Source organism: Xyrauchen texanus, chromosome 48 (genome assembly GCF_025860055.1).
Source record: "Xyrauchen texanus isolate HMW12.3.18 chromosome 48, RBS_HiC_50CHRs, whole genome shotgun sequence".
Classification (NCBI taxonomy): domain Eukaryota; kingdom Metazoa; phylum Chordata; class Actinopteri; order Cypriniformes; family Catostomidae; genus Xyrauchen; species Xyrauchen texanus.
In genome coordinates this window covers 19,545,665-19,834,022 of record NC_068323.1, presented here as the reverse complement: position 1 = coordinate 19,834,022, position 288,358 = coordinate 19,545,665, and the positions used below count along the sequence as shown (strand labels likewise).

Sequence of the window (288,358 nt, the reverse complement as noted above, 5' to 3'; positions counted from 1 at the left end):
AACTGCCAGTCTGCTGTGAACAAAGCTGACTTCATTCCAGCCTTTTCCACACTGTCCAACTTCAGCATCCTGGCACTAATGGAGACATGGATACGTCCAGAGGATACAGCAATACCTGCTGCTCTCTCCAACAACTTCTCCTTCTCTCACACCCCTCGACATACCGGTAGGGGTGGGGGAACAGGTTTGCTCCTTCACAACAACTGGACTTTTTCACCACAGGCTTCACTGTGTAACAATACATCTTTCGAATTCCATGCCTTTACTACAATGCAACCCACAAAAATACATGTTGTTTTCATCTATCACCCTCCAGGTCAGCTGACAAACTTTCTTGAGGAGTTGGATATCCTGCTGTCCTCCTTGCCAGAGGATGGTAGTCCACTTGTGGTTCTTGGCGATTTCAACATACACCAAGACAAACCCCAGGCTACTGAACTGAATACTCTTCAGGCCTCATTTGACTTGGAAAGACTACACACCACAGCAACTCACAGATCGGGCAACCAGCTGGACCTAATTTTTACATGTAACTGTACCACCTCAAATATTATTGTTACACCTTTACATGTCTCTGATCACTATTTTGTTAAATTAAATATGACCTTTCAACCTCCGTTCCCTTTCACCCTCTCGCCTTTCCACTGATGTCTCTACCTCTCTTCCCACAATAAATGTATTTTCCACGCTTGATGTAAACACTGCCACAGACACACTTAGCTCTACTTTAACAGCCTGTCTAGACAACATCTGTCCTCTCTCCTCTAGACCAGCACGTACTACACCACCCAGCCCCTGGCTGTCTGACGTCCATCATGAACATCAGACAGGCCACAGGGCAGCTAAGAGTAGATGGCGGAAATCTAAAGATCCCGAAGATCTAGGTAAGTATCAGCTTCTGCTTGTAACTTTCTCAGATAACGTTAAAGCTGCAAAAACCTCCTATTACCAGACAAAGATCTACAGCACCACAGACACTCGTAGCTTGTTTAGAACATTCAACATACTTCTCTGCCCTCACCCTCCACCAACTGACACATCACTGACAGCAGATATCTTCGCCACATTTTTTACAAATAAGGTTACAACCATCAGCAATACATTCACAGCCCCACACCCTATCAAACACCTGTCTCATGTATGCAACCCTTCTTTCTCTATGTTCTCTCCTCTGAGGTCTCTAAACTCCTCCATTTCAACCACCCCACCACTTGTTCCCTTGACCCCATTCCTTCTAACCTTCTCCAGGCCATCTCTCCATCCATCTTACCTGGACTCACACACATAATTAACACGTCTCTACTTACAGGCACTTTTCCTACTACATTAAGCAGGCTATTAACCTATTAAATCTCTGCCTATCTCTTGTAGCATCTGGACCAATCAGACACACAATTATTCCATATTTAATGAATAAGCCAACAGATGTCTCAAGACTGTAATAAGCAAAGGTCCAATTAGGCCCAAGCCGACTCCGTTATGTCTGCTCCCCCACTGACCATTATCAAGCCTGGACCAGCAAAAGTTTGAACCCCATTGACATTTCAAGTGGGGGAAGTTAGCTGCAATGCTAGAGAAAATAATGCAGAAAGATTGATTCACTTCTTTCCCCGATAAGTAATGGACTCAAAGCCCATAACAACAGAATTTTCTTCATTAAACTATAGACAAACTGCTTATAATTTCACATGTATATCCCCAGGGCATTGTGTATATGATCATTACTGTCTTGTAAAGTGTTGTTTGTACTGTATACTGTTTTATGCATGACTTGTGACAGGACTACCAGCTAATGTCAAATTATTTAGTATCATGTTTCCTACCAAATTAATCCTTGTTTGACATCCTGCACAATGGTCTATATATATATATATATATATATATATATATATATATATATATATATATAATTCTGACAGTATGCATTGTTTGCTTGCTATATTAATCAGAGCATAAAGGGGCTTAAACTAACCCCAATCATGCAAATGTGTCAGCTTCCAAACAAAGGAACATTTCCCGCTTGGAAATTGCACCTTTCACATTGGTCAAGCCAGACTCGAGAGGAGGGACCTCCAGCAGAAGTTAAAAGACATGTCCCGCCTCATACTCTCTCTCTTTCCCCTTGCTCTTTCCCCTAACCCTCTGCTGCTGTTCATGTGGGACCGGGACTGGGACCTTGCTGTTTGTAACAAAGGCGCTTTTAAATTAAGAACTTGATGGTCCTCACAGATGGTCAAATAATCTTTTCCATAACTGCATTTCCCCTATTCTGTTCCGGTTTCATTTTATTTTCACTTTTCCCTTTCCCATGTATGAGTGTTTTGTGTGTATGTTTATGTTAAATTAGTTATGTGTTCGTATTTTAGTTAAATAAACTTTTGTGTACATTCTTGCGAGTTGATTCTGGTCTGCTTGTAAATCAACGTCAATTTAACTATTCGATCTCAGCTACATGCTAAGAAAGAGTTATTTTTGTGTGGCCACGAAAAATATCCTTTCTGAGAATTGATGACGATCAATACTGAGTGTTCACTGGATGAACAGATAAATTGATTGTAATATTAATTCAGCTACATCAAGTTAATCCTATTAACCGATCCAAATGTTTATAATTAATTATAACGAGTTATGATTAATTATTCATATTTCCCATTTATAGATATTTTGACTGTGGTATATTTTGACAAATAATCTCATCCTGTTTCTAAAAGATTTCTCTTCAAAGCTATACCTATATGTGTAAAATTATTGTCAATAAGCCATAAGAATAATATTACTCTAATAACAGAATTAATCATAATTCTCTTATTAAAGCTAATTCCCTACAGTAGAAATTGTGAGCTGATACAACAGGACGTTTGTATTTAATGGTGGACAATTTTATTCAGACAAATAATCGAATTATTTGTTGTTTATCTATATTATAATGGTTGTCAAACGCGACTGATTCCATTATAAATTTCCTTACACAGTAATGTAGAAATAGGACCATTTCATTTAATTCCTAGCTCACACATACTGTTTCCCTTACAAATAATGGTAATGTACCCGACACTTTAACCCGTTCAGTGTACATTTATCATACCAATTTCGCTGCATATATTGGTTTGAGAATTTGGGCAATTTAACTGATTACTGTATATTTGTGCATTGTGGAATGCGCTGACGATCATATGCATCGATGAAACTGTTTTCATTAGCGATGACCCAGATCACAAATCACTGATGTTGGTTGCTATGGCGACAAATGTTCATGGGAAGTCCTAAAGAGACTCTTCCGGGGCAACTAACCACACATGCACAACCTACAGACACCATATTGTCAAAACAGCACAGCTAAGCTAATAGCATAACACAACACTGCTAATCTAACCAGTTAGCGAACTTTCATTGAAACCCCTAAATACGCTACACTCTCTACAGAACAAGCTGCTGGATTACAATCAGTCAGGCTTCAAAAGTGGACACTCCACCGAGACTGCCCTACTGTCTGTGACTGAGTCACTGAGCTGAATCCAGATCATCCGTTCTGGTTCTGCTGGACCTTTCTGCAGCCTTTGACACAGTCAACCATCAGATACTACTCTCCACCCTCTCTACTCAGGGTATCACAGGAACTGTGCTTGACTGGTTTAACTCCTATCTCTCAAGTGGGTCCTTCAAGGTAGCCTGGAGAGGTGAGGTATCCAAGCCACATCAATTACTTACTGGGGTACCTCAGGGATCAGTGCTTGGACCACTTCTCTTCTCTACATACACAACATCACTGGGACCCATCATTCAGTCACATGGTTTATCTACCACTGCTACACTGATGACACGCAAATCTACTTGTCTTTCCAGCCCAACGACACCACAGTGACTGCTTGAATGGTAGATGAAGGAACATCACCTGCAACTCAACCCAGCCAAGACCGAACTCCTTGTCTTTCCAGCCAACCCTGCTGTTGAACACAACTGTCAGAAATCTAGGGGTAACCATCAATAACAAGATACATTTCACAGACCACATCTCAAAGACTGCAAGATCATGTAGATTTACACTCTACAATATCAGGAAATCAAGACCATTCCTCTCTGAACATGTCACACAACTGCTTGTTCAGTCACTTGTCATAATTAGACTGGGACTACTGTAACTCTCTTATTGCAGGCCTCCGTGCATGTGCAATTAGATCTCTGCAAATTATCCAGAATGCAACAGCACGTCTGGTCTTTAATGAACCCAAGAGAGCACATGTTACACCACTCTTTGTCTCTCTCCAAGGAACGTCCCCTTGTCATACCAACACAAAGAGGCAACAGAACACTTTCCCAGACTTTCAGTTTCATCATACTACGTTGGTGGAATGACCTCCCCAACTCCATTAGTGAAGCTGACTCACTCTCTGTCTTCAAAAAACAACTTAAAACACATCTTATCCATGAGCACTTAACCAGTCATTAAAAAAATTCTTGTTGCACTTTAATATGTTTTGAATACTATTCTGATGCTTGTGAAACTTTGTAGTATGGCAATTTTCGTACCACTGTCTCCTTAAGATGATCCGCTTATGTTTTCCTCTTTTGTAAGTCGCTTTGGATAAAAGCATCTGCCAAATGAAATGAATAAATTAATAATTAAGAAATATAGCAAAGTTAAGCAAATTTTTTAATCAATCTAATTTAAATCTTTTTTTTATCTTACTTTTGCCAGGAATCATTGTTCTGTCTTGTTTTCTTGAGAAAACTTGATAAACATTTGGTAAGGCTATATAACAAGAAAAAATTTAGAATAATTGAAAATAAGATCTTACATTTTAATATGCTCCTCACACAAAGCTATCATATGGCTTACTTTTATGATGCTTTTTGTTCTTTTTGAAACTCGACAGCCTCAGTCCCCGTTTACTTTCAGTGTATGGAAAAGAGCAACATTCTGCATCATATATACGTATACAATCATACAGGTTTGAAATGACATGAGGGTGAGAAACTAAAACAGAATTGTATCTATTTCATCATTAATGTATCTGTAAAATGATATGACTATGTCAACTGGCTTAACAAAAAAATTTTTTTTTTAATTATTTACTGTCCTTCATTGTGTTTTATTTCCCAAAGTAGAATTTTAACACAATTTTATCTTCAAGATCCTAATGCTGCTCTATTCCATATAAAAACAGTTCATATTGACCACTGCTATCAAGGTCCAAAGAGGGGGGAAAAATCACAATTATAATACCATAAAAGTAGTCCATACAACACAAAGCTGTTGTATGACCCCAGAAAGCCTGGAATAAAGTACACTTGTCATATGGACGTAACTGTTATGAAGTCTTTATACTGAACTTTTAATAGTGCTTTATAGTATTTGTAGTTTTTTAAGCTTGACAGCTCTTGCTCACTATAAACTGTTATTCCATGGAATAGAGCTTCTTAAAATATCTATTTTTATGTTAACAGATTGTGGGTTTTGAACAACATAAGGTTGTGTAAATGACTGAGTAAAAGTACATTTTCCATTTTTAGGTGAACTACTCCTTTAACTGGTGGCTTATTTTTTGAGCACAGAACAGACAAATGCTTAAAGGGGTCATGACATGAGAAACCAAATTTGCCTTGATCTTTTGGTATATAAGAGGTCTTTGTATCATTAAAACGTCCTGCAAGTTTAATATTTTAAGACGTCCTCCCCATTCTAAACGAATCATTTATTTAATCAAGCTCAAAATACAGCTCGTTCTGGATTCATGGTTAGAAGTGACGTGACGGTTAGAAGTGACGTACCAGCGTTTGCATATGACCGCCTCCAGCACAAGATAACTACGATTTAAGCGCAAGACAACTACGCTCATTTCAGTATCGCCGTGCGCCTCACAAGTGTTCAGTCGATGGACAGCGAGCTCTGACAGAGACTACTTGTGCACAGGAAAATTACGATGCCACACAGATGTGCTGTTCCTGGCTGTGGTCAAACAAAACCTCTGAATAAGCTGCCGAAAGATCCAGACGTCAGGGAAAAATGGATGCAGTTTATTTTTTGCGGACGTCCCAGTCACGGCAGTGTTAACTTAAGCGTTTGTTCTGTACATTTTAAGGATGACTGTTTTGAGAACAAATCTCAATATGATGCTGGCTTTGCCAGAAAACTGTTGCTCAAAGATAAGTCCGTGCCGACTATTCTGGGAACAACGACGACGCAAACTGTAAGTAATCTATTTTAAACTTTAAACTACTTTTTAAAGCGCAATTTCATTCATTATGAATAATCACAGTGTTTTTACTTAGTTTACTTGCATATTGTTCTGGCTGGGGGCGTCAATAATTGATACATAGGCACTGACGTTAGCCAATCATAACAGTGGGCGTTAACACTGAAGTCTTAAATGGAAAACGCCCCCAAAACAGACTGTTTGAATCAGAGGATGAGAAACAGGGTGGGAAAAGGTCATAAATCACTAGATTTTAAAAGTTTTTCTTAAAAAAATATATATTAATACTATAATTGCACCTAAGGGAACATAATAATACAATAAAAAAAACCATGTCATGACCCCTTTAAAATAAGTCTCTTTTAAAATATTTAATACATAAAGAAATTATTGAAAAAATCTTAGATTTTTGAACATTGATTTAAAATTATTTCCTAATAATATTTGCATTAAAAACATATGACACTGTCCTTCCCACGACCTCAAAACATAATGGAAGCCACAAGTCAGAGGTTTTACCATGTTCTAGTTCGAATCTGTGGGTGAAAATGCTCTACTTTGTGGTTTATTGATCATTTTCTTTGACAATGTCAAGGGGATTTTCTACAATATACACATATATTCGCTCTTTGTCTTAAGCCTGATACACTGAAAACAAATCTGTTTATGTTTTCACATTCACGATTATGAATGACATACGAATCACATACAGAACATTTGGTGAATTTCGCCAAAAGGTGAATAGTTTGCACTCTTGGAAATTACTGTCAGTCGGTACAACATTTAAATCCTAAAATAGTGGACAAATATTCAAGTTTAGTTAGATACTAACATATTACATGACACTAATACTCAGCCTGAAATGCTTGCTGATGCGTGGCGCTGGAATAATCTACGAGGTTCCTGCTCAGCTTCTTAAACTTGAGTCCTGTCTTCATCAATTTGATTGGCATCTCAAATGACATCGACGAGTGGTGTTAGACTACTGAGCATGATAAAAAATTTAACTTTTTTAAAACTATGTTATTCCTGCAACAACTTAATAACAAATAGACAGTGGTGCATATTGGACTGCAGCAGAACATCAACAAAGATATCAATTATTGGGGGCAATCTGGCCATATCTGATTATTGGTGGGGAAATTACAAAGACAATTCGGAGTCCCCACGAATGCAAGGATGGAGTGGAGAGAAATAAAATAGAGGAAAATAAGGATGGAGTGATGAACTATATAAGATGGAGCGATCAATAACATAGAAGATTAAGAACCTAAAATTTGACACAGATGGGAACTGCTTAAAGAAGTAAATATATAATATTAAATGATGACAATTCTTTCTGTTTGACTTTTCTGTTTTGACAATTGTAATAGGCAATTATTCTGCCCTACAAATGCAAAATTGGGATCTGACTGAAACAGGTCTCTTATGATCTGTCTGGTGACTGTCTCATCTGTCTCATATTCTGAAATTCAGAGAAACCATTGAGTGAAAATTCAGTAACTACAAAATCCACCAAAATAATTAGAGGCATTTTTCTTAGATACAATGTTAGTTAATGAGAATGGCCTTTGTAGGGTAGTAGGGTATTGATATTTTTACCAGTGAATAGTGTGAAGAAATTTAGGGAAATATACAGGAATTTGGATGGATGGATAGATAGAAAGTAATGTCATGTAAGCACCAAAGGTTATTTTCATGACAAAAACAGAGTAGTTTAAAGTGCAATGAAAAACAATAAACATCAAACTAACACAGCACTGAAAAAGATGCTAGACACAAGGCGACAGACAATATCTCTCAGCGAAATAGCCCTTTGTCTCCTGATCTGGAATTTCTCAAGCTTCTGTGTCGATCTTTCTGGCTACCGAGGGAATTCACAGTGGTCATCATCACAGCTGTGTACATCCCCCCAAAAGCCGACACAGACCGGGCACCCAAGGAATTGTATGGGAGTATAAGTGAGCAGGAAACCACGCAGCCTGAGGCCGCGTTCATTGTTTCCGGGGACTTTAACAAAGCCAATTTTAAAACAATCGCACCAAAATACCACCAACACATCAACTTCAACACACGAGGGGACCGGGATTTGGACCATTGCTATTCTCCTTTCCGGGATGGCTACAAATCCCTCCCCCGCCCACCATTTGGCAAATCAGACCACTCTTCCGTTCTGCTTCTGCCCGCTTACAGGCAGAAACTGAAACAGGAAGCACCCACCCTCAGAACGATCCAGTGCTGGTCAGACCAATCAGACTCTGCGCTACAAGACTGTTTTGATCACACAGACTGGGAGATGTTCCAGTCCGCCTCTGATGATGACATCGAGGTTTACGCTGATAGCGTAACGTGTTTCATCAGGAAGTGCGTAGAGGACGTTGTTCCGACCAAAACAATACAGATCTACCCAAACCAGAAACCATGGCTTAATGCGTGGACCTCCGCTTTTAATTCCGGGAACGAGGAGGAGCCAGTTAAACAAGCCAGTTATACCCTCCGTCAGGGCATCAGAGCAGCCAAACGCCAGTACAGGCAAAAAATTGAAGGACAGTTCAACACCACGAATTAACATCATCACAGACTACAAAGGGAATAAAAACTCTGCCGTGAAAAACACTGCCTCTTTCCCGGATGAGCTTAATACATTTTATGCCGGCCGCGTCATCAGAGCGTGCGCGAACCAACTGGCTGGTGTTTTACGGACATTTTCAACCTGTCCTTCTCCCTGTCTGTAGTCCCTACATGCTTCAAAACGTCAACCATTGTGCCTGTACCGAAGCAATCAAAAATCACTTGTTTAAATGACAGGCGTCTTGTTGCTCTGACCCCCATCATCAGCAAATGCTTTGAGAGGTTAATCAGAGATTACATCTGCTCTGTGCTGCTCATCTCTCTGGACACATTGCAGTTTGTCTACCGCAACAACCACTCCACTGATGATGCCATTGCATCTACAATACACACTGCTCTCTCCCATCTGGAAAAAAGGAACGCATATGTGAGAATGCTGTTTGTAGACCCACTCCTGTATTCCTGTACACACATGACTGTGTGGCAACACATAGCTCCAATACCATCATTAAGTTTGCCGACGATACGACGGTGGTAGGTCTGATCACTGACAATGATGAAAGAGCCTACAGAGAGGAGGTGCACACTCTGACACACTGATGTCAGGAGCACAACCTCTCCCTCAACGTCAGTAAAACCAAGGAGCTTGTAGTGGACTTCAGGAAGAAAGACAGAGAACACAGCCCCATCACCATTAATGGAGCACCGGTGGATAGAGTCAGCAGCTTCAAGTTCCTCGGTGTCCACATTACTGAGGAACTCACATGGTCCGTCCACACTATGGCCGTTGTGAAGAAGGCTCTCCAGCGCCTTTTCTTCCTGAGACGGCTGAGGAAGTTTGGAATGAACCACCACATCCTCACACGGTTCTACACCAGTACTGTAGAGAGCATCCTGACTGGCTGCATCAACCGCAAAGACCTGCAAAGGGTGGTGCGAACTGCCAGACACATCATCGGAGGTGAGCTTCCCTCCCTCCAGGACATGTATAACAGGCGGTGTGTGAAAAAAGCTTGGAGGATCATCAGAGACTCCAGCCACCCTTGTCATGGGCTGCTCTCACTGCTTCCATCAGGCAGGCGGTATCGCAGCATCAGGACCCGCACCATGACAGCTACTTCCCACAAGCAAAGACATTTGAACACTTGATCTATCACGATCAATAATCAGAACTGCACTTTATTAATCTGAATATCTTACACTTGACTGTCATAATTATATTCTACACAATACATCCACTGTATATATATTTTTTATATACTCTTTATTTTTATTGTATGTGCACTCTATATTGTGTGTATTGTTTACTGTACATTGTATATTATTATTGTGTTGTGTAAGTATGTGTACATTTGATATGTAAATTGTGTTGTGTTAATATGTTGTTTACTGTAATTGGTATATGTCTCGTCACTGTCATGACTGCTATGTTGCTCGGAACTGTACACAAGACTTTCACCTACTGTTGCACGTGTGTATATTGTAGTGTGACAATAAAGCGATTTGATTTGATTTGGAAACACTGTTACCAACTATGTTTGCGAACGGTACTATCAGCTAATATTGGCTGGGATGGTGCTTTATAATAGAGGCATGCACTCCTGTGGGTGCAACAGAGTGAGGCACGGGACACATTTTGATTGCTGAGCCCAGGTGCGGGCGGGATGATGTGTGTGCAGGAGCGAGAAATGACTCGCGGTACTCCAGCAAAATATAAATAGCCTATCTAAAAAATTAAAAAAAGATCCTCAAATAAATTTTATGTATTTAAGGTACAAAATGTTATTCATGTTATTCGTCTATTGTGTTAGAGCAACAAACAAATAAACGATTTACAGACGCAGGGTTGGTAGCTAATTCATACATATTCTTCCTTGTGCTCCATGTGGCGGAAAGTACTTTAGTGCTATGGATGTTAATGCTTTATTAAAGAAAGGTAAAAACAAAACTTTGAAACCATCCAAAGGTCAGTCAGATAAATGGCAAAGTTAGAGTGTTAACAAAAAGTTGTTTTTTTTCTCTCTCTCGCTCTCTCTCTGTTTTTCTTTTTTTTCCTTTTCTTTTTAGGGTGGGAATTGTAAAAAAATAAACTAAATTGCCAATGATACCAGAGCGGGACAGAATCTTAGGGGAGTGGGACTGAACAATTTATGTAGACCTCTACCTGCGGGATTTTGCGGGAGGTAGCGTGACAAAAATGAAAGTTTCAGACGGGAGTGGGACAAAATATGACATATTTTTTGCGGGTGCAGGACAGAATCTTGCGGGAGTGGATCTTAAAAACCCATCCCCCACAGACCCCTACTTTATAATTCCGGCACACAGCATGATTTTGTGGTGGAGGGAGATATTTGATTAGAGGGAGTCTGTTATACAGTACATCAACAGCAGCCACATGGTTACAGCACACTGAGACAGCACCAGGCTTATTTATAGGCACTAAAAACCTATTCATTGCCCAAAAATAACTCTCTTATTACCATTCTCACTGACGTGACATCTCTGACTCTGGTTTGCCGCTTATTGTGTCATTGCTTTCGGCCAATGACAAAAATAGAAAAGCACTACACATTTCTGGTGCTATTTTGTGATTGGTTGGGTGGTCTATAGCCCACCCCATATTGCTGTTAACCAATGCACAAATCAGATTTTTTTTTTTAAACCTTTATTCCAAAAGTTTGATTGGGTGGGTAAGACTCACATTTTGGTGGGCTCAGCCCATCCCTGCCCATGCCTACATACGAACTTGCTAAAAGGACTGTAAAAATTATGATTTAAACAACTTTACAGCATAAATAATACATGATTTTCAAAGAAGAATTAATTTAAATGATTTTATCCAATTATAAGTTTCACATTTTTGTCTTTAAACCCTCCAACAACTGGCCCCCATTCACTTCCATTGTAAGTGCCTTACTGTAAACTCCATTCGCTGTTGTTGTGTTTTTTTTTAAAGATAAAGTCGGATGAGTTGAAATTAATTATTGTGGTAATCAACATTATACCACAAATGCTATCAATTGAGCAACTTGTATTGAACCCGGAATATTTCTTTAAAAATGAAGTCTGATATCCGTTATTTAAATCAAAAACCACCTTTAAATCGTTGTGGTGTTCTCCTATGCTCACTGAAGTGAGGAGAGAAATGGAGTTTGCCAGTTTTCTTAAATTGTCATACTTTCAGAGTTTTAACTGGGTCAACTGTGTGCTGTTGAAAGATAATGCAGTGCCTTTTCAACCTGACAGAGAGAGATGGAGAAGAAGAGAGAGAGTGTGTGTGTGTATGGCTACATCTGGGCTGAGCAATGGGATCGCACACACACACACACACTCACACACACACCAAAACATGCAATTGATTCCCTGCATATATGAGGCAGTATTATGGATAGATGTGAAAAGATGTTTGTGTGTGTGTGTATGTTTGTGTGCGTGTGCGTGCACGTGTGTGTTCATTCACCAGATTCTCAATACCATATCTAATTGTGGTCTATGACAAAAGAAACAGAGACATAAAATCTACTCTGAAAGGCTAAACAAAAAACTGTGCCAAAAACTATTGAACTGCCTCACAGCCTAGTGTCTACATCAGGGGTGCCCACACTTTTTTGTGTGATGATCTACTTTTAAATGACTGTGGAGCGGAGGGGGGCGGGGCCGTGTCGGAATATCGCGCGCCCGGTCCCCAATCGGCCTGATGAGGCGCGCGAGGGATAAAGGCGGCCGGTGACGATTGTTCGAGAGAGAGAGAATTACGGGCATGTCCGCATGTGTGTTTGTTTATGTTGTGTTTTAAGTTTCTTATTAAATTATTATTTATGTTGACAAGCCGGTTCTCGCCTCCTCCTTGCCCATCCTTTAACTGTTTTACATTGGTGCCGAAACCCGGGAAGGAGGAGGGATGCCCGTCGCAGAGTCCTCGACACTGCCGTCCACCCAGAGGAGCGCCGCTGCCATCTGCCGGGTGACGGAGTAGCCCGACTGCCCGGATGCGGGGTACGGCGGTCGTCCGCGGGGCAAGTGAGGACTGGATACCCCGACCGCCTGGAGCGAGGGAGCCGCTGCCGGGGGCGGAGGAGTGCCCTGCCGTCCCCAGAGACACGGAGGGGTCGAGGGAAGGCCGCCATCCGCGAGGGGAGGAGGGAAGAAACTCTCCGACCGCCCGGAGCGGTAGAGCCGCTGCCAGGGGCGGAGGAGTGTTCCCACTTGCCGCCAGAAAAGCGGAGGCGCGTTCTGCCCGCTGGGGGTCGAAGGTTTCACTCCGGTTCGATTGGAGCGGCTGTCGTCCGCCTGAGTGTGGAGGAGTGTTCGAGGACCACGCGACGGTACATCAGAGAACCGGTGAGTGAGCTTTTTCTCTCTCTCCTCTCTCTCTCTCCCTTTCGCACCGTGTTGGCCTTTTCCCTCGCCTATTTTGTTGTTGTTTGTCCCCTTCTGTCTCCTCCCAGGGTGAGGAAGGCGGGGATGACCACGCGAGATACACCCCGCCCCAGGGATGGGGGGGGGGGTGTAAGTCATGAGATAATGAGATAATGCCGGGAGGAATGTGGAGCGGAGGGGCAAAACTTAAAAAAACTTCATTTTTAAAGAAATATTCCGGGTTCAATACAAGTTGCTCATTATCTTTACAATGACCAACTCAATAAGATCTACCAACAAAAAAAAAACACAGTTTCATTTAAAATAAGAAAATGCTTGTTGGGACTACTGCATGTATCCCTACATGGAATTCATCTTCTAATTAATAAAAAAATATATAACAATGTTCAATGTTGATATCATTCAGTTTTAAAACTAAATGCAAAACACCTACAGCACAATACACTCACCTAAAGGATTATTAGGAACACCTGTTCAATTTCTCATTAATGCAATTATCTAATCAACCAATCACATGGCAGTTGCTTCAATGCATTTAGGGGTGTGGTCCTGGTCAAGACAATCTCCTGAACTCCAAACTGAATGTCAGAATGGGAAAGAAAGGTGATTTAAGCAATTTTGAGCGTGGCATGGTTGTTGGTGCCAGACGGGCCGGTCTGAGTATTTCACAATCTGCTCAGTTACTGGGATTTTCACCCACAACCATTTCTAGGGTTTACAAAGAATGGTGTGAAAAGGAAAGACATCCAGTATGCGGCAGTCCTGTGGGCTGAAAATGCCTTGTTGATGCTAGAGGTCAGAGGAGAATGGGCCGACTGATTCAAGCTGATAGAAGAGCAACTTTGCCTGAAATAGCCACTCGTTACAACCGAGGTATGCAGCAAAGCATTTGTGAAGCCACAACATGCACAACCTTGAGGCGGATGGGCTACAACAGCAGAAGACCCCACCGGGTACCACTCATCTCCACTACAAATAGGAAAAAGAGGCTACAATTTGCAAGAGCTCACCAAAATTGGACAGTTGAAGACTGGAAAAATGTTGCCTGGTCTGATGAGTCTCGATTTCTGTTGAGACATTCAGATGGTAGAGTCAGAATCTGGCGTAAACAGAATGAGAACATGGATCCATCATGCCTTGTTACCACTGTGCAGGCTGGTGGTGGTGGTGTAATGGTGTGGGGATGTTTTCTTGGCACACTTTAGGCCCCTTAGTGCCAATTGGGCATCGTTTAAATGCCACGGCCTACCTGAGCATTGTTTCTGACCATGTCCATCCCTTTATGGCCACCATGTACCCATCCTCTGATGGCTACTTCCAACAGGATAATGCACCATGTCACAAAGCTCGAATCATTTCAAATTGGTTTCTTGAACATGACAATGAGTTCACTGTACTAAAATGGCCCCCACAGTCACCAGATCTCAACCCAATAGAGCATCTGTGGGATGTGGTGGAACGGGAGCTTCGTGCTCTGGATGTGCATCCCACAAATCTCCATCAACTGCAAGATGCTATCCTATCAATATGGGCCAACATTTCTAAAGAATGCTTTCAGCACCTTGTTGAATCAATGCCACGTAGAATTAATGCAGTTCTGAAGGCGAAAGGGGGTCAAACACAGTTTTAGTATGGTGTTCCTAATAATCCTTTAGGTGAGTGTAGATTACAATAGCCAGGGCATTTACCTCATTCTGATGACTTGCACTGAATGGAATCAGACAGTTTTGCCTAATCCTAATCCGGGCAGTAGCATCGCAATTTCGCACTCTGTTCTCAGAAGTCCTTGGAAGGCGAGTATGCGCGAACCTAGTTGTCATGGCAACTGAATAAACAAAACCTCGCCTGGTCAATATTTACTCGTCAAGTGCAAGTCAGACAGAAACTAAAAGAAGGAAAGACATTATATTTATTTTTATTAAAATGTATCGAAAGTACACAAATTTTGAGCGATCTACCAGCATTGCCTTTGCGATCGACTGGTAGATCACGATCGACGTATTGGGCACCCCTGCTCTACATACATAGGCAGCTACATTCTAAGTCAGCATCTTTACTTATATGAAACCTCATAAGTGACAGATTTGACATTTTGGGGGGCAGGGGCTCAAGTGGAAAAAAAGGGCACTTCTCATAATTATTTACAAAACGTTAAATATATTAACACAACTCTGACTTCTTTACCAATTCATTTTGGTAACACTTTAGAATACTGTATCTTACTTAATGCATAACTAATAAGGAAACATGACTGAATTCAATAGTTATTGATTAGCTAATTGTTACTTAACACAACTATAAAATGCTATTACATACTGATTAGTTAACACATCTTCCTTAGTAGTTAATAGTAGTGACTTAAGTGTTAATGAAGAATTACCTATTAGTTCTGCGGTAATTCCTTATTAGTTATGCATTAAGTAAGATACAGTATTCTAAAGTGTTACCTTTATTTTAATTCCCTAACTCTCACGTAATTGTTTCATACTCAACGGATTTCTACAAAATAATCAGAGACCATGGTCTTCTTAGAATTCGCTACATTTATCACAAGAGCAGGCAACAGCAAAGGAATCTATTCCACAATGTGCATGTTTTCTATGCTACTAGTTTCAAGTATATATTTAGAATAAATGACTGCACCAAGGAGAGGGACATAGTTTCACTAATACTTTGTTTATTTTGCACAAGGCAATAAATAATTTTAATTCTTTTGGTGTTATTGGAATACACCATATGCTTTATGGGTGATTTGCTTTAGTTATTTTGTTTATCCTATTCACCTGCAGCGCCTTGTCAAATGTATGCAAATTGGCACATTTTAATTAGTTAACTCCTAATTTGCATATCAATGTGGTGATTGTGATGACGTTATTAGACGCAAATTCTACTGTATTCTACTGTAGTGTGTCCATTAAGTACAGTACATTAGCCTGTATGGCCATGATATATTGCCTCAGCTAAACTTTAGCTAACTTCTTACAACATCATGTATGTTAGCAAGACACAAGTTAAATATATTTGTCTTTTGGCTAATTAGCTGTAAAGTTGTGGTACTGGTTGCTTAGTCTTTTGTTCATCACCACTCACCTCCACACTCAACAAAGTCTCATCTCCCGACCTAATATTTTGATTATTTATTCAATATATGTTTTTGACAGGAAGCTGTAAGCAAACAGGAATATATATATATATATATATATATATATATATATATATATATATATATATATATATATATATATATATATATATATTCATTTATAAAATAAAAAAGCAAACCTTTGATGACAATTAAGTGTTTGTCGGAAAGCTCATTTGCATGTGAAAATTAATAAGTGCCGTATTTCAAGCAATTTTCCAGTATGTTTGCAGACAACAATGTTGATTCCAGTTGAGTCTGGTGTTAGCATGTTGCTAAGTTAACAACTTAATACTTAATAGCACAATTATAAAGCACACACAAATGCTGGGTCCAAATCATATACATATTATTCAAATGTGTTATTTTATGCACTTTATTAATCAATGAATCAGTCACAAAAGAGCTATTTGTTCTCAAATTCCTTACATGGCATGCTAACACGATTGGCTAACACATCAAAGTTAATTCAAATTGAGTCTGATGTTAGCATGTTGCTAAGCTAACAACTTAATACTTAATAGCACAATTATAAAGCACACACAAATGCTGGGTCCAAATCATATACATATTATTCAAATGCGTTATTTTATGTGCTATATTAATCAATGAATCAGTCACAAAAGAGCTATTTGTTCTCAAATTCCTAACGTGGCATGCTAACACATTAAAGTTAATTCAAATTGAGTCTGATGTTAGCATGTTGCTAAGCTAACAATCTGATAAGGACAAATATAAAACATACACAAACATCTAGTAATCCAAAGGACACGATTAAGTGGTTCTCGCTCTAAATGGGGTGCAGTGAGCCACATGATAGATTAACTATCTCAGAAGCAGAGGCAACTGAGACCTGTCCTGCACCACCCGGATGGAGGTGAGTAACCGCACCACCATGAGGAAGAAGTTGGAATTCGGCATGCCAAACTGGGGAGAAAAGGGTTGGTTCCAATTGAGTTTAATGTTAACATGTTGCTAAGTAAAAAACTTCATAATCTCACAAACATAAACACAAAACAAAAATCCTCGGTCCAAACCGTGAGCAAATGATTCAGATTTGGTTTTGTGAACTGGATAAATAAATTATTCAGACACAAAATACTTTTTTGTTCACAAATTGGATGCTTCTCTCATGACGGAAAGGAAGGTGAATTTCAACTTAAATTTTAGGCTGTTCATAACACAATATGGCTTTAAAAGAACACTTATGAAACTAGCATTGTTCTATTTTGCTATTTTGGAACTTGATGGTCCCAGTTTTCATTCACCTGTAATATATGAAAAGAGTGGCCAGAATATCTCTTAAACATGAAGGTTAGTAAATAATGACAGACTTTTACTTTTTGAGTGAACTGTTCCTTTAAGGTGTGTTCAAATATCAGCATTTTGGCTGAAGACAACAACATCATTAATAGGGCAATAATGCTCATAAGAGTTCAGTTGTGGAGATAAATTCATAGCAATAAAACAAGCAGAATAAAATATGCCACAGAGCTAATCTGCCATTTAAATGAAAGTTCATTTGTAATCTCTCCAATATTTGGCTTGTTGGCATCGGGTCTATAAACTTGCTGACTTGTTATTCAGTGCTGAATTCGCACTAATCCATGAGAAGTCAGTCACCATGGCAGAGAACATTGTCCCCCACCTCATCTTCAGCTCTTCCTTCCTTCTCTGAACTCAGCTGCACACAAACAGCAGGAATAAGGGAGTAGGTCCATGTAGATGCAGTCTCTTGTTCCCCATAGAAAATATAGACACTATTGTGTGCTACCTTTGTGAAGCCATTGTTTTGACTCTGAATGCCATGATAAGCATTTGGTGCTTGTATGATATGCACAGAAAGAGAGCGAGAAGGAAAAGGTAGCTAACCAGTCATAAAATATTACGGACAAATCTATTTGCTAATCACATGGGTAAAACACTTGAAAACAAGATTTGCCATGGATAAGTGACCTTTAATCTTGATGCTTCAGACCTGTTTTTAATGTATTCATTGTGTGAGTTTCTTATTTTGCATAATCTGTGTTGAATCTGGTTGTACCTAAAGTCACGTCACATCTACATGTTGCTTTTTCCATTTATATGTAAATACTGACCTCTGATTGTGCCAGATAAATTGCATTTCCATACAGATAATCAGTTTTTTAGCATTGATTAAAAATCTACATTACATTGACGGTTTAGTTCACCCAAAAACGAAAATGTATCTCTAAATAATGTGTAGGATTTGTATGTAAATTATTTTAGGAATCATGGACGTGTTCGACCATCAATATATGAAGGATAATTGACAAATTATCAGATTAGAAATCTGAATAAAATGTCTCCACCATTAAATATGTAATACAACAGGATTTTTGTATCAGCTCACAATTTATATATTTGAGGAATTTTATCTCAAGAAGGGAATTAGGATTCATTTGTGGAATATTGAGATAATTAAGGTGTATGTATTATCACTCGGCCACGCTGAGTTGATATGATGTACACTCACCTAAAGGATTATTAGGAACACCTGTTCAATTTCTCATTAATGCAATTATCTAATCAACCAATCACATGGCAGTTGCTTCAATGCATTTAGGGGTGTGGTCCTGGTCAAGACAATCTCCTGAACTCCAAACGGAATGTCAGAATGGGAAAGAAAGGTGATTTAAGCAATTTTGAGCGTGGCATGGTTGTTGGTGCCAGACGGGCCGGTCTGAGTATTTCACAATCTGCTCAGTTACTGGGATTTTAACGCACAACCATTTCTAGGGTTTACAAAGAATGGTGTGAAAAGGAAAAACATCCAGTATGCGGCAGTCCTGTGGGCTGAAAATGCCTTGTTGATGCTAGAGGTCAGAGGAGAATGGGCCAACTGATTCAAGCTGATAGAAGAGCAACTTTGCCTGAAATAACCACTCGTTACAACCGAGGTATGCAGCAAAGCATTTGTGAAGCCACAACACGCACAACCTTGAGGCAGATGGGCTACAACAGCAGAAGACCCCACCGGTACCACTCATCTCCACTACAAATAGGAAAAAGAGGGTACAATTTGCAAGAGCTCACCAAAATTGGACAGTTGAAGACTGGAAAAATGTTGCCTGGTCTGATGAGTCTCGATTTCTGTTGAGACATTCAGATGGTAGAGTCAGAATTTGGCATAAACAGAATGAGAACATGGATCCATCATGCCTTGTTACCACTGTGCAGGCTGGTGGTGGTGGTGTAATAGTGTGGGGGATGTTTTCTTGGCACACTTTAGGCCCCTTAGTGCCAATTGGGCATCGTTTAAATGCCACGGCCTACCTGAGCATTGTTTCTGACCATGTCCATCCCTTTATGGCCACCATGTACCCATCCTCTGATGGCTACTTCCAGCAGGATAATGCACCATGTCACAAAGCTCGAATCATTTCAAATTGGTTTCTTGAACATGACAATGAGTTCACTGTACTAAAATGGCCCCCACAGTCACCAGATCTCAACCCAATAGAGCATCTGTGGGATGTGGTGGAACGGGAGCTTCGTGCCCTGGATGTGCATCCCACAAATCTCCATCAACTGCAAGATGCTATCCTATCAATATGGGCCAACATTTCTAAAGAATGCTTTCAGCACCTTGTTGAATCAATGCCACGTAGAATTAAGGCAGTTCTGAAGGCGAAAGGGGGTCAAACACAGTATTAGTATGGTGTTCCTAATAATCCTTTAGGTGAGTGTATCTGTTAACTCTTTAGAGTAATACTGTTATCATGGCCATCAAAAATAATATCACTAATATGTTGAAATATTGTTCAAGTGTTAAACTAACACACATAATAAATAGAAAAATAAAAACAGATTGGTGAATGGAAATAACTTGTAATGGAGAAAATTGACCTTTAAGTAGTCTACAGACCAAGCCCTGAGATTCATCAATACTTAATTTATAATACCTCAATTTCCAATCAGGTTACCCAAAGTAAATAAATAAAACACTAGCACTTTCTAGCAAAAGTCTGGTGGTGTGCTTGCATTTTGTTAGTTTGGTTCTTTGACTGGGTCCATAGAAAGTTCTGGTTGTCCTCTGTCAGTGTTTTTATATGCCGGATGGTTCAGTGCTGGAATGATCAGACGAGGCTTTCGAGCGAGGCCTCCTGCAAGGGACCCCATCACGTGTGTGAGTCATAGAGCAGAGAAGAGAACTCTTTTCTAGGGGGAAGAGATTGGTCCTTTAAACCTTTTCTGTCTGGTCACATGGTCATTTCTGTCCTCCCCTCAAGATAATTAATTTATTGCCCATTGTGTTTCCCACTCAGAATAGGGCAATGATTAATCATGAACAAATTATTACAATAAAATTAATTTGCGCATTTCTCTCCACAAGGGAAAACAAACCTTCACATACTGTAACAGACACAATTAATTTGCTCTGAAAAATAGGTAACTAAATATTTCAACATGGATAATACAATATTACAATTCATAATCATCAATTTCTCAGTTATAAATGTGATTACCCATTACCCATAAGTCACTACACATATTTTAAAGGTTACATCAGGCTATAATAATTTGTGTAAGATAGACTGTGCATTGTGCAGTGTAGAATGATGAGACGATGGAGTCTTTTGATAGTTTTATAGTTAATAATGTCGTGTTGTCTTTTATTAGTCCATTTTCTTAGTGTATCAAACTGATCCAAGAACAAAGAAGCCTTAGTCTAGGATTCTATGCTTTCCATTGCAATCCTGATGGTTTCTTGGGAGAGTCTTTTGCAGATGTTTGAGATGGCCATGTCATGTGTTGACCATTAAGTGTGGGGGTATTTCCTGATTTATGGGTGAGGAGGGGTCTGAAGGAAGGTTATATGCTAACCTGAAAAGTTTCCTTTGTTCAAATGATGGTTGAGAATAGGCAGATGCATTCTTCCACAGGGTTGATTCAGACTTTACTCTTAATTTATGATGTTGAGGAATTTCAGTGTAGACTCTAAATAATTGATCTTACTCTTCTTCTGTGTCCGAGCTCCTCTGATCTGATCTTACTGACCTACAGAGCTGAAATATTCTTCTAAAAATATCAGTGTTTGTTCTGCAGAAGATAGTCATACACATCTGGGATGGAATGAATGTAGGTGGGTAAATTATGATAGAATTTAAATTTTAAAAACTATCCCTTTAATGTTCTACTTTAACCGGTACTCCTGGCACATTGAAATATGTTTGTTGAGTGACCAAGAAAAAAAAAACACTCATATAAATTGATTGTACTGTAATTGTTCATCTGGTCATGAGTTGTTTCTTACAAAAACCATCAGAGAACGTGCCTTCAGAAAATGTGAAATATGATGCAAGAATTGCATGGACTTTTGAGATAATTTTGTGACAGCTTTAAATTGAGTCACTATTAACTAACGAAAATCAAGAGTAAAAATGTTGTTACAAAGTACTGAGGTGCAACACAGTCTTTAGTCAACCAGTAGGCTATCTTTCAAGAACAGGGCTAATACTAAAATAATGAGCTAATGGAGAAACCCACACTGATATGAACAAAGAAACCACAAGAAAAAACCCATTATCGCCACTTGAAAACATAAATCTGAACAAACCCATAAGCATTACTTTCAGTGGGGCACACTGTAGAAATGTGTCACAGTGTCGCTGATTAAAGTTTTAAACCAAAATATCAATCACTGAAGGGTGAAACCTTTTTTTGTAGCAGTTGAAAATGTGTAGAATTTTTGTGTGATAGAAGATGTTGTTTGAAGTTTGTTGTGAATGATTCACTTTAATTTAGTACACCAGCACAAACTCTCTTTTTCGCACATCAGAACTCTCAAAAAACAAGAACAACGTGCTTCTCTTTACGACGAAGAATCTTGTTCAGTTAGATGTTATAATGCCAGCGGATTAATAATTTATCCATGTAGATGAGAGTAGATTTAATTATCTGTGTCTCCTGGGCAGAATGTCAAAGAATTATCAAACCAAGTCTCATTTTGTGTCTGGATTATTGATGACTCTTGTTTTGACATCACATTATATTGGAAAATTCTAAAGTGGCATTAAAGACCACCACAATAACACACATACATTCAGAGGTACTTACAGTATACATAGTCTCCAAACTACAGGTAAATGTATAAATACAATAAGATTCTAAAGCAATTTTGTAAAAGATTCAATTATAAAAATGGTTTATTATAATTTTTTATTACATAATACAAATAATTGAGTGTCAAAAGCACCTGTTATACAAAGGTGCCACAGTTTGTTCATGGGAGATATCCTAACCCCACCCCCCGCTCTAATCCTAACCATATGGAGCCTGTAAGGCTGAGTAGCCTGCCAGGAACAATGTATGGCACCTTTAATAATATTAATAATAATACATTATATTTATTAGGCACCTTTCAGGACACTCAAGAACACATTAAAATACACAAACAATAATTGCATAACATTATCTAACATAATAAAATAAACTAATACAAATGCACAAAGACAACAAAAACAATCCTTAAATAAATCTGAAATAAGATAACCTGAAATAATGGGTTTTGAGACGTGATTTAAAAGTTAGCAGTGTAGGGCTATTTCGTACATCTTGTGGTATAGAATTCGAAAGACAAGGAGCAGTAAAACTAAAAGTTCTAGACTCCATAGTAGTTAAATGTATAGAGGGTACAGTAAGAGAATGGCTCCTACACACTACACGACTTTCAAAGACGTCGGATTGTGGTACCATTCATATTACACAACTGTCTGTCTTGTCAGTGAAGTCGTAGCATTTTCAAATTACACAACGAATCAATGACAGGGGTGAACACATTACAAGACATGTTACTATTGACGAATCCCAGATGACTCTGCCTAGACCCCAAATTACACTTCACAACAGAGTACACACGAGAAGTGACACGAGATACTAAAACAAATGCATGATCTTATGTTATGCATTTCATAATATGATGTGTATGTCTATAATCACCTCAAGGCATCATATATTTTAGTTGTTACAATATGAAAAAGTATCTCCTACTGTAAAATCTAACTATTTGCGACTGTCCAAGAGAATTGGCAATTTCTCTCCAACTCTTCTCTTTCACCACCACCCGGTTGTGTTACAGTTCAGATTAAACATCAAATAGGTACTGGTGCTCCTGCCAATGTTCCACACATTTTTCCTCCATTTCTTTGGTACAATGAGACTTTCTTGATATCGCAGCCATGCTAGTTGATGTTCTGTTAAAGGTACATCAGGACTCCTCCCACTGAAACTTCCCGTGCCCGGTTTCTTGCTCTCTCATTGGTTGTAGGTCAACGCTGCTGTTGTATTCAATCTAAAAAAATTTCACATTGTGCAGTTTGGAATCGCTGATAGGTCCAGATATTTTACATTCTAAATATCTCGCTGATATCGGCGATGTGTCGGCGCTTCTCTCAAATCACATTTTTGATAGTTCATAAATTGCGATCGTCGCTCACAGGAGCGAGCTCCGATTTGACCATGATTTCAGGCTTTTGTCGGCGATCTCCACAAAACTGCCGGCGAGTGAAAATAGGGTTTAAAATCGTGTAGTGTAAACTCGGCATAAGGGAAGTTGAAAATCTAATGGATCGTTTTGGTGAGTAAACATGTAGAAGATCACATAGATATGAAGGGGATAAATTATGAAGAGTCTTGTAAGTAAAAAGTTCAATCGTAAATTCTATCCGGTATCTGACTGGCAGCCAGTGAAGTTGTTGGAGTACCAGAGAAATGTGCTCTATTGTAGGTGTTTGCATAATGATCCGAGCTGCAGAGTTTTGACCATTTGAAGTTTGAGAAGAAGTTTATGTGGGACACCGCTAAGAAGAGAATTATATAGCAATAGTATATATGAGATGTGACTAATGCATGTACAAGAACAGCAGTGCCATTAGCCGTTAGAGATGGTCGAAGGTGATTTATGTTATGTATTATGTACGCTGACCGAATAATGTTATTTATGTGTGCTTCAAATAATGAAGTACTATCTAATATGACACCCAGACTCAACCTGAGCTGAAGGAAAAACAACAGATTTTCGATAGTCAGTGAGAAGTCATAATTTTTCAATTTAGATTTGGTGCCCACTAATAGGATCTATGTTTTGTCACTGTTAAGTTTAAGAAAATTGCATGTTAACCATGATTTAATTTCTGATAAATAGGCCAATAGTGGCATAGGCTGTAGAATTGAATTTGGCTTAGAAGACAAATAAAGCTGGGTGTCAGCATAACAATGGAAATGTATTCATTTCGAACAATACGTCCTAAAAGTAAAAGGTAAAGGTAAATAATAAACAAAAGAGGGCCCAAGACTGAGCCCTGAGGCACTCCAGTAATTATCTCTGAGGTCCATGATCTAAAACTTTTCATTTGAACAAACTGGGTTCGACCCAATAGATATGATCTAAACCAAGTAAAAGGAATACTGGTAAGACCAATGGAAGCCAATCTCTCTAGTAGAATGCTATGTGAAACTGTATCAAATGCTGCACTTAAATCTAGAAAAACAAGTATTGATAGAAGTCCAGAATCTGCAGCCATCAACAGCTCATTAGTAACTCTAATTAGTGCAGTCTCTGTACTGTGAAATGGGCAATAGCCAGACTGAAATTGCTCATATAAGTTATTATCTACAAGATGAGCATGTTCCTGCTGAGCAACAATTTTTCTAACAATTTGGAAAGGAAATTAGGGATGTGTTATTATGATCTGCACCAAGTTTCTTAAGTATAGGGGTAATAGCTATTTTAAGAGATGAAGGAACAGTACTGGTTGTAAGAGAAGAATGTATAATTTTAGTTATTAGTGGTAACAAAGACAGTAAGCAAAACTTGACCAAATGTGTAGGAATGGGAACTAACTGTCTAGTAGATTAAAAATGTTTAACACACTTAGTTATCTCATCCATAGTAGGCAGATAGAAACTAGAGAGAATAATTAAAAAATAATCTAATTGAACAGAATAAAATACACTACATGCCCCATCATTTTATGTCATCAGTTGTTGGTGAATGTTTTCAATTTTATCATTAAAATGAGCCATAAAAGTTTCACATAACACAAAAGAGTGCAGGTGTGATGGTATAAAATCAGGTGGTCTTAGAATATTATTCACTGAGGAGAACAATGTACTTTTGTTGCCCTCTTCAGCATTAATATTTATTAATATCTGCATAATATTTAGATTTTGCCTTGGAAAGGACTTCCTTATACTGTCTGATGTGATTATAATACATGTCCTTATGCACAGTAAGACCAGTCTTTACATGCAAACGTTCCAGTCGTCAACCTTTTGCTTTTAATTGACGTAGTTCTTGATTAAACCAGGGAGCAGTATGAAAAAATGACACAGTCCGTGATTTCACAGGAGCAACAGCATCCAAAATATTCTGTAATTGATCATTATAGTAAAGAACCAGTTCATCCAGACTAGATAGCTCATCTGTACTCAAGTCGAGTTCATTAGAAAATGCTGATTAATCATGCTGTTCAATCAATGCTACTAAATTGGCATTAATAGACACCAATATATGATCAGATATAGACAGGTCAAGTGCATTACAATTAAAAGGTGTTATTCCAGAACAGCAGATAAGATCAAGTGTATGACCCTTGGTGTGAGTTGGAAAATCAATAAATTGTTTCATGTAATTCAACATAGTAAAGTTAAAAAAGATGAAAGCACAGTTAAAAAGCTAGAGTTTACCTTAAGAGGGTGATATACAGTAGTTAAAATAGTAGGTACTGGTCAATTGACTTGCCATTGATTGAAATGAGACATAAGAAGGTACAGATATATTAGACACTTTCCATTTCTCATTATAAAGCATTGCAAGACCTCCCCCTCGACCAGAAACACATGGTTGGCAGACATAAACAAAACCCCTAGGAATTGATTGATTAAACTGTAAAAAGTCATTTTGCTGCTGCCAAGTTTCAGTTAAACAGAGAAAGACAAATTTACGATCATTCAGTAGATCATAAACTAATAGTCCTTTGTTGTTGATTGATCAGATGTTGAATAATCCAAAAGTAAAATATGTTTTTTGCCCATACCCCAGGTTTTTTTAAACGCCCCCCAAGATTGCAAATTCACCTAAACAGCTACATTTATGCATTCCCTTACAAAAAATCTAGAGTTCTGACAAACTTGCCACAAACTTGCCACAACCTTCCAACTCATTATTTTCACAAGCAGATGAGATTTGCCGCAAATGTTTGCCAGAAGTAAGGCGATACATATTACTGTTTAATTAGCACACGATTCCCTTCCGAATCACAAGTTCATTTGCATGTGAAAATAATGAGTGTCGAATTTGCGGCATGTTTTAAGCGATTTTGGACAACTCCAAATATTTTGAAAAGGGACACTTTTGACTTGTGTCAACTCGTGTACTGATGAAACAGTACTGATGAAACAGTAATATGAATAGTCATGCGCTATAGTAACAGTGTTTTGATGTCATAAGATTTCATTTTGGTTTGTTCAAATGAGCAGTAGTAATAGCGATACTTTCCTCAGCAAACACCAATAACAAACATCCCCCCATCTTCCATTGGTCGAAAATATACAGGTAGTCTCATCCCTAATTTATTGGTCAGAAGGTCGCTAAAACAAACAGAGCAAAGTTTTATAGCAAAAAAGAGCCACAGTGTTTACAGTCTTCGGAAGGTCAACTTACAAGTGGCTTACTAATGGGGCTTTTCCACTGCAAGGTACAACTTGACTCAACTCAACTGTGCTCGCTTTTTAGGGGTTTTCCACTGTGGATAGTACCTGGTACCTTTTTTTAGTACGACCTCAGTCCGGTTCCAAGCCGATGCTAAATGTGACATCAAAACCCTGCAGATCACTGATTGGTCAGAGAGAATCGTCACTACCAGTGTCACTGGATTTTCAACACGGGACATCAACCCGCTAGTATTAAAGTTAGCTACAGCGATAGCAGTATCATTTGTTCACACGACTTTCGAATTGTAAAAAGAAATGGCTGTGTGCAAAACCACACCATGGTCAATAAACGAGGTGCAGACGTTCCTCTCGTTAGCGGCGAACGAAATGAAAATGTCTTTCAGGAAGTGTCTCAGCTGAGACGCCACTACCACCGGACCTACAAAAAGTGTAGGGAAAAGTAAAAAAAAACAAACTTACGTGACTACAGAACCATCAAGGAAAAGTGGAAGTGGTTCGACCAAATGGACGCTATCTAGACCGGCGAGCAATGGGAGGGAGAGTGCCCTAGACTTAGCCATGGCTGGAGTCCATGATGGAGGATGGTTTGTTTTGTTACGTTAACTAAATACTCTTCACTTTATTTAGTTGACCAGCTACTGGAAAGCTAGCATCTAAAACAACCTGGACAATTTAACTGTTACAATTGTGTAAAATCACCATGCAACAACTGCTTTATGCAGCACAATGAGCTAGTAGCTAACAGCTAGCGGTCGTGTTATTGTTTATTGATTTGTGTCATGTTTAAGATAATGTCATGCAATAGAGGAGGCGCAACTATGACTATCAGCCTATAATCCCACCCACATTGAGGCAGCACTAAACAGCAGTGGAAAAGCAAGCTCAGAAAAGTAAAGCAAGTAGTTGAGTCAAATTGTAACGTGCAGTGGAAAAGTGCCATTATAGTTGTCTCTGCACATTAAACTGGGATAGATAAAGTATTTTAACATTGACAAAATGACACAAATCTGCTTTAGCCAGCAAAACATAATGTTTGCATAACATTAGCCTCAATTCTACATACTGTATCTATGCCAGAGGCAACAATATCTGCACTGACACCAACACTACATATTTCTTAGCACTCGCTTGCTTTTGCTCTGATGTTACTCATATCCAACAGAGAGTGAGCTAGTGTGTAGTTTGATTTAGTGCACTTGGGAGGGGGTGACTAGATATTTGAGGCCATGAGTACTTGCTTCCTTCATGTTAGCTCAGTGTGAAGGCTGCTGAGTGCCTCTGTACCTCGACACGGCTCCGCTTCTCTGACTCAGGGCTCTTTGAAGTTCCTCCAGCTGGCTGCTGTTAACCTCCTTTGGTAATTGCAGAAAGGGGCGCTCATCTCTGCTCATGTCCTTGCTGTGGAGCTGGTCGTCCCTTTAAACAGCTGCACTACAGAGACATGGGCATCAGCTTGGCACTGGCAGACATCAGCAGGGGATATTGGTAGAGTTTAAAGTGAACCCATAATCTGGTGGGACGTTTCTGTCATCCAGGGTAGATGACTGAGAGAAAATAGCACTCAATAGTGTGCACTCAATAGTAAGTGTGTATGTGTATGTGTGTAGATTGTTCCTGATGGTTTTGAAGGAATATTTCAAGCATTGATGAAAATTCTGTAATTTTTTCTGTCATTTTTTTGTTCTGTGGAACAGAACAGAAGATGTTTTTAAGAATGTTCATGCTGGCTTTTTTTTTTCCATACAAATAAAGTAGCTAGTGACTAGGGGCTATAAAGCACAAAAAGTTGTGCATGCTGTATTCCAAATCTCCTAAAGTCATACAATAGCTTTGTGTGAGGAATGGACCAAAATTAAAGTCGCTATCTTGCCATGTTTATCTTTTATTTCTTTTTAATTGTTTTACGGATCTATTTATTTATTCAAAAATACATAAAAAATGCAATTCACACAAATACTCGTGGCATTCTCACAGCACTCCGGCACCGAATTCCTACAGTCCCGGTTCCACGGATGCAGATACCTCACCTACGGACCCGTGACTGCCCATCCCCAGCAGGCCGGCACTGACCAGTTCCAAAGACATCTCTACAGGACCTCCTCCTCAGTCTCTAACCAGCCCCCTGCTGGGTGCGCGGAGCAAGGTAAGTGCTTTGAGCCTTTTCTCAGCACCCAAGCCTGGGGACGCGCTATTGCCTACTGACACGTTATTACCTGCCCCCCTCCCCCCGCTGCGAAGCCCCACCCGGCACATCAAAAGCGTTCGTCCCTCTAGTGCCCCTCGCATGTAGTTTGGATGCATGGCTTTCGCTATCCAACCCGTTGCGTTGGCTGGCCAGGACCATCCAACTCGGCTACGCGATTCAATTCGCTAGGTTCCCGCCTTGCCAGTTCAGAGCATCTCTTTTCTCGGCATGGAGTTAGACTCCACCTCAATGACAGCATGCCTCATGAACGGGCGCACGCAGTCGGTGCTCAAGTGCCTCACTCTCTTCGAGCCCGGCACAGCGGTTCCTCTAAAACAGTTACAGAGGCTCCTGGGGCATATGGCATCCTCGGCCACGGTCGCGCCACTCGGGTTGATGCATATGAGACCTTTTCAGCACTTGGTTCAGACTCGAGTCCCGAGATGGGCATGGTGCCGCGGAACATACCATGTGTCACCCCTTCCTGCCGTCAGACTTTCAACCCTTGAACAGACCTTGAAGGTGTTTGTAGCCACTATTGCGTCCCACCACGATGCAGTGGAGGGCAAGTCCTTGGGTAAGCACGACTTGATTATCAGGTTCCTTAGAGGTGCTCAGAGGCTGAATCCTCCCCGGCCAAGCCTGTTCCCCTCCTGGGATCTCTCAGTGGTCCTCTCGGGCCTTCCGAGACCTCCCTTCGAGCCGCTTGACTAAGTTGAGCTCAAGGCCCTCTCCTTGAAGACAGCCCTCCTGATAGCTCTAGCTTCCATTAAGAGGGTTGGGGACCTGCAAGCATTCTCTGTCGGCGACACTTGCCTGGAGTTGTGTCTGGCAGATACTCACGTCATTCTAAGACCACGACCGAGCTACGTGCCCAAGGTTCCTATGACCCCCTTCAGGGACCAGGTCATGAAACTGCAAGCGCTGCCCCTGGAGGAGGCAGACCCAGCCTTTTCGTTGCTATGTCCGGTACATGCTTTGCGTATCTATTTGGAATGCACGCAGAGCTTTAGATGTTCTGAGCCGCACTTTGTCTGCTTCAGCGGACGCCGGAAAGGGAACGCCATCTCCAAACAGAGGTTAGCTCACTAGGTCGTTGGCTATCTCCCTGGCCTACCAGACCCAGGCCGTGCCCGCCCCTTGCGGGTTCGAGCACACTCGACAAAAAATGTGGCATCCTTGTGGGCACTGGCACCTCCCTAGCAGACATCTGCAGAGCAGCGGGCAGGGCAACACCCAATACCTTTGCAAGATTCTACAAGCTCAGGGTTGAGTTGGACTCATGCCATGTTTTGTCAGGTCCGAGCCAGAAGAACAACAGTAACCATGACGTTTATTTTTCTTACAACATTTGCAGATTTTTTGTCTAAAGTTCACTCAGTTTTGTTGGATTTCTCTATAAACAAGACTTAATATCTTACGTCATTTTGCATGACATGTAAATAAATCACGTTTTAACAATGTTTAGATAATTTTATTTATCTAAACATTAAACTTCGAGCCGCTTGACTAAGTTGAGCTCAAGGCCCTCTCCTTGAAGACAGCCCTCCTGATAGCTCTAGCTTCCATCAAGAGGGTTGGGGACCTGCAAGCATTCTCTGTCGGTGACACTTGCCTGGAGTTGTGTCTGGCACATACTCACGTCATTCTAAGACCACGACCGAGCTACGTGCCCAAGGTTCCTATGACCCCCTTCAGGGACCAGGTCGTGAAACTGCAAGCGCTGCCCCTGGAGGAGGCAGACCCAGCCTTTTCGTTGCTATGTCCGGTACGTGCTTTGCGTATCTATTTGGACTGCACGCAGAGCTTTAGATGTTCTGAGCAGCACTTTGTCTGCTTCAGCGGACGCCGGAAAGGGAACGCCATCTCCAAACAGAGGTTAGCTATCTCCCTGGCCTACCAGACCCAGGCCGTGCCTGCCCCTTGCGGGTTCGAGCACACTCGACAAGAAATGTGGCATCCTTGTGGGCACTGGCACCTCCCTAGCAGACATCTGCAGATCAGCGGGCAGGGCAACACCCAATACCTTTGCAAGATTCTACAAGCTCAGGGTTGAGTTAGACTCATGCCATGTTTTGTCAGGTCCGAGCCAGAAGAACAACAGTAACCATGACGTTTATTTTTCTTACAACATTTGCAGATTTTTTGTCTAAAGTTCACTCAGTTTTGTTGGATTTCTCTATAAACAAGACTTAATATCTTACTTCATTTTGCATGACATGTAAATAAATCACGTTTTAACAATGTTTAGATAATTTTATTTATCTAAACATTAAACTTCGAGCCGCTTGACTAAGTTGAGCTCAAGGCCCTCTCCTTGAAGACAGCCCTCCTGATAGCTCTAGCTTCCATCAAGAGGGTTGGGGACCTGCAAGCATTCTCTTTCGGCGACACTTGCCTGGAGTTGTGTCTGGCAGATACTCACGTCATTCTAAGACCACGACCGAGCTACGTGCCCAAGGTTCCTATGACCCCCTTCAGGGACCAGGTCGTGAAACTGCAAGCGCTGCCCCTGGAGGAGGCAGACCCAGCCTTTTCGTTGCTATGTCCGGTACGTGCTTTGCGTATCTATTTGGACTGCACGCAGAGCTTTAGATGTTCTGAGCAGCACTTTGTCTGCTTCAGCGGACGCCGGAAAGGGAATGCCATCTCCAAACAGAGGTTAGCTCACTAGGTCGTTGGCTATCTCCCTGGCCTAGGCCGTGCCCGCCCCTTGCGGGTTCGAGCACACTCGACAAGAAATGTGGCATCCTTGTGGGCACTGGCACCTCCCTAGCAGACATCTGCAGAGCAGCGAGCAGGGCAACACCCAATACCTTTGCAAGATTCTACAAGCTCAGGGTTGAGTTGGACTCATGCCATGTCTTGTCAGGTCCGAGCCAGAAGAACAACAGAACCATGACGTTTATTATTCTTACAACATTTGCAGATTTTTTGTCTAAAGTTCACTCAGTTTTGTTGGATTTCTCTATAAACAAGACTTAATATCTTACGTCATTTTGCATGACATGTAAATAAATCACGTTTTTACAATGTTTAGATAATTTTACAGGAAAACAAGACAAAAATACTTGTCTTGAAAATAATTTTTATTTAAAATTATTTTATTAAAATTTTATAGCAGTGTGCCTTTTAAAGTATGGCATACAATATACAACAAATCAAAAAACCACCACCCAATTCCATATATTATAGACTACTGCAACTACTGAAACTTCATACAGTCATATCTCAAATAAACAGCGCAGAGCATCTAACATTTAGTAAACGGATGACAAAATCTATAATGCATAGGGTTTGGTTCAATTATTTGGCCTTGTGATTTAAGTGCTTGTTCAGTCAAATGTGCCACGTGAAGAACTATTGTGTCAGATTCTGAACCCATGGAGAGTTGGATCGACCTGAGAAAAAAAAGGATGTCAAACACCATATGAATTATACTGTATAACAGGTTACCCACTTGGGCAGCAGTGCATCGATTTCAGCCCATCAGGAGAGTTAATCTTCTGCAAGACACACACAGCTAAACAATCTGTCAAGAATCGTTCTCCACTGCAGCAGTGAAATCATGATTACAGCTTTTTAACTTGAACCTTGACTTAACCAAAGCCATATAATAATAATGGGAAACAATTGTGCTTTTAACATGTAATGTGCATTCATGCACTACCCATGTTAAATAAATACTAATAGGTAACTTAATAAAAAAACTCAAAAAAAAACTTTTGTGTGTGTTTTGGTAACACTTTTCAATAAGGTCATATCTATTAATGATCATTAACTACTTTGGTTAACATCAAGTTAAACGTTGTGTGTTTACAATAGTTAATGATTGAACTATGAACTAACATGAACTACCAAGTAGTGTAACCAGTACATGTATCTTATTGTAAAGTGACAGCCAGTTTAATGACTCAAAATTTAAACTTCAATTGGTGTAACCATAAAGTAAAAAATATCTAATTATAAAGTGTTCTCATATATTTATGTAAAAGCATTTATACAATTTTCAACAAAAGTTAATTTTATGACTAATTAAACTTGAAATGTCAAGTGGTGTAACCATGACGGGAAAAGTATCCTTTATTGTCAAGTGTTACCATATGATTTTGAAAAACTTTTATAAAGTACCATTTTCAACAAACGTTTAGATTTAAATGTTAAGTTGTAAACAAATCTTATTGTAAAGCGTAACCATATGTTTTTCAAAAACATTTATACCATTTTCAAGTTTGATTTTATGACTACTAAAAATAAAAATATCAATTATGTAACCATGAAGTAAAAAGTAATAACATATTTCCCTTATTTTGTTTATGCAGTTATTATTTAATTAATGTGAGTCTACACATCTATATTTTTAAATAATGAATAGGATGAAGTTTTTTTAGGGTTATGTGAACACATCTTGCCGTGTCATACATTTTATAATTATCTGATTATTTAAGAGACTTATTGATCTTTTTAATTTGTTATTGACCTTGTTATTGACCTGTTAATGACTGCAAAATAAATGCAGATTGGTCATACTCTATATTGTATTATATATTGTAAGTTATATAAGTATATACAGTATAAGTATTATATACAGTATATTAACATAAAATAAATATATTAATACACAGTGTATATATATATATATATATATATATATATATATATATATATATATATACACACACACACACATATATATATACACAGTATATACTGTATATGTGTATACTGTATATATACACTCACCTAAAGGATTATTAGGAACACCATACTAAAACTGTGTTTGACCCCCTTTCGCCTTCAGAACTGCCTTAATTCTACGTGGCATTGATTCAACAAGGTGCTGAAGCATTCTTTAGAAATGTTGGCCCATATTGATAGGATAGCATCTTGCAGTTGATGGAGATTTGTGGGATGCACATCCAGGGCACGAAGCTCCCGTTCCACCACATCCCACAGATGCTCTATTGGGTTGAGATCTGGTGACTGTGGGGGCCATTTTAGTACAGTGGATGGGTACATGGTGGCCATAAAGGGATGGACATGGTCAGAAACAATGCTCAGGTAGGCCGTGGCATTTAAACGATGCCCAATTGGCACTAAGGGGCCTAAAGTGTGCCAAGAAAACATCCCCCACACCATTACACCACCACCACCAGCCTGCACAGTGGTAACAAGGCATGATGGATCCATGTTCTCATTCTGTTTACGCCAAATTCTGACTCTACCATCTGAATGTCTCAACAGAAATCGAGACTCATCAGACCAGGCAACATTTTTCCAGTCTTCAACTGTCCAATTTTGGTGAGCTCTTGCAAATTGTAGCCTCTTTTTCCTATTTGTAGTGGAGATGAGTGGTACCCGGTGGGGTCTTCTGCTGTTGTAGCCCATCCGCCTCAAGGTTGTGCGTGTTGTGGCTTCACAAATGTTTTGCTGCATACCTCGGTTGTAACGAGTGCTTATTTCAGGCAAAGTTGCTCTTCTATGAGCTTGAATCAGTCGGCCCATTCTCCTCTGACCTCTAGCATCAACAAGGCATTTTCGCCCACAGGACTGCCGCATACTGGATGTTTTTCCCTTTTCACACCATTCTTTGTAAACCCTAGAAATGGTTGTGCGTGAAAATCCCAGTAACTGAGCAGATTGTGAAATACTCAGACCGGCCCGTCTGGCACCAACAACCATGCCACGCTCAAAATTGCTTAAATCACCTTTCTTTCCCATTCTGACATTCAGTTTGGAGTTCAGGAGATTGTCTTGACCAGGACCACACCCCTAAATGCATTAAAGCAACTGCCATGTGATTGGTTGATTAGATAATTGCATTAATGAGAAATTGAACAGGTGTTCCTAATAATCCTTTGGTGAGTGTATATATATGATCTTAAATTATCTTAAAAATCTTTTGATCTGCAGGTGTATGCTGAAATGTTTGAAATTTGTTTTGTAGACAAAAATATAATTGTGCCAACATATTCATATATTTCATTATAAAACTAAAATGTTATTTAAAAAAAAAGTTTTTGAAATGGATGACTTGGACCAAATAATAAAGAAAAGAAACCAATCAGGTCCCAACATAGATGGGAACTCCTTCAATACTGTTTAAAAAGCATCCCAGGGTGATACCTCAAGAAGTTGGTTGAGAAAATGTCAAGAGTTCATTTCTGCAAATTCTAGGCAAAGGGTGACTAAGATGCTGATATATACCATAGTTTTGATTTATTTTGGATTTTGTTTAGTCACAACATAATTCCCATAGTTCCATTCATGTTATTCCATAGTTTTGATGACTTTACTATTATTCTAAAATGTGAAGAAAAAAAATGAATAATAAAGAATGTGTTTCAAAACGTTTGACCAGTAGTGTATATACTGTATATATATCATCATATAACTAGAATGAAATAAAAAGCATGAGAAATTTTTGCTGTGCATCTGCTTGGAATTAATTCTGTAAATTAAAGTTTTAAACAACAATCTAAAAATACAGATTTTTTTGCAAGAAACTATGAATTTGCATCAAACATATCCTCTGTTAGTTCCTGTTTTGATGGTGCTCATAATTACCGACAAGAGCCTTGTTTTTGTGCTAAAGAGTAAAACCCTAGAGATGAAACTGTAGACTGAGGAAAGTCTAATTAACCTCTCAGATGACACACACACACTTGATAAACCAAGAAAAAGCCTGGTCTCATGAGAAAGCTGATTATGAACTGTGATTTAATGACAGTCAAACACTACTTGCAACAAAGACTTCAACCAAAGACAATTCTCTACAGAGCATCCTTGATCTGAAACCATATTTGAAAAGATATCTTTAGTTATGTTTGACATCATCACTCAGACAATTTTGAAAGTGGGACCATGAAATACTGGTCTCGATCTCCGATCTCCCATATGCTGGAGCAACATTTCCACCAGGCTGAATGTGTGTTCCTTTGTACGGAACTGCACATTGATGTAAGAGTTTTTCCTCGACATCTAGGATAAACTCCTTAGAGCACAGAAGCCTAGCTTTCCTAGAGATTCATTAATAAATCAATGCATTTACAGTATATAGTGGCATCTCAGTGAACCAGAGTGCTGAACAGGTTATAAAGACTAGATTTGCAAGCCAGACTTTTGATTATTAATATAAAATAGTGTGCATTGTAGCATATTCCGGCCAACTGTTTAACTATACATGATGTTTAGGGGCAGGTGACCCTGAAATTGATGCTATACCAGATTAATAGACAGGTCTGCAAGTGGTAGCTCATTTTAACAATGGTATAGCAATTTCTAAAAAAGTTTTTTTACAAAGAGTACAAAAGAAACAAGTGGATAATTTGTTAGACTTTGTGTTCTGAATGCTAAAATGTTGTGGGAGGTTGCTAGGGCATTGCTAGGTGGTTGCTTGGGTGTTTTGGATGGTTAACTTGGTTAAAACAAAACATTGTTTTCCAACGGACTGAAAGTTCTGGGTAACCCCTGTGGCAAACTTGCTGCTGATTTGCCACTCATTATTTTCACATGCAAATGAGCTTTGCGGCAAACTCATCATTGCTGCCACGTTTGCCATAGAAGTGTTTGCTGCACTACCGGTGAAGAGCTGCAAAAATCTGGCAAATAATGTGTGGCAAATTTTCTGCAAGTTTGCCAGAACTCTACATTTTTGAAAGGCAGCTCTTGGCACTTTCACATTAAATGTGATCCATTGGCAGTCATTGGGAAATGTTGAGACTACATTCAGACTGATTTCAGTTTCCATTGATGTATAGTACATATAGTACACCTCCAGGAAGGTACCATTCCAAATATTAGCTGTTTGCTGAAAAATGGAGGAGAGATTTAGCCAGGAAATTAATATGGAGCTATTTCAAACAAGCCTATTTTGGATCATTATATTGAAAAATATTGAGGTTAAGACACCAGCTCTACTTGAGGGAAGCCTCAAGACTTAATATCCTTACAGCCAAGGCATCTCATTTGAAGATGAGCCTGGTAAATTATTGTATTAATGTCAATTCTAAAATTATTGATTTTGAACATACATCATTTTAAAATAGTAAGCAATAATTTCACAGAGATTTATCAAATTAATTAGGGACAATTCTCTGTAATAAAGCTTAAGAATATTGTTAAGGATACCATGATGCTAGTGTGTTGTTGGTGGTTGCTCAGGCATTGCTAGGTGGTTGCTTGGTGGTTGCTTACTGGCCCTGGTCAAAAGATTCCACTCCTTGGTCCCCACGATATTCTCCTACTGTAGATACTGTAAGGCTTGGGTTCCTTCTTCAGTGTAAATCTATGGGAATTTTCCACCCATTTCATCCTAAATAGCCTATCATTAAATCTGATAAGCTGGCAAGTGTAACAGCACAGAAAGGTGTACTACTACTACAAAGTTTATAGATTAAGGCTATAACCTTTTTTGAGTGCTATGTTCCTAATGCTAACTTCTAAGTGTTGACACTGTTATTATGAGAACTGAACACATTATTGTTATAAAGGTATCAGTGAATGCAATTTTATTTCCAGTTTTAATGTATTTACTGTTCAGAAAGTTTTATGGGCTTGTCATAATTTTAACAATGCTTACTGGTTTTTATGGCGCATTCTAGATTGGAAAATCTATTATAGAAAAGTTAGTATGCCCTAAATCGATCGTGGAAACCTTTAAACTGTTACAAATGGGTTTTTTCCCCCTCATGTCTGATAAAATTATTGAGCATGTAACTCTAAAGAGATACGCTCTTTGATCAGGTTGAATCTCGGCTTTCAATGTGGTTGATCCAGTCAAAAATACCCACTTGCCCAACAGATAAAGTTGATGTCCTTCTCACTATTTGTTTCAACTTAAGATGGGTAAAAGTTAAGCATCTTTTCAAGTGCTCATGGATCGTGACCAGGATTAAAACTGACTCCACTTTTCAATGCTGCTTTGGCCCCTCTGGCAAATTTCTGACAAGACTTCAGGTTTTATTTTTGGGGAGCTTGATCTATATCAGCCCTCATTCATTGTGATGATGACGACAACAAACTCTCGAATGGAAAGCTGAATTTAAAACCGACTCTATGGCCCTATTTACACCTGGTATAAATATCGGTCTCTTAAATGCAGGACTTCAGAGAACTAACTTGAATTGCTTGACATCAATATGCAACGACACAGATCACCTAAAACAGATGTTAAAACAAAGTGTAAACAATGGCAACTAAACCTTCCCTATATCAAAGCAAAAAGACAGAAACGTTTGACTTGGAGAAGATATTAACCAACACACTCTCATGGCAAAATCGTCAGGATTCGTACAACTTTTCTAAATTTGACTAATTTCGTATGATTTCATGCAACTGCATTCATTTGAATTCCTACGACTTTCACGACAGCCAATGACGTCGCTGGACATCATTTCCATCTAATACATGACAATTACTTGCTTCTGTCACACACAACAACTTCCAATCATGTTTATACACTCTACTGATTGGTTAAGTTTAGGTAAGGGGTTTAGGTAAGGGGTTTGAGTAAGGGCATAATATTAATAAGTATGTCCTTAATGCCTCGTGCAAGGAACTCACGCTTACTTCCGCATTAGACATCTGGGAATTTGCATTTGATGAAGTCATACGAGTTTATGCGACCAACATCATGCGAGACTATATGAAATAGCCAACTCGTAAATTATGTATGACTTTTCATGAGGTCGGGTTGATATTAACAAATCTACAGTGACAAAACAATCCCACAATGTGGTAAGCTAATGGAGGCAAGATTACAAAAGCTTTCAAAAAAGTAGGCCACAGAAAACTCTGTGCTAGCAAACGAATTCCACAAATTCTGCAGAGGCACTTTGTAGTCATCAGTCTGCTCCTGCTTTCCAAGTAATCGTCTCAAAGATATTTGACAGACTCTCAATGGAAAATGACACAGAAACGACAGAGGCATTACTTGAGAGTGCACAGGCATGAGGAGAATCTGAAGACAAATATCAGAAAATGTGTCTCAACCAAGAGCACCAATTTATGTAGGAACACAGCGCTACCTTGTGGTGGTTAACTACTGGTGCACCAGAAAATGCAACTCAATTTATTTGCACAATATCCAGAGACTCATAAACTTCCAGTTTGCATTTAGTTCAGTGAAACAAATGATGTTTGTTTCAAAGAAACATGTTGGGGAACTCCATATCCAAAGAGTACACCAATGGTAAAAAGCTGTTTATTGATACAAATATTAAAAAAGTTTGTTTGGAAATACTTTTTTAAAACTTCACCAATGGTTTTGTGAGACTAACCAGTTTGACACTCTTTATATTTACTTTTATTTAAAGTTATTTCAAAGTAAATTATATTATGACAATTATATTAATAGTGTGTGTATGTGCGTGCGTGTGTGTGTGTTTTGTCCTACACACGTGCCTAGTGACACATTATATTGCAGAGGACACCCAGAAAACAAATTAGAAAGTGATTCTACTTAATGTAGATGCTTCTTGGTACTAAATATTGTCCAACAGCACACCAGAACTCCAAAAGCACAAAAGGAGAACAGTTCTCTTCTGAGTTTACTCCAATAACATGGTCCACACTGATACGTTTTTGGTTGAAAATGCATAAATTTAGCTACGTTTACTCCTATCATCTACACCGGAACAATGTTTTCCTCTATTGGACACTTACGAAAATGCTGTCTAGTTCAACATAATTTGGTAAACGATGATGTTAGGAAATGTAAAACTATACACAACCACACTAATACATTTTCATTTAAGAACACATTTTTGCCATGATTTTGCCACGTTTAGTCCTCTCGTCTACACTTGAACGGTGTTTTCCACCACTGTAGACTTTCAAAAATGCTATATAGTACAGCACAATTTGAAAAACGATGACATTAGAAAATATAAAACTGAAACCATGGCTAACACATTAGTACCATGGAAAACACATTGCTTTTGCTACATTTATGCCCCTCATCCACACTGGAACAGCGTTTTCCCCCACCGGTGACTTATAAAAACACTCTCCATGTACTGCAAAATTAGGACAATTATGATGTTAAGAAACGTACATCTGAAACCATGTCTAAATTAATACGCTTTTGTTTGAAAACTCATCGATTTTGCACATTTACGCCCATCATCAACACTGGAATGGCGTTTTCAACCACATGGCCACAGTATCTGAACTTCACACAATCACACAAACTCTGACCACAAATGCATGTTTTTCATTTCCAAAGTGCAATCGCTGGGACAGATATGAGGTCAGTTAAAATCAATGATCTCATTCCACCATGTAAGACCTGACTGGATGCATGGGACCTGTCTCCACCATTGCAGTGCATTGGCTACAGTTTACCATAAGCCACTTATCAAGTTTCAATAATGTTTGCGAAAATTCACTTAATAAGTCCAATTTTGCATACTTTCAGAATATGTCTTGAATTTGATATAGAACTTACACCTCGGCCACTGCGTTATTTAGGTATGCACGTGTGCAATATAAATACATTAATGGATTTACTATATCCAGGAATGTGGGCATTGTAACAACGAATGTATGATGTAAGAACAACAACTGCAACACTAATCTTTTCAACAAGAACAATTTAACCACAAGGAACAACTTTCTTGGGATATATAGTACTTAGCTTAAAAGAACTGCCCAACTCACGGCATTGAATACTGAGGTTTCGGACACCCTACTAGTTTGACACACAGCTTTATTAACAGAAAATAGTTTGGAACGTATATTGGGGCAGGGTGATCATTTTTGCAATTCTGCTTGGTGCCGCGAGTGGCGCAGAACCCCCATTTAACATTCAAACAATTGAACAGACAACAACAGCACCATACTGTAAGCTGATATGAGCAGCTGGTGGGGACTCTGTCACAGTGACTCAAGGACTGTAAGCGCACTGAAGTGTGCAGTCATCTGTGTTTCTCTCTCCCGCCAAGGAAGAAACTCATCAAAGTGGAGATTAGCGATATGGCCCTGATTATTTTGGGTGCTGTAATATAATGTTTCAAAGGTGCCATTAATCTTCGTGCTCAGATGCACATCTCATTTGCGTCTCCTTGATTCACTCACAAAGGGAGCCCATTCAATGTTTGCTAAATTGCTTTTTTATTCGTGACTCCAAACAGATTAATCTAACGGCAGTAACCTTCTTAGTAACCTTCTTCGTGTTTATTAAGCCCACAAGTAAATACATTGAATGCATTTGAATGTCTTATGTGTGTGAAGTATGCCGATTGTATTTTAATATAGCATGCATTGGTATATGCATTGGCATACAGTAGGTAGTTAACCAGAATGACCATAACCACCATGATAAATATATGTAAATGTAATGTATGAATATGCAAATACAGTGGGTTCCAAAAGTCTGAGACCTGAGAAGTGAAAATGATTTTATTCTGTATTTATTTTTTATATATATATATATATAATTCAAAATTGTATATTATTATAATTAAAAAAAAGTTTATATTCATAAAATCATGTTTTATCATGGTCATAAATCACAACAACTCACTTCAGGAACATATGTGACATCAGAGCTCCTCCTATGGGTCAGTTGTGGTGGTGTATTTGACTGACATGGTCTCTTTTACTGCCATTCATAAAACAAAGGCCCTCCAGGGCTGAGCTGAACACACAATTGCCCTGAGCTCCTGAAAATTTAATCAGCCTCTTAAAGCAACAGGCTTTTCTTATGATATCCAAATCATATTCATCATTTACATTCCTATATAGGACCTGTCGGAATAGGAAATCTCTTAATAAAACATCATATTTAGCATAAAGCAGAGAAAAAGACAATGTCCATGCATAAACAATGTGCATTTTATGTGTATAAATGTGTAGTTTGTGTATTATATATGGACACAGTAATGGAACACATTATCCATTCAATTCATTCAAATGGAGGCATGTTAGCATGAATTAACAAAGCCAACAAAAGATTACATTAGCTAACCATTTACATAACCACAGTTGTAATTGCTGTGCGTATTTTGGCCCCACAGTCTTTGCTCTCAAATTTAAATGAAACACATTAAATATAATAATGCAGTTTAGCTGCTGTTTTGCACCAGATAACAAACTAAGCACATTTAAGTTTGTATTAATAGGTGGTTGCCATTGTGGGTTTTCTAAAGTTATTTAATAATGGAATCATATTTAATTTATATCCAGAATATTGAGCTTGTGGAAACACTTTACAATAAGGTTGTATTTGTTCACATTAGTTTACTACATTAGTTAAGATGAACTAACAATGAACAACACTTTCAGCACGTTAATTTATGCATATCCTAATAATATACAGTATACTGTATATAAGATGTTAACATTAGCAAATGCAATATGAATTAACTGGAACAAACAATGAATAATTGTATTTTGATAAATGAACATTAACTAGGATTTTATATGGGATTATGAGATTATGAGAATAGAAAAAGTATTTTCCCCTTCCTAATTTCTTCTATATTTGTGTATTTTTCATACTAAATAGTTTTAGATCTTCAAATTTGATATAACATAAAACAAAGCCAACCTGAGTAAACACAAAATACAGTGCGTTGCGTTATAAACATACATATATATATTAAAGTTATCCAACACATATATAACCCATGTGAAAAACTAACTGCCCCCTAAAACTTTGCTGGTTGTGTAACTTTTAGCAGCAACAACTCCAACCAAACACTTCCGATAACTGGAGATCAGTCTTTCACAACACTGTGGTGGAATTTTTACCCAGTCTTCTTTGCAGAACTGCTTTAGTTCAGCCACATTGGAGGGTTTGAGCATGAAATGCCCGTTTAAGGTCCTGCCACAGCATCTCAATCTGGGTCAAGTCAGGACTTTGACTAGGCCACTCCAAAACTTTAATTTAGCTTATTTTGAGCAAATCAGAGGTGGACTTACTTCTATGCTTTGGATCATTGTCTTTCTGCATAATCCAGTTGCGCTTGAGCTTCAACTCACGGACTGATGACCGGATGTTCTTCTTTAGGATTTTCTGATAGAGGTCAGAATTCATGTTTTCCTCAATTACTGCAAATTGCCCTGAAGCATCAAAGCATCCCCACACCATCACACAACCAGCAGTAACCAGCTTGACCGTAGGTCTTGTGTTCTTTTTGTGGAAGTCTGTGTTTGATTTACGCCAGATGTAACGGGACCCCTGTCTTTCATTCTCCCAAAAGGTTTGAGGATCATCAAAGTGTTTTTGGCAAAATTCAGACGAGCCTTTATGCTCTTTTAGCAGTGGTTTTCAACTCACCATTCTTCCATGGATGCCATTTTTGGGCAATGTCTTTCTGACAGTGGAGTCATGAACAGAGACCTTTACAGTATTGATGCGAGAGAGACCTGCAGTTGTCCTTGGCTTTTTTGTGACTTCCTAGATGAGTCGTCGCTGTGATCTTGGAAGAAATTTGGAAGGTCCGCCACTTCTGGGAAGGTTCACTACTGTGAAAAGTTTTCTCAATTTGGAGATAATGGCTCTCACTGTGGTTCTTTAAGGTCCCAGAGCCTTTGAAAAAGCTTTGTAACCCTTCCCAGACTGTTGAATTTCAGTCACCTTTTCCCCTCATCATTTCTGGAATTTCTCTTGACCTTGGCATAGTGTGAGACCCTACTGGGTGAGACCTTTTAGCCAACATCATGCTGCTGAAAAAGTTCTACTGAGGTATTGATTTGATCTGACTGGGCTGGCAGTAATCAGGTCTGGGTGTGTCTAGTCCAGCTGAACCCCATAAAGAATGCTGTTTCATAGATTTGGGGATTAATAAGGGAGCAAATAACTTCACAGTTGGTATCGGATATTTTTTTTTTGCTTCAATAAATAACATTAGCATTATAATTTACTCAGATTGCCTTTGTTTTATTTTAGATTTTGGTTGCATTTTGGAAACAATTTAGTATGAGATATGGCAATTACTTTTTCACAGCACTATGTACCCAAGAATATATGCAATACAATATAATTTTTTGGTGTGAGTGTTAAAGTGTTAAAATATTAATTCTTAATATGCAGTGTCAACTAAAAGAAAGGCATTTGTAGGCTGATTCCTCTGAAAAGTGTTAGACTGTGGATCTGTGGTGCTATCAAAACATATCTCTGTATGTTTTAAGTGACCTGCATTTCAAACTCTAACTCAACCAATGGCAGGAATTTGGGGCAGGAATATCAGTTTGTCTGACCAATCCCTGAGCTGGGATAAAATAAATTATTCTGACATAGAACAAACTGCATACTTTCAGCCTCATTCAGTAGAGGAATACTAAACCCAAAAATGAAAATTCTGTAATAACTTACTTCTCGTTCCAAACCTGTTTGACTATCTTTCTTAAGTGGAACACAAAAGGAGATTATCACATCTATCTTTTCAATACAATGGCAATGGATAGTGTCTCCCTTTAACCCTTAATAAAAGGACCCAAATGTATTGTAAAAGTAATCCATACAATTAGTACTTCAAGTTTTTTTTAATGCTAACAATAGTTTTTGGTGAGAAAATACCTGAAATATAAGTCATTTTCCATCGAATGCGTCTATGAACATAAAGGCCAATATAAACAAGCTTCTTTCATAGCATATGAATTACACATTTTGACAAAATTGCATTTTTGGATGAACTATTCCTTTATATATTTGGCAGACGCTTTTCTCCAAAGCGACTTACAGAGCCCTTATTACAGGGACAATCCCCCTGGAGCAACCTGGAATTAAGTGCCTTGCTCAAGGACACAATGGTGGTGGCTGTGGGGATCGAACCAGCATCCTTCTGATTACCAGTTTACCAGTTATGTGGTTTAGACCACTACACCACCACTCTTAAATTGTGACAGTTTGCATACTTTTTTAAATAAACAAAACTGCCTGAATTTCAAGGGGTTTGATGATCAACTCTGACATTCCAGCTAAAAACCGTACAAAACCCCACATGTTAAATTCACTCTAGATTCTGAGCGTAAAACATGCCACACTCTACCACTTCCCCATTATGGGAAAACAGATATTGTGCCCAAGCTCCAGCCTTCTTCAAGGTATTGTTTATTTATTTACTTAATTCTTTTTATTATCCCCAATTTGGAATGACCAATTCCCACTACTGGTTACTCACCTCAATCCGGGTGGCCGAGGACAGGTCTCAGTAGCCTCCGCTTCCGAGACAGTCAATCCACGCATTTTATCACGTGGCTCGTTGTGCATGACACCGCGGAGACTCACAGCATGTGGAGGCTCATGTCAATTTGGTTGATTAGGAGACCTAGCTGGAGTCACTCAGCACACTCTGAATTTGAACTCATGACTCCAGGGGTGGTAGTCATTGTCAATACTCACTGAGCAACCCAGGCCCCCTCTTCAAGGTATTGTTGAGATATTTTGGAGTCTAAACCTGAAGGTAGAATCTATTACACTTGGTAGGGAGCAGTGAGGGTCAGTAATAAGCTGTTACCTCCTCAAAGACACATGCCAGAATAGAGCAATAAAAGCCTGGCTGCAGGTTTATGGGTATTAGGAGAGCAACAAAGGTAACTTTTCACATAAGAAATCTAAGCAATTTCAGTCTAAGAATGAAAGAGGTGATTTTAAGAGAGGAATCCGCCAGCTAGGCAGCTGCTTATGGAATTAAAGAGAGTAAAAAGAACAAATAAATGTTACTTGCATGCCAAGTTACCGCTTTTAAAATGCATGCCGAAATTCCACAGTTGAAGAAGTGGGCGGATGTTGAGTGCATGTGAAATCAGCAAAAAAACAACAACTTGCCAAGCAGCCTGTTTTTAATGCTGTCCTTTATACTCTGGGAGGGTAAAGTTAAAAAGTAACTCGCCATTAAAATTATATCCTTGTCCACTGTAAATATTTAGTGCAGATGTGTACGAAGCTCCACCCACACAGAGGTCACTGCCAAACCAAACAACTTCCTATTGGTCAATGCAGTGAATGTCAAAGTTCACCAAAATTCTCTATGCAAAATCCCCCAGGGGAAATTCTTCACCACCAGTATCCATTGCGCAAAATTCACAATTGCAAAAATAAACGTTTAAAAGGTATACACAATCAAAAGGTAGTATTTGTATTCTGGAAAAAATGGACCAGAAATATTGATGACTGATATTGTTTGCAGGGGCGTATACATACTTTTGTCCAATAAAATGCACTGTAGAATGACAATGTGCACAAGTTGTGTATTTGTGTAGTTGTTTCTTTAACTTCGGTCTCTTTCATGCCCAAACAGATTTACCTTTTTTTTTTTTTTAAATGAAGGTTACTTAGTAACTATATTACCAGGCCTTCCTCATTTATTTTTGTTAATTTTCAAATGCCTTTTTTTTCCCCAGAACTAGACTTTCAATATTAAACTACAAAACCCATTATAAAAATACAAATATTTCCATGTTTAAATTCTGATGACATAGTCATCGGTGCGGCACAGGAAATGCTTCATTCACTCTGCTGAATGAGTGTGAAAATCCAGGCTGATGTTTTCCTTCCTCAGCAGACCTGACAAGCATGCTTGTCCAAACAGTTTAATATCTGCTTTAACAAGGTGGGTACTGACAATCGGCAGTAATCAAACACTTTGAAACATTTTGAATTTAACCTTGTAGGATTTGTCCTGTATCCATTTGACTGCATTTTATTTTATTCCTCCTAGAGGGGATAGTAGTTTTTATCTAAATGACAGTACGATGCTGTACGATAAAATTCGATTTGTGGCAGGCCTTGCTTGCGGTTGAACAACCCCATGGAGAGCAGCATTTAATTTCACAAACTGAACATGCAAAGACTATATTTCCACACTGTGAATGAGCTGCAGGGATTACACAAAGATCCTCTCAGTGGACAAAAATAGCAGCCAAAACCTGCAAGCTGGAAAGACTGAGTAAAGTTCAGGAAAATGTGAGGAGCTGGACGAAACCAACTGATATATAAAGACAAGAAATGTACAATTGTACCAGGAAATTGTGGTTACTTTTATCAGTAAAGTCTAAACACATGTCCATTGGAGCACGGATCTGGCATTGGTCATTGAAGGTATGGCCATTGGTCATTTTACCCTTATTGGAGTAATACATGACAGATAAGACATTATCTTTTAATTATTGGGCAATTTGCCTTTTTTATAAATATCCTTCAACACTAGAAGGTAGGAAGTTCCTAACCAGGACATTGTTGTCTGTGTTCAACCTTATTCAGAATGAATAAAGATCTAACTAACTATCTAAAGTTAGGGTTGTCAATCATTTACATTTTTTAAACAAATTTAGTTCATGATATTCTGATTAATTATTAAAACTAATCACATATATCAATATTATTGCCAAGAAAGGCTCTAAATAATAATGCTTGTGGCAGACAAGTACAGCATTGATTAGTCAATACAAACAGCGGCTTTATAAGGCAATAAATGTTGTATATTTCCATTCCATTGATCCATATCGTTGCCCCACAGCAGTCCATTTTGCAATTGGATTTGTCAATCTGTCCGAGGTACATTTATTATAAGGGCTTTTCTAAGGGCATGTCTATGTCCATCTGCATCTGACAGAGGCTTTTGAAATGTTTCACTTTGGTTGCATCGAGAGAGGGTGGATAGAGATTGAACAGAGGTATGAGATTGGTTTGACTGATTTAAGGCTGATGGGAAATCCAATCTACTGTCATAACACCCTAAAGGAGACAGACAACTAGTAAAGGACATCAGTGTCTACAATTGGAGACACCCAAAGGTATATAATCTATGTAAAAAAACTGAGTTCTCCATAAAGATCTGCTATGTGAAAACATTGGGAAAGGCTTTTATTACACTATGTGAGATATGTAAAAATGGAAGGAAAGTGATTTCATCATGTACTGTAGTATCCGCTGGGGAAAACACCATCTGGAAGCAGACGCAGAGATGTCAATCCCATAATGCAATGTAGACGAAATGAAACGGTTAATTCTGTTTAAAAATGAGCTAGTTTATTAAGTATTTGTTGTGTATATTAAATAGTTTTATACTGATTAGAGTATCACAGCGATAGCTTAGCAACATGCTAACGTCAAACTCATTCCAAGAATTTCAGACCCAATTGGAATTAACACAGTCGAGTCTCCTTTACGCTTTATGTGACACACGGATTTGTTGCTTATGAGGATCGTTCCAAATCAGTCACTTATGAAGTTTCATTTCATTTAGGATGCTGTCTTAAGACTAGGGAATACTTCATACTCTTTTGATTGTGAGCCCATTCTCTTTAGTACATGATATTAAGGCAGATATCTACAGCAGACATATCACCCTGAGCATTTGGTTCCTTCCAAGCGAGAACAGGAAGTTGTGTGGCAATAGAGGGTGAGAGAGGCTCACCATTGTATGTGTATGTGTTTTATTTTTTATGTAATACTTCAGTCAGCCAGTTAAACTGTGTGGGGAGCAACTTTTTATTTTCTGCAAAATGGATCAATCTTTGGCAACAGATAAGGACATGACACGAGAGCTACAAGTAAAGCCCGGCAAAGTATAATGGATCAAAAAAGAATATGAAAGACTTGGATGGAGAAAAGATCAAAAGAAACAAAAAGAAAAATTAAGACTAGTAAATTGACTATTTGAAAGAAGAGACAGTGATTGTAGATGTAACGAACATGACAGATGGAAAAGCAGAGGATATAACCAAGGCAGTGACGGAGAAAGTTGGAGCTGGAAAGTTGGTGGTGAATATGAACTGACTCTAGCTAATGAAGAGGTATGTGATGAGTTAATGGATAATCTGAGTGTTAAAGGAAAAAGATGTGAAGAAGTTTGCAAACAAGAGAGTGCATTGTGTCATTAGAGAGGTGGGGACAAATCCCTACATCAGAGATTAAAAGACGGTACTATCCAGGTACAGATATTGTCGATGGAACACGATTTCTGAAGGTCAGGTTCCCAAAAAAGGTACCATCATTACCATACAGTGTTAGGTTTGAGACATCAGTATTTCCGAGTAATGCATAATTGTCAGGTGAAAATTTGCAGACTATGCATGGACCAGGTCATGTTTTAAAGGACTGTCCAGATTTCAAGTGTCATGAGTGCGATGAGCAAGGACATTACACCCCAAACTGAAATCCTGACAGGTGTCCAGACTGCAACCATGTGCTGATAAAGTGTGAGTGTTGGATGAGAGAAGACGAAGAAGTGGAAGAAGAAAGACAAGTTGAGAATGTGGAAGAGAATAATCAAATGGAGCAGAGTGAAGAAGCGGTGGAACATAAGGACACAAAGAGTTGTGATGAGGACACAGAACATCTACAAATAGGAAAAGACAATGAAGCACAAATGGACAGGGATTTATAGACACTGCAAGAGGTATTGCAGCGTCAAAGTTATGAAATGAAAGAATGGACCATACACAGCAAATACACATACACTTGGGGAGAAAATGAGGAATCAAAAGGAGACAAAATGGAAGATACTATGAGAGACATGGATAAAGGAGGAGATCAGAAAAGAAGAGTTGCTAAGGTAACTTTAAACATAGATACTGTAAAGAAAAAAAGAATAATGAAAAGAGAAAAGAAAATAATTTTGTGAAAACAGATATGGAGTATTAATGGAAATGGGAGAAGAAATGGAATAATGGGACAGATTTTTTATGTTTTCATATTTATGTTTTGGCATTGCATCTATCAATGCTAGAGGATTATCGAAGGTGGAAAATTCTGAAAAGGTAAATGTATTATGTAGAAATGCAAATGACATTTTATTGCATGAAACAAATTGGAAGGAGGAAACAATGGAGGATTTTAAAAGAAAGTGGAGAGGTGAGATCCTTTATAATAATGGAGATGGGAGGATTTGATTCTTTTTTGATCAAAAAAGAAACTTGTGAGGATGTAGAAATTGTATATAATGATGGAGAAGGAAAATGCTTAGCAGTAAAGATGAAATGTGGGGCAGAGAGTTTATTTTTATGCAATCATCATGTACCATTAGATGATAAAAAAAAGGTTATTCAAAAGATATGAAAATGTAGGGAAGAGCTGTTTTAATGGATGATTTTAATATAGAATTCAGTAGAATGGATATAGCAAATGAAATGGTTTTTAGAGCTGATTGTGGGAGAGAGGAACTGAAGAACTTAATGGAAAAATATGAATTGATAGATTTACAGAGAGAAAGGAATGAGGGAATAAGAGAATTCTCTAGACAAGTAAAGCTTATGTCAACACAGAATTTATTTTATTTTATGTAATAGACTTTTTGGAAAGTTTATACATAAGGTGTTTTATAAAGCATCTGTTTTTATGAAGCCGACTGCAAATCAGTTGTGGGAAAGAACAATGCAAGGGATTGAGGGAGAAATCATTTGGGAAAACTTAAGATGGAATTTTTTAGATACAAAGTTGGAATGTTTAGATTATTATATAAGACACAATATTATTTGCACTAAAATGAGACAGTGTAAGATTGGTATAAAGGAAATCGCAAAATGTAAAGTTTGTGAAAAAGAGGATGAAGGAATTTTGCATATGTTTTTGTATTGCAAAGAATTTTATTATTTTATGGAAAAATTAAGTAGTAAAGGAGTTCATGATGAATGAAAAATAGAATGATGATGTACAACAAGTATGGTATAAAATCATCATGGTTACTGATGTAACCTCCGTTACCTGATGGAGGGATTGAGACGTGTCGATTGCAGTGACACAAGGGGTCTTTCTTGAGAGCCTCGTGTACCTCTGGATTTGAGAAAAGGTCAATGAGAAATTGGCAGACAGAATTTGAAGTCCCGCCCCCAGACATACGGGTATAAAGGGAAGCGGATGTGCGTCTGTCAGTCAGGTTTTTGCACTGAGGAGCCGAGAGTAAGGTTCGGTCGTTTACAGTGGTAGGTCTGGTGACATGGCAAGGGGGACACAACGTCTCTTCCTTCCATCAGGGAACAAAGGTTACATCACCTTGATGTTCCCCTTCTGTCATTCACTGGACGTTGTGTCAAATGTAGTGACACAAGGGGTCCCATTTAAAAACGGCATGCACTAAACCATGTTACGTGAACTGCTGACACAGGTGCAAGCAAGCAACTGAAAAAAGTGTCATATACAGTTCTTAGGTTCCCAGCACCCCTGGGAAAAATCTGACTGACAGATGCACGTCTGCTTCCCTTTATACCCGTATGTTCGGGGGTGGGACATGAAAATTCTATTTGCCAATTTCTCATTGGCCTTTTCTCAAATCCTGAGGTATGCGAGGCTCTCAAGGTCGAGTGAGTGACAGAAGGGGAACTTTAATTTTGGAATTAATGAAAAGTGTAAAAATAAACATTTTATGAATGTATTTCTGTCACTGGCTAGGTATGCTGGTATGGCAGAGGAGAAATAAAGCAAGAAGAGTACAGACATTATATGAATATAGGGCCAGTGGTGGCTCAGTGGTTAAGGCTCTGGGTTACTGACCGAAAGGTCGGTGGTTCAAGCCCCAGCACCATCAAGATACCACTGTTGGGCCCTTGACCATATCTGCTCCATGGCTGACCCTGCGCTCTGACCCCAGCTTAGTTGGGACATGCGAAAACAACTGCATTTCATTGTCTCTGTACCTGTACTCTGCACAATGACAATAAAGTTTAATCTTAACTTGAAAGAAACACAGAACTATTCCAAAAGACATTTATAGACAATAGTCAGTTTCTATAATCCATAATCCAAGTAAAACTAAATTGTAACAAATGAAATTGTATGCAAATTTGGAAAGAAATTGATTATGACAATTTAGTTTGTTTGCTAAGCAGGGTAGAGGTATTAGTGAGGCCAGCACAGGGTGCTCAACCTGTGATCTGTGTGGGTCCTAATGCCTCAGTATAGTGATGGGGACACTATAATCTAAACAGGCACTGTCCTTTGGATGAGACGTTCAACCATGGTACTGACTCTCTGTAGTCATTAAAAGTCCCACAAAATTCTCGAAAAGAGTAGCGGTGTAACCCTGATGTCTTGGCCAAATTCCATGTGTGCTAGAAGTACAAACACATGGAAAAACGTAGAATATGTTGGCCTTTAGGGGCCATTTAGTCCAAAGGTATTCTTGCATTAAAAAGCTTAATGCAGCGCAATGCGTAGATCAGTATGCAGGTGTCTAGAGATGCATTTTTATAAGTTTTTTATAACTTGACACAGCATCTTAAAAACATGACGTTCACACACAGCATGCTGGAAAAAAAAACGTTAAAGACATCCATCTAGCACATTTACATAGAAAAACCAATTAAAAGACAGCGCAGTTGGCCCCAAAGCATACTCCGTGTAAATGGTCCCTTAGAACATAGCTGCCTTTGTAGAGAGTAAATAGCAAGCCAACTCACTAGAATTTGGATCAGATCTGTAATTTGACTAGTCGTGGTATGTGGTGCATGTATTTTGAATGTCAAGAACTTATGAATGTCCTGATATGTTTCACTGCAGAGCCAACAATTTAAGTTGGCTCAGGGGTTGTTGAGTAATAGGCCAGTGAGGTGAGACAGTGATCTTGAGTAACATTCATAGGGCATGAATAAGGATGACAAAACCAAAAAATACCTAGTCATCCTCTCTTGTGTTCATTAGCACAGATTTTCTTCTATTTTATAAATATATATATACATCTATCAGCATCTATCAGCTACAACATTAAAACTACCTGCCTAATATTGTGTATGTCCCCCTCGTGTGATAGCGCCTTCTATCTGTTCCATATCAACTCTCTATATTTGAGTTCCCACGCATTCAATGCATAGTCTTGTTTGCCTGGTATACATCTCTAAGCATTATTTACCATTCCTGTTTTCCCTGTGTTTTGACTCCTGCCTGTTCTTCATATATTCCCAGCCTGCTTGCTTGTTTTTGGATTTATTGCCTGTTTACTGGATTACCCTGCTGCCTCTATATAGAAATATAGTCCAGAAATAAATAAATATATATATATATATATATATATATATATATATATATATATACAGTGGGTACAGAAAGTATTCAGACCCCCTTAAATGTTTCACTCTTTGTTATATTGCAGCCATTTGCTAAAATCATTTAAGTTCATTATTTTTCCTCATTATTGTACACACAGCACCCCATATTGACAGAAAAACACAGAATTGTTAACATTTTTGCACATTAATTAAAAAAGAAAAACTGAAATATCACATGGTCCTAAGAATTCAGACCCTTAGTTCAGTATTTAGTAGAAGCACCCTTTTGATCTAATACAGCCATGAGTCTTTTTGGGAAAGATGCAACAAGTTTTTCACATCTGGATTTGGGTATCCTCTGCTATTCCTCCTTGCAGATCCTCTCCAGTTCTGTCAGGTTGGATGGTAAACGTTGGTGGACAGCCATTTTCAGGTCTCTCCAGAGATGCTCAATTGGGTTTAAGTCAGGGCTCTGGCTGGGCCATTCAAGAACAGTCACGGAGTTGTTGTGAAGCCACTCCTTCGTTATTTTAGCGGTGTGCTTAGGGTCATTGTCTTGTTGGAAGGTGAACCTTCGGCCCAGTCTGAGGTCCAGAGCACTCTGGAGAAGGTTTTCATCCAGGATATCCCTGTACTTGGCCGCATTCATCGTTCCCTCGATTGCAACCAGTCGTCCTGTCCCTGCAGCTGAAAAACACCCCCACAGCATGATGCTGCCACCACCATGCTTCACTGTTGAGACTGTATTGGACAGGTGATGAGCAGTGCCTGGTTTTCTCCACACATACCACTTAGAATTAAGGCCAAAAGTTCTATCTTGGTCTCATCAGACCAGAGAATCTTATTTATCACCATCTTGGAGTCCTTCAGGTGTTTTTTAGCAAACTCCATGCAGGCTTTCATGTGTCTTGCACTGAGGAGAGGCTTCCGTCGGGCCACTCTGCCATAAAGCCCCGACTGGTGGATGGCTGCAGTGATGGTTGACTTACTACAACTTTCTCCCATCTCCCGACTGCATCTCTGGAGCTCAGCCACAGTGATCTTTGGGTTCTTCTTTACCTCTCTCACCAAGGCTCTTCTCCCTGATAGCTCAGTTTGGCCGGACGGCCAGCTCTAGGAAGGGTTCTGGTCATCCCAAACGTCTTCCATTTAAGGATTATGGAGGCCACTGTGCTCTTATGAACCTTAAGGGCAGCAGAAATTTTTTTGTAACCTTGGCCAGATCTGTGCCTTGCCACAATTCTGTCTCTGAGCTCTTCAGGCAGTTCCTTTGACCTCATGATTCTCATTTGCTCTGACATGCACTGTGAGCTGTAAGGTCTTATATAGACAGGTGTGTGGCTTTCCTAATCAAGTCCAATCAGTATAATCAAACACAGCTGGACTCAATTGAAGGTGTAGAACCATCTCAAGGATGATCAGAAGAAATGGACAGCACCTGAGTTAAATATATGAGTGTCACAGCAAAGGGTCTGAATACTTAGGACCATGTGATATTTCAGTTTTTCTTTTTTAATAAATGTGCAAAAATGTCAACAATTCTGTGTTTTTCTGTCAATATGGGGTGCTGTGTGTACAATAATGAGGAAAAAAATGAACTTAAATGATTTTAGCAAATGGCTGCAATATAACAAAGAGTGAAAAATTTAAGGAGGTCTGAATACTTTCCGTACCCACTGTGTATATATATATATATATATATATGATATATAGATAGATAGATAGATAGATAGATAGATAGATAGATAGATAGATAGATAGATAGATAGATAGATAGATAGATAGATAGATAGATAGATAGATAGATAGAGAGAGAGAGAGACAGCCAGACAGACAGACAGACAGACAGACAGACTGTATATGACAGTACAATGTTCAAAACATCAGGGAAAGCCAAATATTTCATATGTAAATGATCAATGACTAGAAGTATGTAAGTATTGGTCTGCATTTTAATACTTTATAAATTCATCAGGTTTTAACTGTAATTATGTCAGTAACTTAACATAACTACTTTTTCACATTTTAAATACATTTAAATATATTTGAAATGTTAAACCAGATAATGTTAATGTTCCTTTAAATATTCACACAGTTCAGCCCAAAAGAGATTTTGACTGCTGTGTGTAAATCACAGCTGGGAAAGGGGGGAGAAAATTGCTTGTTATTGTCTCTCCAAATTATGCAAACAATTAGCTGAATAAAATAATGGTGAGGCCCAACAAACTGGAAAATAGATTCTTGGCTATCACTCGGCTGTGGAAATGACATCAGGAGGCAAACACAGGGTGAAATAATAAATAGGATATAAAGATGGTGCTGACTGTGAGGAAAAACAGACTAAAATCTCTTAACATGGAGATAACAGTCTAATAGAGATACAAATGGGAATATACGCATTTGAAAACTGCAGGGTAGGCCCAACATGAGCACAAAGTCAACAAATGAAGTGATTTAAAAGCAAATAACGGAATCAATAGTGAATTAACATTTACATTTAAACATTTGGCAAAGCCACTTTAGTGTATTCAAGGTATATATTTTATCAGTATGTGTGTTACTTGGGAAGCTTACCCATGACTTTGATGTTGCTAACACCATGTTCTACAGTTTAGCCACAGAAACACATAGTACAGATTAATATAGGCCACAGGCCTCATGATAAAGATAATCACAGCCGTGCTGATATTCTTTTTCAGCGTCCCTGTACTTTTATTCTAAATATCAACACTCTTGGAAAGTGCTTGACCAATCAGATTATCAGAAGAGAAAGAAAGAACAAAAGAAAGGGAAAAAACTAAATGAAAAGAAAGGAAAATGAAATAAAAAAATAAACATGGATGTATGGATGGATGGATGGATGGATGGATGGATGGAAGAATTCAACAAGAAGGCTGGTACTGTGAATTATCGGTATCTGACAATATTGATATTAATGGAGTGCGATGCAAGTAAAGGGAGTCTTACAATATGATTTTAGATGGCACAAAGTATGTAAAACTAAATTTAATTAACTTGACGAGTGAGAAGATTTTTTTTTTTATCTCACAATGAGCAAATGAATAATCAGCTTGTTTTAGCATGCCATAAAAAAAGACGAGAGCAAAATCAACCATTCCAGACAGACTTCCCAGATGCATCTACAATGTATTTTACAAAAAATTATAAAAATACTTAATAATAAAATTATAAATACTTAAAAAACAGTCTTTCAATACTTGAAAAAACATTCAAAAGGTCAAACATTCTTTAATCAAGGCTTGGCCTGAAGAAAGACATCCAGATATATTATAGTGTTCAACCCATCTTTAAATTGACTGAGGGGGTTTTAATTGTCTATGAAGAATATGCAAGAATTGGCTGAATCTATGTCTTGCTAAAAAGTTCAAGCTGGTCCAGCTGGTCTCCTAGCCTTGCCAAGATGGTGTTCAGCTGGTTTAGATGGTTGACCAGCTGTACTCCTAGTCTTACCACCTCTAAAGTCCCTCTAAAACCACGGAAAAGACGTGAACAGGCAACCAGCTTAGGCTGGATGGATGAATGAATTTTGCAGCAGGGTGAGAACACCTTTTAGTCTCCTGAGCTATGAAAAAGCAAACTCTGAGCAAAAAAAAGTCTCCATTTATCACTTAAAAACACAATCAAACTCAGATTTACACTGTCAGTTCAATCAAATCCCATGTACGAATTTAGCTGTCCATTTGTCACAGGAGAAACACAGCAGATAGACCCGAAAATTGCTTTTCCTGTCTCTTAAAGTGGAACATTCTTGTGGAATTGTATTAATTGAAAATCTGAGATTACTGGCCATATAAAGCTACAAGCACAGATAAGCGTTACATCAGCACATGGCTCTCTCACTATCAGGAGCCCTCAGCTGTTTGGCAATGTCGAAAGAAAAGCAGCTTTCCTTTATTTTTCACTCTGAACCTTTTTCGCACGTGAGTTTCTCCTGTACTGGCGGACACCCCAATATGAGTTCTTTAATGCACCCTGTAATATAATAAAAATAATCTTACTTTACACTTCACAGCAGATGCACTGAAGGACAGATTATATCACAGCAGGTGCACTGAAGGTCAGATTATATATTATCAAACATATGGTTTTTAGATGTTTATAATGATTGATTATGATAGATAAGATGCGATTCCGAATGCGCTTGCTGGTGTTATGGATCAACTGGGGATCATGTTAACTGGCAATTGTTTAAAACAATATAACAATTTCAGTAGCCCTATTAAAAGTACATCATAACCTGCAGCAAAGATACAATTGTACTTGATGAACCAGGATTAGAACCCAAGTGATATTCTAGCGTGATTTACCACTGAACTAACAATACAGTTCTAACTAATAGATCACTTTGTTCATTTTCAATGGTTGGAGAAAGTTACTTAAAACAATATCGTTAATTAAGCCATTATGCATTATAAAAAAAAAGCAATTGAAAGTATATGTGACAGGGCGGAGGGTGGGGCTGGGTCGTGATGCTACACACCCGGCCCCTAATCAGGCTAATCAAGCCTCAGAGAGGGATAAAGGCCGACTGGAGACTGTAGTGGGGCAGAGAGAGAGATTTACGGGCAGCTGTCCGACATATTTTGTGTTTGTCTTTTCGTTTCAGTTCCGTATTAAAATATCATTTATATGTTCAAGCTGGGCCCTGTGATGGACTGGCGACCTGTCCATGGTGTCCCCCGCCTTTCGCCCAATGTTAGCTGGGATAGGCTCCAGCCCCCCGCAACCCTGTACACAGGATAAGCGGTTGACGATGGATGGATGGATGGATGGATGTTCAAGCTGGTTCTCGCCTCCTCCTTTCCATTAATCCCTTTACACTGGTGCCAAAATCCGGGAAGCAGGAGGGATGAGCCGTAGTAGAGTCCTCACCACTACCATCCACCCCAATGGAGCAGCCACGGCCATCCGCTGGAGGAGCGGGGAGGGGCTCCTTACCGACCGCCTGAAGCAGGAGAACCGCTGCCAGGGGCAGGGGAGACTCCTCCTGTTTCCCGAGAACGCGGCGGGCGTTCCTTCCGCCAGGGCTGGATGACTGCCTCCGATCCATCCGGTGAGGTGCAGCTGTCATCCGTTTGTAGGTTGGAGGAGTGGCCTAGGACAAGCTACGCCATATCTGAGAACCGGCGAGTAAGTGTCATTTTTTTCCTCGCTCCTCTTGTTTTTGTTAATTTGGCACGATAGCCATTACAGCATGTAGGTGCCACATTTTTTGTTTGTTTCCCTCCTCTTGTCCCCTCCCTCATCCAGGTACACAGGGATGACCCACCAGCAGACAGTGCGGAAGGCACGCCACTCCCCAGGGAAAGAGGGGGGTGAGTGTACAACATGCCGTGGGCTCCCCTGCCAGAAAGAACGAGGGAGGAATGTGACAGTGCGGAGGGCGTGGCCGGGTCATGATGCTACACACCCGGCCCCTAATTGGGCTAATCAAGCCTCAGAGAGGGATAAAGGCCGACTGGAGACTGCAGTGGGACCAAGAGAGAGATTTAGCTGTCCGACATTTTTGTGTGTTTGTCTTTTCATTTCAGTTCCTTATTAAAATATTATTTATATCTCAAGCCAGTTCTCGCCTCCTCCTTTCCATTAATCCCATTACAGTATATTATTGACACACATCAGCCTATGATGCTTTAGTGTTAAAGAGTTCCACTTGCGATTTACTGCTCTGTCGTTCCCATTCAAACCAATGTCCCTCGTCATCATGGGAAACCAGATTTATTCTTTTAGAATGTGCAAAACATCTTTTCTTACTCACTGACAATTGACATTGAACAAATCTGCTGAAAAGGAAAGTAAAATTATTCACAAGCACACGCACATCCCCAGTTAACATGATCCCCGGTTGATCCATAACACCAGCTATGCACACCGCCACATTGTTTGCATGCATTGCAACATGGAATTGTGAGTTCGCCATAGAAGCATAGAAGGTTCTAAAAGCCCTTCCACTTTCCCAGCACTGGAAGTGGATAGAATGAGTGATGGACAGAATGGGAAAAGGCTCAAGTGACTAGTTTGTATATTCTTTGTTTGACATCAGAAAACATGGCTGAATCACTGCATCAAAATATTGCGGTCCAACAGTTATGGCTTTAAACTTTTGAATGTTTGTAACATATAAAAAATAAAGATATTGTGATTTTAAAAAGACTATTTGAACGCTTAAGTCTCTCTTTTGTTGATAAACAGCAGCACGAATACAGATCACACTGGTTTGATCATACGCTTCTGAGCCCAACCTTGTGTAATCACACTGGTTTGATCGTATGTGCAAAAGAGGTAACAACAGAGAGTAGTTTATCTTTTTCGAGTTCCAACATTTAATGTTTGCAGTGCTATGTGTTGTTGTTTTTTAATAATTTTTTTATGCAAAAACAGAATGACCTAGGATAGCAATCTGTCTCCAAAGACTTGACTGAAGATCCCTAACTTCAAAATACCAATAAATAGCCACCCAAAAATGTCGGTTAGGACTGGAAAGAAATCCTCAGACATTTGTGCTGAAATCTGTTCAGTCAGTGACAGTAATGTATAGTCTCTGGAAATGAGTGCTTCAAGTTGCCCATCAGACCTGGAAGCAGGGCTTAATTTGTGCTGGAACAAGCTGAAACTAGATCTGACACCTCCAGAATTAGATCTGGAACCTATTTTAGTTGATCGCCCACTTCATTTTTTTCTTCAGATATATACTATGATTTGTACATGTTTCATGAAGTGAAGAAAAATATTTTTTACATTTCATGATGAAAGTGCTCACCAAATGATGCTAGTGTGTTGCTACAATATGCATTTGCAAATGTGCAGAACACAAACAAAGATTTGCTAGAAAAATGTCTTAGCTCTGTAGACCCATTCAATGCAAGTCAATGGTGATCAGACCTTTGTACCACCAAAAATCACATAAAAGAAACATAAAAGAAATTAATATGAATCCAGTGTTTAAATCCATATCTTCAGAAGTGAAATAATAGGTGTAGGTGAGAAATAGAACAATATTGAATCCTTTTTTCCTCTAAATCTCCACTTTATCTTTCAGATGTGAAAGTGAAACTAAACAGGCACCATATGTGACATTCAGATGTAAAAGTGAAAGTGGAGATTTAGAGTAAAAAAAGGACTTACTGTAAATTTTGATCTGTTTCTCACTCACACTTATTACATCACTTCTGAAGACATGGATTTAAACACTGGAGTCATATGGATTACTTCTACATTTCCTTTATGTGATTTTTGGAGCTCTAGATTTTGCTCTTATGGAAATAAATTGGAACTTTTATTCACCAAAGTGTCATTCAACTGATCACAATGTATCGTCAGGACATTATTAATGTGACAGATTACGATTACAATTTTATTTTTTTTTTCAAAACTTCATAAACTACAAAGAGTACTACTTCACGTGTAGCAATGACAGCTTTGCAGATCTTTGACATTCTAGCTGTCAGTTTGTCCAGATACTCAGGTGACATTTCACCCCACACTTCCTGTAGCACTTGCCATAGATGTGTTTGTCTTGTCAGGCACTTCTCACGCTCCTTACAGTCTAGCTGATCCCACAAAATCTCAATTAGGTTAAGATCCATAACACTCTTTTCCAATTATCTGTTGTCCAATGTCTGTGTTTCTTTGCCCACTCGAACCTTTTCTTTTTGTTTTTCTGTTTCAAAAGTGGCTTTTTCTTTACAATTCTTCCCATAAGGCCTACACCCCTGAATCTTCTCTTTACTGTTGTACATGAAACTGGTGTTGAGCGGGTAGAATTCAATGAAGCTGTCAGCAGAGGACATGTGAGACGTCTATTTCTCAAACTAGAGACCCTGATGTACTTATCCTCTTGTTTAGTTGTACATCTGGCCTTCCACATCTTTTTCTGTCCTTGTTAGAGACAGTTGTGCTTTGTCTTTGAAGACTGTAGTTACACCTTTGTATGAAATCTGAAATTTCAAGCATTGTATAGCCTTCATTCCTCAAAACAATGATTGACTGATGAGTTTCTAGAGAAAACTGTTTCTTTCTTTTTAAACATTTTTGACCTAATATTGTCCTGAAGACACGCCAGTCTATTGCATACTGTGGCAACTCAAAAACAAACACAAAGCTTCATTTAACAAACTAAATAGATTTTGTCACGAACCCCGCTCCTCTGCTTCTCCCCGCATCGTCTAGCACACACACGCACACTCCCTCACTCCGCCCCCTCAAGCTTTTCACGCTCTTTTTGCTCGCTCGAGCCCTCACGCCCACTTTGCTCCTACTCGCTCACATGCTCGTAGGCAATCTCCCTTCCTCGAGTTTCTCACGCGCTTCCAATCCCCAGAACATTATGACCACCTGCACTCGCGTCATCTGCACTCCTGCACATTAGTTTCACCTGCACTCGTCTCATCACCTGTCATGGTTTACACCTGCACTCGCCCGTATATATATCACCACCCTTTCGCTGCACGGGTGTTGGTTATTGTATTTAGTTTCCCGTGTCTTTGCCCCCCGCTAGTCTCGTCTAGTTTTGCTCTCCTCTTGTTTACCTCTTAGCTTGCCAGCTCCCCTTGTTCCCCTGTCTTTTGCTCCCACTAGTTATTCTATATCTTGATTCCCCGGCTCTTGACCTCACGCTCCCCTTGACTACTCTTCACTGGATTTGCCCTTGTTTTGTACTGTTGCTTTGCTTTGTGAATAAAGCAGTTTTTCCCTGACATTGTGACTGTCTCAACTTGTGTTCGCTACAGATTTCAGCAAGGTTTAATGGCAAGTGATTTTCTAGTACCAAATTCCAAACCTTTGGAATATCAGAATATCAGCAGCAGGCCGTGCATTAAAAGTGTAGGCCTTCAGTGTGATTCATGCCATTAAGAAAACACAGTTTCACAATGAATAAGACACCCTATGCCTTTGGGTATCATACAATATGTTACAGCTAACTAATAATACCAAATGCTCAAGCAAGCCTAATTTTAACTGCAGCATGACTGTTTTGTGAAAGGAAAGTCTCCCAAACAGACTTTAGTTGCTCATTCATTTGTACTGTTGAGGGATTCTGTGGACGGGCCTGATGGGGTGGAGCTCAAACTCACGTGCTGCTTCAGCTAACAAGCTTGGCTTTGGGCATGCGATTTGTGAAACAGTTTTCACGCTTCACTTGTAAGCATCAAGGAATAAATTCTGACTGGATTTATTTGTAGATTAATTAAGAGAGGAAAGCGATTAAAAATACATAGGCGACACAAAAGGTGATTGAGAATGAAAGGATAAAAAAAATATTTGTTAGGCCAGGAGAGAAGGCTTTGCTGGCCCTGAGAATTTACCACTGATATACAATAGGCTAGGATACTAAAGGGTAAAAAGTGTATTTTGAGTGTCCTTAATTTAGTTCAATTCACTTTACACTGTATATTATAGTATAGTCATATAGATAGTCATATACCTACATACATTACTGTATAAGTCAGTGATGATCTTTTGCAGAAAAAAATATGTATATACACACAGTAGTGAGTTTAGGTCCTCGAATCTGATTGGACGGGAGACATTCCATGAGTGCTGATGTCTCACACCATCATCACTCGGATGCATCACTCTTTGTATCACTCCGCTTGTGTTCCTGCCATTCTAAACTAATGAGTAAGAGCAGTGCTGATGTGTAAAAAGCTAGATGTGTCTCTAACATATTTTTGTGACATTGCATATTTAGCCAGCAGGTTGCAACAAAAGACCATTTTTGTATGTAAATGAGACAGCTGAGGTGATGTGCATTTAGTCATTCAGTCAGTCAGTCAGTATTTTCATTCATCTGCACTCTGTGATTTCTCAGATTTATACTAAACTACTACAGCTGGGAAATAGCTTTAAACAGCTTTAAACTAACAGCTTCAGCATTATGGCTCATTACAGCTGAGAGACACAACAGACTGATTAATTACAGAACTCAAGGTGCTTACCTCTTACCAGAATTTCCCCATTGGAGAGGACGTGCTGTTTAAAATGGTGGAGGAGATTGTGGTTTCTATAGTAAATGATTCTTGCGCACCAGCTACCATGAAATAGGGAGGAATACACCACTTGAACAGCTTTTTTTCCGCAGAAAAAATAGGACGCATTTGACCAAAATTACATTATCTTCAGAAAGCTGACTAACACAAGCATCTCTACTGGCGAGTGGCAACAGACACAGGTAATCACACAGTCAATCTCTCTCTCTCTCTCTCTCTCTCTCTCTCTCTCTCTCTCTCTCTCTAACACACACACACACACACAAATATCGTTGAACTTAACCAGACCCTAAACAAAATGATGATAGTAATGTAAAAAGCCCTGCTGTTTACAATGGAAGAAAGTGAAACGTCTGGTTTCAGAACACTCGTTCCTAATATATTTTGTAATTTTAAGCCCGAACACAAACCCCATACCTAAACCAAACTATAAATTAAGTATCCATTGTGTATTATGGAAGAAAGCAAATATGCGGGTTTTGAAGGAGACCAAGGAAGCATATCTGATTGTTTGGTGTATCAGTCGTACGTTTCGAACTAATGAAGTTGAATGATTTCTGATGATTTTACCATCTAGTACTATTCTTGCATATTCTCATGAGACTGTGTTAGGTGTCCATAAGCTGTTGGTAAGGTGCAATGTGTAGACAGCATCATTGATTAAAATGGGAGTGATTTGCTTTTGCCGTGATGTGTTGCACCGCTTGCGTCTCTGAGCATCCCACACAACCCCTTGTTCAGTCGCTTGTCATATCTAGACTGGACTACTGTAATACTACTGTAATGCTCCTTTCGCTGGCCTTACTGCATGTGCAATTAGGCCTCTGAAAATGATCCAGAATGCAGCAGCATGTCTGGTCTTCAACAAGCGCATGTTACACCCCTCCTTGTCTCTTTACATTGGCTGCCGGTTATTGCACGTTTTAGGTTCAAGTTCAAGGCTCAGATACAGCTTAGCAGAACAGTCACAGGTTCTACGCTGTAGCTAAGTTGTATACAATCATACCTGCAGAGCTACATTCCCACCAGATTTTCTTGAGTCGAGGACCCGGTCATAGTCTGTGTGCATCGTCACCGCATGCACCAGCCATTGACTACTAAAAGAGTGTCACAAATGAGTTGATGTGAGCATGCATCAAACGTGTTCGTATTTGCTCATGGTCTGAAGGGTATAATCATAAATGACTGCAACGCAGTCAACCAGGCGCAAGGAGATCTGGAACACACAAAAACGAAGTATACCTGGGCCTTAACATTGATTTGTTGCCAAACCCTCTTGCCTGTGGTACCCGACCTGACTGACATTCTTCCCAGGCATTCATTTGGTACCTTCAATGCCAGTGGTGCCCATGTAATCTCACTGGCACCCAGCTGTGCAAAGCAATGCACACATGACTGATGCTGGAGAGAGCAGCCATACCATGTCCATTAGTATTCAGGCCACTGACAGTCACAACTATTGTGTTAAATCTGAGCTTCAGAGATCCGCCTCTACTGCATGCTCTCTGTAAATTATGATGGGTCATGCAACAGGGAGCGATGATGGATCTGGCAGGTTGGTTGGGGAAGGTGGAGGTTATGTATATGAATATATATAATTAAGATAACATGACTAGTGGTGGTGAGTTTCCAGATTTTTCATGGGGATAATGAGAGTTTTTATAGGGATATTCCAGGTTCAAGTTCAAGCTCAATTGACAGCATCTGTAGCATAATGTTGGTTAATGCAATCAATTATTTTGTCTCATCCCTCCTTTCCTTGAAAAAATAAAAAAATGTTGATTACACTGAGGCACTTACAATGGAAGTGAAGGGAATTTTTAAAGGGTTTAAAGACAGAAATGTCACGCTTTACAATTTTACAAAAGCCCTAACATTAATTCAATACATTATAAGCTATACAAAATGTTACCATTTTGGGTGACACACTTTGAGAAATTCTCCCCAGTGAGGCATTTATTAGGTTTTCATGCAGGAGTGAGAATATACCATAATGGAAGGGGCAGGATAAAAATACAATAAGATGCATGAAGACCAAGTCCCTCACAACAAAGCCATGAAGAGTATACTCTGTTGGTTGAAAAAAGAACAGAAGGAAGAAAGAAATAAAGCCAAGTAAAAAGAGAATGGACATAAAAGTAAATATTCATGGCTAAAGAAATCCTGTCTGCAGTAAATTTCAATCCAGAGTGAAAATTGCTCAAGACTTCCAAGAGTGAAGTGAATGGCGAGAGCTTTCATTCAGAATGATCAATATGAATGCAAATAGATTGTTCAAACGAGCGCTATTGATTATATAAAAAGCTGAAAGTTTGAGAGCAATCATCTGTTATCTTCTTTAGCTCTAATCAGGCATGGCGAGAGATGGCTATGTAATTACAGGAATTATGGGATGGATATCGTATGTTTAAATGACTGAAGTTTCCCATTTGACTGTCTTTCCTCATCTCTTTCTTGAACTACTGTAATGTTTCTCTTCTATAGAGAGCAATCATGCACTGCAAAATAAATGTTTTTAGAGACAATACCTTAAATTAAGTTTATTTTTCTTTCCAATTTCATACTGATCTCACAGTGAATTCAGCAACAGTAGGTTAAAAAAGTTCTTCAGCTGAAATAGATCCATGCTTACTGTTTTTTAGCGTAACATCCTGTCTACACCAGGAGCGAGTGGCACGGCACAACGCGACAAAGGCAAATCACTCCCATTATAATCAATGATGCTGTCTTTCTCTGCAAATATTTATATATGTGATTCATTTTATTGATTCATTAATTGGCATTTAATGTATTTCATTTGATTAAACTTCTTTCATTTAAACTTTTGCTGCAATGCACTCGGCAATCATTGACCAATAAGAATTTCAAAGAGGCATGTCCATTTTTGCTTTTGGATGTTGTATTGTAGTAGTCCCACAAAAAAAAAGAAAACCAAATTAATGCATTCCTATACATCAAATGCAACTTCATAGCCTCCCTAAACACCCCATTTTTCTATCCCTAAATGTTCTTTTTCACCTTCCGCAACAGTGTGTTGGCTAAGCTGAAGCAGTAAAGATTGCTTTCGCTGCAGTTTCCGTGGCCTCCTGCCAGTTTCACAAAACGCTGAATGGGGTTTGAAGCTCACAGTCTCAACACAAGCTTTCATCTTGGATTATATTCTTCATCTCACCGAGTGGAGAGTCTGCTATGGCTGCCCTAGAGCTCCTTTAATGTCCGCCCACCAACACATAAAAAAAGAGCTCCCCACAGACATCTGTCTTGTACATCATCACGCTGATAATTCTCCTGCTCAGACACCTCATGTTCTACTTGTGTGGCGTAGGGGCAAATCAGGAGAGCGTGAGTGCTCACATGAGACACATCTGCCAGTTTGAGTCAAAGGTTGTGAGGGAAAAGATCCTTTCGCACTTCGATGGGCCGCACAAAGGCTTTGCGTGAACTAGTAAAATCAAGATGGCTATGATGTATTCAAATATGTATCTGATAGCACAACTGCACTGTCTCAAATTCCTATTGGAAATCACATTTTGTGGCTAATCACATGATTAATTACAGGTGTGCAATGGATTAACTACAACCATCACTAACAAAAAGTACCTTGACAATGACATTTTATTGTTTGTTTGGACATTTACCATGGTAACACCATGTTGTTATTTTTGGACATGTACAATTGTCACGAATGTAAGGCAATGAAGGCAGACGAAGGTTGAGGATCCAAATGCAGCTTACTTTATTACTAACAAAATACAAAGAAAAACCCACAATGGGGAAATAAACAAGAACAGAGAACTCGGGAAGGGAACACAGACCAGGGTAACAGCATTCACAAACATTCAACGACAGACAAGGACTGAACCAAAAACCAGGATATAAATACAAAAACATGGGACAAAGGGGCCAATGAACAAACAGAACAAAACTAGATGACAAGGTGATTAACAGAAACCAAAGGCAATTTAACAAGGGCAGGTGAAAACAATGAACAGTGAACACGAGGGAAAACAAGACTAAGGAGCTACAAGGGTGCCAAAAGTGAAAACTAAGGAACTACAAAAGGGACAAAAATGGAAAACAAAGGGGCAACGGTAAAACAAGACAAGGTCATACATAACAACAATGGCAATACCCTATTTTGTTTTAGGACATGTAGCCTTCCATGGTAATACTATGTTTTTGGACATGTACCGTGGAAATACCATGTTGTTATTTTTGGACATGTACCATAGTAATAACATATTCTGTTTTGTTTTTGGATGTTGTTGTTTAATTGAACATGTACCACGGAAATGCCATGTTTTTTTGTTGTTGGTTTTTCGAAATGTATCATGGCAATAACATGTTATTTTTGGACATGTACCATGTACCAAGGTTTTGTTGTTGTTGTTTTTTTGGACATGTACCATGGTAATACCATGCTGTTATATTTTTTTTGGGGGGGGGGGACTACATGTACCATGGTAATTCATTGTATTTATTCTACATGTACCATGATATTACCAAGCTTTCTGTATATGTGCCATGTAGAGGTCAACCGATATATCGGTTTTAATTGGCACCGTAACTATCGGTTATCGGCAAAAAATCCACACCGATAATTTTCCACCGTTGTGTCCGGTGCTGGAGTTGCTGGGAAGGGCGCGCTGTCATTATATAGTATGAGAGAGTCCTCTAGAGGTGAAATAAAAACTATCACTGATGCCTCATGGTGGTTGTTTTGAAATGTGAGACTGCACACTGAATGCAGCGGAACACTGCACGGAGATGAACAATGCAGATTTAAAACCCCAACAACTAAAAGGCATGTATACGCTACATATTGTCATATCATTATAAAGTAATTAATTTCTTGAATAGTTTCTGTGTTAATAGAGAACAGCAGTATTTACAGACCAGGTTGAGAGGACACTAACATTAAACCTAACCTCATGCGGTTAGAACAATGTGACAAAAAACAAGCAAGTCCTCCCCAAATGTATAAATAAAATGTATTACCATCTATTTGCATTAGATTATATCCAGTCATGTTTATGATTTATTCAGCTAAGTTGTATATTTGAGGGTCCAGGGTTCAAGTCCCTGTTCAGGTTCAGTGAGCACAATCTGGCTTCTATGTTACCTTCTAAACTAATGTTCTAAAACATTTATTTATTTTATTTAAAAAAGTACAAAACGTTTTCATGGTTCAGTCAGTACTGTTTATTTTTGTAATAAAGTTCAGCATTATTTTACTTTAAATGTTGTTTTTCCATTCAGTATCATTTTTTAAAACTATCGGCCGATTAATCGGTTATCGGCTTGTCTTACCAATGTTATTATCGGTATCGGCAAAATCATATATCGGTCGACCTCTATATGGCAATATCATGGTGATTTCGGGCATGGTATGCATGCCAGGATGGGCCAAGCTCCTGAACGTGGAGCCTGACCGTTTTAAAATGTATTTATGTTTGGCCATGTACCATGTGTAAATGCTAGGTTATATGCATTGGTAGCCATTCAGTAACTTAGTACCAATATTGGTACCAATATGATAACATCATTGTACCATGATTCCGCTGACTATACTTGTTTGAACCTCAAATATTAAGTAACTTTGTGCAATATACAGTTTTATTATTAAATATGACTTCCACATAGCAGGCATTCTTTGAAACTCAGGTTTAAGGCTTTGATAGTATGAAAACTGAAGGTTTGTGCTGAAGAGATGGGAATAGGTTAGATGTTCTTTTAAATGATACATTTATCTTTAACACGAAGCGACAAGGCCCTGCAGCCAGAATGACAGAGAATAGCGCCGTTCCCCTTCTTGATCTCGAATCTTAAATCTACAGCAGCTCGGTTGGAAAAGCAGAATTACACTGAATAATGATCATTATCCAAAAAAGATCAGCAAAAAAGGCACACTATGGGGCTACTAAACATACAGTAAACTGAGCAAAGGGTGAAATTTAAATAAAAGCTATGTAAATAGAACCAACCCAGCCCTATAGATAATAAATCTGCATCTTAAAGTCCTTTTTTGGACTTTTGTGCCTTTTAGTCCATGTCTATTAGCTTTGACACCATCTTTATGCTACTGTACTCCTAAATCTTGATTGTATGATGTAAAGAAACTGTACCAGTAAAATAGACCATATACATTAATCTTATCTTGCACTGTATACACATTTTTGACCAATAAAATACTCTTTAGAATGAGGACTTGCCCTCCTCTTAACACCACCTCGCACTGTTCCATCTTCCGTTTTGTTTGCCTCACACTTTTGGCACAAGTTTCTCACTGAATAGAGTTTTGCAAGTGAGGTGGGTCTTCCTGTCTCCCTAACCAGTCTACTCTGACCTGATTGGTTTAACAACATGACAGACAGCTTCTTCTTTACAAGGCTCAGCATCGTTCCTCAGGGTATCTCTCCTCTCTTAAATATTAAACATAAATATTAATACGTACACGTTCTTTTATTGTGCGTCTCAACTTCGGTCTGACAGCCATCTCCTTTCTGTTGTCTGTGAATGTGTTTGTTTCTGTCTTGTGTTTGCAGAGGAAAGGAGAGTACATGGCAGACAGAAAACACAACAGAGCCATGCGCTCTCCTTTCCCTGCCTGCTTGCTACTCTTGCCACGCCTCCTCGTTTAATCCTGTCATGTTTATCGTCTGCACCTGTCCCTCATGTATCTTGCTCTATATATTGTGCCATTTTTCCTCTAGAGTTTGAATCTTTTTGTTAGTAAGTCAGTGTGTTCCTGTTCCCGGTCGGTCCTAGTTATTATTATTGTAGTTTATGTTTTGATTTGTTTTCAGTATTTATTTTCACTCATTCCAGCACTTGGGTCTTTCTTCTTGCAAAGCATACCGTGACAGAACGATTCGACCACAAATGGACCCAATTCATTTTTTTATTCTGATTCTTTGGTTTGCAGAAGAGCTGCCAAAGCTGAAAAGCTCTATAGTCTCCATCAGGCAAACCAGCCAGTAAGGGAGTATTCATTGGAATTTCTAGCTTTGGCCTCGGGTTTGGGCTTCAACCAGGAATGCTTCATTGATCTCTTTGTGGCTGGCCTAGTTGAGCCCATCAATCTTGAATTCATGTAGGGGGTGAAGAGGGTAGTCTTTCCAAGACCATAAAAAAGCCTGTGTCTTCATCCCAACCCGAGGACAGTGATGTCCTCTCACCAATGGTGGGTGCTGCAGCCCCTCTTTCCTTCACTCGTTAGAAGACAGAGCTCAACAACTAATTCTGTGGCTGCCTGCCAGGAGGCGGTGGCCATCCCCGCTGCCGACCATCCAGAGAAGGAAGAGAAGGAAGCCCAATAAGGCACCCGATCCCCAGTCGCTGCCAGCATTCCCCGTCACGGAGGTTATTCCCCAGCCGCTGCCAGCGCTCGCGAACACAGCGGTCACCTCAGAGCCTGTCCAGTTCCCTTTGGTCATCAAGTCCGTCCAGTCCCCCGTGACCGTCGACGAGCCTGTCCAGTCCCCCATGACCATCGACGAGCCCGTCCAGCCCCCGGTGACCTTCGAGTCTGTCTTGTTCCCTGTGACCGTTGATGATCCTGTCTAGTTCCCAGCAGCCGCCGCCCAGCCTTTTGCTCAGTCCAGTGGCCAGCACCTGCCAGACACCAGCTACCAGTCTGTTGCTCAACCCAGTAGCCAGCACCCGTCAGACACCAGTGACCAGTCTTTTGCTCGGTCCAGCGGCCAGTCTATTGCTCAGCCCAGTAGCCAGCACCCAACAGACACCATTGACCAGTCTTTTGCTCAGTCCAGCGGCCAGTACCTTTCAGACACCAGCCACCAGTCTGTTGCTCAGCCCACTGAAATTAACAAAATTATCAGACAGTCTTCTTGCTGGTTTTTCTTATTCAATCAGAATTTAGAGTCAAAACTAACCATTTCATAAGTAGAATTTTCCATTTATTTTTGCTGTGTAAAAGTTGCATTAATCATTATTAATGATTGAACATCATTGAGACACACTTGTCAAAAAGTAATCTTATCTGTATTACTAATATTTTAAAGTGGACAACATTACTTGTGCAAAGCTGAAAGTATTGACTCTGAACAATAGAAATGGAAGCAAGAGATGGAGACCAAGAAACGAAGACAGGGCTGGGGAGGAAGGAAGGGGATATACAGTACTGTCCATAAGTGTACAAATGGAGACATTTATTGTCTGTGTCTGACACCCTGTGTCATTGGATTTGGGCACTGCTGAAACTCGTTCAGTTCTTTCACTTATCTCCACAGACAAATGAATCGAGGCAAACGTATAAAGGTGTAGAATGTAACAAAATTTAGTATCTGTGCCCTAACCAGACAAGACAAGTTTCTGGCCATTAAAAGTAATTTTTCTGTGCACACCAAAAGCGGACATGCTGAGTGACAAAATCAAAAATCAACAAAATCACAGCCAATCAGAATATATTTGATGTTTAAAAGGGGATTTGTTTTTCTTAAAACAGAAATAAAAAGTAATAGTAAATTAGTATTTGTTTGAACTGTGAATTTCGGCAACAGTGGGCCGAAAGTTCAGCTTCTGAAATCAGTCTGTGCTTACTGAAATTAGAAAAACTTCCCCCAGTGGCCGAATCTGGAAGTGCATAGGAAATGGAAATCTGGAAATGTCCACAGAGGGGCACCAAAAGCAAAATATACAGTACTGTGCAAAAGTTTTAGGCACTTGTGAAAAATGTTGCATAGTGATGATGTCTTCAAAAATAATGCCATAAATAGTTTTCATTTATCAGTTAACATCATACAAAGTCCAGTAAACATAAAACAACCACCTTTGCCTTCAAAATAGCAACAATTCTCCTAGGAACACCTGGACACAGTTTTTCTTGGTTGTTGGCAGAAAGGATGGCCCAAGCATCTTGAAGAATTTGCCAGAGTTCTTCTGTCTATTTAGGTTGTCTCAATTGCTTCTGTCTCTTTATGTAATCTCAAACTGACTCGATGTTCAGGCTTTGTGGGGTCCATGACATCTGTTGCAGAGCTCCCTGTTCTTCTATTCTAATCTTTTCTATTAGCAAAAGTAATGTTTGTGAGTCTAACATTTATATTTCCTATTGACACACTAAAGCTGAAGATATAAATAACCATCTTGAGACAAATGCTTTTGTGAAGCATCTTAAGTGCCTAAAACATATGCACAGTATTGTATTTTTAGTCAACAGGAATGCATATTTTATTAACTCTACCCCTAAACCAAACCACAAAACTTAACCCAACTTAACCCATTATTTTAGAGCAAAAAATGCAACCTCCAATTACTTCCTGGTTTCCACGGGACCACAACCCGTGTCTTTTGATGAGTTGGACAGAACACAAGTAACAGTATAATGAGGAACCCTTTCTTTCCAAAGAGAATGCAAGCAACAAATCTTCAGAGAAAACATTTGAAAAGGTCAAATGCTGAGGCTCAAATACAACTCATAAAATGCTGAAGATGTCGCAGCGAAAGAGCACAGCCGTATGTTTGTGAACTAGCTCAACCCCTGATCTCTGACTAAGTTAGAAACGCCAGAATGTCTGTCACGGGAGCTGCCCTCCCTGTGTTCATCTGCGTTTACAGGCCACTGCTTCTCAGAACAATTAAGTCCCAGCAGGCTTTGCTGACAAAACCAAGCAGCCGCATAGTGCATGCTTGAAGACACTGTAGATCACCCATTGGTGTCGCTCAGCCCAATGTCATATCAGAGCAGGGTGAGTCATAGTGAGCAACGTTCACTGTCAGGAAGCATTCAGAGTACCACAACAAAACTCTCATGGGTAAGAAAAACATTCCCAGAGTTGTAGGGGAGGCCGGTACCAGTTGTCAAGTTCAAAGGCGTAGCAACCATTATAACTGGGGGTGACATGTCCCCCTAATTTTAGAAATAACTACATTTTTCCCTCACCCACACACTTTTTGTGAAATACTAATTACATTTTAAGAGCTTTATTATCTTAGTACAAAGCAAGGTTATTATTGTTCAAGAAAACGATTAATAGACAACAACTAGGATTGAAAAACTATTTCCGTTTTCAATCATTGTTGGATGATCAGATTTAAATAATCTCTCACGCCTTATTTCTCATGTTTTCCTTAAAAAGAACCAGCGAGCAGCCACCTGATTGACAAATGAAAACCAACCTTTTAAAAAAACAACCAATCACAGTTCGCCTGCATACGTGATGTTTAGAGGCATGTAAATCTGGGGGAGGGGTTCTAAACACCAAAATAAACCAGCAAGCGAGAGAGCGCTAGCAGTCTCAGAAACATCACAAAGACAGCATGAAATAAATTTGAGCCTCAATAAGTTGATCTCAAACAAAACTTCTGAAAATATTCAATTCCATGATCTTCGGAACTTTGGCAAATAATTTTGAGCATGAGTAACGTCTAGTTACGATCAAGAGTTATCATATGCAGGTTAACACTTCACAATAAGGTTGTACTTGTGTCATGAACAAACCAAAAAATATGTATTTTTGGTAACATTTTACAATAAGGTTCTGTAGCGCAGAGGAGAGCCGGGCCGGGTTGGAATGAAGCACGCCCAGACCCCAATCACCCCGATGAGGCGAGTGAGGGATAAAGGCGACTGGACACAACAGTTCGAGAGAGAAAGAGAGCTTCAGGCAGCTGTCCTGCATGTTTGGTTGTTATTTGGCGTTTGCTTTAATTCACCATTAAATTATGAGTTGCACCTTCAAGCTGGTTCTCACCTAATCCTCTCCTTTTGAACCCCTTTACAGCTTCCTTGTTAACATCGGTTAATGTGTTAGGTATCATGAACTAACAATTAACTATATATTTTTAGAGCATTTGTTAATCTAAGATATGTTCATTTATAAAAATACAATTGTTCATTGTTTGTTCATGTTAATTCACAGTGCATTAACTACTGTTAACATATACAACTTTTAATTAAAAATAAATTATTAGTGGGGGCCTGGGTAGCTCAGCAATTAAAGAAGCTGAATATCACACCTGGAGTCACAAGTTCAAATCCAGGTTGGAATTAACATTAACTAAGATAAATATGTGCTGTAAGTGTTGTTCACTGTTAGTTTATAATAACTAATGTACTGTAGATAACTAATGTAAACAAATGCAACCTTATTGTAAAGTATTACAGACATTTTCTGGTGCTAAAACTATACCTAGACTAAATAAAAACTAAAAAGAGATATTTAAAAAAATAAATAAAAACTATTTACGTTCCATTAACACGAACTCAAACTACATTCAATTTGAAAAACAAAACACAAAAAGAAATAAAACTAGAAAACTAGTGACATTTTCAAAACTATAATAACCAAGGGGGAAAGAATTAATGAATTTACATAAAACAAAGCCTTTAAGTCCAAGCGGAAACCTTTGACAACTGGTTGCTTCAGCAGTGAGCGGAATTAATGCAAAAGCATTTTGATTCAGCAAATTAGGCAATGTTTGGGCGAACACAGACAACATGCTTAATATTAATGAGCTCAACTGTGCTAAAGACACTGAGCTGTTGACAATATCTACCCAAGACAAGACAAGAGCAAAAAGAGTCATCTGTGACTATTGTCAAAGTCTGGATTTCTTTCATTACTGTCCTGTATGAAAGGGCGATATGACCAAAATCTTATATCAAAATAAAAACAAAAGACTGATCACTATATATATATATATATATATATATATATATATATATATATACACATCTTCTTTCCTAGTGTTTTGTCCTGTGTGGGTGCAGGGTCTGCTTCACATGTATATTGATTTTGCACAGTTTTACGCCAGATGCCCTTCCTGACGCAACCCCCAGTGGCTGGGGGACACTCACTCACACATATGGGGCAATTTAGAGTCCCCAATTCACTTAACCTGCATGTTTTTGGACTTGTGGGGGAAACCGGAGCACCCAAAGGAAACCCACACAAACAGAGGGACAACATGCAAACTCCACACAGAAAGGCCCTGGGTGAGCCGGGACTTGAACCCGGGACCTTCTTGCTGTGAGGCGACAGGCTTGGTGGGTAGTATCCCACGGTGGGTAGTATCTCATGTAATAAACTGTGTCGTATGTCATTTTCAAACTGTAAGTAATCTCTATAGAGAATGTGAATATTTGAAGGCAAACATGGCCGATTTGTTTACAGAATTTTAGTAAGGGTGGTGATGTGTAATTTAAAAACCCACATGACATTGAGAGAAACCGGAATGAGTAGCAGGGATGATACCGCTCTGTTCTCTGCTGTCTCTGGAGCACAAATATGAGAAGCCTGATGGACTCACACGCACTTGCATGATCCATAGATAGCATGTGCGACAATGTGACATCTGCGCGTGTGTGATGAAAAGCATATTAAGAATGCGACAAGAATGTCATGGATGGATGGATGGATACTGCGTATGTGTATGTGAATAGAATGCAGTGCACATTTTTTGCCACATGGTGGCGATTGTTTTTTAACGTGACTGAGACAATAATTAAAAATGTATACCGGTTGTCAAATTTCTACCAGTTTATCTTGTCTACCGTATATCGCTCACCCCTAGTGTCATGTGTGTGACAACATAAACTATATCATAGTATACATCTAATTTAATAAGCAATGCAAATGTTCTTTGGCTTTTCCACAATTTTGTTTGGCCATTATATTAAATATAGATTAATGGTAAATGTGATGTTTATGGCAAACCTATTTTAGAAAGAAAAAAAAAAGAAGATCAGTGACCAAGTCAACAGTGTAGACAGAGAGGTGTCACAAGCTTTTGAAATTGTTCAAGTAAGATCATATTTGACACTGACATTAAGGAATATGTTATGATTCTGACTGACTTGACTAATGTTTGAAATGTCTGACAGCAGTCAGTAAATTATATGATAATTCTTCTGTTAATGTGAACATTTTCATTCATGCATGGTGGCTACGATTTAGTTCTAATTATTAAAGTGCTATCATAAAAAGGCTTGATTGAATAATCTTTCTTAAAAGGTAAATTGACATGCTTTCTTTTAAATTATATCACATTCTAAAAAAAAAACAACAACAAAAAAATCACATTTTCTTATCACATTCTTGTTTTAATTTTCTCCCCAATTTGGAATGCCCAATTCCCAATGCGCTCCAAGTCCTCGTGGTGGTGTAATGACTCGCCTCAATCCGGGTGGCGGAGGATGAATCTCAGTTGCCTCCATGTCTGAGACTGTCAATCCGTGCGTCTTATCACGTGGCTTGTTGAGCGCGTTACCGCGGAGACGTAGCAAGTGTGCGCGTGTGAAGGCATCCACACACAACTCACCACTCGCCCCACCGAGAGCGAACCACATTATAGCGACCACTAGGAGGTTACCCCATGTGAGTCTACCCTCCCTAGCAACCGGGCCAATTTGGTTGCTTAGGAAGCCTGACTGGAGTCACTCAGCACACCCTGGTGGATTTTCACATTCTTAGATTCTTTAGAATACTTCTGCCAAATGATGATTTGGGGATTTTTAACTGTGCAAATAAATACAGTGGAAACTGTTAATATACATTTTGACAAAGATTATTTCTATGCATTTAGGAAGAGGAGTTTGACCAAGCCCAGAATGGAGCAGATGCCATCAATACTTTTGAGCAGGAAGAGCGAAAGTTGCCTTTCAACCCACTGGATGTATTGATTGTACTTGAAAATGAGCTGGGGACATTTGTCAAAACTTGGATCAGTGCACTGACTTTTTGGGCTACTTTATGCCCTTCACATCAGCTACCCAAAAAAGCTGACACTTTTTCGTTCTTTTTTTGAGGTCATAATGTAAACGGTGTTGCATCTTGATGATGGCAATGTCTGGCCAAACTGAAAAGATCTTTTGAATGAATATAATTGACTCATTTGAATGAGTTTAATTTATAAATACAAACTATATTTGTCTCTGGTGTTTTTGTTACACTATTAGTTCAGAGACTTTTCTCCTACATGCATATATGTCTGCAGTCTGCAGTCTATTCAAATGCATTTTCAAATGTACTGAAATGATTTGTCATTGTATAGCCCACTTGTTTTTGTTTTTATGTTTATCATCATGATTTTATTACTATTTTTGTATTTGAGAACATATTTTGGTTCTAGGAGAGCATGAATATCTATGTTAGATTGTAAATTTGTAAACAACAAAAAAGGTAAATTTGAAGCTGCTAATAGCACTTACAGTTGAGCTAAATGAGCTTATAATGCATCGTTTGCTAAACAGATACTCTTAGGTTTAAAAAACATAAATGAATAAGCTGGCATGGCACAGTATTTTAAGTAATAGTTTTGAATGGAAGCTCATTCATTTGGCCATAGCAGCTATGTTTTTTTAGGTATGTTGCTTAAAATTGCTAGTGGTATTTGCTTTAAAAGAGGGATTTTCAAGCAAATCCAGCACATAATTTTTTTTTTTTCAGTTCAGCATCAATACTCGCTGAGCTAACTAGGCCCCCTCTTATCACATTCTTAAAACATTATTTAAAACTGTAATATTGTGAAGAGAGGTTGATGAGATTTAGAATGCGTCCCCACCACTTTTCAGATCGTCCGTACTCCCCTGGTCAAGCTGTATACTCCAGAGAATATTTACTGAATATACAGTTCAATGAGCTGTTTTTAACACCTGGTTAAGAGTGGTTTGAACTAGGTGTTTGAAGCCAACATACAAAACAACAGAAAACTCTTTTGAGACAATTAACTTTTAACTAGAAACCTTAAATTGAATCGGTGCAATTACATTTGAATTTAAAAGTCAGCTGGACTAAAACAATTATTAATTTGTTTAAAATGTAAACGCCTTAGTCTAACTGAAATGTCACAGTGTTTTTGCAATGTCGGACTAACACACCTAGATAATGCACTTGTATAGCTCAACTTCGTCCAGCATTTTTACAGGTGAATCGGATCACAATCGGCCTCGGCGCTGTGCACTTGCTCAGAAAGTCAACACCACATACAGTATATTTGAACACTTCCTCATCTGACACTTGTCTCATGCATACTTGGACATACAGATCAAGACTGTAGCTCGACTACCCAAAAACCCGCAGTAGATTGATTATAACTGTTCATGTAAACATAATGAACACTTTCCGTGTTCTCTTATGAAAATAAGAGATGAATAGAGAAAATGGAGCTATTTCTTTTCTGCTTTGGTGAGTCATAAAATCACATTACCCACATTTCCAATGAGTGACCTAGATGAAGATTCACTAATGCGGCTGGCATGCGTGTCGCTTAACATTGTCTCACGGCTAGATGCATTCAACTGCCGCAGTCTGTTTTGAGGTTGCAGACATATACAGCTCCCTCACATCCTATAATACGCTGAAATAAGCATGGATATATGAATACAACTAAGCAAACTGAATTGCTCTAAATCAGATTTGCTTGATGATCCCGAATGTTTTCTGATTGATAAGCATGTAAGCAGCAACAGCAAAGACAATGTGCCAAAATACCAGCCAAGTAAACTAATTTAACACTTTACCACATGCTGAAACAAACCAATGATAAGGAAGATTCTGGACAACATCAGTATGAATATGACAATTAAGTAAAACAAATTTTTTTTTTTTTAAATCTGACAAAAATGGTCAAGGTATTCCATACATTCTTTCATTCACAAAAAAAAATAATAAAAAAAAAATTACATAAATGTCTTACACTCCTTTGCTTCATGCTGAGATGTAGAAACAATCTGGAAAGGCCGGGGCTGGGGGGTGGGAGGTGGGGGTAAATTATAAACCTTATTAGCTTTGTCCATCAAAATGAATTGTGATGTAACATTCACCCAGTAGTCTTACCTGACTTGCTGAAAGTTGGACGTTGGGTAAAAAGGTGCTAGCCATTGTAAGATTGTGTTTTACTTATGTCGGAAAAAGTAAAGATTACGATTACGGCTGCAGCGATCAATTAATTATGAAAATTGCCAATTACTGAATTCCATTTAAGTCTACTCTTGTTGCGTCAACGGATTCAATTAACAATGAACTTAGTATACAGTGGTTTAGTATTCTAGACATGCCCAGACATAGCAATGGTGAATCAGAGATACCTAAATTAGTCTAAAATCGTATTAGTAATGTCAATCAATCCTAATACGCAAGTTTTAAACAGTTCGATGTCCAAATGCTTGCATTATGTGTCTGTTTGCGGTGGCACGTAAATGTAATTTCTAGTAATCAACAATAATAATCATAATTTGCAATTATCATTTTTACCGTAATTCTGCAATCCTACGTTTACTGTTTGCACATTGTCAGTGCAGCCATTTTGCTTCTGCTTGGTATTAATGTTAGAATTTTCTAAAGCTGGCTGCAATTTGAACTATTTGAACTGTTTTATTGTAAATATTAAAATATAATGATTACTTCCCCCAAACTAGGGCGAATTACCTTCTAAAAGGGATCTCCCACAGTTATAATGATTGCTTCGCCTCTGGCTTTTTACACGCATGAAGCGATTTCATTACGATAAATGATTATAAGTTATTACACCAATTGAAATCAAATTAACCATACACATTCTCATTAATATTTAACGTTATAGCTAAACCGATTATATGAATTGCATAAGAGTTCAATCGTGAAAAACCCAAAAACCTTCATGGATGAGCCCGTCTAACAAGACTCCAGAATTAGTCCAATATCCAAGACAAACACAGATCAAGAATGTAGGTTAGGGTTAGGGGTAAGGGTACAAGACAAGGATTAGGGTAGAGGCAGGGTTAGGGTAAAACCTTTCAGAGAGGATAAACTGCTCTATTCTGCGTGTGCTAACCACCCTGGTAATATTTCACAAAAGATTTGTCTTGAGATCTGTTGTTGAGCTTAAATATTCCACCCGTGCTATACATGCCAGCCTTTGGGGAGTGTTTCATCAAAGGTTATCAGTTTTTATCTCCCAAGGAGCTTGACAAGCCAGAGAGTCACAATATCCCTCCTTGCGATTTATCGCCCATTTTCATTCATAACAGAGCATTCAACACATCTCTTCATTACCACTTCTGCTTGTCCCAGAGACGCCCCTTAGTCATCAGCATTCCCGGAGAGTGACAGCGAAACTCTGAATGTTATTTTAATGGAACATCAAGCACTTCTGGAAATGAGAGTTGAAGAGGCATACAGGGTTTTCACGGCATGACATGAGGAGAATCTACACAACTGAAAATTAAACATGAAAAGTTTACTGCATCTCAGGACCTGTACAGGGACATAATATGCGTTTTCAGGTTGATCATTGAAACTAATGTGATGAAGGCCTTATGGCACTAGTGTCGTTTGTAAGACTGGTGAATTGAGTGGAGCGCTTTATTAGCCAGATCTGCCAGAGGGATTTGTAAAGTGCAACATGAAAGTAGATTATGCAAATTAGACACGTTATCTTGATCATTTCTGAAAGTGCATGAAAAACACTGAAAGATTAAGAACTTAAAGCGCACTTGAGAGGAGTTTGGAGTGTGGGATAATGGCCTCAATCGTCCATATTTTGATATTTAGTTTGTATCAAAATTTCATTTTAAAGGTGTAAAGCATTTTGTTTTATTTTTATTTTATATTGCTCAATCAAAAATAGTTATAATTAAGAAATAATTGTCCATTTGCAATCCTAATTTTGGCCCTTTGATTAAAAAGCTCTATTTTCAGGGCCTGGGTAGCTCAGCGAGTAAAGACGCTAACTACCATCCTTGGAGTCGCAAGTTCGTATCCAGGGAGTGCTGAGTGACTCCAGCCAGGTCTCCTAAGCAACCAAATTGGCCTGGTTGCTAGGGTGGGTAGACTCACACAGGGTAACCTCCTCGTGGTCGCTATAATATGGTTAGTTCTCGGTGGGGCGTGTGGTGAGTTGTGCGTGGATGCCGTGAAGAATAGCGTGAAGCTTCCACACGCGCTATGTCTCCATGGTAACGTGCTCAACAAGCCACATGATAAGATGCACGCGTCTTAGACGCGGAGGCAATTGAGATTCGTCCTCCGCCACCCGGATTGAGGTGAGTGACTACACAACCATGAGGACTTAAAGCGTATTTGGAATTGGGCATGCCAAATTGGGGAGAAAAGGGGAGAAACATTTTTTTAATACATTTTCGGGTCATGTCTCCTTTAAGACTTCAATGTAAATGCCCACTGCTGTGATTGGGTAACATCTTTGCATACAAAATAAGTGTCAATGCCCCTGCTTTTACGCATGTGGAATTGTTTTGAAAAGTTCAGATGGTTACAAATGGCAACCGGACGAATTCAGCCATTCATGTTATGAACCCCCCTCCACAAACACCACGAATAATGCAGTTTGTGACAGTGTGGTAAGTAATCACTCTAATTTATATTTATTCCTTGACTATTTGTGTAATAGGTATTACTTTTTATTCTCGATTAAACAAAGATGTAATTTAACAGTGTATATCTTGTTACATAATTGTGGCATTTTCCAACAGTGAAACTTTCCGTGTTTTACGAATGCTTTGTAACACATGACAGTGCCAACTTAAGTTTAAATACATGGTGCTAGCACATTTATAACTGTCAAGTTTGATTTCTCAATACATGACCCCTTTAAGTCAAAGCTACAAATGTACTGTAGCAGCTCATTTATTCAACTGGAGCAAGATCAACATAAGGTAGTTTCTAACTAGCTGGAAAATCGAGATAACATTTGTAGCGTTTTCACATTGCCACACCATGTTTCTCAAGCCATCTGAAACTGGTTGTAGTGTTTTGGAACATGGTAGCTCATTTTTAGCTGGTCCAAGACGATAAACCATCCAGGACCAGCAACAAACATATAGCTTAAGAAACCAGCTACCATGTTCCAAAACACAACAACCAGTTTCAGATGGCTTGAGAAACATGGTGTGGCAATAATTCAGGTGAAGCCAAGGGGGATGCTATTTATCGAGACAATTGGTCTCATACATGAAACACAAGCAGAACTCTGGTTGTAGCATTGTCAGAAGTTTTACTACTGTTTCAAATAAAACTCAAATGTAATATCCTTATTAGACTACCCTCAAAATCACATTTTCAATACACGAAAGAAGCCGTGATGACTAAAGAATCATGGCAATCTTCTTGTTGCGTGTTTGACTTAAACAATGCTTACTATGACTGGACTTCAGGAACAGAGGACAACCTTTGATATTTAACATACATGCGATTACAGATTGTTCTAAAAATAGGAGGGCAAATGAGCATCTTGCTGAGACACAAGAGAAATTACTTCTGAACTGCCATTTTAACGGGCACTGCATAAAGAGCGTAGCACTAACTTATTAGAAAAAGACTTATTATAAGATGCTTAATATAATTCCTAATGAGACTGGAGAAGAAGACTGAACTCAAAAAGTTACCTTCTTAAAATGCAATGTATATAGTAGTAAACCTCAAGTTCTGTTTGGGTTTAACAGCATGTCCTAACCAGATCCATTGCAATGGATCACAATCAGCCAGACAGAAGATATTTCCTGTTTAATGCACAGTTATGGAGTAATAAGAGTTCAGTGGGCGGGGCTACCCAACGCAAAATATATATCAAATGATTGACAAAATGTCCTCATCACTCATCACGGTCAGTTAGGACAAAAACTCAGATTTATATGATAAGAGAAACCTTTTACCAATGTAGGAGGCACCAAGGACCTATTAATAGCTGTATATAATATAAATAATTTATTTAACTGTCCTCCATATATTTATTATATATTTTTTTTTTTACATAACTTAAGTTTGAGGTCTCAGAGACCCCAGATATAGGCTAAACAAAAAAAATTATAAATACAATGGATTTTCAAATTCTTTTTTTTCTCCCCATTTTCTCCGCAATTTGGACTGATACGCTTTAAGTCCTCGTGGTGGCGTAGTGCCTCAATCCGGGTGGCGGAGGATGAATCTCAGTTGCCTCCGCGTCTGAGACCGTCAATACGTGCATCTTATCAAGTGGCTTGTTGAGCGTGTTTCCGTGGAGATGTAATGCGTGTGGAGGCTTCACGCTATTCTCCGCGACATCCACGCACAATTCACCACGCGCCCCACCGATAGCGACCACGAGGAGGTTTCCCCAAGAGACTCTACCCTCCATAGCAACCAGGCCAATTAGTTGCTTAGGAAGCCTAACTGGAGTCACTCAGCACGCCCTGGAGGATTTTCACATTTTTAGATTCTTTAGAATACTTCTGCCAAATGATGATTTGGAGACGTTTATATGTAGTTTTTAAATCTGAAAAATACATAGTGAGATACAACAAAGTAGTGTTCAACCGATATATCACAGAGGCTGGTAAATTGGCCAATATTTGGTATTTTGAAATTATTGGCCAGATGAAGATTAGAAATTGACTACATATAATGCTAAATAAAAGATTAAGGACATGTTGTTTGCTATCATATTAAATTGTGTTGGCATTATATCAGCCTATCTTCCACCATGCTCTCTACATATCGGCATCAGCCATTGAAAAACCCATATCGGGCAATCACTACAACAGGGTTAAATCTTTAATAATATGTCTATTGGGTGACTTTAATATGTCAAATGAACATATACAAATATTTTCAAGGGTAATTAGTTAGTCAGTTTAGTTTCAGAATCTCTCAACAGAACATGTGGTTTGAGAAGCACAACAACAGTGGAGCACAAGAATGTTATTTATTAATTTTTTTCATTCTTAAAAACGCACCTACACTAACAGTCTGGCCAAGCTGGTGTTCAGTGGGATTAGTTTCCCAACCAGACCAGCTAACAAGTGCCTAAAACCCCACTAAAACCATCAGAATAGACCATCCTAAGCCGTTTCGCTTTTAATTTTTCACCAAGGATAGTAAATATTGCTCAAACCTGATCAGAATTAGAAACCAAATGGCTAAAAAACCTGGGGCAGAAATTCAGCTCAAGCTCTTGAGCAGTGACGCAGCCACGATCAATTGTGCAGGAGCTAAGCGCAGGATTGTGTCCAGATATACTGCTGCAGCCTCCACAAGATATAATCAGCCAAGCCTCTATTAGTGCAACTTCCTCTAAATGCACATACACTTTGTCTGCAAACTGCAAGTTCAACCCCAGTTTTCGAATGTAGCTTGGTGCTTATGATTAATGAGATCTCTTGTCTTGGATCTCAATAAAAATGCCAACTTTAAATTTTAAAGGGATATCATGTTCTAGCCTGTTTACCTTTTTCTTCCACCACAAAAGGGGGATTTTGAAGAAGCTTTACGCAGCTCTTCAAAAAGGACAAAAAAGACCAATAACCCCCCTTCCTCCACTCACAAAGCTATCATAGGAGTCTTAACGAGTGTTATAATATAGTTCATTAGACGTTTGGACTACTTAAATGGTTCTTTAGTTGCGTTTTCTGCGCTGCAATTGTTTCGCACAATGGCTTTTCTTCACAGCGTGGGGCTCTCACCTCTCTACATGCACAATTCATGAGATCTTCCATGCACAGAAGATCAGAGAGTCAAGATAGGTTAACTGACTCAAAATCTCTCCCTTGAGCAATTCATATCTAGTCATTCAGCCTCTATTCAGAAACAATCAGCAGCTGGATTACAGCATCACAATGCACAACCACCAATCCCTCTTGGACAACATTGCATACAGATAGTGGCTAAGGAGTACCACAAGGTAATTCTTGTTATGCAATAGCCTAGATTTTAAAGTTTTAAACCCCATTTTTCTATTACAGGGTATGCCAGAATTTTTGAAATATGCTCTGTTCAAGCCATTGCTCAGTGAGATAATGGAAGTTAGCTGAGGATGTCAACTTGATGTTAACTTGGGTATTTTAACTCCCCTGTAATGTTGATATTATTATACAGATTTCTGTTTAATTTATCAAAGATGGGATGGTTTAAAAGGGAGAGAAACCAGCTTATACCTTAAATGAAGACATGGGGGCAAGGGTGCAGCATGAAGATTGATCATGGTATAAATATGGTGGTGGGGGGGGGGAGATTGTACTTGCTTGTCTTGATTATTGGGGGGTTACCTACCCCTCTCAACACCCCCCCTATCTACGCCCCAGCATGAAATGTTCTGCACAATGACCCAGGGCACTTCATATTGCCTCACATCATGTTAGACAGGTGAGTGGGTCCATCATAATACAACTCAGTATAAATATTATATGCACAAAGCAAAAGCGTATGTAACTTCATAAGCACGTGCGTTTAGAGCTCCAAATGCAGCCACCCGTGGTAAATTCCCATGGCTGATCCCTGTTACTCACATAAATGCGTTTACATGCAACCCAGCCTCGATATTATGCCTGAAATCTCTTCACTTACCTTCGTCGTGCATTTTTGGCAGACAGATATTCAGGTTTCTCCACCAGCTTGGCATGGCAAACAATTAAGAGTAATGCGTTGTGCGGGAGAGGCAGAAACGAGCGCTCAGATGTAATGTTGATTGATAAGGACGCAAGCGATCTCGCGGTGATCAGGTGTATCGTGGACAGATCCTGTAGTGTTCATGCAGTGGTCCAGCTGTCACTCCGTGTCCAGATAAAGCGCGCGCAACGCCGGAGCGCAAATGACTCACGGAATGTCACCGCCTTCACCAAAGTGCGTGAACGCCGGGCACAATCTAAGCATAACCAAACTGATAAACCCGTGCTTACTGGAATGGTTTGACTCTTGCAAAAAAGTAACAGTGTCATTTTTGGGATTCGGTCATATTTCAGTCCCCCAGAATTTGTATTTTATTTTAAAAGTGGTGGTTTCCTAAAAAGAAATGTCAAAGGTTTTTACAAGATCTTGATATTATAACTCATTAAAATAATTATTGCATTAAAACAATCTTTATCATAAAAGAATGGCTACATTCTATGTTATTCCAAGCACTGTCTATCATTTTTGAAATGAAAATAAACATTTGTGTTCCTTTGCTGATAAAAAATATATTATTTAAAAAAATGCAGTATATATATATATATATATATATATATATATATATATATACACACACACACACACACACACACACACAGTACTGAGCGAAACTTTTAGGCACTTGTGAAAAACTTTGAGAGAGGATTTCTTAAAAGAATGATGACATAAATACTTTTCATTTATCACTTAATGTCATACATGGTCCAGTAAACATAAAAAGCTGAATCAATATTTGGTGTGGCCACCTTTGCCTTTAAAACAGCACCAAATCTGCTTGGTACACCTGGACACAGTTTCTCTTGGTTGTTGGCAGATAGGATATTTCAAGCTTCTTGGAGAATTCACCACAGTTCTTCAATATATTTAGTCTCAATTGCTTCTGTCTCTTTATGTAATCTCAAACTGACCCAATGTTCAGTGGGGGGGTCTGTGGGGGCCATGACATCAGTTGCAGGGCTCCCTGTTCTTCTATTCTAATCTTTTCTATTTGCAAAAGTAATGTTTGAGAGTCTAACATTTATATTTCCTATTGACACACTAAAGCTGAAGATATAAATAACCATCTTCAGACAAATGCTTTTGTGAAAAACCTTATGCACAGTACTATACATATACCAAAACCAAGCTAATCCCATCACACCAACCATTTTTAGCTCCACCCATATGTGATATTATAAACCAGAAGTGGCATCATTCAGCATTCTTTAACCGTGTGGTGCAGAAACAGGTAAGAAATGTCATAATTTGTATTCATACAGTATTTTGAAGTGTATTATATCGTCAAGCTCAGCGACTCAACCCCTTTACATGAAATTAAGATATTAAATTAGAACTTTTCAAAATTATATTTTATACATTACAAATTCTATATTTTAACGAATGAAACATGGTGTTAATATATGTGTGGTGCGAGTAGGCTACCCTAATGGAAATTGAATTATTACCAAATCCCAGGAATGACAACGGAAACCTTACGGTACTTTAAAATAGAACAGACCAGGGCAAACTGTCACACAGGGAAGTTGTCACGAGGGCAATATCTCAGTAGGCTAACTATAAGGTTTCAAGTCAAAAGTTTAATAACATACATGCTTGCTTTGGCAGGGGTTTTGTACAGTATGACAGTTACTTGGTTTAAAACACACGGTGAGGTGATTTCTGCACTACTAGCATCATCAAACAGCTTAGCATCAATGTTTTCAAACAGATTTCAGAAAACATCCCCATTCTTCTATTGGTAAGTCCTGCCCCAAACAAACACCATCGGTCAAATGTTGCTGTGTGTTGGGACACTTAATCACCCTCATGCCATCCCAGATGTGTGACTTTCTTTTATCAGCAGAACACAAATGAAGATTATTAGAAAATTATCCCAGCTCTGTAGGTCCATACAATGCAAATTAATGGTGATCAGACCTTTGTAGCTCCAGGAATCACATAAAGGAAACATAGAAGTAATCCATAATACACCAGTGGTTATATCCAAATCTTCAGAAGAGGTGTGGGTGAGAAACAGAACAATATTTAAGTCCTTTTTTATCTAAATCTCCACTTTAACTTTCACTTTCAGATGTGAAAGTGAAACATTACAGCCACCACTTTGACTTTCAGATGTAAAAGGGAAAGTGGAGATTTAGAGTAAAAAAAAAGACTTTATCTGTTTATGTAGCGATTATATCACTTCTGAAGATATAGATTTAACCACTGGAGTCTTATGGATTTCCATTGTGATTTTTGAAGCTACAATGCTCTGATCACCATTCACTTGCATTGTATGGACCTACAGAGCTGAGATATTCTTCTAAAAATCTTCATTTGTGTTCTGCTGAAGAAAGAAAATCATAAACATCTGGGAAGTATGAGGGTGAGTAAATGATTGAGATCATTTTCATTTTTGGGTGAACCATTTCTTTAAAGGTGCAGCAAGTAATTTTTTCCTTATTTAAAAAGTTTCATTCCTTAAGAAATGTATTGTAATTTTGAAATGTATGTATTTAATCATGAGCACTCCCATGAGATGAAGACTCCAGTCTTATCAGTAACCTTATTAAAGCTGTTTTATTCCTTGTGGGGCAGCCACATTAGGATCACATGACCAGCCAAATACTACTTGCTTTATCTCAGTAACCATCTTGATATTGGACACTTTCACTTATGGATTAAATTAATCATGGCTGACTGTGAATAGTGAATTTTTACAATAGCATCAGTTACTGAAAACTCTATTGCGTTTCAAAGATGCTGCATCCACACCACAAGGTGTCAGTGTAATTCCAATACGACATGAGCACATACTTTGAGTACACCTTTAAACAGTACTATTTTATATTGCGCCACAGAGATGCAGTGTTTCCAGTTTTCAAGGAAATCAACCTACGAAATAAAATACTTGCTTCAGCTTTAAGAGATTTTTTATTAAGTGATTTTACTCTGTAATATGTGTTAGGTATTAGTCATTGAAGTTTTAAGAGTAGATGTGCAAACTTCACACAATGGCAAGTGCTAAACTGATGTGTAACTCATTCTGTGTAAAAACGCATTCCTCAAAACAAAATCAACACATTAAACTAGGTGACACTTCCCTTGCACTTGTTAAAGACTGGCACACACGTTGTTTTCATCATCCCAGATGTGAACGCATAACTAGAGGCTAAGAGAAGGTTGGCAGGTCTGTGTCAATCTTTTGAACCCTTGGGCCACTCAGTGAAGCCTGTAACTGAGGGATAATTTTATGTGACAGCAATGGAAACAACTGCCATAGTGCATTCATGATAGAGGTTTACATGGCTGTTTATTTAGGACAGATTACGCAGGTAATACAAGCCATTTCTTTCCCAGTTTACTGTAAACTTAAGGTATGCAAAAACATCATAAAAGTTGCAGAAAGTGGTCCATACTAGAAGGATGTGTAATAAATTGAATTTCTGGGTGAATTATTCCTTTAAAGCATTTTAAACTACATTGTGAAATACGGTTTTAAGTCAACATGAAATATTCTTCTCAACACATTTAACACCCATAATCTGACATTTATCTGAGCGAAATTGTATAATGAATAAAGGGACTTTTTTCCCCATTAGGAATTGATTGGTTTGTGAAAAGTGGGCATTACATACCAGAATGGAGGCAATTGGTTGGAGAGGAGGGTCAATTTTGATTTTATGTCGACAGTTTATTGAAATTTATGAAATGAGAGTTGAGGTGTAAGTTTTTAATATGGGACATAAGTAAAAGTCACAACTTAAGTATAGAAAATTTTATTCTTTAATGGTTTTGCAGATCTTGAAAAACTTCAATCTCCACATTTGCCAACATAATTGGACAGTTTTTCATTTTGTCCATTTTGTCCTAGAACTTGCTCAACATCAATTTACATGTTAAGAATTATTTTTACAAACTTTCCAAATCAGTTCAAACATCCTTTTTGAAATGGATTAAAGCTGAAGACATGGCTGACAACAAAACAGAATTTCATATTGGTTCCGTCACCTGGAAATCTGTGGAAGTGAGATGCACTTCAATGTTCAAGACAGTCTTTGAGGGTACACTGATGACACCCTTTCACTGATTGGAGGTCCTCTATTATGGTGTCTGATCTCCAGGGGAGAAAGGATGAGATGGGTTTCACTGCTCGTTCTGTTGGTTGTCTGTGATGGAGGATACGGCCCCCTGGCCTTTGTTGACATCACTGATACATGCCCACTGTCCATCCACAGACTCTTTCCAAAGGGTCACCTGTGAGCAGAAATCAATGTAAACTAGCAGGAGTCCAGGTAAACTTTTGGATCATGTTTAATGGATAGCATCTTTTATTCTGCTATGAAACAATTGTTCACTCAGACATAAAATTGACATTGACAAAACATACAGCAAGACCAATGTAGTCCCATTCCTGAACAAATGACTCTTATGAGTCATTTAATTTGAATGTACAGCACGGAATACACATCACAAAGAGTGTAGTCCCGCTACAGACATTTCTTTAAATACACAGCGTGAAACACAGTGCAACCAGTGGTCTGATTCATGAACGAATGACTGTTTTGAGCCCATTCTTTTGAATCCACAGAGCGTGAAACACAGTGTGATCAGTGCAGCCCGATTCCCGAACAAATGTCTCTTATGAGCCGGTTCATTTGAATCCACAGTGCGAAACATACACCACGACAGTCCAGTTCCCAAACAAATTACTCTAATGAGCCAGTTCTTCTAAATCTACATCACGACTAATGCAATCTGAATATCAAATGAATGACTCTAATGAAGTGGTTCTTTTGAATCTACACTACGAAAAACACATTACAGCCAGTGTAGACTGATTCATGAATGAATGACTCTTATGAGCCAGTTCATTTGAATCCACAGTGCGGAATATACAGCACGACCAGTGTAGTCCGATTCCCGAACAACTAACTCTAATGAGCCAATTCTTTTGAATCGATGGAGCGAAACATACAGCGTGACCATTGTAGTCAGATTCACAAACAAATGACTCTTATGAGCTCATTCTTTTAAATCTATAGCATGACTAATGTAGTCTAAATTCCGAATGAATGACTAATAAAGCGGTTCTTTTAAATCTACACTGCAAAACCTACAACACTTCCTTCCGAAAGAACGACTTTATCAGACAGCTGAGGGCAGTAAATCCAATTATAATAATTGCATTTCTTATTTTCAAATATTTCTTCCTCAAAAGTACTAAATGAATAACTATAGCAATCAGAATCATTAAATTACTTACAATTTCTAACCCTACTTTTAAAATCATATGACACCTGAAAATCCTGCCCTATGGTGAGACGCATATTAAAATATGCAACCTGAAGATGCCTTGTGAGAGGTTTGATGTAAATGGACTTTTACAATACATTTATGGTGTGTTTGGTCCTTTTTCTTTTTTTGGGGGGGTGAAATATTCCTTTAAAAATCTCAATTAACAGATGATGCATTTCAATGCTTGATTTGCTATGAACGTGTGGAGCATTAGAACAATGGGGAGAGAAAAACATGCCATCTTCCAGCTTCAGTGACTGCAGAACAATCTAAAGCTCATCTTGGTGGCATAAGATAATTACACCAAGCTAATGAGTCACTCAAAGACAACTTCAAGAATCACTGCGATCACATCATTAAAGAGAAAGCCAAAATAATGCCAGCTTTAGCATTCTGAAGCTCTCTTTAACCACCCAGCAAAGAGTCTGTATTTAACCTGTGTTTATTTTCAATGCCCTTTTGCACTATTTTGCTGACAGAATGTGTCTGGTTTTTAAATGCATCAGCTAATGGTGCGTTCGTCTGCACATAAATGCCTCGACCCTGTGCTTGCCATTTTAAACAATTACAAGGTGGAGCATGTCACCAAAAGCTCAACAAACCATCCTCGATTCTTTGTTTAAATGAACGGTGATGGTAAGAACAGATTCCTTCACGCTAGGCCAAGTGCTAGGTGAAACATCCCTAGTCATTACTTCACGAACCTGAGAGTATTAAAATCCAGGCTTTGGGTAAATTGCAGCTCTGTTGTACTGCAAACTGCTTGCATGCTCAAACGTCAACAACTTTTTCATTAATTCCACAGGGATGACAGCCAAACATAAGTGTTATGGTGAAAAGTGAATGAAAAGGAATTTGTCAAAGAATATTAAAAGTGTGATCTGTTGTTGTCGACTACATTTAATAGTTAACCTCCATCTGCTTCAAAACAGTAAGTGTCAGAGCTGTGGCATAGTGGTTAGAGTATATTTTGGCACCCGCATGAACACCATATGTGAAAAGAAAAAGGAACACACAAAAATTCATCGTGATCGTACTTTGTTGTCCCCGCCAGACACAGCCAGGATGTTTCCAGTGATGGACCAGCTCACGTGCCACACCACGTCATTGAATTTGTGGAGAAGTTTGGCTATCCAGGTGTTGCCCGACGGGTCATCACATGTCCAGATAAACACACGGCCATCCTGTGGCAAGATCACAAAAAAACATGCATGTTCTGTTTAGATGTTTGGAATTAATTTAGACTCACCACTAAGAGAATTCCATATAGAAGTTGATCAACTGATCAATCAATCTAGCATGAGCAAAGCTCTAATTGTGTTTCCTGATTGAATTTCCAATCTGAAAAAACATGCCACAGTCACATTTCACATCCAAATCAAAAGAAATAAATGAGAATCAAGCAAATTTCCCCAAATTCTCATTACCATAATTGCACTGATACATTTTACTTTTGAGTCTTCTTTCATTATTTTCAATGGTGATTCACATGAAATTATCATTACTATATAAATTAAGAGATGTACTTTATTAAAATAAACACATCTGTAATACGAATTCTTTCCAAAAAAAAAAAAAAACACTTTTTTATTCAAGTAATGATTACAGTAATGAAAATAAGATTTATATATTTTTTTGCACTACGGTAATGTAAATTAGCAATTTTTGCATTATGGCAATGAGAATAAGAAATGTTTTGCATTAGGAGAATGACAATATTTTGCATTATAGTAATGAGAATGTGAATAATTAGCATTACATTAATGAAAATTATATTTTTTGCATTATGGGAATGAGAAAATTTTGTGTTTTATAATGAAAATTTGAATATTTTGCACTGTTGTAATGAAAATTTGCAATTTTTGCATAAAGAGAATGAGAAATGTTTTGCATTACAGTAAAGAGAATAAGAATATTTTGCATTACGGTAATGAGAATGACATTTTATTACATTGTGGTAATGGTAATGATAATTGTTTGCATTACGGTAATAAAAATAATATATATGTTTTGCATTACCTTAATGAGAAAAAAATTGGCATTATGGTAATGAGAATTATATATTTTTTTGCATTACGGTAAAGAGATTGTTTTGCAATTTGGTCTGCTAATAACACTTCACAAAGTAGAAAATTCAGAGTTAGTATGCATGGTATAATTTAACTGTAATATCACCTGTGAGCAACTGGCGATTGTGCTGGTGGGCAGACCAATGGAAGGAGCCCAGCCGACATCTCTCACCCAATCACTGTGCGCCTCGAGCTTCTGGTCCTCTTTCCATTGGCCGTCCTCCTCTCTGAGAACAAAAAAACCAAGTCAGCAAGTTATTCTTAAAGATATTCATAGACTCCAATCCAATTAATCAGTTTGTCTTTTAAATACCAACACGCAGATAGCAAACAATGCACAAAACATGAAAACGCTACGCCAATTGTGTGGCCCAAGTCATAAACATCTGCCAACATTCAAAAACTTGAATTATCAGAGCTTCTGCTTTTACTCTCTCACATATAAGCATTGAAATGTTTTGTTTACACGGGTGAAAGACATCGAGAATCTTAAGTGCAGCACAAGTGATGTGGCAAAAGCTGACAGCAGGTGACCAGAGACAATGGGCGCTGCACTCACTTCCACAGCTTGACCAGATTGTCACAGCCTCCAGACACAAATCTCTTGATGTAGTTGGGCTTCTGTCCTGTTGGCTGCTCAATCAGACTCCCTGGAACAACAGCTGGGGCCCAACTCACTGCATTACAGCCAATCTGCCATGCAGAAGAGAGAAGCATGAAACTTACAGACCTCAAACTGGCATTTGATATTTTCTCAAGACATTACAAGCCTCTGTGTTTTGTCCACTGATGTATTTTAATATGTAGATTACTATTGGTGTATTTTAAGCTTTAACATCAGTTTTATGGTATTTGTTTTACTCTGGATACTCACAGTATGTGCATTGGTGATCTTCTTAATGTCCCAGTGTCCATCACCAGAACAGGTCAACACTGAAATCGCACCATCTGAGCTGCCACAGGCCAGAATCAAACCAAAGTCGTATGGACCCCAACATACAGAGTTCACTGCAACAAAAAAGAACACGTGATTATCCACATCATGGATTAAACAAATTCACTTCCATTGTAAGTGCCTCACTATAACCCAGATTTGTGCTTTTTTTTTCGGATTCAACATTATGCCACAAATGCTGTAGATTGAGCTTAATTTGTATTGAACCCGGAATATTCCTTTAACTCTTTCCCCGCCAGCGTTTTTAAAAAAGTTGCCAGCCACCGCCAGGGTTTTTGACGATTTTCGCTAAACTTTAATGGCCCGCAGAATATTTTCTTCCATGAATATATGAAGATGCTATATATCACAATAAAGATCTGAGCCTCTGCTTTTAGGCAAAAAAATGATTTTATTTTATCTTCATTTGTTCTTTTTTTATTGCCACTTGAACAGAGGTAGGTTTTGTCAAAAACAACATTTCGGACAAAAAGCTGAGAAAAAGGCATTTTTATCAAACAAGTGCTTTAGTATTAGTATGGTGTTCCACTTCACGTTTGAGACGATCGCAGTCTGTTTCTTTGATCAAAGAGTTGCGTACTCTTTCAAAACATGCACGCGGGTCTTCCTTACCGTATACCACCTAAAACACGGATACCCGGAAAATTCCGTGTTTGGCGGGGAAGCGTTTTTTCATAAAACCCGGAAAATTCCATGTTTGGCGGGGAAAGAGTTAAGGCCCAACACACTCACTAGTGGTTATTTTCTCTGAGCCAAAAAGAAGTTCGAAACAGCTGAGCAACGACATACTGTTTGCGAACATTCAGACACCGGCCGCACTGCAGGGGGAGGCGTTTAAAGATACATTTAAGCATGAGGACGCTCAAGACCACATGTTAAACATCAACTAATATGACATCAAAAGGTCTTATCAACGACTTTGTGGCTCATTCTATGAGTAGAATCCACACAAGATCAGTAAAAGATGATGTATTAACAACTCAATGATGATCTTAAGTAATATAGATGCAGTAGATAATGTGTAATTTGTCATGTTTACATTCTGCATTCAAGGTCTTATGCACCAAAATGCTACATGTGCTATAATAAACACCAATTACACTGTAATTGTAATTTATGATGTCACTGATACTACTGCAAATATGGGTGTATAAAAGAGTGTTAATAGGTAGAATAGAGGCATGATGAAAGTCATATCTCACTTTGGGCAGATATGTGAATGGTTGTCACTGCAGATGGCACACGAGTGAAGCAGCATATCAAACAACAAAGTGAATGGGCAATTAAGAGTATTTGAGTAAATTGTATTCCTTTTGGAGACTATTTAAACAAAAAAACAAAACAAAAAAAATTATAAATAAAAAACAATTAAAAATCAAAAACACCTTTGTTTTAGACAGGTTTTGTTCTAGTTATATTACACTCGTTCATTCTTCGATTTCGCATGAAGTGTGCAGGGGCCTTGAGTGTTTAATATGAGAAGGCAATGTGTGAAGTTACCCGAGGAGTCGTGGCCTGTGTATTCATACATCTTATCCCAGGTTCCGTTCTCCTCTTTCCAGATGATCACCTTCCTATCATACGAGCAGGATGCCAGGATGTTGCCGTACATAGGATGAGCCCACGCCACCTGCCACACCGGACCCTCATGACTGCAAAGAAACACAGAGAATCACATACAAGTAATAGAGGCAAAACAAGAGTCATCCTTAAGGCAAGTGCACATTACAAGACTTCACTTACCCCCTCAGATCAGCCACAAGGATCTGTCCTCCGTTTTTGACATCAAAGATCTTTACAGAGCGATCAGAGGAGCAGGTGGCCAGTCTGGTACCGTAGTAATCCATCTGTGCATCGTGCTGGAGGTAAACATAAAGAAGGCAGGTTGGAGACTGTATCATTCCTTGAATTTGATAAGTTAATAACAGGATATAAAAGTTGAGATACTCACAATCATGTCCTCATGTGAGGTGTCCACTGTGTTGATTACAGACACCTGAAAAATACAAGAACACAAACATGTGCCTTATGTTAACAACAGTTTAACTTCAGTATAAATGACAGATTCAGCTGAATGGCATCCAGGCAAATTCTGACAATTTATCTCAATGCATTTACAAAATAGATATTTATAGTACAGCCATGTTATCACATGTCTCTAAATGATTCCTTTTGCCATGGTACATTTTTTAAAGGAATATATAAGTATGACACATGTTCAAAAAGTATTGTTTTACCATGACACGCGCAATAATGTGGTATATGTAAAAAAAAATATATATATATATATATATATATATATATATATATATATATATATGTATAAATAAAAATATAAAACATGATTTTACCATGTTTTTTTAATTACAAAAGAATAATAAAAATAACACAGCAAAAAATAAAAAATAAATAATAATAATAATAATATATATATATATATATATATATATATATATATATATATATATATATATATAGGTTATATGGTACTTTTTGTTAGACGATAGTTCGTTTAATTCTGATCCAATTAGAATAAATGCTTTGGACAATAAAAACAGGGTGAAAAAAATAATAAAATAATAAAATAATAACATGGTGATACCATTGCACATTTTTGTTTGTACGAACTGAGTTTTGACATTTTCATGAAATCAGTTTATTGTGTTACAGGTGATATGAAACCACTGTATTTTATTAAGCAGTTAAACCGTTCAAACTACAGTGTTTTAAACACATATTTGGTATTTATCTATATTCATATGTAACACTCACCATTGTTAAAAGTCACCCGAACGGCCTTACGTAATAAAGAAATGCTATAAAATAGTGTTATTACTCTTCAGAGCTTTAAAAAGATTCCTGAATATTTTTTAGACGTGGCAGACTGACCGCCCGGTGCGCGTCTAAACAGTCCGGATGGGAATGGAGGAACTTAAACGAGGTTCCGTTTAGTTTTCTGTCTCATTCGTGCACTTTACATGTATTCCAGCTGGTGGCGCCAAAGCGCTTTAAATCAATGGCGCTCATCTCTATTTAAAACTGTCTGACAGTGTCATGTTTCTCAGTTCAGCAGCCAGGCGTTGTGATCTCCATTAATCTGAACTTGATGTATTATTTCAACATTGACACTTTATTCCCGGTTCCTTGTTGCTGTACTTTTAAAAGTCAAAATGTCGAACGCCACCTAATTACATTTCCAATCTATTGGAGAAAATGACATCTACTGACAAAGACTTTCGGTAAGACAGTGCGTGTTATAGACGCATGTTTGTGCTGAGGACACAAGACTAATATTTTTCAAAATAGATAAATGTCAAAGCAATCGCCTGCAGCTTTATAAACAGTTCTAATAAATATTTTCAGACTGTTCTGGTTCTTTAAAACTCTTATTGCAAAAAGTCAACTTTCTATAGTTAACTATAAGCTATTGAATAGACATAACACTGAACTGAAACCTACTTTAAATAACTGTTGTTGACATGCTGATACATTACATACTTGTGTGATAGATGATTTTGATGATGAGCTCTTGGGGTGCATATAGACTATTCTATTCTACCGTATTGCTGTGTTCTATTATTCTGTTCCGTTCCATCTGTTATTCTATTTTGTTGTTCTGGTGTATTCTATTATATATCATTATGTTGTTCTATTATATTCTATTTTGTTTGTTTTATTCAATTAAATTCAATACTATTCTATTATATTCCATTCTATTGTTATGTTCTATTCTATTGTACTGCTTTGTTCTATTCTATTCTGTTCCATCTGTTTTTTTTATTCTGTTGTTCTGTTCTATATAATTATGTTGTTCTATTCTATTCTATTTTGTTTGTTTTATTCAATTAAATTCAATACTATTCTATCATATTCCATTCTGTTGTTCTATTCTATTGCACTGCTGTGTTCTATTCTAATCTATTCTGTTGTTCTGTTCTATTCTATATCGTTATGTTGTCCTATTATATTCTAATTTGTTCTGTTTTATTCAATTCAATACTACTCTATGATATTCCATTCTGTTATTCTATTTTATTAATTCCATTGTATTGTTCTATTCTATTCTATTGTACTGCTGTGTTCTGTTCTATTTTGTTCTGTTCCATCTGTTATTCTATTCTGTCGTTATGTTGTTCTATTTTATTCATTCCATTCTATTGTTCTATTCTATTTTATTCAATTATTTTCAATACTATTGTATTATATTCAATTCTGTTGTTCTATTCTATTCAATTCTGTGCTATCTATTCCATTCTGTTGTTCTATTATATTGCACTGCTGTGTTCTATTCTAATCTATTCTGTTCCATCTGTTATTCTATATCATTATATTGTTCTATTCTATTCTGTTGTTACAAAACTTACAAAAACATGTTTTGAAACTTTTAAATACTATGTTACATGTAGTTATATGTTGTGATCTGAAGTTGACCACCTGGAGAAGATTGTTCTCATGGTGGTGAAATTTTGTAATGTGGAGGACGATACGCTACGCAAGTTTTGCTTTCAGGCTCCAGACCTAAACCCTATTGAGCATCTGTGGGGCATCCTCAAATGGAAGGTGGAGGAGCACAAGGTCTCTAACATCCACCAGCTCTGTGATGTCATCATGGAGGAGTGGAAGAGGACTCCATGCCCAAGAGGGTTAAAGCAGTGCTGGAAAATGGCCAGAGGTTTAGACATTAATGGCTGTGTGTTGAGTTATTTTGAGGGGACAATTTACACTGTTATACAAGATGTACACTCACTACTTTACATTGTAGCAAAGTGTCATTTCTTCAGTGTTGTCACATGAAAAGATATAATCAAATATTTACAAAAATGTGAGGTGTGTACTCACTTATGTGAGGTACTGTATATATATATATATATATATATATATATATATATATATATATATATATATATATAAATAATTGTACCTTTCTGTGCACAATATCTTTAAATTACAGTTCTCTTGGTGAATTCATGAGAGCTATCTGTATAATTACAAAGATGCAGTTGGACTTTACTATCATTGCTTACCACCACTGTCTTAAGCCAAATACCTAATGGTCTAGTTTGCAATTCTGCTATTAGGTGACTTCCTGAAAACCCTCCAGAACCCTGACCTTAATGTTCGATGGGTGGTTTTGGTCATGTTCAATTCGGCTGCACACAATAAACCCTCTCTATTCATGGGCTTTTGACCTCACTCCTCCCACATCTTTGCAAGACACAGTTCAGGAAAGACCTAATTTGAGAGGTAAAAATAACATACTAACAGCAATTGCAAATAAGGACAAATGAAACCTGCACTATATATGTTGTGCTTTGTGTAAATTTACTAAGATTTTAAAGGTATGATAGAAGTTAATGGTTGAATCTTGTCTCAGGTTGAGATGGGCCCTTTCAAGCACAGTAGATGATGGGTTGGATGTCCGTAAAGCTGCATTTGAATGCATGTACTCTCTACTGGATATCTTTGAGTTTCTCAATCATGTTGAGCAGGGCCTGAAAGACCACCATGACATTTAAGTGTATTTTTTTTAAGTTGGGGTCAAGTGGTATTGTCCCAGACTGTGCTTTTCAGTTGCCCTCAGGTAAGATATGAATCAAATCTACCCTTAATTTATGAAAAGAATGGATGGTAGGTTGCCACCTGACCCATTCCTAATAAGTTAAAATACTGAAATAGTATGTAACATAAGAGTTTAGAGATGGGATAATCAATGATAAACCGTTTCATCACTCAATTCTTATGACATATATACTGTGATCTAATATTTACATATACAGTGGGTACGGAAATTATTCAGACCCCCTTAAATTTTTCACTCTTTGTTATATTGCAGCCATTTGCTAAAATAATTTAAGTTCATTTTTTTCCCTCATTATTGTACACACAGCACCCCATATTGACAGAAAAACACAGAATTGTTGACATTTTTGCACATTTATTAAAAAAGAAAAACTGAAATATCACATGGTCCTAAGTATTCAGACCCTTTGCTGTGACACTCATATATTTAACTCAGGTGCTGCCCATTTCTTCTGATCATCCTTGAGATGGTTCTACACCTTCAATTGAGTCCAGCTGTGTTTGATTATACTGATTGGACTTGATTAGGAAAGCCACACACCTGTCTATATAAGACCTTACAGCTCACAGTGCATGTCAGAGCAAATGAGAATCATGAGGTCAAAGGAACTGCCTGAAGAGCTCAGAGACAGAATTGTGGCAAGGCACAGATCTGGCCAAGGTTACAAAAAAATGTCTGCTGCCCTTAAGGTTCATAAGAGCACAGTGGCCTCCATAATCCTTAAATTGAAGACGTTTGGGAGGACCAGAACCCTTCCTAGAGCTGGCCGTCCGGCCAAACATAGCTATCATGGGAGAAGAGCCTTGGTGAGAGAGGTAAAGAAGAACCCAAAGATCACTGTGGCTGAGCTCCAGAGATGCAGTCGGGAGATGGGAGAAAGTTGTAGTAAGTCAACCATCACTGCAGCCATCCACCAGTCGGGGCTTTATGGCAGAGTGGCCCGACGGAAGCCTCTCCTCAGTGCAAGACACATGAAAGCCCGCATGGAGTTTGCTAAAAAACACCTGAAGGACTCCAAGATGGTGATAAATAAGATTCTCTGGTCTGATGAGTCCAAGATAGAACTTTTTGGCCTTAATTCTAAGCGGTATGTGTGGAGAAAACCAGGCACTGCTCATCACCTGTCCAATACAGTCTCAACAGTGAAGCATGGTGGTGGCAGCATCATGCTGTGGGGGTGTTTTTCATCTGCAGGGACAGGACGACTGGTTGCAATCGAGGGAAAGATGAATGCGGCCAAGTACAGGGATATCCTGGACTGAAAACCTTCTCCAGAGTGCTCTGGACCTCAGACTGGGCCGAAGGTTCACCTTCCAACAAGACAATGACCCTAAGCACACCGCTAAAATAACGAAGGAGTGGCTTCACAACAACTCTGTGACTGTTCTTGAATGGCCCAGCCAGAGCCCTGACTTAAACCCAATTGAGCATCTCTGGAGAGACCTGAAAATGGCTGTCCACCAACGTTTACCATCCAACCTGACAGAACTGGAGAGGATCTGCAAGGGGGAATGGCAGAGGATACCCAAATCCAGATGTGAAAAACTTGTTGCATCTTTCCAAAAAAGACTCATGGCTGTATTAGATCAAAAGGGTGCTTCTACTAAATACTGAACAAAGGGTTTGAATACTTAGGACCATGTGATATTTCAGTTTTTCTTTTTTAATTAATGTGCAAAAATGTCAACAATTGTGTTTTTCTGTCAATATGGGGTGCTGTGTGTACAATAATGAGGAAAAAAAATGAACTTAAATGATTTTAGCAAATGGCTGCAATATAACAAAGAGTGAAACATTTAAGGGGGTCTGAATACTTTCCGTACCCACTGTATGTTGTGCTTTAGATGCTGACCTTCATTATGCTTGCCACTCTGAACTATGCCCAGCTGCTTGTGGTACAAAGGCTGGACAGGCTAGTGGAACCATTTAAAGCTACATGTACTACAAAGGATCTAACATGATGATTATGGAAAGAGTTAAGATGTGATCCAAAAACATTTGACCTTTCATGGCTGTACCAAAAAATGGATGTAAAATGACTTATACCGATTTGACCTTTTCTTTGATGAGATATCACAATGTTTCAAAACTGTCGCTACACTTAATATGTAGCTGAAAATATTTTTTAACAGAGCATTCAGAAAAAATGATTCCCCCATAAAAACATTTAAAATTAATTTTTAGAGATTCCATAACATTTCCAGGCCTAGTAAACAATAATAAATTATCATTTCCAGGACTATCATGATCGAGAATCTTGAACCATGGAGTTTACCAATAGATTTATGTTTTAATACTTCAGTAATTCTCATTTGATCATGTGAATATTAAGGTTAAAGCTGGCTCAGTGAAGCAGGAGTTTGAGAAACAGGAAGAGCAAAGGCGTTCTGCCATGCTGTCCATCAGTGAGGTGGAAAAGAGTCCTGCAATGGCCGAATTTTCCAATCAGATCAAAAGCGATGCAGAAATGGCAACAATCTTTGAGAGCCTTCAAGGAGACCACTTAATAGGACTGTGGAATCCATGGACACTAGTTAGGGCTCTTGGATACAAAGTCACACTTAGTTTTAGGGATGCACCAAAATGAAAATTCTGGGCCGAAACCGAAAATCCAGGATGCACTTGGCCGAAAACCGAAAGTGCCGTTTTCGGAAATTTCGGTGCATCCCTACTTAGTTTGGTTATGGAAAATGCAATGGTCATTTTACAATTTTGTTGTAAAAAAAATAAAGACCTAAAAATAGTAACACTTGAGAAATGTTCCTACATTTGACCAACTATAAAACTTGTATCCATGTTAAACAAAATGAAAGGAGTCTGTACATGCAAAAGTGGTTTTACATTTTTCATTTTATTGAAGACAAGATTATTCGTTCTCCTCGCTGCGCAGTCTGGCATTGGGGTTTGTGACCTTAATAGCCAGCTGAGCAGCCCTCTCCACAATGAGCTTCCTGTTCTTTGAGGACACGTTGTGGGCGATTTCTGCGCAATGGCTCCTGAAGAGAAATAAACCTTAAGTTACCATATATTCTTATTTAAAAACACTTCTAACTGCTTTTCTTTTTTCAGCAATAATTAGACAATGCAACAATCCATAAAACAAAAGTGTCACGGAATTAAAGACAAAAAAAAACTTAACTCAAATTATATATTTACTTTAAATCTTACATGGAGCACTATTTTCAGAAAAAGGCCAAAACACAAGTGCTATTCGCTTGTTGAAGATTATCTTCCACCTGCTGGCTAGAGGATAGAGATAGATTGGGTATTTCCTCTGCCACACTATTACTCTGAATTAGACACCAGAGTTAATTCAGCAGGTATGATCCCAGAGATATAGACCATTCTAGTCTGTAAAACACTATTACTTACGATCACAACAACACAACCATAGTAAAACATCAGCGACGTCAACTAATATCCTTTTGAAACTTTATTCTTACTTGTTGCTCATCATGAGGACTTCAAGTTCCTTGATATTGTGGACCAAGAACTTCCTGAACCCAGAGGGCAACATGTGTTTGGTCTTCTTGTTGCTTCCATAACCGATGTTAGGCATCAACATCTGACCCTTGAAGCGCCGGCGCACTCTGTTGTCAATACCTCTGGGCTTCCTCCAGTTTTTCTATAAAAGGAATTGCACGTTACATCACATTCTAGCAGAAGCCTCAATCAATTACCAGTTTACTTCTAGAAACGGTTGGAAAAGTGAATGTCAAACTTATATACAAATTTCTCAGTTCCAAAGTCATAGGCCTTGATATTTTCGATATCGTTTTGAAAACCAATTTATTTTCCAGTGCAAAGAGGTCAATGTTTATGACTTTTTATGATAATACTGCCATAATTCCAAAGGTTGTAAATACACTGTACACCAACAAAACAGTTATTGATTGGAGTGTGGATATTGTATTTACTGCAAATTCTCAAAATCTGCTTATAGTTGAGAGTCCTGTCTGTCACAGGGTAACTTAAGTCTAAAAACCCCAAAGTATGAAGCTCCTGTGTTTTGTCTTTGTACAGCAGAATAATCAATATGATTATTTTAGATCTATCAGGAATAGTTTTGAAATCAGATCGTGACTCCCAGAATCGAAAAGAATCGTGAGCTGCCTAAAGATTCCAGACCCTAGATTGAAGCTCACGAAGTGTTACACTCCAAAATTCAAATGCATCAACACAGCTCAATATGCTTCGAACTGCAATTGGCTGCTTTTCATCCCTTTGGTCAACCAAGCAACCGTGAAAAATCTGTGCAAGATGTTTTAGTCAGCTTAAATTTACTTTTAAAATTTTACAAAGCCTGGCCAACTGAAATATGCGGTTTCTGATAGTTGTGCATTGTGTGACAGGAACATTAACCATGTTTGGCAGTGCAGGTATTGTGCATCCCTAATATTAATTTTAAAGGATCCTCATGATCGTGGAAACATAATCTCTTACCTTGACCTTGACATAACGATCTGACTGATGTCTGATGAACTTCTTGGTCCTTTTCTTGACGATCACAGGCTTGGTAAGGGGCCGGAGTGCTGGCATCGTGACTACAGAGCAAACACATGCAGAAATGAACGAGACATCACATTTAAATTCAAAAGGATAAAAAAAAAAAAAAAAATACTTGCAGTTCAAGACTAATTCATTAATTAAAAAAAGGCCAGTCATTAACAGTAATGGTTTGATGTGATAAGCATATTATCGCACACAATAAAACAATGCTGCTCTACAGCAAGACTGAAAAAGAAAGCTGGATAGATTTTAACCTCAAACATGGCCATGTTAAAACACATGCAAACTTGCAAATTACCCTATATTGAATATCTACAATCAACAATATAAAGAGATTAAACGAACTTTGTTGTGAAGTTGAAAAGAGTTGAGGTGTGATTGTTCACGGACAGTACTATATTTCACACTGTAACACACCAATGGCTGCCAAAACAGACCGTGCCTGACATATCATATACATAACTTACATTCTCTGGCACTATTACCAAAAATACCGGCCGAGATAAATACACTGAACACTAATAAAGCTTCAAGCAGTACAAACCGTTTATTTTTTTTAAGTACTTGAAAGGATTAAATTAGATTTGTATTGCGCTCACCGTTCGGCCTGCTTCAACAGAAGACAGTCCTAAAGAGAAGGAAGTGCCGTAGCGAACCCCCGGAAATATTATCAGAGGCGGAAGTTTGTCCCGCTCTCAAAAGTTTCCGACGAAAACACTACTGCTGCTGCTGTAGCCATAGACGTATTTATATGTAATAGAGTTTACGTATATGATACAACTTTTAATGACCAACTTAACTTGATTGTCATCTAAAATAAATTTTAGCATCATAATGCAATTTACATTTTCTGAAGAAGCTCAGCAAATACTATCCGAGGTAAAGAGGGTTATATTTAAAATATTTAAACGTTTTAAAATGTTCAAAAGCTAGTTTCTGAAAGTGAACTCGGCATTGGACAAATAGTTCTGATAGTTTATAGTCTTGAAAAAAGTGCTGAACATTCTGATAATGTCATTCAGCCGACTTTTTCCAACTGAACAGGGTACGGCTAATTTAAGTTTGTGTAAAGAAAAGGCAATTATATAGGCCTAACAATATATATATTTTTCATTTGGTAATTAATTATTTTATGTAATGCTTTATTAATTTGGTAGGCTAATTTATTTAATCTTTAATATAATTAATTTTGCTGGCATTTTTTCAAAAGTAAGTTAAACAATAATTTTCTAGAATTGGGCTGTTAGTGTTCCAAAAAGCAATATTTTCACCTAGAATTGTGGCACTCCTGGAAGTTTCATGTTTGCAGCATCGGATCTAAATGCATTTAAGATAAATCCATTATCACGTACAATAAATTGGCTTTCAAGGACGTATTCCGTCGTCATGACTAACACAGGCTAACGATTGGAGTAAATTCTGTCATGTGACATTACAAGACAATTTTCTCGACAAAAAGTGTTTCCAAACCAGTTTTTCGGGAAGTTTCAACATAGAGTTTTTGCGCTAGAGAATATTATTCCGACACTTGTGAAATTTAAGCGGTTTCCGTCAGTTTTATTTTGATGCGCTAAAACTTATTCCATAAAAAAAATCCTTGGATGGAAACATAGTTTTTGGCCAGCAACGAGCGTACCACTGTAAATTGATCAGCTAATTTATACGTTTGCAATATTTTTATTGTTTATAAATTATAAACCAGCTCATGTGGAATTTGTAGAACCGGCAACCAAATCTGGCAACCCAGGGAGTCTAAATACTATTGGGAAATGGGCAGTGGGCGGGATTAAAGGCCAAAACATAAACAGAAATTCCTGCCCAGAACTGACATTTCAAAGTAGAATATACCGGCTGTAGCATTGTTTGGAAAAGCCAGTATTTCAACTTAGCAAGTTTCCTAAATCTCTGATTTGATCGTCTGAATATGATAATTTTATACTTTAATTGTAAGGCATGTAGTGTTTGAATAAGAAAAAAAAAGTTGCCTCTTAAAGGAATATTCCGAGTTCAACACAATTTCAATCAACAGCATTTGTGCCATACAGTTAATTACCAAATAATGTATGTAACACAGTTAAAGATGGGCAAGGAGGAGGCGAGAACCGGCTTGACGATATAAATAATGGTTTAATGATAAACTTAAAAGACAACATAAACACACACATGACGGACATGACTTCCTGTAACAGTGTAGTACCCCCCCAAAAACACTGTAAAATTTAAAAGAGGGAAAAGGACAACACAGAGCGACAGTGAGAGAGAGAGAGGAGAGAGAGATGGAAAAAAAAAAACTTGCCAGTTCTCCGATACGCCGCAGCTTGTTCCTCGGCCACTCCTCCGCCCTCTATCGGACGACATCCGCGCCTCTCGGGCGGATCAGAGGCAGTCCTCCAGCCCCTGGCGGACAGAACGCCCCGCCACGTTCTCGGGGAATAGAAGGGGTCTCCCTCACCCCTGGCAGCGGTTCTCCAGCTCCAGGTGGTCGCCAGTGAGCCCCTCGCAGTCGGCGGTCTTAAACCCCGCCGCGTTTCAGCAGCCGGTAGGCGACTCCTGTGCCCCTGGCAGCGGCCCTGACCGCTCCAGGCGGTCGATTAGGAGCCCCTTCTCCCCTCACGGTCGGCTCCATTGGGGTGGACGGTAGTGGCGAGATCTCTACTACGGCGTATCCCTCCTCCTTCCCGAGTTTCGGCACCAGTGTAACACAGTTAAAGATGGTCAAGGAGGCGAGAACCGGCTTGACGATATAAATAATGGTTTAGTGATAAACTTAAAAGACAACATAAACACACATGACAGACATGTCCGTAAACGATCTCTCTCTCCCGCACGATCCCGTGCAGTCGACCTTTATCTCTCACGGAGGCATAATTAGCCCAATACGGGACCGGGTGTGTCACGACCCGGCGCCGCCCTCCGCCCTGCCACAATGTACTTAGTCTCGTCCCTCCTTTAAAACAAACAAACAAACAAAAAAACTGTTACACTGGAAGTGAATGGGCCTAATTTTTAAAGCGTTTAAAGTCAGACATGTGATGCTCAGGGTTCGAACAAAGTGCTTGAAGTGCTTGAATTTAGCTTTTTAAAATTTAAGTCTTGGAATACCCTTTCAAATAGCCATTGTAATATACGTTGCTTCAATCATTTAATAAATTAAATGCATTTATTTATTTTTTTGGAAAAACACGACGACAGACCACTGCAGCCAGTGCATTGTCGGCGCTGTCACATGGCACCTGTTACTTTTGACAGCGCTGTTCAGAATGGGCCAATCACTACAAATTTACTGACAAATGCATAAATGTAAATGTTACTGGAGGATTTAATATATATATATATATATATATATATATATATATATATATATATATATATATATATATATATATATTATAAATACTGTTGTGGTGGATATAACAAATATGAATTCTTGAAACTATCAGTTGAATTATAAATTACTTTCAGAGTGAACAAATGAGAAGAGATGTATAACGGTCTGAGATTTGAACGCAGATCAATGGAGGATTCAGTTTTGTGAACTGTCTAGCGCCCCCTTGTGTAAAGAAAGCTTTATGTCTCACAAAATTGGTTATTTCTGACAACATCTGGGGTCAATATCAAAATATGTTGACAAACATGTCCATTTACTTTTTTAGTCATTTGCTTTCAAATTGCCAAAACAAAAAAGGTTTGCTTTTCTTTTTTAGCTTGACACTTTTTTGCAATTTTTGTGCACAAAAGTAAAACAAAATTATTTTTAATTAATTAATCTTGATTTCATGGCATTGGTGTTATCAATGAAAACACAACCTTTTTAAATAACCTTTTTAAACCTTTTTTATGTTTTAACATTTATTTAAATACAAAAAGTTGTGGAAAATAATTTTTAAGGTAAAAGTTCAGAGTCTGCTTAAATAGGCATATAATGATTTTTCCCTGCATGTTAAAGTTATTAATTTACATTTTTACTAATATTTTCACAAACATATCTTGTACCCCATTGAACCCTCAAAATGTGGTGTTGTAACACATTTAACCCTTATTAGTGTTAACTTACTTCATTCGTGAAACAAAATTAAATAATAGAAAGAACAACAGCCAAGTTGTCCTTTATCAATAAAAATAATGTCAATATGTTATAAAATGTTTACCGTCAGCGTTTATAGGCAAAAACTGAACTGAAGATTTCAATATTTTGTAAGCTGGAAAGTCAACATCATTTGAGTTCCTCTTGTCTTTATATCAAACACAGTGGAAAGATATTTGGTTCATTAAATGAAGCTTAACATTGTCTTTGTGTTTGTTTTTGAGTTGCCACATTATGCAATAGACTGGCATGCCTTAAGGTCAATATTAGGTCAAAAATGGCAAAGAAGAAACAGCTTTCTCTAGAAACTCATCAGTCAATCATTGCTTTGAATGAAGGCTATACAATGCTTGAAATTGCAAAAGACTGAAGATTTTATTCAAAGGTGTACACTACAGTCTTCAAAGACAAAGAACATCTGTCTCTAACAAGGACAGAAAGAGATGTGAAAGTCCAGATGTACAACTAAACAAGAGGATAAGTACATCAGAGTCTCTAGTTTGAGAAAGTTGTTTGTTTTGTTTTAGTGTTATGGATCTTAATCCCATTGAGCATTTGTGGGATCAGCTAGACTGTAAGGAGCATGAGGAGTGCTCGATAAGACAAACACATCTATGGCAAGTGCTACAGGAAGTGTGGGGTGAAATGTCACCTGAGTATCTGGACAAACTGACAGCTAGAATACCAAGGATCTGCAAAGCTGTCATTGCTGCACATGGAATTTTGGATGAGAAATCTTTGAAGTAGTTTAAGAAGTTCTGAACATTGTTTTCAAATTGTAATAGTAATTTTTCATGTTATTAATGTCCAGACTTTACACTGAGATCAGTTGAATGCCACTTTGGTGAATAAATAAATAAAATAAATGTGCCAATTTCTTTCCATTAGAGCAAAATCTGTAGATTAATCCAAACTTTTTTCCGCCAGAATATGTCGCCATGGCAGAAATATCTTTACACAGAAAAGGTTAGTACAAGATTTGATCACATTAAAATCATGTTAACATAAATATTGTTTTCGTCTTGTGGCTATACTTTTGAAACACTGAGTATTTTAACATTTATGGATTGCATCATTCACTTCCATTGTGAGTGCCACACTGTAACCCAGATTTGTGCCTTATTTAATAATTTTTTGAATACAGGAGGGACGAATCTTTATTTTTGTATTGAACATGGAATATCTTTTAAGCATGATAACTAGTAAATTGAAGGAAATGTGATTTCAATTATAACACTGATTATTTTTTCCCAGCAAAAATGTATGTAAATACGATATATATATATATATATATATATATATATATATATATATATATATATATATATATACAGTGCATTTTTTGTAGTTCTCTTCTTTTTGGACAGTCCATTAAACATAAATAAATAAATACAAATAAATAAATTATAATTCACAAAATAATTTTGTAAACAAGTTATTGAACATTGCTTGTGTTTCGTAGTTTTCGTTGTTCGTTGTTTGCTTTTTTTAAATTACTTTACTAAATTAAAAGAATATTTGTATTTTATTGCTAATCTTTTATTGCTACTTGCCAAATTTCATCTCACCTAAGCAATTTAATGACCAATAGGCATTGTATTGTTTTTGAAAGCAAAATCAAGCAGTAAGCAAGTAACTAAAAATAAATCTTGTTAAGAATACTGAGCCTGTGCTTTCTTTTGAACATATTTTTGTGTTGATAACTTAGATGAATATTATATATGTTATGTTATTACTATTATTATTATAGCCTACATTATATAATTTACATATATTATGAGAAATGGGAAATTGGAACATTTACAATAAAGGAACACAAGAATAGAGCAAAAGAGATCTCTGGTGGTCAATTGTAGACGCATTTCAGTTATTCGTGTAGTGAACACCCAAGTTTATTCAAATTTTTAGCAATGCATGTGTTGTTAATATGCGTTATTAATATACATGTTATATCCTTTCTTATAAGCTAAAATGAGAACTTTCCTGACCCATGACTTATAAAAAAAAATTATATATATGTAAAAAATATATTTATTTTTATTTTTTCGAATATTTGTCTTCTTTATATATACATTTTGGATGGTTTACACATATTTTTTAATTTTTTAAATAATGTTTTATATTATATCTACATGTCTTTATGATTGTATTCATACATTGTTTGATCTTATTGAACATTAATATAGAACAAAAAAAAAATCACAGTTTTACCACCATTTGTGGACTTTTCAGTCGGTCCCTTACACACAGTAGGCAAATTTTTCAATTTATATCAGTGTTTAATTGGCGATCTGGAACGATTTCACCGTGACGCCATCTGACCATCTTAACTACGGGACGCATCATTTCATCTTTAAATACGGGACGATCCCGTATTTTACTGGACGGGTGGCAACCCTTCCAAAGTACCATATAGCCTATACTGGATCATTGTACATAGTTGTTGATTCATATACATAGATGAATTATCTATTGTCTGTAGTTTTGCACAAAGTAATAGGCTACAAAAGAGGTTAATAGTGACGTCGTTATGACTATGTCGTATGTCTATTGAAAGTAAGCAGCATGTCATGTTACACTGACGCGTTTTTTCCTCTTCCCTCTTTTACCTTTCGCTTCTCTGAAAGCGAAAGTAAAGTTCACAACTCGCCTGCAAAGATGGACAGAACGCATTTGCTGAGGTAGTCCTATGTCTTAGCCTACAGAAGTAATGAAAAGATGATACATGCGCTTTTATATTGAGAAACATAAGACATACTGTTTAAATAAATTCCAGAAATCCTGTTAAAAGTGTAAATATGTCTCGCGACTCGGGAAATCTCGACGAAAAGATGACGAACTTTTATTTATTAAAAAAAAAAAGGCTTTGGCGGCCCAATAATGCAGATTTTAACGTGAAATAACGGTCATTAAAGGGTTTTAAATAATTATTTTTTTGGGGAAATGTATTGCAATGTTATACTAATTACACTGTTAAATGTCATATCATATTTTTATAGTGACCAGGATGAGGCCCAGGCAGTTGAATCCTGCCCTGCTGCATCTTATACAGGTAATAATTGTTTACATAGGCCTATCATATTTTAATAATTATACTTTATTAGAGTACATATTTAGCATATCACTTGTTCTGTGTATAGTGTGTGTGTGAGTGTGTGTGTGTGTGGTTATGTACCCAATTCATGTAGGTGTACATTTATTTGTGTGCATGTTTTTGCTTGTGATGTATCCCAGACAGCACACTCACATCTCTGAGATGTCTGTTTTAGATCTTTTCATCTGGAAAGCATTGCAATATAATTAACATATGCTAAACATCTTAAAAAGATCAGATATACAAACAATTGAAATAATAAACATCTCAAAGACATCTGATGAACATCTTATAAAGATGAAATGCACAAACATTAGAAATAATAAACATTTCAAAGACATCTGATGAACATCTTAAAAAGATCAAATGCACAAACATTAGAAATAATAAATGTCTCTGTAAAGGGGAAAGGAGGAGGCGAGAACTGGCTTGACAATATAAATAATAGTTTAACATAAAACTCAACCAAAAAGACAAACACACGCACACAGGTGTCCGTAAATCTCTCTCGCTGTCGCACTGCCGTCTTCGGTCAGCCTTTATCCCTCTTGAGGGCTAATAAGCCTGATTTGGGGCTGGGTGTGCAGAATCATGACCCGGCCCCGCCCTCCACCCTGCCACATTCCTCCCTCGTTCTCACAGGCCGGGGAGCCTCCAGCATGACGTACCCGCCCCCCCTTTCCCTGGGGAGGGGCGTGCCTTCCGCCCCCGTCTGCCAGCATATCCCCGTCTACCTGGATGAGGGAGGGGACAAGGGGAGGGAAACAAAAAAAGGTCTGGCATCTACATGCTGTGACGGCGATCGTGCGGCGAATGTTTAAAAAGGGAAAGAGGGAAAGGCCAACACGGAGCGGCAGTGAGAGAAAGAGAGAGAGAAACACTTACTCGGTGTTCTCCAATACGCCGTAGCCCCGCCGTGTTCTCTGGAAACAGAAGGGGTCTCCCCCTCCCCTGGCAGCGGTTCTCCCGCTCCAAGCAGTCGTCACGACCCCAGTTCCCACCTCCTCCTTGCCCATTTTAAACCCTGATACAGTCTCAAAGTCGTCTGATGAATGTCTTATTGACATCCGAGAGGAGACACCTTATAGACGTACTCCAGATGAGCAAACAATCTAAAAAATATGCCTTCCAGATGTAAACACACACATCATATAGACATCTGGGTGATGTACGTATGCTATCAGGGGTACAGTATGTCTTTATTTGGTGCTTCCAAACAATATCATGTCTTTGAGTTGCACACAAACACACTGTTAAAACCACAGAAGACAAGGCTTTTAGAGATGAAAACTGACAATAAAGATATGAGAGACCTTTAAAATATAGTTTATCATATAAGTACAGTTGATCTTTTGTTTTCTCACTCAGCAGTTGTTTCTTAATGCCTGTAAAAAGAGTTTAGAGATACGATAGTGTGGTGAAATAAGTGGCCAGTTTGTGATGTACATTACACAGGTCAGAACCCAGCAAATGATGGGGCATCGGCCCCTCCAGCAGATGCAATGCCTGTTGTTCCTGGATATGAGAATTTAGGACCTAATGGTGAGAACATACTTCACTGTTTTGCAACAACCCATGTTGAGTAAAATGCTGGGATGTAACATTATTCAAGTTATTATTACATCCACAGTTATTCCACCATCAGATTTTGGACCAGCAGGACCACCATATCCACAAGCTCCATCCAGCGCTCCAGCGAGACGCTTTGAGTAAGTGTTCCAGCATTACTGTAATTAAGTGATTCATGACAACCATTTCACATTTGGCAGATAATATATGGATAAAGTGTCCTATTTTAACAGTTTGTGGATTTTTTTTGGGAAAGATCTTGTTCCTTGTTCTTGTCTCATTTTTGTTCCCTGATTATTGATATAACAGTTATTGTATTTATAGCCCTTATGTTGTGGTTAGTATACTTGGTTCACATTGGTTAGTTTACCTGCCATGCCTGAATGATTTTCTAGTTATGTTTTACATTAACAAAGAGCTCTTAATTGATTTACTGTACTTTGAATACACCTGGTTTCTCTGCAGTGTGTCAAATAAAACTACTGTATTTTGGGGCAAATTCATCTGTTACTTATTGGAAGCTACAATACAGGTTGCATTGACAAGTTTTGTGACATTCTCTCATCCTTAGAGGAAGAATGTGACCAAAACTACGCAGAGCACATTACATAGGTTTTGCAACATGATCACATGGGAAATCAACATGTTACTGTAGAGCCATTCATCATTCACCTGAGAGCACATGCAATGATATCTTTGAGTAAAGCCAAGTTTCCGCAAACAGAGTAAAACACCTTTCCCAGTCTGTCGCTTACTCAACGTTGTGTCAAATGAAGTGACACTAGGGGTCTTTCTTGAAGGTCTCGGTTACCTCTGAACTTGAGAAAAGGCCAATGAGAAATTGGCAGACAGAATTTGCATGTCCCTCTCCCGAACATACGGTTATAAAAGGACGGAATCGTGCATCTGTCATTCAGATTTTGTCTTTGGAGCCGAGCGGTTGTGCGATCAGCGAGCTGAGATCACTTCTTTTCCACTCACCTCTGCAGAGAGTTTGCTGTTGGATCTTATCAGCGGCTTTCTCCTTCTCTGCACTGGTGCAATATTTGCCCCTTGGGTGCTTCGACAGCGCTTCTGATAGAGTTATTTTCCTCACAAAAAGAGAATAATTTCTCTAAAAGAGCCCACACAGTCGAGATGCGGGAGGTTGACAAAGTCCGCTTTCTCAACGCCCCCGTTTCCCAGCTCGGCCTATTCGGCGACACCGTCGACGACTTAGCCAAGCAGTTTTCGGCGGTGAAGAAACAGACAGAGGCCATCTCTCACATCATGCCTCGCTGCCGTTCCAGTGCAAGCTGTGCTCCTTCTGCTCACCAAGGCTGTCCCCCTGTGGCCTCCAAACGTCAGGCAGCTCCACCTCAACCTGGGCCCAGCTCTCAGCCCCAGCGAAGAGTGCCCCGCAGGATGCGAACACCTCCGTCTCTCGGACATCCTCGAGGACCTGGAAGGCTCCCAAGCGTTCCTGAGATGGACGACCTAGGGAACGAGACGTTTGCTCCGGAGCTGGTAAGCAGACCACTCAGTCCCCCGGTAGAGGGCCGGGTGGAGAATCCTCATTTTCCTTTATTTCCTTTGCCGCACCTCCTTCGGGCTGCGGTACCCACATTCTCAATAAAAGAGCTACTTCCTCATTCCCTGGATCATCTGGCCTGCAACTTCCATTCTCACGGCAACCTTGTCCCAAACATTGGCAGTCCCGGGAACCCGGACGTGGACCCCTCGCCTCCAGACCCACAACTGCTGTCACCCGGCCAGCCGGTTCTGACGAGTCCAGAAGACGCCTACACAGGACCTCCTCCTCCATTCTTTATCAGCACAAAGCCTCAGGACGCCCTTTTGCCTCCCGATGCAACACTCCGCCCTGCCAGGTACATCTAAAACAATCATCCCCTCAGTGCCCCTCACGCGGCGCTTGGACGTGTGACTTTCACTTCCCAACCCATTGCGCTGGTTGGCCAGGACCATCCGAATTGAATTGGCTACGCGATTCAGTTCGGCAGGTCCCTGCCCCCTTTCGCCGGCATCCGCTTTACCTCGGTGCACGGCTAAGACGCCAACACCCTACGTGTGGAGATCACGACCCTTTTATTCAAAGACGCGATAGAGCCTGTCCCTTCGACCGAGATGAAGAAGGGTTTCTACAGCCCTTACTTCATCATACACAAAAAACCTGGACCTGCGAGTTCTCAACTGGGCCTTACACGAACTCCTGTTCAAGATGCTCACGCAGAAACACATTCTAACATGCGTCCGGCATCAGGATTGGTTCAGAGCGGTACACCTGAAGGACGCGTTCTTCCACGTCTCTATCTTGCCTCGATATCGACCCTTCATACGGTTATACTCTATCGATATCAACCCTTCATACTCAACTACCTCGAAACCTGGCTCATCCTAGTCCACTCTCAAGAGTTACTGTGCACCCATCTAGGGCTTCAGGTCAACTGGGAAAAGAGCAAGCTCACGCTCACAGTTCAGAGCATCTCTTTTCTTGGCATGGAGTTAGACTCAGTCTCAATGACAGCACGCCTCGCCAACGAGCGCACGCAGTCAGCGCTGAAGTGCCTCACCTTGTTCAAGCCAGGCACAGTGGTTCCTCTAAAACAATTCCAGAGGCTCCTGGGGCATATGGCATCCTCTGCAGTGCTCGCGCCGCTGGGGTTGATGCATATGAGTCCGCTTCAGCACTGGCTTTAGACTCGAGTCCCGAGATCGGGATGGTGCTGCGGCACATACCGTGTGTTCCTCACCATCTCCTGCTGCCAGACTTTCAACCCCTGGACAGACCTCTGTTTTTTGCGGACAGGAGTCCCCCTACAGCAGGTGTTCCGATGCGTCTGGTCACCACAGACGCTTCCAAACGGGGTTGGGCTGGGTTGGCACATCAACTGTCTAGAGTTGCTGGCTGTAATTCTTGCCCTGCGGAGGTTTCTCACGCTACTTCAGGGCAAGCATATCTTGATCCTTTCAGACAGCACCACCACGATAGCATACATAAATCAACATGGCAGCGTGTGCCCACCATCTCCTCCTTTGGAGTCAGCAGCAACACAGCAGTGGTTGTGATGTCACAACAGGGCACGCTCAGTGGAGAATGGAGGCTCCACCCCCAGGCGGTCCAGCTAATTTGGGAGCGGTTCGCCAAAGCACAGGTAGACCTGTTTGCTTCCCAAGAGACCTCCCACTGCCTGCTCTGGTACTCCCTAGCGGAGGCTCCCCTCGGGACAGACGCGCTGGTGCACAGCTGGCCCCGGGGACTGCGCAAGTACGCATTTACCCCAGTGAGCCTACTTCCACGGGTGCTGTGCAAGGTCAGGGAGGACGAGGAACAAGTCACTCTAGTGGCCCCCAATTGGCCCACATGGACCAAAAATGTAAATGTAATACTGTCAACAGGAATGCATATTTTATTAACCCTAATCCCTGACACAAACCCCAACCCTTAACCTAACCATCAGTAAAGTAACCACTGAATCATGCTCACCATTATTTATGTGAACATGATAATTACTTCCTGGTTCCAGGACCTGAACCCATGTCTCTAAAGCTACTTGCGCAACACACTATCAGTAGTGCCACAGCGAAAGATTAATATGTCTGATGGGGAATGCTGCTTGTTAGTAATTTGCGATTGGAGAAACATGCCTGAAGTTGTTAAGGCACAGACACACATATTTTTGCACAGTGAAATTCCGTGGGCTAAATACAGTCATCTTAATGGGAATCCACACGATCGCGAATTTCACACAATGGACTTCTGGTGTTGAAGAATTTCCTTGCGTTGATTTCGCCTTTGAGTGAACTTTCGCCACGTTGGCCAATAGGAAGTTGTTTGGATTTGCAGTGACCTCTGTGTGGGCGGTGTATCGTACACAGCTACACTGAGCATCCTCAATGGACAATGATGATATTTTAGCAGTGATTTTCTTTTTAACTTTACTCTCCTTGAGTATAAAGTGAAGCATTAAAAATAGGCTGCTTGGCTGTTATTGTTTTGCTAATTTCACACATGCTCAGCATCCGCCCATGCGCAATTTCGCTTAGCAAATGTATGTGTGACCGTGCCTTTACGGTCATGAGGATGGGGCAGAGTTAATGTGAATAAGGCCCATTGAGGCCAACTAAAGTTTATGTTCATATCTACAGCATTCCTGCTGTCAGTGAAGAACTCGCACAGGAGGCCTTCATAAATTATGTCACCAGCAAATGCTGTTACAGCTCTAAACCAGCTAAAGAGATGATATTCACAGACCTCCACTCTCTCAACACGTATCGGGTCAGCATGAACTTTAACACAACATGAGCTTCCCATTATTTGTCCTTTATTTACAGGTGCTCACATATGGATGTTTGTTTCTTTCTATAGTACCGACTGGAAACTTTCACTGAGTCGAGAACAACAGAATGGGCCAGTGAACCATACAATGGTGAGTCAAGTTTCAAACTGTCTTGTTTACAGAAAGAACAGACTGAAAAAATTAGAAGAATAAATGTTATTATATATTGTTGACACTTTATTTTTCAGGTCAGGTGGTCGATGGATTTAACGGAGTGGCCCCTGCTCCGTGGAGCATTCCTGTGCCCATCCCTGCCCTCTTCCAAGACTCCAAGAAAGCTGTTTGTGTTCCTAACACATCCACTGTCAAAGTAAAAGTCCTTTGAGTCTTAACCATAAAACCATAACCCAAACCCCAACCCTAAGCCATCAGTAGAGCAAAAATGCCAATTACCTCCTGGTTTGCATGGGACCAAACACGTCTAGTAATGCATTGTTCACGCAATGCATTACTTGTAGCACCACATGGAAAGGTGAACACATTTGATTTGATGCAAAGATGTCTGATGGGGGATGGCGCTTGTCAGTAATTTGGCAGTATGGGATTGATTTCAGAGTACATGCACATTTGGAAACAGCATGTCGATTTCTATTTCTATTATTAATTGTTGAATTTAAATTTCAGGGTTGTCATTCGTGCTTGAGTCTTGGAAGATCAGCATGCCACAGATGCGTAAATTCAGGAAGAGTAAGTGTAATGCTGAGATGTTGATTTTCTTGAATCCCATTTACTGTATTTCGTTGTCGCTTTTAATTATGGTATTTCTCTGCTTGCAGACTCGCTGTGGAGCCTGTAATGGGACAGGTAGGATGGTCAATGGTGAACGCTGCCGCTCATGTCAGGGAAGTGGCATGGTGAGGTAAGGTGGCAACCTAAACTCAACTCAGTATTTGAACTGGGTCAATGTCATAAAGCTCACTGATGCTCATAATTTGTTGGTCTGGATCTATTCATTTTAAAGCTGTTGAAATGAATGTGTCAACGCATGCAATTAATTGAAAAAGTTTAATGCGTCCATTTTTACATTTCAACACGATTTACGCATGTACCAATATGACATTATATTATGACATTTTATTAAGCTCTGTGTGAGTTCTAAACACTAGTTTGATTAGGGCGGAACATTTGCAATGTGTCAGGGGTCATTGCACTGATGCACACAACAAACACACAATCCATGCATTCCAAATGGGATAAATCATCTTTCGAAGGGCACTTTGAAGGTAGAACAATCATGATAGTCATGCTGTAAGATCCTTTAAATAGAATTTTCCAATATAAATGACTTCAAAAGTGAGTTCCGAAAGACCCTTATTTGTGAGCCCCACACCTTTTAGCCTTTCAAAGCTTTCCAAGTGGATGGTAAAATCTTCTAAGCGAATAGGGCATTGGGATGATCACTTAGGAAATGAACGCACCCAGTTATTCCATTTCAATGATCAAGTGGAGGAAGGACCACTTAATTGTACTTTTTTGTTAAAAACAAACCCAATTGGGACTTGTAATAAGTAAAGCATTAGCATTTCCTCATTGTTTCATTGTGCATCCTTCTTACTGGACAATTCGGATGAAGTATCATTACGTGGACAGTGCTTGCATTAAAAGCAAAACAAGACATTCTCTGCAGTGCTTTTCATGTGGAGTTCAAAGCAGCGTGAATCATGTAGATATGGCTTTACGATTGCTGTAGCAAAGTGGAGCCACGCTTACAATTGTGGAGGAAATTTTAAAGATTTAATGCCCATTGCAATGAGTAATGAGTAGGCCTACGCAAACTACATGGTCTAGTTTTTTCAATTAGTGAACCTCCAACTTAGACTTTGGGAAAAGTTGAATGTTACTTGAATGGGTGCTATGTTAGTGCATTTCTGCCTTTGTACTGTGGAATTCTTAGTTTGGAATGTGTTAATAAAATATTAATGTTACATATTGTTTTATTTTTTTAAGAAGGAACTACATGCATTTTGACAATAAAAGAAGTATATATAGAGTAACTGTCACAAGCGCCTCCTCAACCGGCCACCGGAGATCTGATTCACCTGAGTTTTAACCCTGAACTACATTTCCCATAAACCCACATACCTGGTCCGATTACCCCACAGCTGTTCCCGATCACATCCACGCTATTTAACCATGCTTGTTTGTCGAATCATTGCGAAGTCTTGTTGGTTCCGACTACATCTCTGAGCGTTACTACTGTGTAACACAGTTAAGGATGGGCAAGGAGGAGGCGAGAACCGGCTTGTCAATATAAATGATATTTAATGAGAACTTAAACCAAAAGCATAAACAAACACACACGACGGACATGCCCGTAATTCTCTCTCTCTCGAACCATCGTCACGGCCGCCTTTATCCCTCACGCGCCTCATCAGGCCGATTGGGGACCGGGCACGCCATATTCCGACCCGGCCCCCCCCCTCCGCTCCACATACTGTTACTACTACCGATCTCCTGTGTATTGACCCAGCCTGTATTTACCACTACGTTTGTCTGCCGCCTGCTCTTCGTTATATTCACGCCTGTCAACCTGATTCTGATGTTTGCTGCCTGCCCCGATTCTCTGCCTGTTTGACCACGAACTCTGTTACCTGTGATATTCCTGGCTGCTCATTCTTTGAACCTTGCCTGTTTTCACCTGAACCCAGTCACCCAATAAAACCGCACATGGATCCCAACCAGCCTGAGTCCGCGTTACAGTTACATTTCAGCACTTTTAAAATCTGCGATTAATTGCAATTAACTATGAAAAATCATTATTTGCGATTAAATATTTTAATCGACTTAAAGCACTAATTAATTTATTAAAATAATACGTAAAACATGCCATTCATACAAACAATCACATGAAAAAACACTGTTGATGTACTTTAAAATGTTTTTCATTTTACTGTCCGAGTAAAAGGAAATGTGAAAATCTTGTAGTATTTACTAAGGCAAGCGCCACAATTACTATTGCTCATTCTTTGGCTTAGTGATTTGAAAAAATCCCTGAAAACCACACACAACTTTACAAAAAACTATTATTATCCCAGATGTCCTGTTTGCGGAGGAGTCGGCTCAATTACCTGCAAAACCTGCAATGGGAAAGGAAAGTTGCTTTGCTTCATCAAACTAAACATTACATGGTAAGAAGACTCAATACACTCAATTGTTTAACTCAACAAACAGTTCTCAAGTGAGCTAATGTGCTGATTGTTTTAATCTGTTTTTCTCCTCTATGTTTAATCATCTCAGGAAAAACAACGTTTACGCGGCTGTGATTGACAAGCGTTCAGGATTCCCTGTTGAACTTCTTGATCATATTACTGGAGAGATTCTCCTCACTGATATGGGTCCAATGGTGAGGAGAGATTTCACCCTATGTGCTCATGATTTAAAGGGATCTTATCATGAGTAATCAAATCTGCATCTTTATTCAATAACAACCCACAGCTTTGTGAAGTAGCACTGCGTCTTCAGTATTTAATTTAAGTCATTGTCATTCCTTTCCCCGTAAACATGCTGCATTTCTGTTAATTAGACTCATTATAGATTGCATTTATTAAAAAAACTCTGTGCTATTTCCCCAATGTAATAAACATTGTACTATTACCGCCCGAGGAAAGCAGGCAGTAAACTGAATTTTATTTGAAATAGACATTTGTGTATATTTTCTTTTGATCATATCAGCAGTTATTCATCATATAATATTAAAATAATGATAGAGAAGAGCATTATAACCTGGCATATATCCAGATGTGCACTGTATTCAAACTCACTTCCGACATGTTAGAGAGATGTAAAATGTATGATATGACCCCTTTAGGTAGACTTTGGTAGGGATCTTCAAATCTCATGTGAGTAAAGCAATAATGTTACAACATAACTGTAAAGCAGTTCAATGGAAAGGAGGAGGCGAGAACCAGCTTGGCAATATAAATAATAATTTTAATGATAAACTTTAAAAGACACAAACACACACGACGGACATGTCTCTCTCGTCGCACCACCGTCTGTCATCAGCCTTTATCCCTCTCGGAGGCTTAATTACATTTACATTTACATTTATGCATTTGGCAGATGCTTTTATCCAAAGCGACTTACAGTGCAATTATTACAGGGACAATCCCCCCGGAACAACCTGGAGTTAAGTGCCTTGCTCAAGGACACAATGGTGGTAGCCATGGGGTTAGAACCTGTGACCTTCTGATTAACAGCCCTGTGCATTTTATCCCTCGCTCTCTCAGGCTGGGGAGCCCCTGCCTGATGTACACCCCCCCCCCCTCTTTCCCTGGGGGAGGGTGTGCATTAAGCCTGGTGCATTAAGCATTAAGCCCCCCCCCCAAAAAAAAACACTGTAAGATTTAAACGAAAGGCCAATGCGGAGCGGCAGTGAGAGAGAGAGAGAGGAGAGAGAGATGAAAAAAAAAACATACTCGCCGGTTCTCCGATACACTGTCGCATGGTCCTCGATCACTTCTCCACCCTCTCAGGCGGACGACAGCCACTTCTCCCAGGAAGGACCGGAGTCAGACTCACAACCCCCGGCGGTCAGAACGCCCCTCCGCGTTCTCGGCAAATTGTGGGGACACTACTCCGCCCCTGGCAGCGGCCCTACCGCTCCAGGCGGTCGGGGAGACACTTCCCACCTCCCCTCGCAGACAGCGGCCTTCCTTCGACCCCTCCGCGTTTCTGGGGGATGGCAGGGCTCTCCTCCGCCCATGGCAGCGGTTCCATCGCTCCGTTCACCGCGTCCGGGCGGTCGGTCTACTCCCTCCCCCGGTGGATGGCAGCGGCGCTCCCCTGGGTGGACGGCAGTGTCGAGGACTCCGCGGCGGGCATCCCTCCTCCTTCCCGGGTTTCGGCACCAGTGTAAAGCAGTGTAAATCTCTCTCTCGCGCACCACCGTCTGCCACCGGCCTTTATCCCTCTCGGAGGCTTAATTAGCCTGATAAGGGACCGGGTGTGTATAATCACAACCCCGCCCTGCCTCCGCCCTGCCACAATAACCTTGTCTGTTTAGCTGTGACACTCAGTTTCATGTTGTTTGATTGTGGCCACCCATCACTACAGGTTTATCCAGTTGTAAGTTTCCCAGACAGCTCTATGAATTCAGCATCTGAAAATGGAGTGAGGGAACATCAGGCTCAGTTCTCCACCACCTGCCGTATCCTGCAACAGGTACAGTATAACTCTTATTGTTCTGTCAAAACAAATCAAACGCTGCTTATGATTGTTGGAACACCAAAGCTGCGCTTGTCACTTTAAGGCCATTTTCTGCCTCATGTTCTTGTGGGAGTTAAATAAATGATTTCCCGTTGGCACACTGCCAGTCTTTGAGGGAACTAGATTAATGTAGATCTTGGTATTTAGAGTTGTTTATAAATTCACCAAAGCATGTAAAATGACATTGAGATCTAACAATGTGTTTGTTATGTTTCAGAAACAAACCATTGAACTCATTCCTATCACTCGAGTGCACTACACCTGGAACGAGAAAACTCACATTTACTTTGTTTATGGAGCTGAACACAAGGTCTACACCAAGGATTATCCAGCAAAATGCTGTTGCTGCTCTATTCTTTAAACATATAGTAAACTTCCTGCACTGTAGCTGCTTATCTTTCAATTAGGTAGGCTACATTATAGTGGTGGTGGGTATAAATATTCAAACCACTTCCTTTGATTGTTATTTCATATCAACGAGACTGTAAGGCAAGTAAAAAGGAGAACATGCTCTGTAATTCTGTAATTCACTGCCATCATTATACATTCCCACATACTGTATGCTTTTATAATGTTCATTCATAATTCAGCACCATGAATTACATACCTTCTTATATCATCACTGCACTTTTCTGTAAGAGATTGTCATTTTAAACAAATTAAACTAGTAGTCTATGTGCTGCTTGCTTGGTGGCGGTTAACATAGATGCTAAAAAGACTACTAAATAATAAATGTATCGTCAGGATTTTTTATTTTTATTCCAAGAAGTTTAATATTGATGTCATGACATGTCAAAGTGTAGCCATACACAATGGTGTTGGTGTGCCATGTGAAAATACACAATGTGCCATTAAAAACATTGCATTAATTTAGTTTTAGCCCTTTGTTACTTTATTATTAAGGAAATGTATTCTGCTTTTGTCAGTGGAGCACGTAGGTTAATGTATCCAAATATTGAGCTTTTAATTGTTTTGTTTTTTTAATAATGGGGTAGAAGCTGGATGGTGAAGTTTAATATAATTTAAATTCATAGTTCTTTTGACATAACATTGCACAAGTCTATTTTTAAAGTAACCAGATTTACTTCTTAAAAAGAAAGATAACAACAAAGGAGTCAGTGTTCAAGCTGCCTATTCTGACACAGGTAGCAATGAGTAACATACAATATGTTATCACTGCGAATAGATCCTTCTCTCTCATCTTTGCATTCATTATAGAAGAACTGACCCAAAGCCATCCTTTATTGGATGGTGTGGCTACTCGCTTCTGTACTCTTTGAGCTGGTCAAACTGGAAGGACTCCCATTTATGGGATTGGCATTAACTTTGATGAAAATTTGGATTAGCCAGAGATGGGAGAACTCACATTTAGGGAATATATCAAAATCACTCTGGAGCAGTTTTTTTTTAGTCATTTTAAATCTAGGCCTTCGGTGTGATTCATGCCATGAAGAAAACAATGTTTCACAATGAGTAAGACACATAACATATGTCCTGGAATTGAGTTTTGTATGGACATTTATTTTGAAATCATGTTTCAGTTCCTGGTCTTGTCTCTGTTCCTTGTTCCCGTGTTGCTGTAGCACCTCTAGTGTACATTTCACCAGGAAACTGTTGCAGTACTTACAAAAAATCACTTTGCAAAAATCTAGTTACAGTAGCGTTATTCCTACGTTGGTGCGGTTATCCTTATGAACTCTCCATAGACATACTGATTTTTATACTGTATGAACTATAGATTCTATCCCCTAACACCAGCATCCCTGCATATTACCGGTTGATGCCTCTGACAACCATCACATACTGGCCATCTGGTCTTCACGCCGTCACCTTCCGACTGGTGAAAGTGATATGAAGCGGGGTCTACATTTTTATTATCTCAGCGTGCTGAAACGCACATCTTTTATTTCACTGTAAAACACAGATGTCAACACTATTAAGATGGTCCTCATTAATACATCAGTATCATACAAATCTTTTGTTTTGAATTACTTTTTTATATCACGATCATTGGACCTTTTATTCATCACCGAGACCTGGCTTGATCCTGGTGAACAAATGGCCCTGGGGGATCTAACGCCGCCAGGCTGTGACTTCTTAAATTCCCCACTGACATCAAGGCAAGGAGGTGGTGTTACCACTGTTTGTAGAAACACTTTTAAATGCAGAACACTGCCTGTGGACATGTATTCCAGTTTTGAGGTCCAATTATTAAAGATTGATGTCTTGAGTCTCGTTGTGATAGACTCCTGATTCTTGGGGATTTTAACATTCACGTTTGCTGTCCATCAAAACCTCTGGTGAATGAATTTATCTCCCTTACAGAGTCTTTCAATTTTGTATGACATGTCACTGGTCCTACTCACAATATGGGTCATACAATGGATCTTGTGTTATCATATGGTCTTTCATTATCCAACTTAGAGGTCTTAGATATTGACATTTCTGACCATTATTCAATAATGTTTGAGTCTGTCTCCCTGTCCTCTCCCTACTTTTTCAGCCCTTACGTCAATCCCTGTACATTCACTCTTCTACTGCCAATCTGTTTTCAGAATTTTATTTCAGAATTAACAGCTATACTAAACATTAGCAAGTGGAGTTGTTCTAATAAGTTTTAAACATGCAATTCTACATCTTTTAACATCCTTTATTAAAAAAACAAAATTGGATTCAGCAATACACAACAATTACAGACCAATCTCCAAACTTCCTTTTATTTCTAAGATTTCAGAGAGAGTTGTTTATTTGGAGCTCTACTCCTATCTAAATCCATTTAACATTTTAGATACATTTTAGTCTGGTTCCTGACTGATGCACAGCACTGAATCAACATTGCTAAAGGTCACTAATTATATTTCACTCTCCATGGATTCAAGTTCACCTGTTGTTTTATTAGATCTCAGTGGCACGTTCGACACTATCGACCATAATATTTTTCTCAATCATCTTGAGAGTATGGTTGGCATCCAGGGTATGGCACACCTGTGGATTTCCTCCAATCTAAAAGAAAGGATGTTCTCTGTTAATTTAACGTTGGCTCAATTACAGTGTGGTGTCCCTCAAGGGTCAATTTTAGGACCCTTGTTATTTTCAGTGAATATGCTTCCTCTGAGCTCTATTTTCCATAAGTACAGCATATCTTATCACTGTTATGCTGATGATTCCCAATTTTATTTCCCAGTGAGTATAGACAAGAATTGTTCATTTGAGAACGCCCTAAATTGCTTCAAAGTTATCAAACATTGGCTGGCAAGAAAGAGAATCACTGGTTTTAGCATCTCTACACTAGCTTCCTGTGAAAGACATTTTAAATTTCAGATTTTCGTCTACAAGACACTATCTGGTCTCATGCCCCAATATATCAGTGACCTTCTACACCCTTACTCCCCCACCAGAGCTCTCAGGTTTTCCGATCAACTTCTATTGAGGGTTCCTCATTGCCGCTATAGATCTAATGGTGACCGTGCCTTTTCTTTCTGTGATTGGTCCTAATCTATGGAATAGAATCCCTTTCCACATGAGGTCAGATTCAACACTAGCCATTTTCAAATGTTCTTTAAAAAATATATTTTATTGTGTAGCTATTGAATAGTTTGAAATGGATAAATACATGATGCTGTATATAAAGATTATTTTTAATTTTTTATTATGTTTTATATTTAACTTTAAATCAATCTGTTTTATATTACTCTGACATTGATTTATTTGTAAAGCACATTGGGTCAAATTCTGTTGTTTTTAAATGCACTCTATAAATAAAGTTTGACTTGACTTGACAGACTGAGAGAACACTTGGGGGCGTGTCTGCATTCCTGTGCAATTTTAGGAAAAGCTCTCAGTAAATGTGGAGCTCATGGTGTATTGAGGATCATTGCACAACTCAACAGCATTTTAAATGTGTTATGGATGACAAAGACGAAGATATAAGTGAGTACATGACATTTACAAAACATTACAAATGCCTAATGCCATTTTGTTTTTATTAGAATTTATACATTACTGTAAATACTTCTCATTTGTTCAGGGTTTGTTTACCCTAAATATCAATTTTTAATGCATGGCATGATTCTGCAAAATCATATTTGGATGCGTTATTTAGAACTCAATGCATAAAGTGTTTTAATCTGAAATCTTTTATCTTAATTCTGTTCCTAATGCTCTCTTCATAGACATTTTGAAAGAAAATAAATACAATAATTAACAAACAAATACATTAGTAAGACTTAGAAGACTAGATGTTCTTTTACACATAGTAAAATCCAGCTGTTGTAAACAATTTTACCACAAATAATTACTTTTTGTATTTGTTGAATGAATTTAAGCTAAACATAAACATTTTCCAAAATTTCTAAACAATGCACTGCTTGAGTCAGTTTTATAAAACACCTCAAATAACTTATTAAACTTTATAAAACATTATATAATAAGTAATGTAGTATGTATTATACAGATCAGCAGTTTAAGCACATTCAAGTATGAATAACGTTAAAATGTGTAAATCAAAGTTCCATGACATTTATATTTGAATGTCCTGTTCAGCATTATTTGTCTAAGAAATGCCACTGTTGTCACATTGAGGATCATATTGTCAGTTTCATTGTCTTTAACCACGTGGATACAATTCAGTCTCACATAGTCAGATGCCAATATAAAATAAAAGGTCTGACCAAAAATGTCTGAATATACTGCATTTGCATAACACTGGAACATGCTTTCATTGCATTTGATATACTTTTCCATTTGATTACTCATGTTCCCAAATCACCAATTTAACAGCTGATGCTTTAAAACCTGAACTTCACATGTGACATCTAGTGACAAAAATATTTTACATATTCATATTCTTATAGTGTAAAAGGAGTCTTTGGAACTAAATACTTACAGTGGTGTCCAAAAGTTAGATATCACTAATTAAAATGCTTTTAATTTTGCATCCGTTTCACTCTGCATCCGAAACTCATTATATTAGGTATGCCTTCTTTAGCTTTAATACATTTATATTTCCATTTATGCATTTGGCCGACACTTTTATCCAAAGCGACTTACAGAGCCCTTATTACAGGGACAATCCCCCCGGAGCAACCTGGAGTTAAGTGTCTTGCTCAAGGACCCACAATGGTGGTGGCTGTGGGGATTGAACCAGCAACCTTCTGCTTAACAGTTTAGTGCTTTAGACCACTACGCCACCTTCACTCCATAACACCATGCACTATGAGCTGTCATGAACTATATAAGTTTGTGCAAAACCTGATGATCCATGTTATCCAGGCAGCATGATTAGACAATATTGACAAAAAAATGACAAAAAAAATGACAAAAAAGTTAACATGGTTAATACCACAATATTTGCATACATTTAATTAGTGACCAAGAAATTGTGCAGAATTTTAAATATTTCTTTACTTTTCTTTTGCCTCTTTTTTTAATTCCACAACTTCCTGTTTATTTCCAGGCATCTACACAGCTTTTTCTAAACAAATAAAACAAAAAAGTCAAATTCCAAGCTTTTTAACCAGTAGTTTGTAACAATAGCTTAACACACTAACCTGTTTACTGAAAAAGTTGCACATTGCATAATGTAGTCTGCCTAAAGTTTTTTTTTTTGGACTGCTTTCATGTAGTCAAAGAGCAAACATGTAGTCTGAGGACAAATTAACAGTCTGAAATTGTTATCTTTAAATGCTATCTTAAAAAATGGATGTATCCTGTTTGCAAAAATAAATCTGGCTCTCACAAAGGAACAGCACATGTCTGTCATTATGAACACGATTAGGCACATACCAGTTTCTTAAAGGCACAGCAAATGTAATCTATTTTAGAATAAAGTACCTATTAAATAGATCTTTTACTATATAATTTATCTTCGATTGCTCTTAATTGTGTTCATAATCATAATTCATAATCTCGGCACCAGAATCATTTCTGTTAACACTAGTTATTTTTGTGCTGCTATTTGTAAGTTAGGTACCAGACTATGAGAGAGACTAATTCTCAGGGGTTTGAGTGTTATTTACTTTCCCTCATTGTACGTTGCACCCAATAAATTGGTCTCTGGCATATTCATTGATTAGGGTATTGTGCTTTAATCCCAACTCCCAGTGGTTCAATGTTAAAGCCCCTATTATTGTCTAGTGTTCTGCATGTGTTGACTTTTTAATATCCAATTACTCAAGTAATTAAATGGTATTGCCATAATTTAACATTAGTATGACTATATTTTTAAACTCAAGGAGGCCATAGAGTTCCCTTAAAAAGTCTGGGTTAGCTGCTATAAATATATTTACTTTAACTTACTTCTTCAGTAATAGTCCCTTCCAACTATTGCTCCGCCATGACAGCAGTTGACTTTAAAGAGAAAACTCTGCATAGAAGCGGACAGTTCACATTAATGCCAGCTACAGCGCACCTATTGACAATGCGCATTTGCATTGTGTTATTACTTTCAGTCTGACACATTTCGAAAGGTAACAACACACAAAATCGAGCTTGCATTGCTAGAAGCGTCAACATTCACAGACTAGCTTAGCCCAAAGTATACTTGATTTTTCCACGTGCCGCTACCCTTCGCTCATAGTTCGTTTGATGCACATTTCGTCATCAGCACTGTATGCGTGGACTGTCTGCATGCAGCCCAGTTTGTCTAGACTTGCAGGCAGTTTGTGACTGTGAGCAATGTCTGCATTTGTGCCTGGCTTGATTGTACAAAAGAGGATTGGATATGTCAAATACATCCATACAAGTACATGGCTTAAAAATGTATAGAAAGTATAGTATACAAAGAAAACATACCCTAGCCATATAGAGTATAACAAAGCTGTCATAGAGTACATGCGTTGAAAGTGTCCGTGCGGGTTCACGGTCAGAGTATACTCGTGAAGGCTAGAGTACTGGACCGTACGCAAGACGTCATGCAAGAAAAACGTGTATGTTTTTGTGCTTAATTGTGTTTGACAAATTCCAGAATGCAACAATGTGTGAAAATGTGTTTTCACACATTTTTGTGTAACTAGAAGTGTTTGGTTCACATTCTCGCAGAAAGTATGTTTTGTGTCTAAAGGACCCAGCACATGTACGGAGAAGTTCTTCTTAGTTTTTTTATTCGTAGATAAAAAGAAGTTCGAAACAACTGAGCAATGACATCCTGTTTGCGAACATTCAGACACCGGCTGCACTGCAGGGGGAGGCGTTTAAAGATACATTTAAGCATGAGGACGCTCAAGACCACATGTTAAACATCAACTAATATGACATCAAAAGGTCTTATCAAAGACTTTGTGTCTCATTCTATGAGTAGAATTCACACAAGATCAGTAAAATTAGCTGTATTAACTACTCAATGATGATCTTAAGTAATATAGATGCAGTAGATAATGTGTAATTTGTCATGTTTACATTCTGCATTCAAGGGCTTATGTACCAAAATGCTACATGTGCTATAATAAACACCAATTACACTATACTTGTAATTTATGATGACACTGATACTACTGCAAATATGGGTGTATAAAAGAGTGTTATTGGGTAGAATACAGACAAAAGAATGATGATAGACATATCTCACTTTGGGCAGATATGTGAATGGCTGTCACTGCAGATGGCACACGAGTGAAGAAGCATATCAAACAACAAAGTGAATGGGCAATTTAAAGTATTTACGTAGATTCAATATTTTTTTTTTAAACTATTTAAACAAAACTAATCTCATGAAATGTAATTTTGCACCAGCTCGCTAATAACTGCACACTGGTGACTGATCTTAACTGATTAAACCGGAATTAATTGTCGGCCTCAAAGTAGGTGGAACTCCAGGTCATATCTACCGATGATGTGTACCAATGGCAGTAAGAAGTTGTTTAGCAGCCGGTAAGATGTTTTCCTGAAAATCTGCCCTGGCGAGTTGTTACGAACCACCAAGACGAACTCAAAAACACCTTAATTTTGGCCAGATTTTGTTCTAAATGGCGTAACGGCCATTTGTTCTTCAATGTCATAGGAAATATGCAAAGGCCTTAAGTATACACAATAATATGCTTCATACCTGCCACGGTGGACAATATATTGAATTTGTCATAGATTACATTTTGATAGATGTGCATTGCTAAGTTAAGATTTGAATCATATCACTGACAACCTACTCCTCCCTTTATTCACTGATATATTTTCAGGGCATTGTTTCTCTGGCCTTATTTTGCCTATTCTTCATGCTAAATCTTGAGCACAATCTCTGTTGAAGGAAACCCTCACAAGATTATATTTATATCCACTTGTTAGCTAGCAGCATTGTTCATGAACATAACTGTGCTGTTTATAAGAAGTATTTATATAACTCCAAACGCTATTGCATTCAAACAAGCATTGCTGAGGAAAAGTTCCCTAATGACCAGGTGGCAAGGTCTGAATACTAAGAAATATGTGTTTACATTATGTTGCCCAGTAACTCAACATTAACATCTGACCTAGTGCGAGAGTTTCTATTTGGCTGTGCTTCATCTAATTCAAGTCACTTCTAATTTACCCAAATTGGACATGTTCCTGAATGAACATCCTTGTTGGTCCTGGAACAACATTCTTATCAACCAATTAGATTTTAGGCGTAGGGCTTAACCTTCTTAACCTCTCATTTTCCTTTGATTTTAAGGTTAGGGTTAGGGCTATGATTGGTTCATAGGAATGTTGTTCCAGGACCAACAAAGGATGTTGATCCAGAAAGGTTGTACTTGGATAAATCATATTGTGTCCCCCTGGGACCTGAAATGTCACAGTTTCTCTGTTGCTCCAGACTCCTTTGACCTGAGCCTTCCTGAGGAGGGTCCATTTGCTCTGCCCCCCGGCTGGCTGGACAATGTGACAGGCTATGAGGAAAATAAAGGGGGAGGTGAGAGACCTTGATGTGTACTGTAGTCCCACTCAGACCTAAATATTAACATTGATCTTATCATAGTACCATTAAAGAAAAAAAGTAATTCTGTCTAATTCTTACAATTCTTGCGCAGTGCATTTATGAGCTCTATGAGAAAAGTTTGTTCACACACAAGCTCACCCGTGAACGTATAACAGGCGTAACGTTTTTTACGGAAAAATTACTTAATTTTGGCTAACATTCTGTCTTCAGTGAACTTAATCAATACTGTGGATAGTGCCTCGCTTTAAAGCTTAAAATGTAATTGGACAGTTGATTATCACTTAAAACAATGTAATTTCTTGCGTGAACATACATTCAATGCAAAAGGGCTTAAATTGCTTGTTTCTCACCAAGACATACTGTGAAATTATACTTTTGCAGTCTTATTTAGGCTTTAAAGGTGCACTCAGTATTTGTTTTGTTAATTAAAAAGTATTACTCCTAAACAAATGAAGTGTAATTTTGAGATGAAGCCTCTATTCATAGCAGTAACCTTATATATGCTTTTTTTGTTCTACATAAAGAAGGTCCCCTCATGGGGATAACATGACCAGCCGAATGCTACTTGCTTAATCTCAGTTATTGAACACTTTCACTCATGTATTAATCATGGCTAACTGAAAAAAGTGAATTTCTACATGGTATCAGTAACTGAAAACTACTGTTATTGAACGATGCTGCATCCACACCACTAGGTGTCAGTGTTAGTCCAAGACGACATAAAAATAAAATAAATAATACAAAATACTGAGAGCACTATGGAATGATTTTCCGGACATTATTCAAAAGGAATTGCAAATTGTATTTGCAATTGCGTTTTCAATTTGTGGACGCATAAAATGTGACATAATCCAAACGCAATTGCAAATCGCGCATTACCGTTTGCATTTTCGTTTAAGCGAACGCACAGTGACTGCCAAATTTCAAATGGAAAAGCAAAGTCCGTTTGCAACTGTGTTTCCCATATCTTACCAGTTTTGGCCCTGTCATATTTAAATAGCAATTTCAATTACCATGTATGCTTTTTCACTTTCTCAGCGTCGCGTATGTAGCCAGCCAAAACTCAAATGGAATACTAATTCCCTTAGTATTTCCATTGATGCCTTACACGGAAACCTGTCAATCAGGGTCAAGGGTGGGATTATGCTATGGGGCGTGTTTGTCTTGGGAAGTGATGTCACTCACAGTCGACGGTCAAGATCAAATAAACCGGCGTCTGTTCAGGGCATCACCTCTTTATTTATTTTGTATTTATTTTAATGTTTATTTGACAGGGACAAATGCATAGAACATTGCTTTATAAAGAATACAAAGTAGATGCCACGCATACATGTTTCTAGCCATGACTAATTTACAGACACCCCCCTTTACGGAGTATTAAATTTAAGATTTATAATTAATAAAATACATACAACAAATACATCCCATATATGAAATAAGATATGGGCTTAAGTAGATGTGGAAGTCACTATAAATCAAAGTCTAGACACAACAATACAAGAACACAAAAGGGTGCATATGTCTGTGCGTGCTCACATATGCAACATTATGTTTGTATGCATTGTGTTATGTCCTGTACAGTCAGTGTTCACAAAGTTGTTTCAGTTTCAGCCATTGCTTTAAATGTCTATTAAAAACCTTGAAGTCTGTCAATGTTTTAATTTCAGATGCATTCCACAAATGTATGCCTCTTACTGAAAATGATGTCTGACCAAATGTTGTTCTACGTTTTGCGGCTATAGTTTCCACTTATTGTGCCTCTAGTTCTTATTCCGCTCTTTTGTTTATGTACTAGTTGACAGAATATTTCTGGTGCAACGTTGTTCACACACTTAAAAATTAGTTTTAAAAAGAAAAATTTACAAAACTGTCAAAACTCAAGATATTATGCTTCCTTAGAATGATGCAGTGATGCCACCTTACAGATTTCTGGTCCATTACTTTTAATGCTTGTTTATATAATGACTCTTGACCGTCGACTGTGAGTGACATCACTTCCCAAGACAAACACGCCCCATAGCATAATCCCACCCTTGACCCTGATTGACAGGTTTCCGTGTAAGGCATCAATGGAAATACTAAGGGAATTAGTATTCCATTTGAGTTTTGGCTGGCTACATACGCGACGCTGAGAAAGTGAAAAAGCAGACGTGGTAATTGAAATTGCTATTTAAATATGACAGGGCCAAAATTCGTAAGATATGGGAAACACAGTTGCAAACGGACTTTGCTTTTCCATTTGAAATCTGGCAGTCACTGTGCCTTCGCTTAAACGAAAATGCAAACGGTAATGCACGATTTGCAATTGCGTTTGGATTATGTCACATTTTATGCGTCCACAAATTGAAAACGCAATTGCAAATACAATTTGCAATTCCTTTTGAATAATGTCCGGAAAATCATTCCATAGAGCACCTTTATAGTGAAGACCTATCAACAGCCACCAATTTGAGAACATGGACCAGGATATTCCTATATATTTGTGTTGATTTATGGACATTTAATCATAACCAGTGTTTATCGCATGCCAAATAACCTAAATACGGGTGCTTAATTACTATACTTTTAATTTGAGCTGAAAAAGTGTTTTCTCTGATTTTTGTTTGTGTTCTTCTTTATAGACAGTACAGAACAAATCTATCCTCCTCCAACAGACTTTGTTCCTCAGCCTGAAAATAACAAAAATGCATTAGTTCCAAACATAATGTGGGTAACACATACCAGCATTTATTTGTACAATGGCACTTTTTTACAAATGTTTTCACACTTATCATATCCAAAGAAAAATGTGAATTGAGCATTACTTGCTTTATGTTTACCATAAAGTATGTTTTTGTTCTGACAGGGTGCCAACTGTCTCAGAAGATGTTGCGAGAGATGCTCTTCTGCAGTTTGTGGGTAAAAAGTGGGCATACAGCAGCAAGCCTGCGAAAAATCTGATCTTCAAAGACTTGAATCCTTTTACAGTTTACCGTGTAAATCTCTTCTTAATAGTATCCAGCCACGATAATGATCATTAAAGTATTGCAATTCAAATGCTGTATGTTTTGTCATACTCAACAGTATATGGAAAGTCATTTATTGTGTATCTTTTCAGTACCGCCTGGAAACATTTACCGAGTCCAGATCAAGTGCATGGGAATCAGAGCCACACACAGGTGCATAACGTTCTGGTATTGATCTGGTTTAGCTGATCAGCCGGCTGGTCTCCAGCAAAAAAACAAAAAAACAAACAGACCAGTGTGATTTGGCTAGGAGACCAGCTAGAACCAGCACCAGTTCAAAAGTCAGAATACGACACTTTCAGTCCTGTATCAAATAAATATGTTATGCTTAGGTCAGTTTGTAGATGGTCCACAGAATGGAGTGAGTCCTCCACCGTGGCATGTCCAGGTGTCCTATCCACCCAAATTCACTGATGTTATTCAGAAAGTCAGGGTGCCACACTCTTCATTCATAAAGGTATCACAGTCCATCTATGTTTTTATATACTCTTACTGTATTCTTATATACATTGTAATCCATCACCAATATACATTTCCAATATTTAGATTAAGTGCCTCTTGCTCTTTATTTACACATTTAAGTGAGACTTTTATAGGAGTGAAGTGTTTTGATGACTATTGAATTTATTGCATGGTTTGCATTAGTGCATTGTCATTGCAGCCGTGCCACCGATGTCATGGTAATGGACAAGTGAGGTGTACAAACTGCCATGGACAAGGACTGGTGAGTATATATTTATTAAGAATCATGGAACATTTGTTTTTTACTGTGTTGTCTGTAATAGACTGGCTGTAATGTTCTGTGTTACCAGTAACTAACAGTTACAAAAGGGGTTTCTCCCAAAATCTTAATTTAAACAAATGAGTGCAAACAATATAGAGGAGACCTGGGTTAGATTAGTAACTTTTTATATTATTTATTATGCTTTTGAGTTAAAAAGTTTCCCTATCAATTCAGTTCACTTCGACATTGCAAATCGCTAGGGGATTCCTTCCACAATGACTTAGTTGAAACCAATGTACAATAATGTCAATCCTGTGATTGGAAATGGTGTTTAAGCCCCGCCCCTTTAGGCACACAGTTAGCCTATATAAGCGGCTGCACAAACACCATTTCTCCCAAATTTTCTTCCTTCAAGACCGAGGATATCTTTGTCTTGGAAACCCTCTACACTTCGCTGTTGAAATACACGTCTCAGCAGACATATCTTCTCTGTGAGAGCGGACAGGATGGCTTGTCGACTGCACCTACAGCGAGAAGGTTTACTGCTCTCATGCAAGTGTTCTGGTAAAGAGTTTCTCCGTTTTTCCATTGAGGACACTCTGGTGTACAGGTTCTTCACTTCAAAGCTTGCCAATAACAATGCAATGCTCAGTGAGATACCACCTGCCTCCTGCATGCTGCACAAAAAGAGTAGCTTGTGTGTACATGTCTTTTTCAAGATGTCGTTTCAGCGAGGGCGAGGAACATGCACGTGCCACTGATAAGGTGCTTCTTTGCGTTCTTGTGAGGGCAGTTCAGGAGATCGGTTTTGAGTGGTCCCCTCCAGTAGAACCACAAAAATCTCACTTAGATGAGTGTTTCCTGCAAACCGGCCATCGCCAACAGACCGCGGCTTACAGGCTTGCACCATTTTTTTCACAAGGAATTCACGAAGTCCTGCCATGCGCTCTACTCATCACGCACTCAGGGGCTACCATCCTCACGTTAGTGGATCATGCAGTGAAGAACGGCTATGCGAAGCTCCCTTCGATTGAACAAATGGTCACAGCACGCCTCTGTCCGACTTCCGCTATGGAATGGAAATCCCGCCCACCCCTCCAAGCCGCATCGACTGATGTGCATACTAGCTGGAAAAGCATACACAGCGGCCAGACAAGCTGGTTTCAGCTTCCACAGGATAACGGTGCTACAAGTGATTCAGGCGAAGCCCCTCAAGAGTATGGATAAGCAAGGGCCAGATCCAGAGCTTTTCAAAGAGCTCTGCACCGCAACTGATCTGGCACTGTGAGCCACAAAAGTGATCACCCAAGCCATCAGGAAGGCAATGAGCAGCCTGATGGTTCTGGATTGGCATATCTGACTCACACCGACAGAAATGCGTAACTCTGAAAAAGCAGCCCTCCTTGATAGCCCGGTGTTACTTGACATCCTTTTGGAAACTCTGTAGAAGGATTTGCTGAAACCGGGTTTTGGTCTGAGAAAGCGAGAAGAGAAAGCAACCGGCATCTCACTGCAAACCCTGTGCTTTGCCATCTAAAAAACCTAGGTCTAAATGTCAACTGGGTGAAAAGAACAGTTTCCCCCAGCCAACCAATCTCCTTCTTGGGACTCAGGCTCAAATCAGTGAGCATGCGGGTGCACCTCACGTATGAGCGCGTTCAGACCATTCTTCAGTGTCTGTCTCAGTTTAAAATGGGAAAACAATTCCTCTGAATTCATTTCAGAGAATACTGGGGTTAATGGCTGCAGCGTCCAATCATAGGATTGGTGTTATAGTATAAAGGTTTCAACTAGGTCAACTGGGAAGGAATCCTCTAGCGATTCACAATGTCTCGTTCTCTTCATCTCAGCGAACCGAGGTTACATGTCTAATTGGAGATGTTTTAAAATAATGTACCAGTTGAAACTTTGAGGTGTTGTACCTCAAATCAACATCTTTTTAATAACTTAAATAGTTTAATAGATATGCTATCTTGTTGAAAAAAGATCTAGTGGCACAGCTTACCCTGGGCCTGGGGAGAGATGAGCCAGGTTCAGTCATTGTCTTATATGTTTAATTGGTGAAAATAAAACTACATAGCTTTTGAAGAGTTTGAAACCTTTAAACAGGCAGTCAATTTTAAGATTACAGAAAACAAAACAAATCAATGATATGTATTTGTTCATCTGTAAGAATGTCTAAAAAAACAGTAAAAATCACCAGCTACTAAGAAGTATAGTGCCTTTATACTGCTACAGATGGTAATTCCGACTTTCTCTAATTCTAATTTCTAAATTGCTGCATTATTTCTTGCAAACTGTGACTTAATAAGTAACTTAATATATCTCGTAATTGCAAATTTGTAACCCAGAATTGTGAGTTTACATCTAAGTAATTGCAAGGTATAGACATAACTACTAGGTATAAAGTCAATTGTAAGATATAAACTGGCAATTATGAGAAATAAATTAACAATTGTTAGACAGAAAGTAAGAATTTACTTTTTTAATTTTTGTTTTCCAAGGAGCGATCCGGCTTCCATAGTGAAGACAAGAAAGCAAAATAAAGAAATTGGAAGGTTTTCATTTGTGTTATACTGCATGTTTTTTTTTTTTCAACTGATATTTAATTATTTCTCCATGTGTCACATTAATGAAGTTTTGGCTCATCTTACCCCACATCCACCATTTTGGTTGGAAAAAAAAAAGCTTCACAGAACATTTAATTTACTTGGAAAGTGAAAATTACATTTTTTGGACATAAACTAACTAAAACATTTCTGATGATTGCTTCTTGAAAATGCTGTCACATATTTTATTTTGTGTATGGTTGCCTAAACATCAGGGATGGCTCGTCTCACCCCATGGCTTATCTTAACTAACTGTTCTTGCTAAATATAGGCTCGAGAAATGGTTAATGCTGTTTCAATTATAAACCTCTGTGTTTGTAGACTCGCTGTATGTTTTGTCATGGTTTTGGTCACAGTCGCAACCGACGGTGCACAAACTGCCATGGACGAGGAAGAAAAAGGTAATTTGGGGTGAAAACTGACCAGCATTCAGGTTCTAGTGAGTTTTATTAGTTTGGACCCTCAATGCTACTTCTTATGTGAACCATTTTGATATTAAACATCTTAATTCAATTCAATTCAATTCAATTTTTTTTTTTTTTTTTTTTTGCAGGTGTGTCTCATGTCATGGAAAGGGTTTCAAAGTCTGTCTTACTTGTTGTGGCCACAGAAACCTTGTGCATTTCATACAGCTCACAGTTACATGGTAATTGGCTGAAAACAAATCATAATTTTGTTTGGAAGGTCAGATGCACCAGACAGTTAGCTTGCATTTCTTGTTTTAAATGTTTATAAATCTTACACAGTGTGCGAGCAATACCATTGCATTGTGATTCTCAGGAAGAACCAGGTGTTTGAGTTTATACCTGACAGGCTGCCTGAATTCCCACTAAATAAGTTTGAGAAGGTGTCTGGGGAAGTGTTCTTTGTTGATGAAAACCTCCTGGTATTTATACATCCATTAATTCCTATGCAGATAGTCATACTTCATAGTCATAGTCATGTTCGCTCCGATACATGAAGCATAAAAATATGACCAAATATTTACATTTTAAAAATGCATGCTTGAATGCAGGTCTATCCAGTAGAGGGCTTCCCTGACCAGGACATCTGCCAGGCCTCAAAAGGAGCAATCCAGAATCACCTCCTTAAATATTCAGCTGTTAGCCGTATTCTGCAACAGGTGAGCAGAATTCAAGGGTGTGTACTTATAAATAGTTAATACAGAATAGAGGTAATTTAGGTTATTGGCAATTATGATAATCTTTCATAAGAAAAACAAAAATCCAAATACAATAAGATTTAAGCATATACACTCTTAGAAGAAAAGGTTCTATATAGAACCCCAATGAACCCTTTTTTCTAAGAGTGTACCTTATTCAGAAGCGCCATAGGCTATTTGATTTTTGATGGCCTCACTGTTTAAAGTGCCAAGATCACATCTAATATTCCACCAATTGTGTTTGGTGTCTGGAGGTTTTTTGTTCACAAAAATTATTTCGGAAATATAATTTTTTATTCAACATTTCGTCAGCGGGATGATCTAAAACACTTTAAATAACGGTAGGTCGATCCTATCGTACAGACTATCCCTCACAGCCTCATTCCATTCCCGCCAAAAAGTGAAGCTGGCGCTACTGTGAATAAGGTCTTTTAACCACTAGGTGGAAGCATGGCCCTCTATCTCAAGTAAAACTTAAAAAATAAATGCAATAAAGTAACCCTGCATAACTGAAAACACTTTGTTATGGTTAATGTGAATGTAGTTATAAGACCTCAGGTAAACTAGATGATATAAAATTAAATCTTTTGTTAAATTTTCTGTAGAACTGAGAAACACTCTCATTCTCTTACAGCGACAAACACTTGAGCTGGTGCCTCTCACTCATGTTTTCTATGCTTACAATGGTAAAGACTATAATTACTTTGTTTTTGGGAGAGAAAATAAGGTCCACACTACCAAATACCCTGCTTCCTGTAATATTTTGTAGTATCTGTATTTGTGTTATATCTAGGCAAACACCATAATCTAAAAAATTCTAACAGTTTTATTTAGATGTCTATTACATATTTTTTGTAATATCTCGATTAATTGTTAAAGACTAAATTCTTTGATTGTATATTTTTATGTGTGACTTTTTGATTCAAGTAAAAAAAAAAAGAAAAAAAAAATATTTATATACCACCAAGTTGTCATATGTATGTTTCATATTGTGGGTCTATTATATCTGCATTTGCAAAATATGATTTATACCCTGATTGTACATGTATATCACCCAGACATCTATTTTGATGTGTGTGTTTATATCTCGAAGACATATTTTTGTGTTGTTTGCTCATATACAATAATACATCTTGCACATATTTCAATAAGTACCTGTGTCTCGGATGTCAAAATGAAATTAATCAGATGTTTTAGATGTTTATGATTTAAGCTATTTGTAAATCTGATATTTTTAAGATGTTTCGCAGATGTTAATTAGATTGTGATGCTTTCCAGATGAAAAGATCTAAAACAGACTTCTTGGAGATGTACATGTGCTATGTCACTATTATTTTTCAATCATGATAGCACACGTAAATCACCTAGACGTCTATTTTTTATGTAGCTTTCTCATCTGCAATATGTCTATAAGATGTTTTCTCTCGGATGTCAATAAGACATTCATCAGATGTCTTTGAGATGTTTATTATTTAGAATGTTTGTAAATCTGATCTTTTTAAGATGTTTAGCAGATGTTAAATAGAATGTGATCCCTTCCAGATGAAACGCTTAATCAGGCATCTCAGAGATGTATGTGTGCCATCTGGGTAACTGTACATAAAAAAATGCCAATAAAAAGTAGAAATCTTTAGGACAGGTAAGATACTCCAAAATAATATAAAACAGCTTTCTCAAACAACAATTCACAAACTAGTTTCTTTAACCAGAATTTGTCTAGAATCAAATAATGTTCAGTATACATTTTATTGCATATACTGGAAACTATTATGGCCTTGGGGTGAATCTTGCACATGTCCTGTCATATTGCTTAAGACATAACATATAACATGATCTTAAAGGAAAAGTTCACAAATGCCAAGTCCTAATACATATATAGAGAGTTACAGCTAGATGCACCTGCATAAACAACAACACTCACTAAGAGTGGACGGATATGACATGTAAAGAGGGATTTGGAGAGAACCAGCACTCAAGTGAAGCATCCTGGAGGAGGAGTGGCTCTCCAGCGCTCCAGACCAAAACACACTGCGCGTTTCATTATATTGTAAGAATGAGGACAAGTGGACATACACAAGACACGTGTCTCATTGCGCATCCTTCCGCGATCAATTGACGACATATCAAAAAGTGGAATATTCATCTCAAGAACGAGGAAAAGGGAGAAGGAAGTGAGTTTTTAGATGTTGCGTTATTGTTAAAATGTCAACTTGATTGAAAAGGTGGGACAGTGATGCTACCATGGTACTTAATGATTATGCACCTATATTTAAATGGTACTTCAAGGCTCTTAAAAGAATAAAATGGCAGGCAATAGGTCTATATGTCCAATATCATTATTATACAGGTTTGCGTCATTTCATAAATGTCATGCACTTACGGTTTTCAAAATAGACATTTGATAAATATAGTTTTTCTCTTCTGTTAGCCCACCTCTACAGATCATTTTACAGGTGTAATTATGGTGCGTTTTACAGGTGTCACATAAGCTGATTTAGAGGTATGCTGATGGCAAAACTATTGCATTTATTCAAATATTACATCATTGGAGTCTCCAAGACCCCAAACAAAAGTATGTGATGCAACATTTTTCAACTAGGACTACAGAAACACGCTATCAAAATTGCCTTTTGTTTAAAGTCATTTGTCATAAAGTAAGAAAAGTGAGTTCAATCTGTTATTTGAATGTTAAGAATATTTTTGAGCTATAAAAAAAGGACACAAGGACCTCAAATAGAGCTTAAATTATATAGAATTATATAATATAATTATATTTGTATTAAATTACACTATACAATTATATAAATATCAACTATATATATAATGTTTACCATAATAAAACTTTTTATTTTATTATTATTTTTTTAATTATATATAATATATAGGCCTAGTTATAGCAAATACCATAAGCAGCTGCCTGCTATAGTTTATAAACTGTAACTTTACACAGTCTTGCACATTTGAAGATAGGACGTGCATTGAGTTTAATACATTTTCTGGACATCACTGATGCTCATTGTCCGCTGATTCTTTCCTTTTTCCTGTTTGGTGGTGTACATACTGTACAGTATTGTGTTACTTTGATTTATTTGTTTCCGTCTTTGCACATTCTGTGAATTGTCTCCCATACATGGAAAAATTGTAAAATTATTTTAGATTCATTGTGGCTCATTTCAGGAGAGATGTTTAGTGACAGGGGATACTCAGTATTTATGTATGTCTGTGATATATAGTTAATGTAAGCGATAATGTACAGGACGGCCATACATTATCACAAAATAAACCCAGACAGGATGATCAGACACCCATACAGCAAACTGAAGGGTTCTTGTATCACTCTGAGAGGGATTTTTTTGCGATAATGTCCGGCTGACTGTATTATCCAGCTTATTACATGGCTACTTAACAAATAAATAAATAAATGGACATGAAATATTGTCTATCAGGCTAGATGAAAGGGTCCGCGTAGTGATAGCCTACAATGTCATGAAACTTGTATAAAAATGTAAGGAATCTGTTTCCTCGTAAAACTATGTAATAAGACTTAAAACCTCAAGATCATCTCTCAGAATTTGACACTCTTAGGTTTGCTTTGATTTGACGATTGATGGATTGCACTATGAAGAAGGATGATAACGGGTGTATGTTCTTGTTAGAGGGAGTTTATGTTTCACACCCACTTTTACCACTTGAAAGGGAGACGGAAAAAGGACAGATTGAGTGTGCTCTGGTTTTGGGAGGGGTCCCTATGGAGAACCCACATGAGAAAAGCCAGGCGGTGACTGTGAGACCCTTATCTGTGCTGGCCAGCACTGCAGCCCCGAAGCTGTTGTTGTTTTTTCTGAGGTGAGCTTTGCTCTGCTGGGAACAACAGCTTGACTCAACAGGAGCTGTGATGTAGTATGGTTGTCCAATCATACAGTGCACTTGAAATGCCATTGCTAAGAAAGTTTAATCATTTGTCAAAGGCCCACGCCTTCAGGTTTACTTTGATCCGAATAAAACAAATCAATGGAAAATTCTTCTGGTCACAGCATGAGTAACCTTGATCATTCATTTAACAAGGCATCAGACTTATTGTGTTTGTTCCGATAAATACTGATATTTGACAGCAGAGATGTGTTTGATCTTTCTGGAGTATATCTAAAGGGATATACTGGGTTAAATACGAAATACGTTTTTTAGTGAAAGTTAAATAATGCCTAGAATTTTGGGGTTGTTAAAAGTCCTGATCTTGTTCCCTAAGGGGTTTTGTGGGATTTTGATAGAAAAATTCTGACTCTGTGGTTTAACTTAGTCTAATGTAATTTATTGGAACTTGACAAAGAGTCAACAGAAATTAAATGGTTAGATTATTCTAACTTGATGTGATATCCATCTTAACAGCTGAAGTGTTCAGGATGTCAGATGACATTTTATGGAGTTGAGGAGAAGAACTTTAATGATATTCACTTTTTTGCCCGGATGAACCGTTGGACCTTTTTGACTCTGGTAAATCTGTCAATGCTCTTTGTTCTTGCTGTGCATATCTACAAATTCTTGGGAATGTCCCAATTCTGCTCTGGTGTGGATTGATTTATATGTTCAGATATGTTCCTGATTATCTGAGCATCTGCATCTGGTTAATGTCATCTTATTCTTCACCCAGAATAATATTCTTAATATTCTATATTCTCCTCATGTTAACCTGCCTGTTCTTCTATATATATCAATTAATTAGCAAGATCATTCATCCAGAGATTGTTTGTGATTTGCTTATTTATTGTTTCTAATAATCTGAGTTAACCAAACAATGGAAGAGCTCATATTGAGCTTTTGGGTGTGTTAAATTGAGTTTAGTGCAATTTTCAGAAAGTCTGTGAACCCCTCAAACGTTTGGAAACACTGGACTTAATTTATGTGTGAATGATCTTTTTTTGTGTATGATTTTTGTGTAAAGGCTGCTTTAATGCTTGAATTTAGTTTTGTAGACAAATATAAATTGTGCCCGTGTATGAATATCTTCAAAAAACTTAAAAAGATGATTGAGAAAAATTAGGATTTGGATGCCAAGCCTGATGAACATATTCCACATTTTAGTTGGTTGCAGTTTGTATGGATAAAATGGTGGTGAGGTGATGGGATGTGCTTACTGCTAAATTCTATTAGTATTTTTGTGTAGTTCCACTATTAATATGCCAATTTTACAGTTATTTGAGTAGATTGTCTCACCGATAATAAGCTGTATTAAAGCTTTTTTTCCCCCAATGTATTGTTTTTTCTTATTCCTGCTCAATATAGTCAACTACTTATGTAAGCTATTTGTTGATTGATTTCACCTAAAAAGTGAAAAACTGTGACTCTGTGGGGCTATGTCTGTGGCCCATCCAGCCCGACACATTATTGGTTTAACCAGTGGTGTGAGTTTGTGGCAAGACTATCCAATGGTTTTATAACCAATGTAAGGGACAGAGAGTTAAAAAAAACTCAATAAAAAAGCAAGATATAGTACAGCGAATAGAGCATAATTCAGGTGTTTCAATACGTGTATTTAACAGTTGAAGTAAATGACACGGCATCTTAAAAATGTGCCGTTTCTACATGAGACCCCGAAAAAGCAGTGAGACTTGGCGCAAAGAACAAAGATGTCCGTCTATTGCATGTATACATAGGCAAAAAAAACAAAACAGTGCAGATAGATGCAAAAATGTGTTTGGTGTGTACGGATCCTAACACCCTGTCTACACCGGGCGCGTTCGTTGATGTGCATGCTTGCATGAAAATACCAAACCTCCTTGGCCATGCTGACTGATTTTGTACGTATGACGTATCGCTTAGCACTGCACTTAAAAAGAAGCACTCTCATAATAGGACCCATTTGTCTGCAAGCTTTGGTATGTATTGTTGAATCTGAATTGGAAGTGACTAAATCACCTTATTTAAAGCTTTGTGATTGAATCGTTGTTATGATTGGGGTGTGTGGTTCAAGCAGCAGTCATAGTTTTGACTCGCATTGAGGGACGACTGATAGAAACTCATTTTCTGTATTCACTCACATTATTTTTAAGAGCATTTTATCAATATTCTGTTTACGTCTGAATTTTGTGATCAACTACCGTATTGTTTAATGTGTATGTCAAATCAAATTTGGAAATTGGAAATGGAAATGAATGAATGGCTGGAAAAGACTCCAAACGGTTCTCCAATACGGTGGACACACCAATGTTTCACGGTCCATAGGAACAGCTTCTAATGAGGCATCTACACATGTATATCTGGTTAGGGCTTTGTGTGGTTGTTAAGGTGTTGCTGTGTGACGTTTTGAGCTGTTCCTATGGCATTGTTAGGTAGTTGCTAGGCTATTCTGGGTGTGTGCTTGTTGGTTACTTACTAGCCTAAGTTAGAAGAGCCCAACCCCAAGTCTCTTGTCCCTAAATATGGCTCAGGTCCCTCATTCTATGTACATTTATGGGATTAAATAATAAGGTTTAGGACTTTGTTCACATTCTAACCCTAACAATGAGCAATGACCATAACAAAAATCATTATTTAAAAGATAATTCAGTCTCTGCAGAAGTGTGTCTAAACAAATTAATAAAGTGTCTGAAAGGGAACTTGTGCTAATCCTAGGCAGGTGGATCTTGGGCAGACCTCCAGAGATAGAGATAGACTGCCATCGTTAACGAATCACTCTCAGTAGCTCACTCGCCATATGTGTGTGTTGGTGAGACAGCAAACGACATTCATCGTAAATGACTCAGTAACCCATTGTGGTGCCTCTCTATTTTCTTAATTAATTGTCCGTACTCTATCAGCTCCAAAACAAGAGCTGTGGCTCACACTGTACTTCCTTCCCTTATTGCATCTGTTCTAACCTGCTATCTTGCGCCAACCCCAGGAAGGCCGAAATGAGGCTGTAACTGGCTCCATGTAGGGCAGTCAGAAAGGAAGCTCTGTCTAAACACCCAACCAGCTGTTTCGACAAATAATAGTAACACGCACTGTTGTGTCCTGAAACTACGTCATCATTCAGCCAAACTGAATTCTGTAGCCAAGCTATTGTGATCTATTACTGCTCACCATGCTAAGAAAAATCACTGATAACATCTTAGCTGGACTCCCAGCTGGTCAAGCCAGTCTATTTCCTGGTTTAAGAGTGCTTTTGAGTACTTATGAGGCCAGCTAGACCAGCTTAGACCAGCTAAGACCAGCAAGCTGTTTATTTTTTTCAGCAGGAATTCTCAAACTTCAATGATTGCTATTTTTCGAGCCAGCGAGGTCACTTGAGTTGTGTGGAGACAATGTGGCTGTCATGAATCATGTATATATTTTTCATCCATTGTTTTGAGTGACTCTAACAGTGTAAAGTGCAGCTGTTTATTCATCCAGAATTGGGATAACGTATGAGGCGCTCTGTGCAATGGAAGTCTATTTACAATAATCAGAATTGTTTACTTGCGAAACAGGAAAGAGTCATGAAAGAGAATGATACCATGTAAGAGAATAATTTACTTATTCTACACATTAGATATTCTATGCACATTATTAAATTGAAAAATAGTAATTCCATAAATTCCTATTCCATGAAGCTAGCAGCACGGTATTTCTTGCAGTGCTTGAAGTGGAATTAAATTTGTGCTGGTACTCCTTTCTTGAGAGTATCTACATTATTCTGGGGGTTCTCTGTGCATCCTGGTGTGGGGCACATATGAGTGTTTTTCCTTCTGGGAAACAGTACTGCCATCTTCGAAGATTTGCTGCCAAACTGTGACATCATTCTGTCGTATGCACCGGTACTTCTTACAGGTACATACCGGCTCACTTTGTGCACTGATTTCGAGTGAAGATAAAGCACTACACTTGGGTTGAGTTTACACTAAGTACTTTGCCAAACAAAACCCTATCCCATACGCCATATACCATCAGCAGTATATTCCACATAGAGTTTAAAGTAAATTCCTTTTCAGTTCATGCAGTTTTGATGTACAATTTAAAATGGTCGTACAACAAATAAAAAAACTATTCTTATGAAGTGAAGAAAATTATATTCACCATTGATTCAAAAATTCAGAAAATGTTCAGTATTTCTTTAATGTTTAAGAAATGAATATCCTTGGTCAATTTTTACCAAACTTTAGAGACTGAGGTGATTTGGACACATATACCCTGCTGATGCTTAGCCGAGACCATTCCACTCCTCCACTCCATCATATAACAGAGGCCCCACCTGAGGCAGAGATACAACAGCCAATCTGTTCAGCCTTGGCTGGATGACCCTTAAGGTCTTGGCATGTCAGAGCTCCACAGGGAACATTTCCTCCCGGTATGGGTTTCTTGCTCTGCTTTCTTATTCTTTCAAACAAACAGCACTGGAATTCTTCAGGGCCAAAGAGACAAAGATAAATCGTATGGAGATTATAGAGGACTGTGCATCAGCAGAGTTTGTGGACGTAGATAAAAACCCCATCATCATGGGGCTCGCTATCATCGTTGATTTAGGTTATTTTTTGTATCATCCTAAAGGCCTTGTTTTTCTTGTGAGTGTGTGATGTGGTACAATCCAAAGGTACAAGGGTGTATTTGGTCTAGCTAAAGGATTAAAGCTTGCCTAGTAATTTAGTATCCCTTTTACTATCTGTTTTGGATCAAATGACTTTGTTTAAATCATTTACATCTTGCAGAAAAAGTTATCACTAAGCTAACTCCTGTCGAGTAGCAAATGTTGAAGAGAATCAGGGTTGCCAGGTCTGTGTGAAAAAGCTACTGACCAGATGGCCAATCAAAACTAGCCCAAACCACCACAATAACCAATCAGTGCTCACTCAAAACTATCCCAATGACCAATCAAAACTAGCCCAAAACCACCTCAATGTCCAATCAATACTAGCTCAATGCCAACACAATGACCACTCAAAACTGGTCTAAAACCAGCCCAATGACCAATAAAAATAGCCAGAAACCAGCACAATGGGCAATAAAAATAGCCAGAAACCAGCCTAATGACCTATAAAAACTAGACCTAAACCATCCCATGACCTGTCAAAACAATCTCAAAACCAGTCCAATGAAAAATCAAAACTAGTCTAAAACCACTCCAATGTCCAATCAATACTAGCCCAAAATCGACTCAATAATCAAACTAATCAAAACAAATCTAAATCCAGCCTAATGATCAATACTAGCCCAAAACCACCCCAATGACCATTGAAAATTAGCCCAGAAGCTGCCCAATATCCAATCAAAACTAGCCCCAAATTGACCCAATGAACAATCAATACTAGCCCACAACCAACCTAATGACTATTCAAATCTAGCCCAAAACCAACCTGATGACTACTCAAAACTAGCCCAAAACCAGCACAATGACAAATCAAAATTAGTCCGAAACCACACCAATGACCATTCAAAACTAGACCAAAACCAACTCTATGACCAATCAAAACTAGTCCAACACAAGTCCAATCACCAATCAAAACTGGCCCACAACTGACCCAAAGACCACTCAAAACAGCTCAAATCCCACCCAATGACAAATCAAATCTAGCCCAAAATCAGCCAAATAATCAATCAAAACTAGACCAAAACCAGCCCAATGACCAATCAAAGAGAGACAAAATCCAAACCTATGACCAATCAAAACTAGACCAAAACCAACCCAATGACCAACGTGAGACAAAAACCAACCCAGAGACCAATCAAAACTAGACCAAAACCAGCCCAATGACCAATACAAACTTAACCAAAACCAATTTTGACCAATCAAAACTTGCTCAAAACCAACCCAATAACAAATCTCAAAGCAACTAAAATGACTGCTGGCTTAAGCTGGTCTTCAAGCAGTCTAGCAAATTTGCCAGACTGACTAGTTCAAAAATGTCTGAAAAACTGCTAAAATTAGCAGAGTCCAGCAAAACAGCTTTTGGTTTATTTTTGTTTTTATCCTGCAAAGTTTAGAGACCTTCTTTTGCTTTTTCAGCTTTCCTTTCATTTGTAGAGCTACAGTATTATTAGTTATTATTAGTATTATGTTAGTAGCAGAATTAAAAAATTTCAAGTGGACATCGTCATTGAAAGATATAGTGAAATTTACAAAGTGACAAAATGCAATATACTGTATTTAAACTGAGGTAGAACAGGCATTAAGGGTTACTTGGATAATATAAATGCATGTATTACCATGCTACTTTTACTTCATATGTAGACTTTTTTTACCTAGTTTACCTATGTCTGCTAACACATTATTTCATCTGCAAATTCACTGTTTTGTTATAAGAACCACATCATAACCAGCAATTCTGAATGAAAAACTGGGACCTGGCAACCCTTGAGAAACATATACATTTTTTAGTGAGCAGGTCAACCCCTGCTGATTCATCGATCATCTCTAGACAGAATCCTTAAAGGAAGGATCTATAAAGTGCTCTCAAAGGCTTGGCAAAGGGAATTCAAAGTTAAATGTAACTGATTTTTAGCTTTAATTAATGTCCTCTCAGGTCTTATGTCATGTGAGTTAAAACAGTTCTCAAACTAATGAACGGCTTTCACAGACCCCAGCAAGAACAGCCCATTTAATTTTGGTCTATCACTGCTGTAAATAAATGTTCCTTCAAATGCCCTGGGAACATGCAAATGTATGCAAGAGTCTCTCTGGAAATACTTTGCTTAATTCTACTGCCTTTCCGTATAATCAGGCCCAGATGAAACCGGCACACTTTTTTTTTGTTGTTTTTTGGGGGGGCTTTTTCTGAACTTACAGTATTTTGGTGGCGCTAGTGGTGGATAAATTAGACACTTTGACCAACTGTGTGAGTTTGGGGTGTGACTGTCATTATGATTGACCAATGCCAAATAGGGCAGTGATCAGAAGAAACCTGCTTGAAAACCAGGCGTCCATTTGGTGATGCTACCGGTGTAGAAATTACACACTTCACTTTTTGTGAATGAACATAGAAATGGTGGGATTGTGTGTGAATGATGGGTGTCAGAAGTTAGTGTGAATTGTGTTTCCAGTGATTTAAAAAAATAGTCTCCTATGTTAACCTCTATGTATTGATAATCACTATTGGAACTGGTCAGCAAACACAAACCCAACAAAGAATAAATACTCAAAAGGAAAAAAAGTCCCAGTTTAAAGACAATCCATAAAAGACAATGTCTTTAAACTCCCAGTTTAAAGACAATCCGTTCCAAATACAGCATACAAGAGCGTATAAAAAGTAAAGAGGCGAAAGACAAAATACTCGTGCAATTATAAACAAACTGGCTCCACTGACGGCTTGATTTAGACTCTAATCTGCAGTCCAAATGTCTGAATACTTGAGGTTGCTCCACAGCGATCCATGACAGTCTACTTTATGGGTGGTGTGACATCCATTGCCTGAAACGAGGTCACTCGGACCACCAGGGAGGAAAATGGACGAAACCTCAGAATCATCTGCTGAGCAGGAGTTTGTTGACATTGTCAGTGTGGTCAGACATACACTATGAGGTACCTCATGCATGAATCAAGCTAATTGTAATTAATTAAAGAGATTATCAAAGAGCACTTCAATTATTAATGACAATATGAAGTCATGGATGAGAGAAAGCTAAGTAATTTTACAAAATATTTTTATTGTTGAAGCTGAGCTTCATTTCTGTTGAACATTAAATAACCAGCTTTTTCTTTGAAAGTTTACCAAATGTAACTGGCTCTACGGGCAGTTAAGCCTTTGTTGTGGATTTTTGGCAAGGTTGGATGTGCATTGTTTTTGTCTTTACACTGAAAAAAAATGGTTTTATTTCTAGCAGGTGTTGCCTGGCATTCTCTCATCTTAGACTGAACAAACATCAAAGCAACATGTGTCTAGACGGTGATGTTTACAAGCTGGCTTTAGCACCTCCTTTGTAGTAAAACTCCCAATATAGATAAAAGATCAGCTTTATTAGAGAGTAACAGTGACAGCCCTTTCTTTAAGCAGACTTGGTTCTATAATTATTTTTCACCATTAGTTTTCTCTATAGTAATTAAGAATTTCTTCAATGAAGAATTCTGAGCTACGACTGCATTTTATTGCAATGTGAGAGCGCTATTTCTGAGCAGAGTCTTCGTGCCAGCGCAAAGCGCAAGTGGGCGTGGGTGGGAGTGCTATATCTGTGGGTGTATTTGTATATTAATAAATTGCAGCAAATCACAATTTGATATTTTCCTTGTAATAGGTCATTGCACTAAGATATCTTATAACCACATCTATTTTCGGCACAAAGTCTAAAATTTGTTCTTGCATTTGCAATTTGGGGTTTCCACCAGCAAATTATATCAAAGTGCTGTTGATCACTTTTAATACAAGCCATGATTTGTTTCAGTAGATCAATATGAGTAAAACTTACAATCTTTATATTTTAATGCAGCCTACATCCAATTAGTCCTGATGAGCACCACAATTTCCATGCATATTTAAGGAGAGTATCACTGTCATAGAAATATGCCTGACATTCAACAAGGATGTAATTAATGCGCAAAGAATGTAAGACACACATGGTTCGTGTTTCTATTCTTCTAATGCATTGCATACAGCCCATTTACACTACCAAATTCTAATGAATGGGCTGTCTTCATTTATATTGATGTTTCTTGACAAGGAATAAAATATATCACTGCTGTCCAATCTCCATGTGGCATGGGGGGGTCATGTGTTGGTCTGGGGGAGAGGGAGAGCAGGAAGGCTCATCACCTGGGTCGTAATTATCTCTACCACCTGTCTCTCATTATAGTGATGGTGGATGGAGACCAGAAAAGGCTTGCCAGAGCATAAGAGTGGGGAGAGAGTGACCAGCAAGCACAACAGCCACGAATAGAGAGAGTGCTTTCATTTATTCATTTACTTTACTTTTTTTAATGGCGCAACACTCAAATATTTAGTAGTGTGTAAATTATTTCTTAGTGCCCATTTACGCCACAATTAGGCTAAGTTTTAACTTACACACAGCTGGTGCAACTGGCCCCAGCTGTCCAGCTGAAGTGCAGTGAAGAGATTTCCTATATCGTGCTGGGTCTGTGACTTATAACCAAAGGTATTCATGCATACATAATGTCAGGTGGCTTTAAAAAGTAGACTATACCAGCCTTATACGGTTGCCATATTTCCATCTAGTGTTGCAGTGGTTTACCGGTTTCACGGTATACCACGGTATGAAATAGACAGTTATCATACCATGTACATTTGCTTATCTACGGTAATGGGAAAAAGAGAGAAGTGAGGCAAGGGGTTTGTCATAAGTGAGTGTGTGTGTGAGTTAGAGCAGTGTTTCTCAACTGGTGGGTTGCAGGTCTAGTCGGACTAGGTCGCGGACAGCAGGGAAAGAACAATTCCATGGTGATAGACTATTTAGGACTGCCGAGGCAGATTTAATGATAATCTCGCAATCAGCTAAACGATTCTCATCTGCACTTTTGCACGTGTGTAACAGAACCAGCTCATGATCATGATATACTCTTCTCTCTGGTGCATGCGTGCAATAACCAGGCTTCCCTCGATATTGCGGAGGCAGACCTCAAAGCTGACCAATTTCAGTTCTATCCATCAAATAGTAGGCAGCCCTGACATGCCAAAACACTGAGGAGGAAAAGAGCAACACTGTGCAATTCGCAAATTATTTTTTTCATGAAACATCATCACCTTTACAAAATTGTTTCATGAATTTAAATGTGTAAAAGTAACTGTTATATTTTGACAAAATGTTATAGTTTCATATGAAATAATCTAAAGGTAGAATCTATTAGACCTCATTTTATATCAACAGTGGCAGTTGTAGTTAAAGTATCAAGATGTGTTTCGCCAACAGAAAAAATAATGTCACTTGATGCATGTCCTTGTACTTGAAAACCATGAACAAAACTATGCAACATAAAAGGAAATGCGACCCAGGATAAATTAAATACAGGTTACGTTTTTACTATTATGGGTCGCCACTTGATTTCCAATGTAAAATCGGTCCTGAAGCAAAACCAGTTGAGAACCACTGAGTTAAAGGTACAGCCAGGATTTTCATTTAGACTTAATTTAACATGTAAACTAACATGCTTTAATTATATAACATGTTTTTTTTACATGTTAAATAATTTTATATATAACATGTAAATTTTATATCATGTTTAGAATTTGGTTTATTATTATAATTATGTTAGCTTTCTTATTTATTCTATTTATTTTCAGAAGGGAGATTTATTTTACACATACTTCCATTAAAAAAATGGTTTCAAGTTTCCAATTAAAATAAAGTGTTTGTTCAACCAAAAAACCAACCCCTTCTGTTTTCACTCCTTTAAGGGTCATTGTAACTGATAATAATAATTGTGTAATACTGTATACCATGATGTTTTCTTAGATGGTTGTCATACCGTGAAAATCTCATACTGTTGCAACCCCTATTTCCATCTTCAAGAAACTGCGAGTGACAACTGCGAGTTCTGCAATTTATGTGTTAGACCCAGAAAATGCATCTCAAAACTAAACGCTTCACTCAACAACCGGACTAAAAACCCCAATCATAAAACAGATTTTGATCTAAAATAGTAAGTGAAAGATCAGATTATATCCCAAAAAAATTATCTAGCAATCGATAACCTACCAACTGAGTTCTTTGATCACGAACAGTTAGACTCAAGTCTGTAACTGAACATCCGCCATTGGAACGCATTATAAGAAAACCGTGTATTTCCGCTCTGTTCACTTTAAATATCGAACAGATCTCTTACAGATGTGTAATGATAGAATTCTATTTATGTGCTAAAGGTGACTATGTTATTTTAGATTCATTTTGCAAGAAAAATAGTTTTTCCATGCTCGTGCTTATATTCAGACAGCGACGTTATAATAGGACACAATGGCGAACCAGGAGAATATACCCACAAAATACCAAAGACTTAACACATGCTTGAATGAAAATACCAAAACTTCATGGGCATGGCCACTGACTTTACATATATACAAATGTATTTTTCCTTCCATACCCTGACCAATGCACTCTTTTCGAAGAATATGTCTAGCATCTAGCTTGATCCAAATGTGGCTGGGCCAAGTGCAAGCCATGACTTTCAAAGGCGAAGACCCAGAAATTCTCAAGAGGAAGTCTCCTATGTAGACCCCAACCAAACAGTTAATGGGAAAATCATCCCATCCTTTGCCTGGTAGGTTCATGCTGAGTTTTAAAGAGTTTGAAAAGAGGAGTTGTCTGCTTGAGGCAACACAGCACCACAAGGTCATAGAACTGTGAAGGATATTCTTTAGTTGTCGCCTTAATTACTAGCAGCATACTGAATCCTTGGAAATGAAGAAATGAGGAGAAATATTGCCAATTGTTCTACTTGCCACTTCCCTGTTCCATTGCTTTAGCCAATGACGGATTGGTTAAGCATTGTGGTATGGAATTAATTTTCTCTGGGGAACATTACAAAAGTACTGTTGTTTTTCTGGTGAGCAACATGTATTGTTTGACTCCCTCTCTGTTTTGTAATACTATCAGTTGTCTGGAATGAATACCACAACATTACAGGATGCTTGAGCTGGGATAATTCCACACCTCCCAGCTCATTCCCGCCCCAAACAAACTTTGTCTAACTGTATTTTCAAACACTTCAGATTCACATGTTAGACATCCTTTTAAAAATACACAGACCAATGGCTGTTTATTTTAATGTTGTGAGACATAATGGGCCCTGACACACAATCACTTACAGTATATGTTGAAGGTAAACCTTCTGTAGTAGAGCGTAAATTGACAGATTACAAATTGTTCAGACTTTCCCTTTTCCCAAGCCTCAAGAACTAGGATATCCTGCTAGCCTGCAGTCAGTCTAAGAGAGCTGCGGGCCAGTTGACGAAAACGTGTCTTGCCTAATTGGGCCAGTGCTGCGTTGCCACTATGCCTTAACTTTGTTGAAAAGTTAAAATTTTTTGTGTGATGTTATGAACACTGAGCATGTTTACATGCACAACAATATGGTGATATCAAAATCGTCTCACTCTAAAAACCAGACAAAGCAAGAAAGCAAAATTTACATGACATTTAAATAAACTGGATTTTCTTTGTTGTTGCGGTCAAAATGTTAAGCTAGTAACATTTAATGCAAAAAGGCATTTGCACTTTGGTAATGCACTGTCAACGCATGGTCTGGTTGAACATGCACAAACTTGCTGCAAATTCGACACTGATCATTTTCACATGTAAATGAGCTTTGTGGCAAATGCTCATTTGCATGTGAAAATAATGAGTTGCAAATTTGTAGTTTACCAGAACTCTAGATTGTTTGTAAGGGATTACATGAGTTCTTGCTTTACTGTGGTGGTAAAAACCTCAGTTCTCTAGGGGGCGAAAGTGTTACCTTCACATGTCTGTGCTATTAAACTGGACAAGTTATTGTTCTGGTAAGTTTCTATAAACATTTTGACTTTAAATTACTTGGTCAGCAATATTCTCTTCAAACTGACTGTTGGTTTGGACTTAGACAGACCTCTCATTTAAGGACAGCAAGCCAGATTTGTTTACTCTTAACAATCTGTGTATTTAACATTTATGCTTCATGGACTAGGTGAACATGGGAACTTGTGTAATTACTGTATACCATCATTTTCCAGCAAAGGTGCATTCACTAATTTATGGCTGTCATGGCATTAAAATATAGCAGTATAATTTCCAGCTAGTACTACAAATTGAAAAACTATTAATTATTAGTTTTTTTGGGAGGAGAAAGTGAAAACTATGGGGCAATTACAACAGATTTAATTGCTCGTCCATGTCTTGAGCCCAGTTTTCCCATCTGAAATAGACTGTTGCTTCATGGTTCCCAGATGAGAACTGAGCATTTTTTAAAGACAATGGCAGGGGTTCAGGATGTAGAAAACAGGAATGTTGTTTTTATTAGATGCTTTGTGGTGATGATGGACATCATTGAGGGAGCATTTATGGGAATAAAGCACCTCGGAATACCAATGGAATTTCACTCAATGGCCCCCACCCGACAATTGTAGAATTAACTGTGCAGAAATTGTCCCATGTCAAGCGCAATTAGCTGTTGCATGGAGCCCATGGGGTTTTTGGATACTGAACGTATGGTATTGACAAAAAAAGCAGAAACTTCCAGACAACAACTAGGTAGTTAATCTTATACAGTTTTGTTGACATATTACTGACCTCTGTATTATCAAGATACTACAAAACACGCACGCGTGCGCACACACTTTACAAAATAAACTAAATCTAGAATTCAGTTATCAACGTTAAATTTAGTGTGTTAAACTATGATGCCTAGTGAACAAAACACGAAATACTAATAAATGCTGTTCATTTTAGAACCCAGAACCCTGGACAAGACAAGATACATTTTATGTCTTTTTAAATATCATTCTGAGGCTGTTCACATCAAACATGTAATGTCCATCTGTGCTATTTTCCAAGAGTTTTTGAAATAGTTTTTGTAAACGAGCTAGATGGACGTCTTTGACAGTTGCGCCACATCTCGCGCAGGAGTGTCACATTTTTAGACACTGTGCTGCATCTAGCTTTTTCAAATGCAAAATGCATTTGGTCTGGAAGGTCCATTCTGTCATTTTTAAAGCATCCATGACATCACTCCTAAAGGTGGAAGTGGCCAATAGTCCTGGATCCTCTCACATTGGAAACAGCTGAAGTGGACAGTAAACCTGTCTCTCTTCATCTTCTTGCACCCCATCTTGCCAGATGTAGAAGGTGTCTGGAGATGTTCAGCTGGTATGTGAAGAAGAGGTACTTTCCTGATCTAGAGATTCCAGACTTCAGCACAGAACAGCAAGGAGCAGATTGTTATTGTGATGTCTGAGATCACTGGGGTGTTGGTGTAGGAGTTGTGTGGCTGTAAGGTTGATAAATCTCTGATGCACAGGGCAAACCATTGATGCTTTACAGGAACTATGTGACATGGTCATGCTTTTTTTTTGGTTATGAAGCAAACCTGTTTCCATAAACTGCCTGAAGGGTCCATTTATTGAGAGGTGCGGGAGGTATTGTCCAGCTAATTGGTCACATGATTGCTTTATCACCAATCACAGTTGGCCTAAACTACTAAATTTGATTCATTTTGATCAATAATCTACTATAAAATGATCACATAAAACTATTGCAACAATTTGCTTTTAGATGTACACACTTACTCAATTGTCTTTGAAATAACTCAAAAGAAAAGACAACTTTCTGGATGGCGTTTGGCTCAACTCCCAATTTATGGGCATTAAACATTCTAATGCATGTCCCAACAAACTAACAAATTACTTTAAATAAAAGTAGATTGAAAATGTGGAGCTTTGCAATCATATAAATGCAAGCAGGTTGGAGGTCTGGTGACAGATGGCACTACTACTCCTTGTACCTTCTTGGAAAACATGACGCACCCTTATTGTTCACTACTTAATGTTGTCATCTGAGTTCAAACAGACAACCATCCCGCCCTCTAGCACACATTTCTTTCTTATTTGTTACATATTATGTTGCAAAGGAACTGTAATCCTTCCTGAAAACCAAAGTCTTCCTAATGACTTGAACAAACTAGTTCTTGTAGCCTAAAAAGAAGCATTCTTTATTCTGAGAGCTGCTGGCATGTATTGTGTTAATGTCCTGAAAAGCTTAATTGTGGAGAAACATGGCCTGAGGAAAATTCTGTGATTTTGACCTGAATGGCAGTAGTTTGGAAGAATAGATCTAATTTTGAATGTGTTTAGTTAAGCATCCCTGGATGCATGTTTTACCATGTTAAGCTGGTGTCTTTGTGTGTGTTTAAATGGGCGACTAGGTTGCTTGTTTTTTGGCTGGTTGAGTCCAGTGTTGTTTGCTCACGGGGTAGCAGATCTTTTCACACCTCAGTGTAGATCTTCATGTGAGGACCAGCCCCTGTTCATTCACTGTAAGACTCCAAATGAATAAGTAATTTTCTGCATCTCTCTTTGAGAGTAGCTGTGGTTGCTAAATTTTGAATTTACTTTGAATACAGTTTAATGTTTCTGATTAGAAAAATTTAATGGGCCAATTAATTTTGCACTACAAGTTCTTCCAAAAGTTGCCTCCAGCGACACACATGTGCAATCAATGGTTGTGCTAGTATTAGCACTTTTTATATATATAAATCAAATCAAATCACTTTATTGTCACACGACCATGTACACAAGTGCAATAGTAGGTGAAAGTCTTGTGTGCAGTTCCGAGCAACATAGCAGTCATGACAGTGATGAGACATATACCAGTTACAGTAAACAACATATTTACACAACACAGTTTACATATCAAATGTACACATAATTACACAACACAATAATAATATACAATGTACAGTAAACAATACACACAATATAGAATACACATATGTAACACGGTTTAAGATGAGCAAGGAGGAGGCGAGAACCGGCTTTTCAATATAAATAATAGTTTTAATGATAAACTTAAAAGACAACATAAACACACACATGACAGACATGTCCGTAAACGATCTCTCTCTCCCGCACGATCCCCTGCAGTCGACCTTTATCCCTCAGAGGCCCTAATACGGGACCGGGTGTGTAGGATCACGACCCGGCCCCGCCCTCCACCCTGCCACATTCCTCCCTCGTTCTCTCAGGCTGGGGAGCCCCCGGCCTGACGTACATCCCCCTTCCCTAGGGGAGGGCGTGCTTTAAGTCTAGTTTGCCGGCAGGTCATCCCCATCTACCTGGACGAGGGAGGGGACAAGGGGAGGGAAACAGAAATAATTAAAATGGGGGGTACTTCCTGTAACAGTGTAGTACCCCCCAAAAAACACTGTAAAATTTAAAAGAGGGAAAAGTCCAACGCAGAGCGACAGTGAGAGAGAGGAGAGAGAGATGAAAACAAAAAAAAACTTGCCAGTTCTCCGATACGCCACAGCTTGTTCCTCGGCCCATCTCCACCCTCTATCGGACGACAGCCGCACCTCTACGGGCGGATCAGAGGCAGTCCTTCAGCCCCTTTGCGGACGGAATGCCCCGCCGCATTCTCGGGGAACAGAAGGGTCTCCCTCGCCTCTGGCAGCGGTTCTCCCGCTCCAGGCGGTCGCCAGTGAGCCCCTCCCTGCTCGCAGTCGGCGGTCTTAAACCCCGCCGCATTTCAGCGGCTGGGAGGCGACTCCTGCGCCCCTGGCAGCGACCCTGACCGCTCCAGGCGGTCGGTTAGGAGCCCCTTCTCCCCTCGCGGTCGGCGACCATCGTCCTCTTTTAGGCGGCTGGGCTTCTCGTCCCCCGGCAGATGGCCAACGGCTGCTCCATTGGGGTGGACGGTAGTGGCGAGAACTCGTGATCCTACACACACGGTCCCGCCCTCCGCCCTGCCACAACATACAATACAAATTAAAATAAAGTTATAAGATTAATAAAGTGTAGTGCTGATTATTGATCATGAGAGATCAAGTGTTCAGAAGTCTGATTGCTTGGGGGAAGAAGCTGTCATGTAGTCGGCTGGTGCAGGTCCTGATGCTGCGATACCACCTGCCTGATGGTAGCAGTGAGAGCAGCCCATGACACGGGTGGCTGGAGTCTCTGATGATCCTCCAAGCTTTTTTCACACACCGCCTGTTATATATGCCCTGTAGAGAGGGAAGCTCACCTCTGATGATGTGACTGGCAGTTCGCACCACCCTTTGCAGGGCTTTGCAGTTGTAGGCGGTATTGCCGTACCAGGCAGTGATGCAGCCAGTCAGGATGCTCTCTACAGTACTGGTGTAGAACTGTGTGAGGATGTGGTGGTTCATTCCAATCTTCCTCAGCCGTTTCAGGAAGAAGAGGCACTGGTGAGCCTTCTTCACAACGGCCTCAGTGTGGATGGACCATGTGAGTTCCTCAGTGATGTGGACACCGAGGAACTTGAAGCTGCTGACTCTATCCACCGGTGCTCCATTAATGGTGATTGGGCTGTGTACTCTGTCTTTCCTCCTGAAGTCCACTACAAGCTCCTTGGTCTTACTGATGTTGAGGAAGAGGTTGTGCTCCTGACACCAGCATGTCAGAGTGTGCACCTCCTCTCTGTAGGCTGTTTCATCATTGTCAGTGAACAGACCTACCACCGTCGTATTGTCAGTAAACTTAAAGATGGCATTGGAGCTATGTGTTGCCACATAGTCATGTGTGTATAGGGAATACAGGAGTGGACTGAGAACACAGCCCTGCTCCAGTGTTGAGGGTCAGTGATGAGGAGATATTGCTGCCCATTCCAACCACCTATGTCTGCCTGACAGGAAGTCCAGGATCAAGCTGCACAGCGAGCTGTTAAGCCCAGAGCCCGGAGTTTCACATCAAGCTTGGAGGGCACTATGGTTTTGAATGCTGAGCTGTAGTCTACAAACATATATATATATAAGCTGAACATGAACATTTTGCATCCATCTGTGCTATTTATCAATTTACTTTATAAGTAAATATGCGCTAGATGGACATATTTGACAGTTGGCCCATGTCTAGCTGTTCTTTTAACTTTACAACAGATAATGTGTGTAATTGCTGCACTTCTAGTGGCACCAAACAGAATTGCTAAAGTTATGACTGCTTTTGAACAAGTTTCAAACACACACATGACTTCCACTGTTCAGAGAATCACCACCCCAAACTCACACAAATGGTCAAGCCAGTGTTACCATGCCCGGCCCATTCAGGCCACTCAAACAAACTGAATGCAATCCCATTATGTGCCACTAGTCTATATATACTTACATTTTAATGGTACTCTTACAGAGAGAGTTGACCTAGTCTGAAGAGATTTTGCAGAATAGGGGCAAGAGCAAGACTCCCTGCTGCTCCCTCTATTCTGTCCAGTCACAAACCCAAGAGGAAGTAAGAGTGTTCATCCATTACTTTGACAAAGTCCCTTACTATCTGTAGCACTGCATGGATCATTGTGTTCCTTTCTGCCCCTTAAGTTGTTTGCAGTATTTCACCCTTCCTTTAAGAGGCTTTTTGTACTTGAGAAATCTCAGTGTGTTTAACTTGTGAGGTCTGGCCAGAAAATAAAAGCACCAGACTTCCACCACCTGTGATTGTAGCTCCTTGACTGTATTCCTCATTTGACTGAGAAAGCAGTAGTAGGAGAATTTTGAAAGTTACTCTTTAAGATTAAGATTCAACTTTATTGTCATTGTGCAGAGTACAGGTACAGGTACAGAGCCAATGAAATGCAGTTTTTCACATATCCCAACTAAGCTGGGGTCAGAGCACAGGGCAGCCATGAAACAGCACCCCTGGAGCAGATAGGGTCAAGGGCTTTGCTCAAGGGCCCAACAGTGGTATCTTGACAGTGCTGGGGCTTGAACCCCCAACCTTTCAGTCAGTAACCCAGAGCTTTAAATAGGACTGTAAAGTTGTACAGGTTGTAAATAGGACATTTTTCAGACCTGACTCAAGAGGCTCAAGTTTAGAGTGTCCTTGTTTTTCTTGAGCATCCTAAACATTGTAAGGAAACTATTTTTCCAAGGAAACAGACTTCATATCCGTAGGGAGCTGCCATTTGTTTCTTGGTTCCCGTTGTGTGGCTTTGTCACCTGGAAAAGAGTTAACATCAACTACTTCCTCTTCCCGAAGCTTAACGATTTTCCCACAATGAGTGTTTGGTTGTTGTTTTACCTCATATTGAAAAGGTTGGTCACTAACTGTTGTCTGGAACAAGTTAATGAAAGTCAAATCTCTACAGCAATACTTTAGCTTGATGGGGTGGGGTAGCCGAGCTATGAGGCACAGATGGGGGAGAATGATTGCAATCGGCCAGGAGAGGGATAAGGTGTAGCCAGAACTGCAGTTCAAGAGAGAGAGTGATGCACAACTCTTGTCTGTGTGTGTCTCTATGTTTATACTTAGCTGGCTGAAAATCAGTGTGTGTTTCTGTTTTGTTATACACTGAAAAGTGTTTATTAAATGTCTGACATGGATTGTTCACTCAGTCCACACTTCATCCTTTCCACATTGAGAACCTGATTTGCCACATTGGTGCCGAATCCTGGGAAGGAGGAAGAGCATGTCATTGCCGTTGCCGCCCATCAGGGGAAGCAGGGATCACTGCCGTCCACCAGGAAGCAGAGGAACCGCTGCCATCTGCCAGGAAGCGGAGGAGCCATTGCCAGCTGCCAGGGGACGGAGGACCCGCTGCCATCTGTCCGTTCGCAGAGGACCCGCTGCCATCTACCAGGGGGCGGAGTGGCTGAGGACCAGTGGATGTTGTGTTTGGGACCAGCGAGCCAGTTTCTCAAGAATATTAATATGTTTGAGTCAATGAAGGAAGATAATAAGAGTTTCTGATATCTTCTTGAGCACCTGTGCTTTAGCCACTGCAGTAAATCTAGCCTCAGGCATGTGCTCTTACCCTGTTGAGATATCACAACTGTGAAGTGTAAATCAGTCTTGCAGGCATAACTTGTTACCGATTCATGCCCATAAACCTGACCTCTTCTCCAACCCATTAATTTGCAAGCTCTTAACTCAAAAAGGTTAATGAATCAAGGATATCATATGACTAATAAGCACAAGGTGATTTTTATGTTGAAATGTTCAATCAAAGGGATGGTTTTAGCAAAGTAAGGAAGTCTTTGAACCACATGAGACAAACTTTTGGGGAGAATGATCCCTTTAATACATTTCACGATAATTCATTTCACATAAATCAGTGTACCAAAGACAGACCCCATTTGGGAGAATTTGGTTTCCATCACTTAAGGAATTTGAATAGAGTTGGAGTAAGCTTAATGGGCTTTTGGGTTGACAAATTCCACAATAGAAAAAGCCTATCTTCATTTTGCATATGTTTGAGCCCAATCCCATTTTTCTCATGTTGAGCCCATCCACAGGGGTTCTCTCACAAGTCTAAGTGGCACTCTGTGGTCTAACATACAATACCTTCATCATGGGAAAAGAGCTCCCCCTGAGTGCCAACACAAAAAATGCTACACTTTCAATGAGCTTACCAATTGTTGGACTTTCTATACTGCGCATCATATCAAAGTTGGAAGATTGAACTACTGCTTGGCACTGCATGTCCATTGACATGGCCTTTAGATGTTGTATTTCAGCATGTACAGGATGAAGCTGTTCAAGTGTTTCTTGGTTGAACATCCGATTTGTTTACATAGTGTGACCTCTTGAAGGAAAGAAAATAATGATCTGGGCAGCTGATTAGCCCTGGGAGCTTTTCTCTAAACAATGTTCCAGTTTCCCGCTCTGTGTGAGCCTCATTCTCGCATGGTCACAAGCTTGGTGCACCTCTTACACGATGTAAAGGCACTGGGTTTCCAGTTGGCACTGAACAATCATGTTTGCCCTTAGAGAATTTGTCGCTCTTGAAGTAGCATCCATTTTCTCTCGTGGTTTAAGCACTTTAGAAGCACTTTTGACCAGAGGAAAATGTTAACCACATCGGATGGTGATAGCATGCCAGACGGTGGATGTCGTCTCCTAGAGCATTTTAATTTTGAGGCAAATTTTCAGTTTGATTTAGAAAAAGTTTTTTTTTCATTTGTAATGAGTTCAAGGCAAATTCTGTCTTAAAATGGAAGTCTGTCTAAGATATACATTTTGACATTGGAAGATTTTTGTGGCAATACCTCAAATGTCAACTTGGAAACTTTTTTTGTGGTGTGTTCTAGTTGTCAACCTTTATGTTTTTTACCAGTTTCTAGTAAGCATGAAAACCAATGACTGACATAGTGCCGATATATGGTATATACACACGTTACATTAATACAATTTAATGACAGCAGATAAGACTCACCAAAACAATTATGAAACAATATTTCCTCAAAATTTACAAAGGATCATTACATTTATATAGCACTTATCTGACACTACACTCAAATTGCTTTACACAGTGAACAGGGGACTCAACCACCACCAGTGTGAAGCATCCATCTGGATGGTGCAAATGTGGCCATATTGCGCCAGTACATTCACCACACACCAGCTATTGGTGGAGAGGAGATAGTAGAATTATTGAGCCAATTAAATGGATGGGGATTATTAGGAGGCCATGATTAATAAGGACCAATGGGAGGAATTTGGCCAGGGATTTTAAATGACCACAGAGAGTCAGGACCTCGGTATAACATCTCATCCGGTGCATTTTTATAGTATAGTATCCACATCACTATACTGGGGCATTAGGACCCACACAGACCTCAGGGTGAGCAACCGTACTTGAGCTACAGGGTGATATGGCTGATATTCAAAACAACTTAAAAATAAATTGTTCATGCCCAAGTCTTTCAATTTGTAGATTTGGAAACTGATCACACTCTGAATTTGGTGACAGGAGATCGAAAGTTCTGCTGCTGAAATTGTCTTTGCATACTGATTTTTGAACCACTGTCCCAAGTGGCCAAAGCTGGAAGTACTGTTGAGGTGAAATGTCCACAGGGTAGCTCCATAAGCAAGTTGTATTTTTAGTTGTAAATAATGTAATAAAATGATCAGGAATACATATTTTATTAACTCTACTCCCTAACTTAAACCCCAACCTTAAAATATTGTGCCAGTGAAGTAAATGTTTTGGTTTTCAGACAAAGTGCTTTGTCCGAATAGCACTCACCATTGTTTATATTAACACAATTATTTTCAGGTTTCCATGGAAAGAGAACCCGAAACTGTGAAAGATGCACATACTTGAAATTAGGTCTGATGTGGGATGGCACTTGACAGTAATTCAGGAGATGGGGTATGGCATTTGTCAGTTATGTGCAGATTTCAGGGTACATGAACATTCGGAAGCAACATGTCAAACAGCAGACACTGTTATTGTTTGATGCTAAATATTCATCCTGTCTGATGTATCACTAGTATGTGCTTATAGATTGAGCATTTATTGTGTTAAAAATGTTGCATCTTACCACAGCTTGCAATAAAAACTTTGATTGTTGCTTTCTCTTTGTTATATTTCTAGTACTACAAAGGTGATGTGACAGAAGACATCCTTCACTGACAGACTACAGGAAGCTGGAGATGAGGATTGTTGGATTGTGGAGGACTGGGCAATATTGTCCACTACTGGTCATTCTGCTCCAGTCGCTGTTGCCTATAAGGTCAAGTAATGCTGGAAGCCAGAATATTGCACGACTACAGCTTTCTCATACAGGTCAGAACTCACATAAACTATGTTTTACATGCAGCCTACAGTTACTAATCTACATTTTAGCTCAATCTGAATAAAATTTTAATTTAATTTGAAATAGGTGGTGCAAATTCTAAATAATGAAAAAAGAAAAAGAAATTTGGATTGATGTTAATTTTATTTACATATACTGACAATCAAGAGCTATTTTCTTTGCACGTATATGAGTTCCCCTTCTGTCACTAGGGTTCTCTCTTGAGAGCCTCGTTTGTCTCTGAACTTGAGAAAAGGCCAATGAAAAATTGGCAAACAGAATTTGCATGTCCCTCACCCAGCCATACGGGTACAAAGGAGGGCATAATAAGGCTGTTCATTCATATTTTTTCTTCGAAGCTGAGCGGTTGTGTGTTCAGCAAGCTGATGTTATCACTACTGTTCCACTCACCTCTGGGGGGCCAGCAGGGAAACATTTTGCCACACCCCGACCGGGCTGTGGTACCCAAAAGAGCAGCTTCCTCACTCCTCGATTCACCAAACCGGTGTCCATACACACCATTCTCATGGCGGTCTTGTGCCATACAGTCACGGGACCATGGACATCGGCATCTCTTTTCTCGCGTACCTCACAAGCGAGCGCATGCAGCCAGTGCTGAACTGCCTAAGTTTGTTCAGACAAGGCACAGTGGTCCCAATGTGGTAGTTCCAGAGGCTCCTAGGGCATATGGCATCCTCAGCTGTGGCTGTGCCGCTCGGGTTGATGCATATGAGACTTCAGACTCGAGTCCCGAGATGAGCATGGCGCCACTGTGTGACCATCACCCTTCTCTGCCGTACCCTATTCAGACCCTGGACAGGCTTCTGTTCTCTGCGGATGGGAGTCCCCCTACAGTAGGTGTCCAGACACGTTGTTGTCACCACAGACACCTTGAATCTGGGCTGGAGCGACAGGTGCAATGGCCACGCAGCCACTGGCTCCTGGACAGGACCGCGGCTGGGCTGGCACATCTACTGCCTAGACTGTACTTCTTGCCCTGCGGAGATTCCTCCCACTCTTTCAGGACAAGCACGTCTTGATCCATTCAGACAGCTCTGTAGCATATATAACTCACCAAGGTGACTTTCACTCTTGTTGCAAGTCGCAACTCGCCCGCCATCTCCTCCGCTGGAGTTAGCAGCGGCCAAGGTCACTGGGCGCCACTCACAGCCTCAATACGACAATGGAGGCGCTGTCACGACAGGCCATGCTCAGTGGAGTGTGGAGACTCCATCCCTAGGCGGTCCAGCTGATTCAGAATAGATGGGGCGAAGCATAGGTAGACCTGTTCGCCTCTCGGGAATCATCCCGCTGCCTGCTCTGATACTCCTTGACGGAAGCTCCCATTGTGATAGATGCGCTGGCACACAGCTGACCCCGGGGGATGTGTGAGTATGCTTTTCCCCAGTGAACCTACTTGCACAAGCCCTGTGCAAGGCCAGGGAGGGCGAGGAACAAGTTACTCTTGTAGCCCTTTGTTGGCCCACTCAGACTTGGTGCTTGGATCTCACGCTCTGCACGACAGCACCTCCCTGGCGAATTCCCCTGAGGAAGGACCTTCTTTCTCAGGGAAGGGCAATCCTCCCAGGCCATGCCTGTTCCCCTCATGGGATCTTTCCGTTGTCCTTGCAGGCCTTCAGAGAGCTCCCTTCGAGCCACTAGAGTAGGTTGATCTAAAAGCCCTCTCCCTGAAGACGGCCCTCCTGATAGCATTCGCTTCCATCAAGTTGGGAACCTGCAAGCATTCTCTGTTAGCGACACTTGCCTGGACTTCGTTCCGGCAGATGCTCATGTCATCCTAAGACCCCGACTGGGCTACGTGCCCAAGGTTCCTATGACCCCTTTCAGGGACCAGATAGTGAACTTGCAAGCGCTGCCCCGGGAGGAGACAGAACCAGCCTTATCATTGCTGTGTCCGGTGCATGCTTTGCGCACCTATTTGGATCGCACATGGAGCTTTAGACGTTCCGAACTGCTCTTTGTTTGCTTTTTGCCTGGTCTCCGCAGGGTCTTTTCCCCCTGAAAGAATTGGATTGGAAAATAACACCTTCCCCGATGCATGTGATAGCATTAGATGGCCCCAGCTGCATCAAATGCCCTATGAAGAGAAAATATATATAGAGAAAAGGCCGCGGCTGGCGCGGCATGCTCCCATGCTTGTCACATCGCTTGTTCCCCCCTCAGGGATGCCGGGATCCTAAAATGTATATGATGTCTTATGGGGCGTTGGGGAAGGTTATGAGCAGCCTGATGTGGTCTGCTCCTTCGGCACGCAACAGCTTGCTTGCACCTGCATCAGCAGTTAACGTAACATGGTTCAGTGTTGTGGCATTATTGGATAGGGACCCTTAGTGTCACTACATCGACACAACGTTGAGTGAGTGACAGAAGGGGAACATCTAGGTTACTGTTGTAACCCTCGTTCCCTGTTGGCGGGAATGAGACGTTGTGTCCCTCTTGCCACAACACTGTACCTACTGCTGTAACGGCAGAACCTTATTCTCGGCTCCTCAGTGCAAAACTTGAATGAACAGCCGTATTGCGCCCTCCTTTGTACCCCTATGTCCAGGGGAGGGACGTGCAATTTCTATTTGCCAATATTTAATTGGTCTTTTCTCAAGTTCAGAGGCAACCAAGGCTCTCAAGAGAGACCCCTAGTGTCATTACATCAACACAACATCTCATTCCCTCCATCAGGGAACAGACGTTTAGAATTTACTGTATTTGTCCATGAGAGAAACTTGTTCATATGTTCAGGCGAGAACTTGCACTCTTTTTGCTTCACAACTTGCACAAGCTTCTCTCAAGCACTCATGAATGCTCAAAGAAGAGCTATGGGGAAAGTCAGGATTTTCACTTAAAATAACTTAAATAACCTAAACCTAAGAACTATTTCTTTATAAAACTTTCTAACCACTTATCCATTTAAACACACTTTAAACTCAGTGATGTCCAAGCGTTCTGAATACGTTCTCAAACTGAGGACAATGCACATTAGGAGACATGTAGTCATAGATGTTTTAGCATTATGTAACTTTTCTTGGTCTTTTTTCTTCATTACAGATTTCTTTGTTACATTATCATTGATCTTTTGACAGCTTGATTTAAAATGTATTTTCTTTTAATGATGAAATCTTGTCTGCAACAGTAGTTATGTTCTCTAAGCCTCTTTTCTGAAGCAGACTTTATTGAAGTTATGCTATTAGCTTATAATGCAGGCTGCCTTTCCTTATTTCCGTTGACCCGAGGGGACATCAGCAGGGTCAGTCTGCTTTATAAGACACAATACAGCAGGGGAACAGTGCCATTAACCTCTGCTTCCTGTAAATGTACCAAGTTAATTAGCCTTTTTAATTTTATAGCTTTAAAATTTTTCCGTTTAAAAAAAAAAAAAATTATCAAATGTTGACATAATGACATATATTATACATGTCCTTTGTTTAATAAATTTAAATCTTAGAATGAAGATATTTATATTATTTAGTATATAGCAGTGTGCATATACGCATTAATTGTGTGTATGTGAAGCAGAGCATTTGCAAAAAAGATGGCAACCTCCATTTAACATCATCGTAAATAGTTATGATCATTTTAAACAATAATAAGTACAAGTCATTATTCAGGCAAGTAATAAACTTATATACATATATATATTTCATTTGACATATATATATATATATATATATATATATATATATATATATATATATATATATATATATATATATATATATATATACAGGGTTGGGGAGTAACAGAACACATGTAATGGGATTACGTATTTAAAATACAAAATATAAGTAACTGTATTCCACTACAGTTACAATTTAAATCAAAGATAATTAGAATACAGTTACATTCAAAAATAATTTTAATTACTGAAAAGATTACTTAGCATTTTTTGTCATTTTTTCATTTAATATTTAGTCCTATCAGATGGAAAACATTTATACATATAAATGATGCCATCCAAAGTGCATTTGAACAGCGGTGAAATACTTTCTTATGATGTGTTACATTCATACGAGCAGACAGAGAAGTAAGATTGGAGCAGAACAAATAGAAATAAACCTTGTATAAATTGTCAGCTTTATGCTAAGCCATAATGCTATTTCTATTCATTTTACATTCACGTTACCGGACACGAAAATACACGTTGGATCATTATTTATTTTTATCTTGTAAGACCTTTGTTATTAGGGCAAAAATCACATTCTTGATAATAATTCAGATAAAAATAAGTTTTCCTGTAAAAATATCTAAAAATCCTTAAAATAAGATCAATTTGATTTATCTTGTTTTAGAAACAACACTGCATAAGATATTTAGGTTTTTCATAGAATATATTTATAACATGTGTATTTTTTCTTAGTGCAGAGATTTTCAATTGGTGAGGCGAGCCTCCCCTGGGCCACGCCAGAGAGCCCCAGGGGAGGCGCAGCTCGAGTAATTACGGGATATGAAAATCCTGGAAATTTCATGGAATTTAGAAATTGTGTTTTCCAGTCCTGGAAAAGTCATGGAAAAACAAGTTAACACTGAATGTTTTGGAAAAGGCATGTCATTTTCAATAAAATATTTTCAGCAGTACAAGTGTGCTAATAGTTTGGCGCGATCGCGGAGATACGTGAATAATCGCTACTCAGAACCCGTGTGGAGCAGCAGTATGCAAAATGCATTGTTGCGTAAACTGAGTAGATTATGAATATGCATAGCACCTCATTAATGGCAGAAAAGTTTGCTAACGGTTGCTCAAGTTCATACGGATAGTGCACAAGGAATTAGTAAATTTGATATTTACATTATTGTTTGAATATATTTAGGCTTTAAATGTTTGTATGTAATAACTTGCCATGTTAATTAAGCTTATGGGTAAGTTTGCTTGTGAGTCTGAGCAGAGTTATTATTCACTTCTTGAGGAGAAATCATTAAAAGTCTCAGTATCACATACATTCTCCTGTTTTTAATGGAAAACATGGCTGTCTTCAAGTTCTCTAGGAAAACCGCTGTCTTGGTGTACTGGCAGAGTTTTTGTAGAGTTTTCTATATATGGTGGCGGCGTCGGATAATATGTTGTTCTTCAGTGTAAATATGCTTCCCATTATCTCCCTGGCTGTTAATAGAAAGCTCCAAACGTATGCATCATCTCTGGGATGCCATCTGTTTATGAGTGTAGGGCAGAAGACTCAAAACCCAGACGTTATTCATTAAAGAAGAGGAGTGACTTGTTTTGCTTGCCAGTATCTCAGAGTCTAAATTGAAAGCCAAATTTAAGAAGACAGGAAATACAAACAATGTACACAAATGGACATTTGAAATGGCTTGATATGGTGGTTTCAAAAGAAGTGAGTCAAGGCTTCTAGCTTTTGAGGGACATGATGGTTCAGGTTTGCATCTTGGCAATCAAGCGTATTGATTGTTTGGAGATTTGGAGAGAAGATTGTATAATTGGTCTACCTACAATGCATGTTTTTGTGAAAAGCAGGCGTCATGTACTTTCAACTTTTCAACTAAACTACATTATATTTTAATTGGGTCAACTTGGCTTGTTGCTGTAAAATGCTGAAATTCTGCTGACAGACAAGCAAACAATTGAAATTACAATGAATGATGTCTTATTAACATAAATATATTTTCAGCCCCTGAACATGCAACTCCAAACATTCTGAATGTAACTGGCTTGACACAAAACATATTTTTAGAGAAAATTAATATAAACATTAAATCTGTCAAAATGCAATTAATTTCACATTGTTGACACATTATTTTTTATTGTCCACGATAAACGCATTTACCAATTTGACATTAGATTCTGACATTTCATTTCTCACAGCTCCCTGTGAGTTTTATTCAGCTCTTTGTGAGTTCTGGACACTGGTTGGAGTAGGGCAGAACCTTTGCGGTTTGTCCACGGACATTATTATTCTGACATACACACCACAAACACACACAACATCAAAGCGATGGAAAAAGAGGCCTCTTAATGCTATTTGTTGTACAAAACAAACCCAGATATCTCTGCATCCTACAGAGGCTACAAATAACGAAATTTCTGTCACAAGTCGCCTCTGTAGGATGCAGTTTAATAACTATCACCAAAATGCCAATTCGGATGAAATATCATAAAGTCAGCAGTGCCAGCGCTAAAAGATGAATAAGTCATATGCAGCTTTTCATGTAGATTTCAAAGTAGCACTTGATGATGGCGCTGATGTCCTGACACAAATCATGCATGTCTGCCAGCCAATTAATGTTGTGGAGAATGAGAGTATAAGAGATATAATGTACATTGCGATGAATAACCAACCTATGGGGACTGGTTCTTTCAATTTGTTTACCTCTCTTTTAGACTTTGGGAAACGTTTAATGTTACTTGAATTGGTGCTCTTTTAGTGCATTTCTATCTTTATACCGTGAAAGGCTTTATTTTTAAAATGTTAATAAAGCATTATTGTTACATATTGTTTTCCTACTTAAGAAGGAACTGAATGCATTTTGACTGGAAAAGAAGTATATATATATATATATATATATATATATATATATATATATATATATATATATATATATACAGTAGAGTCAAATTTCAGCTCTCTCAAAATCTACGATTATCTATGAAAAACTATGTGATTAATCACTAGTAACAATTTTATCGACTGACATCACTAATAAATGTAGATCTTTAAACCCATAACATAAAACCCCAAAATATTTGGAATGTTTTAATAGAGAAAGGTAATATGTTTAAATATAAATATACATTGTAAATATTTGACCCCATAACATGCAACCCCAAAACCTGAATGTAACTTTGTTTAAGCAAAACATCCTTTAAAAATGAAATGTCAAACTGTTTTAAAATAAAATATTAACCTCCAACCCCATACTATGCATCCCATAACATTTTGAATGTAACAGTGTTGACACAAAACATGTTTTGAAAGAGAAATATCATGGGTTATCAATATAAATATGCGTTATATATCTTCAACCCCTAAAAGATTTACAGACGTTTATATCTTCAACTCCATAACATGCAACTCAAAACATTTGGAATGTAACTGGGTTGTCACAAAACATATTTTGAAATAAGGGTAATGTTTATTAATATAAATATAATATCTTAAACCTCATGAAATGCTAAACCCTAAATATTTTGAATGTAACTGGGTTGGCCCAAAAGATCTAATCTCAGTAGACGAGCAGTGCTCCAGGTGTGCTGATATTTAGTATAACAGCACTGAGTCAATTCAACATTTATATCACTCTGCATGTCTGTGTTCGCAGCTGTCAATGCTCTGTGGCACGCAATGACTGGATTCACAAAGGTATAAAAAAATCCAGTATATATTTAAAACTTACAGTGAAGGGGTTGAAATAAGCAATGTAGGGTTATGCTTGTAGTTTGTAAAAAAAAATAAATAACACGATAAATAACTATTTGTACTTTGCAAAGCTGTGACCACATATTTAGGATTGAAGGTTTGTCGAAACCTATGAGTTGGTCTACCTATGATTTAATTTGCCGGCACTACATTGCTGCCTATCCTCATCCTTTTACTGAAAATTTGCTGTCTTGTTCTTTAACCTATTCAGTTAACATAAATGCCTGGATTCGAATTGAGTAAACTTCCTCAGTGCTGCTTGTTTAACCTCTGATGCTGAAATTCTGATGGCAGACAGACATACAGTCGATATTCCTGTGACCTCTGACTTTCCCCACTGGTGTTTACCAGTGGAACTCCCTCCAATTTGGGGGATTTTCATTTCTCTCTGACAAATGGGTGGATTGAAACCAAAAGCAACATTCCGGGCATTTGAGAGTGACTAAATGTTAGTTTCTCCACGACAGGAAGAATTTTTTGCTTCACACCCACTGGTCCTCATTTTGACAGCTGCGCTTCATAGAACTTTTGCTGGGAAGATAATAGACTTTGAGACGAGTCTCTCAAACATTATCAAAACACTAGACACTCAGTGCGGATTCACTCACATAAAGTTGGGAAACTCTGAGTCATTTTTCAAATGAATGTTTCAATGGTGAGACGGATACCTGCTATATTGCCGAGATTGGCTGTCTTGTTACACAACTTCAAGTCATCAAAACCTTTTCTTTAGAAGACTTTTTAAAAGTCAAGTGTGATTTCTGTGCCATTAGTGGCATCAAACAAAATACTAATACCAAAATAAATACCATAAAATAAAGTGGGCTTTTTTCCTCAAAAGCCCTCTGAGATTAAGGCTTATCAGAACAGTAAAACATTTTTATTATGGTCTCTGTCATTGCAAAAATGCAGCCCTTTCGGCATTTGGAATGTGACCTTTGGGATCTAATTCCTGAACGCTGCGTCACGGTGATGACCCCTGACTATGTAACCACTTTGTATCCATGGGAACAAGGTGGAGAAGATAAGCACAGCAGATGACTCTGGTTCCTGAGCTCTGGTGAGGGTTAATTAAGTCATCAGGGCATTAACACAGAACAGAGCCCAGAAGAACAATGATGCTAATTAGAGGAAGGAAAATATGAAGACACTGAATCTGATTAAATTCATTCAGGACTGATGGTGTCCCTCTGAGTATTCAGAGAGCAAATGTAAGGTTTAAAGAATAAGTTCAGTCAAAAATACAAAAATAGCCCTCAGATCTCATTTGTGAAGGCACAGATTCAAATCTGGCACATTCAAGAAGTGTATATTTGTTATAACTTCATATCAACCCAAGAGCAACACTGATTTCGAAAAGTCGTGTCTCCTTGAAGCTTCCTGACCTTATTCTTCAAAAAACAAGATATAATGTCTTCCCAAAGCCTAAGCATTATTATCATTTTCATAATTGTCTGTTCAAACTGTATTACTGCAACCTTGTGGCAATTTTACATAGCAGTTGGCAATTGGTGATAAATGCCAAAGCCCTTTCACCCTCATCCTCAGCAGATAAGACTTTCAAGACAGTGGTAAAAGCAGCAGGAGCTTGGGTTTGGGTGGGATCATTGGCATGATCTGGGTTGCCTCACTTGACTGAGCTGTCTCTCACACACTGCACTTAAGCAGTGCATACGTCCATGTAAGTGTCCATGTGAGTTTGCACTGAAGCAATTAAACACGCTCCCCGTGGTCCCTCAGGGAGATGACATCTTACAGAACGTTCCAGAAAGTAATTAAGAAAACAGTTTTGAGGTCCAAGGGTCCCGCAGCGGAGGCCTCTCATCAGCGCTGTATGGCTATAGAATTGTGGTACCCCCCCAAGAGAGAGGCATTTAGTTTAAACTCGTCCCACATAGACAGTTATCGCAATAACACATGGGTTACAAACACTAAGACCCCCGATGTGATCCAATGAAGTCTTCTTAGGAACATATATCTTAGTGTTGGTTTTCCTCTAGGGTCCTTCAGCAGATTATTAGCTGGGTTTACAAGGTTTCTTATGGGATATGCCATAGAAAATGCTGCTTGGAAACACCAAGATACAAATAAAATCTCAAACATTGCATATAAAAACATATATGCTCACCTGAAGTGGATACATTTTTTATTTGATAATACATTTCCATAAACTGCATTGGAAACACATTTACTGAATATATTCCAATAGAACTTATAAACGAATATTTTTGCCATACAAAAACGTCTTTGTGACTTTGCCTCGAGCCATGTGAATACATACTTGGCTCAGAGAATATCATCAGTATTATCGCTCTTTTTGCGTGAACCTTCCCTTTAAAAAAATGCAAGGTCTTGAGATTATTGTCGAAACTGATGTTCTTTCTCAGTGCTAGCTGATTACGGAGTTTGTGAAAGTTCACTGATCTGAAGTTTGGCAGTGACAGCAAATTTGAGGAAGTACAACAACCTCATAATCTTTGCTGCAAAGTCCAGAAAATCCTCCAAAACAAACACTAGAGGACACATATGAGAAATGAAGGGTAAGTCTAAATCCACCTTGGAAAATGAATGGCCACTGGTCGGATGTTTTACAGAGCGTGCTGCGATAGTGCAGTGGTTTATGAGGCATGAGACGGACACAGGCCAAGAGGATGTCCTCAAATTCATCAGTGGACTGTTGATCATTAAGATGTCATTACGAGCCTTAATGACCAGAGCGACGACGTGTCATTGCAAATCACCCAGAAATTGCAGTTATGATGTCTGCCCCAAGGCAAAACTTTGAAGAACTGTTTGCTCAAATCCTCCAGGAGTTGAACTTGGTATTGACTTTATTTTAGATGGGATGTGTGTTTATTGTGCAGCATTGAAGTTGGCTGCTTTATAGTTAGAACAATGCATTCCAAAACTTCTTAATAGATACTGTAGCTACTAGTTGCTATTTTTGTTAGGTTTGTTATTATCATGTAAGAGCTTGAATTGGATTACCCCTTGAAGGAAGCCATTCTTACAAAGTATGTAGTGTTCTGTGTTTGGTACCTTTTTTTCTCATGAGTATGTTGTGTTTTTTATGATGTGTTTGTTTTTTTTTCATTATGCGCTTTTAGTTTTTTTCTCTCAAAAGTGTAGGATGTTTTCGATATGCTTTTTTCCTTATCTATGTTGTTTTCTTGTGTGCATTGCATTTTGTTTCTCATTTGTGTTGGTTTTTTGTGTGTTACACTTTTTTATTCATGTGCATGTTGTTATTTTTTTCCATGTGCATGTTGTGCTTTTGTTCTCATGTTCATTGCTTTTTTGTGTAAGTTGCATTTTTTCCATATTTGTTGCCTTAATTACTATTTTAATGTGTATTGTTTTTTAATGTATTATTGTGTAATGTGTGTGTTGCATATTTTTCTTGGGTATTGCTTTTTTTTTGGTTGGGGATTCTATTTGTACCCTGGTGCAAATAATGTTACATACTAATTGCACCCTCAACCCTTTCACATGTACATTGCATTTTTTTGGCCCATTGTGTTTTTCCTTATGTGTGTTATGGAAGCCACATTTAAATGTGTATTTTTATTTGTCCATTTAGTTTTTAATTTATCCAGCAGTTTTAATTTTCAAATTAATAGATTGATAATTTATTCCTTCATTCTATTATAAATGGCACTCCTGGGCTTCCATAATGTGAATGTTTTTTGTGTATGTTTTCTCATGTGTGTGTTGCTTTTTCCTTGTGTTGTGTTTTTGTTTTCTTGTGTGTATTTTGTATTTTCCTTGTGTGTTGCTTTTTTGTGTATGTTACATTTGTTTTTCTAATATACGTTTTTTTATATCTTTTTTCTTGTGTGTTGCCCGTTGTTCTCATGTGTATATTGTGCTTTTTCCTCCTGTGATAGACAGACAGACAGAATAATAGATACTGATCATACTTGCAGTATACACACAGAGTTGTGCATTTGTACAAGAACAGATTAATTTATGGGTTTATAACTGGGATAGGGCCTATTTGTGTTGTAAATCACAATGTTTACATGTGGAGGAAGTTTGAAAAGTGAGCTAGTGAAACTATGCAGGGGTTCTGTCTTTATAGACTGTTAGTGGTTTGAAACATTGGCTTGGCCTGTTTGACACACACACACACACACACACACACACACACACACACACACACACACACACACACACACACACACACACACACACACACACACATGTTGTGTTTCCATGTTTTATGGGGACTTTCCATAGACACAATGGTTTTTATACTGTACAAACTTTATATTCTATCCCCTAAACCTAACCCTATCCCTAAACCTAACCCTCACAGAAAACCTTCTGCATTTTTACATTTTCAAAAAACATAATTTAGTATGATTTATAAGCTGTTTTCCTCATGGGGACCGACAAAATGTCCCCACAAGGTCAAAGATTTCGGGTTTTACTATCCTTATGGGGACATTTGGTACCCACAAAGTCATAAATACACGCTCACACACACACACACACACACACACACACATACACACACAAAGTGGTGTTTAGTCACATACATTCTTTACAGATGAAAGCTGCATTCTGCTTTGCTAATGTTTAAAAATTGCATCAGTCAGACTTTATACAGAAGAAGATTTTAAGAGAATTTTAGAATGACCCAGTAAAAAAGAAGGGACAGAGGCTATTGCAGAGGTGGTTATTTAACTTAATACTGAACATCTGGTCTACACCAATTATTACACTTATTACACTGACAATGCATACAGTCATGTAAACACCTTAAAAGGGTTTCCTTTATTGGAAATGAGGTCATAAACAGCACATGTAGATTTTTTGCCTCTTCCCCAATTTCGTGTTGCATGTAAACACCTTTACCGCATTCTTACTGGATTATCCAATGTGCGCAAGTGTTGTGCACATGACTGTTTAAAGGAATGTTCCGGATTCAATACAATATAAGCTCAAGCGACAGCATTTGTGGCATAATTTTGATTACCACAAAAATGTATTTTGACTCGTCCCTCCTTTTCTTTAAAAAAAGCAAAAATGGACATTACAGTGAGGCACTTACAATGGAATTGAATGTGGCCAATTTTTTAATGTTAATATAATCACTGTTTCAAAAGTATAGCCACAACACATAAAGGATATGTGTGTAAAAATGATTTCTGTGTGATAAAATCACTTAATAACCTTTTCTGTGTAAAGTTGTAGACAATTGTACAACTTTGTTACCATGACGATGTAGTCAACAAACCCTAAAACCCTAAAATGACTGTAAAAATGACAATTTAAACAAACTTACAGCTCAAATAATGCACAAGTTTTATCAGAAAAATGAATTCATGTACTTTCATAAAATTATAAGCTTCACATTTCTGTCATTTAACCCTCCAAAAATTGGCCCCATTCACTTACATTGTAAGTACCTCGCTGTAACCTTGATGGTTGTGTGATTAATTAAAAGGATGGACGAGTCGAAATTAATTTTTGTGGTAATCCACATCATGACACAGTCGATTGAGTTTAATTTGAATTGAACCTGGAATATTCCTTTGTTTTGACATCAGAAGCCAAGATTAACCGGATTACTTCAAACCTCATGTAAATGTGGTTTTCTTACATTGTTTGATTTTGTCCACAAACTGATTTTTGGTAATTATCAGGGTATTGGTGGGCATGTAAACACACTCATTGTCACTTTGGTTACAACCGTTATTCTGTTGAGGGAATAGCTTAACTTCGTTTATTAGTTCATACAGACAATGAGTGCCTTTACATGCTCGTTCTTAACTGAGTGCGCCCAATAAGTCGACAACGTGTGTGGTAATGTAAGCACATTAAATGCCGTTCTTATACCGATGTATTGGTGTGCATGTAAACGGGCTCAGTATTTAAGGCAATCCAGTAAGTTAATGTGTGTACAGGACAATTGGAGAGTTACATGGGTTTGTAATACACTCGTCAAACACAAACACTGACCGTGTTAATGCAGTGAGTCACTTCCTTGGTGCTTCATTCACTCAGATTATCAGCCTCTCTCATGAATTCACTTCAGTATAAAGTTCCACTTTCAGATTCATGTATTCTTCCGCAATAATTGGAGAACTGTAATATGATGCTGCATTTTCAGCTTTTTAGACCATAAGAGATGTTAAGAACACCAGAATGGAGATCTTTTGCTGTTTTTGAAGTTGTTTGGTCAATTTAAAACATGATCCGCTGGTGTACAGTTCGAAAAACATCCATTATGTGGCATTTGAATGAAAACTGAAAGCTGATAAATGAAAGCCTTCATTTTTGCTATTCACTCTTTTCCTCTGGTTCTGCTAATGTGGGTGACCCAGAACACAACGGGCAACCGCAGCTTTTGGGTAATTAGAGTGACTGATTCCCAATGACCCAAGGAAAAAAGTCAGTTTAAATGGAGTCGGTCTATATCTTCCATCAACACAAAAAAGCCTTTCTAGGCAGCATGAAAAAGACAAATGGTAGAGGACAGGAAAATTGATGAATGTGGTGGATGAGTGAGGTGGTATATCGATGTTTACATCCCATCTTAGCCTCTGAGAGAGTCTCTTCTGGTGTGAGTTTCATGAATCACAGAGAGTAGGAAATGACAGTATAATTAGCAAATGCAACTGTGTATATTCCTCTAACTGACAGGCTTTCTTATGTTTAGAATGGTAATATTGCCCTTCAGTGAGGTTTCGAGTGAAGGTTTTTATTAGAGACACCATGAAATTGGGGTCTTTAACAAAATTGGAGTTTTTGTGGTTTTTAGCTCATGTCTATTAGCTCTGAGGCTATCTATGTGCTAGTGTATTCCTAAAAGTTGGCATAACTAACTTTTAGCAGATGTAGACACATTTATACAAATGTATAGTCTTTCTCTTCTGGGAAAAGGACAAAAAATATACTGGCCCATTTATTTTAACCATTTAAAAAGATTTTTAAAAGTTTTATAATAATTTGAGGGAACTTCCATCATAATTGCTGTCTCTTCACTTTCTGTTTCTATAAGGAGAAATATTTTCTATAGTTCTTGAGAAACTCTGTTTTATTACTGTTGTATGTGATAGTCTGCTACCTTTTGTCTTGTCAATTATGTTTTATTGCAAATATTTTTGGCAAATCAACTCCTGTTCAGTCCAGATTTCTTTCTAGCCTTTTATTGCAGGACAGTAGAAACAGGAATGGAATCAGGATGTGACACAGGCCAGATTTGAACGTAGATCTTCATTATGCAACAGCTGTAATGTGTTGAAAGCAAGTTCAAACAAGTGCCGGTACTAAGTTGGGATGTTTGGGGAGGAGAGGGGTCGTTTGGGATTTTGAATGTTAAAATAGGGGTCCCCTGGAAAACAAGGTTGGGAACCACTGGACTAGATGGACGTCTTTAATGTTTACGATACATTTCCGGTGATGTGCGGCGCGTTTTAAGAGAGGTACTAGCGCAACTTTTAAAAATGCCATTGGGAGAACAGACTGAGTGAAACACATTCCAAACTGTGTGGAAAGAAATATATCACATAAGAAATTGTGAGATGTGAAAACCAGTATCTCTGCTTTGGCCTGTTGGCGGTTTATTGTGGATTGTATTACGTTTGCATATTCAGAACATTTCAGCATGGATTGTATGTGTTTTTGGCTCATATCAGCGTGGATTGCATGTGAACCACTCACAATATGATTCAAGCTTTGCAAAGGAAATGTTATTGAAAGATGTGGCAGTTAAACACTACCAGATCCATGAGTTTAAAAAATGTCTTGACTGTTTGATAGTTGCTGTGTTGTGAACATTTTGATACATTCAGATGAAATGTGTTGGGTGTACGTTATGTGTTAACCCTGAAATGTAGATTTATAAATGATTGTGTAAAGTCTAATTCTTCTGATTGAGTTTCATAAATAGATGTATTTGAGGGACTGCACAAAGTTAGACAATCAGAATAGTGGGCATTTACATGAATGTCTTAAAGAGTCAGAGAGCTGAAAATCGAGCATTTCAGACAGAGGGCCAAAGACAGGGTGGAAATAACTTGATCATAATGTTTTGGTTAAAAAAACTTCTATTTTATGTGGACATCAGGGAGGATAATACAATTATAAAAAAAGAGTATGTCATGACCCCTTTAACAGTTGTTTGTCATAGAAAACACAATAAGGCTAGAAGTATTACTTTTTTTCAAAGACTGATGACCATTTTTTTATTTAGTTTGAGATGAAGCCGGATCTGTGTGAAGGAAGCTGCCGCTATATGTTCTTTGACATTTTAGCAAAACTGTTGACTGCTGGGTTACAGATGGGTCAGTTGAAGTTCAAATAATTTTTCTGCCGTTCTTCATTCTTATTCAATTTGGAATGCCCAATTCCCACTACTTTTTATTACGTTGAGATTTGATGAGAATATTTTTTGTTATGTTTTGGGGGTTACCATCATGGTGGAGAGTGTAGCTTGAGTCTAGTTTGATGACCAATACAGTTTGTGCATTCTACATATTGCTATATTGAATTATTTAGTTGCACTCAGAACTGCTTCCCACCAGCAGGTTTATCATGCTAACATTTTATGTGATAGCTAACATATCGCTAAACTAGTATAATTTGAGTTATTTTGACATGTAAAATTGTGTTGGATTTACTTCATTCAGTCAGGTTCCATCGACTTAAAGTATTTAAATTGAAATTATAAGGTCATTTTAATTTAAGAAAACTCATTTCAAACACGAGGAAACACTGTCCATGACAGAATTCAGTTCAGCCGAGTTATTTTTTGAGTGCATGTAAGTTAAAGGGTTTATCTATGAATGAATACATTCATATTGAATGTTTCAGCCTTTCCCCAAATGTATAACAATGCCTAAATATACTAATGAGTTTTACATCCCATTTATAAAATTTCACTGTATAAAACTTGAAATACTTTTATCTTACTGACTTAAATTCTGTATACCTCCGTGATTGTTGAGTTCACTCTCACTACAAGTCAAATCTCACTACACTTAGTGTAAAAACTACATTTTGATACCCGCCTAAGTCAATGTTAGGAGGATATTTTACATTATAGTCCCTGCTTTTATAGTAAAATTTCAAACTATATGTTTTGCACAGTGTGTTTGACAATTGAAATCTTGTTTCTGGAATTTGAGGTAGGTCTGGTCCAAACAATAGTGAAGATCCCAGATGTTCTGTGAAATACATTTCTGCACATGATTTACAGGTCATGGATGGTTCCGTCTTGGCACCCCTTTGAACGTGTGTAAACCACAAGGTCTTTAAGATATCATCATTAGTCCTTTGGTCATGCATTACACAGAATACATGGAACTCTTGATGCCTTGCTGATCTACAACGGTGCCAATAGCAATCAGAACTAGATTTGTTGATTTTCATTAGAAAAGTGTTTTTTGGCCATGCAAAACTGCCCACATGATGCAAGGGTGTTTTGGGGGGCTGTCACCGCATTGCTATGTGGTTGCTAGGGTGTTTTGGATTGTTGCTGGGGGTTGCTAGACTATTCTTGGTGGTTGCTTGGTATTTACTTACTAGCCCAAGTAAATAGGGCCAACTTTCAAGTATCTAAGCTACATTATTTGTATCATTCTGTTTGTAGTATAAATGGTGCAGGACGAGTTATGCAGCAATGTTTGATACTTAGGATTTGGGGGTTTTAACCCTTATCCTTAAGAATGAACTGTACTAGTAGTGATACTTGCCTTAGCAACACCACTAACAATCGGTAAAAAGCCAAAACAGCATAGGGAATAAATAAGAAGCTAAACTCCACCTCTTTGGAAATATAGGGCCTCAGAGAGGAAACTGTGTAAAATGTATGATGTTTATAAACATCACTCTCACTTCAGAGGGCTCCCTGAATAGTTTGGCACTGATAAACCATATGTTAGGCCAAGAAACAGCCTGCATGTTGCTGTGCCGATTGATGTTGGTTCGTGTAGACATATCTTTTGCTTTAGATGATTGTGATGATTTAGATGTTGATTTTTATAAGTGGTGGGAAACAGATGCAATAGAGGGCAGGAAGATGTTCACTTGATCAAGATTTCTTCCTATTATTGTTAGAACAGTTGCATTTCCAGTTCCAGAGCTTCTGAAGCTTGGCATTTCAGTGTTTTTCTTGTCACTCAAGCCCTCCACACGATCAAAGTCTCCCAGCACTAATAGCACTTGATGAAATGCGAGATAACGAGTGCAACTGGTTGACTCCCCATTGCTTGATGGGTGACAGAAACTGTCAGTGACCTTAAAAGCCTGAAGAGTCTCTCTTCTAGCTAATCAGCTCTCCATTAAAATAAGACCAATGCTTCAAACATTTAAGGGTCAATGACATGACATTTTTTTTTTTTTTGTCTGGACATAATAGTGATTAGTATTTTAGTAAATAATCATTTATATTGGGGCTGACAATCAATTAAAATGTTTTATCAAATTAATTACATGGAATATTTGCTGAAAAAGACCCCATATAAATTGGATTCAATATAAATTTAATATATTTAAATGTATTATTTTTTTATATATATAATAAAGATAATTTAGATCACTGGCCCACAGTCCACAGCAATCCATCCGTGCAACTGAGTTTGTAAATCTGTAGACAAGGCTGTTCTCACAGGAAGCACTGTGCTATTTTTGTTGATCTATGAGAATTGCTCAGTTTATAGGAAAATTCCTTATTACAGAATTTACATACGGTTAATTCCATAAACTTGGGATACTGATAATTCACCATAATTGCACAGAAAATCAATGTGATATAGTATTTATTTGTATGAATAGAGTACTCAATTCTCTTGTAATAACCAAAGAAATAGATATCCTGTGATAGTAAGCCTAGATAGATATGAAATTATCAAAAAGAAATTCTAATTTATGGAAGTGCAAAAAACTAAATAAAATCAACACTTTTACATACCTAGGGTCTCAGATGACACTATACACTTTTGTTTCTGAAGCCATTATCATTTGTGTGTGTGTTGGCAGGTTTAAGTGGTTTACGAGGACTTTTTATAGGTTACAAACTGGTAATTACAAGGGTATTATGCTATAAATGTGGTTTATGAGGTCATTTCTAGTGTCCCCATAATTTAAATCACTAAAAAACATACAAAACAATATTTTATTGAAAATGTAAAAATGCAGAATGTTTTGTGAGGGTTAGGTTTTGGGGTAGGGTTAGGGTATAGAATCTATTTCTTACAGTATAAAAATCATTATGTCTATGGAAAGTCCTCATAATGATAGCTGCACCAACATATGTGTGTGTGTGTGTGTGTGTGTGTGTGTGTGTGTGTGTGTGTGTGTGTGTGTGTGTGTGTGTGTGTGTGTGTGTGTGTGTGTGTTGTGTCGTACATAATTTATTAGAGGTTGAGTAATACCAAAGAAGTATGGGCATAACTCTTTTTTTTTATATGTTATCGAATTAATTACATGGTGTCCCGATTTATTAATCACGATTAATCACATATACAAATATTTGCTGAGAAAGCCCCTCATATAACAATAACTCAATATATAATGATGAAATAATGATACATAGTTATCTTTAAGTATTTTAAAATTATATATATATGAAATAAAAAATATTCAGATAATTAAAATGCTTTACATTCTTGTGGTAGAAGAGTTAATCATTGATAAAACAATACAAAAAGCAGCTTTAGAATACAATGTATTGTTTATTACCATATTATTGATCATAAGTCAATCATTGGCACACAGTTCACAGCAATCCATTTCACAAGTGAATTTGTCAGTCAGTTTGAGATTTATTATCAGGGCTTGTTTAAGGATCCGTCAATCTACATCTGCGTCAGGCATGCTTGTGTAGCGTCTTGGATGCGTTGCATCATAAACATAAAATGTTTAGGTCACTGTGTCAAGTTAAATATAGTTTAATACTCAATCTTTAAACACATCTTGAGATCCCTTAGTTCACATTTGCGCTCCTTCAAGTGTTTTTAACGCAAGAACGTAACGCGTATTTGTGTTGTTCTGCCTGCTGAAGGGTTTTCTTCACTGTATAAACTGTGCGTTTCTCATAGAGCTGAAATTTCACTTACTGACCTCTGGAGTAAACAGGTGGTACTACAAGCTTGCATTTCTCAGGAAGCTTGTCTCAGGAATCTTGCGATTAATTTTGCTTTTTTTTTACATGATAACACCACTTGACTTGTTTAGATTTATTAATAGAGTTATTAACTTTTTTTGAGAATTTAATAAAAAAACAAAAACAGTTGAAATCATTATGAACAACAACAACAAAAATATATTACTGAGAACTTGGCACATGAACGTTATTGATCATTAACCCTCAAATATGGATAATTAGAAAACGCAGATTAAAACCATTCATACATGCCCCATGGCCAATCACTTGTAAAGTTCATGAGGCGTCAAAATCAAGCTGTGTCTGTGTTCCATTACAGACAAACCTCCTCATTTCTCTGGATCAGCTGTTTTGAATAATGTCTACCATTCTTTCTTCATTCCCTTTGCCATCTGACCTTGTGTGATAAGCAGGGGATTGTAACAGGTGTTTGGCAAAGTCCCAGCATACTTCTCCAGCATTTGATGTGCCTGAGGATCACAAACAAATGTTCGCCACTGAGTCTCACGTCAGACACCAAAGCTCATGTGTTTACGATCTCTCAACACTGTGAACTCACCAGCACCCCAATACAAGAGTACAAGGAGGGAAACAACTCTGAATTTGATTATCAGGATTTCGTTTTGAATTATATTGGATTTAAAAAAATACTTTGTTAAAAGACGTTTGGATGTAAAAGCTCAAAGCCGAGTAGAGTTCTGGGTGGCCTAATCCATTTCCAAACCTAATCCACGGGTTTCAGTTAGTACAGAGAAATGGTAATCAAGATATCACCTTTGACCCCTTAAATCTTCAAGGTTTTGGCATCTTGGCTTTTGAAACACTTAATTGAGATTGAACGAAAGATGTCCTGGCACGTCAATGGCAGCATAGCTGATGTATTGAAAGTGTACTGAAGCGTGACATTGGATGAAGACCGACCAGCATCTGGGACTTTTCATGAATTGGGTACAAACTGGTGTCTACTTTTTTAAAGCACAAATGTCATGTTCTTTCAAATGAGAACTATTAGATATGTTAGATCAATCATAAACACATAATGAACAATGCAAGTTCTAGCTTTCAAATGTGTTTGAATTGTAACATTTCTTAAAATTGTGACACCCAAGATGACACTTTGACACTTTCTACAGCATGGAGGGAAGACAGTTAAATAATCTTATTCAATGTTCTCATTTTTTTAAGAAATTGTACTGTTAGCTTAATTTGGCAAGCTCAACCATTCAGCCATGTCAGCAAAGTCATTGAGAGTAAAATGATCGTTTGATGGTAAAGAAAAATAATTTTATCAATAATTATGAATCAGGATGTGGTCATAAACGAGCTCCCCCTTTCAGAGAGATATTGCCAACGAATTAATAAAAAATAATCACAATCAATAACAAATGTCAATATTTACTGAGAAAGGCCCCCAATTCAAAATAATTTATATGAATAATAATAATACATAATAATTCAAATAATTATTCATATATATATATATATATATGAATAATTATTTGAATTATTATATATTATTATTCATATGCATTTTTTGTCTATACACATATGCATGACGGAAAATTTTGGAGCATCTCATTGGTTTTTAGCATCATAAAAGCAGCTTTTTTTAGGATGCTTTGTCAAGTTAAAAGTAGTTGAAACTATAAACATTGTGTCACGAGATGCCTAGTGCTTCATCCTGTTGTCAAGATCCTGTCCTGTTTCACCAGCATTTATTCTGTGGCTGCACTGCTTGTGAGGTTTGGTGAGGCGTGCTGACTGCCCACTGCTGACACGGCTCATAAAAACACAAAATCGCTTGTATTTCAAGCTTGAATTGCTCAGAAGATATAAAAATATGTGCTTTTATTATGTATTTAACATACGGGTGAAGAGACATGATTAATTGCTGTAATTTTCTACATGTTTTTATATAAATAATCAGACTAAATTAACACATTAAATCAACAGCACCGATAATCAGACATCCCAAATTTTGGTGACAGGGTTGCAAATACTGCAAACATCATAGAAAATAATACAACTATTTTCTTTACGCACCTCATTTCAATAAAACATATTTGTGAAAGAATAACAATTCTTCTATTTTTCACCCAATGTCAAGGAAAATGCCATATTTCCATTAACCAAGATGCCCAAATAATCAAATAAATGTCTGCAAGTTAAACACACTCATTGATAAAACCAACAGCATTTTGTGCAATAAAAAAATAATAATTCCTTTGTCATCTATTGGTGTGGTGATGTAACACACCTGGAAACAAATTGCTAAACATCTCATCAACTCATAGAACACTCCAAATATATATTAATGAACAGCATTATATTACATTATTGTGCATTCAGTCATAGGCTCCAGTGCTGTACTTGGATCTTATATGGTGAGGATACATTAAAGCAAACTATTTCCACTGAGAGTCTGGCTAAGCCTCGGAATCTCTGTGAAATACCATCTGTAAAGTCAATAAAACTTAAGACTACATACAATCTGTACAAAGCTGCACACTGTGGCAAGGCACCTTAATGCTACAATAGCCAGGAAGTGTCTGTCCATCATGCTGATAACAGGGCCAAGTGGACAGGGTGGAGTACCAGATGTGTCTTTGCAAGAGATGTGAGGACAGGAATCTTCTGTAGCCGAACTTGTTTTTAAGACTTTCGTAATGAGAGCTTAAAGTGTCTACAAGTGGAAATGGGTGGGAAAGGGGATATTACATCTTTTATCAGAAATATGGATAAAAAACAGGGTTGGAAATATTCCTGATCCAACGCATGACACGCAAGCAACACATGCTTGACTTTCAATGGCCATGATCTCATTGAAAGAAAGTTTCCTTTGTCGACATGAAAATGGTGCTAATAAAGATGTCTAGCCAGATACCGTGATGTTTTTCAGAGCCTTTTTGGCTCTTGGTTCATTTCAGGGGTCTCAAAGCAGTTCACAAGAATGTTGGCTTACATGAACGCTCCTAACAAAATGATGCTTAGATTCTGCGGCTGGCTTATAACTTGCATTATGAAGGCAAAGCATGCCAGGTTTACTTTATTTTCACATTTGTGTTATTAAAACTAACTTTGTCTGGTCTCGGTTGCTAGCGTGCAGAGATAGAGAACGCCAGCTGGAAACGCGCCTTCGATCCAACAGCAGTGCTTATCGCCAGTCGAGGCGAGTGGAACAGTGGTGAACTCAACTTGCTGTTCCACAACCGTTCGGCTCCGAAGAAAGATTCTGACTGGCACTCGCTGCCCCACTTCCCTTTATTACCGTATGTCCAGGGCGGGGCATGCAAATTCTGTCTGCCAACTTAACATTGGCCTTTTCTCAGTTTCAGAGGTACGTTTGGCGTCCCAGGAAGACCCCTTGTGTCACTTCATTCAACACAACTTCGAGTGAGTGACAGAAGGGGAACATGAGTTACGTTCTTGCTTTCAAAACACTTGAAGGAGGTCAAATGCGAACTAAGAGATTTCAAGATGGGTTTAAAGATTGAGTATTAAACTATATTTAACTTGACACAGTGACCTAAACATTTTATGTTACATTGTATTCTAAAGCCAATTTTAAAATGAGATTGGACTCCACTTTCAGATTCATGATCAATGTTTATGTAAAGAAGACATTGTTTTTGAATCAGTTCAGTTCAAAGGCATCTGAGATTGGCTCTTTTACATTTACACATTTGGCTCCTTGACTTGTACGTTGACCTTTGTGCTGAATGAGTTTCATGATGGATATAATCAACATGCCCAATTATGAGATTGATTTATGCATGACAGTGAGAAATCCCCTTTTGTCATCTTAGAATTATTTTAATGACAAATCACTCAATGAGCAGCTTTAATGGACTTTGAATGCTAAGAAAGACAAACTGGGGGACTGGGTAGCTCAGCGAGTATCCAGGGTGTGCGGAGTCACTCCAGCCAGGTCTCCTAAGCAACCAAATTGGCCCTGTTGCTAGGGAGGGTAGAGTCACATGGGGTAACCTCCTTGTGTTTGCGATTAGTGGTTCCCGCTCTCAATGGGGCACATGGTAAGTTGTACGTGGATTGCGGAGAGTAGTATGAGCCTCCACATGCTGTGAGTCTCTGCGGTGTCATGCACAATGAGTCACGTGATAAGATGCGCAGATTGACGGTCTCAGAAGTGGAGGCAACTGAGGTTTGTATTAATTGTATTGTATTTAAGAATCCAGAAAGATATTTGTTTTTCAATAATCATAGATTATAATTGCTTTCTAAAGAGAATTTTGATTACATACTGCAGATTTAATAATTAGCTCAGTAATTATGTTTCTGAATGGATCACATCCAAAGAGATTTTTCCTTTTTAATTGCAGTGGTTCTCTTACAAGAGGTTCTCTCGTATTGCGTAAGCTAGCTTACGCTACGGGAAAGATTCATCTTTTCTGAGATATTGAAGCCAAAAAATTATCCTTAATTTTGTATCCATTGTCAACGCAGTGCGGCAGCTGCAGACCTTGAGCGGGCTAGCTAGCGAGCTCATTGGTTGCTCTGCGGCAACTGCTGCAGCCTATAGACGAGCTTGGGCGAACTCGCATCCAATGAGAGGCGTCCGCGCTCACTGCATCAAAGCCCGCCAAAAGGGCGTGACTAGAGTGCATATAAGCGTAGTTCGTAGGCTGGAACCCTGATTTTCATCTCTTCAGCGAAGCTCTTCGCATCACTGAACCGGAAGCCTCGTCGCCGTTCGAGGGGCATCAAGCAAGCGTGGACAGCGCTCGAAGAAGCCGGCCGTCTTCGCCACCTTCAGCCATCCTGCGAGCTACGCCATCTGGCGACGTATCCTTTTTAAAAGCAAGCTAGTTCTTAAAGAACTTCACAAAAGAGTACGAGCGTCTTTTTAAGATGCCTCGCTCCACTTGCGCCTCATGCCGCTCCTCTCAGCACCGGAGACCGCCACATCATCTGCGCTCTCTGCCTGGGACTGGGGCATGCAGAGCTCGCCCTCGCCAAAGGCGGATGCGATCTCTGCGAGGAGCTGCCGATGTCGACCCTGCGGGCTCGACTCGAGCACTCAGGACCGAAGCCGCCGCGCGCCTTCCGTTCAGCCGCGCAGAAAAAGCGCCGCTCTCAAAGGCTGCCGGAAACAGTGGTAGAAGCGATTGCCTCACCGGAGCCCATCCCTCGAGCATCGCCTTCACCCTCCCGCCCACCGGGACGCGCGCAGTTGCCGCCGAGCAGCTGCTCTGCTGCCATCTCGGACGAGAAGCGGAGGATAAGGGCTGTTCCATCATGGCTTCGGACAGCGAGGAGTGGTCAGGCTCACACGCCTCCTCCTCGGCCCAGGAATCCAGCAGGACCCGCGCCGGAGTCGAAGGGGAACTAACACGCCTCTTCACACAGGCCGTCGACCGCCTCGGGCTCGAGTGGTCACCGCCCTTGAGCAGGCACCCAACAGACTTGACGGCTGCTTTCTACAGAGCCGCCGCCCGCAGCACCCGCTACCGGGCCACTCCCTTCCTGCCGGAACTCCACGCCGAGCTTTCCAAATCATGGAACGCGGCTTTCTCGGCCAGGGTCCGATCCCACGTCTCCACCTCTCTTGCTTCGGTGGACGGCGCCACTGAGAAGGGCTACGCTTCCATCCCTCCGGTTGAGGATGCGGTAGCAGCACACCTTTGCCCGCCCTCCGCGAGATGGCGGTCTAAACCAGTGCTCCCGTCTAAGGCCTGCAGAACAACTTCCGCCTGTGTTGGCCGCGCCTATTCCGCCGCCGGCCAAGCTGCATCTGCTCTGCACTCTATGGCCGTCCTACAGATTCTCCAAGCGGACCTTCTGCGGGAGTGGGATGAGGAAAGCAGGCATCCAGAGGCGGTTGCAGACATACGGAGTGTTACGGACCTCGCCCTCCGAGCTACCAAAGCTGCAGCCCAAGCTATAGGGAAGTGCATGGCCGCGCTGACTGTGACCGAGAGACATCTGTGGCTAACGCTAGCCGACATGGGAGAAGCAGAGCGCTCTACGTTCCTCAACGCACCGCTCTCTCCATCCGGTCTCTTCGGCTCCGTGGTGAGTGGTATCATTAACCGGTTTTCAGAGGTCCAAAAAGCTACACAAGCCATGAATCTCTTTCTGCCTCGTCGCGCTAGCTCCTCTGCAGGCCGCCCACGTGAGCCTCCTGCATGAGCCTCTTCACAGCGCCCAGCTCAACAAAGCCAGACTTCTCAGCGTCGACAGGGCGGCCGCCCTCGATCGCGCTCAGACAGCCGCCGCAGACCGCTGCCCCCCCGCGGGCCTCGGACTAGAATTGCGCTGAAACTTGAACAACCGATGTCCTCCTAGCTTTGTTGACAAAACGACAGATCAGTCCCGCTGCGGCCGGACCACCGTCAAAGCTTCGCCCCCTGTCAGTCCCCTTCCTTCAGGCTACTACAGTGGTAGATTCAGCAGCCAACAAGCCGGTGTTAACGCCCGCTTGCCTGCGCTCAAACGCCGTTTTCACGGCAACCCAAATAAATCTGGTAAAGAGCAAGCATGCCATATGTGTAGAAAATGTGCCCACAACCCAGTGTTCTCCTCTACACACAAGCATTACACATCCCGTGTCCATACCACAGAGCAAACATGTCTTATGTGTAGAAAATGTGCCCACAATCCGGTGTTCACCCCTACACACAAGCATCACACATCCCGTGGCCCTATCACGGCACACTCACATAAAGCGGTTACGAACCGCTCGAGTGTTAGGGTTAATAAACGCACCCACGAATCTGTGCGCGCGCCCATTCTCTGGCCGCTCTGTCACACGACCAGCCTTATGTGTAGAAAATGTGCCCACAATCCAGTGTTCACCTCTACACACAAGCATTACACGTTCCGTGTCCCCATCAGAACACACTCAAAAGCGGTTCACGAACCACTCGAGTGTTAGAGTCAATAAATGCGCTCCGCGAATACGTCGCGGCGCCCATTCTCTGCCCGCTCTGTCACACGGCCAGCAAACACTTCTCTGTATGTAAGTCCCGTGCCCGTGACTATGCTTGCGCATCACTTAACAGGCGTGACTCTTTCCCCATTCACCTCAATCGGAAGTCACTCACAGAACAGCCTGTCCATGCTGTCTGCGAGCAGTCCAGCATAAGCACAGTAAGCGGCTCACACATTCTGTTCAGCGGCTGTGTCGCGGCAATCAGAGCGATTTGGCCATTCACCCTCTAACATTACGCTTCAAAGCGTGGGAAGATATTCAGGGATATCCGAATGGGTGTTAAGCACAATAAAACAGGGCTATTTGCTACAGTTCGATCGCCGTCCTCCTCGCTTCAGAGCCGGCTCGAAACTACTGTGAACACGGAAGCAGCGTGCATGCTTCGTTCAGAAATAGCAAACCTTCTGTGCAAAAGGGCCATAGAGAGTGCCGCCTCCCCTGAGCGAGTCGGGGTTTTACAGCCGTTATTTTCTTGTCCCCAAGAAAGACGGCGGCCTCAGACCAATATTAGATCTCAGGGTTTTTGAACAAAGCGCTTGCAAAAGACCGTTCAAAATGCTTACAACCAGCAAAGTCCTCGCGCATGATGCGCCAGGGGACTGGTTTATTTCTCTCGATCTGAAAGATGCATACTTTCAGATTCAGATAAATCCCGTCACAGGCCATTCTTGAGATTCAGCCTGACGGCCAGGTTTATCAATACACCGTCCTTCCGTTCGGCCTGTCCTTAGCACCCCGTACTTTCACGAAGTGCATGGGCGTGGCGCTCGCACCCCTGCGGAGTCAGGGTTTCGCGAATTCTGAACTATTTGGACGATTGGCTGATTTTGGCACAATCACATACGGAGCTTCTGTCTCACAGGACAGTTCTCCTCAGTCATCTGAACAGTTTGGGCCTTGCAGTCAATTGGACCAAGAGCTCACTACAGCCCAGTCAGGAAATTTCCTTCCTTGGAATAGAACTAGACTCAGTGGCAATGACGGCTCGCTTATCTACACAGCTCGGCGCCGTGTGCAGCGACTAGCCGCGTCATTTCAGATGAACAGCCTCACACCTCTGAAGAAATTTCAGAGAATGCTAGGCTACATGGCCTCAGCCGCAGCAGTACTTCAACTGGGTTTACTGCGCATGCGCCCACTTCAGCATTGGCTAAACACCCGCGCGTCTCGCCGGGCTTGGGCCACAGGCGCCAGCCAATCAGAGTGACTCAGACCTGTATTTCAGCTCTGCAGCCCTGGACAGTGGCGAGTGGTATCAGCGGGGAGTGATGATGGGAGCTGTATCTCGCTGAAAAGTCATCTCGACAGGCAGCGTCCAACACGGGTTGGGGCGCGGTCTCGCGAGGAGCTCTCCGGTTTTTGGCCTATGGTCAGTTCAGGAAATCTCCTTCACATAAATTGTCTGGAAATGATAGCGGTCGAGTGCGGCGCTCGTGCGCTTCCTCCCGATCATTCAGGGTCACCGCGTCCTGGTCCGCTCGGACAACAGGTCTGTGGTATCCTATCTAAACCGTCAGGGCGGTGTCAGATCCAGGAACCTCTTCCATCTGGCCGAAACGCATACTGAGTTGGTCCCAGCGCCACCTGCGCTCGCTGAGGGCGACGCGCGTGCCAGGCCACCTGAGCGGCGGCCCAGACAGACTGTCCAGAGACAATATTCCCCAGGGGAATGGTCCCTGCAGCTCAAACATTCCAGGCGTTATGGCGCATATTCGGCAGAGCAGAGATAGACCTCTTTGCGTCAGAAGAGAACTCTCACTGCCCAATATTTTTCTCAGCGAGGGCAGCTGGCCCAGGACTGGCCCAAGCGCCCGCTTTACGCCTTCCCTCCCGTCTCGCTATTGCCACAGATAATGCAGAGGATCAGGGAAGCAGCGCCACTCGGTGCTCCTCATAGCCCGCCCTGGGAAAATCAAACATGGTTCCTGGAGCTTACGCAGCTGTCACTGACAGCGCGTGGCCCATCCCAGTGAGAGCAGATCTCCTCTCGCAAGCTCGCGGAACGATCTGGCGTCCCCACCCAGAGGCTGGGAGCTACAGCGTGGGTGATCAGCGACTACCCGTCGCTTTGCCAGAAGGAGTAATAAACACCATCATACACGCTAGAGCCCCCTCCACGAGAAGACTCTATGCGTCAAAATGGTCTGTGTTTTCAAAATGGTGCACCGACAGAGACCTGGACCCACGGACATGTGGGGTGTCACCGCTGCTCGTGTTTTTACAAGAGCTGCTGGATAAGGGCAGATCCCCATCCACGCTCAAAGTGTATGCGTGGCGGCCGTCGCGGCGTTCGCTGAACCCCTGCATGGCCAGTCACAGGGTAAAAGCGAGCTGGTCATCCGCTTCCTCAGGGGAGCTAGAAGGATGAACCCTCCGCGCCCCCATCGGTTCCTATCTGGGACCTTTCTATAGTTCTCGAAGCTATGAAAGCCCCCTTTCGAACCGCTTCAATCCGTGGATGTGAAACACCTCTCACTTAAAACCGTTTTTCTAACTGCCCTATCATCAGTTAAATGGGTGGGAGACCTTCACGCGCTATCTGTCAGCGCTGCGTGTCTTGAGTTTGGACCAAGTGACTCCAAGGTCATTTTAAAGCCTAGACACGACTACGTCCCCAAGGTGGTCGGTACTCCTTTCAGAGCACAGATCATTTCCTTGTCGGCGCTACCAGCATCTGATAGCGAACGCGACGCCAATCTCCTTTGCCAGTCAGAGCACTGAGATTGTATACTGCGCGCTCCGCATCTTTCAGAAGCTCCGAGCAGCTTTTCGTTTCGTTCGGAGGGCGCACCAAAGGTCTCGCTGCCTCGAAACAGACACTGTCCAGATGGATAGTGGACGCTATTGCTGCCGCATACGGCGTCAAAAGACCTACCATGACCACTAGGTATTAAGGATCACTCCACTAGAGGCATGGCCTCCTCGTGGGCATGGTCCAGCGGGATTTCCATTCACGACATATGTGTGGCAGCGGGCTGGGCTTCCCCCTCCACCTTTGTCAGATTTTACAATCTGGAAGTATCCGCTCTGCAGGCTAAACTGCTAGCGGTTTAATACGCTACAGCTCCCCTGGTGAGCTGCATTAATGGGACACAGTCCACACAGACCGGCACCGCCGCTCTGTCTATGTGCTTATGTACTACACACACACTGGCCCGCACTCTTGCCGGCCAAATATTAATTCCCCACTCACAAGGGCTCCCCGGGTCCCCTTAATTCCCTGGGGCTCATGCAGTGGATGCTTGGCGCGCGCGGCGTTGACAAAGGGTTCCGTAGCGTAAGCTAGCTTACGCATATACGAGAGAACCTCTCGTAAGAGAACGAATCGGTTACTAACGTAACCTCGGTTCTCTCTAGATGAGGAACGAGTATTGCGTAACCGGCCGTGCTTCGCGCCACGCAGCGATTTTTCGCTTCATTCAATGAAAACCAGGGTTCCAGCCTACGAACTACGCTTATATGCACTCTAGTCACGCCCTTTTGGCGGGCTTTGATGCAGTGAGCGTGCGGACGCCTCTCATTGGATCGCGAGTTCAGCCCAAGCTCGTCTATAGGCTGCAGCAGTTGCCGCAGAGCAACCAATGAGCTCGCTAGCTAGCCCGCTCAAGGTCTGCAGCTGCCGCACTGCGTTGACAATGGATACAAAATTAAGGATAATTTTTTGGCTTCAATATCTCAGAAAAGATGAAACTTTCCCGTAGCGTAAGCTAGCTTACGCAATACTCGTTCCCTCATCTAGAGAGAACCGAGGTTACGTTAGTAACCGATTCGTTCTCAACTGGATTTGCTTCAAAAACCAGAATTTACTTTAGAAATCAAGTGGTGACCCACATTTTTTAATAATGACCATGAACTGCACAGACCCAACAATATGCAATATGATTAACATGACACAGGCTGATTAGAAAAATTTAGATTTTCCATAGTTTTTTCTTCTTGTTTTAAACATAAAATTTACTAAATCAGTTTGTTTATTTTGAAAACAAGAGATAATAAAATCCTCAACTAAATGTGTATTGCTTTTAATGACGTTTATAATGAAACTAAACATTCATTCATATAAGTATACCTAATTACTTTATGTAATTTTAATCTCAAAACTGTATTTTAAGTGTGCACAAATGCAAAAGAAACGATGGAACTCAGGATGGTAACATTCACAGGTGCATTATTTAATCTTTACCTCGACATGACCTGGCCAGAGAGCAAAAATGCATTCTCTAGACCTTGAGCAGATTCCTGTGCAACATCTCAACTCCCTTTCATCGATATCGAGGCTGAGTGTAAGGCTAAGAAAACACCTGTCAAAGTTTAATACCACAACCCTCCTGTCACCGCAATATAACATGCTTGACACCCCCAAAAGTTGGAAATTCCATGAGATAAGTAGCCTGTTGATTTGTAATCATAAACTGTTTGTGGGCCACTGTGTGCCTTTCAAAGACCTGTCCCACTGGAATAGTGTAGCAGAAGTGCAGCTGTCAAGGAACAGTGTTTAGGGTTAATTGGCCTTAATTGGGAGGGTTGTTTTTACATGCTTAAACACCAGCGAGAGAGAAGAGGGTGATTCTGTTGCAGAAAAGTGGATGTGTGTGAATGTTTGTATGAGTGCTATATTTATGCAACTTTCATGTATAATTGTACTTCCATGTGCAGACTACAGTGGGGAAGTATTGATATTTTTAACCTGATTAACTTGACACCATTTCTTATGTTTCATGATTGACGTATTTATTTTACATATCTATCAAAGAACAGACCCACCACAAAAAGACCTAGTTATGGAACATTTGAGTGACAGACTGATGCTGTGTAATCCTATATCTCACAAGCTTTAAATTGTAACACAATTTACCAAAACGATTTTATGTTCTGATAACAACCTCCCCTGCATCTTATAGGGTTCAAGGGTAAGTTGTATTGTATAGTACATCTGTGGGTTATAACATACATTGTACACATGCTAATTTTTCCTCTTTAATGGAAGTTCGAAACAAGTATATAAAAACACAATTTTTACTCTTTCTGAAAAAAATGTTAGTTGTTAACTGTGCAAATGTTGCCGCAACAACAATAGGGTGTTATGGGTGGTTGGTAGGGCATGTTGCTATGTGAATGCCCTAGCAACCAGCCAGCACACCCAAGCAACCACCTAGCAACACTCTTGCAAACACCCAAACAACCATCTAGCAATACCCTAGCAATCGCGTAGCAACAATCTAGCAACCGCATAGCAACACTCTTACAACCAGTGTTGGGTAATGTTACTTTTAAAAGTATCTCCTTAGGATATTGCATTACTCCTTAAAAAAAAGTAACTTAAATAATTAAAAAGTTATTTTTTATGGAAAGCAAAGTGTTACTTTACTTTTCCGTTACATTTGCATTACTTTTTCTGCTATGCTATGCATTCCATACAAATAATCCATGCATTCCATACAAGAGACATTACAGGTCATGCTAGCTATTGTACAACACTCCAAAACAACATGGCATGTACAACATGCCAAAACAACATAGTTGTCACGAACACGGGTGAAGGCGCCTCCTCCTCGAGCCTCCGGAGATCGCATTCACCCGAATACTGATTACTCACCCCACCTGTTGCTTATTACCTCACTCTATTTAATCACGTCTGTTTGTTCCCTCCTTGCGAAGTCTTGTTTAGCCCCGGCGACTTTTCCAAGCATCATTAGTTACCTCTCTAGTTTATCCGTGTACCGACCTAGCTATTCCCCGTTCCAGTTTGTTAGCCACCTGCCCAGTTACTCTAGCCTGCCTTGTACCACGCACTGTTTGCTGCCCGCCCTGATCATTAGCCTGTCCCTGTTTACGCCTCTGCCTCTCTGCCTCACTCTGTTTGCCTGTCCCAGACCATTGCCTGTACGACCTGAGTTTACTGTTCTAATAAAGCCGCATATGGATCCAAACCAACCTGAGTCTTCATTACAGAAGACTTCGCCGCCCCTCGATCCAGCGGTGATCACCCGCCTGTCGGAGGAACTCTCGGCGCAGGCGAACCAGCTCTCCGCGCAACAGCTCCAGCTCGGGCGCCTCGCTTCAGCCATCGAGGAGATAATGCGCACCGTGCAGGCAGCATTCCAACCAGCGATTCACTTCCCCAAGCAGCTGCCAGCCCACGACTCGCCTTCCCGGAAAAATTCGACGGTACACCCTCGAAGTGCAGAGGCTTCGTAATGCAGTGCTCTATTTTTCTCGCGCAACAACCGACGATATACCCGACTGATCAGAGCAAGATTCTCTTCGTCAGCTCCGTTCTGATGGGCCGCGCTCTCGACTGGGCGACCGCGGTTTGGCACAATCAGGGCTTCACACAATTTTCCTTTGACTCGTTCATGCAGAACCTGATCGACGTCTTTGATCACCCTGAATGTGGCAAGAGCGCTGGTGAGCAACTGCTGGCTCTCCGCCAGGGAAATCGCACAGCGGCGGATTACGCTCTCACCTTCCGCACCCTTGCAACGCAAACCGGCTGGCTTGAGTGCACCCTAAAACTCCTCTTCCGTCAGGGGCTGAGCGCGGATCTGCAGTCTGAGCTGGCGTGTCACGATGAGGGGACCACTTTGGAGCAGTTCATCTCGTTGGCTATCCGTGTCAACAACCTCATCCGCTCCCGACGACCAGCTAGGTGGCTCCCGCAGCCCGCTCCGGCACCCCAGCGCCAAGCGGCTCCTGAACCCATGCAGTTAGACCGCGCCCACCTCACTCCGGAGGAGAAAGAACGCCGCCTCTCCAACCGCCTCTGCCTCTACTGTGGCCAGGCCAGGCATATCCGCTCCAACTGCCTGACGCGTCCGCCTGAGCGACAACAACCAGGGGTGAGTTTGTTCCTTTCTTCCACCCTAACCAGTTCCAGCCTGAAAGTTCCCATTTCCCTCTGCTACCGATCATATAGCTTAAATGTCCACGCTATGATCGATTCTGGTGCGGTTGGTAATTTCATTGATGAGAACTTTTGTAAGCAACATGGTATTCCCCTGACTGTGTGTGAACCTCCCTTGGCAGTGGCGGCCCTAGACGGACGGCCCCTGGGTACCGGTCAAGTGTGCGACACCACTACCGACATCCGCCTGCAGGTAGGAGTGCTGCACACCGAGACCATCCGTCTGCACCTCGTCACCTCCCCTCACCACCCGGTAATCCTCGGCCTCCCCTGGCTCCGTCTTCATGACCCACGAATCTCCTGGCGGCACAGTCAAATCACACAGTGGGGCACTGACTGCTCGGCGAGGTGTCTGATAACAGTCCACCCCTTAACCGTGGGAACCACCAACGTCCAGAAGGCTCCTGACGACTCCGCTCAGATACCCCTCATGTACGCTGACCTGAGCGAGGCCTTCAGCAAGGCCAAGGCCTCCCTACTTCCGCCCCACCGACCTAGCGATTGTGCCATCGAACTCAAGCCGGGAGCCACACCACCCCTAGGCCGAGTCTTTCCCCTGTCAGAACCCGAGTCCTTAGCCATGAAGTCTTACATCGAGGAGGAGCTGGCCAAGGGGTTCATCCGGCCCTCCACGTCCCCGGCAGCTGCCGGATTCTTCTTCGTGGGCAAGAAGGACGGCTCCCTTCGCCCGTGCATCGACTACCGCGGCCTCAATGACGTCACCATAAAATTCAGATACCCCCTGCCACTCGTGCCCGCTGCTCTGGAGCAATTAAGGAGCGCAAAGATTTACACCAAGCTGGACCTGCGCTCCGCCTATAACCTGGTGCGTATTCGGGAGGGAGACGAGTGGAAGACCGCCTTTTCCACCACCTGCGGCCATTATGAATATCTGGTGATGCCATTTGGTTTGTCTAACAGTCCCTCGGTGTTCCAGTCCTTCGTCAATGATGTGTTCAGAGACCTGCTCAACCGTTATCTAATCGTTTACATCGACGACATTCTGATCTACTCTGACTCCCTTGAGGAACACATCACACATGTCCGAACCGTCCTCAAATGCCTGATCAGCACCAGTTGTACGCCAAGGCCGAGAAGTGTGAGTTCCACCTGAAGTCGGTAGCCTTCCCGGGGTACGTCATCAGCCCAGACGGAGTGGCCATGGATGACCGCAAGGTACGAGCCATCCTGGAATGGCCTCAGCCCGCCACAGTGAAGGAGCTCCAACGCTTCCTTGGGTTCGCGAATTTCTACCGCCGGTTCATCCGCAACTTCAGCACAGTTGCTTCCCCTCTTACCGCCATGCTGAAGAAAGGTGGAAACAAGCTCCACTGGCCGGCTGAAGCCCTCCAGGCCTTAGCCCAACTCAAAGCACGCTTCACCACTGCGCCCATCCTGCATCACCCCAATCCAGACCTCCCCTTCGTGGTAAAGGTGGACGCCTCAAACACTGGAATTGGAGCCATCCTCTCCCAGCGCCAAGGAAACCCACCTAAGCTGTTTCCCTGTGCCTACTACTCCCGCAAACTCACTCCCGCCGAGCAAAATTATGACGTCAGTAACCGGGAGCTTCTGGCCATAAAAGCAGCCCTGGAGGAATGGCGTCACTGGCTGGAGGGGGCCAGGCAACCATTCCAGGTCTTGACGGACCACCGAAATCTTGAGTACCTCCGCTCCGCCAAGAGGCTCAACTCCAGACAGGCCCGATGGGCCCTGTTCTTCACCCGCTTTGACTTTAACATCTCCTACCTCCCGGGTTCCAAGAACACCAAGGCCGACTCCCTCTCACGTCAACACGAGACCACAGTCCAAAACCTCACAGCCGAACCCATCGTCTCGCCCACGCTCTTCCTAGCCCCCGTCCAGTGGGACCTCATGTCAGACATCTCCCAGGCTCAAGTCTCAGTCCCAGCTCCTCCTGAGTGTCCTGCGGGTCGGACCTACGTACCCCCCAGCCTCTGGGAGAGGGTACTCAGCTGGGTGCATGACTCCTCAAGTTCCGGGCCACCCCGGAATCACAGCTACCACCCGTCTCCTGAGTAACCGCTTCTGGTGGGGGACCCTACCCGAGGATACTGCTGACTTCGTCAAGAGGTGCTCAGCCTGCAACCTAGCGAAGTCCCCTAAGCAACCACCGGCCGGCCTGCTCCAACCTCTCCCCATTCCACATCGTCCTTGGTCACATAACCCAACTCCCAGGGGCACACCACCATCCTCACGGTCGTAGATCGGTTCTCCAAGGCTTGCCGCTTGATACCTCTACCCAAGCTACCCACCGCCCTCGAAACCGCCGAACACCTGTTCCAGTACGTGTTCCGCTTCTACGGTCTGCCCGAAGAGATTGTCTCGGACCGGGGACCCAGTTCACCTCCAGGGTCTGGAAGGCTTTCTGCCGTCTCCTGAACATCAACCTCTGCCTCACCTCTGGTTACCACCCCCAGTCCAATGGACAAACGGAGAGACTAAACCAAGAAATTGTCAGGTTCTTGCGCACGTACTGTCACCACAACCAGTCGGACTGGAGTAGATTCCTTCCATGGGCCGAGTACGCCCAGAACTCCTTACTCAAACCATCCACCAAACTGACCCCCTTCCAATGCATCCTGGGGTACCAGCCCCCTCTCTTCCCTTGGTCCGGAGAACCCTCGGAAGTCCCCGCCGTTAATGACTGGCTGCAGCGCAGCGAGGCAGTATGGGACCAGGCCCACGTCCACTTACAGCGGGCCGTGGACCGCACTAAGTCGCAAGCAGACCGTCACCGCCGTCCCGGACCCGACTACGCCCCAGGCCAATGGGTTTGGCTCTACACCCGAGACCTCCGCCTCCGCCAGCCTTGCAGAAAGCTCAGCCCTAGGTATGTTGGCCCTTTTAAAATACTTATAAAGATTAACCCTGTTACTTTCCGTCTCAAGCTCCCCACTAATTACCGAATCTCTCCCTCTTTTCATGTCTCCCTACTAAAACCGGCCGACGACCCGGGGGCCGGAGAGGAGGCCACTCTCAGACCCCCTCCCCTGATCGTGGGCGGCGAGGAGGCCTTCCTGGTGCGAAGGCTGCTCAACTCCAGGCGCCACCGAGGTCAGATGCAGTACCTGGTTGACTGGGAGGGGTACGGCCCGGAAGAAAGGTCCTGGGTCAGCACCAACGACATCCTCGACCCTAACCTCATTACAGAGTAACATCGGACCAACCCGGAGAGACCGGCCCCTCGACCTCGGGGGAGACCTCGGCGCGGGTTGCATTTTCACGTCAGGAGCCGCTCACAGGAGGGGGGCTCTGTCACGAACACGGGTGAAGGCGCCTCCTCCTCGAGCCTCCGGAGATCGCATTCACCCGAATACTGATTACTCACCCCACCTGTTGCTTATTACCTCACTCTATTTAATCACGTCTGTTTGTTCCCTCCTTGCGAAGTCTTGTTTAGCCCCGGCGACTTTTCCAAGCATCATTAGTTACCTCTCTAGTTTATCCGTGTACCAACCTAGCTATTCCCCGTTCCAGTTTGTTAGCCACCTGCCCAGTTACTCTAGCCTGCCTTGTACCACGACTGTTTGCTGCCCGCCCTGATCATTAGCCTGTCCCTGTTTACGCCTCTGCCTCTCTGCCTCACTCTGTTGCCTGTCCCAGACCATTGCCTGTACGACCTGAGTTTACTGTTCTAATAAAGCCGCATATGGATCCAAACCAACCTGAGTCTTCATTACAATAGTAAACAAACAGAAAGTATGTCTTCACGTTATATTTATAATAAAGAATCAATAACATGAATATGCATGAATTATTTTCCGTCAATATGGCAGCCAACATGTATAATGAAGTATAACCACTGTCTTACCTAAAGCAGCAAAGTCCAACACTTGAACCTGCATCATATACTTTATGTCATCATATGCGTTGTCCATCGACAGAGTGAACTTAAGATGTTTTTCAAAAGTCAGGATAAAATTCAGTGGGGAATGCCAGCCTAACATGTTCAAGGTCTGATGAATAAATGAATATTTTTCACTTAAGTCATCTCAGTGCATGCTTGTTTTGATTGTTGTTACCTGCAACACTGCTTACAACCACCCAGAATACACTACCAACACTCTAGCTAATATTTAGATCACCCTAACAACGACCTAGCAACGCCTTAGCAACCAGGTAGCAACATTTTAGAAACTCTTGCACCCTAGTAATGGCATAGCAACACACTAGCAATCATCTAGAACACCCTAGGAAATACCTAGCAGCACCCCAGCAAATGCAACAGTAGCAACACACTAGCATTGACCTAGTTACACCCTAGAAACACCCTAGCAACCTCATAGCATAAAATGAAATGGATTAGTTTAATTTATTCTGTTTTAACTGATTTTGTTCCAGAATGTGTAGGTCTAAAATCGAACATTTCAGTATATGAAAACCAAAAATAGCATTAAAGATTTGGCTGTTCTCTGTCAGACCTGCGGTCTAAAAACAGCTCTGCGGTGTTCTGGGATGGTGGAGCGGGTGGAGAATTTCAGGCCTTACTGCTGGATGAAGACCGCGGCTGGCTGCTTGTCGGAGGTCGAGACCAAATCTACATGCTGAACTCTGAAAGCATCACCCAACCAGCACGCAAGGTCAGAGCGCACTACCACCACCCCACAGCACTACTATTTCAACTATATGTGATGTAATTTACAGACAGAGAGGAAAAATATTACTTAATCAAAAACGAAGCTGCACATAATGTCCACTGGCCTAAAACTTAATCAATACATCTCTAATATCGTCATCATGGCCTCTCTGACGTTAAAGGAATATTCTGTGTCAAATGAAACTATATTGAATGCATCTGTTGTCTGTTGTTGATTAACCCTTTAGTTTGTAAAAATAAACAAAATATATGTGTGCAATAAACTGCGGCATGATCAAAACATTCCTTTGTTCTGACTTAAGTTCTCCACTTCACATCGTCAAAACTGATAATTAATCAAGAGTTGAATTCACTCCCTTAGTGTTACACTTGGTTTAGTATTAAATTAGATTCCATGTGGTTTTTATAGTAAAATACCCATAACAAATTGTGAGGTCGATCATGAGGTCATGGCACAGTCAAACATATGTGATTTTCAAAAGTTAAGATCTGAAGCACTTCAGGTTATAATTCTCCCAATTGCATTAGTATATGCAGTGTACTGATTGCCAACTAATGATAAGGTCAATACCTGCGAACAATTTCCATATGGAACTGATCACAATTTGTAAGGTATGTACCTAGTTGAGTAATTATGGAGATACGCCAAAGAGGGTCCTTGTAAATCAACTTGTGACTCTTGACACACATTTTTTAGAGGAACAAATGTGATAATATAGTGTACGCTACCAGTCAAAAGTTTGGATACACCTACTTATTCTTAATGTCATGATCCTGTCACTCTGTTAGTCTAGCTTTTTGTGTGACAGGGTCGTGAAATCATTGTTCTGTGTCTGTCTTCTGTCTTTGAGTGAGCACACTGCTTCGGTTGGGCTTTCCCTGCCATGCGCTATTCAGTCTCGTGTCTCATGTCCGGGGCATGGGTTTGTGTGTGGCCTTCTCATTTTGTCACCTGTTGAGTGCATTGTGTGGTGTTTTCCTCACGATGTATGCTCAGGCTTTGTCTAGCGTAAGAATGCATGGCATTGCTTAGTTAGCATTGCCGTACACTCTCACTGTCTTATCCGATATGTGCTCTTGCCATTCGGAAGTCTGCATTTTTGTGAGAGCACATGGCTTTGTTTTGTTTGATTTGGGATAGTTTTGGATTGAAATTCCCTTTGTTTTTCACTCTGTGTTTTGGTCTCGCCTCTACTACAATTGTGACACTTAATGACTATTTTCCATGTTTTACATTATTAGTTAAGTAATCAAAACTATGAAATAATGCTAATGGGAAAATTATGCAATGAAACCACAAAATATTTACCAAACCAAATGTACCTTATATCTGTGCTACTTCATAGTAAACAAAAATGTATTTTGTAAAGAAATTTGGTTGCACTTTATTTTACAGAACTGTTCTACATTTACGTACTATATAATTACATCATGTACAGTAATTACTAAGTACTAACCCTAAACCTAATCCCAACGCTAGCCTTAACCCAGATTAAGTACATGTATTTACATAATCGTACTTACTTGAGTAAGTACTCTGTAAATATACTGAAAGTGCATGTACTCTCAAATAAAGTGCAACCAGAAATGTATATTTAGGCACATTGGATGTTTGTAGAAACTAATTTCAAGCATAAACATTTAGATCAAGGGTCTTCAACAGGCCCATGACCCCTAGGGGGTCCGCGGCAGTACTGCAAGGGGTCTGCTTAAATCTTGTGATAAAAATTTAAATATGTGTTAAATAAATGAAAAAATATTTACAATAAAATACAATATTAAAGTAATGTATAACTGGTGAATAATAATCCTTATTTGGCAAAACTTTATCAAAACTACATGGTATAAAGTAATTGTAAAGCATTAGTTTATATATTCATTATTTATAAATCGATGTTCCTACATTGTAAGTACATGAATAGAGTATATTCAAATAGTATTTTATTAATTTATATTTACAATTGCATTTATATTTAATAGCAAGTGTTTATAAAACAGTAATAAACACATTAATTAAGCATAAGTGCATATCCAATTCATTACAAATGTAAATCTATATCTAATTTGTACTATGAATTTATGCCTTATTAATGTTCGCATTATCACTTATTTACCACTGTTTTGCCTCAATGGGAACCCACTGGTTAGGTATTCTTTGCTACAGTAAATATTATCGAATACAGTACTAATTCTATATACAGTAGCCTTTTAATGTATGAACAATGTTGGAGCAATAATTTATGAATGATCAATTTACTATAAACTTTATACTGTGTAGTTAGGCTATTATAAAGTGATACCCAATAGACTTAAGTGCTCCATCTTACTATGCATAAATGATGCCCCCCCCCCAATTCCATTTATTCAGCAATAACATGCTATGACATTGTTAATCGTTTGTTTGATGGTTAGATTAACCCTTAATAAAGTCACTTCAGGAGAGCATTTAAGTTTGTTGCGTTCCCTGCTTTAAAAATTACACTGCTTACAATTGTAAAAAGTGTTGTTGTGTAATGTGTTGTTGATGTTGTTTTATATTCACTGGGAAAACTGTCTTTTTTATTTTTAGATTCATTGGCCAGCTGGACAGGAACACATTGAAAGCTGCAAATCCGCAGGAAAGAATCTTTTGGTAAGAAGTTCAACCTTAAAAATAGCACAAAGGTAAACCTAAGATGAAAAAAGAGACCATCTGGTTCTAAATACTGTTCATGCATTTTTATCAGAGTTCTCATAGTCTTAGATGAGGAAAAAAATCTGACAAAGTCATATTTAGCGCTCTCTGGGGGAATATTTCATGTCGCAATCTCTTGAGGGAGGGGAAATTGCCATCTCTTTGCCTGAATTTTGGGATCAGCTTCACCCTGGAATAACAGCAAAACTGTACAAATGCTGTACATCTACCATTTACCATTGCTCTTTAAAAACAGTCTTTTAATCGCATTCCACATGTATCTTTCAGATGGACTGCGCCAATTACGTGAGACTCCTACAGCCTTTCAATAAAACTCACGTGTATGTGTGTGGAACTGGTGCATTCCACCCGCAATGCACCTACATTGACCTGGGACCCAATCTTGAAGTGAGTTGTCATGGTGACATCTGCACTGATCTTTCTACAGTATTCTCAAACAACATTCAGATATTAAAAAAGTATATCATTTAAAAACCTTATTGAAATCCGCATTTGAGTTGCATCTAAATACCAGGTTTAAATGGTAATGTGTCCTGTCTGACCACTTCAGATAACCCCAAATGGATGTTAATATCCTGTGTCTTTTGTTGCAAGGACCACAAGTAGTGTAAAATGCAGTAAACATGACATTTAAAGGAAACTTAACGCTTGTTATGGTGTAAAGATGAGTACCCACCAGGGTGACGGGATCCTACAGCACCTACTGAGAGTTATTGACCCAAAAGCTGAACTAACAATGAGAGTAATGGTGCAAAGAGAATGACAGTCTTGTATATGTCGCCTAGGAACCCACATTCCAGCTCTCAAACCATGTTGAATCCGGGAGAGGAAAATGTCCTTTCAGTCCTCGAGAACAGTTTACTGTGCGACTGACAGGTGAGTTTCCTGATCGATCTATCTATCTATCTATCTATCTATCTATCTATCTATCTATCTATCTATCTATCTATCTGTCTGTCTGTCTGTCTGTCTGTCTGTCTGTCTGTCTGTCTGTCTGTCTGTCTGTCTGTCTGTCTGTCTGTCCATTTGTCCATCTGTCCAACCGTCTGTCCATTTGTCCGTCTGTCTGTCTATCTATCTGTCCGTCTGTCCGTCCGTCTGTCTGTCTGTCTGTCTGTCTATCTATCTATCTATCTATCTATCTATCTATCTGTCTATCTATCTATCTATCTATCTATCTGGCTGGCTGGCTGGCAACTCTCTAACAACTGTTTAGCAACACCCAAACAAACATCTAGTAACCTCCCAGAACACCCTAGCATTCTCGTAGCAACACCAAAGATTCTTTTAATTACTGAGATAACAACCTCCGGAGAGAGTGTAATGGTCAACTAACGTGTTACAACAGTAAAAGTCTCCATTTGCCAGTACCTTACAAATGAATGGGGAGAGCCGTAAACTGACACCTACAGAACCTGTCACAAAATCGTCTATGACTTCTCTCATAAACCATCAATTTATCATAGGAATCTCCTGACATATTTCATTCCAAAAGCACCGTTTAGTGTGAAACATGTTGAAGAGTAACCGAAAGCAGTCGGATCACTAAGTGATGAGGTGTTTCCTTACAGTTTATTCATCACACTGAGGCATCCATTCAAAAAGAACTGCCTCTTGTAATCGCACCAGTGTACCACCACAGAATATCTATGGAAGAGCCCCGTCATGCTATTTTAGGCCCAGCTTGTAGGCTCCCCTATTACAAGGGCTCTTTCAACACTCTAGCATCTACCCAGAACACCCTTGCAAATGCCTAACAACAACCTAGCAACCATCTAGCAACACCCTTGTAACCACCTACTAACACCCTAGCAGCCACATTCTGTCTGTCTGTCTGTCTGTCTGTCTGTCTGTATATCTAATTGTAAACTTGACACATTTTGTGGTATATTTGTACACACTCATAGGGTATCAATACTAGACATATTTTATTCTCAGGATAAACATATCCTGGTGTTTTTATCTCCCTGCCCTTCGGTTAAAAAAAACCAAGACTCCCGAATACATAATTTCACCCATACTGTGCTCAAAACAACCTGTCAGCCATTTTCCAGCATGAAATACTGAGGAAATATGCATGAAAACTGCCCATTTGTTAGATTTACTCCCATATGAGTCACTGGTGAATGGAGTAGTTAACCCCAGATGTTAGCTCTACATGGGGCAATTTGGAATGTCCTACAATGAACAGATTCCTCACCCTTATTTGTCGACATTTGTCTCCACTGGACAAGTATAACACAGTTAAAGGAAAAGCTCATTAAAAAATGGAAACCATTGTGATGTTCCTAATGGACATTTTCTTTTTTGTAGAATGCAAAAGGTGAATTTTTGAATAATATCCACCCTATTCCATATAATGAAAGTGTATGAGGGCTGGGGCTGTCAAACTATAAAATTACGAAAAAGCACCATATTAAAATGGTTTCAGTTTAATGTATAAGAAAATGGCTTGGTACTGCTTCAGTTTGGTCAGGAAATGAAACCCAAAACACAACATTATTTTACTCCATACACCCCAGAGAACCATCTTGCAACAACCACATGCTAACTAATTAAAGGCTATTTCTGCAACCAGAGACCTTTTATTGTCTATCTGGAATTCCAGTAATAAAAATTTCACATTCACACAAGTTGTGTAAAAAAGGTATTTTGACAACGGCTTTAGAGTGAAAGGGTAGATTCATTAAAAATCATGTGATATGTTTTATACAAAATCATTATTCGTGAAGTGCTTTCCCTATATGACTCCTTCTTCCTGCCTCAGATGGGGACCTGTATGCTGGGACGTCTGTGGACTTCATGGGAACAAACGGCGCCATTTTTCGTACATCTCTGCACAGCAGCAGTCAACATTGCATCCGCACCGAGGCTTACCATGAACACTGGCTCAATGGTGATAAATCAAAATAAATAGTTGCATTGTTTCATTGTGTTTCATTTTTTTCATTGTGTGTGAACAACAGCATGGATTTGTTTTAGGGTAGTGGTTCCCAAACTGGGGTGCCTGGTGGCAAAAGTACCACCAAAAGTGTCAAAATTGCCCCTGAAATTCAAAAGGTGGGGCAAAAATGCCTCTGGAATTAGGTTATTAGTTAACTTATTTTGAATAATTGATTAAATGTTGTTTTAATGTTGATATAAAAAAGCCATTTTAATGGTTAGAATGTCTATGAAATTCAAGGGTGTAATATTGACCCTTCATGGAAAAGTACATTTTTGTCAAGAAAATATTTGTTCTGTAATTGCATATACTGTATATGCGTGGTCTGAATAGTTTGGAAACCACTATTTTAGAGTGACTGGAGCTGGATAATTGGATTTTGTGTCTTCTTCTAACCTTAATGTCACTTTCCTTTATCAGAGCCAGAATTTGTAGGATCATATTCCATCCCTGACACGCACAGCTTGGACGATGACAAGGTCTACTTCTTCTTTAAAGAGACCGCCGTGGAGTCCAACCAGCTGGAGAAGCGAGTTTACAGTCGAGTGGCCCGTGTCTGCAAGGTGAGTGCCAAGTCCTGCGCTGTAATGAACCAAAAACTTGGAAGACTGTTGTTTCATGTCCAGAATCAATGTGTCTTTTGTAAGCATTAATGAATGTTTGTGTATGTCTCGGTATCATCTTTTGCACAGTATTAGTAGCATCATGTATCTTATAATGGATGAATGAAGTGTTTGTTTGAGAAGAGAAGAGAAAAAGCTTAGCTAGCAAATTTCCTTTCATCTGATCTTCCAAAACAAAGTACAGTCTTTTATACCGGAATATTCTTAAAATATATTTAGATGTTATATTTTGAAAATATAATATTTTATGTACACAATTATAATTGTATATAATATAATTATAAAAATAGATAAACTAGTAATAATAATAATTTAAATATAAAATGTTTTAATTTAATTTTAAATATTTTTATTTACAATTATTTAATACAAATTCTGTTTCAAAACACCTAAAAGACAAAAGAAGTACAAGTTGTTAATTTATGTGAATATATTAATAATAATATAATACAATATAATAATAGATACACTACTAATAATATTAATAGATGATGAAGGGCTTTATTTTCATCAGTGTGCAAAGCGCAGCGCTACGTGCAACGACCGTGTACTACGTCTTATCTCATATTCGTGAGAGCACTAATTCTAAGTCCAGTTTTCGTGCCTGCGCAAAGCGCTGCTAGGTGTGGATAAGAGTCTTTGCACTATCTGTGGGTGTATGCGCACAAACTGTGGGTGTATTTTATGTTAATGAAGTGGTGCACAGAGCAATTTGCTATTTTCCTGAGAAATAGGTCATTTCACTAAGATGTTTGAAAAGTAGGTTTGTTTTCAGTGCAAAGTTTGAACTCAGTATTTGCAGTTTGGAGATGGTTATAAATTTCATGTCCAAACTCTGAAAATATAGTGGAATATCAAATGATATACCTGATGATCAGAGTTGTAGCATTTTATGAAACAAAACATTATGAGATTTGTGTTAAACGATCTATAGGTCGTTTTTTTCTTCAATAATTATTATGTTTAAATTTACAATAATTTTTATAATCTAATTTGTATTGGTATATTTACACCTGTTGTCTTATGGTGCATTCACATATAATGCGTTTCGCATGGCGCAATTACATATAAAGTCAATGTAAAGATGCGAATAGATGCGAATTTGCAGCGGGCTGAGCGAATTAAGCGAAAGGCATGAAGTGAAAACACGAATGTAGCATTTTCTGCATGACACGTTGTCACGAAAGCCTATCAGCATTCTCCAGATGTCACTGACGTACTGACATAGTAGCAGAAGAACTCAGGAAAAATGGATGAGAAAATGGTTGTAGCGGTGTGTGGGCACCCGGAATTGTATGACACAATGTCAACGTACCTGGGACATCCACAACAGATACAGAGCAGCAATCATTGTGATATCGGCCATGGTTGATGGCAGAAAGATAAGTTGTGTAGAAGCCCCTCCTCCTGTCCTTTTCCGGAAGAGAAGGGGGAATGCTCACAGGTTAGCGTTACTATTCGGTCGAATTCGCGTAAGCAAATATGTTGTATGTGAGCCATTAGAGTGATTTTTAAGTCACTGCAAATGGGGCGGATGGAAGAAGCTGGAGAGTGTAAAATTTAGATTTGATATATGATTTTTTTGACCACTTCATAATTTTGATTATATATAGTTTTTCTTTTTGTGTAATTTGAATTTAGAAATAGTTTTTGTTAATTTTTTTTGTGTTTCAATAAATGTATTTAATTGTTCAAAACCGACAGCCGAAAGTTAAGTGTGTGCCGATACAATCACTTTTACTACTAGCCATGTTTTGTGTTTCAGTAGATGAAAATTATTGATAATACTTACATTCCCTATAATTGAAAGGAGAGTACGTCCAAATCCTGATGAGACTAATGATTTCTAAGCATATAAAAGGAGGTGTCCATATTTCTATTATTCTAATTCATTGCAAACTACTAACTCATTTTGAATGTGCTGTTTTTGTTTATATCATTGGTGCTTGACAAGTAATTGACTATATAATTGGATGCTGATGGTGCAATAACCTGAGAAGAACCTCAGAATGAAATGACACTTGACCTAGCACATTGTACCTAGACTTAGCGCATGCTTACACGGAAATACCAAAGCATCATGACCATGCCCATTGACTTTGCACTTATGACCTAAGGCGTAGTGCTGCGCTTAACACTAGCACTCTTAAAATAGTGCCCTAAAGCTGAAGTATGTAACTTTTTCTGTGTTAAAATACTTTCTCCTATCCCGGCTTAATATGCAGACAACTATATGTTAGCCATTCATTGGTTAGTTTTCTTGAAAACTGTAAGCACTTTGAAAATTGCTTGTTTTGTTTTCAGCGACCCACCGCAACAATGTTACTCAACCAATGGCGTGAGTTGGGGATGGGACTATCTCTTTGATTGACCAATGGCAGATGGGGGTGTATTCAGAAAGCAGTTTTGAAAACTGCAATAACTTTTTATTTTTGCAATCACTTTTGATGGCGCTAATGTTGCAGAAATTACATATTATATTATATTATATTATATTATATTATATTATATTATATTATATTATTAATGATTAAACAGATTTGGTTAATTGAGAGGTACAATGATATCCTAGAATCGCTATTATGTTCTTGGTGTGTTTATCAGAATGACATTGGAGGAAAGAGAAGCTTGATTAATCGCTGGAGTACCTTCCTGAAGGCCAGACTGGTATGTTCGGTACCAGGGACTGGAGGCATGGACACGCACTTTGATGAACTGCGTAAGTTCACACATGCTAATCACACACCAATCACCCATATTACTATATGGTGTCCGATCAGTTAAAGTACATTTGAAGATGGATCAGTTATTGTAAGCATGTTTGTTTGAATGACCTCCACATTTATTAATTTTTTTTATTTTAGAGGATATCTTTCTCTTGGAGACCAAAGATCCACAGAATCCAGTCATCTATGGTGTCTTTTCCATTTCTGGGTAGGAACATTATGTGGAAAGTCTCTGTATTCCAGTCATCAATTAATAATCCTCTTAAAGGAATAGTTTGCCCACCCAAAAAGTATAAGTCTGTCAATTACTCACCCTTATATCATTAATTTATGCTGATTCATATGGGTTTATAACAACATTTGTGTCAGTAAATTACAAATATTTCATTTCTTGGGTGAACTATTCCTTTCACATTAGTGACATTTTGAAACCACTTTCCATTCTAAGTTATTTGTTTACCTCCAAATTTCAACTTTATCAATGGCTCCATCCAAATTTGCCAATCTGTCACACTCATTCCAATTAACTCACCATTCCAGGTTCAGACCACTTTTGTTTGTTCCAACAACTAAAATCGGATTATCTCAATTTATCCCATGGACTGAAATCAGTATCAAAATGCCCCTAAAATCAACAGTCTGGTCAGAGGACGGTCTCCAGCCCGCCTGATCTATGTAGAACAATCTGTCTCGGTTCTCCCACCCGAGGAATGGATAGCCTGAGGCCATACAGGAGGGTCAAAGGTCACCAAGCTTGAGGAACTCTGTTATTCTAACCCTTCAGTAGACTAATACACTTTCATAACATCTCTCTTTTCCATAGCTCCGTCTTCAGAGGTTCGGCTGTGTGCGTTTACTCCATGGCCTCCATCCGAGCCGCCTTCAATGGGCCCTTTGCACATAAAGAGGGGCCCGATTATCGCTGGATGGAGTACAAGGGGAGGATCCCTTATCCACGGCCGGGAACGGTGAGTTCTCAACAGGGAGGAATTATGTATGTCTGGTTGGGTGGAAATTAAGATTTCCACCCAAACTATTAAGGAGGGAAATACATTGTCTTTGTGCTCTGTGTTGAGGGACTGAGGTTTTTATAAGCAGTTCAATGGAAGTGATAACAGATAGGAACATTAGGTGTATAGTGCCTGAACGTACAAAAATTACTTTATATAAATGTGAAAAGGAATAGTTTAACCAAAATTTAAGTGTATTAAACATTACACACCAGTATCGAAAAAAAATCTTTATATGGGTTGAGGACTTGACGCTTAACAAGAAATGTAGTTGCTAAAAATCTTCCCCTCTCCTCTCAAATCGGTCAGTTCTGAACTGGTGGAACAGAATTGAAATCATGCTGACAGTCGCTCCTCATGCTACTAGCTGCACTGCCTCAAGGGGGCTGTAAAATGTTGACAAGCACTCTGGAGGTCACGTGTCAAGGTGTTTTGTGAAGTGGCTAAATTGAAGGCTTTTAGTGTTGTCAATGTCAATTATCAGGCCTGTAAGGTCTGCACCATTAGTTCCAGAGCTTACCACCACAGAGTTTAGAGTCCTAAATGACAGCAAAACCTTTTTAAATTATGGGGTTTGACTCTGTGCTTAGTTAAAGCTCATATGGGCCAATTACAATCGCACTAAAACTAAATTAACCTACTTTATCATGTTGTACATGTATTAGTGAAACTGGATCTTGTTTTGATTTTATTCAGAAAGCTTTGGGGGTGTTCACACAAGACACATTCTTGTTTTACGCATGTGCAATTTTTTAATTGTTGGAATTACACTATATTCACATGCGCTAGACATTTTTTCTTTTCTTTTTTTGTGTCTTGTACCCTTAGTGCAGGGGTGGACTGGGAAGAGAAATCAGGCCGGGATTTTACATAGAAACTGGCCCAATATTTGTTTTCGCTGTGCCGTTTTGTGGTCTGTTCTGCATAACTTTTGTCAAAATGACTAATGATCTGCTGTTGGCTGCGGATTCTGGTCAGGTGTCTATACTCCTTCTTCTTGATCTGAGTGCGGCCTTGATATGATCTCACATAACATCCTCTTAGATAGGCTTGTCTCTGTTGGAATTACAGGCAACCCCCTGTCTTGATTTCGATCGTATGTATTTGGTCACACTCAGTTCATACAACTCAAAATATTTTGATCTAAATCATCACAATTCATCACTGGCGTTCCACAAGGCTCAGTATTGGGCCCGCTTCTATTTATTATTTATTTACTGCCCCTTGGTCATATATTTAGGAAACATGGAATACATTTTCACTTCTATGCTGACGACACTCATCTCTAGCATTGGCTTCCGGTTACGTACTGAATTGATTTCAAAATCTTGCTTCTTACATACAAGGCCTTAAATAATCTTACTCCCTCATACCTCTCTGATCTTTTTCATATCTATACACCTACTCGTACCCTCAGATCTTCCTCATCAACTCTTCTTGTTATACCGCATATTCGTCTGAACACTACAGGGTCTAGAGCCATTAGTTATACTGCCCCTCACTTATGGAATTCCCTTCCTCTGGACATTTGTAACAGTGAAATTCTTCATTCTTTTAAATCTTGTCTTAAAACTCACCTTTTTAAACAAGGCTTTTTTATGACTGTGCATAAAAAAGTTCATACTTTGTATCTTCCAATATTTTATTGTATATCATAGTATTTTTTGCTTAATGTTGTTATTGTTGATGCTTTCAAGGATAACTTTTTTGTGTTCTGTTTGCAAGGTGACCTTGAGTGTCATGAAAGGTCATTTTTATTATTATAACACGGCGGCCCATTTCATCTTATCACGGCCTATTCTTCGCAGGCAGCCCTTCGGGAAAAGTCCCAGTTCTCCCGATGGCCAGTCCACCCCTGCCTTAGCCCATGTTTTTAATATGCTGTTTCAAGTTAAAAAGTATTTACACTTCTGACTTGCAGTGCAGCGGTCAGTTTTAAAATGATGGACGAATCGTCTCGGGTTACATGTGTAACCCTTGTTCCCTGAAAAAAGCGGAACGAGATGCTGCGCTTTTGCTAAGCGCTACGGGGAACAACTCTAGCTGTGAACCGAGCTGAAATAGTGTGTGTAACACGTCAATGAACATTGACTGGAATTTATAGCCTCGGTTGATGTAATCATTAGATGCACCTGTGGCCAGGCTATAAATGGATACGTCACCAGGTGTCGCCAGATACTTCTTTTGAAGAGCAGTCCTGGGACGCCCCAGTGCGGCAAAAAGCGCAGCATCTCGCTCGCTTTTTTCAGGGAACAAGGGTTACACATGTAACCCGAGACGTTCCCTTTACAAAAAGCTTCACTTTGATGCTGCGCTTTTGCTAAGCGCTACGGGGAACACAATACCCACGCCGCCGCACTTGGGGCTGTCCGGACCCCTATGGTTGTGCAGTGTACTCACAAAAATGCGAGAGGTCTCAGACATGAGCTTGATGTCGACTCAAGGGCATAAGAGCCCGGAGTAGCATAAACATCTAAACCATTCAATTTTGATGAATGTGTGCGGAGAGGACCAGCCTGCCGCATCACAAACTTGTTTAGGCATGGGCTGAGATGTCGACTCAAGGACATAAGAGTCCGGAGTAGCAAAGCATCTAGCCCATAAAGTTCGATGAATGTGTGCAAAGAGAACCCTATCGCAACACAAACTTGTCATAAAAACTGATGAATGTGAGCGGAGAGGACCAGCCTGCCGCATCACAAACTTGTTCAGGCATGAGCTGAGATGTCAACTCAAGGGCATAAGAGCCCGGAGTAGCAAAGCATCTAACCCATAAAGTTCGATGAGTGTGTGCGAAGATAACCCTATCGCAACACAAACTTTTCATAAAAACTGATGAATGTGAGCGGAGAGGACCAGCCTGCAGCATCACAAACTTGTTCAGGCATGAGCTGAGATGTTGACTCAAGGGCATAAGAGCCCGGAGTAGCAAAGCATCTAACCCATAAAGTTTGATGAATGTGTGCGAAGATAACCCTATCGCAACACAAACTTGTCATAAAAACTGATGAATGTGAGCGGAAAGGACAACCTGCCGCATCACAAACTTGCTGCAGAGGGAGACCTCTAGCCAAGGTTTTAGAGGAGGAGAGCCCTCTGGTAGAGTGCGCCCTGAAACCTACTGGCGAAGCTTGACTGCGCGCCTCGTAGGCCCGGGCAATAATGAGGATGCCACTTTGAGGGCACCCCACCCACCAAGCCGTGGCAAACCGCAGTGGCCACATAGAACCTGGCAGTGGCGAGGCAAGTGCCCGCTGACAGTTCTTTCTACAGAAAATCCAGAACTGAAGCAAACTGACAGTTAGCTGGTTCTGTAATAAGAACTTTAGTAGAAGGAAACGCATGCAGGCGCATATGCGTTACTACGTTCAGCCCCTCCTGAGGGGGGGGGGGACTGGGCGACTCGGGGAGAAGTAGAGGAGACATTGCGCTATCAACAGAGGCGAAGAGGTCCTCTTCTGCCCTGTAAAATCTACCCAGATCAGTTCCAAGTGGAGGGAGCCCTATCACTTGAAATGGTCTCGATAATCTCAAGAGAAAACCCTGTGAACCTCATTTGTACCCTTAGGGGCCAGACATGAAAGGTTTCACAATTCGGGCCAAGGATGAGAAGGTCCTCCCTGTTCAGAATCGCCCAAGGCGAGCCGTCGAGGAGAGGAATTAGCTCCGAGAAACATATCCTGTTCGGCCAGCGCAGCACCATTAATAGGAGGCAAGACCCTTGCTGGTGAACATCGCCAAGACTCCCGGAGCAGAGAAACCGGGAAAGAAATGCATACAGACGCATTCTGGGTCATGTATGTGTCTTAACGCCCAGACCCAAGGGGCTGGGTGATTTCAGGGAGAAGTAGAGGAGACATTGCGCTATTCATAGAGGTGAAGAGGTCCTCTTCTGCCCTAAGATCTCACCCAAACTTGTTCCAAGTGGAAAAAGCCCGGCATTTAAAAAGGTCTCGATAACCTCAGGAGAGAGCCCTGTGTCCTTCAGTTGGTACCCTTAGGGGCCAAACATGAAAGATTCCACAATTTGATAGACAGTGTTCTGAGTGGGAGAGAGGACGCTTTTCCTGGCGTTGAGCCTCAACCCCAGAGAAACAGATGAGCTAAGACGATGTCCCTGTGCTGAACTGCCAGTTCCTGGAACTGCGCTAGGATCAGCCAGTAGTCTACATAATTCAGAATGCAGATGCCCCGGAGTCGCAAGGAGCCAGCGCTACATCATGCATTGTGAAGGTAAAAAGGGCTAGGCTGAGTGAAAGAACCTGACCCTGGAAGACTTCGCCCCCGGAAGTGAACCTCAGGAACTTTCCATGTTGTGGCAGAACTTCTAAATGAAGTATAGAAGTGCATCATAAGATTGATGGTGACCAGCCAAACGAGTTGTAGGGCTTGAGACACGACCGTCTTGACAGGCATCATCTTGGACTTGAACACCCACGGGTAGTTCCAGCTTTAAGATCTAAGCCAGACGCCACCCCTCACCCTCCATGGGAAACGGGAAGTATTTAGTGTAATAACCTAACTCCCTCTCTGGAAGGGGAACACATACCATGGCCCCGTTAACCAGGAGATTGAGTTGTTTTGTTTTTACAAAAAAAGAAATCCGGTTTACGGTAGTGAGAACACGCCGTTGAAACACGGAAAAGCGGCGAGTGAATTAAATCCTGACGCCCTTATAAGACCCACAGAAAAGAATATATCCGGCAGAAGTTTCCACGCTGCCAGGATCTCTGAGATGGGTATTATATTTGAACACTTCCTGTTGAGGGGTTGTCGGGTGTTTCAGGCCCTGAATAAAATGCAGGAACAGCTAAAAACACCCAATTTTGACGGAAGCCTCTGCAACCCGAAACACCAAGAGGTGGCGGAATGGAGGGGCTTCGAGGGGGTACCGGAGGGGTGAAGTGAAGCACGCGCCCGTCCCGAGGGAGCTACCCCTAATCTAGGCGCAAGACCATCAGGGTTTTCTCTTACTAGAAATGATAGCCCTGAGGTCTTGCTTTGGGGGCTGGCGAGGGAGGCGAGACTGTCCCCAATCCCTGGGAGGAGGAGCACGACTCGCCACACTTTGCTTTTGAGCCTCCGTTCAGACAGGACTGAGGCGGGTCTGAGGCTTGCTCATCAAGCGCAGAACCCACACTCAGGTCATCCGGGAGGTCATTCTGGTACGCCTGTAAAACAGCATGGTGTGCAGAGCAGCACCAGCCTGACCTGCTGCTTGATAAGCCCTTCCCACTAAAGTGGAGGTTGTCCTACAAGGCTTTGAGGGGAGAGAGGGCTTCTTAAGTGACGATGCTGAGCCCGGCGAGAGATAGCCCGCAAGCGTCTCTTCGACCGGCGGCATCACTGAATACCCCCGTGCCTCAGCACCCACGATGGTCAAATATAATGACGTCAAGGGTATGTGAACACGGGAAGAAAATATATATATATTTTATTTATTTATTTTCAATTATTTTATTTTTTTTAGGGGTTCCTCCATGAGCGAAAAAGCTCTTCATGGAGGTTATCAAAGAAGGGAAGGGACTCATGAGGCGTTCCCTTCCTTAGACTGGAAGATAAAATCTATCCCTTAATTTGGAGGGTTTGGTGTCTCTTTTCAGCGTGCCAGTCCAATCTGGCAACCGCTTGAGTAACAACATCGAGCAATTCCTCCGTGAGATTTTTTTATCGCGGACGGAAAGCTCGGAGGCGGAAGAGAATCGCGATCCTCCTCATGATCCGAAGAAGCGCCGGAACGCGCCGAGATCATGTGAAGGACCAGCTGGGTTTGGGGAGAGAGTGAGAGAAAGGGATCAACCCGCCTCTTGCTCCTCAGCCAAATCCATGCAAGAGCCCCACGAAACGATCTTTATATATTTTTTTTTTCGTGAGTGCTGACTCCGGAAGCAAGCTGAGGCGAGCACGAAGCACTCTGCCTGTTAAAGCAAATCGCAGTGCTCGAACCCGCCCTGCTGCAACGCGAGAGCAGCGAGCTCTTACCCCCAAACAAACAGAGCAAAAACTGATGTGTGTCCTCTTCAACTATAGAGCAAGAAGAGGGGAACACGCACCGTTTGCGGCTTTCAGTCATTCTCTCTTTTTTTCTTTCTTTTTTTTTTTTTAGAAATATATATATATATATATAATATTTTCTAAACAGAAGAGAGAAGAAAAAAGAGAACAAAAGAACAACGTTCACTGCCCACTGCCTAACTGATTCTAACTTCTAACAGAGGAAAGAAAGTTTTGACAGGGTTTGTGAAACACACAGAAACAGAATCGCTCTGAAAAAAGAGTTTCTGACGACACCTGGTGACGTATCCATTTATAGCCTGGCCACAGGTGCATCTAATGATTACATCAACCGAGGCTATAAATTCCAGTCAATGTTCATTGACGTGTTACACACACTATTTCAGCTCGGTTCATAGCTAGAGTTGTTCCCCGTAGCGCTTAGCAAAAGCGCAGCATCAAAGTGAAGCTTTTTGTAAAGGGAACCAATGAATCTGGGGGCGGGATAGGAATATTTAGCTGACTGAATGTTTATAAAATCAACTGTGTAAAGAAATGAAAACTCCAATAATAACTTTTCTTGCGCTTTGTCTAGCTTCCTGTGTGAAGGTCCTCCTTACAGCTTCAACCTTTAAACATGAAGAAGAGTTATGATGCAGTGGCCAAAATCCACATGTGCACAAATGCTTTAAACTATGTTTTATTTTAACCTCACCCTGGGACTGTTGCATCAAAACAGCAACAAATTCATCACGCTCTCAAAATGTATGTGTCAAGCTTTACACATGACCAAAACTTCCTCAAACTTTCTGTCCTATCATGTCCCTTTAGTGTCCTAGTGAGACCTACGACCCTCTGCACAAGTCCACCCGTGATTTCCCCGATGAGGTTGTGAGTTTCATGAGGTCCTATCAGCTGATGTGGGAGCCAGTGTTGCCCATTCATAGACGCCCGATTTTCACCTGCATCAACGCCCCCTACAAGCTGAAGAAGCTGGTGGTTGACAGAGTTGATGCAGAAGATGGGCATTATGATGTCTTGCACATAGGCACAGGTAGGTTTGAGAGCAGGACCCAAGAGATATATCAAAGACAGGTATAGTGTTGATGGATCACTGGTAACTTATGAATGAGAGACATTACAATGTTGAAAATGGTGGCTCTGGTAATGAAAGTCCCACCTTATAGTTGAAAGAGCCAATCACATTTTTGATGGAGACATCGGCTGTCAGTTTACTTAATGTGCATTAGCTAGAGCATCTAGAAAAAATCTTGTTTTTTGCAGAATCTGAGCTAAAGAAGCACAATTAATAACACCAATATTTTCAGAATTGATTGTTGAGTTTAAATATGTTAATTAGTCATAATCTTGACCAACAGTTTTAGAGATATCCATGTTTCCCATTCAGTTTTCCCCTTTCAGTCATGCTTGTATCCAGTAGGGGACAGAAATTAACTTCCATCACTACCACTATCACATTCTTGGAATATTATATAACATTGAGCTATGTTCTTAAATCATGCTCAGTGAATACAAGGATACATTGTTAATTAGGAATGAGTAAACTCTATTATCGACCTGTGTTCCCACGCTGGTTACTGGTCCTGTTGCCTAGGATTAACCTGACATTCCGAGGATCTCGTTTTTTTTTCTGTGTGTGCCGTGAACTCTGCCACATCTAAGTGAATCATTTTGGGTAAATAGATACTCTGTTCAAGGCAAATACACTTAACCTGTGTGTACAGAGAGCATACTTGCATTTGTATAGTGTAACAGCTGTAAGCCCGTGGGGTGATGAATAAATCCACACGCTGTGTAGAAGCCAAATGCAGGTGCCCACTCACCATGGTAACTAAGTAACTGTGTATTATGGGGCATGCTTAAAGGTGATAAACTGATGTGTATGGTTCATTTTTAGAGTTAATATAAAAATAGAAAGGTTATAATCACTTGATAAGCTGTGTGAGTTTAGGAATAATGTCATGGTGACACAATATTGCTGCCATTTTGTTTCTCTACGCATCTTAACAAGAGGATTGTTCAGTGTAGTTTTGTGTGTTTTTATTTTTTCAAATATCTGCTAGATCATAGTAAATACAGTTCACACTACATGACAAGTATGTTCAAGATGGACAGATGGACGGACGGACAGAGAGAGAGAGAGAGAGAGAGAGAGAGAGAGAGAGAGAGTGAGTGAGTGAGTGAGTGAGTGAGTGAGTGAGTGAGTGAGTGAGTGAGAGAGAGAGAGAGAGAGAGAGATAGATAGATAGATAGATAGATAGATAGATAGATAGATAGATTTGAGCTCAAATTGTTCCGTGCACACCGAAATTAGATTTTGAAAACACTGCCCCTAGTGGCTGAGGCTGGAAATGTTGTCGACCAGATTCCGGGTGAAATGGTGAAAAAAGCGAGTTGTATTTTTATTTGTTAAAGGGATAGTTCACCCAAAAATGAAAATTCTTTCATCATTTACTCACTCTCATGCCATCCCTGATGTGTATGACATTCTTTCTTCTGCAGAACGCACATGTAGATTTTTAGAAGAATATCTCATCTCTGTAGGTCTATACAGAGTGAGACCATGCAAGTGAATGGGGGCCAAGTATTTGACTCGACAAAACTGGTTGTGTAAATGCTGGATATTCAAGACGCACTTTTAACTTTTATTCCACCCAAACAGTGTTACATCAGCATATGGAAAATGTGAAATATAACAGCTGCTACCAAGTATTTGCACAATTCTTGCATTGCACAATAAATAACAACACATTAAGACACTGATGAATGCTGTAGGAAAGACAGGACTTTTTTTCTTCATTTATTTGATGCAGATCACTGAAGAAACTGAAACGAAACACTGGCAATTAGCGCAGCTGACGTGCATGATGCATCTTACCTAAAAATACATCGCACACACAAACAGAAACATTAAAAAGTGCCTGAATTCAAGATCGGATTCATATCCGTTTGGCGGAGACACATTGATTTGGCCAAGTTTAAATGGAATGTGATTTTTCAATCAGATAGCAATCCAATCAGTAAAAACGCATGAAGTGACCAAGTGTAAATGGGCCCATTGGCTGCATAAAAGTAATCCATCCATACAGTCCAGTGGTTAAATGTCCACCTTTGATGAGCCCTAACCAGTAGGTGGTTGAATGTGAAAGTGAATGTCACTTCCATGCCAGAATGTAGAAGTAAAAGTGAAAGTGTATATTTGCAATAGAAAATGACTTACATATTGATCTGTTTCTGACCCACACCTATCACATTGCTTCAGAAGATATGTATTCATCCACTGGTGTCGTGTGGATTACTTTTAATTCCGCCGATATGTCCTTTTTGGACTTTTTGAGTTCTGTTCACCACTCACATGGATTGTGAATACCTACAGAGCTGAGATATTCTTCTAAACATCATAATTTCTGTTCTGCAGAAGAAAGAAAGCCATACACATCTGGGATGACAGGAGGGTGAGTAAATCATGAGAGAAACTCTACCCTAAACCTAACCATCAGGAGCAAACATTTTATTTTAGAGCAAAAACAGCAACCTCCAATCATCTCCAAATTGTTTACGTGAACATGATTATTTCCAGGTTTCTATGGGACCAGAACCTGTGTTGCAGAGATTACATGTGCTGTGAACTATCAGTAGCACCACAGGGGAAAGCTTACTGGGTACATGAAAATTTGGACACATCATGATGATTTCCCATGTGATCAAGTTCAGATATATATTGGGTACAACGGGCTAAAGGCACCTCTTAAGCAAATGTTGCTTAAGAGGTCCATACATGTATATTGTCTGCAAAAACCACACTATTATATATTTTGTATCTCCAGATGATGGCAAGGTATTGAAGATGGTCTCCATACCTAAAGAGAACTGGGAAACTGAAGAAATCATTCTGGAGGAGCTGAATGTCTTCAAGGTAATTCCTTATAATCTCCGTGTCTTCCCTCTCCTCTGCTAGTTTGTCATACCATCTGCTAGACTACCGTATGACCCTTGACCCTGGGCTCTTATTGGTTGTTGTTTCCATGTCAAGCACTTCCCAAACAGAAATAACTCCTAAGGAGGCAAAACAGATTGCTCTCAGATTTCCAGAAGCACTTCAATGAAGTGAACAATCCCAGGGTCAGGAGAGGCAATGTTACACTAGGAATATTTTGTTTGTCCAAAAAAAAAGAAAAGAAAAATGGAACAGCTCATTTATCCAAAGCTTTAGACAGTGAGCAACATGTCTGTTTAGCCCTGGAGGTAGAAGGAATGTTAACCAAGCGCAAGTCATCAAGTTTAAAATGAGGTGTCATAGAAAAATGTTTTCTGTAGAGACTTTCACCATTATTCTGTGTATCACAGAACAGTACAGGTCTATCTAACCCTAAGACTGTGTTTAATAATTCTAAGATTAAGCTCATTGTCCTTTAAGCTACCAGGAGACATATGATAGCAGCCATCGCCCACCAGCGTCCCCCAGCCATTTGGAGAAAGCGAGTCATTTTAAGAGTCAAGGCCCATTTGCTGCCTGTGTTATGAAGGAGAAATGAACCAATGGAGCAGAAAGCTTTAAAACGTTCACAAGGGCCTGTTATGATGAGCTGCTCTTATTTAGAACCAACAATGCATGTCTTCCCCCCACTTTGTTCAGAAGATGATTCATTTTATGTGTTGACACATTTTCCCCTCTCTTTTTTCATTCTATAGACTCAAACCCCAGTATTAAGCATGGAACTGTCCATCAAAAGGGTAAGTGCCTTTTTAATGGGTGGCCATGGTGAGCAAACATTAAACAGTTTTGAAAGAAATAATGAAAAATAATAAATGAAAAAAACATACTTTGAAAAATGTTTACTGTTTGGCTAAATGTACATGTCACTCCATGGAACTATTAAAAAAATGTAATTTATTAATGGAATGTTCTGGGTTAAATTAAAGTTAAGCTATTTGGTGACATGTTGATTACCACAGAAAGTAATTTTGACCTATATTCAGTTTGTAAACTTGGTTTATAGAAATCCACTTAGAATTGAAGTCTTTGGGGCAAGGCACTGGGATAAATGTTAAAATACACACCGCATAGCCGGGTGATTCTCACAAAACCTTTCTGAGAATCACCCGTCCTGGTCATATTTAACTCCACATCAATACCATAGAAATATGATAAATTTTCAAAGGTCCATAAAGAAAATTAAGCCTACATTTGGGACCATTAAAGTTGCACTCAGTAAGTTTAGTAAGTTTTTGCTCATGTCAGCTTGGACTTACACTGACAACTAGGGGTGTGGATGTAGCAATATTCAAACACACTATTGGCACTTTTCCACTGTACGTTACGGTTCAACTCGTCTCTACTCGCTTTACTTTTCTGAGCTTGCTTTTCCACTGCTGTTTAGTGGGTGGGATTATAGGCTGATAGTTGTGCCGCTCTACTGTGGTGACATCATCTTAAACGTGACACAAAACAATAAACAATAAAATGACCGCTAGCTGATAGCTACTAGCTCATTGTGCTGCATAAAGCAGTTGTTGCATTGTGATTTTACTCAAGTGTAACAGTTAAATTGGCCTGATTGTTTTAGAAGCAAGCTTTCCAGTAGCGGGTCAACTAAATAAAGTGAAGCTTTCAAGCAGAGTATAGAGTTAACGTAACAAAACGTACCATCCTCCATCATGGCTAAGTCTAGGGCACTCTCCCTCCCATTGCTCACTCGTTTAGATGACGTCAATTTGGTCGAACCACTTCCACTTTTCCTTGATGGTTCTGTAGTTAATATTTTTTTAACTTTTCCCTTCACTGTTGGTAGGTCCAGTGGTAGCCGTGTGCTGTCAACAGCTGAGACACTTCCTGAAAGACTTTTTCGTTTGTGTTGTTTCGTTCGTCAGGACACTTAAGTACATTTTATCCCCAATTATTTTTACCTTAATGTGTCCGGAAGTTCCAATTGTTTTCAATGATGATTCTCATTATGAAACATATTTTATTACTGTATTACAGTATTTTTAAAATGATTTTTAAAATTAAAAACAGCAAATATGAAAGGCAGTACCATAGGAGTACTAATATGATCTAAAAATCACAATTTTCATGTTGTGAGAATTAGAATTATGATCATGAGAATATCATTACCATCTTTTTTCAAATTGCAGTCATGAGAATTGGGGGATGAAATGTGCATAACTGTCATGAAATGTCACATTGTAAAAAATCAGCTTCATTTTCTATATGCAAAATACACTTTCTCATTTGTTTCTTTAAAATATTTTTAGGTTAAATATATAATATAATTATATAATAAATGTCTACCCATGAGACATAATAAAATTGCTCTGTCTGTGCAGTTATATCTAATCTTTCAACTCAAGTCATGACCATGTAAAAGCATGTGCATTGACACATGGGGCGTGACAGTTATATGGAGTAAATTCCATCAACAGGAATTATATTGGTAACACATAACTAGCTGTTCATCTACCTGTAATAGAAATCCCACCATTAAAAGGACAATTTAGAGAGTTTTACAGCTCAAATAACCCACATTTTTGTACAGAAGCACTATACAATATTTCACATTTCTGCTTTTAAACCCTCCAGATTGCTGAATTACTGAATTTCTTATTTTTTTCCCAGCAAGTGTTGTTCGTAAGCAGCAATGAGGGTGTCGTCCAGTTACCTGTACAGAGGTGTGAGCTGTACGGTAAAGCATGTGAAGATTGCTGTCTAGCTCGTGACCCATATTGTGCCTGGGATGGCTCATCCTGTACTAACTACTTCCCTAGCAACAAAAGGTACAGCCTCCTAATTGAAACACATTCAGCAACTCAATGCAAAAGTGTGTGTTACATCATTTCTCACATTGTCAAATAATGTGTCTGAGGATGTGTTTGCAGACGGGTAACATCCTCTTGTACATTGTAGGCGTGCCCGTAGACAGGATGTGAGGTATGGAGACCCCTGGAGCCAGTGTCAGGACATGAGAGATGGTAATTAACCACTTGTTATTTACCTCACTGCTCTTCCCCTACAGCAGGGGTCCCCAAACTTTTTTCTATGAGGGCCACATCATTTTTCCTTTCTATAATGGAGGGCCGTAGTCTAACAGAAAATGGCATGGGCCGGAGTGATTTATTGTGGAGATTTTATTATGATTTTAAATGGATTTACAGTATTATGCCTCCTAATGCTAGATTAATTTATTATTTATGCACCATACATATCAAGTGATATATAGCCTATTAAAAGAGCATTATTACTATCGTAATGACATTTTTTCATATTCATTGCTATTGAAATCAAATTATTTACTTACTCGCGTATTAGGCTAATCAGTGTGAACTATGGGCTTGTTTCTGGCTGGTGAGAAGTCCAATGTCAGGTTCCATTCCTGTCACAGCCAGTCTCAAAGACTGATGCAAATGTTCATCAGTGAGTCTTGATCTCATCGGATTTTTCATCAGTTTCATGCATGAAAAGGTTTGCTCACAGATATACGTGCTGCCAAAAAGTGTGGACATCTTCATTGCATTCCTTCTGATGTTTGGGTAGGTCTCGTTAGGGAGGGCAGTATAGAATGAGACTGTTGGGCTTAAACGCGTCTTTCAGAACATCACAGTTCTGTAACTCAGCCAACTCAAACTGATAAGAAGGCAGGGCTTCGTCAATGTCAGCAGCAAAAGGGTTCTGAAAAAGGCGGATTTCTTTAGCGTGGACATGTAGCTCACGGAATCGCACATCAAACTCCGCCTTCAGCATTTCCAGCGCTTCCACTGACTTTTCAGCTGGGAATGGGACCTCTGGATTCTCAGCTGAGAGGCTTTGGGTAACAGGGAGATGGGTGAAGTCTTGCTTTTGCACTTGTCCCACAAGCAGTGCTAGTTTCACCTCAAATGCTTTTATGTGGGAATACATGTCACATATTAGTTTCCCCTTGCCTTGGAGCTGCACGTTGAGGCCATTCAACATTTCTGTCACATCTGTTAAAAATGCGAGGTCCCATTTCCATTTTGTGTCGATCAGTTCTGGGACAGTTTTGCCCTTTGTCAGAAGAAAAACATTGATTTCGGGTAGCAGCTCGTAAAAACGCCTCAAAACTCTGCCCCGGCTTAACCATCGGACTTCTGTGTGGTAAAGCACATCTCCGTGAGAAGACTCTAGCTCGGACAGAAAGACTTGGAACTGCCTGTGTTTAAGTCTGTTTGCTCTGATGAAGTTTATACATGACACCACCACTTTCATAATCGATTCCCACTTCAGAACTTTGCAGCACAGTGCTTGCTGGTGAATTAGGCAGTGTACTTGTAAAGGGGCATGAGACCTCTTTCCTCCATTTCTCTATTCATGCGTCCTATCAGTCCCCTTGACGCGCCAACCATACTAGGAGCTCCGTCAGTCGTGATGCTGGCCAGCTTAGACCAGTCTAGATCCAACTCTTCTATTGTTTGGCACACTTTACCAAAAATATCCTCCCCTGTCGTAGTACCTTTGAGACTTTTTAGGGCTGCCAGCTCCTCGGACACTTCAAAGTTTGAGCTAACTCCACGAAGAAAAATGAGCAGCTGTGCCGTGTCCTGCACGTCATTACTTTCATCCAGCGCTAATGCAAAAAAATCTAATTCTTTCACTTTTTCCTTCAGCTGGGCATATACATTATACCCCATTTCTTCAATTCGTCTGGTGATTGTACTTGCGGACAGACTCACCGCATTTAAGACGTCTTTCTTATCGGGGCACACCTCCTCCGCAACAGCATTCATACATTTCTTTATGAACTCACCATCACTGAATGGCCTACCGCAGGTTACAACCAGTTTAGCTACCTGAAAGCTAGCTCGAATGGATGACTGGTTCAACTGGGTTTGCCGTACAAACGTATTTTGCTGAGCAGATAGTCCACTTTTTAGCTTCGACACTTTGTCTGCTCTCATTTGGCCTTGTAAACTCGCATACTTGTCTCTGTGGCGGGTTTCATAGTGTCGGCGCAGATTGTATTCTTTGAACACGGAGACTGTTTCTTGACAGATGAGGCAAACAGCCATTTCTTTGCATTGAACAAAAAAATAATCACTTGTCCACTTTTGGTTAAATACCCTGCATTCTGAGTCAACTTTTCTCTTTCCCAACCGTTTGGCCATTTTGTTGTCACTTTAAATTTTCTTGCTGGATCACGATGGAACCTTAATCCGGGTGAATCTAACAAATAATTTGGCTACTTTAATAATTATAACTAAGGGAAATTTTATTTTGAAAGCCAATATGTATTATCAAATACAAATATGATATGATTAAAACATATTTAAAATTAAATTGTAAAAATATTTCTCTGCATGGCATTGTTCAGAGGGCCGGTCCAAATGTGGGGGCGGGCCGTAGTTTGGGGACCCCTGCCCTACAGATTTAATATGATGAAGCCCAGACTGGGAATACAATGCACACTACTCCCTCTAGTGTTCAAAGTGGATTTTAAATGCATACTTTGATACACAACCGTTTTAAGTAAAAAATGACCATATTTTTTTCCTAAATTAATTTTCTTGATCTTACTGTGCATGATTCATCAGTGCATGTTGTATTGTCTTTTTATCTTTTATTATTATTATTATTCTTTATCAAAATGTAATGACTTGTTCCCCTTCTGGAACAACTTACAAAAGATTTTTGTAAGAAGGTTTTTGACTCCCAATTATGTTGTTTGTCTCCCAAATGCGGTTTTGAAAGTCTCTCTGTGTTTCTCTCGCATTTTCAGAGCATGCTGAGCTGAAGACCATATACGGTGTGGAGGGGAATACAACCTTCCTAGAATGTGCTCCACGTTCACCGCGGGCAACGATCAAGTGGATAATTCAGACAAATAACAGTCACAGCAGCAAACAGGTGCATCCACATCCTGTTGATTTCAAAGATTTGACCACATCCACTGGTTAAATATGCAGCCATAAACAGAAAAGTAAGGGATGATGTACAGTCAGACGGTTGTTATTGCAAAATAAGTCATGACAGGGTATCACCCTAAAGGGGTTTACTTTGTGATAATGACCAGCTAACTGTGCACTATCCCACTTATTACATGGCTACCTACCAAATAAGTAGATACATGGATGTGAAATTTAGATTTGCCCTGAAATTATGTTATTATGTGAGAAGAAAGAGGTCACAGAGTCTCCAGAAACAGTGGAATTCGTGTGACTGCTCATTTTGCGGCTTTTTACAGGACTACTTGCCAAATAAAGAAATAAATGGACATGAAACATTGATTTGAGTTATTATTATACATATGAGTTATATATTATATATTATTTTATAAGCTTACATGTAGAGATGGCAGAGCGATACGAGAAAAAGGAAAGATGACTGGCAATACCCGGATGACCGGCCTGAAATCACTTAAACATTAAAAACTGGATAGTTTCGACTCTAAATTCTGATTGGATGAGCTGTTGTTGTAAATTAACATTGGTGTTTTTATCATAGTGCTCAGGCCACTCAAGTTTGTGTCGCACCTAGGAGTCTCCTTGCCCATGGTTCAATTACTGTTAACGCAGTCTTGTGGCTTATTGTTTTAGCTTAGTGCTCATCAAACAAACATATTTGACCACAGAAAACGAATCGGTTACCTAACGTAACCTCGGTTCTCTCTAGATGAGGGAATGAGTATTGCATAAGCTAGCTTACGCTACGGGAAAGATTCATCTTTTCTGAGATATTGAAGCCAAAAAATTATCCTTAATTTTGTATCATTTGTCAACGCAGTGCAGCAACTGCAGACCTTGAGCGGGCTAGCTAGCAAGCTCATTGGTTGCTCTGCGGCAACTGCTGCAGCCTATAGACGAACTTGGACGAACTCGCGTCCAATGAGAGGCGTCTGCGCGCTTACTGCATCAAAGCCCGCCAAAATGGGCGTGGCTAGAGTGCATATAAGCATAGTTCGTAGGCTGGAACCCTGCTTTTCATTGAATGAAGCGAAAGTCGCCGTGGCGCTGAAAGCACGGCCGGCTACGCAATACTCGTTCCCTCATCTAGAGAGAACCGAGGTTACATTAGGTAACCGATTCGTTCTCTTATGAGAGGTTCTCTCGTATTGCGTAAGCTAGCTTACGCTACGGGAACCCATTGTCAACGCCGTGCGCGCCAAGCATCCATTGCATGAGCCCCGGGGTGGGGGACCCGGGGAGCCCTTGTGAGTAGGGAAATAATATTTGGCCGGCAAGAGTGCGGGCCAGTGTGTGTGTAATACATAAGCACATAGTGGGAAGGAATCGACAGAGCGCGGTGCCGGTCTGTGTGGAATAAGTCCCATCAGTGCAGCTCACCAGGGGAGCTGTAGCGTACTAAACCGCTAGTAGTTTTGCCTGCAGGGCGGGCACTTCCAGATTGTAAAATCTGACAAAGGTGGAAGGGGAAGCCCAGCCCGCTGCCACACATATGTCGTGAATGGAAATCCCACTGGACCATGCCCACGATGAGGCCATGCCTCTAGTGGAGTGAGCCCTAATGCCCAACGGGCATGGCAGGTCTTTTGACGCCGTATGCGGCAGCAATAGCGCCCACTATCCATCTAGACAGTGTCTGTTTCGAGGCGGCGAGACCTTTGGTGCGCCCTCGAACGAAACGAAAAGCTGCTCAGAGCGCCTGAAAGAGGCGGAGCGCGCAGTATACAATCTCAGTGCTCTGACTGGGCAAAGGAGATTGGCGTCGTGTTCGCTATCGGATGCTGGCAGCGCCGATAGGGAAATGACCTGTGCTCTGAAAAGAGTACCGATCACCTTGGGAACATAGCCGTGTCTAGGCTTTAAAATGACCTTGGAGTCACTTGGTCCAAACTCAAGACACGCAGCGCTGACAGACAGCGCGTGAAGGTCTCCCACACGTTTGACTGATGACAGGGCAGTCAGAAAAACGGTTTTGAGTGAAAGGTATTTCAAATCCACGGATTGAAGCGGTTCGAAAGGGGGGCTTTCATAGTTTCGAGAACTATAGAAAGATCCCAGATAGGAACCGATGGGGGCGCTGGGGTTCAGCCTTCTAGCTCCCTTGAGGAAGCGGATGACCAGCTCGTTTTTTCCCAGTGACTGGCCGTGCAGGGGTTCAGCGAACGCCGTGACGGCCGCCACATACACTTTGAGCGTGGATGGGGATCTGCCCTTACCCAGCAGCTCTTGTAAAAACACGAGCAGCGACGACACCCCACATGTCCGTGGGTCCAGGTCTCTGTCGGTGCACCATTTTGAAAACACAGACCATTTTGATGCATAGAGTCTTCTCGTGGAAGGGGCTCTAGTGTGTATGATGGTGTTTATTACCCCTTCTGGCAGAGCGACGGGTAGTCGTTGATCACCCACGCATGCAGCCCCAGCTCTGGGTGGGGATGCCAGATCGTGCCGCGAGCTTGAGAGAGGAGATCTGCTCTCACTGGGATGGGCCACGGCGCTGTCAGTGACAGCTGCGTAAGCTCCGGGAACCATGTCTGATTCTCCCAACGCGGGGCTATGAGGAGCACCGAGTGACGCGTTTCCTGATCCTCTGCATTACCTGTGGCAATAGCGAGACGGGAGGGAAGGCTTAAAGCGGGCGGTTGGGCCAGTCCTGGGCCAGCGCGCCCTTGCTTTCGAGAAAAATATTGGGCAGTGAGAGTTCTCTTCTGACGCAAAGAGGTCTATCTCTGCTCTGCCGAATATGCGCAATAACTTCTGGACTGTTTGAGTGTGCAGGGACCATTCCCCTGGAGGAATATTGTCTCTGGACAGTCTGTCTGGGCCGCCGCTCAGGTGGCCTGGCACGTGCGTCGCCCTCAGCGAGCGCAGGTGGCACTGGGACCAACTCAGTATGCGTTTCGTCAGATGGAAGAGGTTCCTGGATCTGACACCGCCCTGACGGTTTAGGTAGGATACCACAGATCTGTTGTCCGAACGGACCAGGACGGGGTGACCCTGAATGACCGGGAGAAAGTGCACAAGCGCGTACTCGACCGCTATCATTTCCAGACAATTTATGTGAAGGAGCTTTTCCTGAACTGACCATAGGCCAAAAACCGCGCCCCAACCCATGTTGGACGCGTCTGTCGAGATGACTTTTCGGCGAGATATAGCTCCCATCGTCACTCCCCGCTGATACCATTCGGCCACTGTCCAGGGCTGCAGAGCTGAAATACAGGTCTGAGTCACCTTGATCGGCTGGCGGCCTGTGGCCCAAGCCTGGCGAGACGCGCGGGTGTTTAGCCAATGCTGAAGCGGGCGCATGCGCAGTAAACCCAGCTGAAGTACTGCTGCGGCTGAGGCCATGTAACCTAGCACTCTCTGAAATTTTTTCAGAGGCGTGAGGCTGTTCATCTGAAAGGATGCGGCTAGTCGCTGAACACGGCGCACGTGCTGTGTAGATAAGCGAGCCGTCATAGCCACGGAGTCTAGTTCTATTCTAAGGAAGGAAATTGCCTGACTGGGCTGTAGTGAGCTCTTGGTCCAATTGACTGCAAGACCCAAACTGTTCAGATGGCTGAGGAGTACTGTTCTGTGAGACAGAAGCTCCGTATGTGACTGTGCCATAATCAGCCAGTCGTCCAAATAGTTCAGAATTCGCAAGCCCTGACTCGCGAGGGGTGCGAGCGCCGCATCCATGCACTTCGTGAAAGTACGGGTGCTAAAGACAGGCCGAACGGAAGGACAGTGTATTGATAAACCTGGCCGTCGAGGCTAATCTCAAGAATGGCCTGTGACGGGATTTATCTGAATCTGAAAGTAGGCATCTTTCAGATCGAGAGAGATAAACCAGTCCCCTGGCGCGTATGCGCGAGGAGTTTCCTGATTGTAAGCATTTTGAACGGTCTTTTGCAAGCACCTTGTTCAAACCCCTGAGATCTAATATTGGTCTGAGGCCGCCGTCTTTCTTGGGAACAAGAAAATAACGGCTGTAAAACCCCGACTCGCTCAGCTAAGGCGGCACTTCTCTATGGCCCTTTGCACAGAAGGTTTGCTATTTCTGAACGAAGCATGCAGGCTGCTTCCGTGTTCACAATAGTTTCGAGCCAGCTCTGAAGCGGGAGGGCGGCGATCGAACTGTAGCAAATAGCCCTGTTTTATTGTGCTTAACACCCATTTGGATATCCCTGGGATAGCTTCCCACGCTTTGAAGCGTAACGCTAGAGGGTGAATGGCCAAATCGCCCTGATTGCCGCACACAGCAGCTGAACAGAATGTGTGAGCGTGCTTACTGTGCTTATGCATGACTGCTCACAGACAGCAGGGACAGGCTGTTCTGTGAGTGACTTCCGATTGAGGTGAATGGGGAAAGAGTCACATCTGTTAAGTGATGCGCGAGCATAGTCACGGGCACGGGACTTACATACAGAGAAGTGTTTGCTGGCCGTGTGACAGAGCGGGCAGAGAATGGGCGCGCACGACGTATTCGTGAGCGCGCTTATTGACTCTAACACTCGAGCGGTTTGTGTCCGCTTTATGTGAGTGGGCTCTGATCGGACACGGAAGTGTAATGCTTGTGTGTAGAGGTGAACACTGGATTGTGGGCACATTTTCTACACATAAGGCTGGTCGTGTGACAGAGCAGCCAGAGAAGGGGGTCGCGCACGGATTCGTGGGCGCGTTTTTTTGACTCTAACACTCGAGCGGGCTGTGTCCGCTTTATGTGAGTGGGCTCTGATAGGAACACGGGAAGTGTAATGCTTGTGTGTAGGGGTGAACACTGGATTGTGGGCACATTTTCTACACATAAGGCTTTGACGGTGGTCCGGCCGCGGCGGACTGAGCCGTCGTTTTTTTTTCAACAAGGCTAGGAGGACTTTGGTTGCTCAGGTTTCAGCGCAACCTTAGACCGAGGCCCGCGGGGGGGGCGGCGGTCTGCGGCGGCTGTCTGAGCGCGATCGAGGGCGGCTGCCCTGTCGACGCTGAGAAGTCTGACTTTGTTGAGCTGGGCGCTGTGAAGAGGCTCGTGCAGGAGGCTGGTCACGTGGGCGGCCTGCAGAGGAGCTAGCGCGACACGGCAGGAAGAGGTTCATGGCTTGGGTGGCTTTCTGGACTTCTGAAAAGCGGTCAACAATGCCACTCACCGCGGGGCCGAAGAGACCGGTCGGAGAGAGCGGTGCGTTGAGGAACGTGGAGCGCTCTGCTTCTCCCATGTCGGCTAGCGTTAGCCACAGGTGTCTCTCGGTCACAGTCAGCGAGGCCATGCACTTCCCTAGAGCTTGGCTGCAGCTTTGGTGGCGCGAAGGGCGAGGTCCGTCGCGCTTCTTAGATCCTGGCCGAGAAAGGCGCGTTCCACGACTTTGCAAGCTCAGTGTGGAGTTCCGGCAGGAAGGGAGCGGCCCGGGCCGCGGGTGTTGCGCGGCAACGGCTCTGAAGAAAGCAGCCGTCGAGTCTGTTGGGAGCCTGCTCAGGGGGCGGTGACCACTCGAGCCCGAGGCGGTCGACGGCCTGTGTGAGGAGGCGTGTTAGTTCCCCTTCGACTCCGGCGCGGATCCTGCTGGATTCCTGGGCCGAGGAGGAGGCGTGGGAGCCTGACCACCTCGCTGTCCGAAGCCATGATGGAACAGCCCTTATCCTCCGCCTCGTCCGAGATGGCAGCAGTGCGGCCGCTGGGCAGCAACTGCGCTGGCCCCGGGGCGGGGAGGGTGAGAGCGATGCTCGAGAGAGAGGCTCGGCGAGGCAGTCGCTTCTATCACCGGTTCTGGCAGCCTTTGGGAGCGGCGCTTTTCCTGCGCCGGGCGGAACGGAAGGCGGTGCGGCGGCTTCGGTTCTGAGCGCTTCGAGTCGAGCCCGCAGGGTCGACATCGGAAGCTCCTCGCAGAGGTCGCATCCTCCTTCAGCGAGGGCGAGCTCTGCATGCCCCAGTCCCAGGCAGAGAGCGCAGATGATGTGGCGGTCTCCGGCGCTGAGAGGGGCGCGGCATGAAGCGCAAGTGGTGCGAGGCATCTTAAAAAAGACGCTCGTTACTCTTTTGTGAAGTTCGTTAAGAACTAGCTTGCGCTAAAAAACGTTGCTGGATGGCATAGCTCGCAGGATGGCTGAAGGTGGCGGAGACGGCCGGCTTCTTCGAGCGCTGTCCAAGCTTGCTAGATGCCCCTCGAACGGCGACGCGGCTTCCAGTTCAGAGATGCGAAGAGCTTCGCTGAAGAGATGAAAATCAGGGTTCCAGCCTACGAACTACGCTTATATGCACTCTAGCCACGGCCATTTTGGCGGGCTTTGATGCAGTAAGCGCGCAGACTCCTCTCATTGGACGCGAGTTCGCCCAAGTTCGTCTATAGGCTGCAGCAGTTGCCGCAGAGCAACCAATGAGCTCGCTAGCTAGCCCGCTCAAGGTCTGCAGTTGCTGCACTGGGTTGACAAATGATACAAAATTAAGGATAATTTTTTGGCTTCAATATCTCAGAAAAGATGAATCTTTCCCGTAGCGTAAGCTAGCTTACGCAATACGAGAGAACCTCTCGTAAGAGAACCACAACTGACCGATCCGAATCAAGAATTCAAGTGTAAAAAAAAACAGACCCCTTAACGTCTATTCTCATGCAAAACCTTCTCTGTCTTTCAGTTGGTTCCAGGTGAAGAAAACCTCATCCACATGCAACGTGGGCTCCTGCTTCAGCGCTTAACATCTGCTAACGCTGGCCTGTATCTCTGCATATCCTATGAACACTCATTCTCCCGCACATTAGCCCGCTACAAACTAAACGTCATCCCCCAGAACCACATGCCTAGTGTGCAGAACATTCGTACCTTGGACACTGGAGCTGCCGGAAATTATGCAGCCTCACCGCGAAGCTACAAAGAACTCCATCTAATGGGAGTTAGCGGGCTAACAGCAGACGAGTACTGCGAGCAGCTTTGGTACCGTGAAAAACGACGACAGCAAAAACTCCGTACGCTAAAGTGGAAACAAGAGTCTGAAAACCGTAAAGCAAGAGTTCGCCGACAAAATCCACCTTACGAGTCTCTTGACTGAGGTGTAACAACAGACTTTTGGATGTTTACTTTTCAACTAGCTTCAGCTAGCAATAGCTACTGTTAGCAAAACAACAAAGGGCTGCAGACAATAAGAGCTTGGTTTTTCTTCTTTAAATCTCAGTATAGTCTTCTTATTTGTTTTAACAAAGTCTTATGTTGTGGCCTTCGTTATCTTGTTAGCATTAGCCTGTTTTAGCCATTAGCTATGAACTCTACCTGTATTATAACCAGTTGCTCAGCATGTAGCTGTGCCGCTGGTATAAATCATGCTGTGTGGCATTAGATTTACAGCTAATAAGATTTTACCTACGTTTCCTGTCTAATAATTAATCTGTTGCTGTTTGTTTATAAGTGCTGCCTTCAAGTCCTTCTTAGATCCTACTTAAGATGCCGTAATTGCAATGTGACGTACGCTCAAGTGATTCCAGTCATAAAAAACAGCACGTTGGGCTAATAAAATGTTTTTTTCTACTGATTTTTCTGTATATTAGGATTCTGAAGGGTTTGCTTTGAGTTTTCACTCTCCCCAGTCAACAAATGTATCTTGAACATACAGTATGTTCTGAGAACAGCAGGTGCCTCCGTGGTCACTGGAAGTTTGTTTTGCCACTCACTTACGCAACCCAGGATGTACCCTTCAATGTGTCCTTCCTCTCCAAGAACAATCCCTTCTTCTCTTTCCTGAGAACATTCTTGAGTAATATGTTGGTTTTATGGCATGACAGCAAATTAAACCCATCTGAATAGTTACATTTACATTTATTCATTTACAGTAGCAGACTTTCCTAAAGTTAGCAGTATAAACTCTGTAGTATGTACAGTTTGTCTGATATGTAAATGTGTCCATGCATCTGGGAATATAACACAAAATAGATCAAAGATCATACAATACTCTTTGTAAGTTATCTTCATTGGACATTAAAATGTCTTCCAGAATCCTCCTGTTCTTCTCCTTCACAGCTGAATGGAAAGTTGTGGCATTGCTTCATGGTTAAATCTGAAATTGGTTCAGGGTGGGTTGAAATTGCCAGTTCGATTTACAGAAGTAAAATCTTTGATGCAGCATGTTGTAGTGTATTGATTGTTAAACAAATTGGTTTTTGCATTAAAGTCTCAATAAATCAGAATTCTGGACTGCCCTAATAATAAGCTTCTTTAAAATTATGAAAATTTGATTTTGGGGTGAAATATGACCTGAATTCACGTTTTTGTGTGAATTTATGTATTCAACATCTATACCAAAAGTATACCTAATGGAAATCAAATTTTTAGACTGTTTTTATTAAGAACACAAGCAGATTTTACTGTTTGTATGTTATTTGTATGTCAATGAACAGCTTCTTCAAGCTAGGCAGAGAACACACTTCTCTTATTCATTTGTGTTCAAAACACATTATTGCACATATATTAGTTATGTATCTGAGTTTAAACAATACGCTTTTAAAGAGACAGGATGTTGAAGACAGCTGTGCATCATAGTTGGTCCTTAACATCTGGTGTTCACAATCTGGTCTGAATGCTGAATGGTGTGCTTGCATATCACTTACATCATTTTACAGTCTTTTACAACCCAGCAATGATCTCTTTATGTATGATAACATTTTTGAATACGTTTTTATTTATGTTGGCTGTATTGTTCTGTTGACAGTGACACATTTGTGATTACAACTTAAATGTACTAAAGCTTAACTTTGTTTCTTAATTTTTAGTGCCTGAGATTTGTTGGTTTATTGTATGTACAGCATTCTCTTTTATACATTTGTGTGTGAAATAGTATTAAAGTCAATAAAGTATTGATCATATTTACTGTGAAGTCTTTATGGGATGTGTCTATTGAATTCCCATTGCAAGAATTCCACTTTTTTAATGGCGCCCCCAACTGTGGTTGCATGGAAATTGTAGTAGTAAGTTATAGTAGTCTTTTGTCAAGTGTGCTACTTAGTACTAGACCAGCATTTCCCATACAAAGTTTAAACAATTATTATTAAATAACACATTAATACAAAATATTTTTGCTATCAGTAAGTTGTTAGGAACTATGAAACCTTATAATGATCCACATTATGTGTAATTGAATAGCCTTTATTCTGGGTTCATTGATCTCTACAAAGGCATAGTGAGATTATTTTTATTAGCGGACATAATTTATTTTAATATATTCAAATAACATGAAATGTCCTTGATTGACAGTATCTCCCACTGATTTTATCAGTGTGCAAAACTGCAGATTAAATGCCTTGTGTGGACTTTTGAATTATTTTGACAGTTGGAGTTTGATTTCACGAACATTTCACAGGCTTATTTGGACATTCCGTCAATGGAAGCAAAGTCTTTCTAGCAAGTCCAGGCATTCCAGTTTCTCCCATTCATTTTAATAGAAGTGGCTTGTCTCTGCTAAATCTCTGATGTAAGTCTATGGGTGAATCTTGATGTACATTCTTTTGTGTTCTGACGTTCTTGTGGACTCGTTCTATATAATCATCCACTGCCAAAGTTCAATTCCAATCAATAGTATTTTCCTGCAATACCAGAGGCAGAATTTTCAGGGCCACATTTATAGGACCCTGGTTTTTTGTGAAAGCGACACCTACCGAATTGGAGAACCACAGTCCTAGGATGCATTTCTAGGACCCAAACTTTGGAGGACTGAAAAAAGTGCAACCAAGGCAGTATTTCCACCAAAACTAACTACTTGTATTTTTAAAGGTTTATTACACCCAATACTAATTTCTTTCTTGCAATTCAACTTGGTTGCTAAGAGCTGCAAGTTGAGCAATCTGTGTGACTAATTAGCATTAACCTATCAAGTAAAATAAAGAAGGAATTTTGAAAAAGATTTAGAAAACATTTATTTTGATGCGTTGGGAACACTGTTTCTTGAAACTTTCATGTCAATAAAGCCCCTCTGAATTGAGAAAAAAAAGATTATAGAGAGAGATGCAAGAAATCTGAATAGGAATAACATGTTATTGAGCAGTGACTGACAGTGGATGCAGTGGTAATGCCACTGTGGTCGGCAATATAATCCGCATCTGTGAATGCTATACCCTAAAACATAAGAACATTGACTGTAGTATTATTATGTTGATCATCATTGTAAATTATGAGTACCCAAAATCTGAATAAAGAATCTGGTTACCAAAAACAAAACATAAAGGCAGTTGTTTGGATTCATTGCTCAGATGGAATTGATCATAACATTCAGGCTGCTATTCATGCATAAACATATTATAACTCTATTTGCATTTCCCGAGAGAATGTTTGCAAGCTTTACCTTCATGGAGAACTGCACTGTTCAAATGGCTCTCTAAATGGGTTTTGACTTTGCTCAACTTTGTTGGGTGAAACAAAGCTGAACTACAGAACGAGCAGTGGAAGTCCTTGCATCATGTGGTTCATTTCTTCAGTTCGGACAATGATCTCCCTTCTTGGATTATGTGCTTCTTGAAAAAGAGAGAGCCCAAATGGTCAAATTAAACATTTTAAGTTCATTTCATAAACATAAACATAAATAGACATAAATTAGGCCTAAGCCTTGTACTTGACCTTTCATATTTTATGTCATGCCAGCTTCTATGGCTATATTCATGGCGGGAGTCAGGTTTAGTTATTTAAAAATATAGTTAAATAAGGTGTTTAAGATTCATTTTTCCTAAAAACCTTAAACTAAATTTGGATTTGGCAGTCAGCACAGTTCAAATATTAAGATTATTTTAACTTAATTAAAATGGTAAAACAATGAGTATTAAAGCTTTCAAAATGAAGACAGTAGTCATGACAGACATCATATTGACATGATTTTATAATATTTTTAAGTTTAATGTGCTGGCTAGAATTTATTATCATAGTCGTATAGTCCACACATAGTTGGAGCTTGCCAGTCGCACTACAGTTTCATTAACTAATATGCTTACAGTTAATTTTACATTATTATAAGCTAATATATGATGGTTTCAATAATAGTGCATTTAAGGCTTTAGTTAGCAACTCTCGGTCACAACGTTAACTTTGCTGTCCAATTCAATGCATCACAGTTGTTTTTTAATATTAAACAAATAAAAATGTATTCACATTTGGTACTCACACACTGATTGTTGTCCATCTTCTATGTTGCCAGAAAATATTTGGTCACTGGTCCTCTAATTCAGTAGTTGGTGTTGTCACTAAAAACCTAAGGTCCTAGAAATGTGGTCCGAGGACTGCGGTCCTGAAAATGCAGCTTCCGGTATTGCAGCATCATGCTACTCATTCCAATCCTCAAGAACACGAGTACTGAGAATGCTGGAAATTACCCAGATGTGTCCTTGAATTCGAGGATGCTTCGGATGGTAACTTGTGGGCAAGAACTCGCTACTACGGTGTCATACGAAGGGCATTTATCGTTTTGTTTTTCCAAAAGAGCTCATGAAAGTCTGACAGCTCACGAGAGTTGATATACTCTGTCAAAATTTTTTTTTAGTTTTTTGGGCATCATTTTAATATAGTAATAAACATGGAGAGAATGAGTGTTTACATACTTTATTCTTTTAATATGTCACTAGTCCTGCAAAACCTCACAGGTGTGATGATATTAGTAATGCTGTCACAGGTGTGATAATGCCAGTAGTTTTCTCACTGGATTCAAATTTGCTCAATATGCGTACATCGTACAATCGACACAACGTCGAGTGAGTGACTGAAGGGGAACTCTGTACTAGGTTAAAGGTAAAACCTGTGGTCTAGGCTAGACATAGATCACTGCTTGTGAAATGACAAAGCCAGTGGAATACTTCAGTAATTTCTGCTTAACACTTTTTTTTCTGTGTTGCCCTCTGCCATAGAGGGACAAAGCTGTGCAAACAAATCCTGATTAGCTATTATGTGTTACTTTAATCAAACTTGAACCACTGTTGTGCAATTAGAGCTATAGCAGTACTGAAAAATGTAATTTGTAATGTATTCTGTTAGACCACTCAAGGTCAGTAGTGTATTCTAAGTACTTTGGATTACTTCTTCAGCAGTGGTATTTTTTATTTGTTTTAACTATAAAAACTCTGCCGGTACATTAAGACAAAATACACATGTTAAAAATACATTTGAATCCAATTGATCTTGTTTTGAGGATTTTTAGATATTTTTATAGGAAAACAATACAAAACTTATTATCAAGAATATGATAATATCAAAGGTATTACTAGAAAAAAAGAAATTATGATCTACCGTAAATTTTCTTGATAAAAAAACATGATCGTGCCTCGTAACATGTGCATGTAAAATGGCTAGAAATAGCATTTTAGCTTAGCATGAAGCTAACAATTTTCACAAAGATTATTTCTATTTCTTCTGCTCCAAACTTCAAACTTACTTCTCTGTCTGATCATGTGAAGTGTCATCCATTTCCATTTTTTGTTTAAGTATGTTAAGTTGCTAGATAAGGACAACGGTTTTCCGTTTCGGACAGCTACAGGTAAGCGGTGTCTTCAGCAACATTAAAGGAGCAATATGTAACATTGACATAACGTGTTTAAAATGGGTACTGCAGTCCAAATTCAAAATATTGGAGAGATTTTTTCCCCCGCCCCCTCCATCCCAGACTCGAAGCTCATGCAGGTTGCCAGGTTGAGGAAGCAACAGGAACAAGCAAAGTAAGTTGATCCGCTAATGTATACATTTGCAATGTTTTTATTGTTTGCAAATAATAGACCATCTAATGTGGATTTTTTTTTATATATATCTGTCGATGTTAGCTAGATGTATAGCTGGCTTCATTGGCTGCACGCAGTGTTTGCCAGCTAACTTTTTTCATATCTGGCAACCAGAGGAGTCTAAATATAGTGGGCGGGATTAAAGGCCAAAACACGGACAGAAATTCCGGCCCAGAACCGACATTTCAAAGTAGAATATACCGGCTGTAGCATTGTTTCGGAAAAGCCAGTATTTCAATTTAGCAAGTTTTCTAAACCTCTGATAACATATTATGATCATTTTAAACCTTAATACAGTAAATTATACATATTGCTCCTTTAAAGTCATGCTAATCCTAACTACATAGACCTAAATAGATATTATGAAATAAATACACTTTATCTTAATACGGTTGTAATATAAAATGCTTGTCTGGAAGATCAAGACCCCACTAAGGCAGAATTAGCAAATCCAAACACTACTGATTCAAGTACTATTGCAAATGGCTTGAGATTTATTCCTGCATTAAATGACAGATAATAAATGAACTGCATGCATTTTTAGATTGTATTGTAAAATGTAAATGCTTTATATGGCCTGTATTGTCTATTTTGCATATGATGCATGCATTTTGGGGAGTTGTGATTGCGCTGTAACTCCACAGATTAACAATCTAAAAGTGTCTGGACATTACTCTCAACTCCACATTTTCATTTCAACACAATTTTACACCTCTTTGTGCATTTCACACAGTGATGGTTATAACAGACCTGTGCAGAAATGGGGGTGTTTCACAACACTTTAAATCAACAGGAAACTTTGTTAAAAAAATTCAGTTTATCAGCAGTGAGTCATTCCCTAAAAAGTAATACATCAGTTTTTGAACTTATTTGGCAGTTCAATGACCAGATCTGAAACCACACTAAAATATGACTTCTTATAAGATTACATTTTTACACCAGATTTCATTTAAATGTACATTTACCAAAACAGACTTCTCATATACTCCATATATTCACAGCAGAGTCTTGGAATGAGTGCTCTCCTCCATAAACTTAATTATTTCTGGCCTTAATATAATACTCAAATAACATTTTGGGATAAAGGGATATTTCACCCAAACATGAATCTTCTCACCCTCATTCCATTACAGAAGTGTATGAATTTCTTTCTCCTGCTGAACACAAATATAGATTTTTAGAACAATATTTAATCTCTGTTGGTCCATACAATGCAACCGAATGGTGACAAGAACTCAGAAAGTCCAAAAAGGACATATCAGCGGCATAAAAGTAATCCATAGGATACCAGTGGATGAATCCATATCTTCTGAAGCAATGTGATAGGTGTGGGTCAGAAACAGATCAATACTGTAAGTCATTTTCTATTGCAAATATACACTTTCACTTTTACTTCTACATTCTGGCATGGAAGTGACATTCACTTTCATATTCAACCACCTACTGGTTAGGGCTGGTCAAAGGTGGAGATTAACAGTAAAAATTGACCATTGATCTGTTTCTCACCCACACCTATCATATCGCTTCAGAAGATATGGATTTAACCAATGGACTGTATGGATTAATTTCTTTCATGGGTAACAATTTATAATAACTTCACGGTATAAAGTATTTGTAAAGCATTAGTATACAATCAATTGATCATTTATAAACTATTGTTTCTACATTAATAAGCTACATACAAATAGTTTGTTATTTGTTTATATTTACTGTAGCAAATTATTTATTATTGTTTATTAATTTCATTTATAGGCAGTTTGATCATGTTTTTTACATGAACATGGCATTAATTCATAGTAAACAATTAAACTGAATATGAAATTAATTGGATTTACATTTAAACAATGCATTTTTTACCATTTTAGTAACATACTAGTGTTAAGGAAACAATGGAAAGGAGGCGAGAACCAGCTTGACAATATAAATAATAGTTTAATAAACCAAAAGACACAAACACACACATAGGACGGACAGCTGCCCGCAAAGTCCAAAAATCCCACTATAGTCTATGCGCGGGCTCTAGAAAAAGCCAGCACGTCACCACGGTAACATTTAAAAAAAAATAAACTAGGAAAGAGCATGTAACATGATATTATTTACTTTAAATGATATTTTGACAATTCAGAGCCTCTTAAACATCATTAATGTAAATTTCCTTACAATCCACCTTTTTCCTGGGGGTCCTACTGGGGAAACAAATGTGGGTGGGGCTTCAGCCGGAAGTCATTCTACAGCATTCCCTAGCTCTGACTGCAATCATTTTAGACCCTCTTTACAGCTTGTAATAAGATGCTTTTTGGATGATCCGATCGCAAAGGTCAGGTTAGGGTTAGGGTCAATTAATAATAAACTAATGCTTTACAAATACTTTATACTGTGTACTTATTATAAAGTGTTACAATTTATGCTGCCTATATGTCCTTTTTGGACCTTCTGGTCACCATTTACTTGCATTGTGAGGATCAAAGAGCTGAGATATTCTTCTAATAATCATTATTTGTGTTAAGCAGAAGAAAATAAAAAAGTCATACACATGTGAGATGAGATGAGGGATAGTAAATTATGAGAGACTTTTCATTTTTGGGTGAACTATCCTTTTTTAACCAAAAAATGAAAATGATGAAAATCAGCCTTAGTCACATTCACTTACATTGTATTGAAAAGAGCTGCAATGAATGTGTATGGTGACTGAGACTGTGATCTCAAGTTGTGTATGGTGAACCTTCAATCTCCTTTTGTGTCCATCTGAAGAAAGAAAGTTGAGGGCTAGTATATGATGTCAGAATTTTCTTTTTATTAACCTTCAACTATCCCTTAAATACTTTATAAAATGGCACAACACAAACAACAAGAGCACTGCTAACAACACAAAAGTCAAAGAATAAAACTCTTCTCTGTGTTCAAGTTGAATCCCTCTCATGCAACACTTTTTTTTGTATTTGTCAAAAGGGATACTTTTTTGTTTGTTTGTAACAACACCTCAAGCAAGCCAAACCACACCGCAGTGCTCACCTCTCACCCACTTGTAAGCATATGCTCTCGGAGAGTCACAAAGTTTCAGTTGTTTGTTCTTTAAGACACTGAGGTCAGTTTAACTTCATCAGTTGAACATTACACTTCGGTTTGAGATGTTTGCAGCTTTAGAGCAGCATAGGTGCTGTTGGCTTGGAAAGGCAGGATATTTTTAGGCAGCTTTGTAAAGTCCACCTCAGCATACTGAAAGAGCAATGGGGAAACCATTTTTAGCATTTATGATGCAGTTGTGCCTGAACCAACAGGATCAACAATATTATTGGATGGATGGATGGATGGATGGATGGATGGATGGATGGATGGATGGATGGATGGATGGATGGATGGATGGATGGATGGATGGATGGATGAAACAGTGAAAGTTTGGATGGATGAAAGAATGAAAAGATGGATGGATGGATCAATTAAATTATGGATTGAATGATAAATTGATTGATGGATGGATGGATGATAGATGGATGAATGGATGGATGGATGAAATGATGGACTGAATGATATGTTTATTGATGATTAAAGAGTGAAAGGATGGATGGATGGATGAAATGATGGATTGAATGATACGTTTATTGATGGATTAATGGATGGAATTTACAAACTGTATTAATTATTGTTTCATATAATTTACCTGAGATTGATTAATGATTTGGCGCATATCTTGTGTTTGCTGTAGATCAGTATTGTGAAGTTGTTGCGAGTGTTCTGCAGATCTTTTATTTCCAACTGCAAAAGCCTTTAATAGTCCTAAGAATGGAACAAATAGACACAACTTAACATACTGTTTTAAATATTTAATTCCAACAACAACTTCACCTACAGGCAGGAGAATCATATTCATATTTTTACAGATATTTAAGCAATATCACACAAGCAATAGTGTTATATGGCCATACATCAGCATTGCTGTGATTGTCTTAGGCCGATTGTCATAGGTAAGCACATTAGTGCTAATTTAGGGCCATATAGCACGATTGCGAGTGTGATATTGCTTAATTATCTGTAAAAATATTCTTATATACAACAGTTCAATGAACAAGTACATTTTTAAAAATTAGGAAAAACGGAGTATGGTCATAAAAACGCATTTGTGCATGGAACTACTTTCTTACGCGATGGATCAGAATCTGACCTTGCTGATTCAAAACAAATGATGTGTCCAAGCCTCCGTTAGTAATTCAAAAATGTCACTTCAGAAACAGTATCAAGGCTTGTGCTGTTTCTAACAAGTTATTGGATAAACAAGTATGGGTGTGTGTGTACAGGTGTGTGTGTGTGTGTGTGTGTGTGTGTGAGAGAGAGAGAGAGAGAGAGAGAGAGAGAGAGAGAGAGAGCGTGTGCAATCACTTGTTGCAACACCTAAGCAGAGATGCTGTCAGCTTTCTGAAGATCAGCTTTCTCAGTGGAATTGTAGCATCCAGGCGGGGGTATTTTGCCCTATTTCGCAGTAACCGGTGCGCAAGTGTCGATCACTATAGAAACCGCAATGTCCTCTGCCATTTTAAACAGCACCCATTGTGCAATTAATCAGTCTGTTGTGTCTCTCAGCTGCGTAGAGCTGTAAAGTTGTTCGCTTAAAGCCGTTTACAGCTATTTCTTAGCTGTAGTAGTAATCCAAGTGATCACAAAGAGCTGTTTTATGTGACACTGGCTGACACAGATTCACTTCACGTCACCTAACTGTCTCATATTACACACAAAAATGATCTTTTGCCACTACCTGCTGGCTAACATATGTAATGTCAAAAAAGACAAACAGTAGCTCTTAACACATATGCTCTTACACTTCAGTTTAGAATGGCACAACACAAGCGGAGTGAAACACACACAGTGAAGCATCGGAGTGCTGATGTTGTCAGACCATCAGTGTTCATGGAACGTCTCTCGTCCAATCAGATTCGAGGACCGGAACGAACTGTTGTATATTACTGTATATTAAAGACTGTCTAAGCTCAAGACAAGAACTCACCAATGAGCAGAAAGCCATTCAGCAGAGCAGATATGAGGGTAAGAGCCTTCCATGGTGACTGGTTTTGCTGGATACATCTGACTTCTGTCTGATTCTTTTGAATATACATCTTTGCTGTATGATTCTGGCATTCATCAAACTCAGTTAGTTGAGTTGGTTCTGTAAAGAAAGAATGAAGGTATTACTAACAGAATGTACTGCTAGTGTCAGTATAATTCATTCATTGACATCAACTGTGAGTGGAATTAATTAAGGCTTCAGTATGTGTCTTTAAAAACTGAAGTAGTAATAAATAATCAATATATAAATAATCAATCATACTGATCACGTTATGACTTGATCACTGAACAGGCACTTACCAATAATGCGTAGTCTTGTGCTGTTCCCGAATTTTGGAGGTGCTTCTGTGTTCATGCAGTAATAAACTCCTAACTCATCAGTGGTGACGTCATTTATAAAAAGAAGATGTTTCGTTTGCACTGAATATTTGTGTCTGAATCTTTCACTGTAGTGAAAAGGAGTTGTTGCAACTGAGAACGAACGTAATATCAAAACAGGAGAACATAGTTTCAACACAAACCAATAAACCTCATTTTCATTGAGATCACAGTTTATTGTCACATTTTGTCCCAAATCTGTAAGTTGATCAGTTAAAGTCTCCGCAGCTTGACACCATATGAGTAGAACTGTAAGATAAAAATAAATAAAAATCATCTTCCTGAAACCATCATTCTGCCAAAACAACTGTAAAACCATATAAGCTATAGATTAAATATATTTTTACAAAGCACTTGAACAAAGCTACTCACAGAGCTGAAGTTGCATCATCCTCATGTTGTAGCTGTAACAAAGTACTTGAATGTACCAATACCTAAGTTCCTCTAAACCGCACTGAAACCTACTGCAGCAGAGCAAAGAGAGGGAATGGTTGACTCACATAATGCAGAGGAAGTCAAGCTGGCTCTGACCATAACTCATTTTAACCATCACTGTCATTACTTCATAAGTAATCTTATGTTGACCAAAAGGTCAAAAGGTCCATGTTTTAGGCTAAGAACCACCTGCTTAGACAGGTAGAGAACACCTAAATGACCACCTGACTGACACGTGAAGCAGCCAACCGCAGTTTGTTTTGTTTTCATGTGCCTTTTTTCTGAAATAGATTATGTCACAACAATAAACTGGTGTGAATTCGGTTTTTTTTAAATAATTGCAACATAGTCTTCTGAAGGATTGAACAGGAAACACTGGGAAAAAGCGGCCGATCGAAAAGTAGTAAGTACAGACCATTTCACAGACATAATAATAAAAACAATTTTAAAAAAGCAGAATAGTCAAGTCAGTCTCATGACGAAAAAAGATTTAATCATAGGGACTTTTTTCCAATAAAAATGAATTTGCTTGTGGTCAAATGAGTATATGTGGAGGCAAGGGCAGGTCAAGTGCCTGTCTGTAGAGACAGAAAGCAGTAATTAGTTCCAACTGAGATTAATTGCTACTAATTACTGTTTCTATGTTCACTGTTTATGCTGGAAAGCAGTTTTGTGTTGCATCAAGCTGAAATACCAAGTGGATTCAGGTTGTAACCAAACCTCCTGTCATCAATGCTTGGTTTAAAATTAGGCATTGGATACAAATAATCGGGTGAAGGTGAGGTGTGTTCACTGGGATATTCATGATTATCCTCTAGTGACTGTCACAATAATGTTCCGGGGACAAAAGCATAATGTTGAGGAGGTGGTTACTCCTCACCTCACCCATCCGCTAATTTTGGGAACTAATTGTCCAGCTTTTCATTTATTATTAAAGGGGTTGTTTGTGGATGGGTCCTGTTAGGACCTGTTTAAAGTCCAACTTTAAGTGGCACTGAATGGTATATTTTCATCATGTTTAGCTCTTGGATAAACAAATGAATACAACCAAAATACCCTACATTAATGCAGGTCAACTAAAATAGTCAACTAAATAATGAAGGTAGATTAAAAACTAAAAGAACTGTGAAAGGTATTTTTCATAAATGTCAGTTTATTAATTACAGTATTTGTTGGCCAAAACAATGGTTTGATATTGTTGCACATTACTTTTATATTTTGTCTTTTGAAGAATAGTTTTCTTTTTCACTTTTGTTTTACTGTTTACCGTGTACATTTTGCTGAAAGATTAAAATGGTTTCAATGGTGATGTACCCAATAGTGTCAATGTGTGTTCAACGGTATTGTTGAAAATATGGTGGAAATGTTTAATAATATATATATATTTATTATTATAATAATTTATTGAGCTAAAATGGGACGAACTGGCTAAGGTACGTACCTATACGGAAATTGACAAAAAAAATATTCCTACCCTGAGAAATATTAACTGGAGTAAAACCAGAGATTATTTAACAGAGACAGGCCACTTCTAATAAAATGAATGGGAGAAATTGGAATGCCCAACATTCAACGGATGTAGAAAAGGAAGTCCCGCCAGGTAAAACAGCGGAAAACAAAAGATAACAGCGGAAAACAAAAGATTCTTAAATTGAAAACACTTGCAGGAGGAAAGGTAGTATGCACAGAAATAGGCAATAAAACTAGAGGGGTCATTTCAGGAGTACTTCTCAACGTAAGCATGGATGACATCAAAGGAAGTTTGGATGGTGGCACAGTCATTTCTGCTAGACGATTGCAGACATGGAGAGACAATATAAGGTGTGACAGCATGAGCGTGTTGATTCAATTTGAAGGAAATACCCTACCAACAAAAGTGAAACTTTTTTATGGAATTTATAAGCTTTTCAGTACGAGAGTATATACCCCCTCCTTTGAGTTGTTTTAAATGTCAACGCATGGGACTGCAAATACCTGTAAAGGGAAAATGCACTGTGCAAAATACAGAGGAGAACACGAGTATGTCTAAAGCGCATTACTGTTAATCAGTGGGTCGCTGGTTCGATCCCCACAGCCACCACCATTGTGTCCTTGAGCAAGGCACTTAACTCCAGGTTGCTCCGGGGGATTGTCCTGTAATAAGTGCACTGTAAGTCACTTTGGGTAAAAGCGTCTGCCAAATGCATAAATGTAAATGTAAATGTAAATGTATTTGTATCCAAGAAACATGGTTAAATAGCTCCTTGGAATTTAAGATCACTGGATATGTAGTAGAGAGGAAAGACAGAGAAAATGGCAGAGGCAGAGGGTGTGCAACATTTATTAAAGAAAGCATAGCATATAAAAGAATATATAAAAATAGTAATGCAGAATACATACATATAGAAATAATGGGAATGAATGAAGTAATCAGAATTATAAATTTGTATAATCCATGTAAAGGATATAACAAGAAGTAGCACTTCATACTTAGATCACACAATAATGTCAGCAGCATTAGCTGGTAGATATACTTGGACAGTGCATGAAGAATATATGGGAGGTGATCATTGGCCAGTAGTATGTGAAATTCAAAATGCAGTACAAAAGCAAAATATGAATCAATGTGTAAGGTGGAGATTTAAACAGGCAAAATGCTAAAATTGTAATAATATGAAATTGGAAGGAAGTGTTGAATATATAATAAAATAGTAGAAATAATCATCTTTGCAGCAAAATAGTCTATTCCTTTAATAAGAGCTAATGGATAGAAAAAGAAAAGTGTACCATGGTGGTCAGAAGAATGCACAGTGGCAATTAGAGAAAGAAATAAGGCATTTTGAAGTTTAAAAAGATTCATAACTCAAGATACAATCGTAGAGTATCAGAAGAAAAGGGCAATTGCAAGAAGGGTAATTAAAAATGCAAAAAGAAAATCATGGCAAGAGTTCTGCTGTACAATTGGGGGGGAGACTGAAATGCATGTGGTTTGGAGAATGATTAGGAAAATGAATGGTATTAATAACTATAAGCCGATCCCTGTAATAGAAGAGAAAGGGAAAATGACCATTAAAAAATAAGGAAAAAGCAGAAGTCTTAGCTACAACTTTTGCTAAAATCCACAGGACTGAAAACTTGGATGATAAGTTTTTAAAAAGAAGACAAAAGCAAAATATATAAGAATACCTGTATGAAAAAACAAGGAGTAGATAGCAATATGGATTTTAATTATTTTGAGTTAAAAATAGCTATTAACAATTCAAAGAATACAAAACCAGGGAGAGACTAAGTTAAGTGTCTTGCTCAAGGACACAATGGTGGTGGCAGCTGGGATCAAACCAGTGACCTTCTGATTAACAGTTATGTGCTTTAGCCCACTACGCCACCACCACTCATAGCCATTGAAGCGTAATTGAATATATATAATCATGTATGGAATGAAAGTACTTTACCCAAGGATTGGAAAAGTGCAATAGTGATACTAATAGTTAAACCTGGGAAAGGTCTAACAGCTATAGACCAATTGAACTCACATCTACATTGTGCAAAGTAATGGACAAAATGATAGTAAGAAGGTTGAATTACTTTTTGGAGAAAAATAAAATATTATAACCAGATCAGAGAAGTTGAAGAATGGTCAATAGATTGGGGGTTAAAATTTTCAGTACCAAAGACTCAGTATATGATTTCTACAAAGAAAAAGAAAATGGAACAAATGATTCTGAAATTATATGATCAACCACTAGAAGGAGTGACAGAATTCAAGTATCTTGGATTAATCTTTTATGAGAAATTAACATGGAAGAGACAAATTGAAAACAAATGTAAAGGTATAATAAATTGTATGTCTTCAATAGCCAATGAATGGGGAGCCCACAAGAGTTCACTGTTACATGTTTATCAAGCTTTAATATGTTAAACTATGGATGTGCAGTGTATGGGGCTGCATCTAAATCAGAACTGAATAAGCAAATGAGCAATAAGATCAACTCCATTAGATGCCATCAGGGTTGAAATGGGGGAGATGGCGTTAGACTTAAGAAGGGAAAAACTAACTATTATATATTAACTTGCAAGGAAGTGACAACAATCATCGCACACTCACAGTTTTAAAAGACTGCTGGGAATATAAAAATAATGGAGGAAATATCTTTGGATGGAAGTATGAACAGTGGGGTCAAGGATTGTGGTCATGAAGTCATCTGCCCTAATATGCCATTACATGGTGTGCCAGTATGGAACTTTCCTGAACCTATTGTTGAAATGAGATTATTAGAGGCCCGGGAAAAGGCAGAAGAAGGGTAGTAATGAAATCAATGTGTTTATGAGAGAAAATGTTAACTCTTTTATGTAGAGGTTTACAGATGAATCTAATGATCCATTTAATCAAAAAGTTGGTATAGGAGTATATATTCAGAGTTTTAAAACAAAAATAAGTCTTAGAATAACGGATAAATTGACTGTATATTCCACAGAGTTAATTACTATAATAGTAGGGCTACAATGGATTGAATAGTCTAAGCCAATTAGGACTGTAATTTGTTCAGATTCGTCATCAGCTCTTAAAAGTATAACGTCTACAAGAACGGATAGAGAAGATCTACTGATGGAAATCTATATATTGTACAGATTGAAAGCAGAGGGTATAACAGTATACTTTTGTTGGATACCGGCACACATTGGGATAGCAGGGAATGAAATAGCTGATAAGTTATAATATAAAGGACCAGTAAATGTCATGGACCTCTTGGGAAAGGGTTTGCGAGATTCTCAGACATATAGGGCTGTTTTAACCTTTTTAATGAATACAGGACTAGAGCACAGGATATAATGTATGGGGATCGTGGTGCTTCTGCCCATCCTGGTGGTTGAGGAGCCCAGCGTGGAAGCTGGAGGAGCAGAACAGGCAGCGCCAGCTGAAGCATGGGCTCTGATCCTCTGGGGTGGGTGGGGGATTACATCATCGTGTGTGTGTGTGTGTGTGTGTGTGTGTGTGTGTGTGTGTGTGTGTGTGTGTGTGTGTGTGTGTGTGTGTGTGTGTGTGTGTTACAAATAAAGAAATATAATACAGATGCAACAGCACTCATGTAAGCTATACAGTAGGTGGTGGTAATACACCTAAAGAGTGAACGGTCATTAACAACAAGAACGTGAGAAGACGTCGAGCCCATTTTTTGTTTACTGCAAATCTTCCGATTGAAATGAATTCAATTGAGACACAATTATGGTCAGGTAATTACATTTTTTCTTATGCGGCTGTCAGACAAATACCCATCTTACACGCTAACATAATATTAACTCATGGTAACGTGATAATATGCAGTGGCCTCGAGATCTCATGTTGAGGGAAGAACATCCGTCACTGTAAACATAGGCCTACTGTATGCTACAGCAGTCGGCATGAGATTGAGAGGCATTAAATGGCACGGGTACGTTATAAGCGAAAGACACATGAAGCGCATTCTTAAAGTTAATGGGCTTTGCCGTCGGAAATTTGTTGGCTTGAATTAAATATTCGGATTCATCATTGACCAGTTGAACGGTCCCCGACGCCTCCACGGATACCGCACTGCGGTGAAATTATCTGACAATACTCATTAAACTCTCCGTGCAAATCACATTTTCAAGCCAAACCAACTTAGACATGCATGAATGGGTTTTCTTTGCTAACACAAAGCTGAATTAATTTATATATATATATATATAAACGTATTAGCTCTATAAATAAAAAAAAAAAGTTACCATTTGATATTATGAAATCACAACAAATATAAAATGTTCTTAAAATATCCCTTTCATGACACAAGGCTTTATTTGTGGAATTTACATTCTATATGTTTTCAAATAAATATAGTGTAAATGTTTGTAATATTCTATTAAACTCAATGACCGTGTGACGATTCTAATATTTTCTCGGTTCCCAACCCTACTAATCAGCCAATCGTGTAGCAGCAGCGGAGTGCATAAAATCATTCAGATACGGGTCAGGAGCTTCAGTTCATTTTCACATCAACCATTAGAATGGGGAAAAAAGGTGATCTCAGTGATTTGGACTGTTGCATTATTGTTGGTGCCAGATGGGCTGGTTTGATTATTTCTGTAACTGCAGGAAACTATGAGGAAAAAAGGTTGAGAACCTCTGATCTGTAACCTCTATAAAAAGTTATAAGTTAACACCTAATTTATGTGACTAAGTTGGAGCTCCTTTCATCAGGTTTTTTTTTCATCAGCTCTTTGAATTTCTGAAGGCAAAATCAGTTATATTTTCTTACACAATATATTTTTTCTGTTTCATCTATAAAAAAAAGTGTATTTTGCATTTATGAAAATTGAAATGTATTTATTTTTGACAGTGGTATTTTTTATTATTATTATTTATATTTTTTTCTCCCTTTTTCTGCCAATTTGGCATGCTCAAACCCCAATGTGCTTTTAAGTCCACGTGGTTGCGTAGTGATTCGCTTCAGTCTGGGTGGCGGAGGACTAATCCCAGCTGCATTCAGCAGTTCAAGCCATCCACCGCGGCATCCACGCTCAACTCACCACGCACCCCACCGAGAACGAACCACATTATAGTGACCACGAGGACAATAAATACAAAATATAAGCATTTAAAAGTTGTAACAAAAATTGTATTATATTTTATAATAATTATTATATAAAAAAAAATATGTATTTGATATTATATAATTTAATAGAGCTGAATAGTGATATGATCATTTTATCAATCTATTTCTGCCTAAAGTACAGTTAGTATTGCTATAGTAAATTCAAGGCTGGTCATGTAGAATTCTGTTCCGAATTGAAATGGTTTCCACGTCTCGCGCCGTGCTTCTCACTGATTCTCGCAAAGCTGCAATGATCAGAGTTGTGCATTTAAGAGGTCTGTGAGGAAAAACGCACCTGCTTTGTGCTCGCGCTGCTCTGTTCAATGAGCCGTATACATCTACAGAGCCATACAGGCGCATTAGCAGAAGTTGTGTATTTGATGTTACTAAACCAGGTACTTTAGATTCATCACTAGACTTCAGAATCAGATGAACCGCCTTACAAATGCATACCAACCTCCATCATACCTAAAGTATAATAGAGTCTATATAAACAATTTAATGCAAACAGGAAGTTGACGATAGATTTGATTAAAATAACTGATAAACGCCCTCCATTTGTAACCTAACACCCCCTCTCAACTAATTTGCTTTTAATGCCCCCTGGCATCCTTATAACACCCACTGGGAGGCGGCAACATGGTCTAGATAGAACAACTGCACATGGCTGGATGACATCATGCATGATGAGATGGCTCATTGACTGCTCATATTATATTGCATCATGCACAATAAATGTTATATAACCTGTTTTTGCTCAGCCTTGCTCTTTGACAAATGTGCCATGCATGAGATATCCAACTTTCTTTTTACAGTACTTGACCAAATGGTCAGTTAAATAAAATGAGGGATGGGCATTCATCAATAATTTGGTATTTTAATGTTTAAGCTCATAAAATACAAATATTTGAATATTCTATTATTTAAATGAAGGTAATTAATGAAAAAAGAGATGCCGTAAAATAACTATTTTAGTCATAAAGGTTGCGCCACCATTGAAAAAACAAGCTTCTAATTATTTCCAAAACAAGCTTATATAATTTTTTGGGGGAAAATATTAAACAAAAAAGTATAGAATGAAAGCATTTAAGCTCACGCAAAGCGAAGAAAAAGAAACCGTCAATGAAGTAGACTGGCTCAGTTAACATACAGGATGAATATAAACATGTGACATAATAGTTGTTTATATTGTATCTCATGTTTTTATTGAGAAAAACAAGCATATCCACGTGCTCCGTAAACTATACTTGTATATACATACCAGTTTAAATGATGGGATGTCCCTTACCTCCCCTAGCAAAGACTTTCTCAGATGCCATGTTTGTTGTTTACAGAAGTGTCGCAGGGATTACATTGTTACAGGAAGCTGATTTATGAAGAGTTGCACACCAACGAGAGTAAAGTGTACACCGCTTATCCAGTACATTTAAACAGGAACCCAGCTTTCTAACTGCAAGCCACATTCTCACAATAACCCGCTTTTTTGGTGTCCATCTAAACGTACTAACAGAACGGTTTAATCGTCAAATGTGATCAACTTGTGTCCAACAGCACCACCCAGTGCATTGTTATAACTGCCAGTTTTAGTTTGTGTGTGCACGCATCTCTCTGTATATATGGCCAGCAAAGCAAAACTTTGCGAAATTCGAATAGTATTTTTACTTTTTGAATAATTATTGCAGAACGAATACTCGAGTATTCGACTCCTCGTGAACATCCCTAATTAAAAGTTATGTTCATACTTATGAAACTTATTTTCATTGTCTGCTGATTCTACATGCTTCAACTTTACATCATCATATTATTTATGATGATTATGATTTGTATTGCTCCTCCTCAATGTAATGGGGCTGGAGTTGGGCTACATTTTCCCCATTATGAAATTGTTTTTTTTAATAAAATTGAATTGTGTTAAAAGTTAAATATTATTATGGACAGTTCAATGTCTACATTCTGATCTATAACATTGTAAAGTTACAGTAATGTTACCTGAAGAACATTAGCTCATGACGGGGTTAAACGTCATTAAAATCATGTTGACGATGTGTGCACTACTACTGTATATGCTTTTGTTTTTGCACCATCTTTGCTGTAATGTCATGTGTCACAAGTCAGTTTCTGTGAAACTTTTACAGTTTTTATTCGCTTTGGTACTATTTGTAAGTTAGTGGTACATTTTCATAACTCCAAACTGGCCACAGCTACAGTAGATGTTTTTTCAAAATAATATATATTTAATGCATTGTAGATGTTTCCTTACATGCAACTATTGATATAAACATTGATATATTGTAACATGTAATGAGAATATTAGGTTTAAGCACCAAAACACAACAATGGTTTTGTTTCTTCTTGTTTAATCATTTTAACAATGAGGCAGTTCAGTAGCAAACAATGCAATGCATTGTTAGCCTGGCCTTTCATAATATGCATAGAACAGGGTCAGAAATTAACCAGGGTTTGGGGCAAAAATATCCCAGATATTTAAAATTAGGGGCCAAAATGGCTTCATACTGAATTCCTCTGTTTTTAATTAATTTATTAACATACCACCACCACATCTCCGACGACAGGAGGCCACTGCCAAGCTGCTGACTAAAGTCCAAGTGAATGACAAATTGCCACTCAACATGGACATCACACTGCATCCAGCAGCCCGCCTGCCATCGAGAAAACCTGTCTGGTTGAACAAACCACCAGAGGATATGACAGCTAACTCGGCATGGAGTGATGAGTGGGCAGCAACTGATGTTGTGAACCACGCTCTCGTAGCTGAGCCGTCGGTCTGTCCTCCTGGCTTCGACCTTCCTCGACGACACAACAAACAGTTCGGGTTGGTGGGGGCAAGCCACCAACCCGAACTGCAGCTGTGGGGAACCAGAAACCATGCAGCATATTGTCAATGAGTGTCCTCTAACTTTTTTCAATGGCGGACTTGAGGCTCTACACCTGGCTGAACAAGATGCTGTTCTGTGGCTGGGCACGCAATGCAAACGCTAAGAAGAATAATTAATTTATTAATGTATTTATTATGTCTGTTATCTAACGCTGTCTAGGCCTGTTGATTCAGGTGAAATAATGGCCATAAATGGACAACATGCTGTTTGTTGTACTGCATATTTGAAGAAATATGCCATCATAGAGGAAATAATGCCCCTCGAAATTGATTCCGGTGGGCATATATTGCCCCTTAATATAAAAGGTAATTTCTGACACTGGTATAATTGCATGCTACTGTGTATGAGAGAATACTCGTTTTTGGGTGAACTAATTATTTAATTTAAAGTGTGCAAGTCTGTGTATCCAGTTTCAAGGAATTGTCCCTGTCAAAGTAAAGTATAGTCTAGCCCAAAACTCACACCATTGGCTGAGCTAATCCTGGGCTTGTCTAGATGCTCAAACAAACAAACAGAAATGTTTTGATAGTCACACTTCAAGTCTTTTAAGATAACTCTCATTCAACCAGATCTTTCTGTAAATGTTAGTTTGACTTTTTCCGCAGTCTTTGCGTCATCCCTCTGTTTATACTGCTAATATGCAAAAGTGAGCTCCTACCAAACAAATTCATGCCACATTGCAATACACCAAACTGTGTGTTTTCTAAGTTCTCTCTCATTTCAGCATCTCTGCAGGTGACAGTTGTGGGTTTTATTGGAGATTTCATTGTTCTGCCGTGTTCTTCCAGTAACAATGACCTTAAAAGAGAAGAAATAACAGTGTATTGGAGACACAACAGCAGCAGAAATGTGTATAACATAATCGAGGGCAAAGATTCAATAGAAGGCCAGAACACGGCCTACAAGAAGAGAGTTGAAACTTTTCCTGAGGAATATGTGAAAGGAAACTTCTCCCTCAAACTCAACAATCTTCAGTACACTGATGGAGGAAAGTACATCTGTTATTACATCCTCATGTATTTGTATGTGCATATAGGTGTAATAGTGTGTATGTGTGTATGTATATGAAATAAATAAATAAAATACAGATGCAACACTCATGTAAGCTATACAGTAGGTGGCGGTAATACTCCTAAAGAATGAACGGCCATTAACAAGAAGAAGAAGAAGAATGTGAGAAGACGTCGAACACATTTTTTGTTTACTGCAAATCTTCCGATTTAAATTAATTTAATTGAGACACAAGTATGGTCAGGTAATTTCATTTTTTTCTTATGCGGCTGTCAGACAAATACCCATCTTACACGCTAACATAATATTAACTCATGGTAACGTGATAATATGCAGTGGCCTCGAGATCTCATGTTGAGGGAACAACATCCGTCACTGTAAACATACTGTATGCTACAGCAGTCGGCATGAGATTGAGAGGCATTAAATGGCACGGGTATGTTATAAGCGAAAGACACATGAAGCGCATTCTTAAGTTTAAATTTGTTGGCTTGAATTAAATATTCGGATTCATCATTGACCAGTTGAACGGTCCCCGACGCCTCCACGGATACCGCACTGCGGTGAAATTATCTGACAATACTCATTAAACTCTCCGTGCAAATCACATTTTCAAGCCAAACCAACTTAGACATGCATGAATGGGTTTTCTTTGCTAACACAAAGCTGAATTAATTTTTTTTTTTAGATAAACGTATTAGCTCTATAAATCAATTAAACAATTTAACCATTTGATATAATGAAATCACAACAAATATAAAATGTTCTTAAAATATCCCTTTCATGACACAAGGCTTTATTTGTGGAATTTACATTCTATATGTTTTCAAATAAATATAGTGTAAATGTTTGTAATATCCTATTAAACTCAATGACCGTGTGACGATTCCAGTATTTTCTCGGTTCCCAACCCTACTAATCAGCCAATCGTGTAGCAGCAGCGGAGTGCATAAAATCATTCAGATACGGGTCAGGAGCTTCAGTTCATTTTCACATCAACCATTAGAATGGGGAAAAAATGTGATCTCAGTGATTTGGACTATTGCATTATTGTTGGTGCCAGATGGGCTGGTTTGAGTATTTCTGTAACTGCAGGAAACTATGAGGAAAAAAAGGTTGAGAACCTCTGATCTGTAACCTCTATAAAAAGTTATAAGTTAACACCTAATTTATGTGACTAAATTATTCTAACAGTGTGACTTAGTTGGAGCTCCTTTCATCAAGTACTTATTGATTCAAATGAGTCATCTCTTTGAATTTCTGAAGGCAAAATCAGTTATATTTTCTTACACAAAAAAATATTTTATATTTTATTTAACAAATGTTAGGATTTACACTTTACTGTTTCATCTATAATAAAAAAATAAAAAAAAAGTGTATTTTGCATTGATGAAAATTTAAATGTATTTATTTTTGACAGTGGTATTTTTTTTAATTTGTTATTTATATATATATATTTTCTCCCTTTTTCTGCCAATTTGGCATGCTCAAACCCCAATGTGCTTTTAAGTCCACGTGGTTGCGTAGTGATTCGCCTCAATCTGGGTGGCGGAGGACTAATCCCAGCTGCATTGAGCAGTTCAAGCCATCCACCGCGGCATCCACGCTCAACTCACCACGCACCCCACCGAGAACGAACCACATTATAGTGACCACGAGGACAATAAATACAAAATATAAGCATTTAAAAGTTGTAACAAAAATGTTGTTATTATATATTATATTTTATAATAATTATTATATTAAAAAAATATGTATTTGATATTATATAATTTAATAGAGCTGAATAGTGATATGATCATTTTATCAATCTATTTCTGCCTAAAGTACAGTTAGTGTTGCTATAGTAAATTCAAGGCTGGTCATGTAGAATTCTGTTCCGAATTGAAATGGTTTCCACGTCTCGCGCCGTGCTTCTCACTGATTCTCGCAAAGCTGCAATGATCAGAGTTGTGCATTTAAGAGGTCTGTGAGGAAAAACGCACCGGCTTTGCGCTCGCGCTGCTCTGTTCATTGAGCCGTATACATCTACAGAGCCATACAGGCGCATTAGCAGAAGTTGTGTATTTGATGTTGCTAAACCAGGTACTTTAGATTCATCACTAGACTTCAGAATCAGATGAACCACTTTACAAATATGTAAAGTATAATGGAGTCTAGATAACAATTTATTGCAAACAGGAAGTTGACAATAGATTTGATTAAAATAACTGATAAACGCCCTCCATTTGTAACCTAACACCCCCCTCTATTAATTTACTCTCAGTGCCCCCCTGGCATCCTTTGAACACCCGCTGGGAGGCGGCACCATGGTCTAGATGGAACAACTGCACATGGCTGAATGACATCATGCACGATGAGATAATAGTCTATAGTCACAATAAATGTTATATAACCTGTTATGTTTTTGCTCAGCCTTGCTCTTTGACAAATGTTCCATGCATGAGATATCCAACTTTCTTTTTACAGTACTTGACCAAATGATCAGTTAAATAAAATGAGGGATGGGCATTCATCAATAATTTGGTATTTTAATGTTTAAGCTCATAAAATACAAATATTTGAATATTCTATTATTTAAATGAAGGTAATTAATGAAAAAAGAGATGCCGTAAAATAACTATTTTAGTCATAAAAGTTGCGTCACCATTGAAAAACAAGCTTCTAATTATTTCCAAAACAAGCTTATATAATTTTTTGGGGGAAAATATTTAAACAAAAAAGTACAGAATGAAAGCATTTAAGCTCACGCAAAGCGAAGAAAAAGATGAAGTAGACTGGCTCAGTTAACATACAGGATAAATATAAACTTGTGACATAATAGTTGTTTATATTGTATCTCATGTTTTTATTGAGAAAAACAAGCATATCCACGTGCTCCGTAAACTATACTCGTATATACACACCAGTTTAAATGATGGGATGTCCCTTACCTCCCCTAGCAAAGACTTTCTCAGATGCCATGTTTGTTGTTTACAGAAGTGTCGCAGGGATTACATTGTTACAGGAAGCTGATTTATGAAGAGTTGCACACCAACGAGAGTAAAGTGTACACCGCTTATCCAGTACATTTAAGCAGGAACCCAGCTTTCTAACTGCAAGCCACATTCTCACAATAACCCGCTTTTTTGGTGTCCATCTAAACGTACTAACAGAATGGTTTACTCATCAAATGTGATCAACTTGTGTCCAACAGCACCACCCAGTGCATTGTTATAACTGCCAGTTTTAGTTTGTGTGTGCACGCATCTCTCTGTATATATGGCCAGCAAAGCAAAACTTTGCGAAATTCAAATAGTATTTTTACTTTTTGAATAATTATTGCAGAACGAATACTCGAGTATTCGACTCCTCGTGAACATCCCTAATTAAAAGTTGTGTTCATACTTATGAAACTTATTTTCATTGTCTGCTGATTCTATATGCTTCATATACAATTGAATGTTGCATTGTTTGCCTGGCCTGTTATAATATGCATAGAACAGGGTCAGAAATGAACCTGGGTTTGGGACAAAAATATCCCAGATATTTAAAATTTGGTGCAAAAATGGCTTCATACTGAATTCCTCTGTTTTTAATTAATTTATTAATGTATTTATTATGTTTGTTATCTAACGCTGTCTAGGCCTGTTGATTCATGTGAAATATTGGCCATAAATGGACAACATGCTGTGTGTTTTACTGCATATTTGAAGAAATATGCCATCATAGAGGAAATAATGCCCCTCGAAATTGATTCCAGTGGGCATATATTGCCCCTTAATAAAAAAGGTAATTTCTGACACTGGTATAATTGCATGCTACTGTGTATACATACTTTGAAATGATGCTTACATTGCAAGCCATTAAAATAATAATTGTTGATATACAATCATATACTTGCATATTCCATAAAAAGTTTACTTAAAGGGGTTCACCCAAAATGAAAATTCTCACATCATTTAATCACCCTCATGCTATCCCAGATGTGTGACTTTCTTCAGCAGAATACACATTTTTATAATAATACTTCCAAAATGTGATTTTTGGAGCTACAAAGGTCTGATCACCATTCACTTGCATTGAATGGACCTTCAGAGCTGAAATAGTTTTTCTAAAAATCTTAGTTTGTGTTCTGCTGAAGAAAGAAAGTCATACACATCTGGGATGGTATGAGGGTGGGTAAATGATGAGAGAATGTTTGGGTGAACTGAACTGTCCCTTTAATGCATTTTAATGTGGGAGTGACAATGAAACATTTAGCTTAGTTGTTTTATCTTTGGTTGAAGGGATAGTCATTATAATTATCTTATCATTTACTCACCCTTATGCTGTCTCAAACTCGTATGACATCACAGGGCATTTGCACGCAACTTTTTACAAGCCAGCCATAACTGCTACTGCAACACATTCTCACACCAACTCGTCACATACGGACACTTGGGCAGTTTCGTCACTTATTGACGCGCCGGGTATACCTTTGGCGTCATTTTTCAACGCGCAGGGTAGTCCGATAGACTTCTATGTATCTCTGAACCGGAGCGTGTAGCGTTGAAATTTCACGTCTTGGGTAAGCTCACGCTGCTAATGGGTCGAGAGTCGAGACTGCAATAAATAAAAATAAAAAGGAATAGGCTACAATGGCCCTCCAACTGTTTTTTTATGTTTAAAAACCGGACGCGTCGTAAAATGACGCCGAAGGTACACCCAGCGCGTCAATAAGTGACGCCAAGGGGTCCTGCCCAAGCATCCATATGTGACGAGTTGGGGTGTGAGAATGTGTTGGCTACTGAGATGAAAGGGAATACTAACATAGTTTTTTCCAAGTATTGTAACCTAGTGAAGCACAGACCTGCTTCATCACCATAATGTTCTTGAGCTTTATTCTAGATCTTAATTTAATATAATAATATAAAGACAAATTAAAGTTAATCCATATGTTTCGATGACTTTCTTCTGGGAAACACAAAGAGTTTTTGATGGAGTTGAAGTTTGGTCTGTTTCTCACCTAAACTTATCATATCGCTTCAGAAGACATGGGTTAAACAACTCGAGTAATGTGGATTAAATTATGCTACTTTTACAGAATGTCCTTTTATTAAGCTTCAAAGTTTTGGACCCTATTGACTTGCATTGTATGGACATCACATATACATAAAAACTCTTTGTGTTTCGCAGAAGAAAGAAAGTCATACGAGTTTGAGACCGCATAAGTGTGAATAAATGATGAGATAATACTTGCTTTTGGGTGAACTAATTCTTTAAAGTGTGCAAGTCTGTGAATCCAGTGTCAAAGTAAAGTACAGACAAGCGCAGCAATAGCTCAGACTAGCCCAAATCTCACACCATTGGCTGAGCTATTGCTGCGCTTGTCTGGATGCTCAAACAAACAAAAGTCTTGAAATGTGACTATCACAACATTTCTAAGGTAACTCACATTCAACCAGATCTTTCTGTAAATGTCTGACTTTTTCCGCAGTCTTTGCGTCATCCCTCTGTTTATACTGCTAATATGCAAAGGTGAGCTCCTACCAAACAAATTCATGCCACATTGCAATACACCAAACTGTGTGTTTTCTAAGTTCTCTCTCATTTCAGCATCTCTGCAGGTGACAGTTGTGGGTTTTATTGGAGATTTCATTGTTCTGCCGTGTTCTTCCAGTAACAATGACCTTAAAAGAGAAGAAATAACAGTGTATTGGAGACACAACAGCAGCAGAAATGTGTATAACATAATCGAGGGCAAAGATTCAATAGAAGGCCAGAACACGGCCTACAAGAACAGAGTTGAAACTTTTCCTGAGGAATATGTGAAAGGAAACTTCTCCCTCAAACTCAACAATCTTCAGTACACTGATGGAGGAAAGTACATCTGTTATATTACAAAGAGCTGCAGAATCCGACCGTAGAGCTTCTTATTGAAGGTGTGCAAAATATGATTAACAAGTTGTTCATTTGGGGGAAATATCAATTCAGAATCTGAATGCAGTTTTTAATGATTTAGCTGTTTTCTTCAAAGCATTTTTGCAATTGTTTTTGTCTTTCAGGCAAACAAACAGGAGACAAGAAGAGAAGCCATGCAGTGGAAACAAGACCAGAACGGATTGTGTCTTTTTTCATAACTTTTTTCTCTGTTTATTTTTTGCTATGTGTGTGAAAGCCATGAATTCTCAACTGGTTAATTAGATCAGATTTGCTTCAAGAAATGAGCGCAAGCTTATGAGACATTATATTAACTTACCTCACTCAAGTGCTCGAAATGCATGTTCATTAATTACATGCTTTTCCGTGAGATTAGTTATAATACCCCTCCATGGGCCTCATTCACTAACTGTGTGTACACACTGAAATCATGATTCATTAAGAGGTTAGTATTTAAATCTATTCTAATTTTGCAAATAGAATTTAGAACCAACTAAACCACTGGGTCGAGGGTGTAGCAAGGGCTGTTAATTATGGATTCATTAAAAAACAATGAATCCATAAATTCAGACCTTTGCATAGTTGGGCAAAAGACATTACAGACATTTTCTACTGTAAAAATTGCCCTAAAGTTTTCCAAATATTCCTTATATTTGACAGCGATAAAAGATGACACACGACTCGTGTTCACAAGGACGTTAGTAGTAGAAGAAATACAATTATAAAATTTATAATTAGGGCTGTCAGTCGATTTTTAATAAATGTATATATAAAAAATAATGTTTTAATTGAATACATTATTTATCAAATTAAACTAAATTGTTCAGCATATATATATATATATATATATATATATATATATATATATATATCAATGCGTTGAGAAAGGCCCCCAAATAAAGGATTACATTTTTAATAATTACAATTATTGTAAAAATAACATATAATTCAGATCATTCAAATACATGACATCATTGTTGCAGACAAGGATTGAGTTGACAATGCAAAAAGTGGCTTTAGAAGTCAAATTATTGTTAGTTTTATTTCCATTGAACAGAAGCCTTTCATTGGCCTTCTCTAGACTGCAGTCAGTTTTCTATAGAGTTTGTCAGTCTCTGACAGGACGTGTTCCATGTGTGCTGTTTTTAATTGATGGCCTATGTTCACCGTCTGCTGTCTTTGAGAGCGTCACCTGTGAAAGGCTGCGCTGACTGCCCCCTGCTGACTGTGGAATCTCGGAAACATCAAGGCATTACTTAAAGCTTGAATGACTCCAATGGTTGGAAAATTCTTTGTTGCGATGTATAATAATAATACTTATATAAAATAACAAGTATTGAATAATAACAAGGATGAAAGGACAGAAATAATTTACTGTTTGGGGCTAAGAAAAAGGGAAATCTAGCATACAGTATGTGAATAGATCAGTTATTGTAATGCTTTTTAGTGTTACTTTTGCTCTTCCCCCTACTATATGGCTATAAGGTTATGTTACTATTATTAATTAATAACTGGGACGTGCTCCTTTAAAATAATCTGTATTCATGAACATTAGAACAAGGTTAAATACGAATTTACTGTATGCATGTACACACCACAAAATTTTGTCTTAGGACTTATCGGAAATGGGCAACTATGCATTTATTAGTGAATGAGACCCTTTGTGTATGTATCAAAATCATGCTTGCTGACACACAAGCCATTGGATCTGCATCCTTATGTATAAACTCACTGATGGGTTCTGACTGGTGGAACAATCACAAAAAAGCAATCTATTGTAGAGCCGCCACACTCACTGTTCCATATGTCAAGTCCATTAAATGTGCAAGCTATGAGAATGCACTAGCTGAAAACAGAATTGATGAAAAGCATGCCGAATTAAAAAGTGCATGTGAGTGCAGTTAAAAAGTTGATAATCTTTTGAGTTGATACAAACAAAAAATCAATTGATTTAAACCCTTTGGTTTAACTAGAAAAGGAATGTTCATTGTGGCAAATTCGATGCTTTCTTGACGAAGCCTTGACTGAAATATAAAGCTTAAAATCATTTATGTTCATAGGTTGCAGAGGTCTCTGCAGGGGCGCAACTGCTGTCCGACTGCCCCCTGTATTGATTCGTTGCATCCTTTGTGTGGGCGCCTACTGTATGTGTTGCTACAGTTTATGCACCTCTAGAATACTTTACATTAAAGAGACAGAAGATAGATGGATAGATTGGATTTACTAAGTAATATTTATATGTATTACTATTATTTATCTAATTTAAATTATTTAATGTATTTATTTATTGTTTTGTTAGTCTACTGAAGTTAGGTCTCATTGGATGGGCCTAAAATCAGTTGTATTAAGTGTAATTGGAGTGGTGGTGGCATAGTGGGCTACAGAATATAACTGGTTTGATCCCCACAGCCACCACCATTGTGTCCTTGAGCAAGGCACTTAACTCCAGGTTGCTTCAGTGGGATTGTCCCTGTAATAAGGGTACCTGCCTTCACTCGCTTTGGATAAAAGCGTCTGCCAAATGCATTAATGTATATGTAATTTCAGATTGATTACTTCAATGGCTTTGCAATATAGACATAATAAAGTATAAAAATGCATTTATGTTGTACTGTACACGTTATTTATTATTGGCCATGCAGGCTTAAAATGCAACACTTAATTTTATACAATATGTTTCAAGGGTCTGTCTCTCTATCCACTAAATGGTCCTTGGTCAGAAAAAGGTTGAAGACCCCTAATACATTAAAGTGAAAATTGAAATTGAAGATTACATTATTTCTGGATACACACATTTTTCCTCAATTAAGGGCATATTGTGTAAAGAATTACCCCATTCTCCATCTTTCTTGTATATAACATCAGAATCCCCCATGCACAGAGGCAAAATCCGTCAAATGATCTCTGCATTTATTGATGCCATGTGGTCATTGTCTTAGTAGTGTCACAATTTGAGGGGAGGTGGAATGGTTCACAGATTGTTGAGTTTCCCTTTGTGACCCTCTGCTATGCTTCTTTTAAAAAAGACATAAATAAAATCTTTACCACCAGTTAACATAACTTTGCTCAAAACAATGGTGATTTAATTTACAAAAATCTTCAAGTTAGGATGAAAACATCTTCAAACCTTATCTTAAAAATATTATTTTATGTGGTATGTGATCAAGTTAAAATACCTTAAGTTTAAATAAATAGCTTGCACAGATGTTGTTTATGCATGTAAATGTGATTTTCTCTGTATTGTTAGGCAACTCTGGACTACCAATAACAACCTGCAGAAGGCAGCAGTGGAGTGATTTGCTGCAAATAGAAAATACCAGCAGTTTGATGCTAACTGTAATGAATAGGAGTGATATCATTGTGTAGAATTTGGGTCATTTTGCCTATTAAAACTGTTCTGAACCATGTGGTTTTAAGGTATGGACTACTTTTATATAGGGATGCCATCATTTCATCACGCAAATATTCTTCAAAAATTCTCCTTTCCTGTTCCATCGAAGAAATAGAGAACCTCAACTGAGTTTGGATCAACATGGGGGTGAGTAAATTATAAGAACATTTACATTCCGGGTGAACTCAACCCTACTTAATGAAAAGCATTCCTTGTGTCACATAATGTCCCCAAGCATGTTCATCCTCTATTGAATAGTATGCAAGTTTCACATGTTTATGGCACCATCTAGTGGTTATTTGTGAAAAAAGTGGTTTCAATGTTTATATAAATCTATTTAAAATGGCAAATATTTACTCTTATGTTGGGATAAATTACAGCTTATTTTATTAAAGTAAAAGTAACAGTAATTATTATATTATTGATATTTAAAATTAGTATTTGCTGAATATAAGCAACTTATGCTTGGTTAAAATATTGTATATTATTTTATTGAAAAAGTATGTTGAAATTGCACGTATCAAATATGATACAATAGGTTTTTGAGGCATATCTCTCAATCACCATTACATTACATTCATGCCCACCATAAAATAAAAAAAATAATAAAATAAAAATTTCAGAGCTTTGTAAATTCTGACATATACTTTCCATAAGATATATTTAAAGTGTGAACTAATATTTATGTGTATTTTCATATATGCAGCCTGTGCTGTCATTATAAATATCTCATTATTTTACATAACAAGCTATAATGATGTCATCTTACCATAAGTTCCTGAAACCCAGATGTGGCATGGGGGGCGTGGTCATGCGTCGGTCTGCGGGAGAGAGAGAGAGAGCAGTAAGGCTTGTCACCTGGTTTCTCTCTCTCCGCAGACCGCCACACGACCACGCCCCCCTATGCCACACCAGATAAAAACGTTTTTACAATTTCCCTTTTTTAAATGTCAATATGGTGGTTGGTGATAAAAGATGATTATTGGGAGGAGAAAAAAATTCTAATGTGTGTGTATATATATATATATATATATATATATATATATATATATATATATATATTTGAATTTGTCATACAAACTTTTTTTTAATTACAAAATATTCATATATTTACAAATAAATAAGCTGTTTGAAATTTTACTTGTGAGACTGACTTTGCATCATTCACAGTTTGTCATGAAAGTGGGCAGTTGCTGCAGAGGTCTTTTGCCTCACTTTGTTGGCTTCGATTCTCTTAGTAGTGAATCGTTTCCCATTAATATTTTGAATGGCCATCAATGGAAAAAGCAGCTTTTGCCCCCTGAATGATGTAGCCATTCGACAGAAGCCTCGAAGAAAATTTGTACTATTACATCTGTCTCGCTGAATGTGTTTGTGATAATTGCAATAATGGGTGTGTACACTTTGTCATGTATTACTATCTCTGTGCTCTTTTTTTTGTAGCATTTTTAAACTGCCATCTGGGGAAAACAAAGCTATGTTTGATTCATATATAATCTTTGTTTGATAAGCATCAACTTGCTGTTTTAGGTTTGGTGAAGAGCTGTGCTAACTCAAGATCTACAAAAAATTCAAAGAAACCTCAGAGTAACACCACAGACCTGAATAGTCTGCGGGTGAGAACTAGTATTTACGTTTAGTCATTTTAGCAGATGCTTTTATTTAATGCGACATGCAAATGAGGAATTTGTCATACAAAAGCCAGTAATATCAACAGCATCTCCCTGCCCATTTCCAATTGTAGCTAGTATTACAGAAGAGCAGAAGGACATAGAAAAAGTGAGAAAGTATTTTTCTTTTTCTGTCTGATGTCAAGGAAATTACATGACTAGTGAAATTTTTGCAAAATGATATTACATAACCTAACATGTATCGCAGCAGTTCAGAGGTGAAATGTCCACTGTGTGGCGCTAAAAGCGAGTAAAATTAACTCAAAGTTTTAAGGTTAATGTTCTATTGAGTTTTAAATTAACAAAACCTACCTCCTATCCCTAAACTTACACCTAACAATATTCTCAGAACAGCAAATGTGAGGTTAAAAACACAATCACTGAAGAAACCATGCCATTTTGTTGTGCTACTGTGACACTTTCGATCCAAATGTTGATAGATAGTATTGTGTGAGAAACAGGGTGGAAAATAACATGGGATCTAGGAGCTTAATACCTCCCAGTTTGATGTAACTGTTATTTATGTTATAAAATCCTTTGTACACTGCACAAATATGTGCACTTAGGAGCGAGGGAATTCTACATTTCTAAATTGCACAACTAAAGCCTTTATAATATTCCTCTCTCTCACTATTGATTGTGTGCCAGTTATTACCCCTCCACATACCAGTGGTGGCACACGTGCCTGAGGTTGCGGGCCCCTCGTATAGATCACACCAAAAGAGCAAAAGACCACAAACAAAGAGCATCCTTGCAAAGCAGTCAATTTGCAATGCCACTTTCCATTTGAGGTTAAGAAAATGGTAAGAACCGAGATACATAAATGTATAAAGACATGAGAAAAACTCCAGACTCGTTTTAAGGTTAAACCTCCAGTATAGACAAGGGTGAAACTCTATTGGTCATTGGTTGACTTGACATTCCTGATGCAATCCCCAGTGGTTGGTGGACTCTCATTCACACCTACGGGGCAATTTGGAGTCTCCAGTTCACTTAACCTGCATGTTTTTGGACTTGTGGGGGAAACCGGAGCACCCAGAGGAAACCCACATGAACACAGGGAGAATGTGCAAACTCCACACAAAAAGGCCCAGTTGAGCCAGGACTCAAACCCAGGACATTCTTAAAAACAACAAAGATAAAATAATATGATAAAAAAAAAAATAATAAAGGACATTAAAGCAACAAGCTTTTTTTTTTTTTTGTAGTAGTAGTAGTATTAAACATTATGGAACAAATTCTGTCGATTGAGCTTAACCTGTATTGAACCTGGAATATTCCTTTAATGTTGTTCATGAGAAATGAATGAGGTTGTAATCTTGTGTTCATTTAGGTAGATTTAGAGCAGCACAGGTTCTGTTTTCTTGGCTGGGCTTTTAACTCAGCATAGCAAAGTCCACTTCTGTATACTGAAAAAAACAAATGGAGAAATATTAGCAATTTTATTGTTGTTTCATAATGCAAACAATACTAGAATGTACAGGAATAATACAATTAGGTACAAAAACGTATTTGTACAGAGACACAATTTGCATATTTTTGGCTCTGTATACCACCACAATGGATTGAAATGAAGCAATCAAGGTGTGATTGAAGTGCAGACTGTCATCTTACATTTGAGTATGTTTACATCCAAACTGAAGGAATGGTTTAGGAATTACATCACATGTAATTACATGTAGTCCCCTCCTTTTCAAGGGACCATAATTGGGCAATTGATGAGAAGTTGTTTCATGGGCATGTGGGCTTTTACAAGGTTATTTCATTATTAAATAAAGCTGAAGTATGTAACTTTTCCAGTGTTAAAATACTTTCTTCCATACCATCTTAATATGCAGTTGGTTATACAGAATGAGGTCACAGTAACTCCATCCATCCATCCATCTTCAACCGCTTATCCAAAGTCGGGTCACGGGGGCAGCTGCTCCAGCAGGGGGCCCCAAACTTCCCTATCCCGAGCCACATTAACCAGCTCTGACTGGGGGACCCAGATGCTTTCCCAGGCCAGTGTGGAGATGTAATCTCTCCACCTAATCCTGGGTCTTCCCCGAGGCCTCCTCCCAGCTGGACGTGCCTGAAACACCTCCCTAGGGAGGCGGCCAGGGGGCATCCTTTCCAGATGCCCAAACCACCTCAACTGACTCCTTTCGACGCAAAGGAGCAGCGGCTCTACTCCGAGCTCCTCACGGATGACTGAGCTCCTCACCCTATCTCTAAGGGAGAAGCCCGCCACCCTTCTGCCCATTTTGGCCGCTTGTACTCGTGATCCAGTTCTTTCGGTCATGACCCAGCCTTCATGACCATAGTTGAGGGTAGGAACAAAAATTGACCGGTAGATCGAGAGCTTTGCCTTTTGGCTCAGCTCTCTTTTCGTGACAACGGTGCGATAGAGCGAGTGCAATACCGCCCCCGCTGCCCCGATTCTCCGGCCAACCTCCCGCTCCATTGTCCCCTCACTCGTGAACAAGACCCCGAGGTACTTGAACTCCTTCACTTGGGGCAAAACCTCATTCCCTACCTGGAGTACGCACTCCATCGGTTTCCTGCTGAGAACCATAACAGTAACTATTTACTGTTAATCTCTTCACACCGTTGAGCTGCAGTATAGTGAATGACAAAAGTAAATAATCACAAAACTGAAAATGAATATGGCTTGACCACTGAATGGGCACTTGTACCAATGATGAGGAGTTTTGTGCTGCTGCTGAATTTCAGGGGTGTGCCTGTGTTCATACAGTAATAAACTCCTAATTCATAAATAGTGAAATTATTATTGAACATATGTTTAGATTGCACTGAAAATTTGTGCCTGAATCTTTTATTGAAGTAAAAAGGTGGTAAAAAGGAACATAATATCATGATTGGAAAATCTAGTTGTTTCAGTAAAAAACAATAAACATCACTTTCATTCAGATCAGTTTATAATCACATTTTGTCCCAAATCCAGAAGTTGATTTGTTAAAGTCTCTACAACTTGACACCATATAAACAGATCTATATGATACAAATAACCCAACACATGTGCAAACTAATTAAGATATCTTCCTCAAACAGCATTATAATACTACATCAATGCACGGTATAAAGTTTACAAAGCACATAGCAAGATATGTACAGCATGTAATAAACTCACAGATTTAAAGCTGCATGATCTTAATTTTTCTAGAATAAAACATTTGACAATAATGAAACCTGGCCCCCTCTACACGGCATTTAAGATGAACTGCAGAGCTCTAAAGCAGAGGAAAAAGTTTACCCAAATGAAGTTGAGGAATTCTAGGTCAAGCCTGTTCTGACCACATTATTCACACTTTGTTTTAAACTCTAATGCCCCGTTACCAATACTTTAAAATGTGAGTTAAGTGAGTTTTTCTGTCTTTCATTAATGCATCCACTGATTTTTGTAAATTGTGATGTCACTTTTTCAGTATCCACCTCTAACAAACTTCATCGGCGAACAGATCAGCTGAATGTAAACAAGTTCACCGACAACCTCAGTATTGCAGCTGTCACTCCTTTGCACTAGATGCATTAGACCAATCTCTGTCTTACTCTTTATTTCCAAAAAAATGGAAAATATTGTGCTTATGCAGCTCCAGGTATTTCTTAAGAACAACATAATTTTTGAAACCTTGCAGTCTGGACACTCTATGACAGTTTGGGCATACTAAGATGGCCGCTCGAACAAAGAACAAGACAAATCAAGCACAAGAAACAGTGTAGATTCTTTATATGTCATCTCAGATAAATGAACAGAGATTCATTTATATTGAAATAACAACTCCAGAGAGATAACAAACTCTGTGGCTCTATCACAGGATAGAACATAATGGTCAATTAGCGTGTTACGACATTAAGTCACTGTTTGCGGATACCATACAAATGAATAGGGAGAACAGTAATCTGACACCTACCTGTCGAAACAAATGGTCAGTGACTTCTCTTATAAAACAGTAATTCCACACATCATTCACTCCAAAAGGAAAGTTTAGTGTAACACATGTTAAAAGTTAGCGACTAGACGGTCAGTTCTTGAAGTGACGAGTTGTTTCCTACAAAAGCAGTTTATTCAGCGTATTGAAGACTCCCTCTATACTGGCCTCTTATTTCTACGCCAGTGTACCACTGGGTTGAGGTCTTTGCACACCGAACATGAATTTTCACCGCAATTTCTCTCTTCATTCTTGACATGGTTAAAATTTTGAATTGAAACAATGGATTCCTATACTCCTTGACATCTGGAGTGAACATTTATGCGTGGACAAAGCAAGGATTTTTTTTGGTCATCATACATTTCCACTGGCATGTTTTGAGCGAGGCTGAGCCTTTTGAATGAATTTAATTCATTCCTATGGAAGCCGAGCACCATGCTTGCGAAATGGATTGTGGGATCGACTGCGGTGCTGAGCAAGCTGTCCCCTAGTGTTGTGAACGGCTTTGTGTGGATTTCTTCTCAATTTAGTGTGTCAATTTAATTTAACTGATTTAAGATTTTAAAGATTTTTGAATTTAATCTTACGTACGTAAAGTATCTAAACATTGACATATAATCACTCTTGTTTCAAATGATAACATAAACTTAAATCTTCTTTCTAATCACCCTTTAGATTGTATCTACATGATAATACTGCCCCAGTGAACAGCTTTATAGAAAATCATGTCTTGATGTGTTTAAGCCTGCTGTGAACAAGCCAAAGGACCAAGTATTCTGAACAACAAACTGCTTCATCACATAAATTTTTTGCATGCCTGGCTGTTCTAGGGCTTTACAGTGTACAACATATCAACACTTAGGCTACGTTTTGTTGCTGTCGTTGAGAAAAACACTTTACATATGAGATCCTCCTCAGATGTGGTTCAACTCATGCACTAACCTTCTACAGAAGGCAAAAACATCAAATTCATATTTTTAAAAGCAAAATTTGTAATCCATAATGTACTGATTATTGCACAAGGAAGCTCAACATCACACAGGAAATATGAACCTGCCTGCTAGTAATTCATGTTAAAGTTTAATGATACGGTACTATACATAATGTAATAATGAGGTTACTGTACTATTTATTTTATTTTGATCCAGTCAAGTGTTTTTTTTTTTTTGTTTTTTTGTTGCATATCATGGCTCTTGTTAGAAGGATTAGCTTTTGATCACAATAGCTGTATTTCCAGCTAAGATAAGCAGCTGATCATTTATTTCTAACTTGCATTAGCTATGCTTTAAATGTGATGTTAGTAAGACAAGAATATTCAGTTTCTTTTCATCTGCATTTGTCTCGCTGTTATATAGCACCCTCTTCTGGGCTAACACCAAATTGTTTCAAATATTTGATCAAATTGCTAGTGCAACTTATCCTTATAATGGCATCAGCCAGTAACACATTAATATATTCTTAGAAATTGCTTAATGTATACAGGAAAGTGGAACAATGCTAAAACTCTGGCAAAAACAAACATATCGGTGCCACCGTAGACAGAATTTTCCAGCAGCGAGCCTATAATACGGCTATATTCACACAGTCAGTCCGTGTCAGAATATCAATACTTCCCTATAGTATGACAAAAAGAGTATGCCAGTGGAGTAGTATGTCATAAGACAGTAAGTGAGAAATGCCCGGATGACTTACTACTTTCGGCGGAAATCGGTTGAACACTTTCCTATCCCACAATGCATCAGGAGCTGAGGAGACATCACGTTCAAACAAGGGATTTAAAACAAATGGCGGGGAACCGCAGGGAGGAAGGCTGTTTTCAACAGTAAGTGCTGTATACACAAAGAACTTTGCTCATTGTGCTTTAATGGTGCTTGTTAAACCAAATTTGAGTGGATTATTTTCACGGTTGTTGTTGTCATGTTGGGACCATGCATACTTTCCCAAATGTTAATATGTCCGAATTCTATTCCCTCTCGCATACCTAAGTTTTACCAGCCGAGAAGTGCGTTTCTCATCAAATAGGCTACATAAAAGTACATGGTTTTGGACACATGGAGTGTTTGTGTTTGACATCTGTATCAATTAACAGGTGTAACTCTCAAATTGTCCTCTTATACAACAGTCTTAATAAAGGAATAACACAAGTAAACCAAAATGTGTGTGAACATCACTATATGTAGCACACTAAAACAGGAGTGCTGAAGCCACTTCCCATTTCTCTGTGATGCAGTTTTAATTCAAGGTAATGTTAGTGCTTGTGGTAAAATCAGATTTTTTTGTTTATCTGCCTCTCCTTTCTTTTTCTCTCAATCACGACTGTTTTGACAACTCTGCCAGATCTTTCATGTGGACTCCAGTCCCGTGCCCTCAAACAGCCGTGCCATGAAGCCCAGGCCCTCGTGGTTTATGTAAGCCTTCCCGGCAAAGTTGTAGAGAACAGGGTTAATACAGCTGCGGATGAAGGTGACATTGAAAGGGATGGCCTGGAATAATGACCAGATTTTATTCTGTTTTATTGTTGTTCACCTGGCTTTTACAGGGGAATCTTTAGTGCATAAACCAGCAGCTACCTGTGCAGGAACTAAATAAATAAATAAAATCAAACAACCTTTGAGAAACCTCAGAATATGCAATAAAAGAGGAAGCCTAGTTACAGGTGGGATACAGTAAGCCAATCACCTGTGCTGTAAATACCATGTAACTAATCACTCCGGAGCATAGAGCTGGTTAGGTTGGGGCAAAAAACTGGAAGACAATTATCATTTTCGAGCTATGGGTTCCCTCAGGAATTACCTATGGGTTTTTATAATGGCAGTTTTAGATTTATGAATAAAATAAATTCTATGATTAACATTAATTCAAGAGACGTTCACGTTTTGTTATAGAACACAAAGTATACACAGTCATACCTCAAAAGTGAATTGTGCTGCCACTGTGTTTTTAAAAAATGCATGTTGCTATCGCAATGCTAATTAAGGACTACAACTACCATGAGCATGTGAGCTTTGTGCTTTAAGAAATAGACGATTGTTGTAGTCCTTTTTATAAAAAATACACAATGGCTTCAAAATCCACAATTGAGGCATGGCTGTGTATTTTATGTTCTAGTGAAAAGTAATTTTTACCACATATTTTATTTTACTCGTAATTTGAATTTCTCTATATAAAAAACCATAGGAAAATCCTGAGGGAACCAATGGTGAATAAGCCTTTCGTGTTTGCCTTCAAATTGACGTCACAATGCCAACTCAAATTCATCTTGCTAAACAACCTTTAGACCAATCATTTGAGCTGACTGTTCTGAATACATCATTTCAACTCACGACTTCACAACAAACATTTATAGCGAACATTATTTACATGTTTGTTATTAACTCATATTATTATAATAATTGTATAGCTAAGAATATTTCTGTCTTCATTATGGGTTTGTGTCATACTTTTGTTTAATCATAACCTGTCATATCTAACATTACAGTCTACTTGCTTTCTGCCACCACTTACTTCCACTGAAATTTTTGTAAACAATAGGATTGGTCTATATAACTGCATTTGCCTCTCTGCTGCCCCCATCAGCTCTGGAGCACACATGGCATGTGATGTTACCACAGATTGACAAACAATGTGACATTCACTGGAAAAGAGCATGGTCTGAGCTAAATTACTATGAAGTGTTTGTTTATTAGTCAAATTTCAAATTGCTTGTGATCTCAAAATGGCAGATACTATGAGGTGGTGACCCTCCGTAGAGTAACCTTCTGACTGGAGTCTTCATCTCATGTTAGTACTCATCATTTTCAACATGTCTGTCAAAAATAATTTCTTTAGGTGTGTGAGATACACATATCTTTATACAGTCTCTGGTCACACACAATAGGTGAGGCCAAAGGTAAATACAATAAACAAGATGAGTTTCTGGGTGTGTCTGCGAAAGCAGGTCTTGCTAATTCTGTGCAGAATACACATGTAACTTCAAATGATCATCACTCCGTAAGGCAAAACAAAGCCCAGCAGAGTTTCTAAATGAAAATGCAGCAACACCTAAAACAAGTGGGACACGTGAGAGCTCATAAATGACAACATAGCAGTAAAATTAGAGTTTCAGTGTATACATATACTGTATACTATTAAAATAATGGAAAATAAGTACCATTGGAAATATTGTTGAGTGATGTCTCCCTCAGGGAAGTTGTCCCTGAATCTGCACACATTATTTTCCAGTGAGCACCTACTATTAAAGATAAACTGGTGAAAAGCCATCTCCCTCCTTTCAAACTAAATACCTGGTTGGGCCCTAAGGTTGGAAATCACAGATGTGGTAATTGCAATCACTGCGATAAATTTGTTAATACAAATACTTTTACAGATGTAACATCGGGCCATACGTTTTACATAAAGTCATTCATAAATTGTAATACTTAATTTGTATTGTATAGGTTAGAATGTCAATGTGGTTGTTTCTATATAGGGAGGACAAAGTGAAAATTTTAAATCAGATTAGCACAACATAAAAATGCCATTCGAATCTCCAGTCCTCAATATCCAATTGCTTTACATTACAGAGATTCAGATCATGGCGGACCCAGTACACTGAAAATATCTGGTATTGACTATATCCCAAGCTCAATAAGAGAAGGAGATAGGTTAAATGTTTTAGCAAAGGGTATATTTTTGAATCTATACATTGAATGCTACTCAATTCCCAAGTTTTAAATGGAGAATTGGATTTTTCACCATACTTGTAAATAGTTTGGTTGTATTTTATTGTTACTTGCAATGTGTATATTGAGCTGTACTTAAGTATATTGTGATTTTGAAAATGCTGACTTGTATCTATTTCCCTTTCACTGACTTTTGTTGGTACTGATGTTTGCCATTTTGTGTGTTGCATCTCAAGTGTTATATTTCCCACTTGGAAGGTGTCACTTTCAGGTGATTGTTGTCATGTGGTCCTATCATGTGACAATGTCACATGGCAAAAATTAGTCACATTATTTAAGGAATCTCAGTGGATTTTTCCCCCTATGCCCTGATGAAGGCTTTCTAGCCACAACGCATTTGTTTGTGGTTGGTTTAATAAAGGCTTGGTTTAATGAAGGCTTTCTTAAATTGTATACTTAATTCTGAGTGCCTTGAATATAAACTTTTTTTCCATAATATTTTAGCAAAGTGCATACTGGACTCTGCATAATGTGATTGTTATCTCAACCTGCTTCCCGCTTGACCAGACATCCCTGTCATGGCAAATAAATTCACAGCAAACCATCTGTCTAGGAGCCACAAACATGGTACATAGAGAGAAATGACACAGCCTACTAGAACACACCTTTACAAAATGTGTTCCAGTTATATTAACAAAAGGAGTTGAAAAGAAAAACAGAAGGCAAATAAGAAGCACAGAGATCAAGAAAGGCAGAGAGATTCATTTCAGGGTATTCAAGTTTAAGATTTACTTAAGAATTAAGTCCAAAGTATACTTTGATTTTTACGTAAACGTGAGCACATGCGTACAGGGCGAGTGACGTAAATTCGTCATCACCAGAATATGTGAGCACTGCCCGTGTGCAACTTGTTTTTTTCTAAGCACACGTCCTCTTTATGCATAGTTTGCATTAATAAGTGGGTCCACAAGGTGGCAACACTCACAGTTGGGCAGTTGCTTTTAACAGGTAGAGCAAGAAGATGATGAAAACACCGCTTAACAACAAAAGACGGAGGTGGAATAACAACAATGGGTGTATACGTCAAGAACGCATGTATGAAGAGGTCAGGAAATACCTGCATTTGTATAACTTGAGTCTGAAAGTCTATAAAGACATATTTATGGGTCTAAACTCCTGAAGAGAAATAGTATCTCAGCAGTCATATCCTGCATGCATTGACCGCCTGAGTGTTCACAGACAGTTAAATAGATAATATTTAGAAAAATTGAGTGTTGGACTATACCAGGGCTGGATTGGTAATCTGGCATACCGGGAATTTTCCCAGTGGGCCGACGCACTTTGGGGCCGATCAGGGGCGGACTGGCCATCGGGAGAATGGGGCGGGCCGGTGGGCCGGCAGCGAAAGGAGAAATGAGCCGTTACGTTATGTAGAACAGGCCACAAAATGGTGCCGCTATATGCCAAAGGGGCAAAAAGTTGGTTGGCTCTTTTTACTGTAAGGCGGGACTTTCTTTTCGAAACCTGCCCTATTGGGTGTTCCAGTTTCTCCATCTTAGCTAAACTGTCTCTGCTAGCAACCAGGAGTATAGTGACTTGGGGACCTCCAGTGATTTAAATGTAAGGACTTTACTACCTCCCCAAACAGGGGACCAAAGGCTGTTCAGTCTGAATGTAAGTCAAAGGAGGAAATGCCTTATTAATGCAAATAAAATACTTAGAAACATTATGTTACATGCAATACATTTTGGAAAGAGCATTGTTTAGAGTCTGCAATGAAAAATATCTGTTTCATAGGATAAGTCAATATTGTAATAGATTGCAGAGGGATTAAATTAGGGCACTAAACTTTCTGTGGTCTCCACCAACTGTGACTTTACCCAGAGGCACAAAACCATAAATTAAACGGTTTATAGGGGCGCCCGAGGTGGATTGGCAGCGGCACACTGCGAAAACTTTAGCCCCTGGAAGGCAAAATCGTTCAAGGGGGACAAACCCAATCTACCCCACAAAAGGGGCCACCAATGCACTGTAGGCTTTGCATATATCTTCGAAAATGGGTAGTTGCACCCCTGACAGATCCTTAATGACTGATGACAAGTATTGTACTAACATATCATATGATTGGCTTACAAGGTACACATGATACAAGTTTACCATTGTATGTTTCTTGCATATTTCTAGTGATATCTCCCCTTACAAGAAAATATCTGGTGGATCCTTTCTGAGTTCTGAACTTCTGACCCATCCATATGCAGTTATATCACTCTTTAACTGTCCATGCTTCCTCCTGGTGGTCAGTAACAGTATTACATTAGCAGAGGAAGAAGAATTGAATTTTCAGAAGAGCAGTTTAACTGACTGGCCAAATGTTGAAATGTATATTGATGGTTTCTAATATTGTGGCCTTTTGACATGACTCTCAGTGTTCAAAAAGTGTGCAAAATGTGGTCAAGTGTCAGAATGACTTTCTGGTTAGAGGTGGATAATTTAGTCTAAATGATTATGATTTTTATCGAGGAGGTAGCACACGAATATTCATCTTCAGCTCTTTGTATTGCATTCGCTCTATAAACTTCATTTCACATTTCCCAATGTTTTTCTGTGGTCTGTACTGCAAAAATGTATTGTATATTTTAAGAGATTGTGTTTGTGAACTGAATGTGTGTTTCAAAACTCTATTGTACTAAACTGCAGCTACAATTCTTCAGTTCACTGCATCTTCTAAAAAATAGTGGCTGATCAATATGCAAATCTTTGCAACTCCACGACAGAAGCATCACAGTGTGGTTTAGCTCAGCACTACTGTAATCAAATGCTAAATTTAAAATATAGTTTAAGAAATATAGTTATAGTTCCACTACATGGATGGTCACTTGACAAATAATGACATATGAAGTGGCACCTTTGTCTAGGCATGTGATTTAAGAGGCGGGGAGGGGGCGTTTGGTTAAAGGTTAAACCACCTGGCAGTGTGATTCACTGTTGGTTACTGTTGACCTGTGGAAAACTTTACTGGGCTTGTCTTTTTATTAAAGACAAACTACAGACAAGCTAGGCTGGCCATCATCTAGTAGGTGGATGTAGGTTGTATTTACTTATAAAGTATGGCCGCTGGTAGCCTCTATGATCATTCCACATTATGTTTTTTATATTTTTAATTGGAAATACACAATACATTCATCTATAGCAATTTGACAGCACAATAACACACATCTTGCAAGTAACCAAAATCAGCATGAAAATATTGATAGGTATGATATACAGACTATGAATGACCTATTTACTATATCGAAACAAGCCAAGAAAAAATGAAGTATGCATCAGTTTTAAGGAAACTATTAAAAGAAAAATACCCAGCAGAAAAGCCCAAGTTCTGTTGACTTAACCGTGTCCAAAACCTTCACACAGTGTGGAAAAGACCACTTCAGTGTACTGCAAGAACAATGAGAAACCAGTCTTAGCATTTATGAAAGCATAATAAATCTGATTTATAATCTAGAAACTATAGTTTGGAATAACAAATAAACAATAAAAAGGAAAATTATTAATTTACATTAAAAAGACATGATACATTTACCTGTTCTTTGCTCAGCTCTTGAGATGGTTTCAGAGCCATTACTTGAGTCAACTGTAAATCTGTACTTTGAAGTTTTGAGCTTTCCCAAGAGTAACAACTTAAACTACCTACCAGAGAAGAGCATTATGTTAACATTTTGTATGGAGTTACAAATACTGTATGTATAATTTGAAATGTGTAAAGAACTCACCAATGACCACAATGATCAGAACACCATTTAGCAGATAAGATACGATGGTAATAATCTGCCATTGTGTCTGATTCTGCTGAATATATCTCACTTCAGTCTGATTTGGCTGAATATACTGCACTATTGTATAATTCTGACAGTCTGTTTGTTGAGTTGGTTCTGTAAAGAAAGAGTTACAAAACTGACTGTTACTTTTAGTTTACTCACACATGCAAGCACATTAACTGACTGGAAATATACAAAATATAACAAAGGATGAAATATAGCTTTATAACTTTGGCCAAGCATCTTAAAAACTAAGTTGTGTTTTGACAAATGTAAATAGTCACAGCACTGAAGATCAATAAGTCTGAAAGAGTATTTACCAATGACATGTAGTTTTGTGCCATCACTGAATTTTGGGGGTATTGCTGTGTTCATACAGTAATAAACTCCTAATTCATCAATCGTTACATTATTTATAAACAGATGTTTTGACTGCATTGAATACTTGTGTCTGAATCTTTTATTGTAATAATAAGGAGTTGCTGAAGTTGAGAAAGAGCGTAGTATAATCACTGGAGGACCATGAAGATTCGATAAGACCCAGTAAACCTCATTTTCATTGAGATCACAATTTATTATCACATTTTGTCCCAAATCTGTTAGTTGATCTGTTAAAGTCTCCGCAGCTGGACACCATATGAGTACATCTATGACAGACAAATCAAACACAAACAGGATTCTTCTCCTTTAAACAATTCTGCATGCTAAAATATTGATAAATATATTGATGAGATATTCTACTTGCACTTACAGATTAGAAATTGAATGATCCTTGTGTTGTTTCCTTGATTAAAATGATTTAACATGATGAAATCTGGCTCCCTTCACAAAGGCAATACGATGCACATGTATTTTAGATCTACAAAACAAAGAGAGGGAAACTTTACACAAACCACTAAGAGGAAGTCCAACTCAAAGCCACAATCAAACTCAGACTACATTTAACAGACCTTTTTTCCACATCTCGTGTGACATCAACATTATCATTTACCTATAAGTGGCATCCGTGTCAATAGGCATACTCGAGTTTAAGTTTTTTTCCCCAATCCAAAAAGCGGAGGCGGTTATGTTGTCTTTAAAATCCACATGCAACTGGCACAGCTCATTCTCTTGTTTTAGGAGACACTCTGCTGTGGCACTACGAGCCTAATGTGCTCACATGCATTTTGACTACCACTGAATATGGTTGAAGTGGACGAAACTCAAAACGTTTTGGACACCGTTACAGCTGTCTTTAGCATCGTCCCTTTTCAAACAGATCACCCAAAACACATCTTTATGATACAATCTCGAAATCCCTTCTCAAACTCGAGCCCACTGCAACGAAGGCCTCGCTTCATCCAGACTATCCGCCATCATAACGAAGTCCAAGACATCAATGGAATGAAGTTTCTACAAACGCCAAAGAACCAAGTAACACGAAGTGCTGATATATTAGTTGAATACTTTGGGTAATCCTATTGCAAATCGATTTAGACTCAAAGAAGGATAAATGGTTCTTAAGGCATTGTCAACAGACGTAAAGTTCATTTTATCTGTATTGTTTATTTCACATTCTGTCACTTTACTCACAAACCTGTTTCATGTTGAATGTGTTAGATTAGTATATGTTTAGAATAGCAATAAAGTTCGTCTGTATTCAAAGATAACTTGACTGTGGTATATTTTGATAAATAAAAGTTAAGTTCAAAAGTAAAAGTTGTTCAAATTTAAGTAATAACAGTTTGTTATTGAAGACAAAGTGTGCAATTTGTAGTATTTGGAATAAGCTAAAGGTGTTTCTGAGCATATACTTTTACTAAAATATAATACATTTGTAATGTACTTGTAACACAAATAAAGTACACTTCAATATCACTAATCAAGCATGTAATTACCCTACACTGGCATATACTAAGTATATTTGAAGAAATATTAATATATGCCCTGCCCACTTCAAAAAATCAATCTGAATAGATTGTAAACCAGCTCACTAGTATGTTCCTGCAATACCTCAACCAGCTTGCAACACGGTCTGTAAACAAGAACGCTGCTACAATCTGTTATCTGTCAAATGGGATTGAAATTCATAATATTCCAGCACCATGAGAATCAGGTATGTTTTAATGACTTATGGATGTGGCAAACAAATAGCCAACTTTGATTAGAAGCTGTTTTTATTTTATGTATTTTTATTGTAGGCAATATTATTAGTTGTTGATTTTACTTTTTATTAGGCTCTTCATTCCGTCATGTGCATGTAAAAGCAATATAACATGTTATTTATATGTTATACATTGACATGTATTCGACATGCTTTACTTAACTCATTCAGTAAATTAGTGTATCACTCCATCATGGCTGGAGCGGTGCATGTTTTCTGTTCTTTTAAACATATTTAATGCAATATTTTTTGTATAAACCAATAAATTGGTTTTGTCTGAATTCTACATGCCTTGATCTGCAACACTGTAAAGTTACAGTGATGTTGCCTGAAAAGAGAGAAATATGCACAGGGTTCACAGCATGTTGAAGATGTGTGCTTTTGCTGTTGTCTAATGTGCGACAACAACTCAAGCTCTGTATGTGTCTATGTACGGTTATGTTACAGTTTTTTCATCTCTGTTACCATTTTCACAAGTGGTACATTTTTAAATGCTTGTAGCACAGCTAGTATTTCATTCAAACCCTTCTAAATTCATTTTATAAAATAGTAATAAAATAAAACAAAAATGTGACATTCAGTGAGAACATTTGATTTAAATTAGCAACACACAACATAATGCTTTTCTTTCAATGTAGTCATTTTAACAGTCAAAAATGCAAAATACATGTTTCAAATTGCCCTTAGAGGAATCGTATACTGCCGTAGTGTACTCTGAAAATACACTTACTTCACTAATGTGAGCTGCTAAATTGCTGTTTCTTGACATAATGACTGACTCGTGTCTAAGTCTTCGATATTTCTGATTGGATGAGTTTGTTTTTTTTTTTCCTCCTTGCAGTAGGCTATATCCAACAAAGTTCTATTTACACCGCAATACAATGAAGAGATGATCCACACTCTTATAGCAAAACTGTTTATTTTTTTTATTCCATATCTTTTAAAGGGGAAATAGACACACAATTTTTGGCTGAATCATATTCACACTCTTATTATAAACAAACCACAACTCTGTAGATTCATCATATGATTTTATGTATTCAACCATGATTTGTCACAAGATATAATCAGTAAAACGAGCACCATGTGCTAACACTAAAAGACACAATTAACTGTCAATACAATTTAACGACTCGGACACATCTGAATGCAAATTCACAAAATCCCCACGTCACACACAAGCATTGCAAAATATCCATGATTTTATACAAGAACAGTCAAATGTGAAAGCTCCAATCATTGAAACATCAGGTAGGCCTATACATCGCCACTGAATCCACACTTTGAACATAGCAAAACAATCGTGGTAGCCATATAAATTAAATTGCCAACACATAAGTCAAATGTATTAAAATGATCATGAAAAGATGCAAATGAGAAGTTTCATGTGCACTGCATTATGGAAAACAAGTGTGTGTGTGTGTGTGTGTGTGTGTGTGTGTGTGTGTGTGTGTGTGTGTGTGTGTGTGTGTGTGTGTGTGTGTGTGTGTGTGTGAGAGAGAAAATAGTACCAAAACCAATTGAATCATAAAATAGTTAACGCTCTCGGTTCCATCAGAGACAGATATCATAGTATATATAGTGTATTTTGCTCCTTGATAAAACATGTCAAATCTTACACAGGTATAGAAGCATTTTAATGTATTAACATACATTGTTTATTATGCTTATAATTCAAAGCCAGTAAAATAATAATTATTTTCATAAACTTGTTTGTACATTACTTTTTAATTTAGATTAATACATTTCAAAAGAGGGAGGTAAGGCAATGAAACATTTTAGCAGAGCTTCTTTATCTTTGGTTGAAGTTAATCTTAAAGGGATAGTTCACCCAAAAATGAAAATTCGGGGTTGCACTTGCATTGTATGAACCTACAGAGCTGAAATATTCTCTTAAAAATCGTAATGTTTGTTCAGCAGAAGAAATAAAGTCATACACATCTGGGATGGCATGTGGGTGAGTAAATGATGAGAGAATTTTCATTTTTGGGTGAATTGTTCCTTTAATACTTAAGTCACAGCATCACGGAATTGCAAAATAGCGATTGTTTTCAAAAGGGAGTCTCCCAAACCCGGGTTGCCCCAGCTGGCATTGGCTGGCCAAACAATATAGCCCCACCCAAATCTCACACCTGAGCTAATGCTGGGCTTGTCTGGATGCTCAAACAAACAGAAATGTTTTGATAGTCACACTTCAAGTCTTTTAAGATAACTCATTCAACCAGATCTTTCTGTAAATGTTAGTTTGACTTTTTCCGCAGTCTTTGCGTCATCTCTCTGTTTATACTGCTAATATGCAAAGGTGAGCTCCTACCAAACAAATTCATGCCACATTGCAATACACCAAACTGTGTGTTTTCTAAGTTCTCTCTCATTTCAGCATCTCTGCAGGTGACAGTTGTGGGTTTTATTGGAGATTTCATTGTTCTGCCGTGTTCTTCCAGTAACAATGACCTTAAAAGAGAAGAAATAACAGTGTATTGGAGACACAACAGCAGCAGAAATGTGTATAACATAATCGAGGGCAAAGATTCAATAGAAGGCCAGAACACGGCCTACAAGAACAGAGTTGAAACTTTTCCTGAGGAATATGTGAAAGGAAACTTCTCCCTCAAACTCAACAATCTTCAGTACACTGATGGAGGAAAGTACATCTGTTATATTACAAAGACGCTGCAGAATCCGACCGTAGAGCTTCTTATTGAAGGTGTGCAAAATATGATTAACAAGTTTAAACAAAAGAAATCTAATCAAATTCTGAATGCAGTTGTTAATGATCGGGTAAACTATTTTCTGTAAAGCATTTATGCTATTGTTGTTTTGTCTTACAGACACAAAAGCAGGAGGCAAGAGAAACCATGCAGTAGAAACAAGACCAAAGAGGATTGTTTCTTTTTTTATTTATTTTTGCTCTGTTTATTTTATGCTATGTGTGTGAGCAGTTATTAAGGTCATTTTTTCACACTTTATCTTACCTTTGCTACAGCAATTGTGAAGTCGCATTCACTTGATTCGTGCCATTTCGATCTCCACATGAAAAGCGCTTGCAGAGTACGTCTTGTTTTGCTTTTAGCGACAGAAATGTTCATGTATATGATCCAGTGAGTTATGTGAATGAAGCTTTTCTCAGGGGGGGCCTGTTTAGCTCAGCAAGTAAAGACCCTGTCTACCACACCTGGAGTTGCAGGACATGTTGATTGAATCCAGTCCAGCTTCCTAAGCAACCAATTGGAATGGTTGCTAGTCACATTGGGTTAACCTCCTCGTGGTCGCTATAATGTGGTTCTGGCTCTCGGTGGTGCTCGTGGCGAGTTGTGCGTGGATGCCACAGAGAATAACGTGAAGCCTCCACACGCACTACGTCTCCGCGGTAACGTGCTCAACAAGCCACATGATAAGATGTGTGGATTGACTGTCTCAGACGCGGAGGAAACTGAGATTCATCCTCCGCCACCTGGATTGAGGCGAGTCACTACACCACCACGAGGACTTAGAGTCCGTCGGGAATTGGGTATTCCAAATTGGGGAGGAAAGGGGTGAAAAAAATGTATAAACATGAAATGAATCTTTTCTCAGGTCCCATCTGGGTTTGTAGAAGTAAAACGGTATTACGAACATGACATCACTTTAAGGACAGGTGTGAAAGTGGCACTTGCTTGATGAAAATCATTCAAAAAGCTTTGAAACCTGCAGACTTTGCCCTTTATGGTATGATATCCATAAAAGCAGCATTATGGATTCAATTAAGATGATACTAAACCACAAAATGCTTCATTTTAAAAAACTGCATGCTGCATTGAGTTGGAACACAGTTTCTCCCTTTGTGTTAAGAAAAAGGAAGAAAGTTATATGGGGTTATAACAAAACAGGTGTGAGTAAACAATGAATGAATTTTCATTTTTGGGCGAACTAACTCTTTAATAAAATATGTTATAAAGTAAACATTTTGTCTGCAAACTTTATTCTGGTACATTTCTGGAAACTGGAAAAGATATGAAGTGTAAGTGTCTGGTTGTTGTGGTGTGGGGAGTAGCCTGGGGTTGTTTGCTGTGCCGCAGTCTTTCCTCTATACGTTTTCCTGCTTTTTGTCCTTTGCCAATCATTTGCCTGCCCACTGTTACAAATCATTATTCCTTCCTGACCTCTGAGACTGAGCACACTATGATCTGCATCACAAGGCATTCTAGAGCCATCACACTCAATGCCAAATGAAAGCATGCTAGTGCGTGCCAGGCCCAGATTCATCTCCACTGTCACCTCTGGGGCTTAATCGTGCCTCCTTGGAGCTTATTCGGCCATTGGCCTGCCGATTACCCTTGGGCTAAAGAATGAACAACTGGGGATTGAGACGCGGTCAATGTCAAAGGCAGAGTTTAGCGAGACACTCGTGCTGCATTTCATTCAAGTCGGATGTGGGATATTCCTAGTTGAATTCTCCGAACTCTGACCATAAAGGAATTCCAATGCCAGATGCTTGGAAAATTACGTTTAAACAACCAAAACTGCAACACTCCCGTTAGCATAACAGGGGTTTGACTGTTTACTAGCAACCTAACTGATAAACAATGCTGCTATGCTAGCATTTGTGCTACAGGTTTGCGATCATCAAAAGAGAGTTTAATTTACCATGTTTTATTTCTGAAAATGTTGTTAAACTGACTTTAATTTCTTGTAATATAGGAACTTTGACTCATTGATTGATATCATTTAATAAATGTGAATGTTTATCACTAACTTTGTACATATTATTATTATTATTATTAGTATATTACACAAAAGTAACAGCACTGCATTGATAATACAAATAGAATAAATAGAGAAGAGAAGGGAAAAGTATATGTAAAAATAAGATTATAATCCTTTAGATATTTGTAATTCATATTTATGAGTTTAAGGGATTTTACAATGTGGGAAATTTCAGCTAGAAAGATTTAAAATTTAGGAAAAGTGTTGAGAAATTTGTTCTAATGAATAAAGTGTTTGCTATGCAAAACAAAGAAATGAACAATAACTTCAACAGCATGGTTACTGCCAGAAAAATATTTTAATGAGAAGTTTAAATCACTTTTATATATCACATGTTAGAAAAGAAGACAATTAAAAACTTATATTCTCCCAAAGAGAGAGTACATGTTTACACTCCTAAAATAAATGATGCAAACTTTCTTCCTCTATCTTACTGAATACACATACA

The 288,358-nt window shown here is 39.3% G+C and overlaps 7 protein-coding genes across 7 annotated transcripts; 4 read left to right on the top strand and 3 right to left on the bottom strand.

The window, feature by feature from the left end:
* Positions 1-88,818: 88,818 nt before the first annotated feature.
* Positions 88,819-96,709, bottom strand: LOC127639770 (protein SEC13 homolog). Its single transcript, XM_052121980.1, has 9 exons — positions 96,564-96,709; positions 95,743-95,787; positions 95,535-95,650; positions 95,292-95,443; positions 93,711-93,844; positions 93,396-93,529; positions 92,943-93,063; positions 91,805-91,951; positions 88,819-89,726 (listed from the first exon to the last, which is right to left on the bottom strand). The coding sequence occupies exons 1-9, from the start codon at positions 96,564-96,566 to the stop codon at positions 89,616-89,618; spliced, it is 963 nt and encodes a 320-aa protein (XP_051977940.1). The 5' UTR covers positions 96,567-96,709; the 3' UTR covers positions 88,819-89,615.
* A 5,495-nt stretch (positions 96,710-102,204) lies between these two features.
* Positions 102,205-104,545, bottom strand: LOC127639794 (60S ribosomal protein L32-like). The gene is made up of 4 exons (XM_052122023.1): positions 104,481-104,545; positions 103,816-103,916; positions 102,816-102,997; positions 102,205-102,368 (listed from the first exon to the last, which is right to left on the bottom strand). The coding sequence occupies exons 2-4, from the start codon at positions 103,909-103,911 to the stop codon at positions 102,239-102,241; spliced, it is 408 nt and encodes a 135-aa protein (XP_051977983.1). The 5' UTR covers positions 103,912-103,916; positions 104,481-104,545; the 3' UTR covers positions 102,205-102,238.
* A 6,012-nt stretch (positions 104,546-110,557) lies between these two features.
* LOC127639831 (protein SSUH2 homolog) lies at positions 110,558-123,026 on the top strand. Its single transcript, XM_052122089.1, has 13 exons — positions 110,558-110,646; positions 110,965-111,017; positions 112,515-112,601; positions 112,690-112,768; positions 116,775-116,904; positions 116,995-117,055; positions 117,154-117,275; positions 117,590-117,652; positions 117,742-117,824; positions 120,001-120,093; positions 120,203-120,308; positions 122,021-122,128; positions 122,391-123,026. Exons 1-13 carry the CDS (start codon positions 110,624-110,626, stop codon positions 122,532-122,534), a joined length of 1,152 nt encoding a protein of 383 aa, XP_051978049.1. The 5' UTR covers positions 110,558-110,623; the 3' UTR covers positions 122,535-123,026.
* A 3,011-nt stretch (positions 123,027-126,037) lies between these two features.
* On the top strand, positions 126,038-139,689 carry LOC127639933 (protein SSUH2 homolog). The gene is made up of 12 exons (XM_052122277.1): positions 126,038-126,103; positions 130,956-131,051; positions 133,700-133,784; positions 133,924-134,053; positions 134,176-134,236; positions 134,416-134,540; positions 134,745-134,807; positions 137,738-137,817; positions 137,970-138,062; positions 138,197-138,302; positions 138,432-138,539; positions 139,213-139,689. The coding sequence occupies exons 1-12, from the start codon at positions 126,079-126,081 to the stop codon at positions 139,345-139,347; spliced, it is 1,107 nt and encodes a 368-aa protein (XP_051978237.1). The 5' UTR covers positions 126,038-126,078; the 3' UTR covers positions 139,348-139,689.
* Positions 139,690-140,551: 862 nt separating this feature from the next.
* LOC127639679 (semaphorin-3D-like) lies at positions 140,552-237,406 on the top strand. The gene is made up of 18 exons (XM_052121826.1): positions 140,552-140,749; positions 164,481-164,672; positions 202,482-202,642; positions 205,229-205,291; positions 205,622-205,741; positions 206,140-206,230; positions 208,122-208,250; positions 208,719-208,861; positions 211,526-211,640; positions 211,786-211,855; positions 212,471-212,615; positions 219,483-219,705; positions 222,500-222,588; positions 223,365-223,406; positions 225,289-225,446; positions 225,577-225,641; positions 228,401-228,528; positions 235,192-237,406. Exons 2-18 carry the CDS (start codon positions 164,540-164,542, stop codon positions 235,600-235,602), a joined length of 2,286 nt encoding a protein of 761 aa, XP_051977786.1. The 5' UTR covers positions 140,552-140,749; positions 164,481-164,539; the 3' UTR covers positions 235,603-237,406.
* A 6,557-nt stretch (positions 237,407-243,963) lies between these two features.
* LOC127640030 (uncharacterized) lies at positions 243,964-247,185 on the bottom strand. The gene is made up of 5 exons (XM_052122404.1): positions 247,094-247,185; positions 246,644-246,970; positions 246,285-246,443; positions 244,947-245,062; positions 243,964-244,504 (listed from the first exon to the last, which is right to left on the bottom strand). Exons 1-5 carry the CDS (start codon positions 247,116-247,118, stop codon positions 244,400-244,402), a joined length of 732 nt encoding a protein of 243 aa, XP_051978364.1. The 5' UTR covers positions 247,119-247,185; the 3' UTR covers positions 243,964-244,399.
* A 10,614-nt stretch (positions 247,186-257,799) lies between these two features.
* LOC127639522 (CD276 antigen homolog) lies at positions 257,800-266,145 on the top strand. The gene is made up of 4 exons (XM_052121566.1): positions 257,800-257,895; positions 263,110-263,150; positions 263,229-263,554; positions 263,678-266,145. The coding sequence occupies exons 1-3, from the start codon at positions 257,888-257,890 to the stop codon at positions 263,537-263,539; spliced, it is 360 nt and encodes a 119-aa protein (XP_051977526.1). The 5' UTR covers positions 257,800-257,887; the 3' UTR covers positions 263,540-263,554; positions 263,678-266,145.
* The last annotated feature ends 22,213 nt before the right edge of the window (positions 266,146-288,358 follow it).

Coding starts and splice junctions, on each gene's coding strand:
- LOC127639770 (XM_052121980.1), bottom strand. Junction 95,444..95,534: donor CTTGTGGCTGATCTGAGGGG/GTAAGTGAAGTC, acceptor GTTTCTTTGCAG/TCATGAGGGTCCGGTGTGGC. Junction 89,727..91,804: donor TGTCTGGCGGGGACAACAAA/GTACGATCACGA, acceptor TTCTGCTCACAG/GTGACCCTTTGGAAAGAGTC.
- LOC127639794 (XM_052122023.1), bottom strand. CDS start 103,911: ATGCCAGCACTCCGGCCCCTTACCAAGCCTGTGATCGTCAAGAAAAGG. Junction 102,998..103,815: donor ATCGTTATGTCAAGGTCAAG/GTAAGAGATTAT, acceptor TTCCTTTTATAG/AAAAACTGGAGGAAGCCCAG. Junction 102,369..102,815: donor GTCCTCATGATGAGCAACAA/GTAAGAATAAAG, acceptor ATTTCTCTTCAG/GAGCCATTGCGCAGAAATCG.
- LOC127639831 (XM_052122089.1), top strand. CDS start 110,624: ATGGACAGAACGCATTTGCTGAG. Junction 117,276..117,589: donor CTAACACATCCACTGTCAAA/GTAAAAGTCCTT, acceptor TTTAAATTTCAG/GGTTGTCATTCGTGCTTGAG. Junction 122,129..122,390: donor CCTGCCGTATCCTGCAACAG/GTACAGTATAAC, acceptor GTTATGTTTCAG/AAACAAACCATTGAACTCAT.
- LOC127639933 (XM_052122277.1), top strand. CDS start 126,079: ATGGATGACAAAGACGAAGATATAA. Junction 126,104..130,955: donor TGACAAAGACGAAGATATAA/GTGAGTACATGA, acceptor CTGTTGCTCCAG/ACTCCTTTGACCTGAGCCTT. Junction 134,054..134,175: donor ATCCTTTTACAGTTTACCGT/GTAAATCTCTTC, acceptor GTATCTTTTCAG/TACCGCCTGGAAACATTTAC.
- LOC127639679 (XM_052121826.1), top strand. CDS start 164,540: ATGAGGATTGTTGGATTGTGGAGGACTGGGCAATATTGTCCACTACTG. Junction 164,673..202,481: donor ACTACAGCTTTCTCATACAG/GTCAGAACTCAC, acceptor GTTCTCTGTCAG/ACCTGCGGTCTAAAAACAGC. Junction 211,641..211,785: donor CACGCACTTTGATGAACTGC/GTAAGTTCACAC, acceptor TTTTTATTTTAG/AGGATATCTTTCTCTTGGAG.
- LOC127640030 (XM_052122404.1), bottom strand. CDS start 247,118: ATGAGGATGATGCAACTTCAGCTCT. Junction 246,971..247,093: donor GATGATGCAACTTCAGCTCT/GTGAGTAGCTTT, acceptor TTTATCTTACAG/TTCTACTCATATGGTGTCAA. Junction 246,444..246,643: donor CACAAGACTACGCATTATTG/GTAAGTGCCTGT, acceptor CTTTCTTTACAG/AACCAACTCAACTAACTGAG.
- LOC127639522 (XM_052121566.1), top strand. Junction 263,151..263,228: donor TATACTGCTAATATGCAAAG/GTGAGCTCCTAC, acceptor CTCTCATTTCAG/CATCTCTGCAGGTGACAGTT.